The sequence below is a fragment of the Oculina patagonica genome, chromosome 9, assembly GCF_052425735.1.
Source record: "Oculina patagonica isolate OP01 chromosome 9, crgOcupat, whole genome shotgun sequence".
Taxonomy (NCBI): domain Eukaryota; kingdom Metazoa; phylum Cnidaria; class Anthozoa; order Scleractinia; family Oculinidae; genus Oculina; species Oculina patagonica.
In genome coordinates, this window is record NC_135766.1 from 6,275,865 (window position 1) to 6,507,814 (window position 231,950).

The 231,950-nt window shown below is 38.4% G+C and overlaps 22 protein-coding genes and 2 non-coding genes across 37 annotated transcripts; 13 read left to right on the forward strand and 11 right to left on the reverse strand.

Moving 5' to 3' along the window:
* Window positions 1-229: 229 nt before the first annotated feature.
* Window positions 230-4,055, reverse strand: LOC144665899 (uncharacterized). Its single transcript, XM_078527180.1, has 2 exons — window positions 3,915-4,055; window positions 230-3,524 (listed from the first exon to the last, which is right to left on the reverse strand). The coding sequence occupies exon 2, from the start codon at window positions 3,083-3,085 to the stop codon at window positions 1,778-1,780; it is 1,308 nt and encodes a 435-aa protein (XP_078383306.1). The 5' UTR covers window positions 3,086-3,524; window positions 3,915-4,055; the 3' UTR covers window positions 230-1,777.
* Window positions 4,056-7,922: 3,867 nt separating this feature from the next.
* LOC144664909 (uncharacterized) lies at window positions 7,923-8,861 on the reverse strand. Its single transcript, XM_078526111.1, has one exon. It carries the CDS (start codon window positions 8,859-8,861, stop codon window positions 7,923-7,925), a length of 939 nt encoding a protein of 312 aa, XP_078382237.1.
* A 2,051-nt stretch (window positions 8,862-10,912) lies between these two features.
* On the forward strand, window positions 10,913-21,321 carry LOC144665472 (uncharacterized). Its single transcript, XM_078526703.1, has 2 exons — window positions 10,913-13,660; window positions 20,532-21,321. The coding sequence occupies exons 1-2, from the start codon at window positions 10,958-10,960 to the stop codon at window positions 20,667-20,669; spliced, it is 2,841 nt and encodes a 946-aa protein (XP_078382829.1). The 5' UTR covers window positions 10,913-10,957; the 3' UTR covers window positions 20,670-21,321.
* LOC144665480 (uncharacterized) lies at window positions 14,864-16,493 on the forward strand. Its single transcript, XM_078526711.1, has one exon. The coding sequence runs from the start codon at window positions 15,117-15,119 to the stop codon at window positions 16,482-16,484; it is 1,368 nt and encodes a 455-aa protein (XP_078382837.1). The 5' UTR covers window positions 14,864-15,116; the 3' UTR covers window positions 16,485-16,493.
* On the forward strand, window positions 16,500-20,525 carry LOC144665471 (uncharacterized). Its single transcript, XM_078526702.1, has one exon. It carries the CDS (start codon window positions 16,500-16,502, stop codon window positions 19,629-19,631), a length of 3,132 nt encoding a protein of 1,043 aa, XP_078382828.1. The 3' UTR covers window positions 19,632-20,525.
* A 2,140-nt stretch (window positions 21,322-23,461) lies between the features above and the next one.
* Window positions 23,462-42,549, forward strand: LOC144665470 (uncharacterized). Of its 3 annotated transcripts, none has more exons than XM_078526698.1 (22): window positions 23,462-24,638; window positions 25,875-25,978; window positions 28,102-28,196; window positions 29,335-29,397; window positions 29,790-29,881; window positions 31,429-31,583; window positions 32,171-32,296; window positions 32,665-32,725; window positions 33,027-33,148; window positions 33,806-33,931; window positions 34,042-34,104; window positions 34,485-34,622; window positions 34,848-34,996; window positions 35,223-35,321; window positions 36,081-36,470; window positions 36,572-36,647; window positions 37,208-37,270; window positions 38,049-38,114; window positions 38,526-38,558; window positions 39,932-40,039; window positions 40,626-40,685; window positions 41,216-42,549. In XM_078526698.1, the coding sequence occupies exons 1-22, from the start codon at window positions 23,822-23,824 to the stop codon at window positions 41,948-41,950; spliced, it is 3,741 nt and encodes a 1,246-aa protein (XP_078382824.1). In that variant the 5' UTR covers window positions 23,462-23,821; the 3' UTR covers window positions 41,951-42,549. The 3 variants fall into 3 exon arrangements, with proteins under 3 accessions (XP_078382824.1, XP_078382825.1, XP_078382827.1); XM_078526699.1 differs by having other exon boundaries at window positions 25,878-25,978; XM_078526701.1 differs by lacking the exon at window positions 38,526-38,558.
* Window positions 41,958-48,933, reverse strand: LOC144665485 (uncharacterized). Of its 2 annotated transcripts, none has more exons than XM_078526715.1 (7): window positions 48,811-48,919; window positions 48,520-48,690; window positions 45,716-45,798; window positions 44,979-45,050; window positions 44,176-44,233; window positions 43,750-43,872; window positions 41,958-42,761 (listed from the first exon to the last, which is right to left on the reverse strand). In XM_078526715.1, the coding sequence occupies exons 1-7, from the start codon at window positions 48,811-48,813 to the stop codon at window positions 42,696-42,698; spliced, it is 576 nt and encodes a 191-aa protein (XP_078382841.1). In that variant the 5' UTR covers window positions 48,814-48,919; the 3' UTR covers window positions 41,958-42,695. The 2 variants fall into 2 exon arrangements, with proteins under 2 accessions (XP_078382841.1, XP_078382842.1); XM_078526716.1 differs by having other exon boundaries at window positions 41,961-42,761; window positions 48,520-48,678; window positions 48,811-48,933.
* Window positions 48,934-49,008: 75 nt separating this feature from the next.
* Window positions 49,009-56,054, forward strand: LOC144665916 (DDB1- and CUL4-associated factor 13-like). The gene is made up of 10 exons (XM_078527199.1): window positions 49,009-49,344; window positions 51,150-51,257; window positions 52,330-52,428; window positions 53,019-53,174; window positions 53,764-54,089; window positions 54,186-54,284; window positions 54,458-54,494; window positions 54,587-54,675; window positions 54,783-54,857; window positions 55,442-56,054. Exons 1-10 carry the CDS (start codon window positions 49,075-49,077, stop codon window positions 55,527-55,529), a joined length of 1,347 nt encoding a protein of 448 aa, XP_078383325.1. The 5' UTR covers window positions 49,009-49,074; the 3' UTR covers window positions 55,530-56,054.
* Window positions 56,055-57,180: 1,126 nt separating this feature from the next.
* LOC144666004 (extracellular calcium-sensing receptor-like) lies at window positions 57,181-65,735 on the forward strand. The gene is made up of 2 exons (XM_078527339.1): window positions 57,181-58,323; window positions 63,350-65,735. Exons 1-2 carry the CDS (start codon window positions 57,877-57,879, stop codon window positions 65,543-65,545), a joined length of 2,643 nt encoding a protein of 880 aa, XP_078383465.1. The 5' UTR covers window positions 57,181-57,876; the 3' UTR covers window positions 65,546-65,735.
* Window positions 65,736-66,368: 633 nt separating this feature from the next.
* LOC144665984 (extracellular calcium-sensing receptor-like) lies at window positions 66,369-74,564 on the reverse strand. Of its 2 annotated transcripts, XM_078527316.1 has the most exons (3): window positions 74,340-74,564; window positions 69,634-71,236; window positions 66,369-68,117 (listed from the first exon to the last, which is right to left on the reverse strand). In XM_078527316.1, exons 2-3 carry the CDS (start codon window positions 71,123-71,125, stop codon window positions 66,862-66,864), a joined length of 2,748 nt encoding a protein of 915 aa, XP_078383442.1. In that variant the 5' UTR covers window positions 71,126-71,236; window positions 74,340-74,564; the 3' UTR covers window positions 66,369-66,861. The 2 variants fall into 2 exon arrangements, with proteins under 2 accessions (XP_078383442.1, XP_078383441.1); XM_078527315.1 differs by lacking the exon at window positions 74,340-74,564 and having other exon boundaries at window positions 69,634-71,458.
* A 6,192-nt stretch (window positions 74,565-80,756) lies between these two features.
* Window positions 80,757-84,720, forward strand: LOC144665595 (extracellular calcium-sensing receptor-like). The gene has a single exon (XM_078526851.1). It carries the CDS (start codon window positions 81,153-81,155, stop codon window positions 83,994-83,996), a length of 2,844 nt encoding a protein of 947 aa, XP_078382977.1. The 5' UTR covers window positions 80,757-81,152; the 3' UTR covers window positions 83,997-84,720.
* A 6,002-nt stretch (window positions 84,721-90,722) lies between these two features.
* LOC144665568 (uncharacterized) lies at window positions 90,723-93,671 on the forward strand. The gene has a single exon (XM_078526820.1). The coding sequence runs from the start codon at window positions 91,121-91,123 to the stop codon at window positions 92,081-92,083; it is 963 nt and encodes a 320-aa protein (XP_078382946.1). The 5' UTR covers window positions 90,723-91,120; the 3' UTR covers window positions 92,084-93,671.
* Window positions 93,672-96,086: 2,415 nt separating this feature from the next.
* Window positions 96,087-99,959, forward strand: LOC144666075 (fibroblast growth factor 2-like). The gene is made up of 3 exons (XM_078527426.1): window positions 96,087-96,436; window positions 97,547-97,650; window positions 98,665-99,959. Exons 1-3 carry the CDS (start codon window positions 96,310-96,312, stop codon window positions 98,842-98,844), a joined length of 411 nt encoding a protein of 136 aa, XP_078383552.1. The 5' UTR covers window positions 96,087-96,309; the 3' UTR covers window positions 98,845-99,959.
* A 795-nt stretch (window positions 99,960-100,754) lies between these two features.
* Window positions 100,755-104,048, forward strand: LOC144665925 (fibroblast growth factor 1-like). Of its 2 annotated transcripts, none has more exons than XM_078527210.1 (3): window positions 100,755-101,184; window positions 102,679-102,752; window positions 103,226-104,048. In XM_078527210.1, exons 1-3 carry the CDS (start codon window positions 101,067-101,069, stop codon window positions 103,400-103,402), a joined length of 369 nt encoding a protein of 122 aa, XP_078383336.1. In that variant the 5' UTR covers window positions 100,755-101,066; the 3' UTR covers window positions 103,403-104,048. The 2 variants fall into 2 exon arrangements, with proteins under 2 accessions (XP_078383336.1, XP_078383335.1); XM_078527209.1 differs by having other exon boundaries at window positions 100,762-101,184; window positions 102,649-102,752.
* A 128-nt stretch (window positions 104,049-104,176) lies between these two features.
* LOC144665924 (C-type lectin domain family 4 member E-like) lies at window positions 104,177-108,611 on the reverse strand. The gene is made up of 4 exons (XM_078527208.1): window positions 108,563-108,611; window positions 107,076-107,181; window positions 105,817-106,209; window positions 104,177-104,846 (listed from the first exon to the last, which is right to left on the reverse strand). The coding sequence occupies exons 2-4, from the start codon at window positions 107,140-107,142 to the stop codon at window positions 104,812-104,814; spliced, it is 495 nt and encodes a 164-aa protein (XP_078383334.1). The 5' UTR covers window positions 107,143-107,181; window positions 108,563-108,611; the 3' UTR covers window positions 104,177-104,811.
* Window positions 108,612-110,188: 1,577 nt separating this feature from the next.
* LOC144665900 (uncharacterized) lies at window positions 110,189-121,845 on the forward strand. Its single transcript, XM_078527181.1, has 3 exons — window positions 110,189-110,299; window positions 119,317-119,934; window positions 121,520-121,845. The coding sequence occupies exons 1-3, from the start codon at window positions 110,233-110,235 to the stop codon at window positions 121,729-121,731; spliced, it is 897 nt and encodes a 298-aa protein (XP_078383307.1). The 5' UTR covers window positions 110,189-110,232; the 3' UTR covers window positions 121,732-121,845.
* Window positions 121,846-142,909: 21,064 nt separating this feature from the next.
* Window positions 142,910-155,628, reverse strand: LOC144666931 (glutamate receptor 4-like). The gene is made up of 16 exons (XM_078528371.1): window positions 155,491-155,628; window positions 153,205-153,321; window positions 152,063-152,212; window positions 151,046-151,294; window positions 150,400-150,608; window positions 150,001-150,060; window positions 149,788-149,907; window positions 148,824-148,970; window positions 148,611-148,715; window positions 148,354-148,479; window positions 148,045-148,227; window positions 147,487-147,850; window positions 146,325-146,687; window positions 145,855-146,028; window positions 144,968-145,133; window positions 142,910-144,242 (listed from the first exon to the last, which is right to left on the reverse strand). Exons 2-16 carry the CDS (start codon window positions 153,308-153,310, stop codon window positions 144,140-144,142), a joined length of 2,625 nt encoding a protein of 874 aa, XP_078384497.1. The 5' UTR covers window positions 153,311-153,321; window positions 155,491-155,628; the 3' UTR covers window positions 142,910-144,139.
* Trnaw-cca (transfer RNA tryptophan (anticodon CCA)) lies at window positions 145,622-145,693 on the reverse strand. The gene has a single exon. It is a non-coding gene; the product is annotated as a tRNA-Trp (tRNA).
* Window positions 155,629-156,898: 1,270 nt separating the features above from the next.
* LOC144666766 (protein nucleotidyltransferase YdiU-like) lies at window positions 156,899-170,209 on the reverse strand. 3 transcript variants are annotated; one of them, XM_078528154.1, is made up of 16 exons: window positions 169,686-170,209; window positions 168,818-168,882; window positions 168,494-168,550; window positions 167,029-167,195; window positions 166,837-166,924; window positions 166,248-166,314; window positions 161,829-161,901; window positions 161,410-161,493; window positions 160,848-160,971; window positions 160,587-160,631; window positions 159,534-159,615; window positions 158,543-158,715; window positions 158,232-158,278; window positions 157,861-157,940; window positions 157,540-157,584; window positions 156,899-157,129 (listed from the first exon to the last, which is right to left on the reverse strand). In XM_078528154.1, exons 1-16 carry the CDS (start codon window positions 170,169-170,171, stop codon window positions 157,052-157,054), a joined length of 1,761 nt encoding a protein of 586 aa, XP_078384280.1. In that variant the 5' UTR covers window positions 170,172-170,209; the 3' UTR covers window positions 156,899-157,051. The 3 variants fall into 3 exon arrangements, with proteins under 3 accessions (XP_078384280.1, XP_078384279.1, XP_078384278.1); XM_078528153.1 differs by having other exon boundaries at window positions 169,702-169,731; XM_078528152.1 differs by lacking the exon at window positions 157,861-157,940 and having other exon boundaries at window positions 169,686-170,183.
* A 3,715-nt stretch (window positions 170,210-173,924) lies between these two features.
* On the forward strand, window positions 173,925-190,715 carry LOC144666761 (glutamate receptor 3-like). Of its 2 annotated transcripts, none has more exons than XM_078528147.1 (16): window positions 173,925-174,120; window positions 174,519-174,625; window positions 175,362-175,499; window positions 176,889-177,131; window positions 178,527-178,732; window positions 179,539-179,586; window positions 179,979-180,107; window positions 181,438-181,572; window positions 181,802-181,906; window positions 182,336-182,458; window positions 183,129-183,323; window positions 184,716-185,076; window positions 185,857-186,219; window positions 187,505-187,675; window positions 188,135-188,279; window positions 188,623-190,715. In XM_078528147.1, exons 2-16 carry the CDS (start codon window positions 174,535-174,537, stop codon window positions 188,663-188,665), a joined length of 2,496 nt encoding a protein of 831 aa, XP_078384273.1. In that variant the 5' UTR covers window positions 173,925-174,120; window positions 174,519-174,534; the 3' UTR covers window positions 188,666-190,715. The 2 variants fall into 2 exon arrangements, with proteins under 2 accessions (XP_078384273.1, XP_078384274.1); XM_078528148.1 differs by having other exon boundaries at window positions 184,881-185,076.
* On the reverse strand, window positions 189,122-204,938 carry LOC144666778 (uncharacterized). 3 transcript variants are annotated; one of them, XM_078528168.1, is made up of 8 exons: window positions 204,916-204,938; window positions 204,467-204,835; window positions 195,227-195,398; window positions 193,923-194,037; window positions 192,139-192,284; window positions 191,125-191,173; window positions 190,413-190,472; window positions 189,122-189,827 (listed from the first exon to the last, which is right to left on the reverse strand). In XM_078528168.1, exons 2-8 carry the CDS (start codon window positions 204,750-204,752, stop codon window positions 189,798-189,800), a joined length of 858 nt encoding a protein of 285 aa, XP_078384294.1. In that variant the 5' UTR covers window positions 204,753-204,835; window positions 204,916-204,938; the 3' UTR covers window positions 189,122-189,797. The 3 variants fall into 3 exon arrangements, with proteins under 3 accessions (XP_078384294.1, XP_078384295.1, XP_078384293.1); XM_078528169.1 differs by having other exon boundaries at window positions 195,227-195,395; window positions 204,467-204,922; XM_078528167.1 differs by having other exon boundaries at window positions 204,467-204,919.
* Window positions 204,939-205,023: 85 nt separating this feature from the next.
* On the forward strand, window positions 205,024-205,142 carry Trnal-caa (transfer RNA leucine (anticodon CAA)). The gene is made up of 2 exons: window positions 205,024-205,061; window positions 205,097-205,142. It is a non-coding gene; the product is annotated as a tRNA-Leu (tRNA).
* A 1,988-nt stretch (window positions 205,143-207,130) lies between these two features.
* LOC144665980 (uncharacterized) lies at window positions 207,131-217,170 on the reverse strand. Of its 4 annotated transcripts, none has more exons than XM_078527312.1 (4): window positions 216,638-217,170; window positions 216,175-216,314; window positions 208,113-209,069; window positions 207,131-207,509 (listed from the first exon to the last, which is right to left on the reverse strand). In XM_078527312.1, exons 2-4 carry the CDS (start codon window positions 216,233-216,235, stop codon window positions 207,295-207,297), a joined length of 1,233 nt encoding a protein of 410 aa, XP_078383438.1. In that variant the 5' UTR covers window positions 216,236-216,314; window positions 216,638-217,170; the 3' UTR covers window positions 207,131-207,294. The 4 variants fall into 4 exon arrangements, with proteins under 4 accessions (XP_078383438.1, XP_078383436.1, XP_078383437.1 ...); XM_078527310.1 differs by having other exon boundaries at window positions 216,175-216,377; XM_078527311.1 differs by lacking the exon at window positions 216,638-217,170 and having other exon boundaries at window positions 216,175-216,613.
* A 7,863-nt stretch (window positions 217,171-225,033) lies between these two features.
* On the reverse strand, window positions 225,034-230,623 carry LOC144665927 (DNA-directed RNA polymerases I, II, and III subunit RPABC4-like). The gene is made up of 3 exons (XM_078527213.1): window positions 230,423-230,623; window positions 226,133-226,225; window positions 225,034-225,262 (listed from the first exon to the last, which is right to left on the reverse strand). The coding sequence occupies exons 1-3, from the start codon at window positions 230,487-230,489 to the stop codon at window positions 225,240-225,242; spliced, it is 183 nt and encodes a 60-aa protein (XP_078383339.1). The 5' UTR covers window positions 230,490-230,623; the 3' UTR covers window positions 225,034-225,239.
* Between the last annotated feature and the right edge of the window lie 1,327 nt (window positions 230,624-231,950).

The following is a 231,950-nucleotide window of genomic DNA, read 5'->3' on the forward strand; positions in this document are numbered from 1 at the left end:
AGCTCACGCTTTCAATCCTTCTTCTCAATTTTGGTCACCAGGCTGGCCGCGACTTTGGTTCCAATTTAGTCGCCACCTCCAAAGTTTTAGTCGCCATTGCAACTAAAATGGTCTTAACTTGGAGGGTTGCGAGAGGTCTAATGCTACCCAAAGTTTCAATTTACAAAATTTGCATGGACAAAAAAAAAAAAAAAACATAAAAACATAAAAACATAAAAAAATAATTAACTTGACAAGAAAGCCTCTGTTTATTTATATCTACAAAGTGTATTTCTACATTTCCTGATCTTACTTATTTTGACAATATTCACACTTAAACACCTGAGTGGAATTTTTTGGATAATTTTACTCTTTACCTTAAAAAGTAAAGTGGTTAGCTTATAACAGTACAGTGAAAATGTGAAAATTATTTTTTCTGACCTCTTTATGAGAGGTCTGAGTTCTAGCCCTGGTCAGGGTCTCTGAGCTGTAATATCAAGCAGGACACTTAACCCAGGAGTAGACACCGGTAGGGCAAATTATTAGAAATCCTGAAAATTCTGGGGAGGAGGGGCAAAGGAAAAAGGTGAGAGGGAGGGTGAGGGATGGGGTAAGAAGGACAAGGGAAGGGGGAAGGGGGAGGGGAGGGGGCAAGGAGAAACGGGGAGGGGGATGGGGTTTGGTTTGCAATTGATTAGCTCCCCATTTAGTAAAGCACTAGCACTGATAAGTCATGTTACTACACCAATTCTTGGGACTGGTGCAGGGTTTACCTTCACCATTTATACTGTAATCGAGCAGCTTATATGTTTTAAACAAATTCTTGATAAGAGAAGGTTGCTGTGCAGTTTATTAAATTTAAGTGAAACTTGTTGAAACTATGTTTTAGCAATCTGTAAAAGCGAAAACTTTTCTGCTTGTCGTGTCGTTTTAGTGTGGAAGTAAACGCACTGAAGCTCAGGGATAAAAACTCTATTTCATGACTGATTACTGACCACAAATCGACAAATATACTACAAACAAGGATTTCATGTTAGTGCAAACGCTAGGTTAAGCTCTTCACCGACGAAACTTAACTCGACTTCAATCAGTTGGTAAGTTGCTTTTGTACCCGGGGGGGGGGGGTCCTCCCATAAATTTCGGATAGGGGTGTGCCGCCAAGGTTCTTAAACCCTGACCCTATTTAAGGATAAAGAAAGCGAAAATTGATACCCTTTTTAAGGCCCAAAACCGAAAAATGACACCCTATTTAAGGGGAGGAGAAACGTTCGGTGACGACCCAAATAACGGCTAACCGCGCACGGCAAGACACAAATCTTTATAAAATCGCTTTTCTAATACCTGAACTGAAAATTCAGTTTTCAGATACCTTTTTTTGGTTTAGCTGGGCGTTTATTTTAGCTAATAGAATTTAGGTACGCTATCTAAGGATCACAGCGGGAACACATTGCCAAAAGGAGCAAAAATGATACCCTATTTAAGGACCGAGAACCTCAAAAACCATACCCTATCGGGCGGCACATACCTATATAGGCCACATATGGGAGTACCCCCCCCCCCCCCGGGCTTTTGTACAAGTTGACAACGAGAAAATTTACCATTTCTCTAAAGAAAATCGTAACAAACATGTCACATCCTTTCGGCTTTGGCATTTCAGTTCAGTAGCTGAACTGTAAAAATATTTCCTTCAGACCAAAAATTCCGGTCGAGTCTTGAAATCGTGCGAGGATGTCTATTCCCCAGACAGTGCCGTACTCAATAATATTTCTTCCCGTGGGTACACCCCCCGTGCTGCGTTTTACCCACTTGCTGCATCAGGACTTGGAACACGTGATATGTGTATAGTCTCTTGGTCTTCGTCTTCGGAAAAAATCGTCATGCTATCGCTTCCACGGGGCGACGACGGCTCTCGTTTCTCGGGCGGATATCTCACCAGGGAAATCTGCTTCTCGAAACCGTCTGGAGTTGTCACGAGGTAAGTCGTCGGAATAACGGGCAAACTCGACTGCCGGCGAAGTTTGCTTCGGAGTTTCTCGGTCCAGCTGCCGTTTGACGCTCGGGACTGTCGTCGGAAGACCTTCGGGTTTGTTGTTGGCTTCGGAGAAGGTGGCTTCGTCTCCTCTCGTGAGCTCTCCGAGGACGACGATACCGAGCTAGACCGTGGCTGGATTTTTGGTTCCACTTGGCCCACTTGGAGTTTCTTGTTGTCAAGTTTGTTTGTCCAGTTACCGTAGTGAAGATTCTCGGTCTTTCTAGGCTGCTTGACAATTTGTGGGCTTGGTATTTGTATTGTGGCGGGTTGAAGGGGCGTTCTGTTTCGAGGCATTGTTGTTTTCGCGTTTGACTGAGTACCACACGGCAACTGGTCGAAAGTGTTGCTTCTGCGAAGCAGCGAACCCGTACTCGAGGCTCGCTGCAGTTTGGGCGGTGAGAAATTAGCCGTGTTAAAGCCGCATTTCGGGCACTTGGTAGGAGCGTTCGCTTTCTCGTCACGCTTATTCAGCGGCAAGTCATTTGACACGTTCTCGGCGGAGCGCTGTAGAAACTCTTTCTCGTTTTCTCTTTTACTGTAAGCCTTCGCTACCTTATGAATCAGCCTTTCGATACAGGACTTGTGAAAGTCCGGTCCGTACACCATAGAACTTTTGAAATCGGCGATTAAGTGTTCCGCGAGCGAGGTTGTTATTTCAGCCGTCCGCTTGTCATCTTGGCTTGAATTGCGACTATTATCAACGATTTCCGTTCGGTAAAATTGTTCCGGCAGCGGATTTCGCAAAAAATAATTCGTTAGTCGCATGCCAACCACAGGAATATTGTACGATTTAGCAATGCCGTATTGATTGAGAAAATAACTGTCTTCGAGAGTTTTTTTGCTAAATATGAAGACAAACACGCTTGCATGAGAAATCGTCTGATAGAGTTCCATGTTGTCCTGTCTTGGATCGAGTGTATCGGCAGCAGGGTGCGTACGAACTGCCCAGCTATTGACTAAATCTCTGATCACCACATCTCTTAGCGAAGGACTGCCTTTTGGCGTATTTAAACTAGCTTCACCACATACGTAAACCAACGGTTCTGTTTTGAAATTGCTTCTTTGCGTAGACATGGCTTCCGCGAAGTGTGTGTGTTTTTTAAAAGTTTCGCTGACTGAAGTCGACCACAAGATATTTGTCTTGGCTGTAAAAAGTTGTGTTTCTTTTTTTTAACTCAAAATCTCAGCTCGAAAACCTTGAACATTAAGTCTCGCTGGCAAGGCTTCACGTCGATCTAATGGTTTTCTCGGCGTATTTTACCCGGCTCACAATAAAAGTTGCATGAGACAGGTGTTTCTTGCAGTTGCCATGTCGAGTGACTGACACCCGGTCGATCATACTTTTAATCCTCTCGTAACTACATGCAGAACTAATTTCAAAGGTTTGTTTTACAGCATGTGTATGTTTCTTCTTTACAAGATCTCCCAGCACTTTCGTTAATCCTTCAGTCGGCCACAAAGTAAAGTTTTTCCCGAAGCGAACAGCTGTGTCGTGTTTTCGTGCACAATCTAGCTGCAGAAATCAAGAAAAACATACATTACTTTTAGTTTTTATAAAGTCCCTTTATGTTGTTTCTACTTTTTGCCCGCAAGGACAGAAATATATTCTTTGTCGTATTTACGTCTTTTCTATTCGCCGTGACTACCAATTTGGTGATTTTCGCTAATAGTCAAAAATTGCATCCGAATTGCGGCTCTTTCCCTAACTTGTTCGTTCATTATGTTTCCGAACAATACCGCGAATTAGCAAAAGAATATTGCGTATTATCCCGTCATCTAAAGTCTTAGCTTCGCCGCTTTTAAGAAAGTAAATTCAATTTTTCATTTCCATATCAAAACAAAAAAGAAAACGAGAGGTAATAAGCGATATGAATAAACAGCACAGCAAAAAATGGATACCAACCCGGGTCTCAAACGATCGCCGTCCGACGAAGGCCTCAGAGCTGTAATGACTTTTTGGTCGATGTGATTCGTATTTTCACCTCGAGTCTTTCAAAGTATATAATTAATAATCTTCTGCGTGAACAGGAAAACCTATCAAAACACCTTCTGTCTTTGTTGATAAAAGTGAAAGAAATAATATTACCTTCATGCATATTCATGACAAACTCTTTGAAAGCGGTGTGCCACTTTGCAGTGGTTAGCGATCTTGCGCTCGTATTTGATGCTTGATTTTGCGTTAATAAACTCAATGTCAAACGGCTGCGTTTTATTTCTCAGGTTAATAGCGCCAATTTCATTAACGCGGGATGGAATGAGTAAAGAACCGAAAAAATTAACGAAAAAAGAAGATATATAAAATCTAGTTTCCGTAACATTTATTCAATAGAAGTTGTTTTTGATGTCTCAGAATGGTTTTGTACACATTGCTATAGGATAAGACCCCACTTATTTCATTTAAAGCGGCGAATTTACATAAATCTTCTGTGAAACATCATTTTTTTTAATGAGCTCCGCAGTTTTATTCAATGCAGTTGCCAATTCGCAGGTGAATCGAATTTTCTCGCTCTCTTATTGGTTGTTTTGACAGCCATACGCAATTAGAAGGCCTTGGTCTAAGAGGTTTCTTCTTCGGATATTACTTGACTTGTTTTCCTTCACATGTAACGCATCGATGCGATAAATAATGAATTTAAGCCATCGATCGTCAACGAAACACGCAGATCTATTCGGGAAATTAAAGATTGATATTCAATAAATGAAATCTGAATTCCATTTTGAGTAGTTTATCCACTAAATATTTCATTATGTTAACGTGTTCCTGCCTGGGGCTTATGTATTTCATTCAAGAATATTCTATAAATCGACACAGTTAACAGCTGTCTTATTTGCTGCAAGCTGAGCTTTAAAATATCTTTGGCAACCAAATAAAAATTTCATTTCAACCTAAAGCAAACAAAACAGAAACTACCCGCGAACTCAATGCAAAATGTTTTTTCACGTTTCGTTTACAAAACACTTCACTTTGCGAAAGTTTAAACAGCTCAAAGCTCATTGCTTTCCGGTTTTGTGTTGATAGCGTACTGATTTTAAGGTTTTTATCAGTTTTGCAAGTAATCAAAGATCGCTTAGTTTTGATAAGCCACGTTAGAATGTTCTGGAACAAAAAGTATTTTGACAAATTTTTAATTTAGTTCAGTGTTGAAACGTGCAAAACTCGTAACTTAAGAGCATTCGATTTCTTTCTCAAAACGTTTAATAAATGTAGCAAGTTTTTCCTATTTTTTTTTTGAGAAAAACTGAATAACCCTAGTTTAATTATCGGGAGTAATGAAAGGAGAAACTTGCATCGTCCCGACTCATAAACTGTAAAAACACGAGCCTAAATTTTTTTTACAAATTTGTTCATATTTTAAGCCATTTCCATTTTAATCATTGTTACTTATTTTCGCTTCCTGTTGGGTTCGTTCATGTCATTTGTCAAGCCGTACATTTCCACCAAATTAAACCATTAGCCGGCTATTTTATTATCTAGTCTTGTTTTTTAACTCCTTGAAGACATGTCACTGAATCTTTGTTCAGTTCTCGAATGAAATTTGACATTTGCTAAGTGCTTTATATTTGTTTGGTGAAGCTATATATATTTTTTCTCTTTACACAATTTAATTTCACGGAAATAGAAATCTGCAGTCTTCAGAGGGGAACGTATTCAAAGCGACACAAAGAGCGTGGGAAGAAAAGCTTTCCTGTACAAAGTGTGGGCTCCTAAAACTACCTAGAACAAATTAAACTCCAACAATAAAGACATCATTTTGTAGACCAGTGCTCGACACATGAACGCATTGGGTAGTGAGTATGACTAACGATGGCTAGGATGGAAATGAATAACAATATCGACCAACGAAAAATACATGAAGCTCGCATTTCATTTTGATTCGGAGTCCCTTGAAATGATTTTTTAATTCATTTTATATTTGAAACGTCAATATCCAGAACAAATACGCTGTCTTCTTATTGTTACATCTTTATTTTATATCGATTTTTGAATTAAGTCTTATCAACACTGATTCCAAATATCCGTCGGTACGGAAACAGTCCGAGCTGTAAATGGCTGTTGATAAAATTGTCCGCAGTTTACAGAAAAACCATGATTGCTCGTGTTTGTTTTTCGGCGGATTTTGTTTTTCATTAACACGGATTGTATTGTCTTTAAACGTCGGCAATTTCTCACTGACAACATTGCTCGGAAGTTGTTAGTTGTTATATCACACTTTGCAGAGTAAGTGAAAAACAAATAGAAATTGTTTATAATTGTCAAATTCATAGACATTATTTTTAGTTGTACGCACGCCGAAATATATGTAATTTTATTGAGCTGTTTGACCCTTGCCAATAAGCGTAGCTTTAGAGCATGACACATTTCCAAACAAACATGTATTCTGTTAATAACAAAGAATTTAAAATAACTGAATTCTGAGTCGTTTGGACAGAGGGCATTTTCGTTTATTTTTTGTTTTGTCTACGGTAATTTTTTTCCGAATACTCCCGAAGGTCGTCCGAAGACCCAACGAAATTAAAAGTTGCCCCGAAGACTTCAGACGATTTCCGAAGACGACCGAAGTCTTTCTAAGAACGCCAAAGATGACCCGGAAAAACTTGCGATGATCACCCGAAATTCAGCATATATTTTCAATAGTCCCCAAAGTTTGCCGAAGACCACTCAATGTCTTACCAGTAGACACAGATGAAAGGCATGTTATAGAGACCCGTATAAGTTTTGTTTTTTTTCCAGTTGCAAACAGACTTCTTTTTTTCTTGTAGGGTCTGGTTTTTCTGTTATTACAAACGTTTCTGAACCGACGATGATCGTTTTAAACGAAACGAGTAATTTCACCACATTGATTTATGTTGTATCAAAGTAACAAAGTGAGCGTTTTCATTGAAAACCGATTTTTGCAGAAAACGTTCTCCAAAGTGGATATTTTTGAAACTGACTGCACTGAACATCTTCGTGTGACGTTGAAAAGGAAGGTTTACTCCTCCAAAAAGATATTGAATTTTTTTCTCGTCCCCATAGCCGCTTGTCCCCCCTAGGCCCCTAGCCAGCAGAGCCTGGGGCACCAGGAACAAGTGGCACCGACATGCTGCTAGGGTTACCCTAGCAAAAAGGTTGCACTATAAGCACTATTAATAATAATAATAATAATAATAATAATAATAATAATAATAATAATAATAATAATAATAATAATAATAATAATAATAATAATAATAATAATTTTACTCTCCTGTTTTAAAAAAAAATTTTATAAATTAAAGGGTGGGGGAAAAAACCCCCCCCCCCCCCCCCCCCCCCCCCCCCCCCCTATTGTTACGCTACCTGCTTGTAAGTTTACTGGGCCTTAGTTCATTTTGCTTTCATACAAGACAAGCCTGTTCCAGGCTCTCAGTTAATTGGGGTGCAACCCGAAAACAGGATTGGCACAAGAAAGGCGAATTCCGAGGCGCCGTTCTTGGCGCTGTTTTCCAATTAACCGAACGCCTAGAACAGGCTAGTGTGGACGATGCTTAAAAATCAAAAACGTCTAAAAACAACAGTAAATTAAAGTGGTCTGAACATATCTCATCTATTTCAAGCAAGGCACGTCGGTCCTTGGGGCTGATCAAGAGAAATCTCTGGAACTGCCCCAGGAAAGTACGCGAAACGGCCTATACCAGCATCGTCCGACCCAAATTGGAGTAATAATAATAATAATAATAATACTTTATTTATATAGCGCTATTTCTATTTCTAACCAATAGCGCTTTACAAGTTATTTACAATTAAAAATTACATATCTATATTAAAAAAGTTACAATTTGTATATAATAAAAAAAATAAAAGATCAATAAAAGAACTAAAACGAATAAAAAGACTAACTAATTCACCTAAGTTAATTGTAAAAATACACTAAATTATAAAAATATCTAACTAAAGTTTGCGCTTAAACTCTGAAATGCCATTGCACGATCGAATTTCTAAAGGTAAGGCATTCCAGAGTTGTGGCGAGGCTACAGAAAAAGCTCGAAATCCGTAGCTGCGCAAATTATAGGCGACGTCATCCAAGCGATGGCCATTCATGGAACGTAGATTACGTCTCGGAACATATCTCTTGATCATATCAGACAGATAAGTTGGGGCTAAGCCCATCAAACACTTGAATGTTATAAGAAGCAGCTTAAATATTATGCGCTCTTCAATAGGTAGCCAGTGAAGGTTATAAAGTACCGGTGTAATATGTTCACATTTTCGCGTAAGTGTCACAATCCGGGCTGCTACATTCTGAACATGCTGTAACTTCTTTAAAGTTTGTTTAGGCAGTCCAAACAAAAGTGAATTGCAGAAATCTAATCTGGAGGATACAAATGCATGTACCAGCATTTCAGCAGTATGAAAACTTAAATATTTCCTAATGCGACTGATATTCCGAAGATGATAGAAAGCTGACTTGCAAATAGCAGTAATGTGGTTTTCCATGGACATAGATGTGTCGAAAATTACACCAATGTTTCTGGCTTTAGATGATAGGTCAATATCCTCATCACAGACTGAAATAGACGTCAGTGGGGGGAGTGGACGATGACGAGCCTTCAAGACAAGTAACTCGGTCTTGTCCCTGTTCATCTTTAACATGTTTGCCGTCATCCAAGTATCAATGTCACGCACACAAGCCTCCATCGCCGCTTTAGCCATCTCAGGGGACGATTTAAAGGTGAGATACAGCTGCGTGTCATCAGCGTAAAGGTGGAACTTGACCTGATGATGCCTCATGATATCACCTAATGGGGACGTGTAGAGCAGGAATAGAATGGGTCCGACTACCCTGAGGTACACCACAGCGGAGCTCACGACGGGAAGACTGACTTCCATTTACTTTCACGACTTGATGTCGGTCAGACAGATATGATCGGAACCACCCCAAAGCGTTGTCTACGATACCAAACCGTTGTGACAGACGATCTAATAGGATACGATGATCAACAGTATCAAATGCTGCTGAAAGGTCAAGTAGCAGCAGAATTACACAACAGTTGTTATCAATTGCCCGAAGAATATCATCTTGAACTTTGATCATCGCCGTTTCAGTGCTGTGGTACTGTTTATATGCTGACTGATAAAGTTCGTTTAAGTTGTTATCCTCAACGTGTTGACATGTCTGAGCTGCAACAACTTTTTCGACACATTTGGAAATGAAAACCAGGTTAGAAACTGGGCGAAAGCTGCTAAATTCTTCATAAGGCAGAGTTTGCTTCTTAAGAAGTGGATGCAATGAAGCCTTTTTAGGCGGTGACGCCTATATGCCAGGGCACGATGGAGGGTTCGTTCGTGTGAGAACTAAGGATGGGCCGATACTCGATACCAAATATTCGATACATCGATATTTTGACAAATTTGAAAAGTATCGATACTTTCGAAAAATATCGCACTTTCGATACTGAACACGTGACCTGAGCCTGCGGTCTTCTGGTCAGCACCTGAGGTTTAAAAATGCACTTTTGCGCAAACAAATATTGATTTTCTTGTCAATATTTGCATTTTTCTATTGCCTTGACTTGATCTAGTCCACAGTGAAACAAAAAGACCAAAAATCAACATTCCTGGCTAATATTTATAATGCCAGGACTGTCCTTTGTATGGTCAAACAAATCACGTGACATACCAATGACGTCAGTACGAAAGGGACGTCATAATATCGATATCGATATCGATATCGAGAAAAAAGGCAAATATCGTATCGATATCGTAGATTACCGTACCCAAATTCGCAAGTAGCCAATCAGAAGCGCGATCTACTGTCCTGATATCCTACGATATCAAGTCACTGACCTGATATGCCACCATATCACGGTCACTTTGAATTAAAGTAGTGTTTCTGTACGATGAATTGAAAAGAGGTTTTACCAATAAAACAGAAACTAGTATTTTTAATTAGCTGGTGTTTACCGGTCGTAAAATGAGAAAAACTTTCCCGCCAAAACTAAACTTGAGCGACGAGTACTGAAACATTCACACTGAAACAATGGAGTCGAAGTTTCCCAATTTTTCGCTAAATTTGGATTTTGAAAATTTAGGGAATGAAACTACAAACAAACGAGTAAAAAAATGTAAGAAGAGGACTTGATAAAAGTGTTGAAGACCAAAAAAGTATCAATACAAGCAGGTCAAATTTTGTACTACGTGTCTGGCAAGCATGGCTTCAACAGATCGAATAATACTCTCTATCACCGGATTTTTGGCTGAATTTGGGTACGGTAAATACCTAATAGTACCTTTTTGGTACGCTTCGGCGGCATATCAGGCTCGTTTGGTCTCACCATGGGTATTTTGGCTCGACTGCGTCTCGCCAAAATACGAACCATGGCTCGACCAAACTCGCCTGATATGCCGCCGAAGCGTACCAAAAAGGTACGATTAGGTATAAGAACAGAGAGAGGAGAGAGGATTGGTAACAAAGCACATGCGACAGGTCACGTGAGGTATTTGTATTTGCCTGTCCGCCATCTTGGTCGCGCGATTGTGAACTTGTGAGTATTTTCTTGTAGCGAGAAGCCTTGACTTCAAGATTTGTAGCTGTTATATTTTTGCGCTCACCTACAAACACATAAAGAACTCGTAGTGCACACATACAGCTAAATCGACATACTCGCACACGAGATAGGTCGAGGGTCTACATAAATTGTGGTTTACGCATCGAGCTCTACGCTACGTGTCGGTGAGCTGTTTTGGTCAGACCCTGTCCTGTCATAACTGAAGTTGAACTGAATATAACCATTGAAAGCAATATAAACACTGTCAGAATTGAAATATTTGTCATCTTAACTACTGGCGACATTGTGATTTGAGCTTAACTGAAGACGTGATCAGTACAGAAGAAGTTTACTATCAAAACTGCTGAGATTGCAAAAGATAGAAAGGTGAGCTATCTAAGTTTTATTTGCTTGAACGTGTATTAACTACCGTAGGTTATGGTGTCTTTAATGCAATATAGAGCAGCAGTGGGGTTACATGACGTTCATTTGAAGGCCAAAGAATACTCGGATCGTATGAAAGGGAAATTCTGGTCTATGCTGTTGTTTATGTTTTACCTGGAAGCGATATATCTGCCAACATTAAAAAGAGTAATCCGTTCATGGCAAATGGCTTATTACGCTAGGCTTTGGTTTACACAAATTTGTCTTTATCGTTTCTATATTCCCTTGTTGATTCGACTTGCCAATGATGTTGAGATGAATCCTGGCCCTTTTTACGTTGTGAATTCGTCAAAAACTGTCACGGCTGACTATAATCAAGGTGATGTTGCACTGTTTGGAAGAAATGCTGGCAACCAATGCGTAGCGATGTGCCTAACTGCAGTTGTTTACAATTGTAAAAATAATGCATCGTGGTCAAGAGATCAGCTAAATGAAGTTTTGATTCAAGGCAATGTGCTTTATTCTCATATTAGCAAGTCAGTAGGGAAAGACAGATTGTTGCTATCTGAGATTCCATCTGCATTGTCCATAAATGACGAAAACTTTTCCATTAATTTTAGCAGCAGTTTTGCTGGCGATTTACACATGTCTGATGTAAGAGACTGTTTTTTCCCATTGCAACATGTACTAAATATGTTAATAAAAGACTATGATGCCTTTCTGTTGACTGTTGAAATCAATACGGTTGCTATTATTATTGACAACAAAGGTAATTATAGAATTTTTGATTCTCATTCACGAGATATCCATGGTAACATTGCTGCAAATGGAACAGCAGTACTGTTGGAATTTACTAGTGTACAGGAAATGGTGCAGTATCTGCAAAACTTCTACAGAGAAAAGAATGTAGTGCCATTTGAAGTGTTGGGTATGAAAGTTGAAAATTTATCAGTTAATCAAAATTGCAGGTACACAAGTTCTAGTGCTCTAAGTGTACCATTTTCTACAACAGATAACACTGTAGGGTGCCAGGGATCATGCAGTCAAAGTCAATGTCACAATTTTGAATCAGACATAAGAAAAGAAAATGTAGTTAACAATAGCAGAAAGAGAAAACAAGCACAATCAGAAGAACACAAAGAAAGCTTGCTGATGTTTAGAGAAAAGAAAACTGCAAGGAAAGAAGCTGAAACATGTGGTGAAAGGAACAATATGTCACAAATGTATAGAGAACAGTATGATAGAAAAAAAGCAATTGAAACCAAAGAGCAGAGAGAAAATAGGTTAAGAAAGCCCAAGGAACAAAGAATTAAAAAAAAGAAAATTGAGAGCAAAGAACAAAGAGAGGATAAATTAAAGAAGCATCGAGAACTAATGAGAAAAAGACGAGAAACTGAAACCGAACAGCAGAGAGAAAATAGGTTGAAAGAGAGAAGAGAACGATATAGGAAAAGCAAGGAAACTGAAACTAAACAGCAGAGAGAAAATAGGTTGCAAGAGAGAAGAGAACGATATAGGAAAAGCAAGGAAACTGAAACCAAAGAGCAACGAGAAAAAAGATTAAAGACAAAAAGGGAATTAAAACAAAGAGTAAAGGAAACTGAAACTAAACAACAAAAAGAGGAGAGGTCGATTAAAAGAAGAGAAGCTTACAAGGCCAAAAAGGGTTGTGATAATGACAAAACACAAAAATCTTGTGATGAATTGGTTGTTATTTTTCGTGAACTGGTTGCTTCAGGGCCAACGTTTGTTTGCACATGTTGTGAGCAGTTATGGTACAAACATAGTCTTGTCAGAACTGATACTGTACTAAAACTTAATAACGAAGCTGTATTAAGATGCATAAGAAAAGATGAACAGTGTTGTACAGCTCAATGGGTTTGTCATACATGTTATAATCACCTGAAGCAGAATAAAGTGCCTCCATGTGCAGTCCAGAATAAAATGAGTTTTCCACATAAACCTGACCATTTAGACTTAACAGAACTAGAGTGGAGGCTTGTATCACCACGATTGATCTTTCAAAAGATACACGAAGCAGCTAGGGGAAAGCAATATAAAATTCATGGCAACATAGTGAATGTTCCTGCTGATGTTGTTAATACTGTGAATATCTTACCAAGACTATCAACTGAAACAGACACTATCAAAGTGCAGCTTAAGAGAAAATTAAAATACAAGAACTATGTCCTGTCTCAAAACATAAGACCATCCAAAGTTTTTGAAGCAGCTAAGTGGTTGACTGAAAATGGTGCACTTTACAAGAAAGAAAGTATCAAACTGGACCCAGATTGGAATGGTTTGTTTGCAGGGTCTAATGAAAATGACATGTCAAATGATAGTGCTTGCAGCAGTTCAAGCAACCTTACAGAAAACAATACACCTATAGCTTCAATTAAGTCACTGAATACCACTGTGCAATCTTTTTCAGAACACAGTCGATTGCTTTCATTTCAATTTGGTAAAGTTTTTATTTGCCTTGACTGTGAACAAGTTTTAATAGACTCAATGAATTTAGAAAATCATCTTTTGTATGATCATGGAGTAGAAACTGATACTGAGTGTTGTGAGGAGAGTAACTATATTCCATTTTTTCATAAAAATGACTGTAATAGTAATGAAGTGGTTTTCTTTTGTTCTTTGTGTAGTGCCTGGGAAAAAGAGCAATCACTTTTTAGTGAACACATGGCCATTGTACATGATCTACCACCAATGGAAGATGATGCATCCTCTCAATTCAGTGAAGCAACAGCTAATGTAAGTACTTCCGTTGTGGTCAAACTGTTCAGATATAAAATGCTTGATCCCAAAAATGTTGTTCTTGTAGAAACATGTTTGAAAGGCAGGGTCCGAAATTGCGCCTTCCTGGTCGCCAATGCGACTAAATATTGAGAGCTGGCGACCAGAATTTCACAACTGATCGCCCACTGGCGACTAAGTTGCTTTGTAAGAGTATTCAGAGAAATTGATTAAAAATAAAATTCGGAGCCGTTTTTTAACAATTTATTGACTCACTTTTTATCTTAGTGATGTCCTTGAGATAACACTGAAGTAAATTTCTCGCTACATAATGTATAAACTCCCCAACAGCTCAGCCAACAGCTGCGATCAACGCGATTCGAACATTGCAAGCCGCCATGTTGTTTTCCTCAGCGGTTTTCCCCATGACACTATTGCGGGCGCGCCCAGACATGTGCTTTCTTTCGCATGCAATGGTCTATGCAATGAATATTCATTCTGGCGATGTCATGTCCGCGGACACGCTGAAATATTTCCATCATTTACTTGAAACTGGTAAGGCTACAGATGCAAAAAACTTTGTGGAAGATTTAGATATTTCCAATTACATGCCAGGCTACTAAGCTACGACGTTCCACGAACGCAACACGTTCTTGTTGTCACTGTGTTGAATGAAAAACTACCTGTCGAAATATGTCAGAAAGTTGGTGGAAATGATGTTTTTTATATTATTAAAGAGCGGAATGTTTGGGTAAGACTGTAAAGTATTTTCCGTTTAAATGTTAGAGAGTTAACATTCGATAAAGAAGACTTTTTAAGACTCTACTTATAGGCGGGTACAGCATTTCTTTGAGTGATTGTCATCGTTGTTTTGTGGTATAAGTAAGCTGTTTTTGAGCATATGAATGGCCAAAAATACACAAGAAGAACAAGTGTTTCGTCTTTTAAGTGTAAAAGGAAAGTCAATCGAAAAACATTGGCGACCTGAAGTTGCCATCTGGCGACTAAAACTTTCGGTCCGGTCGCCAGGTGGCGCCGATGTAAAAAATTTAATTTCGGACCCTGAAAGGGTATGGATTAGCAAACACTATTTCTCTTAAAGCGTTAGTAGGTATACCAGTAACTTTGAATGTATCAAGATGCTCATCTAGTGCAACAGATGTGCATTTATCTAGTAGAGATCTTTGTAAGGATTCCTGTCCAACTGAAATGGAGGTAAATGACCCTTCAACCCTCCAAGTTTATTTTTTTCCTTAGTGGCCATTTGGCCACCAACTACTCAAGTTTGGTCGCCAGTGAAAAATTTTAGTCACCAAATTAAGCTGATGCTTTCAATCTTTCCTCCCAATTTTAGTCGCCAGGCTGGCGACCTTGGTTCAAATTTAGTCGCCAGCTCCAAAATTTTGGTCGCCATGGCGACTAAAATGGTCTTAACTTGGAGGGTTGCCCTTGGAATGAAGTGGATGAATCTGAAATGTGTGCTGGTACTTTGGACACAATGTTAACATCCCCGGACTTTGTAGAAGATTGTGAACGTGAAAAGGTTTTGAACTTTGCACCAGGTGAAAGCAATCATCCAATTAGTATTTTCAAAGACCAATATTGCGAAGAGCTAGCATATCCTGGTATATTCTGTGGTCACGCAAGAGCAGATAATAAGGAAAGAAATGTACCTGTGTATTATAGTGACATTTGCAAATCAGAGTTAAGGCGTTCTGATCGTAGAGTTGCTCAGTGTATGGAAAATATTTTCTTTAAACTGAAAAAGCTGCAAATGAAAATAATTTTAGGCAAGTGCCAGATTGCATTGCGAAAGCATAAAACAAATGGAAAGAGACTAACAGCAGGCGAGTTAAAAAAAGAAGGTGCTTTAGACAAATTAGTTCATTTGAATGAAGGGTACCGATTTCTAAGAGCTCTTCGTGGTTCCCCACCATACTTTGAGAAGTCTAAGAGAGATCTATTTGCCATGATAAGGCAACTTGGATCTGCGACACTTTTTTGTAGCTTTTCTGCAGCTGAAACAAAGTGGAATCATCTGTTAAGAATGTTAGGTGAATTAATTGATCACCAAGTATACAGAGATGATGAATTAAATGCCTTGTCATGGGAGGAAAAGTCAAGGTTAATTCAAAGTGATCCCGTCACATGTGCAAGGCATTTTGATTTCCAAGTTCAGCAACTAATTGTAAAATTTTTGCAAAGTGATTGTGCACCACTGGGGAAAATAGCAGATTGGTTTTATCGAGTTGAATTTCAACAACGTGGCTCGCCACACATTCATATGCTTTTATGGATTGAAGGTGCACCAAAGTTTGGTGAAGATTCAGACGAAAAAGTTTGTGAATTTGTTGATAAAATCATTTCTTGTTCAAAACCTGCAAGTGGCTGTGAACTAGATGAATTAGTTTCTCGTCAAGAACATAAACATTCATTTACCTGTAAAAAGAAGTTTCAAAAACAGTGCAGATTTAATTTTCCTCAGCCTCCAATGAAAAGCACTCAAATATTGTATCCTTTAAGTGACATTGAGAATACAAGTCTTTTGAATCAACACAAGGCTACTTGGAAAGAAATCAATGAAAAACTTAATACTATGAGGGAAGGAGAGAATATTTCATTTGAAAAACTTCTTAATGAACTTGCGGTCGCTGAAGAAGAATATATTCTGGCTATTCGATCTTCCCTAAGTAGGGCAACAATTTTTTTGAAACGAAAGCCAAACGAACTTCGAATCAATAATTATAACAAGCACTGCTTGCTTGCATGGAGAGCAAACATGGATGTCCAATTTATCCTAGATATCTACTCTTGTGCAACATATGTTGTTTCTTACGTATAAAAGGCACAGAGAGGTATGAGTGAACTTTTGAGAAAAGCATGTGAGGAAGCTCGAGAAGGAAATTTGAGTATTAAACAGCAAGTGCGTGACATCGGTAACAAATTCTTAAACAATGTTGAAATAAGTGCACAAGAGGCGGTATATATCGTACTTCAGTTACCAATGCGACGCTCCTCTCGTGAAGTGGTGTTTATCAATACAGCTTTACCAGATGAAAGAGTGTGTCTTTTGAAATCGATGGATGACATACAGCAGCTAGAAGATGAGTCTGAAGATATTGAATCAGGTGGCTTGATAAAAAGGTATACTAAAAGGCCATCTTGTCTAGAGAATGTGACATTAGCTGATTGGGCCGCTTGGTATGACAATAGGAATTCAAACCTTAAAAATCTACAAAAATCCAAAAATACTGATGTTGATGGTTTGCCATTAGAAATATTTGATGATGATAACAATGAAGATGATGTTGGTAAAGACATTACTGATACATGTAGCAATGAGCTGACATCAAAGAAGGGCAAAAAAGAACCTCAGAAGCGGTCAAAAGCTAGGGTAATAAGAAGTGTATGGTTTAATAGAGAAAGTCATCCTGAAAAGCACTATCGTGAGCTGCTAATGTTATTTACTGCTTGGAGAGATGAAAATACTGATTTGCTAGGAGACTGTGAGAATTACATGGAGAGGTGTCAGATATTGAAAAAACAGATAAATGACCAAATGGCTCAGTATGCACCATGTAGTGAACAACTAGAGCAAGCATTAGATGATGTACAAACTATAGAAAGCACTGATGATATGTGGGATTGTGTAGCTCCAAACACACAACATGTAGAACTGAGTCACCTTGCAGAAAATGAATGTCAACATGTATGCAACACAGACGAAGTAGGGAACTATGATCTTTCTGGAGATCTGGGAATTCCTGCTAGTACTACTAGTAATTATGAACATAATATCTCATTTGATGAATTGCCAGATGAAGAGTATAGGGAAGCTGTTCGTTCTCTAAATGTCGAGCAGTTAAATTTTTTCTACCATGTTTTACACCTTGTGAAGACAACCAGTGAACCCTTCTATTTGTTTCTTTCTGGTGGCGCTGGAGTTGGAAAATCTCACTTGACTAAAGTACTGTTTCAAGCAGTTTACAAATATTTAAACACAAGAGCTGGTGTTGATTTTCATCAAATTACAGCTATTCTAGTTGCTCCGACTGGTAAAGCTGCCTATAATATTCAAGGAAGTACAATCCATACAGCATTAGCAGTGCCAGCAAACCAGTCCTTAAAGATTTATAAGAAGCTTGATGCCAGTCGTTTGAATTCCTTGAGATGTAAATTTGCTGGTTTGAAGATAATTTTCATTGATGAAGTATCAATGGTAGGAAATTCCATGTTTAATATTCAAATTAACAAAAGACTCCAAGATATCATAGGTACAGATAATGATTTTGGAGGAGTGAGTATTATAGCAGTTGGAGATTTGTTTCAACTTCAACCAGTATTTGATGGCTATGTTTTTGAAGATTTGGAGAATGATTATGCTCCTTTAGCAGCTAATCTGTGGCAGAAACATTTTCAGATGTTTGAATTACATGAAATTATGCGTCAAAGAGAGAGTTGCGAGTTTGCAGAAATTCTTAACCGGCTGCGTGAGGGTATTCACACTGAGAATGACTTGAATATACTGAGAGCAAGAATCGTTGAAGATCCTGATCAGAACTATCTCAGACATGCTCCCCACCTATTCATTCAAAATGACAGAGTTGATGAGTTTAACAAGTCAGTTTATAATTCTGCAGCTGGCAGAAAATTTATTGTCAAGGCAGTTGATAGTGTCATTGGTGCTCAGTCTGAGGAATTAAAGGCACGGCTATTGAAACAGGTTCCAGATGATCCACGAAAAACTATGCAATTAGCAGCCTGTCTTGCAATTGCAGAAAATGAAAGGATTGAGGTCTGTCAAAACATCAGATTGGATGATGGTCTTACGAATGGTAGTGCAGGTTTAGTGAGATTTATTAGTCTGCTAAATTCTGATTGTCCTGATGGAATTGTTTGGGTTGAATTTGATCATGCTAAAGTTGGAGAGAAAACTCGGAATGAAAATAGAAGCCTTTACAGTGATAATATCCAGCAGAGTTGGACACCAATAAAACCTGTTTGTGTAACATTTTTTGTAGGAAGAGGTAAAGCTGCTCAGATCGTTCGAAAACAATTTCCTTTACGGCAATCTGCAGGAAAAACTATTCACCGTTCTCAGGGTGACACTGAAACCAAGGTTGTAGTTGATCTTACTTCAAGAAGAGCTATTCCTCACATTCATTATGTTGCATTAAGCAGAGTTACTACCATTGATGGATTGCATATAAAGAATCTCAATGAAAAAAAGATAACTGTGAGTAACAAAGTTAAGAATGAAATGCAGAGATTGCGAACAGCAGCTTATCTTCAGCCGTCTATAATATCCCTTGCAGACATTGGTGAGAATTTTGTCAAGATAGTCTTTCTTAATGCACGTTCTCTTCACAAGCACATATCAGATGTGAAAAATGATTTCAATGTTAAGGCAGCAGATATAAATATCTTTGTTGAAACTAGATTGTGGGTGTTTGACCAAAATGACGAATTTGAAATTAATGACTTCTCCTTGTTTAGAAACGATGCATTGTTTGATAGGCAGTTGCATACACAAAGACCATTCTATGGAACTGCAGTTTATACCAGAGCTCAGTGTTATGATGAATATCCTAAATGTCAAAATATGCATGGAGTTGAAATAACAATTATTAAAGTTGAATGTCTGCCAGATGTTGTTATTGCTGGCATTTATAGATCACCAAAAGTGCCAATGAGACATTTGCTTCAAGCATTGAGAGAACTTCATTCCATTATGTCAACAGAACGTTTTCATATAATACTTGGTGATTTTAACATTGATTTTAATGATGGTGTACAAAACAGCAGTATACATAATCAAATGATTGTAACATATGGATATAAACAACTTATTTCAAGCTTTACCACTGATAACAGAACTACAATTGATCACATTTATACAAATCTAAATGAATCAAGAGTCCAAACTGGTGTTCTCGAGACATACTTTAGTGACCATAAAGCTGTGTGGATAGCAACCAAAAAAGAGTAGAAACATGTACATTTTTGTAGGCTATAATGACTAGTAAATGATTAACCTTTTATGCCCCATCATCCACATACAAATTCTCCTGACTGATCTCCATACATTTTCGTATAGCAATTGTTTGGAGAATTTGTTAAAAGTTCAAAGCAATTTCCCTTTGGTGACCATTTTATTACAGTGTAATTCTCCTAACCTCTTCTCTTAATTTAGTATTGACATTGTGAGGAGAAATTTGTAATGATCACTATTAGGTCTTAAGGAAGCATAAATTACATGTAAAGTATGTGTTTCAGAAAGAAAGAAAATTTAAATGAATTTAGTATCTACTTGTGTTACATTTTAAGGTGTTGTAGTTCATCAGCCTTGGTGTCTAAATAAATTTGTGTAACGGCTCCTTTGAGTCCCTTGTGACCATTTGGGTCACACACCCCTCCTTGTGACCCTTTGGGTCACAAACCCACCATATTGCAACTGTACTTATTAGGTAAGTATACGAACAGTACACAATGTAGTTATTTGTTGTTCTGGTCCATGTAATTACACATGTATGTTAATAATGATCGATGTGACATCTAACAGGGATGTTGCTAAGAAAACACTAAGCCGGCTCATCAACAAGCCAGTTGGCTTTTATGGCCTTCGTAGCACTAAAAGTTTATCTAAGTCTTGGTTTTCATGTGAAATTTCAGCTGTATTTACCATAAGTAGTCTTTTAACCGGTGAAATTGGCTGGCAGCCGGCCGTTAGCGACATCCCTGCATCTACATGTACACGTAGTCGTGATATGTAAGTTACCGGTATAAATACATGTATGTTACCTCATAATATTGCACGTGCATTGTATTAGTTATTGTTAAAAAATTATTAATATTTTTAATTATTTTTTTTCTTTTATTATGTTTACAGAACAGAAATGTAAAACAACAAGAAAATGCACAAGATACAGTCTTCAGAGAATCCACTGATTGCCATGTTATGTCCAACACTTTCAATCTACATTATTATCTACAGATATTGAAACAACACACAGCAACAACCATGTAGCGGTAACATTCAAGTTGAAAAGAAACTGTGTTAAACATCTCCGGATTCACCAATGAAAAGACCCTTCAATCGGAGGTCTTCACTGGCTCACCACTGTATCAACTTTACTTCCTGGAGTCCACTTGTACTGTATGTGTGTATCACCTCCAAATGATAACATATCTTATTGGACTGTATATCTTGCATCACAGATTGTACAGTCAGTGTAGACAACTTTCAGCAGCATTTAAACAAGAGTACATCAAGATACTGTATCAACCTTACTTGCTGGACTTCACTTGTAGTGTCGTATTACCTCTAAAATGTAGTAACAATGTTTTGGACTTATTGGTCTTATCCTGCATCACAGATTGTATAGTCAGTGAAGACAAATATCAGCTGCATTTAAACAAGAGTTAATCAAGATGCATTATTTCAAGACAGTATTTTTCTGCCAAAGTTGTAACAGCTTCCTGGCTTTCTAGTACAGTTGCATACTATGTTGCATTCCATGTAACAAAGTGACAATGAAAGACATTTAGTTAGCATGGTTCAAGTTTAAATGTCAATTTTGTGATCAAAGTAGCTCAATATTTGCGTTTTTTTTAAATTGGTTAGAAACTAACCTTACCTTGGGATGCACAACTTAATAAAAAATACCATCCAAAGGAAATTATTGTAAAATTTTATTTACTTGACAAACTCCTTTCCCCCTTTTATAGCAAATGAGTCAGTCTCTAAACTATCAACTTTAATCAACGATGTCTATTTCAGTGTTTAATTACTTGGATATCTTTTGCTTTTTGGGCTCACATTTTCACTCACAACAATAGACCTTTTTAGCTTTGTGTGTCAATTGCCCATCACAAATCACACGATGCTCCCTAGAGAATTTCCTTTTAACTCTCTGAATATCGTGAAGTAATTCTCAAGGGTAACATCACATAGTCAGAAATGGGACAACAAACAAACAAAGCCCAAAAGGTCTATTCCCAGTCTGTCTGGGCTTCAAACATACTGACTTGCTATACTGAAACGTCACCGCCTTTGCATGCATTGCGTGCCGGTTATTTAGACTAGAAGGCACCACGGCTTCAGTTACAGACACATTGACTATCTTAGTGATGACTGGCAACAAATCAGTGAGACACTCTTTTAGTACTGTTGCTGGAATAGGATCCAGGTCACAGGACTTGCGCACAGATTTACCAATAAGCTTCGCTAACTGTACCTCAGTAACAGGCGTGAACTGACGAAGTAGAACATCACTTTGTCGTAAGCACGTATCAGGGAAAGGATTCTGCTGTTCCATCCTCTTGCAATCTAGTTCTGCTCTTATTGTGCTATCTTCTGTTCAAAATAATCGGCGAATCTGTTTGCTAGTTCTTCAGAAGAACTACAAGGCGGGTAGAGCTTCTCAGTTCGACCTTTCAGTAGCACCTCCAGAGTCCCAAACAGTTCTTTAGAATCAGACGCAAGTTCACTGATAAGCTCTGTGTAGTAGTTTTCCTTAGCCTCACAAATGAGCTTGCGAACAGTTACACACTGCTGTGTGTAGAGTTCTCTGTCTACCGTCAGCCTTGTTTTACGCCATCGGCGCTCTAGTCGTCTCCTAATTACCTTCTGCTTTTGAATCTCTGAGGTGAACCAGGGGGGGAGTACGCAAGTGCCTCGTGGGACCCACACCACAAAATAGATATTTCAACCCTGGAGAGAGTTCAAAGAAAAGCTGCCCGTTTTTGCCTTCAAAACTTCAACAAAACAGCTAGTGTGACAGACATGTTATCTGATTTGAAATGGGACACGCTAGAAACAAGACGAAAGAAAAACAGACTGACTCTAATGTACAAACTTAGTCATAACCTAGTAGACATAACTACGGAAAATCACTTAATACCAAACAGTGAAAAAAGAACACGCAATAGCCATGCTTTTAAGTATAGGATACCAAAAGTATCTAAGGACGTTTTTAAGTTTTCTGTTTTTTCCTAGATCAATAACAGAGTGGAACTTACTGCCCGCTGACTTAGTGAATTGCAATTGCAAGTCATTATCGAATTTTAAATTAAATTTAGAGAAGCATGTAAACAAGTAAATTGTAACTAAGTATTTTTATATCTTATTTATGCATGTAAATTTTGTTTTTTTATTTTGTATCTATTTTTTATAGTTGATGTGATGTCTTAAACGATGTTATCAACTTAATAAATGTAGATGTAGATGTAGAACAGCTAGCCAAGGTACAAAAACCCAGGGTAAAGTCCTTTCTTGTCTTAACCGGCGTTCAACTCTAGTTTTTTCGAACCTGTATAACCAGCGCACTCTTTTTTGCCTCCCCGAGCTTCCAGCAAAAAGAGAGTGCCTGATCGCAGGTTACTAAAAGTAGTGCAACTCCCCCTGGAAGGGATGCTAGTCCATTGCATGTTTAGCGCAGAATTTTGTCTCCAAACAATTCGCCGGGACTCATTTATACACCTGGATGGAGAGAGGCACTGTGAGAGTGAAGTAACATAACTCAATGACTCCAGCAAGGGCTTGGACTCGGATCACTCGATCCGTAATCCAACGGACTTCAACCATTAATTTTCGTGAGGAGATTGGGACATCAAATATTTTCCACGCCTCGATCAGTCTGATTGTTACATTCATGTATTAGCTGTCTAGATTTTCTTATGATACGGTTGCCATCTTTTAATATTCGACAGCACAAAATTGCAATTTCACTGTTTGATGTTATACCAGTTTCAGTTTGCCGCTGGCGCTATTTTTGATGGCGTGTATCTTTTCAAATTCAAAACATCACGCTTCGCCTCGGCGCGCAATCAAAACAACTTTACAAAGTCAATATTTGAACTCCAGTTTACTTGTAATGGACTTTCATGCCAGCATGATGTGGTTTTGTCTAAGTTGAAGAGCTAGATGAAATATTAATCGAATCTCTTTTATCTATTCAAACTCGCCCGCCGAAACAATAGCCGGACAAATGCCCTGTGTAATTGAGCCCTTTTCGCAGCCCAACAGATCAATTGCTATGGAAACAACAAGCTTATTCGTCTGTGGGCATTTTTTCGGGCAGACACACGCTATGTTTGAACGGTACACTATGATTATTGCTTGCTTTTGAAATATTTTTGTCATTATTAATCCGCGAAGCGTTGACTTTTTGACGCGAGATGTCTGTGGAAAAATCCGTCGAGCTGAAAGATAATGCGGAGTCATTCAGGAACAAGCACAAGGGTAGCGCTTACGCACTGGTCGAACAAACTGCCGAGGGTTTCCTCGCGGACGGACTTTGGAAGTCAAAACGCGAAGAGGATCTGCAGCGTGAAATAGAACTGATGTCTACAGAAAAAGCTAAGCGTTTATTTGAAGATGAGAAAGACAGAAAGGCTTGGGTGGCAGCGATTAAAAAATCCGTAGAGCAAAGTATACAATCTCAAGTACGGGCTGCTCTGGGTACACCACCGGGAGAGAAGCGAAAGAAATTATACGAGCAAAGGCTTGCTGAAGAAAGACGAAGGAGGGAAATGGAGATCGAAAACAGTGACAAACAAAGAACAACAGAAAACCGTAATTATAGCTATCCGTCTTTTCATGATGACGACGGGATACTGTTTCAAAGACGTCAACAATATTTGCAAAAGTATGCGATGAGACGAACGATGAGATCTCTCACCTTCGACAAAACCGCCTCACGAACAACTCATCACGGCTTCGATTCAGACAGCGATATAGATCCCTTATCCAGCGAATTTAATAAACGTTTTAGCATCTACACGCGAGCAGCTTTAGAGAATGCGGGTAAAACGTGCGCCAACTCAAGCACCGCTCCTGTTTATAAACGCTCTGCGGGTTGTATATGGGTTGATCACAATGGCGACCAACATGACATCCCCGGACCGTTTTGGCCGAAGGATCACTTACCGCGATTCTCATGCCAGAAACACATTCATTTTATTCCCGATTTTGTCGAAAGGTTGAACACGGAAGGTATGTGAGACTCATTAAGATTAAAATTCGCCATGCATGCTATTAAAACAAACTCATTTGTTTACCAATGGATTTACATTTCACACTGACTTCTCGCCTTGTTATAACTCGTGTGGTAATTACATATGTTGGCACTCACTTTACAGCTTATAAGGGAAGTCTAAACGTCAGTGATGGAATAAAAGAAACAAAGTGTTTTGTGAATGATGTTCGTGTGATATTCAGGCGAAAGTACGGTACTTCAAACAGTGCAATTAACAAGTCACGCATACGAAATCTACATTTGCGTTTAGCGGATTGAATTACAAATTCAATTTTTGTTGAGTTTATCGAAGACTTGAAACATGAGAGGAAGTATTCACGTTTGATACTGCGTATCCGCGTTCCATCAAACTGAAAATCTTTTAGTGGCAGATATTCTACAATTCATGTAATATTCCTGACAAAATGTTGCTCTTATAAGTTTCACGCAATAACGAGGGATACAGAGTAAACATATTGTCACGAACCCGACACCAAGCGACATCATTGTTTATTCTAAACATCTTTCAAACATTACGTACATTGCTATGGATGGTCTGCTCTAACAAAAATATTCTAATTATGAAAACTTGATCTTAGTGTAAATGGGCTGTAAAATACTAGCCGCCTCTCATTTGCTCCCGCTACTACGTATGAGAGGCGGCTGTATTCGCAGGCTAGTAAAATATTAGCAAGACATTCTCTCGATTTGTTGATTTTATTAATGAATTATGTTCCAGAAAATTATCTTATTGTATGAGGGTTTTTAATGCTCTTGAAAGAATCCAAAATTTGCACCATAATTTTTAAGAAAATGTTAGGTAAGGGGTTGTAGTCATGGGAGTTTTGTATTGCCCAAGAATGCATACAATAAGATGGTGATAATGATGATGACAATAACAACTAAATACTCCATGGGGAAGGGGAGGGTTGAGCTGGGTACACCATAATATTTTTGGTGTGGGTAGATCCATTGTACCACTGTGCTCCTTTGACCCAAAATGTCTTTTCCCCAGACACTTGCCTAATGGCTAATGTATTGTATAGCATTGGCACTGATAAGTTTTCTGGCTCCTCCAGGATTGGGGCAGGTTTTCATCCCACATAATATGACCACTAGATCACCTTACCTCTCAAATATCTCACTAATCTGACATTCTTAGAAGCTATGTCAAATGATTTTTTTGACTGAACAGAACTGCTTTTGTATTTCAGCAGAAAACTCCAACACTGCACACAGAGGGAGCAATGAGAATTTACTGTACCCTCAACAGTGGCGTGGAAACTTCACCGTCTATGAAAGACAAAATAAGGGGCAGGTATGCTATGCCCAGAACACATTTTAAACTGCTAAATTAAAATTTTAGATATCTTTACTTTTTAGAATTTATATAATTTTTAAAACAGGTAGGTAAAGGTATCGAGTTACCTAATCCTCTTAAAAATATAAAACAGTAATATATAGATTTAGGCAGGCCTAAAAGCGGAGCTCCCCATTTATTTAATTTTCACTGGAGCTTACAATGTTTTCATTCTGGCGAATAAGCGGCCAATGTTCTAATGTTAAGGGTGGTTTATAGGTGCAAGACAAATTTAAATCGCTCACGGTTAAATAATTTTCTTAAAGCAGGGCAAATGCCGTAACTCATGGCACGAAAAATTACTTAAGAGTACAGTAAATTATCTGCTTTCTAGCAATAGAAAATAGTTTCGCAATCCTGTTATAGTTTCGCTTACAAAAGAGAGCTTTATGCTTCTGTCCCTTCCAAAAATGCTGATGTCCCTCCAAAAATGCTTGAAAACTTGTAGGAACAGAATTTTTCCTCCATAATCGCTAAGAATCAAAGAGCTCTTCGAGCCAGAACTGAATTTTTTCACCAAGTATATTTGGTTTTCATACCTTGAACATATATGAGCAGCAGGTGATTCTAGATACATCCATCGTTGATGAAGCTCATGTGAAACCCGATTTAGCTTTCGAATGCTCCTTCATGTATGACGCTAGCTCTACAGATAGACACAAAAGTCATCGATTGCTTATGGCTCTCAATGTCCACTTTTTTGGCGGTAGATTACTTTCTACACGTAATTGTCAGCAACATTTTGTTTCTTAGCTTGTTGTTTTTCTTGTCAAACCCCTTTAAATTTTAAAGGCCGCCTTTATACGGCCGTCTTGCTTCACTCTTTCTACCATCAAACTATGGCCGCCATGTTGCACGACGTACGTACGTCGTACGCGCCCGCGAACCATGCCGCTAGCCATGATGACCATGAAAAACCAAAAGCATGGTTCTGTTAATTTTCTATGTGTATGGGGCTCTGCTCTGGGAGCTCCGCTAAAAAGATTTTGGTTATTCATCTTGGGCTCTTTTCATAGATCAGATGTTTTTTGACTTTAGTTCTGAGAATACATGTAGGCCCTTTGCAGCTGGGGTCACATGACCAAATTTTTTATTTGAAAAAATTGTTTTATGGGCTACAACTTAAAGAATGCCAGAAATGGAAAGAGCAAAAAAGTGCTTGCTGGAAGGCAAGACCTTGAATTCCAGCAACAATTTTCATACTACCGGTAATCTTCATTTTCAAACCTTCTTAAAATCCCATTCCTTTATGGCAGGGGCCTCAAACTTGGCCATTTTGCTATTTTGACATGCTCTTTTAATTTCTGGCATTCTTTAAGTTATAGCCCATAATTTTATGAAAAGAAGGTCATGTGACAGCCTAGCTGCAAAGCGTCTACCTTATTACATGAAATTTTCGCGACACGTTAATTTCGCGAATTTCGCGATTCCAAAAAAATCGCGAAATTAAAGTAACGCGAACAATAAGTGTCGCGAACATAACATGACGCGAAAATTAAGTGACAAACATTATGTCAATAATCAAGAAGGAATAAGTTTATTACCACTGAACGAAGGAATTTTCAATGTAAATGGATGTTGTCGTCAATTGACTCAAGAACAATAACTCGCGTACAGGCATGACCTACTTGTAGACATTGTGAGAACTGCTCTGTTGTTGCTATTGCCGAGATTTAGTCCCACCCTTGTGGTTTTGTTAATTTTGACGTTACTGTTCCTTTGATGAAGTCGGTTTTTTTAGTTGAACAGCCATGTAAAATAATATTGCCAAGGAAATGTAAATTGTGTCTTACTCAAAAACGCGAAATTAAAGTGATTCAAAATACAAAATTTTCGCAAAATCGCGAAAATTAAGTGTCGCGAAATATGCGCACCTCAAAATCGCGAAATTAACGTGTCGCGAAAATTTCATGTAATAAGGTATTTAGTGATACATCAAGAAAACATTGCCTAATTGATTGATAATATATTGATATTGTCAGGAGAAATTAAATGTTGATAACTCTTGGGGGGAGGGTACAGTGAGGGTGAGTGAATACTTAATTAATCGCATGGTGATGTTTCCTTTATTTGTGCCACAGGGTACCCACAGTCATGTTGTCCCACCTGGGTGCCCTCCAAGCCTCACATTTGAATCAAGGTTTGAATGTGGAAACCTGAAGCAGGCTAAGAGAGTGTAAGTACAAAATAATCCTCTTGAAAACAGGGTTGGTAAATTGGAACATGCCCACTCGCCCAGGCGAGTGTGAAAACTGTCGGACCAGTACAAATCACGGATCACTCGCCCGGTTTGGCGAGTACAGTTTTCAATATATTATTCAAAATAAGCGGAACTTTTACTTTCCACTTTAAAATAATCTACACTGTCCATAAGCTGATAGCTTACCGACATTTTGAAATCTCCATCAAAGCTATTTGCTTGTGTGCTCCGGCTTTTATTGTGGAGTAAGGTCTATTTTCGGCAACTTTTCATTTAAAAAATAAGCTTAGATTGCAGCAGTCTGTATCGTGATCGACCACTACGGTGGCACAGTGAGTATAAAATTTGCTTAAAAATAAATCTTTAAGTTGTATACATTTTATTTTTCGTGGGGGGAGGGGGGCTAAATTTTCCTTTTTTAATGGAGGAGACTGGGCGAGTGAAAACTGATCTGGGCGAGTGCAATTTGAAGGTCACTCGCCCAGATGGCGATTGCTCTGAAATTTTAGTTTCCAACCCTGTGAAAATAACCCTTTTATTGTCAAGCTCTCAGAATTAGTTATGGTTATAGTGTGCTGGACTTCCAATCAAGCTGTCTGAGTTCAAGCTCTATCTAGAGTCATTGTGTTGCTTTCTCCAGGGCAAGACACTTTGCTCTCAGAGTACCTCTCTTCGCCCAGGAAAACATAAATTATGTGTCCTTACAAACACCCATGGCGGCCCTATACCCACATAGGGTTATGGCAATAAGTCAGACAAACACCCAGGTGAAACAGATGGAGATGCTCATCAGAAAGTTTGAACTATACCCCTAAAGGAGACCAATCCTAGTGTGGCTTAAGCTTTTTTTAACTAGAATTGATATTTCTATATGTCTTCATGTGTATACACTGAGACCTTGGTGGCTACAAAGATTGGTATTTTGCCCAGAACACCCTTATTGATGATGCTTACCAGAGTTAAGCACAGCAGGTTTATTGAGACGCTAGGTTTAAAAGAAGTGACCAACCCTGGGTACCAGAGAGAAAGTATCTTGAGCAGAGTGTCTGGTAACCAGTATAAATTTTAAAGCAGGCCCTTTGTAAACAATGCTGTTCTCATCCTTCTGTTTTAGTGGAAGTTATGAATATGATTTGCTTCTGAGTTGTGACTTGTACACCAAGCGACACATGCAATGGTGAGTTAACTTTAAATGTTTATCACTGTTTTAACTGACTCGTACATACAATAATTCAAAACTAAGAGGTGATCTTTCCTATATAATTCCAATGAGTGTTTTTCTCAACTGAAGCTTATCCCCAGTTGTATATTTTTTTGATTTTTCCCATGGAAATTAGCCATTAACGGGCCTCAAAAGCCCGTTTAAGAAGACGGTTTTTTTACCCCTTCTTTCACCCATTTTGCAAACAGTAAAAAAAAGACTATCAGCCTCATTCCCAGACGGTGCGTGGTCGCTGAGGACATAGAGTTAGAACATGCAACCTCTAACCATCGGATTTACCACCCTTTAGTGTAAATAACTTTGGTATTTTTATTATGTAAAATAAGACTCTTTATTGTTCACTGTAGGTATTACTTCCGTGTTCAAAACATGGTACCTGGTGTTGTTTACAAGTTCAACATCATTAATCTGCTGAAGAAAGACAGTTTGTACAATTACGGTAAGTGTTTACGTTTGACTAAGTGGAACAAAGATAATCCCGTTCTGAAAAGTTGTCTGAGCCCTCGATGATGTTTTTTCTCGGCATAGGCGTACGGGCAATTTTTTGCCAGGGGGGGCGGTGAGACATTTGCCCAAAAAATTCTCGCAAATTGCCCAAATTTTTACGAAACAGTCGAAAAGAAACGAGGGTCATACGATGAACTAACATAGGCTTACAAATGAAGTGAAAAATTCTTACATAAGAATCTACGATAACATTGTTGGATTTTGTTCGTTCTAACTTTTCAAAAAACAAATAATAATAAAAAAGAGGCGGCCCCAAAAATGTAGCGGGTGGGGACGAGAAACATTTGGGTTTTTTTAACTTGGTCTTACTGACACGTTGTCGCCCCATCACGTGCTGCGGAGGTATTAAATCCGCGCACACGACGAAAACTCGCGCACATTTTCTGCTCAGCTTTCAGAATCTCGCCGTCGATTTTGTAAAATTTAGCAACGCGAAGAAGCTTTTTTTTATCAGGTGTTTAACTGTGACAGATATTTGCAGTAGAGTGCTCAACAGTAAAACAAAATTACAAATATGTATATACCTAATTGAAGAAACGTTGACCTCTTGAAAAGCATAAACCATGAACGATATGACCCGATGGTATTCTGGGTAGACAGCTTTGGTTAGCTCAGTAATATTCTTTTTATTGATAATCAAAGTTTTTTCTTTCTTTAAGAGCCTTGGGAGCATGACTAATACAACCGGTCTTATTATCATGCTTATTCTGTCAAATACAACAATTATTTTTTCGATTTCCCAATAAACATTTGGGTCACATCGTTCATGGTTTATGCTTTTCATGGGTCAACCATTCTTTAATCAGGTATATCAACAAATGATCCCCTTCACTATTAACCAGAAGCTCATCAGGTGCTAAGCAACCACTGTCTTATGTGAATTTAACTGGCTTTAACACGCCGACTTCAGGTTAAAATAGAAATTATCTATCTCTTCGAAAAAAAAAACTTCTTTAAAAACTAGCTTTGCCCAAATTTCTCTTGTTGCCCAAAAAATCTGACTTGCCCAAAATTTGGGGGGGCTGCAGCCCCCCCTGCCCCCCCGGCCCGTACGCCTATGTTTCTCGGTCAGAGACGTTACTTAGCGGCGTGGCATCGCCGTGAAGGCGAGATCGTGACGACACGAAATGACATCAGAGAATGCTCGGGTGCTCGGGCTTGTTTTCGACTGGAACTGATTCTTTGCGCTCACAGGCTATTAGACTAGAAGCAAAGAAAATGTTTTCTTGTGGCGAAAAGAGAACTGACAGCAATAGATAGCTAGTTTTAGATCTGGGAAAAAAATAATTGTCCATTAAAATCCTATTTTGATCAGTTATTTTTATTTAGGTCACTCGCGTAGGAAAGTCTGAAAATAAAACAGTCCCAGATATGACAGATATGGTTTGAATTTAAAACCTTCTCACACCAATCGAACTAACTTTTAGCTCACCAGGAGTTCTCAGTACATTCAAAGCTTACGATGTTTCCTCATTCCAGGAATGAAGCCGTTGTTGTACTCCGAGCGAGAGGCTACGGTCAGAGGCCTGGGTTGGAAAAGAGTCGGCTTTCACATTAGTTATTACAAGACTTCATCTTACAAGAATCCTCTACTGCAACGGGAATACGTTTATTACACTCTCACATTTTACATGGTAAGATTTTGTTGATATTCTTTTGCTCTGTTATACATAGCAGCCACTCAGCAGTTATGGTACTGCTATTGGGACTTCGATGATCAAAATTCTTGTCTTGTTGCCCTATTAGTGTATTATAAGGAATTCACTTCGGTAGGCTTTACAGTGGAACTCGTTTCAGTTTTCAATCGCTTTTTGCCTACGTTTTATAACGTTTCTGTTTGTTTTCTTATCTGCCATTCAAAAACTAATTACCCCAGGTGCACTTATCGTTGACTGGCTACTTTGACATCTTTGCCGTTAAGACCAATCCTGATTTCAGGAAGCTAAGACACTGTGTCTCGTTGCCGCAGGCTCGTGAGGATTCCTGGCAACTTATAGCTGGTAGAAGAGAGGTTTATAGTGGTTCCTAAAAACACAACTGGTGCAGAACCTGTTTTTAACGCAAACATTCTTAGCGCACTGGTGTCAAGCGTGGGAAAACGTTTTAAACTTTTCTAATTTAATTCCTTTTCGCTTTTGGAGAATGGATCATCGTCTGAAAACTATCTATAAATGTTATCTTTGCTTAGATATTTATTGACGGTGTTGTGCTTGATTTTCAGGTGTTTCCACACGAGGGCGACACATGTTACTTAGCTCACTGTTATCCGTACTCCTACACTGATCTGGAGCTGTATTTACGATCCATCATCGACAATCCAAAGATCTCACAGCATGTTCAGAAAGAGGTAACTGAGCTATGAGCATTAAAAGAAATTTAAAAAAAATACTCTTAAAACTTCTTGGCGTGAATGGAGGGGGCCGTAAAGGTTTGCGGTATTGCGGTTTCGCGTTATTTTATGGTGCGGTTTTCCGGACATTTTTTAATTTTAAACTGCGGTTTTACGGTTTACTAGACTATACGGTTTGCGGTATGTGAAAATGTTTTGGTTAAATTTAATGCGGCGTTGCGGTTTTTGAAAGTTTTCTGTGTGGTTTTAATGGTTATCGTACCCCTTTAAGCGCCCCCTATGAATATACAGACCTGTGTCTTCGCTGTTGACCTTCATCTTGATACTGACAGGACTGACACATGAAATCTCTTCACTTTTCACAGGTGTTGTGTAAAACCATGGCTGGAAACAACTGTTATGTGTTGACCGTTACATCGTCCCAAGGTAAGCCTTAGCTTTTCAAGACATGGATCTCAACTTGTTTTAACAGTAAAAGGAAACCAGATACAATGAAACCTCCAATACAATCGTGAACCCGCCTTTTCTAAAGAAAGTAGAGAAATATATCACGTTTGTTTTTACCGCGAATGACAAAAAACCAACTCTCTTTTTCGGGTCGAACTTCAGACTTCTATCTCGCTCGGAAAAAAGGGGTCAGTATTCAGACTAGTAGTAGTAGCGTCTTTATTTATAGAGGATTATTTATAGAGACTGCTTCTTAGGACGTCCTGATTTTCTTTTCCAGTTCCCGAAAGCGAGAAGCTTGGTGTAGTTATAAGCGCCAGAGTACATCCGGGAGAGACAAACGCCAGCTGGATGATGAAAGGCATGTTGGACTTTCTGACCAGCGGTCATCACATTGCAGAGGTAATGAATAGTTTCCAGTCCCTATTGCGAACATGGCCTGATTAACAAACTGCGTCAACACTGATTTTCTGTTTCTTAGTAAGTTTACACAAGTAATTCACGCTTGTTTTTGCTCTCGCCTTTTGTTGGAATGATGCGCGGCAGACCGTTACTACGTGACAAAGTTTTGACACATTTTAGATGTTATTGACAACTTGCTGATAGCTTCCGTTTAGTTTGACCAATCATATTGTAAGAAGTTTTTTTCTCGGGTGAGGGGGGGGGGGGGGGGGGGGAGTTGACATGACAAATTTTAGATGCACTGGAACTGAAACAAACGCAGGCGCGTGTTTCAATCTCAACCCCGCCCTTACACTTGGATTTGCATTGGTCAAATGAGTGTCATAAACGATGTAAGATATGAATCAAAAACTTTGTAGAGCGACAAAGGTTCGGCGTGCATCATTATCAATTTAATGGCGCAAAAAATGAATCATTTACTGCGTATTTTAAAACAATTTTTTTATTTATATGATAAATGCAAATCGATGAAATTGGCCTCCCGAGAGCGAAAAAAAAAATTTTTTCAGGTCTTCAGTAGTGTAAGACCGCTTATTTATATTTTCACTGCTACTGCTGGACACACATTCATTAATTTTTTTATTCTTCTGTGGACAGAAACTCCGCCGGAAGTTCGTGTTCAAGCTTGTACCGATGCTGAATCCAGATGGTGTGATTGTCGGTAACTACAGAACGAACCTGGCCGCGAGGGACCTGAACAGGACTTACAAAGACCCAAAGAAGGTGATTTGATATTTTGACTTTGTAGAAAGTGAATATTGAACGGTATATACCAGGCAAATGAACTTTAGTTTGTGTTTACCTTAAACGTTTTTTTTTAACCTTTTTTAAAGGAGAGTTTTCCAACTGTTTGGCACATGAAGAATATGTTGGAATCTTTCAAAAAGGACCATCAGGTGAGGGACTCTAAAGTAATCCTCAATAATACACGTTTTCAACACGATTATTCGCTTAGTAGGGGGTGTGGGTTCAAGCAATCTTGATGTCTGTGCCTGTACGATTCCAGTGTCCAACCCTCACACCCAAAAAAGAAAAGAAACGAAGGGGGAAATGGAAACAAATTGCTCGAAAAATTGCGCATTAAATGGTTCACATGCATTACGTGCTATTAAAGGAAACTACTGCCATTTCCAATCAAGTTTTGCCGTATTTTATTTTAACACAGCTATTGAAAGTGACGTTTGAACCAAGTTTGTTTTCTATAATTTTAGTTGAAAGTGCTGACTTATCTGGTTATTTAAAGTAACTGGTTTACATTAGAAATGTTTTATTTCAGGTCATTATCTATTGTGATCTTCATGGCCACAGCCGCAAGCCAAATGTCTTCATGTACGGCTGCACGGCGGATCCCAAGATGGCGTCCATGAGCAATTTTGTAGAAGAGCGGCTTTTTCCCTGGATGATGTCACAAAAGGTAAAAAGATGGACCCGTAATGCGGTTATTAATTGTTTTGTGCAGTTGTTACCATTTATATTTTTTACGGGTCTGCTTGACTGTTAAAAAGGTGAATTCAAGGTAAAGAGAGAAATTCAATGCTCCGCTGATTAGCCTTGTGACATGTTTCGGCCCACTGTGAACGCAGTATTAAACTGTTTAATTCAGTATTAAAGTTTTTTTTTCTTGTTTTCGTTGCCCCAGGCTCCTGACAAGTTCTCGTTCAGCGGGTGTAAGTTCCGTGTGCGCAAGTGCAAAGAGTCAACAGCTCGTGTTGTGATGTGGCGTCAAATGGGAATAACGAACAGCTTTACAATGGAGGCCACCTTCTGTGGCGCGAACTTCGGCGACATGTAAGTGAAAGATTGTGCATTGCTATTTATGATATAGATATAATCTAAAACGCAATATGATTGGCTAATAACGAAACCGACCATATAATTTCAACTATGTTTTTCTGGACTTAACTTCATTATCTAAAATACATTTTCCTGCTTTTAGTTTTTAAGTTTTTTAGCTGTATACTGTGGTGCGATCATTGGTGGGTTTGGTTGTTCATTACGATCTTTGTCTTCACAGGGAGAGAGGCAGGCATTTTCACGTGGGTGACTTTGAAGAGATGGGTCGCCATTTTTGTGAAGTCTTGTTGGAGTACTCAGAAGCAAAGAACGGCAATCGGTAAGAGAAGTTATTATCCAACTCCGCCTAGTGGAATACAAATAATGGCGAGTCTAGTTCAGATACCTGACGGTATTTGTACTCTACAAGACCGGTTTAACAGGATCTGTGTAGCCCTCTTATTCCTGCTAACTGCGCGTACCATTAAAAAACGGGGAAATTAAGATATATAGAATATATAAAATATACGTTCACGATACTACACACTAAAATGTCTAATAAGATTGATGTCATCACAAACGATAATAATTCCATAGTTGCAAACAAATCAGGTCTTTTAGTACGTAAAAAGACGGCGCAAGTTGTATCATGCACAAGTCATGTCTCGGATATTGACTGAGCCCTCAGTCAAAGATGTTGCCAAGCAACATGACGTATTCAATATGACGTCATGCCCACGAGACAACTCTCCAGCAAGTGCATCGAGTCAGACATCACCATCATCTGTTGAACCACATTGGCTTTTCTTGCTTGAAAGAAAAGTACATCCAGCAAGAGAAGTATATTTGGATCAACAACATTCACCTTAATCTCGTACCTAGAACTTCTTAACCCTAGGGAGTACATCTGGGTACGAGATTACATTCACCCATGAAAAACGTGTCAAAGACACCTAAATTCTAAGCACACAACTGTAAATGGGCAATTAACTCTTCCTGTTGTGGAAATTCTGGCTAGATTTGCCAGTGTCTTGCAAGCGTTTTCCTTTCTTATCAATTATTTCTAACCAATTCTTTGTTGTTGTTTTTTCGCGTATAGGAGTGAGATGACCCAAGCATTCGTTGAGCTGGCTTGCAAGATGACTCGAGATATTCTACGACAGACGCTGGGAAACTATCATCTAGATTCAAAAGACGGCGCTGTTATTAACAAAGAGAGCAATGCAGGAACAAACGAAGGGAAGAAAAGTGATGGCCCGTCCAAAGAAAACGAAGAAGCAGATAGCAAAACGAGAGGAGTTGGCGTCAAGGAATTTTCTCTCTCAAAGAACAAGCCGGTGAATTTTGTGGATGTTCGAGTCCAGGCTCCTACTACTGGACTTGAAGACGGAGTGGAGTTTTCTGTGAAAAGCGTTCACGTGGATTCGTTCAACGATTGCCTTAAAATACTGGAGAATTTAAACCTTGTGGATTGCTTCGATGAATCTGAGTAAGTCAAAAAGTTTTGTATTCATTTAGTTACTCAAATAGAGCGAAGCAACCGTTAAAACTCGAGTTAACGTATGTGGATGACTGTTCTGTTTGTTTCAGTTCCAGTGACTCGGATAGCGACGACGATGACGTGGACGAGAAGGAGGACGATGAGCCGGGGTCCAGCGGTATCACTGTAAGTATTAAAACAGTACATACTAGTCTTACAGGACAGCGGTCAAACGCAAAAATGTAACACCACTTTAGTTTCTTTATAAATTTATTACTTCAGTTTTTGTTGAATTTTGTGAGAGTTTGTAAAGGATGGTTCTGAAATATACAACGGCAAAACTTAATGCGAGACAACAAACAACAACAACTTTATTAACCCTTATACATAAAAAAGAAGAAATTTACACACAATAGAAATTAAAGCTAAAAGGGCGTACGCTTCCTGAAATAACTAAGGAGTTAACAAGTCTGCTTTATTGCAATCAATTTCTATCATATTTGCTCATACATAAGTATTCGGGGGAAAAACCCTCATGTCCTACTTTTATTTCAAGAAAAATAAGAAAATCAGTTCCCTGCCCGTACACTCAAGGTGGCCAAATTTTAAAGCCGAAATTCTCCTCGCGTTTGAAAACTAAAACGCACGGAGAAGTTTGGACAATTTGAACGACGGAAAAACTCTAATAGTCCCCGTTTGTTGAGCGCTGTAATGTCTTTACATTTGGTATGTTTTTGTCTTTTAAGGGCGAGAGAAAGAGAAAGAAAAAGAAGAAAAAGAAAGCTAAGCATTGGTGGGATACGTTATCGGTAAGAATATTTTCTAAACTAGTCGTTATCCGCAACAATAATGGCTTTTGGCGCAGGCAAACAAGCCACACTCCATTAGTCATTAAAGTTAGAGGACTTGGAATGTGTTCTGGGTCCGGAGCGCCACGTAGGCAAATTAAAATGGAAAGCATTTTTAAGCTCGGTTCAATGCAATCACAGGGCTATAAACAATGTTTTTCATTTCATGAAACTGGGCGCGCGCGCTCTTTGGTCTTTTAAATCTGACGTGCGATCGCGTACACATATGGAAAACGGTTTCACACTGAAGAAGGGCTATGCCCGAAACGTTTGTGTTTGCAAACTACACAAAATGACACTTTGTACACCTTTTTTAGATTTTTTGTTTATAGTAAATAATTCCTGCGGCGGGAAAAAATCTTGTGCGCGCTTGTTTCTAGGGTAATGGTTTTGCGTCTATGACGTCACAAGTTGCCATGGTTTCGTAGTAACTTTGAGTTTTCTCTCAAACGGCTGTAAGCGAAGCAGTGTATTGTTGCGAAACAAATACTGTAAACGCTCAAAATGCTAAAGCATTGTTTGTGCATCGCTGCGAGAAGTTTTGCTTCGTACAATACTGATTTGCTGCAGAAGAAAATGTTGCGGAGAACTATAGATATTTCGTGAAACTTGTGTCGCAGCTGGAAAAATCAGTTCAAAACAAACTACACAAAATTTACGGTTGCCTGGTTTAACATTATTTCATGTCAACATTCTTATTTCTAGTAATTTATTTTTTTGTTGTTTTACTTTTTTAAAGAAACCGCCTGCAGCTTCCGAAACAAGTAACAGTACAACAACTGATGATGATGATGCTAACAGGGAGGTAAGTGCTGAAATATAAGGAAAGATAAAAAAGATGTGAGGAATATTACCTTTAATAGAAGAGAAATTTAACCCTCACACTTAAATCCTGGAGCAGTGTTAATAGGTTTTCAAACATCCCGGCCCTGATTTAGACCTGGTGTTACAAGAGTACAGTGTAGCTATCGGTTTAAACCCGGTTCAGACCACGTTATCTCGCCTAAATAATCGATCTTAACAGTTTGCGTAAAACAAATACACGTTTGAGGATCGTTACTGACTTAGGCTAATAAATCTAGAGATAAAATACTGTTGCTGTCGACTAAATAAATAGCAGTGCATCAAAAATAAAAGTGAATGTTCATAAATATTTTTTTCAAGGAAGAACGCTTTTACTTTTGTGTCTAACCTTTTCTTTATCACTCGTTGACAGAAAACTAAGGAATGGCGTGGAAATATCCACAAAGTAATGTATTGTTCCTTACTGTAAAAACTTACTAATGTAACCTTTAAAGATTAACGTAGATTTAAAATATATAAAAATGTTTTGAGAAATAAAATGTAGTGTGGGGGATTGGTGAGAGGCTTGCTCTCTCGTACCCAGCCTCCGGAGTTAAATGAGGTTAAAATTGAGATGAGTATGAACTAGAAAATTTACTAATTTTGTTGCATGTAAAAGGTTGAAAAATTGACAGGAAAAAACTGTTAAAATTTTTTGAATATTGTATTCAGTCACCTATACTATCTCCGCGCCATAGCTGAAACCTGAAATTGAGGCGCGCGGTGGCAGGTGCCCGTTGGAAATTGCGCTCTCCGCCGTTTTCTTTTCTTTAAAAGTTCATAATAATTGGCGCATACTCAGATACGATCAGTAGCGGGGTTGCGTCCTTCTGCGCGCGCGCTGTGCTCTGCGCCTTTCCCTCCCTTGCGGGCGCCGCGCGAAAAATAAATTTGTTTTTTTCTTTTTCCCTGGTCTCTAGGGAGGTGTCATCGCGCATCTTTTGCGATTTCGCTTTTTTACGAGCCTGCGGTAATCTTTACCAAAACACAATATTCCCGCCAAACCACGTCAGGATTTTAAGATACTCAAGTAAAACTAAAGACGAATGTGCCTGTTTATCTTGTTGGTTTAAAGTAGATAAAACTGTTAAAATTTAAATTCAATATTTCCAAGTTTGTTACACTTGCGTATCTCAAGTAAATCTTTCAACTCTTGATGCAGCCCGTTCTAAATAAAATGATCTTCTAAAAACAAATTTAAGGAGAGCGCGTCTGCTTAAAACCCCTAATTGTTATCAAAGTAAAGGGTGAAGGCAGAAGGGCAGGGTTTGAAAAAGTTTGCCCGACTTTTTTAAGCAAAACCGTGCGTGCACTAGTATAGTAATTTCTAACAAAACCAGACCATTATTTTAAAGTTTTCATTGATGTAAATTTGTATTTTAGCTTTTGACTTTCTGATGTAATGCTCCCACCGTAACAACAACGTCTTTGCAAAAGTAAAAAATCCAGACTTGTCTTGAAAGCGAGACCACGGTGTTTTTAAGTTTGTTAGCATTGTAATCCATTTCCATCCTCGCCATCGCTAGTCATCCTCACTTTCTATCTAAATGAGTTCCTTTCATTTGGGGAGTACCGTTCTAAAAAATCAAGCCATTATTGTTGTTTTTCTTGCGCTCTGTTCAACAAAATTGCGGCATTGTTAGATTGTTATGTTCTACTTGTTTGCTGTTGCCAATCACGCTAAAAGATGATAACCTTGTTAAAAAGGTTTAAAAAAAAATCTTGCAGATTCCTTTTACGATTTCTTTCAATTAATCCACTGTGTGTTTTTGTAAACAGAAGAAGGTAAAATCAAACTTTGGCAAGTTTGTTAATCCATACAGCAATCGTTCAAATGGCGGCATCCCCATCTTCTCACAGGAGAGAATCCAAGAAAGAGCTAAAAAGGTAAAATAATTTATTCCCCTGATTGTTGAACTTAGAACTCGAAAAGATTGATAAACTGGTTCGCTTGACTGTTGAAAGTGATTGTACCTGCAAACTCTCTTATTGCTCCTGTTACGGTCTCCCACCAGTCAGAGTAAATTAAGTGTGTTATGCAACCAATCAGGGACAAAACCGAAATCACGTGCGCTGCTTTTACCCGCGCTTTCCACCGCTTGCGTGCTTGTGATTCAAGCCCTGATTGGTTAGTTGCACTGTTTGTGCTCAGATGTGAGTACTTTGGTTGTGGATTTACGACAGTCAGTAGAATACTGCTCTGTATGAATTGTTTTATTATGTCGGCTTCCGTTGATCGCGTGAAAAGTCCAGTCATTTTCTGTTGAATTACAGCTTTCAATATATTTTGTTGTTGTTGTATCACGGGGTTTGTAGATAGATTGAAATACCGTGAACAGTTGTATTCCTAATGCCCATGAAAACAGTGTAACACATTTTTCTTCCAAAATCAACAACAAAAAGAATAAACAAAAACATCAAACGACAAAGAATGGTATGTCCTAAAGTGAACATCTTATTGTTTTCTTTATAGAAAGAGGAACTGCAGCAGAATGGATCACAGGAAGCAGAGAGAAAAGATTTCCTCGTGAAGGTAAGAGTATGAAAAAATGCAAATAATCTCAATTACAGACGTCCACTCTGTGATCAAACATTGTGAAGAGGAAGATTTGGTTGTTCGTGAGCTGTGTTTGTTACGGATTATCGCGGTTTTCTGAGTTATTTCTTCTTTCTTAGAGAGATTCCTCGGTTTTCTTGCCACCGTAAAATTAAACCGGCAAAAACATCGTTCTTCTTGTTTTACAAAATTCGCTTTGTGTTGTTTTGAGCTCAGTTTTCAGGCGTTATAACTCCCTACCTCCTTGAATGTAAATAGTTTTCCATCCCCCAATCCTCCCCACCGTTTGATGGTCATATCCGTCATCTAACTGAATTAAAGCGGTGACCGAAAGCTGTAAAGAGGATTTACCTTTACTTTTTTCTCCGTCCCAGTCCCATAAGTAGTTTTTCCCCTTACCTCAATAATAAAGACATTCTAGCTCTTACCCTTCCTGAAAATTTAAACTTACGTAGTACATGGAGTGAGCGCCTCCGACAATCTAACCCGTAGTTCTTGTTTTGCAGTATGCGGCAGATGAGCCCCAACATTCCGCACCAGTTCTTGCTGTGACAGACGATACAGAACTCAACTTTATCACCGCCCAAAGACGCGTGGCATATTACATGTTTGCCGCGAATAAGAACCATCCCAGCTGGGGGACACCAAACATTCAGACGCGCAGTAAACCCCCGAGCAGTCCCCCCAAACAAGTTGTAGAGTTGGACTCATTCAAGTTCGATTACCTGACGGGGGATGGGTACGGCTTTACTATCCGTATCCCTGGGAGAAAACCGCAAAGATCTCGGACTCAAGACGTTCTCGAACGCGCGAGACAACAGCAGCCTCTTCAAACATTTGAAGAGGCGAGGAGCAAACCAAGGAAAAAACAGGTTACTCCTGCTTATGCTATCGACTTAAGCAACGAACACGTCGCATTCCCAGATGTGACCCCCAGTCTTTACACCACACATCACGGGCGTTACTATAGTAACGATTTAGAGGAAGATTCTGGCAAAAACATTCAGTTCAGAAGAGGAATGACTGGTTCATTCGACAGTGATGCTGTTGATCGTAAGAGAAGGAATTTTGCGAGATCACGCAGCGAGCATGGCATGTTAGTTAAGAGTGAAGACAATGAAGAAGTGAAATCACAAAGCGCTGGGCACAGACCGAGAAACGAGCGTCCGATGTTTGAACCATCGGCGCCAATTCCTTCCTACTCACACGTTTCCACACCGCTTGCCAACCGCAAAAGATGACAAACAACCTGGACACGTCCTCAACAACCAAGAGCCTGCATTGCCTTTGGTACATGTACATGACGTCATACCTGTTACTTGGCAACCGAGTGAGTGGAGTGGCAACTCCCCTGTGGGGGTGTGGGTCAACTGCACTAGTCTTTGCACTTGTCTTTACACAGCGAATAAATTCACGTTATCCCCGTGTGTCACGGTGTTTATCGAAGTAAAAGTTCAACAAACAAGACTTACAGAAAGGAACAATTTTTCAAATAGAAACATCAAATCACTATAAAATATCGTTTTTAAAGAGTATATATATATTTTAATAAGGATAATTTGTTTTTAAAAAGAATATTGTACAGAGAGTTTGCTAGAGTTAAATCGTTCTTTGTTAAAACCCATATTATATATTTATTCACTGCGTTCATGAACGTTGTTATGAGTTATGTAAAGCAGAACAATATTTACACGATATGAACAGGACCTGAGATAAGGAATGAATCTCAGTCAAGTGTTCGCCTTGAAGATGGAGTGTTGAATGTCTTCGATGTGCAAAACATTTGAGAGACATAAGGATGTGTTTGAGAGAGGACAAAATAAAGTACTACAGCAATTAATTTATCGCTTCATGTTTTAGTGAAATAAGTTTCTTGTGTTGCTCGGAAGAGTCTCTGCATCTCATTTTGAGGTCTGCGCACGAGCATTTGGAGCACACGTGATCAAGTTTTAATCTCCACCAATCAGAATAAGACATAGCCTTGGGTCACGTGAGTAATCGTGCGGTTTCTAATCCTGTTTCGTCCTCCAGCAAGCTGTTTACTCGATACCGCTGAAAATGAAAAAAAAAATAAAAAAAATAAAACCGGACATGTTAAGGTAAATGTTCAAGTCTTCTTCATTCCACTCAAAAAACTTTACGATAACATCTTTACTCTAAAAGCCCCTTCTGTAAATTTACTGTAAACCATTTTATAGGTTCGAACCATTTGAGTAGTGTTCGTTCTTTCTACAACCGAGTAGAACTTCACCGGGCATATGTTAGACTGTCCACAATCGATCGTCGAAAGCGCGTAAAAAAATCGCGAGAGAACTGGACGCAAGGGGCGCCGCTTTCACGTGCTTCATGCTCGCGCTTGCTTCCCTCGCTTTTTCTTTTGCGCTCTTATGTGTTGGAAAATAGAGAGGCTGAAAACAGTCTAGGCATGAGTACAAGCACAAGCGCTCAAAAAGAACGAACACGCTCATTCTTTGTTTTTTAAACCACCGTTGTTGTGGTTATGATTATTCCTAGTGAGGGCAGCATGAGAAGAATATAAAGTGTGCTCGTTTTTCTTATATGCTCAATGCCTGACCCAAAGAATGGCAGAACGATAGAACACACTACTATACAACGAAACGACCGACGGGGTAAGAGGAGTACCGCCGGAAAAAATCCCAGAAAACCCAGAGTCTTTTAAGGCTTCCTTACAATTACTTGCATCGCAAACACAAATGTGAGGATTATTTCTCCATTCCACAGAATGCATATCCGCAGTTCATGTACATGGGCACCAAAGATGCCGTAGTTTTCTACTTACAGTGCAGTTTGCAGAAGCTCTCGACTATGTGAACTTTTGCTCGATGAAGCGAATACCTAAAGGCTTGTTACAGTTTGCGATAGGTACTATGCTGCTCACTTTTCAAAAGCAGCAAACTATTGATTGTTATAAACAAACTTATTATAGCTTTATGCTACCTCTCAGTCTTTCTACAAGACGGACAGTTGAAACCGGTCCCAACGGTGTCCATCTTAGAGAGAGTTGACCGTATAAGCTTACCTCGTTTTTCACCAATAAATCCCTGATGTAAATCTTGTCCGGACTGGGAGGAACTAAGCTTTGTAAACGAACTGCTTTTAATGCTGTTGGCTGACAGGAAATCAAATGTGTAACCTCTGAGCTCTGAAACAGAGAAAACAGATTCCAGATACATGGTTACCACTCCCAAGTACTATATATACAAATTACTTACTTTTCCCTCCTGTTTTTCTTTTACACTTTACTTTTGAACCTAGATTGACGTTTCAGTAAAATTTGCTACTAAATTTGAAAAAGAAAGAAAAAATCGGACAAAAACAAGAACATTCAATTTTCAAAACTGGCTAAAATCAAGGCATTTTCATCAGAATCTGTCCATTGATTAAATCATTATGAAATATGGGCCTATTTTCAGTCACTCTTGTACGTGTTTTCAGAGTAGCTTACCCTGTTGTTTTGATATCTGAGTCTCATGAGTCTTATTCTGTTTCTTGCTTCAGCAGCTCTGTTTATTTAACAAGAAAGGAAAATAATTATCAACAGAATTATCTATACATTATTGGGGTTGGTTCATTAAAATTACAGTACAAGGAAACATATGCTTTTCCATACTTTCCCTACTATTTGAAAGAAGTTTTGCCCTTTTTCCTAGCAATTATTTTTCTCTTGTTGTGGCACAAATGTACTGGACAAACGTTTGGGTGAGATCAGCTTAATAATTATAATTATGCACTTGGCTTGAGGAAACAGGACAGAAATATTGTTTGTGGGTGCCCCTGATACCTAAAATAAGAGATATTTGAGATACATATTTATTATCTTGACATGTTGTTAAGACCAATGTTCTACAAATCCTTCAATGATGATAAATCATTCCAGTATTTCCACTGACAAAACATTGCACTTATCTAAGTGTTATTTTGAAAATTTAAAGTAAACTACCCTTGGAATTAAAACATTATTATTTTAAACCATAATAATTGAAAATAATATTGTGTTGTCAGTTCAAGAAAAAATCCATCCCCTCACACATAATTGTTTTTGGTATGCATCCCACCCCCTAGAAATTCATGTTAAGCTTAATATATTTTTAAAAGCTTTGCCTTTGCTTAACAACCCCCCCCCCCCATCCCCCACCTCCTTGAAATTTTTTAATGCCCTTTTATGGGGTGGGTTTGGATATTCCCTGGAGCCACACAGTGAGCATCTCTGACTGTACTCTGACCAAAACAATGCTGGGTAGTACTTACTTTAGTTGTCCTATTATCTTGGTATGCTTTTCATTCTCGACAACTTCTTCTATGGGTGCAGGTTTCTGTTGCCTTTAAATATCAGGAAACAAATACATAAAAATATAAGTTGAAAGCACCATTCTAGGTACATACATTGTATGCATGTCCTGGTGAAAACCTTAAATGTAAGGAACTTATGAAGATCACAATGAAGGTTATTGAGGAGTTAAATAAAGATAAAGGATCTTCAAGGGTGCTAGGCTGACTATGCAACAGAAGTTGTACAAATACAGTGAAAATTAAAACAGGGCCCTCGATTTAATGCATCTTTTACTAATACACAAACTCTGCTCAATCAGCCATAATTTGTGATTTTTGCTGCTGTATTTTATCAGACCTCAGAATTCACTTCAACAAGTTTAAAAGGTCGTGTCTCCAGGTTGAATAATTCATGATTTCTATCTTGATTGTTGTTATTATGATTGAGGGCAGCAAAAAACATCATAGTTATGTTTTGAACTTCAGAGTTCGCAAGTTATTAGAAGGCCCTGAGTAAAGACAAATAAAAGACAATTCTACACAATTATAATTTAAAAAAAATGTACTCCAACTTGCATCAAGCTGTAAATTAATGTGAAAGAATAACATTTCAATTGTTTGTGTCAGACTGCTTTGTTTTGCTTTGGTTTGTACTGTCATTGTCATGTTTTGATTGTCATAACTGCTCCAGGTGTAGTTAGAAACATGTAAATTACTTTCGTCTTGACTTGTCCAAGTCTTTTAATCTTTTCCTTGCTGCTGACATAGCTTCACTGCACTCCTTAGGGGCAGGCTCATACTGTAGGTAAAATGCACAAAAACATTGTCAGAGCTATGAATACTATAACGAAGCTGCACTGGCATTTATTGAGTGCAGTGTTGACTACGATATACTTCACCTTGTGAAACACAAATGTCCCTGACCAGGGCTTGAACCCAGGGCACTGGGGGAGGTGGCCTGATAGCCAGTATAATTTTTATGAAAAACATACAGTTTACTGGTACCTATGATTACAGAAATTTATCTATCTGTTATGAAGTGAAATGCAGATCATGTGGTCCACACAGTGTACAAGCAGAAACTTCCAGCCAAGGCTCAAGCCCAGAGCACTTGATTCAGAGTCTAGTACACTAACTATTACCAGTTTTAGGCCACCATACAGTGTACCCGGGGGGGGGGGGGGGGGTACTCCCATAAATTTCGGATAGGGGTGTGCCGCCAAGGTTCTTAAACCCTGACCCTATTTAAGGATAAAGAAAGCAAAAATTGATACCCTTTTAAAGGCCCAAAACCGAAAAATGACACCCTATTCAAGGGGAGGAGAAGCGTTCCATGACGACCCAAATAATGGCTAACCGCGCACGGCAACACACAAATCTCTATAAAATCGCTTTACTAATAACTGAACAGTAAATTCAGTTTTAAAATACTTTTTTTGGTTTAGCTGGGCGTTTATTTTAGCTTATAGAATTTAGGTACCCTATCTAAGGATCACACCGGGAACTCATTGCCAAAAGGAGCAAAAATGATACCCTATTTAAGGACCGAGAACCTCAAAAACCATACCCTATCGGGCGGCACATACCTATATAGGCCACATATGGGAGTACACCCCCCCCCCCCGGGACAGTGTACCTCCCAAGTGAGATATTTACATGTAGGAATAAGTTCACTTAATGACGTGTTGCCTGTTGCAAAACATATGAAATGCACTGTGCCTATTGTGTGTGCTAGAAAACTAATTTAGCAACAGAGAACTTATGCACAGTGATGGCAACCAGAAGTCAATTTATTTCTGATCCATGTGTGTTGTTGAAATATTAAGCTGTTGGAACTTGTTGCTAATGTAACATAATAGCTTTGCCTTTTTATGACACCTGTTAAACATAAGATTTGCCATATAAAGCAGAGTATTCTCCCGGGGGGGGGGGAGGGGGGTTCGCATATGGAAGTGACGGGGATGCTCGTCGTCTCGCTTAGGGGTGTAAATTTCGGACGTTTGGTCTCGCTTAGGGTGTTCCGGGAAAAAACGCCCAAAACGCCAATATTTTTTGCCATAATGGTCTCGTTTAGGGTTACACACGAAGAAATATACAAATATAAACTCCATTTTTAGTTTTTGGTATCTTTTAGGGGTCAAGAAAGGCTTGAGCCACACCCAGATTGGTCTCTTTTAGGGGTTCTTTTCAAAATTTCCGACGAGCATCCCCGTCCGTTTCATATGGGAGTCCCCCCCCAGGGAGTATTCTCTTGTTTTAAAAAAGACATTTCTCATGGAGATTTTTCTTGGTTTCAATACAAGATTCAGGAAACTGGTGCCATGAAAACTTCTTTTGCTTACTCCTTTTTAATTTGGTGGCAACAATAGCATCCTCTCTCCCCAGATTGACTTGGATACTGAGGTCACATTCACTTTAAAAATGCAGATGCTTAAGGCCCAGTTCAAACGTCGAACTTTTCATGACCCAAACTTAATACTATTTGGGTCGACCCAAATAAATAAATTTGGCTGGTTGATTCAAACATCAACTGTTCATGTGCCGAACTCAATCTGCAACCAGAGGAACACACTTAATGCAACGAATAAGGACACTGTTTAATGGAAGAGCATATCTCCTTGTTGTTTAAAAATTATACAAACAGCAGTTTTTTGAAGTACAGACGCCAGGCTTTGGTTAAATGTCTTCAGTACTTAATGGCGGCTATATGGTTTGATAATGACATGAAAAGTTCGACGTTTGAACCGGGCCTAAGTTTCCTATTATTAGTTCACTCTATAAATTACAATAAGAATTAAATTATATATTTTTCTTTGGTAGAAAGATTGCCTATATTAATACCAGGGAGATAATAAGTCAGGTTTTCAAAAAGCATTTTATGGCATACATAATTATTAATATATTATAAGCAAAATTATATGATACAGATATGATACAGTTGTGTGCACCACGTGATCGACATCTATCTGTTATTAGTCAAATGTGGATCATGTGATGCACATAATGTACAAGCAGCAACCCATTATTATAGTTTGTGGCACTATGTTACGATGTGCAAGGCACCATTTTGCTGTTGAAATAACTATAGACTCGTATGCATACATGTAGTCTCATAAGTAGCAAAAAGAACTAGCAAAAGAAAACACGCAATTTTCTTTGTGTGCTCAATAACTTTTCCCCTGCTCTATGCTGGGATGTTGTATCCTTATCAGGACCATCGCAACACAAAAACTAAATAACGCAACCAAATCCTTGACCCAGGGCTTCTACCTGAGTTATGAGGCTATATAAATAGCCCTGGGGCGGGGAAGGGGTAATACTTTGGGTCAGTTTTTGCTGGGTTATTTGTGCTGTAGGCATGCATCTTTTAGTACAGTATTGGTAAACATGTCCTGCAATATCGCCCCCAAACCAGTGATGTATAATGGTAATGTCATTTGCTTCTTACACATTATTAAAACAAGATATTTTTCTTTTAGTATTTATAGGCTTAAGCTAACAAAACGGATCTGTTTCTTACTGCAAGATATTTGCTCTTTTGTTGTGGAGGTAATTTCTGGATCTCCTTTTTGCTCAGAGCTTTCCAGTTTTTTGCGTGAAATCTCTCTCTGCCATCATTTCCTCCAGCGGAACTTTTCTTCTCTATGTTCGGCAGCTTAACACTTGATGACGATTTGTCCTGTGCGGTCCATTGAAAAAGTATAGAAGAAAGAGGTCAATTTATAAACACCGATTTTTTACCATCAGTTTTAACGAAACATTCTACACTTTTTTGATAAATAAACTAGAAAAAGGATCAATTTGAACCTACCATCGTTTATAGCATAATAACAGTAAATGGAATGGAATCCAAAAGATTAAAGTTCCATCAAAACTTCTTTACAAACAAAACAACGCGTTCCGCCATCTTTTCCATTTTTTGCGCGAGAAGTTGTCATGGAAACTAAAAGATTACAGCGATCATCAAGACGAGGCTGTTTACCGCTGGTCAACACGTGAGCGTGCGATACAGAAAGAAACATGGCGGCTTTCTAGATGTGGTGGAAGTCTTTTGAAGACTTTTACAGCCTTAAAAATGAAGGTTAAGGTGCTATCCAGGAACCCAGCTGATTACATAAGAGAAAGCAAGTCAGATATTCACAAGATTCATCGCAATTTTGATCCATCGTTGCATCCTTTTGAAGCACCGCGGGAGTACACGAGGGCGCTGAACGCGGTCAAGCTCGAACGTGTGTTCGCTAAACCATTTGTTAGTTCGTTGGACGGGCACACGGATGGCGTGAATTGTATTGCTAGACACCCTAGGAGTTTATCTGTGTTATTATCTGGGTCTTGTGATGGAGAGGTGGGTATTTAATAGTACTCATGTTTTGGTCACAAGCTTTAGCGATCACTACACGTGGTAACCTTTAAATAAATAAATAACACTAGTGAATAATATAAAAACCGCCATTGTCCAGTTGCAAGGAAATTATATAAATTTTATTTATTTATTGCAATTCTTGGTAATAAAAATGTTGCAGTTAGGAGCCCAAAAGAGTGACCACTTGTAATTAGCATTCTCAAGTGGTCATCATCCAATCAGAAGCTTAAACAGCTTCCAGTTTTTACTTCTTTTTGGATGAAATCTGCTGGAAAAACGTAATAAATTAACAGTGGTCACAGTTTTGGGCTCCTTGCCGTTAAAGAAAAAACAAAACAAAACAAAAATACAGAGAAAAATGTGCAGGCAAAAAATGCTATGTGACTTATAATGATAGTGATAAAAATGATTAATAGGAGCAACAAAGAACTCAGGGCCACTATGGCTCATCTCATTTACATGTGTCAGAACGCTTTGTAGAATGAGCATAACACAAGAGTTGCTATTCTTATTAATGACATGCAAATAAGTGGCCCTGTATTCTTTAATTTAGCAGGTGAACTGTCTTTCTTGACAAAGGCCTTGAATAAATGATACCCAAAGCTAAACCCCTGGGGGAAAATTGTTACATGAAATCTCCCCCATTTGTTCATTGCCTGTTCATCTCACATCTAAAGACATTTCAATGTTTTAAACGTCTATGCCAAGGTCCTTCTTTGTTTTAACCCAACATAAACATCCTGAATCCCAGGTGATTGAATTCTGGATCAACAAGTCTGGGTTCAAGCACTGGCCAGGATCAATTTGTTGTGTTCTTGGGCAAGAAACTCAGATTCACACATCCCCTATCTCCACACAGGAGTATGAGTGTCAAGAAACTGTTTGTTCATAACACATTAAAGTGCCTATGAAATGAAAATCAAGTTGAACTCATATAAAAGGCCTTTCAAAATGAAGAAAGATGGTGTTTTCATTTTTCTGATATCTTTTCTCGTTCCAGAGATGTTAACGATTTTGTATTATGCAAATTAGATAGCTGATGACGTCACAAGTTTGACAGAAATTGGTGTAAAAACACAAAATCAGTAATATCTCTGTAAATACTAAAGCAAAGTAAATGAAACTTGGCACCAGTATTGTACCCTAAGAATCACACCACATGGTACATATAATTATGTTGCTATGGCAACACTTTTGGTCCCAGTCTTTTTCTTCTTTGAATCAAATATCACGATTTATGGCTTTACAGTGAGAAGTAAATGGTGTCATTCCAAACATACGTAATGTGCTCATTGCGGTAGGCACCCAAATGACCCTAAAGATGGAGGATAAGGTTTGGAATGGATCAAAACCCGGGATTGCTATATCCACATGAAAGAGATCTGGAACCGAGATTGTTGCCATAGCAACATCAAAATATGCAACATGTGGTGTATTTCTTGGGGTACAATACTGGCGCCAAGTTTCAATTATTTTGCTTAGGTATTTACAGAGATATTACTGATTTTGTGTTTTTACATCAATTTCTGTCAAACTTATGACGTCATCAGTTATCTAATTTGCATAATACAAAATCATTAATATCTCTGGAACGAGAAAAGATATCAGAAAAAGGAAAACACCATCTTTCTTCATTTTGAAAGGCCTTTTATATGAGTTCAACTTGATTTTCATTTCATAGGCACTTTAAAAGTATCTACCCTTCTCTGACATGTATTGGTATAGACCAGTTGCTATTATTTTAAAAACACAAGGCTTTATAATTTTTAATGCTGAACATGTTTTAGATTCGCCTGTGGAATTTACCAAGACGAGAATGCCTCAGAACGTTAACAGCACACACTGGTTTTGTCCGTGGCTTATGTGTCAGTCCATCTGGGGATTCTTTCATTTCTGTAAGTTTTATTCAGTGCAGTTGTTGTTTAACCCCTTGCCTACCAAGGACTTATATATATGTCCCCTCTGTTGTCACACAACGATCGAGGACGTATATATACGTTCTCAGCCAAAGGACACCACTGAAAGCCTGGTTGTTCGCGATGCCTTGAATAAATCATCCCTGGTTGTTGAGAAAGGTCTGGCACTACTTTTGAAACACCGCTGACCGAATAAAATTGCTTTTTGCTCGGACAATTTACAAAATGGCGGCTCGTGTGCGTGAAGGCAGAATCGACACAGATGAAGCTATTGCTGAAATTTTTGTCAATCGCAACTCTGATGTAAGCGATTTAAGTCACATCGAATTTTAGCCAGTGATTCTGAAGAGTCTGGACAAAAAGAAGAAGAAGATGGCGAAGAAGAAGCCTCAATCGATCGAAGAAATTGAATCTCCAAGTGCAAATGGTCAAGGAGTTCACCAGGGAGCTGTACGAGGCAACTGTACAGCGAGAGATTGCGGAAAAAGGAGAGGAATTCATTTTAAATGCTCAATCTAGGTGTACTTTAATATTTTATCTGAAAAGATGTCATTACTTAGCCAAATTGAGAATCTCATTAAAAATTTAAAATGGCCGCCGGTTGCTTAGTGTGCTTATCTCTGGTATACAAGGGGTTAAGATGTCAGCATTATTGCGCTGACACCGTACCACGACTAGGTGGTAAATGGCATACAGGGATTTACTGTAGGAGGCATGGTAGCCTCATGGCTTGGCACTAAACTCCAGACTGATAGGTCCGGGTTCAAGTCCTGGCCAGGGTCATTGTGCTGTGTTCTTGGGCAAGACACTTTTCTCTTACATTGCCTCCATCCACAAAGGAGTATGAAAGGGTACAAACAAATTACATTTTGTTGTTGAAGCTGAAAGATTGTGCTGTGATGGACTAGCATCCCATCCAGACTTAACCTATGACAGGGATGTCGTAGAAATTTCTTGCATTTTTCAGCTAAATCATTGTATGTGACTTATGTTTTAAGAAGACAGCTTGTCTTTTGTTAATCACTGACAGCCACTAATTATTGCATCATAGGTTGGTGATGATAAGGTTATAAAACAGTGGAACATGGCACAGAGTTTTGATATCAGCTTACAGACTTCACAAGCTCCAATCAACACCATCATTGGCAAGGTATTGTTTATATTATTTATATGTAGATATTTGAATCATTCCAAGTGTAATATTTAATGGTGGAAACCACCCATTAAGCTCTATGTTAGGTACACAAACACAGAATAACATAATGATTGTACCACATGAATGTTCCAACTTATATTTGTGGTAAACAAAGCTTAAAAAGACCATTGCCAGAAACATTATTTTTTAGTTTAAAAAATTATATTGCAGATTTTGAATGTATCTAGTACATGGATCCTGATGAAAACAAAAATTAATATTAAATTGATTTCTTTATAAACTGTGTTTAGGATCCCATATATTCGAACAAGCAATTAAAAAAAACTGATATATACACTTTAATTTCTTGTAACATGGAACAAAGGTGATAACCCCCACTTTTTGTTGTTGTTGTTGTTTTCTGTTATACATGTATAGTAACAAGAGAATTCAATTCTACCTAGTGTCCAAATGTCTTTGAATTTTTGAGCAGTTCCAAACTTTGCAAGAGCTATGCAAGCAAAAGCTCTCTGGAGCATTAAGAGTTTTTTCAGAAGGACTTTGCTGTAGTATTGAGCTCATAATGTTTTTTTTTTTCTGATAAGAATCTCTACCATGGCATTGATCATCACTGGAGAAATTCTGTGTTTGCAACATGTGGAGAGCAAGTCGATATCTGGGATGAGAACAGAGCTGAGCCTGTCCGGAGCTTCACTTGGGGTGTGGATACTATCCACAGTGTCAAGTTCAACCCCATAGAGGTATGACTACTTCATGCTTAAATAGCCTATTTTCAAACTGATAGATATAAAACCAAGTTTCGTGTATGGGTATTCCATGAATCATCAATAAACATTGAGGAACACAAAACAACATTCAAAATACTCTTCTTATAATATGTTAGGCACACATGTAAATCCATAAACTATAGAACAGATGGGCGCCGAACAGATGTGTAGCTCTCAGTGTAAAAGTTAGTGCAAATAATATCCGATCACAAAAAGCACCAAAGTTAAAACTTTGTTGGGGTGGTTTATCATATCACATAGGGGAGGGGAGGCACAAAGGGATAACCATATATCTTAACCATGTCATGACCAAAAATTCGAGCAACAGATTACAAGAATGAAGGGCTTTATCATTTGTGATACAATCAATTGAATTGATACATGTACACTAAGTGATTTCAGTTGCAAGCTTACTGTATACACTGCACAACAGTTTTCTTGAGAAACTACTCGTTTGATCCAGTAACAAAGTGAATCCACTTAAAATCTTCAAACAGGCCTGTCCACCTGATTTCGTATACGATGGCATGTTTGTCTAAACCCCTTGCCATTTCATACCCAGACCCATCTTCTCGCCAGCACGGCATCCGATCGTAGCATTATCCTGTATGACATGCGCGGTTCCACTCCACTGCGCAAGGTTGTCATGGCAATGAGAAGCAACACGATTGCCTGGAACCCACTTGAGGCTTTCGTCTTCACCGCAGCCAATGAGGATTCGAATCTGTATACGTATGACATACGTCGCTTCAACCAGCCAATCAACGTGCACATGGATCACGTGTCAGCTGTGCTTGATGTGGATTATTCGCCTACTGGTCAGGAGTTTGTGACAGGAAGCTTTGATAAAACTATCAGGATTTTTGAGCGGGATTCTGGGCGAAGCAGGTGAAATTTTATTCCCCTGAACGCGTTGAGAAGATGTACATCTTTTGGAGTTTTTGTTTTAGTGGATTTGAACTCATCTTTGATTTATTTTCGTAGGGAAGTGTACCACACTCGCCGAATGCAGCGTGTGTTCTGTGTGCGATTTAGCGCAGATTCGACTTACGTTCTGTCTGGAAGTGACGAAACAAATATTAGGTAAGTTAAAAACATTTGAAGGCCAAGCTTAATATAATGTAAAATTATTTTAGTTTGCTGAGAAATGTAAAGCGCAAGTAGGCAAGTAGTCACAAAAACTTTTATAGTGGCCTATTGCATTTCTTTATCTTATATGATCGAATTGCTGCTGAAAATCGTTAATTGATTTACAGAATTTGGAAAGCCAATTCTTCACAGAAGCTGGGAGCGGTAAGAATATAGTTGCCGTCTTTCTCCCTTTGTGTTGTTTTGCATTTTTTTAAACTCAGAACACTTGATCAGTATTTTTCGTCTTTTTGCAGCTGGCTCCACGAGAAAAAGCGGCATTCAGCTACAATGCTAAACTAAAAGAACGATTTCAACATCACCCACAATTAAAGAGAATAAAAAGGTGAACTTGCTACTCGGTTAAGTGTTTGAAAAGTTGTTGTCATTTTTCATTCATTTATTCTTTCTTTCACTGTCAGACTTATTGTTGTTCTTTTTTGAATAAAATAGACATCGTCACGTTCCTAAAGCCGTGTTCAAGGCAGCCAAGGAGAAGAAGATTATGCTGGCTTCAATTAAGCAAAAGTATGTACTAAGTATTAACTTTTTTAACGTAAATAATGTGGAAAGGTTTGCTTTTTGATCATTACAAAGGTTTCCTTAGACGACACCAATTGCCCAGCGAAAGATGCCGCGAGCATTGTCGAAGTTGTTCCGAAGATTTTCACAGGTATTCCGAACATTCCAATAATGCGCCGAGCAAATCCGAAGACTGTGTAGTACAGTTGAACTTCGATATAACTAATCCCTTTATTATGAAGCCCCTGGTATAACAAACGATACTCTTCAGCCCGGGGCCAAACTTAATAGCAGTAAAATGTATTGGAGACAGAAGCCCGGTATAACGAGCCCCTGGTACAACGAACACATTTTTTCAGGCACTTCGTTCTATTGAATTTTAGTGTACATATATGCACATTTACTGCTAATACTCCATCCAGCTAAACACGATGCCCAGTTAAACAATCTCCACAAGATGGAACGGCTTGCTTTATTAAACCTGCGTACGTTTACTTGCGGTAAAAGGCCTGAGGAAGAATTTTTTCTAAGAAAGATTCACTTTTATATGAACCATGATGATATAACTTTGTGGTTTTTTTTTTTTTCAGGGAAGAGAACAAGCGACAGCACAGTAAACCTGGAAGCGTACCACGTGTGGCAGAGAGAAAGAAACACGCTATTGCTGTCGTTGAATAAAACACAAGAAAGACACAACAAAGCCCGCGCTCATTCTTCAAAGAAGAAATGATACCATCTCCAATTATTGTCTGAGCCCACGGATTTCTTCCAAGTGGTTGCCAAGTAACAGTGACGTCATACTGACGTGACAACATTCAAAGTTCATATGATTGGATGATGAGGTCGGAAACTATTCGTGTTCTTTTACGAGAATTTACCGACTGTACGAGCAAGGCGCACGAAGGGGTTACAGTGTTTCGGTCAACGCATGACTTCAGGCTTATTCTAACGTTTTGATTATTTTAAAACAAGTGCAAGGAGTTGAGTTGAAACAAGGAATGAAACGTTTGGATGAAAAGCGTCGTGTAAGCTGAAACGAGGTGTCTATTTATTGAAGCCGGTTGGCAAGGTATTGTAAGGAAGCGAAATAGAAGCAAATTTGTTATAAATACAATTCAAAAAAATAGGTTTCCTGGCAGTCTGTTTTGGAAAAGCGCCAATAATTATTGTTGAAATTTCAATAAATGCAATATTTTTACTGTGCCTTCTATGAATATTTACTGATTTCTGTTAGCCCAGGGTGTCGGAAATTAATAAAGTGATTTTTTTTCTGAGACAAAATAAATCAGGCTTTTTCATAAGATTCAAAAGGTTTACAAATTACTCTGAATTTGCCTAATGAGCGAAAAAAAAAGAGATTAGGAATAAGCCGAGTGCTGTCACTCCTTATTTATGAGAAGTCGCAGTCGCAGTTTTAAGTTGCAGATTTTTTGTTTTTAATTTGACAGAGAAGATTTATTTGTTTGCAAGAAGCCCCAATTGCAGTGGATTATCCTGACTTTTGAACGTTTTACATCAATCATAATTATTTTAAAGCTGATGTTTTTCAAGTTCTCCCCCGTTTGCCGGCAATATTCAAAATTGAATGGAACTAAATTTCTTAATACCGGAACAACATCGCTCTCAATTGTCAAAGCGACACTTGTGTCTTCTTATTTGTAAAATCCCTCGCATTCAGCTGTATTGAAATGTTTAGGGAACTTTCGAAAATCTGCAATACTTTCGAAGCCGCGCAAAGCTGGAAGTTTCGGCAATATTTGCGAATTATCGAAATGTGGTTTTAGCTCGTGGCATTAAACCCTTAATTTTCGAACATTTTTACTGAGAATGTAGGTGCCGTTTAATGACCTCGCAAATTTCGTTTTGGGGGCGAATAAAAGCGCCTTTTGTGTTGTTTTGGGTAATTTTAACAAACAGCCTTGGTATTATTTGGTTATCTTTGAATATTAATACTCATTGAGTAGATAGATATTCTAGTGTTTCAACGTGGCTCCAATTTAAAATCTTCGAAATATCACATAATTACACACAGTTTGCTTAGTATTAATTTATGAGAGAAAAGCAAACAGTAGAAAATTGAAGTTTATTTTTGCACGCGCGGCTTGCTTCGGACCCCACATGGTAATCGGCTTGTTCTTATCCTGTTTGTTGTGCAGAGGTAAGTTTTAATATTTGTAGCTGTCATCTTAAAGCGATTAGTTTAGTCTAAGTCTCTTGAATGAAGTCAGACGGCATGACATCTAGGCACTCAATCATCCTAGAGCGGCGCAAAACACAAGTCTATAATTTATGAGAACAAAACTGATTCCGAAAACCATTGAACAGCATTCTATTTTTAAAACAATTCTTGTCCACAACTGTCGCAGTTTTCACCGATGTCGAATTAAGTTGGACATTTCGGATGATGCCGCCACCGCGAAACTCTTTAATATCCGCAAAAAGCAACACCTGGTCTATTGACTTGTGCTTCTTGCCATTTGTAAACACGTCCCGCCTATTTTGAGTTATTTTATTGCCACTAATGGGCTAACGCTAGTGGCCAGTTTGTTCTTAATTTTCCACCAACTTGAAACATTGTCAAAGTATTAGTGACAGCGAGCATAATAAATTTGGCACGAACTGAAGGAATTGTTTAAAATCTATCCAACAACAAGACAACCGAAATACCGACTTATTGTAAAAAAAAAACCTTTTATGACGTCTTGCCAGGATTTACATTTTTCTCTGCGGAGTTATACGTCGTCGCCGTTCGATTTTCAGACCACGCTAACCAGGTTTTAACGCCATTTATTCAATTCTTTTCTTTTTTTACACTGTAGAACCGAAATTCCAGGAGATCAAGTTTGGTTGAAGTTCTACAGTCAGAATTTTAGGAGAAAAATTGAGAGTTTCTTGAATTTATGCCCAGCACCAAATACGGGAATAATATAAAGCAATTTAAATGCGCATTCATTTAAATGAGGAAGAACGGAATAAGGTTGTCTTAAAAACAAATCCTGCTATTTGAGTGGATTCTCCTATCATCATGAAAATCGCAGTGGTTTTCTTCGTATTTGCGTTCTATTTACGCGTTAATACTACGTGTGCTCGTTGGAGGAGATTTAAGGACGGCAAATTCATCATTGGCGCTCTTTTTCCTGTAACTCAAGGCCCGGAGTGCAAGGTAGTGCGAGGCGAAGGCCTGCTGTACGCCGAGGCACTGGTCTACACGATCAACATGAACAGCAATGGTGCATTGTCGAACGGTAACACTCTCGGCTACGACATCAGAGATAGTTGTTCCAGCCCTGCTATCGCGTTGAAAGAAGTTATGGATATACTGGCGACGGGAAAGGACGGTGCATCGTCGGGGAACTTTTCTGAAACTCAACCTGCGGGCAATAGTTGCGGAGTAGTTGCTTTTGTTGGCCCGGATTTTTCAAACAGTGCAATGGTGACCAGTGGGCTGCTGAGCGCGTATGGAATACCACAGGTAGGCCTGCAACTGTGCGCCTTGTTTCTACGAAACTTTTTTTATTCACTTTTGTGTGTTGAAAATTATGTGCAAAGCGTTTATTTTAATTAACGAAAGCGAAGCAGAGGGGATTTTGATATGATTATTAAAGAAAGAGTTTCGTATTTCCAGAGCAAAAATTGAAACATGCCATTTTGTAGTTGCATATGGCGATCGGGTTCTAAAATAGTTTTGGGTTATTTTCGGTTTAAAAAATGTAAGATTTACTTCGGTATGTTGCATGTAATATTTATTGAGAGGTCTTAGATTTTGCTGTCAAAACTATTCTTCGCGTTTTAGCCTTAGGGAGAATCTGTCGAGACGTGCTCGTTTAGAACTAGTTCGTTTTAACTTTACTGAAATGAGATGTTGAACGATAATGAACACTTCCCTTAAAAAAAAGCTTTGAGACTGATTCAAAACATGTGGTATTTCCCCGCCGGGTAGAATATCGAATATGGAAAGCCGGATTCGCTGAAGACTGATTGGATGAATTTATTGATATAAAATGAACAAATATATATTCCGTATTTGAGCTTGTCGAGCAAAACCTAACACATTGTGAAGACAGGATATACTTTGGTTTTATTAGCGTGGGATCTATGCAAAAAATTCTTCTTCCGGTCTTGATAAAAGATTATCCTAAATCCGTTCTTTAATGGCAATATTTCAACAAGCAAGTTTGCATCTCACTTCCTGCAGCTAAGAGACAGAAACACTGTTTTTTTTTTCTTGTTTTGATTTGATTCTGATTTTAAATTAGTCAATTTCGGTTCCGCGTAAATGACGCAGCGATTTCACAAGGATTTTATGACAACCTTTGTAAGCGCCATTAAATAACTTAAAACTATGAATGATTTTTTTTTCATAAAATCAAACCTTGTTTATTTTATTTTCCGTTTTAGGCTTCGTACGTGAGAGGAAAATTGATGCACATTTTTTGTGTGGTTGCTTTAATGAAGGCGGATGTTTTCCGTAGCGATTAGTTGTACTAAAATGATCTTATCGTTTTATCCTATAAACATTTTTTAGTATCGTGGGAAGACATAGGCTAATTAGCTGCGATGTGTGTTTTTTTTTTTATCAAATATGGTTGCAAGTGGTCCAGATTTGAATATTCAGCGGTAATATTTGCGAACATATACATTTTTTGTTGGGGATTTGAAATAAAACAACACATAATGTTGAAGGAAGCACAAGCGATGTCACAAACGATGACAAATTACCGGGTATTATGGGAACGTTTTCCGAAGGATTAACAAGTATTTTTCAGGATTTTTCTTTCATATTGTCTTTTAACAACGGGCTATTGGCTGTCATATTCTTTCCGTTTTAGATTCATTAGCCGCTTCCTACAACGATATAAAAAGTTAAGGATATGAAACATTTCCCGTGGAGAATGCTTGTGGTGCTACAACTTTTTCAAATAAAGAAAAGCAATTTCTTTTTGCAAGAATTATCTTTCAAGAGAAGGGGATATTCTATTTGGACATGAAGTTATGTATAATTTTGATATTTTGCTTGTTACTTTTGCTTACAAATTGTAGCTTTGTTTTATATTGTCGTTGTTTGTGTGTTCAGATTAATTTAAATGGCTTATTTTGCTGTACAATGGGTTTAAAATCGTTTATCCTTTGTCACATCGGGACGCCAGCGAAACCTTTCAAATGTTGAAAGCCATTTCAGATCCCCCTGCTGCGTGTAAGCCCTCAAATGGCTTCTTATGTCTTGATGGCTCTTGGAAACGACGAATCTATTGATGCAGTGGGACTTTTCTCTTTTACAAGCCCAAAAGAAATCTCTTATTCCAATTTGTAAGGCTTTTTTAAAAGGTTGAATTGCAAGAGCTTCGTCAAAACCAACACCATCATAACAATGTTGTAGTTTCTTTTAAACGAACAACAAATTTTAAACTAATAGAAGGAAACAGAAGCACCAATTTGAAACCATTAAAGTGCTTTTAAAAGTTATGTAATCCCCTCGAAGTCGCTATCAAATACCTGATTAGGTTTTTGGTTTTTGCAAATCCTTGATTTTACCCCTTAGTAATCATTCCATCTTTACTGTAAAATTCCCATTATGAGACTTGGGATTGTTTTTATTTATAAGGATTTTGTGGTGCCCTTTTTGGGGGGAGGGGAAAGGAAAATGTTCGCACAAAATTGTAAATTGTGTTAAGAATGTGATTTTGCATGGTAACTAGGTGACGTAAAAACTGACTGGAAATACGCCCAGCAAACACGATCATCAAAAACATTTCCAAAATAGTCTATCAAGTTAGAATTTCTCTTTACTGTAGGAGAATTTTGCCTATGACACAGCTGTCGAGATTATGGAAGGATTCCACGTGATGTTGTCTCGATCTACAACGAAATTGTCACAAAGAAGTAATATAAGCGATATGTGCGGTAACCCTGAGCAAGAATGAAAAATATTGAAAAAGAAAGGTTTGTCCACGAATAGGCGTAGTTGCGAGAAGATGATTGAACGATTTTTAAAACTACGTGGATTTTTATTTTACTTTTTCTATTATCAGTTAAGTATTTCCGGTAAGAATTGCAGAAAGATTTCATAAGATTGGGCTAAGGCTACACAATAAAGAGCTAAGGTTACGCAGCATTGCAGTTCTATATCAAAATCAACTTCACGAAGTGCTATAATTTTTCATAGCCATCATAAGCTGTTTTCTTCTTTTTTTGTAAAAGACCAATCAAAATATATTTACTTGACTCAATGTTGAAGGTTCTAGAAGCTTTGACGTTTTTAAACTGTTTTTGTTTTTTTCGGCGCTGGAAGATCCGGTTGGTTGGCAATTTTCCGGTCAGCTTGAAAACAAATATATTGGAAACGTCATTAGTCTGCTCTGTTGTTTTCTTTAATTCAATTTTTTTTCGTTTTTAAATGAAAAAACCCTTTTCAGTCTTGGAAAAGAATAAAAAGCTATCAATAATTTTCTGTTGTTGTTTTTTATCATTTAATAAATGAACAGTCTGAACATGTGCCATTAAAGTGTTTGTTTTTTGCAACCAAATCAAAACAATTTCATCTCTGCCGATCAATATTTTTTAAACGGATGGTAGTTCTAGTAACTTTGGAAAAACCATTCAAATGCATAAAAATGCTATTCAACTTCTCCCTACTTATCAGTGACGTCATAAGACGATTTGGGAGGAATTGAACACCAAGAAGAGAGAATGTAACAGTTTTGTTTTTACGAATTGTCCATCTCTTTTGAATTAACAATAATAAATGCTTTACGATCCGTTGGAAATAAAAAAAAAAACAGAGAAAGAAGCACAAATTAGATTTATAAGTGGGGTAACTGTGCCCAAGTTTGTGCGAAATTTGTGAAGCTAAACAAGAAAGTAATGATGAATCGAAATTTTATTGTTTCAATACCTGCAAACAATTCAAAGCATCCTTTATTTATCTTCCACTTCAGGCTGTTCTTTGCATAGACTTTTCTTTAATTGATTGATTGTTTGATTGATTGATTGATTGATTGATTGATTGACAGTTTGATTGACTGTATCTGAGGTATCCAACAGTTGTTCTTATGCCTCTTTTCTCAATTCTTTTGTTTTCCAACACGATCATGAGCATAACTTCGCAGAGTAAAAATCCAAAAGGCATATTCATGCCAATAGAAACCTAAAAATAATGGTCTAGTTTTGTTAAAAAATTATCGTCCTTTACTAATGAACTATACTATACTGAAGCTGTCATGAGTTGCGTACGCACGTAGTTTTGCCGGATCTCAAATTGAAAAAGTTTTGTAGACGTTTTCAAACTTATCATTGGAAAATCGCTAGAAACTTTTTACTGTTTGTTTTTCCTTCAGCATTTTACTTAATATCTTCATCTTGATGTTCAAGGCGCATTGCGTGTACGAGGTACCGTTCAAGTACTTAGTCGTATTTTAGCACCAAAACTGCAGCATACTCCCCGCGATAGAAAAAGTCACGTCACGGATACCGCTTCGTGAAATCTCCATCCTAAAATTTTCAAGTTGGTCGTTTGTAATCGGTCACACTCCTTTTAATCTTAATCATATTCCTGTTTCATTTTGGTTTATTGTAACCTAATTGGTTTTGTTCCACCTAACTAAGAGTTTGTTTCGAGGTTTCCAAGTGTGTGAATAGAACGTGACTTGAATTGCATTTACGATGTTTATTTTGGTGTTTCAATTAAAACAACAATGTAATATGATAATTAAAGACAAGAAAGACCTTCCTGTTTTTAAGTTAATGTGTTATTTTAAATTAGTTTGACATTATTTTTATACTTCTGCCGCTATTAATATACGCATGAAATAAACAGTTTTTAACTAACGTCTATTTTTTGCGTTGCCCACGCGGTACCTCCTATCGTTGAAAGATGTCACCAAAAATACTGAGTGGGTGTTTGTTGGTTTGTGTTTTTCAGCACGAAGTAGATAATTTGCTTTAGCCCGCAGTGCTGGCGTATTTTGGACGAGTGAGTTGCTGAATATTCCATCGAGTGTTTTGAGGGTTGGGGCGAGTGGAAAAACGGACAGGAGAGTGGGAGAGAGAGCCTGATAAGCGACTGACGCCCTCTTTCACTCACGTTTTTGAATTCAAGCCCTTGTCTCGAATTTTGCAAAGGTTTCAAGCGAAAATGTGCAAGACTTAAAAAAACGTTAAGCGTTAAAAAAAAAAACGTTTTGAGGTGAGCATGCAGTGGCATACAAAATTATGTGCCGATAAACTACGCGTACGTTGATAACAATTCGTAAATTTCTTATGCACTCACATGCAGCGAACAAAAATTAAATGGCCTGAAAGTGGGGGATTCGAAAATTTGAAACGTTTACTATAAGCGGTAGTTTTGGTAACTGCGAGCGCGGTTATCCCTTTCCGCCTACGTAGGACATCAGTTCTTTTTTGAACCATCGAATAGGTGTATGTAGCAGCTAAACTTTTTCTCTTATAATGTATTTTTTTGCGCCGTAGTTATTGTTGTTGATGTTAATTTGTATTTCCAGGTCAGTTATGGAGCTACAAGTTCGCTTCTTAGCGGCAGATCAATCTACAGTACATTTTTCCGTACGTGTCCTTCTGACCGACAATTTGCGATGTCGCTGGCAAGTGTCATTAGTTATTTTGGATGGTCTTGCATTAATATCATTTCTTCAAGGGACAGTTTTTATCATGGAGTGGCAGGAAGCCTTAAACGAAGTCTTAAGAAACACAATGTTTGCGTTGCGCTGCATGAAGTTGTCGCTCCTGGTGAAATTTCTCGCGTAGTGTCAGCAATTAAAGGCCGAAGTAGTGTTTTTGTCAGCGTTCTTTTGGGAAGCGAGGATTTTGTTGCTGATATTTTCGACGAAGTGCAGAAAAATAATCTTACAAAAAGAGTGTGGATTGGAACCGACATACGCAAAGACCGCTTCCGATTGGGCAAGATTTACGGTGACGTCATCGACGGGATGCTTGTCTTGTCTGTGCCCGAAGAAGACTTGGGCGAGTTTAATGATTACATCAGTGGATTATCGAGAAACATTTCAGGAGCATATTGCGCGTGGCTTAAAAAAGACAGCCGCTGGCCCACTGTTTGCGGGCCTCATAGTAAAGATAATGCCATTAGTTTTCAGAATTTGGCATTGGTCAAAAGTGCTTACGTCATGAATGCAGCGCTCGCTATTATTCAAGGTTTAAAACATGTCACTCATTGTGCCGCCCGTCAACAAAGTGGTTTAAACTGCCCAGCAGGAATTTTCACCCTACAGTACGTTCGTGAACGTCTTTTAAAAAGCTTAGAGAAGAATCCGTTCAGAAACAACCGAAACATCAGCGTAGCTTTCAACGCAAACAGAGAACTGAACTCAGAATATGAAATCATCAACTTACGAGTGACCAATAATAGAACCTTAGTCCCGTTTCGTGTCGGAAAGTGTACTAGAGATAGGAGACTGGTAATGAATGAAAGTGACATTCAGTGGCCTGGTAACGAAAGTAAGGTCCCTCACTCGAGATGCCGTGAGCGCTGTCCGCTGGGCACCTTTACCAAATATGGCTATGGGGCATGTTGGTGGAGCTGCCAAAAGTGCCCTCACGGGTCCTTTAATAACAACCACACGGCGACCCTTTGTAAAGTGTGCCCTGAGTACCAAATGACAAATGCGGCTCAGAGCGGCTGCGTGGATAAACCGCTGACCATTGTAGACTATGAAGAAGTTCTTGCAGTTATTCTACTGGGTGCGTGTGGCCTGGGGGAGATTCTTACGTTGTTTGTTCTCGGTGTACTAGTGAAATATCAAGACACGCCAGTTGTAAAAGCAACGAACCTCACTTTTACTGTGCTGTCTTTGATTATTCTCCTTGCCTGGTTCGCAAATCCCGTTCTATACTTTGGTAGACCATCTGATGCTGTATGCAAAGTGAGGACTGTATCGTTCGCTGTCCTGTACACCGCTATCACCGCTGTGCTACTCACCAAGACCAACCGCCTGATCAAGATTTTCTCCGCTATCAAGAAGCATTGTTTTCTCCACAATTGCTGGTATGGGTTTCTGACATGCGCACTGATTCTCGTTCAGCTCGCGTTGAGCGTGTTCCACCTGCTGGCTTTCCCGCCAAAAGTCACCCGCGACTTCAGCGTTTCCGACGCGCTTGTAATGTCATGTGACCAGAATCTCGGCGTTGATGTAGCTTCGCTGGGCTACAACACCTTGCTGTCCATAGCATGTTCTTATCTGGCTTACAAATCTCGTGTTCTTCCTCGAGCTTACAACGAATTCAAGTGGCTCTGTCTCAGCATGTTTACAAACTTTTTGTCGTGGCTGGTAATCTTGATTTGTCGTCACGTCTCGACTCACGGGAGGATAAACGTTATTTGTACAATTCTTGCGCTGATCTTTGGCGCGTATTCCATGCTTGTTCTGCTGTTTTTACCCAAAGTTCGCGTCATCTTTTTCCGACCTGAGAAAAACACAAAACAAGCCGCAATAGAGAGTACGAGGCGTTATTCTATCGACCAAGCTTCTGGAATAGATTTGTCGCCAATTCAAGGAGGAGGTTCTCGGCGGAAATCATCGCCAGCCTGTTTAGCGCTGCAGTTTATGAACGGCTCCGTAGGCAAGCTACCAGTAGCCAAAAACAGCTTAGGACCAAGACGCTCTCATGGTTCAATTATTGCAACGATAAAGGAGGTGCCCGAGGAAAGAAAATCAAGTGTTTAAAATGCTGTGATATGCTACTGCCAAAATTGGGGGCTCAAGTGGTATGGGTGGGGTGGGGTATGGGGATTTTCTGTTCTTCAAACTGGAAAAATGGAGTCACAAATCAGCGAGAGCAGATGGACTTTCTGGCGAAAAACTCAAACCAGTAGTGAAGAGGATGTTTTTATCTTTAAATTTTCTTCAATACTACAATAGTGGTTATTTATTTCTACACATATTTCAAAACGACTAAATTAAGCAGGAAGATATAAGATTGACATAATTTTCCTTTATCAGCGACCAAATCTTAGACTAAAAGGTCAAAATTGGAACCTCAGCCGGGCCTTCATCCACCAAACATATCCTGGCATAGGTCATTGGCTACCTGACAAGTTATTTAAGACATTGTTACTAATTTGCTCATATAGTCTTTTGAATTGTTCCGGTGAATCATATCAAATCGGCTTGCTCAGCTGATCTTTTAAAGCAACGTAGCTTGGTAATGATAAATAAAAAATTGACAGGAACTACAGTGGTGTACCGGTTTCTCGACCTCTCGATAACTCGAACCAAAAGTCATTTCCCTGGGATTTGCTTTACTCAGTTGAACACTGCAAGTTTACCCCCGATTTCTCGAACTCCAGCTTTCTCGCGTGCGCATGTGCAGGCTGGTCATGTTTAGCAGCTTTTTAGCAACACTTTTATTGACCAAGCATGTTTGGTACAAAAACATTGATCGTCGTATTGGTTTACATGAAAATGAAAATAAGGAACTCGTTGAAAATTAAAATTTTCTAGACAAGATCAAAGATTTATACAGAGAAGTATAAGTTGAAAAGAAGTGTCTTGTTTATGTTATGTTTATTGTGTAACTGTATATAGTAACTAGATATTAAATCTATTGTACGTCAACGTTTTCGTATCTCGACTTTCTGATAAAATTGTTTTGACCCTTCACTCCAAGTGTAAAACAACGACTATTAAACTGTTTAGTCCGTTAATAGATAAACCTTAATGTTACAAGCTGTTGAGCAGTAATGCGACGTGGAACTGTTTATTATGCTTAACAAAGTGGCTCAATCTTTTTAGGTTGTGGATAAAATCCTAGCGTGTAACTATTCAAATGAAAGTTACTGAGCAGTACTTCCACGTGGGACCTTTTAATATGCTGTACTAATTAAAGTGGTTCTATCTTTTCAGTTTGTCTACGACACCCTTGTGTATGTGACTACTTGAATAGAAACTACTGACTGTTCAAATGAAGGCTTCTGCGTAGCACTTTCATGTGATACTGCTTTTAAAAAATGCAAGTATAAGGACTCTTGGGAGTAAAAGGGTCAACGAGCCTTTGTTGGCATTGAAAAAGTACCCACGGTCACAACAGACATTCGACGAAGGTGCTTGGCAGCGGTCGATCCATTGCGCACGCGCATTGTGTAGTCCAGCATGCTGGCTCGCACAAGTTCGGTTTTGTTTTTCTCGGGTTGGAAGAAAATAATTCGTAGCCGAATGGAAAACATGCAAAAAAGGATTGTAAAGCCTGTCATGATAAGTGCAAAGGACAAAACAATGCTTCTGTTCTCTGCATTGCTGTCGTAGTAACAAGGCACGAATATTATCCATATCACACACACAGTAAACATTGTGAAACCGATAATTCGCGTTTCGTTGAAATTTGCCGGTAAATTACGAGCCCTGTACGCGAGATACGTCGACGGTATAGCCAGCACAGCGGCATACCCCAGTATGATCATGAGCAGTTTGTTCGACTTCTCGCCGCAGTCAACACCGACGTGAGTGTCGTAATAGTGCAGGGTCACTTCCGGCGGAAATGAGATGATCCATGGTATAATAGCTGCTATGATAACTAAAGTGAGAAAAACAGCAATTAAGAGCTGCAAGCGTATGCCGCAGCCGACCTTTCCAGGGAGTGTCTTGTTTTTAAAAATGAGCAAAAGACGCCTGGTTTTCGTAAGCATTAGCGAGGCCCAGAAGGTAACAACGAATCCGAAACATAACGGCTGCGCTTTGCAAACGATGTCAGAAGCTTTGCCTAAGTGAAGGAGAGGAAGAAGGAACATGCAGGCAATCATGAGTAAAATTAGCAGCGAATACTCCCGAGTGGATGCTTTCACAACAGCGCTATTCCGATATCTGTAAAACACCGCTAGAGTGAAAACTGTACTCAAGAATCCAAGACTGGAGAAAACTAGAATCGCACTTCCGGCTTTCGAATTCCATTCCAAGTACACTTCCGGTAGCTTCAAGCACTGCGTGTGATTTTCATCTGAGGTAAATCCCAAGGGACAAATATCGCAATCTGATTGGCCACTTCTGTTTGTTATGGCTCCAAACGGGCATTTTACACATTTCCAGCAGCATGACAAATCACCTTGGACTTTATAGTACCCAAGCTCACATGGTGAACTGCAGCGCGAGTAAGGCACCCTGGGATTCCATCCGTTCCACGAGATGTTTATAGCGTTGTGGAAATGCAGTTTGCGCGTGGCCCAGTCCCAGGTTCCCAGCGTGATGAACTTTTTGCCATGTGCGGAGTCTGGGTCCGGTTGTAAACTCTTAACTAAGTAGTTACCTGTCAAAACAGAAATTATCAAAGTTGTTTAAAGTAAAAATAGAACTGTAACCAGGATAAGACATAATACAAGGGTAAAAAAACGTTCTCTAGTTAAAAAGGGTTTAAAAATATAAGCTTTCGGCTATCAGACTAAAGCGTTTAACGAATGAACGTGTTAGTGCGCGAATGGAAATATATACAGAAAAAGGCTGCAAAAAACTTTTAAAAAACAAAAATATGCAAAAGAAGTAAGGAATATAAAAATGATAATATTTTCCTTTAAAGACTCATCATCTTTCATTTATCGAATTTTATTTTGCGTAAATTATTTTGGATCCTCTTCCTCGCTTTGGTTCTATTTTAATTTAATTAATTATGTAAAAAAAAAACTCATTGACAATGAATTTTTCTATCTTTTGTTTTGTTTTTCAATTTCCCCTTTTAGCAGCCTTTTTTACTTTTTTATTTGAGTGTGAATGTTTATCACACTAACTCGCTTCTTCAGTTGAAATTTAACACTGATTTGAATAATGTCGCCAGCTGAACTGGGCTCCTGATTGTAAACAGTATTTTTATCATTTGCAATAGAAAATTAAAGACAGTTTTCCGCTCGTGTAATTAAACCAAAGATTTTTTTGGTCTTTAAAATGGATTAAAACAATAAAGCAGTAGAGAAAACAGGCCATGGAAATTTAAATGTGAAATCACGCATAAATGGGCTGCCATTTAACAGTATGAATTGATAATGTTTATGTCTTTTAAATTCAGCAGCAATTTTTCCGGTCGTCAAGGCTCATGTGGAGATCTCCTGCCTGTAAGGTGGCCTTGAACTTTAGACGAAGGTTTGTAACATAGAGTGTTGTTCGTTTTTTTTTTGTTTGGTAGAGTTTAAAAATTCGGTAAAAATTTGCCATCAAGAATATCACTTCAGTGTAGATGTTTTAAATTTGTTGAAAAACGACATTAAAGGCCGCCGTAAAAACAAATAGTGTTTATATTGGAAAACAAGTTGACTGAAACAAGATGATCGGTATTTTAAAATTGAAACTGGCGAGCTGTTGTTGTGAACGAGAATTGTAACATAATACGACTTAAGGGTTAAAACCGAATTCTTCTTACTTTTGATAAAAGCGTCAAATTAAACGAACGATTCCGGAAAATTTAATTTTGAAATAAAAAACGTTCTTGTTTGGTTTTCAACTGGATTTAAAAATGCTAAGTTGCTGTTATCTACTTGGCAATTGTTACAATTATGCCTTAATAAGAATCGGAATGAGATCTTTTTGTGGTAATTGGTGCCTCGTAAATGTCAGTAGCATTAACAATATTTGTACAGTGTGGTGTTCTTAAAGGTTTTTATACGCTCGTTCTTTGCATGTTTATTCAAGTTGTTATACAGCGAAGGCCGCTAAAACTGTTTCGAGTAATATTCAAGTTCGTTTTTTCCTGAGTACTATTAACAAAAGAGGGGTTTTAAGAGTCGGCCTTGTAAATGTTTATTATTTTTAATTAACAGAAATAGTATTTCACTCACCCTTAATGTCGCCGTACTTGTCAAACACAATTGGGAAACCAAGTTTACCGGTAAATGACAAATTCTTGATATAAGTCAGAATGTCGGACGGGTTGACTCCATTTTTCACGCTGGGACAGGCCCCATTTGCAAGAAGTCCACGTCCCTTTTTACATTTGATTATGTCATCAAGTGCTAAAGCTACCGAATAAACTGCGTCCATTACATTGGCGGCCTTGTTCAGCTCCAGACTGGCTGCATTTGGAAGTCGCATGCCGCTTGAAAACCCATTGCAGCTAACACTATGCAACGAGTGATTTTGTTGGTTTACTTTACGGCATCCGTACGTTCCTTGCCAGAAATCCTCAAACCAAGGGTTATGTTCTGTGTTTAAAGGTGTTAAGTGCGCCATATGTCGTTCAAATTTCTCAATGTTCCCTGTGCTTGGTACTATACCTAACATCCCACCAACTGTTGAATCTTTAAACGATAAAATAGACTTCTTATCTCCCCATGAATCTGTCCCGATCCAGGTTTTTCCGACTAAGTTTTGTCTTTCTGCCTCTTCTAAGAACGCAAGTGCGTTAGGTATCTCACAGAAAAGCACAACCACCTTCGCGAGTGTGTCAGCTTTCAGCGCGCTCACAATGCGCGCAATTTGCGCTTTCGTCTCGGGGAGCGTATAGTCGGGGTGAAAAAGCTCATCGACTGAAATACAAACATTTCTCGTCTTTATTTCTCCTTTAAACGCTTCTATGCCCAATCGCCCGTAATCTTCGTCTGTCGCAACCGTCGATACATAGCTCCAATTAAAAAAAGTCACCAGATCCGCCATGACTTGAGCTTGGATATAATCAGGTGGGATCGTTCGTAAAAACGACGGAAAGTTCGCTTTGTCGCTTAGGGAGGGACTCGTGGACGAATAACTAATCTGCGGAATGGATGTTACTCCCAACACATAAGCAGCCGCCTTCGATATTTTTGAACCAGCACCACCAATAACAGCGACAATAGAAGAATTCGAACAAGTACTATTAGTGCGGGAATCTTTATTATACATCATTCCTCTCTCCGTCGAAGAAGAAAAATCCAACGCATCGTTCATAGCGAACTGTACTTCATTTGCGCTGTCCCGTATATCGTACCCAAGCGTAACATTGGAGAGAATTTTTGTGTTGTTGTTTATTTCCTCAATTGCGAACAACATCGCTTCGACCCACATTAATCCAAACAAGTTCATTCGGTAGCAATTGACAGCCTCTCCGCGAAGAGATGTGAACAGTTGAAATCGTTTAATATTGCTGTTACATTTCGTCGCGTTTTTCTCGCTCAAAAACACTGGGAACAAACCACCGAGTATAAAATCGCCGTTTAAGTCTTGTGCTCTTTTTGGCGATCTAACATTCGTATCTTGTGCACACGAGGCATAAGTGAGTACGTTTGAAACGAGGAAGCATAAAATAGTTACAAAGCAGCGGACGTTTCCAGAGTTTCTTTCAGGAGTAGGCGCCATTGCAAATCAGCATAGTGTCTCGTCAATTTCAGTGATGTGAATATCTCTTGACATGTCCAAGTGGTCGTGCGTAGCTAAACAGCCGGTTCTAAGGCGAAAAATTTGTGCAATCTGCAATGAAATATGCGTGTCAATCTATTGTCTTATTAACAATAAACGTTCTGTGTTGTCTCTGTAGGAAATTAAATAACAAAAAGAGTTAAACAATGGTTATGTTTTAGCAATTACTAAACCTGTTCTTAGAAAAATAGCGATTATTGCTAAGCCCGTACACTGTTGAACCGTGACTAAATTTTTAAAAAAATATAAAGTAAGAAAAAAAATCATTTTTCTTGCCTTTCAACCATGTAAGCCAGCTGCATTTTGCAATGATTATTCGAATAATTTTTTTTTCGATCTGTGTACATTTGTTTTCGGCGATAGGTAAGCTGATTCAACCAACACCTTTTACTGTTTACCTCATTTGCTTTTTAGTCAAACAATAAAATAACTTATGGTTTGAGTTACTCAAATGGCACCGCCTAATTTCGTCAATTGTGTACCTTAGTGCTGTAATACAACAGCAATACGTAATTCTACTAATTGAAATATGTCCTATGTTACTTTATTCCCTTTTTTTTTCAAACAGTGTACTGTCAAATTCTAAATAAGCCCTGAGCTATTAGGTGGGCTAGTTTCCTGGGAGGGCTTATAAACAGGTGAGTGGGGGGGGGGGGGGGGGGAGCTTATTTTTGGATGGAAATTTGCGATTCAAATATCGTTTGGTTTCTATTTGGATATGATACCGTCACTGACATCAGTTTTGGTGCATACAGGAATCAGTACATGGTAAAATTATGTAAACATAAAGATATAAAACCCAAAACAAGTATTACACTCGCTCTGAGCATTCTCCAGCAACGTTAAACATAAAGCTTCAGCTTAGACCTAAAACTAAACATTATCCCACGGGCTAATATTCCGGAGGGTTTATTTCACGGGGCTTTCCCGGGGCTTTCCCGGGCCGATAGGATTTTTGTTTTAGAAATAATTTGACGACTGAAAATATTTGAAATCGGTTTTCGGCATATTAATTCCGTGCCAGAAGAGTCTCTATTTCGAAAAGGAGACTCTGCAAGCAGGGAACTGGAATGCGCAATCAGCCTGTAAGCGAAAAAAACAACAGAAACTGGTAACAAGTTATTTTGACAACTGGATGAAAAGAATGAAAAATGAATCATGAATATCAAATAAAATTTATAATTGAATCATAAATCATTGAGGTGAAACAAGACTCAAACAAGACAGAAATCATTAATATCCAAAGTCCAATGATTTCGCTTCCGCCCTCGTTACAGAGGGTCATGATTGCGTTGACTGTAAACTCTAGAAAAATGTATGCGCCTACAGACAAAAAGACAGGAGAAAATTTTAACGGCACCGCTGTAGTGTAACCCAAAACGATTGGTAAAAGTCGCCAGACAGTCTCCACTGGTTATTTCAACAGCGCACAGTAAAAACCTATTCATTGTCCAGTTATACAAAACGACATAAAGTTTTCGTCTTTATTTCTGAGTTAACGGAGAAGAAAAATTTGAACAAAAGAATGGCGAGCTTACTGGCAGGCATGTTTTCAATTTCTTTAGCATCTTTAATTGACTGTCTAAATATTCTTACGGGAGATTTAAGTCGCTTTTAGTCTTGTATTGAGTGCTTTTGACTTCAAAAACTTCTCAATTCCGTACCCAGCCTGCGTGCCTGAGCTAAACTTAATTGCCAAGGTTTGTTCTCTTTACCTTTTGTCACTTCAAGTCTTTTGGCTCTTCTATTAACTATTTTTCAGCGGAAACGGATAAGGATTTTGCATCTCTTTTTTGTTTTTAACTTTCCTATAGAAAATGTAACAGCTAGATGGGAAAATATAGACCGCAGTTTATATCGATTATGGCTAAAAAGACCTAAGATTTATGAATGCAGTGGTTAACTACTTTGGGTACAGACAACTCCCTAAAAATGATTTGAGCTCGAGGTTCGCTGGCACACTTGCAGATTGGAACATTATGGAAAAAAATGTTCTTTGTAATAGTAGTCAAGTACAACCAATTGCTCTGTTCACACAACGTGGGTGCTCCATTGTAACTTCTTCGTAAGCGAGGAAGTACAACTTGGTAACCTGGCTGACGTTTCAGTTCAATATGGCGTCCCAATACATCCCAAACGACGGTGACAATCGAATTAATTGTTTTTGTATATAGTTGAAAATAAATTATTGAACAAACCAGTTTTTGTCAGATTTAATTTCAAACTTTTATGACGGAGCTCCTATGGAATATTCATGTTCAGAAAGAATGAGCAAATCTTGTAATAAATGTTAATACGAGGGAAGTTTCCTCGCGAATTTTACTGAACTATAAGATTTGAAAAGGTTGTTGAATTGACAGCGTGTAATGTTTAATTTATCACCGTTTTTTTTGGCGAACGTTTAGTAAATTATGGTTTGGGCCTTTTATGAAATTAAATGAAATGCGATATAAATTGCCTCTACGTATTTATTGTTGTGTTGGATGCTGTTAACAATTGAAGAAAACAGTTCAATCAGTATTGTCGGATATTGAATATTGTTAAACAGTCAAGTGAGGTAAATAAATAAAATCATCAACAAGGGAATATTGTCTCAGAACTGCGAGGAAATTATAAGCAGGGTGGTAAAAAGGTTATGCGTGACGCGTGATTTGAACGAAAATTAGCGCGTGAAACGAGAAATCAGTTTAAATATGACCTTGATCCGTGAATTGCCACTCAAGTATAAGTGATCTGCCTATTTTTTGGACTGTGATTCCGGCCGAAAACGCTCGTGAAAACCGAAATAAATTACGTACTGGTAAATTAATTTTGTTAGTGAGCCAAAATTGACAATCGACACAAGTTATGAAACAAAGACTGATTGTGTGGATAGGTTCTCTCGTCCCGATTCATGCGCTTTAGGACTCGACATTTCTTCTGAGAGAAACTGAGCTGCTAGGCTTTAATTTTTAGAGGTAATTTCCACAATTACGTATATCAGTAAAATCACATTTTCTTTAATTATATATGTTAAATACGTGTTTCGTGAAATGGTCTAAAAATTTTACGTTATTTGTGATTTGAAGTGAAACAGGCTCGTGATTCGTGATTGAGAGCCCCCCTTTACCACCCAGCATAAGGACAATTTATATTCATAACTTGAGTGTCTTACCTTTCTTATCGGTGATGTTTCAGTTTGTTGCTGTCTGGAAATAACTAGATGAATAAGTCGTTCACTTCCAGTTTTTTAAATTATTGCTCGATTATTTTGCAGCCCGGAGGGTTTACATGAAAATCTTGTTCAAATATCGATAAACCAAAAATGAAAAAAGCATCAATAAGGAAAAATGGACATTTCGGTTAAGTGAAATATCGATGCACAGTAATTGACAAAGAAACAGCCAGATCGTCGACGTGAAACAAACGTAAAATGCGTTCAAATGCTGAAAAGACAAGTCGTGAATATTCGCGTAAGGTAAATATATGCAAGCAAACAACAATAACTGTCAAGTGAAGGGAAATGAATTTTTAAGTTCTAATAATACTGATTTGGTTGTCGATTAAGTTAATTTAATCTGTTGTGTCAAAGTTAATTTGGAAGATTTCGGTTTTTACACAGCAAAATAACATTCAAACCACGCTAGGAGAAGAAATGTTCTTTGAAAGAAAAAAAAACTCCTAAGAAATAGGCGTCATATTAAAAAATGCAGCAAATATCAACAGAAATAACCCAATATTAAAAATTAATTTTAACTGTCTCAAAAGGTAATAAGAGATCGGTAGGAATTTAATAAAGTGTAAAAAGGGTCTGTTTGCCTATCCAGTTCGGTCTGTAATCATACAAGGGATTAACATTATCTGACGACCACCAGGCAGAAGTCTTACTTAGTAAGGCAAGGGTATTAAAAGAGACCAAATACAACAACACGAAGTTGACAATTAACATGAGTTAATCATCTCTATCTGCACAATTCGCTGAGAAAGGCCATTAATTACTTTTGTGTTGAAAATATAAAGAAGGAATATTCGGATTAGTGGAAAACACGGGGCCGGGGTCCCGGGGTCCCGGGGTGTGGAAAACGCGGGGTGTGGAAAACACGGGGTGTGGAAAACGCGGGGTGTGGAAAACGCGGGGTGTGGAAAACACGAGGTGTGGAAAACACGGGGTCCCGGGGTCTGTAGAAAACGCGGGGTCCGTTTTTTCCATTTTATAAAATTAACAATTTATCAGGTATCCGAAAATAAAACTACTCCAAGAAGAACACAGTACAAGCCAATAATGAAACGAGAAATACAGGCAGACAGTTTTCTAGTCATAAGTAATTTATCGTGCCAGGAAAGGGTTAAACCGTGGACCTTATTGTGCTCTTATAGTGAACGCTATATATTTCAAATTTTAAAAATAGTTTTTGTTATCAAAAGACCAGTACAAAAATGTAGATCAGATAAATTTAGCTTTCTAATTTCACAAGCAAACCTGGTGTTCTGCCGAATAGGAGGACCGCAGTATAGCTGCCTGCCTCTAATTAATTTCACCTTAGCGGCGTCTGCGTACAGGTTGCAAACATTGTCCGTCGAATTAAGTCAAAATGTAATTCTTTTATTAACTACCACCCGATCGTGTATAAAGTCTGTCGCTCTCCAGCTAAGACTCAACATTGATTTGCTATATTCATGTAGCTCCAAGCTACAGCTAAAAGTAAACATTGGCATATGCGTGGAATAACTATGACATGCTACCGGTCATATATCAATGCACAGAAAACGGAGATTAGATATAACAACCATAATCAGTAGAGTACGGTAGATGAGTTAACTTCAAGGGTGGATCCAAATGAGTCCCTCCCGATTTCTTCTTTCTCGCTTATTTCTTTCCACTGAAACTACGCAATTCCATCCACACTTAACTTTTTTTTTGGCCGTGTTATCACGGTCGGCAGCTTTCTTTCTTTTTAGTGCTGACACCACGGCACCACACAACGATTCATGAATGAAACTAGGTGAATGAAGTCAGCGCCTGTGTCAGATATGGGCGAAGTTGGCGCGTAGTTTGTCTTAAAGGAGAAGTTCACTCCAGAATGGCCATTAATTTTCTTTGCGCCAATAAAAAGTTTACACAAAGATATGTTATTCACCAAAATTTCAGCCTCCAACTTTAGCTGTAACCCTACGAAATCTTATCCAAAACTCGACAACTGGACGCCGCCATCTTGGAGCTGGTAATGTATGCGTGACGTCAATGAGCTCAGCCTGAAGTTTGGCGGGATTAATTTAAATACTCGAAACTCCTTGTTTCTTCGAAGTGGCTTTTGTTTGACAAAATGCCTGTTTGTGCAGCTCCATTTTTCTCAAACAGAGCTCCAAGAAATACAAAAAACAAGGAGTTTGGACTATTAAAATTTCCCCGTCAAACTTCAGGCTGAGCTCTTTGACGTCACGCATACATTACCTGCTCCAAGATGGCGGCGTTCAGTTGTCGAGTTTTGGATAAGATTTCTTAGGGTTATAGCTAAAGTTGGAGGCTGAAATTTTGGTGAATAACATATCTTTGTGTAAACTTTTTATTGGCGCAAAGAAAATTAATGGCCATTCTGGAGTGAACTTCTCCTTTAATATTTATTTTCGGATACCTGATAAATTGTTAATTTTATAAAATGGAAAAAACGGATATTCCCAAAAGATCACAAGGACAAGTATATGATTCACGAACTTGAATTGCATTTTTACGACATGTATATAGGCTTTTCAACGCAAGGAAAGACGTTTTACGAAGATCCTAAGTTTGGTGGTGATAAATTATTAAACTTGTCTTTTTAGCCAGAATTTTTTTTTCCTTCGTTTTATTTTCAGACCCCGGGACCCCGCGTTTTCTACAGACCCCGGGACCCCGTGTTTTCCACACCCCGTGTTTTCCACAGACCCCGGGACCCCGCGTTTTCCACACCCCGGGACCCCGGGACCCCGGCCCCGTGTTTTCCACTAATCCGGAATATTCAGCCACTGGAGAACTCAGTCAAGTGCACGGCACGCGAATTTTGTTATTATAAACTTTGTTGATATTGGACAGCTTATTGGCTCGCTCTCACATGACACTGCATTGGCAAAAGGAACCAATCATTTTGAGAATGTGATTAAACAAGTTATAAAACTACTGACATTAATTTGTTATTGTCTATTGCCTTGCTTCGATGGCGATGGTTTTCTTCAGCGTCTCAAGTTTACATTCCTTGCCTGTCTCTAGTTGTTAAAATGCTGAAATAAAGCCAAAATAAATGACACAACAGGGCCTGATAAAATATTTTGGCCAAATTTTGCTGTTAGATTCTGTAGATTATATTATTCATGACTAAAATACTGAGTTGGAAAAGAGTATATAGAAAATGACAGCACGTACTGCACTCTATGTATCGGCCATGATAAACTTGACCAAACCTTTGCTGTAGCTTTTCATTGCATTGGTTTTGACGTCACGAGAGCTTGTCAATCATAATATCAGGTCATGATAAGAGTAGCTCAAAATAACTTAAAATGTCACGGAGTATTTAGCAAGCTGGCTGTTTTCCAGTCATGAATTAGATGCTTGTCAAGTCGAATAGCTTTTTGATTGATAGCCACTAAGAAAGCTTGATAATAATGAGTTCCGGTCCAACAAAGAATTATTTCAAATTTTGGAAATTGTATCAGAAGTTAAAAGGCCTGTGTATTCGCGATTTAAAACGAAAACAACAGAAAGCACATAAAAATCCGATAATATTCCCCGCCGAGAATTAAGCTTCCACCCCTCAAAAAAAATTCCAGATACAGAAAGCTCTCCGATAATACATCTACATAGAAATTAACCTGATGGGCCTCCAGCAATATAAACCCATGGCCTAGTATTTAAAATTAGATATATTCAGGTTTTATCTGATCAGTTAGCCTCCTAGCTAGACCTCTTCTCCTGCACATGTTCCTGTAGACCTTGTTTTGCATTTTACATCGTTGTAATATGCTCAGAGACTTTTGGCATTCATTTGGCGACTGTATTACTTGTTTTGTGTTTCATATTGTCATGTTAATGTGTTACCTACAATTTTCTTATGAGCAGCCAAAAGTAACAGGTACAAAATCCCTAATTATTTTTAAAACCAAAACTCTTTCAGATCATACCCCATCTGATAATAGTCCCACCAAAAATCCTTTGAACAAAAGTAGCACAGGGCTTATTTTCGAAATTTTAGTGCGGATTGTTTTAATATACTCCGTAAAATGGTCCTAGCTATAATAATATATAGTCCGAATTTAAATGTAAATTGTGCCTGGTATATATGTATATAAAAATCAGTACATTTTGACGAAGGACTCCCATCGTTAGTTTATCTTCGAGGCTGGTAAAGAATTGTGGTTTTGAGACAATTTTCTCAACGGGCGTGTTTTTAAAGTCATTTGGAGTTAGAATCAGTAAGGGTTTGTTCTTACGCAAATTTGTTGAATTTTTCGCGGAAACAAACTAAGAGTGCCGAGAATAACTGCTATTCAGTAAGAGTTTAGCTTTTATCCAGTTTTCTGTAGCTCAGTAACTTAACATTAGCTGTTGTTTTGTATTTGAAATCTACTCCAGCTCAACGAGAATTCCTCTTTTTGTAGTCTTTTAGAAAGAACTGAAATCAGTGGGAATACTTTTTTTAAAAAAATTGCATGCGTTTCTCCATTTGTGTACTTCTCCTGTGAAGTTAAAATTTCAGTAAAACATGCAAAAATATCTACTACACAAAAAATGAAAACCAAGATCTACGCTTTTACCGTTTTCATTCGATGCAGAACTGGAAGCCTTCTCAGGGAATTCGTTGCAAAATACTCAACATCCAAAACCACAACATCGCCAACTGAGCGTCACCAAGGAAGTCGCGAATGCAAAGGTGTTTTTTCATCGTGAACAATATTTTAATATCAATATTAATGTTTAATGATACCCCTGTGATGTTTTTGTCTCGAAACAAAGCTTCACAGCGGTTGAAAACCCATTAGTACAAGACAGATGACCAGATCAATTTTCTTCTTCGTGTGATGAATAGATCGATATTCTAAATAGCCTGCTAGCAGACATCCTTCCTGCATCGTTGAAATAGAATTAATGCTCTATAGGCTAATTGTCAAAGAGCTTTGTGCAGTGTGTCATAAAAGTTTTTTTTACATAACAAACTGTTTTAAAATCGAATAAAACCTCTGGGTATTTGTATTAAAAACAGGAAAATACAAAAGGAACCGTAGAAAGCCATTAAAGAGAAATGGTTCAAACTGTGTTGGATGAAAACGAATTTCAAAACTCGTAACTTGACATCTGTCGTTCAGTTCAAAAAATGGTGCATAAAATCAGGCACCACCAACCCCCTCCCCAGGTGGAACTCTTATATGAAACGGACAGCAGTGCTCGTTAAGAATTTAGACAAAGGATCCGTTTGGGTCGGGTGTTGTTTGAGTTCATCTTTACTCCTATTGCAATTGATAATTGTCTCTCGTGTTTCGTGCGATCTATGCCTTGCTGACGAGCCCCAATGAGGGCTAAATAGCTTTCCCCGGCTGTTTTCTGCTGTAGCCGGGGTCTAGATAACCGCATTTCTGTGTAGAAAGAGCTTGAAGTATCTTTGAGTCTATCTTAAAACTTAAACGACCTACGCCGGCGAAGAGTCAATTCCCAGACAAAGTGCCCATTTCATTTCGTGATTACAGTTCCTGTTTATTTTCGGGTTTTTTGAAATGTTCCCGAAAAGGTAACATAATAGAGCCGTAACATCTGTGAAATTTTAAAAAGTACACGTATGTACATTGTATTGACAGAGAATTGTTCTCGGACAATACTGGCTTTTGGGTAAAGTTGATGTTCCTTACACAACGTATACATTTTCCGTTTGCAAACCGCTGGATGTTGGAAAATAAGGTTCCCTAAATTTTAGTCGTATGCCACTTGTAAAGAGTTGTTGACCAGAAACTGACATATTTCCGATACACATGCATAACTGTTTGGATTAATCAACGGTATTTATTTTATTTTCACTTTCAGTTTTAATAATGAGATAACGAATTTCAAACACTTGACTGTGATGTCGGTCATTACTTTTGCCGTTCACATTAGTATGAATTCAAATTGGTCTCCTGAATAATTAACTGCTGTTTATTTCCTACGAGAAAATTTTAATATAGCACTTACGGCTTTTATCATAAAGACGTCAGCTTTTGGCATGTATTCATGACTGTATTTAATCATGCAAATAGAAAAGAAGACTGTAGAACGACGAGTCACAAAAGCGCCAGCTAATAAGCGACGTTGAATTGTGCCACATTGTGTTCAATTGGTTGCCTTGTGGTAAACATACGATTTATTGCTCGCTCAAATTGTTCATGGAAATTACTCTGTGTATCTTGTGTTGTTTTGTTTCTGTGACAGGCCTGGGATGATTTAAATTAAAAAAAAAATACTTCATCTAATATTTGCATTATGTCAGCGTAGATCGACATTATTCCGTTGCTATTGACACAGAAAAGTTTGCTTTTTTAAAAGAAATAAATTTTTCACTATTCAAATTCTGATTTTAATTAGTCAACAACGCGCTGCTCTATAAAACGTTAAAAATGACGCCTTCCTTTGCATTTTAAAGGATTTTCTACTCAAAAGGTATTGTTACGAAACAACTGGTATCGTATCTTAGAAGCAAGCGCGCGTTCGTTAATCAACTTATCATAGTTTGCACGCAATTACAGACCTTCATATTGGCGGTCGCTGGATCGCTTTATGATATGACATGACAGTTCTGTTTATCCATAAAACCGCCTGTTCGCTTCTATTGTTCCGACGCCATTGCCTAAGACAGCTGTACTTGGAGCAATGAGACCGGAAAAAAATTAAAATACATTGCTCAACCGATGTGATCTCCATTTTCCGGAACAATTAGATTCGACTTTGAGAAATTCACGATTGAACTGAACATTTTCGTGAAGATTCAAGACAATGGGGAGTTCAGCCTGTTTCGCTGGCCGCTGTTTTGTCAGCGCAATTCTTTTCGTCTCTCTTTTTTCATTTACATATCAGCAATTCCATGAACACAACGATGAGCATAAGTGGATTTGGAAAGATGGAGATGTAATGCTAAAAGGATTATTCCCGATTACATCTCAGGATGGAGGGAAATGCGAGCGTTTGGATTCGAACGGCGTTGCATGGATGTTGGCAATGGTCTACGCAGTCGACAAGATCAACAATTCGACTTCACTTTTACCAAACAAAACCATCGGTTACGAAATCGAGAACACATGCGAGAGTATTCCTAAATCGATGAGCTACGCCATTCAGATCGTCTCAAAATATCGGCCTAATTCAATTTGCAGAGGGCACGACGATTGTTGTCAAAATGGCAGTGATTCCCGCCCAGGAGATAAGCGAATTTCCGCGGTTATCGGCCCGGCCGTGTCGTGGATTTCAATTCCTGTTGCGAGGCTGCTGGGTTTGTATGGTATTCCTCAGATCAGTTATGCCTCGACGAGTCGCATTCTTGGCGACAAGACACGCTACAACTCATTTCTGCGTACCGTGCCCTCGGACGAGTTCCAGTCTCAAGCTATAGCTAAATTCGTTCATCATTTTCACTGGAATTTCGTGTTTCTTATTGCAAGCGACGATGATTATGGGAAGATGGGAGCTGCAGCGTTTAAAACCGCCGCCAAGAACTTGAGCGTGTGCATTGCTAACGATGAATACATCGCCTTTGGTTCGCCGAATTCTGATCGGCAGATCGAGGACACGATAAACAAGTTGAAAAACACAGAGCGTGCAAAAGTTGTTGTAGTGTTCAGTTACTTCGAACAGGGAGAGAGATTGTTGAAACAGGCGGAAAAAATGAAGTTAACGGATCGGACATGGGTGGCAAGTGATGGATGGAATTCGCTCAACTCCGAGCTGGCTAATTTGAACGTTAGCGAGACCATGTTACAAGGGCTGTTTAGTTTCTCAATAAGATCTAAACAAGTGGAAGAGTTCGAGAAGTCTGTACGAGAATTGTCGATTCGAGCTGCGCAGGCGCACAATCCGTGGTTTACGAGATACTTGGAGGAAACTTTACACTGTCAAGTTTCCCAAAACTCTGATTCATCACAGCTGAAGAAGACATGCAATCCTGATGCAGTACTCCCCCCTGACCACGAAATTGGTAAAGATTTCGTGGCAAATGTTATTGATGCTGTTTACGTCGTTGCTCATGCAATGCATGATATTTTAACTTGCAATACATCACAGCGTCTGCGGGGCCGGTGTCCGAACACAAGTCAGCCCATAACCCCAGAGACGCTGTTCGAATTTGCGTCAAACGTCGATTTTCATGGATTTGATTACAACAAGGTCCAGTTTGACAAAGATGGCGAACGAACTGCCAGCGACTATGTTATACGGAATCTTCAGCTGAGCAGTGAAAACCGCTTGCAGTACGTCGAAGTCGGTTACTGGAGTAAGAACAACCAACATTCAAGCTTCAGTGTTAATGAAAGTTTGATTAAGTGGAATTCTGGAATAAAGCCACTGTCGACCTGCTTCCGCGAGTGCCAACCCGGCGAGCGAGTGGTTGGACAATCAGAATGTTGCTGGAACTGTCAAAAATGTGACAAGGGCAAAGTCAGCTTTAAGTCGGGTTCCCTCGCTTGCACACTTTGCAATGACACGCATTATGCAAACGCCGAGAGAACCCAGTGTGTCTTACGTGAAGTGGTCTATCTCCAGCCCTCAGATCCTGCTGGTATTTCCATTATAACTCTAAGTTGTGTTGGGATGGTTGTCTTGACCGCCGTGACAGTTATTTTCCTCCTTAAACGGAAAACACCTGTTGTTACGGACTCGAGTCCCTACCTATTTATTTTGTTTTTCATCACACTGTACATGTCTTTTATATTGACCATTATGCAAGTTAGTAGTAAGCCCACTGATGGTTCCTGCATCGCGGCAAGTGTCTTACTGCTGTTAGTATTCGTCTTTTACGCAGCGTTTTTCCTCGCCAAGTCAAAGACAGCAACGCAGTTACTCCAGTCAGCAGTTTCTCATCTGACGAACATGCCCACAGCTTATTTACAGCTGGTCGAAGTAGCTGTGATAGTTTTACTTCAAGCTATTTTGATAATCGCATGGCAGGCGACGTCGTTATCCATGGCTCGCTTTCAAAACCAAGAAGACAACACTCGTTTACTTGAGTGTTACGAGAGCTTCCCGGCCGCTCATATCATCGCTATTTGCTATCCGATTATTGTTCTTGTGCTGGCGACTCTACTAGCATCCCGCGAAAGGCGTTTACCAGACAACTTTAACGAAGCGAAAACAATGAGTTTCTCTACTATCGCTCTTTGCATTCTTCTCGTAGCTTTCATTCCGACTTACCGCTTCGTCGTGGGTAACAATCGGATCCTTGTAGTCGCATTTACGTTGTTTGTAGCAGCGTTTGCCTGTATGGGCTGTGTATTCATCCCTAAACTGTACATCATCTTTTTCAAACCAGAAATAAACACTGAAGCGTCCAATCATGAAACAGGCGAGCAGTACGTCACACATCCGGGACCCGCTCCTAATCAGGCCACTTCGGACACCCAGACGAGTCAGAGCCTGGGTCACGTGAATCATGGCGCCACGTTTGGCTTAACTAACGGAAGAACGACGTCGCAATTGTCACGTGATAGCTTGGCTCCTGTTGATGAAAGGAATGAGGAGGAGGTAGCTACTGATAATGGTCCCACACAAACCAAAGGAAAGGGCTCGGCGACACCTGATGTAGACGAAATAAGTAGCATAAGTGAAGTACTGACTTACGCAGTGATATGAGGGAGGAATAACCAGAACTGGACCATTAAATTAGTCTTACAAATGACTGTTAAGTCTCCAAGGAAAAGACCGCCTGTCATTCTCAGACAAGCTGGTCTTGTAATATAATCTGAGATGACTCAGGAAAGTGTCGCCAGCGACCACGTCAATTCCACTTGCTCGTGTTGATGTCAGAACGTTCAGAAAGACTGCAAAGAGCTAAACTTAATCAAAACAACTTAATAAAAAACTTTGTCGGAGTTGCAGAGACACGGCTCTCGTCACTGCAAAGTATTTACAGTTGCTATTCTTATAAGAGTACGGGACACCTCCTCGATGTAACAGTGGGTCTTCCTTTGCAGCCGATATTTGGGTCGTCACGACACGTTTCTCCCAACTTGTGTGACGACTTAAGTAACGGCTGCAGAGGAGACTAATTATTAGCAGGCATCTGCTCAAAACTGGATAAAAAAGTAACAAAAGATTCCATTGTACAACAAAATTTTCGAAAAATTTCAAAGGAATTTCATGAACGTAAGACTCGTTTTCGAGTTTGTCTACATTCTAATCCATTTCCATCCTCGCCATCATTATTCGCTTTCAAATTAGTTCCTGTCATTTGTCGAGTATTGTTCAAAAGGAAAAAACATTATTATTGCGCTTCCCATGATCTAGATAACGTGTATTAGCTTTTAGATATCATGCTATTAATACATCACGGTATAATTAAGTATTTAAACTTATTCTATAACATGTTCTATAAATTCTATAAATTCCTACAATTATATAGATGGCCAAATTAAAGTAGCTAAGTTGCGGTATTTTACCTCAAAATGATAATTTTTTAGAAAACCTCATAGAAGTAACAATAAACCGAAATAAATGGAAAACGAAGGATACGATAAACTTGGAAAAAATTGGCCAACATTTTTTTTAAAACGCGCCGCCGCGACGTAACTCGTTTAAGTACTGCGAGTTTTGAATCTTACATCCGTGAGGTTTACAAATCGAATGATTATTGAAAATGTGATTATTCATTAAAACATATTTTTTCTTACATCATTTCATTTTTGGATATCTTTTTTTATGTAGTACAAGTGAAACATGATTTGGATAATTTCGACTGTAGTTATATCGCTCGCCCGAAATCACATCCAAGCATGTGCACGATTATGTGATAATTTTTTAACTGTCGAAATTATATGTTCACAAGTAATGTGACTAGTGTCGTCTGTTTCACGCGCGATATAATTCAAACGTAATAGGACTGCATGCTGTTCAACTTAGAAATAAATGAATTGAATTCAGAAATTTAATTTCGAAATAACTGAATTCAATTTGGACAAAGCCGTAGGCGGAGTCCAATTTTCGACAATTTGGCAGGCCAAGTTTTTTTTTCCATATTGGACAGCATGTAGTTTTATTTACCGTAATGATTCGATTTAGCGCCCGGGACGCTTATTTACTTTTGGCACCTCGAGGGAGTGCGCTTATTCGAGACAGGGCGCTTATTCGGGACAGGGCGCTTATTTAATTTCTTGAGAAACAACCAAATGTATCTAACAATAACAGAAACTGTAACAGTTAGAAATTGTTTAAAGTTCAGTTACTTTTAAAATAATTGTTCATTTTAGCAGTAAATATATACATGAACTGTACGGCGAACGGTGAGGAGTTTATCTAGTTGACATCAATGACTTCAGTATGGGCAGTTATCCACAATAGGGGCACTTATTAGAATAGGGGTGCTTATAAGAACGGGGGCGCTAATTAGAATGGGGGCGCTTATTGGAATAGGGGCGCTTATTTACAAAAACACATTCGAAGGGGGGCGTTTATTCGGAAGGGGGCGCTTATTTGAAGGAGGGCGCTAAATCGAATCAATACGGTACATTAAAGATTAAAAAGCAAATAAATCAAATGTAAATAATGAGATGATCAGGTTTTGCTCAATAAACGTAAAATTACAATTCCACAATGGGGAATCGGTAATGCAACTTATTTTGATCAGTATTACCTTTATATTTTTACTTATTTTTCGCGGGAACTTGATATCAGGCGAAAATGAAACGGGCATTTTAATTTTTGCGTGACGTTTTGCGATTTGGCCAAAAAACACGTTTAAATACTTTTTTGCAATAGTTACATCCCGGGAAAATAAGCAGCAGTAAGGTATACCAGTACTCTGTACTGGAAGTTGAATCGTCCCCAGTCAGTCTCTTTTGTACTCGCAGAGGGAGACTAGATGAGACTAAAAAAGAATTTCCGCGACACCTTAATTTCCATTACTATTACCCAAATTCTGGATCTTGTCCAGATATAGTCGACTTTCTTTTTCTGGCAACTGTATTTCGATCATTTTCAATGCAAATAACCTGCGGCTCGGGCTAAAATGAGCTCTGAGAAGGGCCAAAAACATATTTACGCCCAAGAACATCAACTCTATTACTATTATTACTATTATAATCATTTCAGCATTTTCGTTCAGAGGGCATTTAGCTAAGGAATCAAAAATAGTAAGCGATATCTTGAACACTGCCGACTTGCGAATCGGCGTTTATTTCTCATTGTAAACCAGGTTTAAAAGTTTACAAAACTCGGCAGAAAACCGCAAAATTACTCAAAACAATCTTTTGAAAAGGAAATTACAGATAAATAGTCGTCATTTAGAAGTGTTTAAATTAATTGTGCTGTAACTGAACTGGCAGTTTGGAATATGCCTGAAATTCAACTGAGCGAGTTTCGCTCTTCGAAGACAAACTTTTTTTTTTTTTTTTTTTTTTTTTTTAATAATTTTTATTTGCATAACACATAGTTACATACACTATTTACAATACAAGCTACTACTTATACCACTAACCATACTTAACAACATTACGAGTTTTTACATTAAACCTTAAACCTACTTACCCACTCGCTCGCTCCCTCATCACACAATCACACAATTACATACAAGAATTACATAGCAAAGTTACACCTGTTTGAGCCTTATACAATGTATATCTAAGTTAACAACTTAGCATTTACATTTCCCATTTCTTCTTTAATATATCTAATGTATTATTTTTAGTACAAATGTATTTCTCTGTTTCATACTTTAATGCTACTTTTAATTTATAACCTCTTATATTCGGAAGTTCATTGTTTCTTCTGCAACCCCATAAGTAAATTTTTCCTACAAGTAATAGATAATTTAGTAAGGGACGTTCCGGAGTTAGAACACCGACTACAACATCTTTCAAATTGAGATGTATTTGTTGCTTTGTCAAAGTTAAGTAATATGATTCAAAATCCTTCCAAAAGGAAATTGAGTAGGAACAGTCAAAAAAGAAATGTTGTATTGTCTCTGATTCCCGTTTGCAGAAAGAACACAGATCATCTTCAATGTAACCGATTTTATGTAATTTTGAATTTGTATAAAGTATCGAGTTTAATACCTTAAACTGAAAGGCCTTGACATATGGCTCAAAAGCGACTGAATGAGGAAGAAAAAAATGCTTTTTTCAATGCTTCATCGGATAAATTAAATTTACACTTAAGTTTTTGTGCAATATTAGGAAAGCGTGCCTTTTTACGGACAAAAAGAGAGTAGTAATCCTTTGATTTCTTTTTAGTAACATCGAAAAGGCAGCCGTCAATCTTAAAAGATGGATTCAGTTCTGCGTAATCTGGAACAAAATTGGTATTTCTTAAATTGGGCGGTACAGAATGGCGTAGACCAGTCCATTCCAGAAAGTTCGTCTTCTCTATATGTTTCGCAAGTAATTCATAGGAATCAATATTGTCAAGATCAAAGCGCAGATCTTCCACGGTCCGAATTCCATAATTAAAGTACCTTTTATAGAAAACTGGTTTGTTGTTTATTCTTATTTCGTGGTTATTCCAAATTAAGTTTTTCCAATTGGTGTCAGCTGCATTTTCTGTGCGAAATTCAGACCACCACTTCAATAGTTCTCTATAGAATTGAGAATTTATAGTTAAATCTTTAATGTTATAGTTGCAATTGAAAAGATAGAAGCCACCTTCCTTCGTTAGAAGATATTCTAAATATTTCTTCCATGTGCCGGAATTATCACTAAAGATTCTTTTCATCCAGGAGAGGCGGAGAGATTTGATCGTGCTTTCAATATCAACCATTTTGATTCCTCCTTCCTCATAGTTATTTATCGCAGATACCCTGGTTACTTTGTCTTTACCTTTCCATAAAAATTTGTATATCAATTGGTTTAGTTCCTTAATTATATTTTCAGGGGTAGGTAACAAAGAGGATATGTAAACAACTTAAATTTACTTCGCCGCCTGGATTCTTCTTTAAGTTTCTGTAATTCCTCTTCATCTAGCTGAGAAGACCGAGAATTGGCGTCCCCGTTCAGTCCTTCAACAATTTTTTCGTTACAAAAAAAGTTTGCAAGTGCAGATGGAAGCGTCTCGACTCAAGGAGCTTGAAGTGATGCCAGCTTCCAGGTTTGCCAGCCAGCAAGAAAATGGCGCGAACAGTTGAATGGTTTTCAGTTCTGATTGGCTGGCTTCGTTATTTTCTTGTTCCTGATTGGTCCACGGTACGATTTTAGCCCGCAAAAGATGCCACAATGCCCGATGAACATGATGAAATGATTAGAATTCCAGTTAATGCCTGCTTTCAGAAGGGTGGTTCGACATCTGACACAACAACTTATGATTTCGGCCAAAAAATTAATGTTGAAAAAACAAGGTTCTTTTTGTCACCACAAATTGCGCTTCGTTGTGTTAAACGCGTTTATACACGTAATCTCCTTCATTTTAAAAATCTACCTCCTCTTTCGCGTTTTTTTTTATTTAGAAGCGAGCTGCCCTCCAATTCGCATTAATTTCGCTGTTCCTAAATAAAAAAGGAAATTGTCGAAAAAACCTATTCCCTTCAAACAATTAAACGTGTTGTTGACTCTGATTGCAGATGAGAGAATTATCGCTTTTAGGGAAAAGGGTTTGTTTTCTTGGAGTATCTCCCTGATTGGAAAAAAAAAATTATAATCACCTTGTGCACGCTAGGCTTCATATTATACATATGATCTGAAACAACTACACCAGGAGTAATAGTTTTAATTTTATTATTATTATTATTATTATTATTATTATTATTATTATCATTTCTATAATTATTATTTTTATATCAAAAATAAACGTTTTTATTTCGCATAATATTTAATTTATTATTATTTTCATTATGATTATTATCATCATCATCATCATTATTATTATTATTATTATTATTATTATTATTAATTGACTTTCTTTTCTGAAATGAGATTAAAATGAAATTGGTGAAAATCGGTATTAATGATTAAACGTAAGGTCCAGAATGAGAAGTATTTACCAAGTTCATTTTGTTAATTCATGGCGAATAAGCGACGTCAATATTTTTACATCATGACTGAATAAGCTTGGTCCATAATTTTTGTTTTGTCATTTTCGTGACATATAGAAAGGATGGCAAAGATAGCCATTGCACCCGAACTGTCGAGATAAAATTTAGCCAATCAGATTGCGCGAATTAGTTTATACTATTCGCTTGCGGTGGGAACGGAGCAATAACCCCGTAATTCGTTATTTTTATTCATTATAAAACTCAATACTTGTACAGCCTCGTAGCATTGAGTCCATTGAATAAAATCGATTACAAATTTGGCGTGGGTTGTACATCAGTACAATACAATCGGCGATGAAAATTTTTCCTTTAAAAAACTGTCAATGAAGAAAAGAGAAGACAAAGACAATCGCCATTGGAGGGAAAACATGCGCAAATTTAGTATTTGACTGATCATTGAGAAAGAACAAAGCAAATACGTCTTGGCTGAAAGGGAAAATTAAGGCTTTGTCCTGATTGGTCAAAACACTTCAAACAATTCTGCCGAGCCAATGAATTTAATGCGTTTTCCTAATTGGCACGAAACTGAAACATTTGGCACGTTGTCGTCAAAAAGCCGTTCTGTTCTGCTTGAGGTTTTTTGTTTACATTTAGCCATGTTTGTTGTGATGAAGCTTGAAGAGCAGGTGTTTTCAATTTCAAAACAAACCCATTGGGAATCGAAATTAGGAACCTTGTAAATTATTGACTCTGTCTAACTATTAAAAAAGAACGTAACATAAAATAAAGGAAATGACGAAAAAACGAGTTGTGATGAAAATTATATACCTTTTAGGGCGAATTGATTACATAAAATCGCACATTCAGAATAATTTAGCGATAGTAAAGTCGAAACAAATCCTGGCATGAATAATTTAAGTTTTTGCGGCCCTGTCACAAGATTGAATTTTAAAGCCGCGAGCATTTTATCAAGATCTACAAATAAGATATATTTTCGAAGCAGTTAAAATGCTTTTTAGTTAGCATAAAAATGCAGAGTCGCAATTAAAAACTTGGTATTATTATAAAGACATTTAAATATTTTTCGCGGACTTTTCCTTTCTATGGAAACTTCAAGCTTTCTTTCATTTGTAATGTAAATAAATTCAAAGGCATATTTTAATTTTTTTTGGCAATGTTATCATCGAAAACGTGATTTTAAAATTTTATATCGTCGCGAAAAACAGAATCGCAGGTTTTTTCTTTTAATTACGGTCGAATTAAGCAAGGTGAGGGATATTTAGAAACTGAAAATAAACATATTGAAAGCTTTGGTCAAATTAGTATTAAAGTCACTGAAAACTGAAGTACGATTTTAATTAGCATAAAAAAGAATTAGTTCCCAAACCCGCCTTTTAAGGTCTTTGCGCAAAAAGGCCTGTCATTATACTGACAGCAAAATGATAAATCCAGTTTGTCTATTGTCAAGGCACAACTGAAAACCTTCTCTATTGTTTTGTAAACTATGCCCAAGCTATTCAGTTTCACTTGGCCCTCGCTCAGACAATTTTTCGCTCTGGCGGCTACGGTAGGTAACCGCAGAATGTAAACACCAGTGTGCCTAAAGAGGCCAATTTCACAGGAAGTTGAAAAACACACAGGAACTCCTTAGCTGTCCTCGCTTGTGCGATACATCAGGCCTTTCATACAGATCTGACTGACGTTTGGCAAAGAGCGGGAAAAAAGGAGAGAGCGTGCACAAAAGATGAATTAACCCTTTTTATTACGGTTCAACTGAAAGCTAGCGCCGTCTGTCGCAAGAATGGAATTTATGATGAAGCTTTTTCGATTTGTCATTTGTAGTGCGGTAATTTATGGTTGTTTTGAAGGCAATGTCGCTAAAATTGGAGCCGAGAATGCAGCACTCGAAGAAAAGACAAACAAGGTAGGCGGAGAGGAAAACAAATTTGTGATTTTAGACGAAGAGTTTCCCAATGCGTCGTACCCCGAACTCAAGACCAAAAGTGAAAAAGATGGCGAGAGGAAAGAATATTCGGCTTACACTGTTGACGATGAAGATGGCGAGAAAGAAATAAGTGGCGACGAAGAAGATTACGTGCAAAGCGATGAACCATCACCTCTTGACGGAAACGATAAAAGTGTGAACGTGCAACCTGAAAGCAGCTCGTACAGCATTACTACCTCGACCCGTGCACTAGAACAGACCGTCTCGGCGAACGCTACGACGACTTTTGTAACGACTGCCCCAATAGGTAATGCCACGGTTTATATAACTCCAACCAAAAGAACTGATGGAAATTCGAGTAATACTGTTGCTACTAATCCGCTATTCAGCTCTCCATACATGAGTGGAGGTAACACAATCGACACGGCCGCCGCGGCCAAAAGTTCGATTCATGCACCACCGCCGTCGTCGAGAGCTTCGAAACCTTATAGCGCTATAGTTAGTCGCTCGATGAGTGTAAATCCCACCGGACTCACTACAAAACAAACCAAAACAATTGAAACTACCACAAAAGGCGGCGGCGATGTACAAAATCAAAAAGATCCTACGCCGAATGAAACCGAAGACAGAAAAACTTTATTTGGATTCGTGACGATCGAAATTCTAGTGGCTCTGCTCGCTGGCGCAGCTTGCGCAGTAATACTGCTTGTATTTTTGGTTCATCGCTTGAAAAAACGAAATGAGGGTAGCTACGAGCTTCAAGAAACGATCAACTTGAAAACAGCCGCTTATGCCGAAGAGAAAGAGGTTTTTGTATAAATTAGTGATGTTTGCCTTTTGCTACAACGCAAAGAGCGCGGTACATTTGTGACTTTATTATGGTCCTTTTAATTTAACGGATTGTTTCGGTACGCGTGCCTAGCCGATTTGAGAGAAGCAATTTGCGAAAGGTTATTCGTCAAATTTTGATTGGAAAACGCTTGGTTGAAAAGCGCTATTGCCGAAAATTTTCTTATAGGAATATTCTTTGCTTGCAGTGACAGCTTTGGCTAGCGGAAAGTTATTTTATAGGACAGGTGTTTTTATAATGTTTAAGCGCGCTAGAAAAGATGGCGAAGTATTTAGGTAGGCTGAAAGGCCTTTTTACTAAGTATCGTTTAGATCAGTTTGCCCTTTAAAGGATATATTGCAAAATGTATAAATAATTCTCAAATAGAATTGGACTTATTGTACGACGAAGAGAAAAACAGACAAAAGAATCAAGGTTTTAATAGTAAATATATGCAAATATTTGAACTGTCGAATGCGATGTTTACGTTGCAAGCAGAAAAGACAGCATGACCTCTTGTTGTTGAACGCAGTTTATCTGATCGAGAACATTTTCTCGGAATAAAAAATGTTATTTATACTTTCGAAAGTCTTGTTGAAATTTTCATGGCTTTTTGACTTACTATATAACTAGTAACTATTGTCAGTTAAATTACGTGACCGTCAGTTGAAAAAGAAATAAATTCAGTATTTAAATGTAAATATTCCGACTAAAAATAAAATCTGTACTTTAAAAAAAATGTATAAATATGACAAAGAGTTCATTGTCTTTATCTATATATTATGGCTCGCGGAATGGATTATTAATGCTTTTAAAACTGCTTAATTTAGCAAACAAGGCGAGCCAAGAATGTTTTTAATACGTGTATTTTTTAAATCCACAAAGTAATGTTTATTTTTCTTTGTCTTATTTGTGGATTTTTTCTGTATTTGACGAAACCTTGACGTCTTTGTGGTGAAACGCGACAGATCTTATATTGAAAATAGAATCAAATAAAACTAATATTAGAATCAGATATGAAAAGAAAGATAAGACTTGTTCACTTGAAACTTCTTTTTTTTCAAATGTCAATTTTGCTTCGATGTGACAGATAAGCTTCAACTGGCCTCAAGAATATTTCAAGTTTGACTGGTATTTCCGGATTTGTTTCCAGTGCTATTTTAAATTCACTTATTCTATTTTTGTTCGGAGCGTTTAATGTGAGCTAAAATATTACTGTTTAGAAAGGAGACGGTTTGAATAATGTCAATAATATTTAGAATTTGCGAAGTCTTTCCGGATTATGTACCCCTTTAGGTCAAATAATAGTGTTATTAATTTAGATGTTAGCTTAAAATAGTTCGTTGAACGGCCGTAAGAGCACCGTTGATAAAAAAGCACCCAAGGAATTAAGTTCATTCCTTTTTTTTAACCCTTTAATGAACTTATTTCCGTAAATTTTATTTCATCGCAATGTAATTTATATACCATGTCAAATCATGTACGAAAGAGATTAACGCCTGAAATAAGTTATAGGTCGGGTTGTTTACGCTTAATAATAAACAGAAAAGCTATTACAAGTGATTTTCTTAGCCTACAGGCCGTGTGACTCATTATTTGTAGCCCATTATCCACGAGTACTGCTGATTACTTCTTGGTTATCTTTAAATTTCGTATTGTTACTCCATTATTCACGGTGACGGGATCCATTGTTTTGGGTTAGAAAACTGAAATATTCAATATTCGTTTTCTTAAACCAGTAGTCAATATTCCTTTGCGATTTTCAAGCAGTATTCAATCTTCATTGTCCTTCTCAACACTGACGTTTTTGGATGATCTGATGATCTCAAAAGAAAAAATTACATCATAAGTAAAACAGCCATTACAGACCACCTCATTACAAAATGTAACGAAGTGCTAAGTTTCTTGCTGACGAAGGAAGCAGGCACAAAATAAATAGAAGAAAAATCTTGCCACCCTGCAGTTTGACAGTAACTCATTCGTTTTAAATCAACATAGTAAAACTAACTGACTGACTGACTGGCTGGTCGACTGACTGACTGACTGACTGACTGACTGATTGATTGACTGACTGATTGACTGACTGACTGACTGACTGACTGACTGACTCAGCTGGCTGGCTGGCTGGCCGGCTGACTGAATGGCTGGCTGGCTGGCTTACTGACGGACTGACTGAGTGACTGGCTGACTGACTGACTGTCTGACTGACTGACTGACTGACTGACTGACTGACTGACTGACTGACTGACTGACTGACTGACTGACTGACTGACTGACTTACTTAAGTACGTACGTACGTACTTATCTACTTTCTTTCTAGCTAACCTGATGTGTCTGCGCCATTTATACGAGGATGTTGAATCGATGTTAAACTTAGCAGTATTTATTCAGCCCGCAAAAAAAAGTAGAAGGGAGGAGAAGACAAAGACAATGAAAAGTAAGGAGATTTTACGTAAGAGACTAGGCAGCTGAGTTGAAGGAGTCTCTTTTTCCTTTTCTTTTATAACTTTCGTTTTTTTTTTCTAGCTGTATTTGACACTATGAATTGACTTTCTTCGCCGTTTTTTATGAGTTGTTTTTGTCATGAAGAAATGCGGGCATGCCTGTTCCAGTTTCAAATGATCTAACTTTTTTCAGGGAAAAAATATTGTTACGAGTTTGGAGTGATATTTACTCGCACGATCCAACGAGGTTTGAACATTTTCAACATTTGCAAGGTTTGTTTCGTTCAACAATTATTAGCGAACTGGAACAAGAACTCTGCTCAAGAAAAGGCAGCCTTATAATTGCGTATCCAAATTGAAACAAAAAATGTGCGGGCACTTGGACAAATTGTTCTAAATAGGTTGGTCTTTTTTTCCTTGTAAGCTTTCACAGCTGATAAACATTAGAAAAAGCCTAGCGTTTTATACTAAAAAATGCGAATCTAATTGGTTTTCGATGTTATGTTCACAGTACCAATAAACAATTGGACTGCGAGCTGCAGATCAGAGGTTTCTATCACAAAACAAACCACGATACAAGTAGAGTTCAGAGCCACCTTAACCTTATCCACCTTAGGTCCAAATCCTTCCTATAGATTTTGCAAAATTGTTCCTTTTTTCGGTTAGACAAAAATATATTAAAAACAAGAATTTTCACCGAATAGTTTTTGAGTTATTAGCCTCAAACGGTCCAAAATAGGGTATCTTTGACCTCTTTTGACGTTGCGATCGCAACGAATTTTGACTTCACAATGTTCTCAAACTGTTTATTGGTGAAACTTGTACAAATTTGCCCTAAAAGAATTCCCTAAACATTATTGGTATTAATGGTAGAGCTGCGATAGAACACCAAAGACGGGCATGTATAAACCATAACGAGTCACGTCAATCAATATATGGTACAGGATGTGACAGTACAATAGAAGCCAAGTAGAATTAATAATGAGCAACATTGCGCTGCGTTACCGTAACTTACAACACGGATGGTATTACGCGCAACAACGCTTTTTAGCTTGCATTGCAACATTGTTGCGCAACAAGAAGCAAGAAAATGTTGTTAATGGGCAAAATCTTAATAATGACGTCACGAGATACTAGTACCCAGGCGCTCTTTCTCCGCTTGCTTTTGACATGATGCTTTTGTGACGTCATGGACGGTGGAATGCCTTCTTTCGCCAACGGCCTCGCTCATCACTCGCGCCTCCCACCAAGGAAAAGACATTTATTAGGTACCAGGCTGCCTCTTGCGAATATAATGTCCTGGACATAAACACTTGCGCTATATAACTCAAGTGTACTCTCAAGTCGCAGTTATCTTTGATATATTTTTTATAGCTACTTGAAATTCCACAGCCGTTGTGCCCAGACACATACGCATGAGTGGTCAACTGATACAACATGCAAATTAACTCACAACAAACAAAGCATCGAAAAGAAAAGCCATTATGTTAAACACCGCAATTAAAAGCTCTTGCTATCTAACTATTGTAGTTTCCACTTACGGCAAACGGATGCAAATAGATCTAGAGTCGTTAAAAAATATTTGTGGGAAGGCGGTTGGATTTTATTTTATTTCAATGAATGAACTAATACACAAGATATGAGTTGCGCCCCTTTATGGCTGGGAATCTCTTAGATCTACACTAGTACACTTTGCATATTCACCTCTGAAAGTGAAAAGCACTGCCTGAAGCAAACATAGAACTTCAAACATTTCGTCAGCCTCGCCAGCCATGACTTCTCAACAAATTACAGCAAACATGGTTCGCAAGGCTTTCTTGGTCTCCCGTCACGGATTCTTTTTGCGCGTAACAGAAGACACGGTTGAGGGGAGTCAACATCGCACCGAAGATGTTTATAGTAAGTTTAATTATTTGGTTTTGTACACACACACATACTGTACGCAACTCAAACATGCCGCAAACAACGATTTGAGTTTTCGGAATTAGTTCGTTTATAGATGAGCTTTGTACAACATGATAAACAAATTAGTCCTTGTGATTTTAAAGTTTGATTTTTTATTACTTTTATTTATGTATTGTTTACAACTTCTGTTGAAGATTGTAACAAACCAGAAGTTCTTTCTTCGTAAAGCACTTGAAAATTTGGCAAGAATTATGTTGACTTGACAGGTTTTTCACAGCAAAAGAACTTGGTTTACTATGTGTGCTGCCTTATGAAGTCTTTATCAGTTGATATTTCATGATCCACTATATTGACAAAGAAAAGGAGTCAGTTCGCCGTTCTCTCGCAACGGCTGAGAGGGTCGCGTTTCAGACTCGCGAGACGAGTTGAAGGGGATGATTAAAATATTAATTTTTCAATAAGGATTGAGAGAAAAATTACAAACGCTCGCGTGTGATTTTTGTCCTGCTTGCAAATATGAGTCTTTATTTTAAAAATTATTGGGAAGACTCGATTACTTGACCAAACCACGCCGCAGGCCGAGGCGATCGATTTGACGAGAAGTTTCGACTTCTCATATGTTCAGTCGAGTAGGCGGTAATTTTCTTTGTGTAATAAAGCAATGACTGAAATGTACGATGACTTGATAGTCGTGTTATGTGTGGCTTGACGCACAAACCGACTAGCAGATAAGAAGTGCTGAAAATAAATCCTGACATCATGTTGTTAAGAGATGGTAATTTATTTTAAATATCTGACCAACGAACTCAAAGTCGCAAAAGAGCATTTTCTGTTGTATTAGTCAGTTCCACGTGACTGAAAAATGGCAGGGACGGGACCAACACCAGGCGTCCGTCTTATGTAGGTGTCCGTCTTATAGAGGTGTCCGTTAAGAGAGAGAGAGTTTACTGTATTTGCGTCGGGTGCGACGAGAAACTTGCGTCGATGCACATGCAAGTGCTAACAAACAGAGCTACATTGAAGTAGACTCAGGTTTTCTATCTTCTATTGATTCGTAACTCCGTTTTTGCAGTATTTTAAGAATAACTCTTTATTGACCTGCAGCCACCCTTGAAATGATATCCGTTGCTCCAGGGGAAATCGTATTGCGAGGAGAAGTATCTAATCGATATATTGGAATGGATAGTAATGGAAACCTCTTGACTTACGTAAGTATTTGGAATGTACGTATATTTGTGTCACTCACCCACTACATGCGCGCACGCGCACGCACGCATTACGCACTCACTCGTCCTGACAGCACCTGTTTCCTTGCTTACACTGCTTGCAGTACGTTTTTTCTCTGAACATTCAGGAAGGAAGTGCCGGGCATTGAAGGGTTTTTGTCGCATGAAAAGGAGTTGGGACTCTGCGTTGCCTTCCCAGGGATAAATTAAGAAACGCCCTCGGCCCCTAAGAGAAAAGACGGACTACACTTTCCACTCGATCACTCGCTCGCTGGCGTGATCGCTTTTTTGTTGCAGAAAAGTTAAGACTACTGCGGATCCAATTGTTGATCTTATCGATTCCAAGAGTAACTAACGCCGTGGCGATTTGCTCCTATTTTTGTTCCAGAGTCTCTCGTTTTCTTAGTCGGCTGGGCTTGGGCGCGAGTCTTGTGCTGAGGGGGACGGGAACAATTAGTGTCTCCATGGTTTAGTTCTCGTTTTACAATAGCATAAAAATTGCTCATTAGATTAAAGGCTATTTAGCTCAGTAAGACACTACCACTTTCGACCGCTGTATACACTGTTGTTATTCAGGGCTAGAGGTATTGTTATCACCTGTTATCTATTGTTTAAAGAAGCAATGAAGTAACTCGTTCCAAGAGGTAGTGGGTGACTTTACCTTGCCGCGCTCCTCAATAACACGCGAAATCTAAAGTTCGAAACCTGACCAACGGTTGCGTTTTCGCTAGTGTCAATCATAATTACTACAACAAATGCACAATCAAGGAACCTTGAGTTAAAGAAGGAAACAAAAGGGAACTTAATCTTCCAATCACAACCAACAGATGTTACCTTTCTTGTCCCCTCAAGTGACTTTGTTCCCTGAAAGGTCCACTTATAAAGATGATTGATGGCAGCGAAAAACCCAACCGTTCATTGAGCAGATTTCGCGTCATATTGAAATGCGCAGTAAACAAACCGTAAACAGTAAGATGTGGTTTGATTGTTTAACAGAGTTCCTTGATGGAAGATTGTGTATTCAAAGAACATCATGGCGTAAATGGCTACAGCTCATTTGAGTCCAGGCCACATTCCGGCTGGTACCTGGCACTGACAAACGATGGCAGCGCAAAGCCTGGACCCAAAACTGCGTCCGGCCAGAGGGCCGTGGAATTTTTAGCGGGAAGTGTATAATCTGTCGTAATAATTCTCAAAGCACAAAGACAATGAGCAAAATTTAAATAATTAAAATAAGGACAGGACCTTTGACGAAGCTCTAACGCATACCTAGATAATAGGAAGGTTTGATTTTCTGAAACAATACTCGGAAAAAGCAGGATCCCATGGGCTCCTGGCAAATGACAGAAATTCGTTAGGAAATAACTATGGCCACGATAGAAGTGAATAACAATATGAAAAAAATGAAGATATGAGATGACTTTGTTTTGGATGGGAACGTTGAAAATTTCGAAATTATCCTACAAAGGGTGGATGCTTTGAACGCCATTTTCGCGAGTACCTTTCATCTTCCCTTTTTTTTCGTTCTTCGCGAAATTAAACTGGAGTTCAAAACAACCACACAACGCGCGAGGATAAAAATCCGAGGAAGCCTGGAAACGAAAATCATGATAAAAGAATAACTGGAAAAGTTTTAAGATATGAATGGGGTATTATCTCTCTTATCCTTCACGCTTTGTATACATTTATGGCATATACAAATTACCCCTGTCGATCAAAGGATGAATGACGCTATCCACAGTTCTCGGTTGTATAATACTATCTACTGGATTAATCGCTATCCAGTGGAGAGCATAATTTCAAGTTTGCCAACATTTATCCACTGGCCATGAATATCCAGTGGATAGCGACTGTATAGTTATCCACCCTTTGAACAACTGGGCCTGAATCGGTATCCAGTAGATAGCCTAGTTTGTATTGTAAAAGAACTTATCCAATAGATATCCATTTATCCGCTTGACAGAGATTTTATATCCACTTGATAGCGTTATTCATCCTTTGAAGGCATCTTTAATAACCGGGCCGGTAGTTACTTTAAAGATATAATTCATGCCTGATCGACCTATAACATCAACGCAGTATGATGGCGCTTCGCGTAAAATCCTAAAAGATGCCTTAATGGGATAAAAATATTGAAGCTCTATGCTGAACATCCTGAGTGGCACCAAAAAATTTGCAATTTAAGAACGAGACGACAAGCATTCTCGCCCCTTTCACAAAAGGGTACCGGTCCCCCCGGTTGTAAACTTCCTCAGAATACAAATCATTAAAGGAAACAGTCTTTCGATTTTTATTAACAGTATGCACACTTCAGTTTCAGAAAGCAGGAATTTACATTTGGAAAGAATTCAGTTGCAAAAAATAAATGACAAAGGCAATTTTTTGTGTCATCTCCACTGAATAATTTACGTCTTGAAACTAAAAGGAAGGAACTTCTGACTGTTATTCAAAAAATAGCGCTGCATATGTTAAACGAGACGCGAAAAAGAAATTTAAGATTTGCTCTTCCCATTGATAACCTTGCAGTGATTGTGGTGGTGCGCAAAGACCGAAATTTATAATTGGGAATCTAGATGATAATCTTAAAGTCATTATAATTACAAGACTAACAGTATGCGAGGAAAATGTTGTGAATAAGTTTATCGTCATTTTGGCTAACAAAGTCCAACAAAAGAGTCTCGTTGGGGGGGGGGGGGGGGGTACTTAAAGGTCCAATGGTCCAAACGTCAAGGTTCAAATCCTAACCCTTTTATATACCATTTTTGACAGAAAAATAACCCTTCTTTTTACTTTCGATAGAAAATGGTGGTCTTTTGCATACCTACAGTAGGAATACTGATTCTATTTTCTTGAGTTATTAACCCCTTAAAATATTTAGGGTCTGTTCAAGATAATTTGAAAGGCCTAAATAAATAAATATCTACATGACAGTTTTCCTTACCCTTTTGCTGTAATACCTCCACCATGAAAAGTTACTCCTTTTGGGTGGAGCCTCCCCGTTTTGTGCATTATAGGGATTCCACCACCCCCCCCCCCTCCCCCAGCTTTTTACCCACAACTCTCACGCGCTCTATTTAAATTTGAATTGGATAGGCATCTTCGTGCAGGATAAAAGTTAACGCGCTTACATTTAATAACGATAAAGGTCCATACAAATCCACCCAAATCCAGAGTTGTCTGGGTTCCCCTTCCCCTTCCCTGCTGGCCAAAAGAAACGATGTAAATGAAAAGTAACATCACGTGTCATCCTCGTGCAAAAGTTATAAAGAGGATTGACAGGGGCGGGCGAAACAAAAGACTTTGCGTCGACCACGGTTTATCAGGGTGTGCCAACAATTTAGACTCGTCCATTTTAAAACATCTTCGGTGTATCACAGATCAATCAGACAGGCGTGAACATGGGTGACTTAATACCAAGCTACTCGCTTGAAAAGCGTGTGAAATGCCGCCACGGCTACTACCTTAAAGTCACTGAGAACGGAGTAGAGGGTAGCAGAGACGAAAACGATCTTTACAGTGAGTAAAAAAAATATTCCGCTATTTTAATTATTTTATGAATTTGTAAGATAGAATAATATTGTAATTCAACCAAAAAACGCTTTAACCTTTTATCTCGATAGTAATCTACTTCTTATATCTCGAAACAATATCGATACGTTATTAAGAAAAAATATGTGATGGGAATATTGAAAATAAGTGAGGGCGGCATCTCTTCTTGATATATTGCCTAATTCTCAGAACTTACATTAAAGGAAATGTCAAACATTTCGTTAGGAGAATTAATATTTCGATGTGAAGAGGGAAATCTTTAAAAAGGCTGTCATTTGATCTGAAGAAGTCCTTTCATTCTAATTCTTATTATCAGATTATCTATTATTATTCAAGGTTGATTTTTGAAATGTTTATAAACAGTTGTTTTTTATAAAACTGAGCCAAAACAGGTGGTATTATCTTGAAATTCGATAAATTAACAAAAAGTTATTTGTAACAAAGGATTTAATAAATCCTGCACATTTGGAAAAGTAAGCTTTTTAAGTTTTTGCTACAAACGTCCGCGTGTTTCATTTTTAATTATGCCGCCTTCCAGTAGAATTTTTACTTTTCTATCACCTCTTTTAACATAGTACTTCATCAGTCTTTTCATTGCTTATGCATGTTTCAGTTTCAAAAAACCAAGTTTTGCTTGTGACAGAACCCAAATCCTAAATAACAAAAGACCAGTCTTTTTCATGTCATCTCTACTGCTTTATTCAAGTCTTGAAACTAAAAGGAAGGAACTTCTGGCTGTCATTCAAAAAATAGCATTGTCTGCGTTCAACAAGACATGAAAAAGAAAAACACGACGAAAAATAGCATTGTCTGCGTTCAACAAGACATGAAAAAGAAAAACACGACGAAAAATAGCATTGTCTGCGTTCAACAAGACGTGAAAAAGAAAAACACGACCCATACTATGATCACATTAAAGCTGCCTTGGTTTTCTTCTCATATATTGTCGTACATTTTTAAGCCAATCATTCACTGTTAGTTTTGAAAATGCGTTGGTACATAGATCATAACCCCCCCCCCCCCCCCGAGTTAATGTCATCAAACTTCATCATAATACTTGAATTTAATAAAAGGTAGCCATGATATATTGCAATTCCTGAGCTTTGATTGTTTTTTTTTTTATTGTTTTTTGTTTGGTTTACTCCCCGTTATCCAATTCCACAAAATGACCTTAGAGCCGGAGATCTTGAGAAGTTTCATGTTTAAGATTGTTAAAGATTTAAAACTCTTTAATCCCCAGTTCAAATATCTGGCACTTAACTACCTTAGTGCCTCTCTCTACCCAGGTGTATTATGAGTATTATGTAAATGAATTGTCGGCAAACTGATAAAAAGTTGAGGTTTTCTCCAGTCTTGTAAGAAACAGCGTTTTGTTTCCAGTGTCTTTTTAATTTGAATTTCTTGCTATTTACCTTTTCTTACTCTTAATAGCATATCTTGTAATGGATTCTATTGAAACAGCTGAGGTCATGATCAAAGGAAAAGTTACAGGAAAATACATTGCGATGAATGCAAAGGGGGAATTATATACCACAGTAAGTGATAAATATAATGTCTTTGTTGACTAGTTTTATTTGGACTAAACGGTAAACTGTGATGAACACGGGAGTGGGAGGGGGGGGGGGGGGGGGGTGGAGGTGACAGACACCGGCACCGGCCATAGCAGGAGGAGTGCTGTGCTGTTCAGTTTCGCAGTTTCGAATTCAGCGAGTGATCGAATTCAGTTTCGAGTACAGTGACCAAAGGGGCTTTCGCTTTCTCGTTATTGTCATGTACAAGCTTGATTGGCGGCTTATATGGGAAAGAAAAGTTAACATACACAACCAGTATATAGGTACTTTAATCAATACCTCAACTCGAGATTTTGCACACAAAAAAAAAACAGCTCAACGAATTTTCTGCCTGCGTTTATTTTGGCCGTCTTGAAAATTATTCGCTTTATTACTACCTGAGTTTAACTGCACGCCATTGCTTACTATTAAGCTACTGTGTTTTTTTAATTCCACAGACCCGCCCATCTCGGCCAGAATGCGTCTTCAAAGAGATTTTTGAGACCAAATACAATTCTTATCGGTCCATGTTAAATCCTGACTGGTATCTAGCGCTGACAAAAGAAGGCGAGGCGAAGTCTGGGCCCAAAACTAAACGTGGACAGAGGGCTGCAAGTTTCTTAACACAACCTTAACGGAGAAAGTCATTAACCTAAGGGACGAACCATTAGATATAACCGGAGTGAGGGGGGTAAAAAATTTTCGGTGCACGATTTTTTTTACAGCTTACTTGGCTGCAAGAATTTTTTCTGGGGGACATGCAAGCTTTGCACGAATTTTTTTTTCGCCTACCAAATTTTTTTTGGTAACAAATCTAACATTTACGTGAGAATTATTATTAATATCATTTGATATTATTTTATTATTTCATTTCTCAGATACGTTCTCTGGATTAAGCGGCATTTTATAATTAAAGTTTAAGTCATAACTTTGTTATAAAGAAAAAAGGATTGTGGCACATTCATAGCATTACTGTTAATGTAGTAGACAGGTTACCAGCGACTCAACAACTAATGCTGACGGCATAACGAGAAAACTCTCAATGGTATTTTCGAAGTATTTTCCAACAACAGAATCATGTTAAATAATTAACAATTGGTTTTCTTTTTGTCCTGTGTCTGTTTAGTAATAGATCACAAAAGTTGTCAAAATGTGGTATTGATGAGCACTGAAAAATGTCACATAAAATGCTGTAGGCGTCAGTCACACTTTTGACATGTTTTGTGATCAATTACAGAAAAGATCGGCACAAGGCAAAAAAGTATCTATTTATATTATGCAACTAACAGAAAAGAAAATCAAACTTGCCTTGTAGAGATTGGCCTGTCGAAGCTCTGTTCCAGTTTAGGCATTTTCCAAGTCCCCTGTGACGTTTAGTTTTGGATTATTCTTTTCTGCTTTACTTTTACTTGTTAAAAGTACTTACTTTTTCAACAACTTCATGAACAAAATTATGATGTTAATATGGTTAAAAAATATATCAGTTATTATTTATTAAACTTGATTTTCTATCTAAAATATATTTAAATTCAAGGCAGATAGGAGATATTTTATAGTATAATTTTTGTTAATTTTAAATATCAGGGAAAATGTGTGATCGAACAGAAAGCAAGATATCACCATTTTTAATATGTTTTGTTGTATAAACAAAAAAGTGTTAAGTGTTACAATAAACTTCCTTTAACTTTTTTTCTTTTACGTTGCCCTTTAATGCTATGCATGTCACTTCCGTTGCACGAATTTTTTTAGGCATAACTGCTTGAACCCAGAACTCAATCTAGAATCCAACGGTTACCTTGTTTCACAATTTACATTATCATCCAGATGAGATTATCAGAATGACCCAGCAACATTTATTAAACACCCCATCTTCGAGCGACTGCGTTGGAAAAAAAGTAATCGACAAAAAAAGATAACTGACCGAGTCAGGAATAGATTAAAATGCTTCAAACAATCACAACGTAGATTTAATTCATTTTACCGCAGCATATCAGATTTCACAAAGTTGATAAATGATTTTCCCTAATAAATATCACGATGACAATCAGTATTCATCTTCATCCTCTTGGGCTGAAGTAGCTGTGGAAAATGACATAAAGTATCAGCTATGATATGATGGTTTTTTACATTAATATTTTGCCAAAGTATTGAAACAAGTTTATTAAAAGACAGATAAAGTTGGAGTCAAACGTTCTATGTGTCCAAGAACTAGGCATAATTATATCCAAATGTTTTTTAGCTGAGCGTTTCTTCTTTTTCGTTTCTCTTGCATTAAAAACACCAAAAACCCAGAGATTTTGGAGTGAATGGAAAAAAATAAATAAATAAATTGCCCGAATTTAACTCTGCATTGTTTATTGCAACCAAGTTACAACAATGTTTGGAAAACTAAGGCCCGATTCAGACTCCGAACTTTTCATGCGCTGAACTAAATTCGAATTTGGACTGACCCAAAATTAATAAAAGTACACCTGTTGGTCCTGTTTATTCAGACGTCAAACGAAATAAGCCGTTCTGCAGCCGTTCCTAAAACATTTGTTGGTAAACACTCGCCACGACTCATGCATGCTCTCTGATTTCAACTGCTTGCAAAATGCATTAAATTAATTTATGCATTAGCATCGGCGCATGAAAAGTTCGGCGTCTGAACCAAGTAGAAATTCCTAAGCCAGGCGAGAAGAATTGGACTTACGCCCGATTAATAACAGTTTTCCCTACCCTTTCGTTTACGCCAACTCGTGAACTACCTGCCCTTTTTATATACGAAGAGCCTGAAAAACGTTATCATTTCGGGCGCAGTCTCCCCAAGTAGTACACTATAGGGAGTTTACCCCGGGTACCCTCCCCCACAGGCCTATTGTTAAGAAACAATACCTATTAGGGCAGCTTCGCGAATCTGGCCTAAACATCCGTCACGGTTATAGTTCTTGTTAAATAAAACATTAAATTAAAGAAAGCGATAGATTCTTTTGAACAAAAAATATTTTAAAAAGCACATGGAAGTGCATCGTACTTTTTCAATTTCCGTTTGCCTTTTTCATCCTCTTACCTTTGGGCAACTCACAAACAAAAGCTCTACGGTGGTAATTTGCAAGATCATTTAATAGGCCTTGTGATGTCGGCGGGTAATCCTTTGAAATCACTGCTTTTGGTCCGTCACCAGATGGCTGCCCTTCTTGCCATTTGTTGATCGTTAGAGGTCTTCCATTTACCCACTTCCAAACGCTTCCCACCTTGTTCAAGCCTACGTGCCATTCGTTGGGTACTCCAATGCAAAGCTTTTGAATCTCGCCATTGATGTACTGCCATTCGTCTTCGGTTTCTATGGAAACAAGATCGCCTCCTTTACCTTGGCAGGTGACTCGGTTCTCAGACCATGTTTTGCCTGATTCTGCGTCTGAGAACGTGTAGCAAGAGTTACCAAAGCATTTATCTGTGCTTCCTGTGGAGCAGATCAGAAGTAGATTAATCTTGATATACGATATGTTTAGTTTTAAAAGTTCAGTAAATAAATAAATCGTCTTTATTTTACGATGGTAGCACTTAAAAGTCATTGCGACTAACAAACCTGTGACCCTCGGATTCCCGATCGAATTGGAATTTAGAAGTTTTTTTTTCAGTTTGTTTTGGTAAAAAGCTTCCTTTGAGCATAATAAATCCAACAACGTTTATCTATAGAGGCTCAAAACGGTTTCCAGCTCTTATACCTTAACGATTTCATGAGGAGAAAATTGTATTTCAGGGATTTATGTAAAATATTTTGTAATCGAAAAGACACTACAGCCATAATCAATAACGAAGCTTGATTTACAGATCTAGGGTGGTCTTATGGACACTTTATCTCCGGCAACGAGTTCGGTGGCCCACAATTTTTTTTTAATTTTTGGCATTAGTAACTCATAATCTCAAAGTGGTGATAGTTTTAAAAAAAAGTCAATGTGGGAAGGTTTTCTCGCGAACGTCCTTAAATGCACGGATTCCAATAAGTTAAATCTTATAGATGTAAACTTTTGCAAATGTCAGATTGTGTGTAAAAGTGGTCAACGAAGGTTAAACACGTTTGAATTCGAAGTTGTTTAGGAGTCCGAAAAGTACATTTAACTAAACGTCGCGTTATTCGCACACAACGCAGAAATAAAACGCGTCGAACCGCAGAACTGGACAAATGAAGTAATTGTTAAAAAGGATAGGTAAGGATTTGTATTAAGCGAAAGTGGACGTTCGTGAAAAAAAAAATGAATACATATAAAATGGGAAGATAAGTACAAAAAAGATAAATATACTTCATTCTCGAACAACATTTCTTACCACTGGCAAGTCCTTGAATGCAAAGGAATATGAAGCCTATCGCTGCTAAAAAACACAACTGCGCCATGGTGTCCCAGAGAATTTGTAAATGAAGTCGGCGAAATATCTTTTGATGTAAGAAAGAAAGAAATGTGTGTGGTCACCAGGGATTTTGGCTGCCATAAATGATGTACGCGTTTAAGCAGGAAACCTATTATTAGAAGATACGGTTCAAGGCACTTAGTAATTTGAGTAAGGCAAAGTTCTTGCCGCTCTTAGGTCATGTTCCATTGAGATGAAACATTTCAAACGCAACCTGCTTTGCTGGATTTCGTTAGTGTCCCAGTTGAACAATTTGAAGGACTGTTGAAGCAGTAAATAACTGTAAGGCTATTTTCTTATGGCACAAACCATTTCCGGTGAATGCGTTTTTTCGTGATCTACTGAAAAAAGTTTTTCATTGTTTGGTTAAAACGATTTAATATTTAATTTTGATCAGCCGTTTCAAAAGAGGTTTGTGCTAATCGTAAAACCGGTCAACCAAACTCCCCGAAAATGGTATTTTTCCAATAGAACAGGATTAAATCTCATGCACTCAACCAACCTGAAACGATTGATCTCAATACAGTGAATGTTCTTTTGTAAAACTCATTTCGATATGAAAGGTTTTGCACCGGGACTTGTTTTAAAACAGAGGAAATAGGCATTTTGAAATTGCCTATTAGGCGAGCAATCACTCATTCACTAATTCTTTTTACTGAAAGCATCGCTTGCTTGCTTTTTTGCCTATAAGATAGCGTAACGATGAATATCATAATTTTGAAGGTGTGTTATTATATTGTATAAGGAAGAAACAGATTGTGCTTACTTCTTTTTAATTTTTTCCGTTTATTTGGGATTTCCTATATCAACGCCAGAAAAGGTTGCTAGAGAAACTACTGACAATATATTTGTGTGTCTCTGATAGAACACAAAAACCCTTTGCATAAATGGCGTCTTCATTTGAATAACAATACATATACATCCTAAGCCTCACTTTCACGTAAAAAATCCTTTGTCTATAAACATCCACATGAGGCTAAGGGTGTACTAAGTATTGATATGCAAATTTGGGCGCCATTTATGCAAAAGATCTATATTGCAAAACACGTCCCATTTGGTTGTAGATCATGAACCCTTTACAGTGCGACAAACCTTCAAGTTTTACCATTCAAGGCCTTTTATAAGTAAACATATACCAGAACACGAGGGGAAAACATTAGTAGCTTCCAGTAAAATACCAGCTGAAATACGTCGCACTCTATTTTTCTGTCAGTTTATCGATTTCCACAGTGTTTTTCTAACTGGAAGTTCATTATGTAAACTAACACACTCAAGCGAAACAAAGCAAAAAGAAAGGCTTAAATTGGGCTTACACTACCTTTGAAGATATATTGCTACTTTAACAGGTAAATGTCATAGAGTCCTTTAAAGACCACCTAGCACTTTTTTTCGAAATGAATACCTACATTTTGAGTTTCCAAAGTCTCTGGTTACCACAAATATTCGTCTTCCTGGCTGTAGAAAGAGCAACGGTTATTAAATCAAGCTTTCCAAGAAAGAAACTTGGCGCAATGGTGTTTTATTCCGTCTAGTTTGATCTTTCTTTGTATGACTGGACTTGTTCAGGGTAAGAAAACTTGAAATAGAAAAGGAGAAATGATACATGCTGGTGTAAAGTTATCATGTTTACATACCTTTATTGTATTTAAACCGCTCAATTTATAGTTATCCTTCAAAGATACCCTTCTTTAGTTTTCACAATCCCTAATCGCATTGCTTTGTTATGCTGACATAGTATTATTACATATTGCAATATCGGCGGATTACACGCTATATCCCATATGGTTTATTTTAGAGCCACGTAAAAAAGGGGAGGTTCTGACTAGAATTTGTCATTTTGGCAAGACTCTGTTCACCTCTGTTATTCATGCAACGCGGATAAATTTTTACATAGTTGGTCACTCGTACGACCAACTTGTTTGCAAATTATTCTTAAAATAACAATATATTAAAACCTATTAAAACAGTTATTTAAAACCTTTAAGGCATCGAAGGCTCGTGCATTCAAGAAATCGAAAAAAGAAAAACTAATATTCATTTAAGCAAAAGTTCTAGCCAGACTGCTCGCTAGATTATAAAAAAAATTCGAAATGCCAGTTTTAAATCTTGAGATCTTTTAAAAGCTTTCTTTTCACGAACGCCCAACATCCCAGATTCTCCCCGAAACAGTGTTGCGAAAATTTGAGAGCTAGCTTATTTTTTCTGAAAAAATAAAATAAAAAATACTGCCTTCAGTGTTCGTCAAATATTCTTGCCACACAAAATCAGTCAACACGCGATGCACGTTTCTGCTCTGCTGAACCGAGACACCAAATAACAGGTTCATCTCTTGTCTTAGAATCTCAAAGCCCACTTCAGTTTCATTATTTATGCGACAAGGAAATCTCTAGTAAACATATCTATTGTTATATTGGTTGTAAAAAGGAAATTTTGTGGTAATTTTTTAGCATAGTCACCGATCTTAGGTTAGATAAGGAACAAGAATATTGTGTGTTCTACCTTTCTTTATGATCAAGCTTGCTTAGGGGAAGTAAAAAAAGGGATGAGAACAAATTCGTTAAACTTTACAACACAGTTTATTACATTTAATCACAACTATTCGAGGTTGACAATTTTATGAGGGATTTAATTGTTGTTAGTCACCTTCCTTGAATTGTGCTTTAGTCAAGTTCTGCCGAGCTTATTTATTTTAAAATATGATCCGAAGTTTTATAACCTGTATTTTTCATCGTAGCAGCGCATTTTAAAACTGCCGAAACTTTGAAATGGATGCAAACGTAATTTTGAACGTATTAGCCAATTTTTTAATTGCAAAGCAGCAGTGTATTAACTCGCTGCTGTTAGAAAAAGTATTTTATTTCTCAGAAGTTTTCTTCGACCTCTAAATACTCAAAACGTTATGATATAATTCACTCGCTGCCCAACCGTATCACCCACTTCAGGTTCATTTCTGGTGGCCACTTAGCATTTCTATTCTCCACACCGCTTGCATTATTTATTAACCTGCGATCTATTTTGTAACCACATATAGAAAAAGAAACACTTTTAGATCTCTAGCACAAATTGTTCGGAGACCATGGCGCGTTGGTGTTTTACAGTTGCGATAGGTTTCATCCTCCTTTGTATTCAAGAATTTTCTTATGGTAAGTCATACTTACAGGCAACGCTTAATACCTTTTTTTTAATCGTCATACCTTTTTTAAAAAAAAGTATAAGGGTTAGATTATTTTGCAATACTATGCTAGTCTCGACACTGTAAATGCTTGTTCTTGTTCATCAGTCCTCCCACAAAAAGTATTCGTTTTCAGTTTAATCCGCTATTAAATGGTGCTTTTCGTAGTTATCTTAAAGGCTTATATATCATCAGAGAGACATAAGTCACTGTCAAACGAACAAAAATATTAAGAAGATGCGATTTCATTTCACAATTTCTACACAGGGTTCAATTGCAAAGTATGTAAGGCGGGTTATGGTCTTGATTTTTCGATACACAGTAATTGTTAAATTGAATAGAACTGAACATTTTGAATAGGCTAATGATATTTTGAACGCCGACAAAATTACTTCGACCGCTAAGGCCGTGCCTTTTTTTTCTCCGTTACTGTCGAATGCGTTTCCTAATTTTTGGGTCAGTCGGTCGGATAAAAAAAAAATATCAGGAGCAAACTGAAACTAAAAATCAACATGGCGGCAATGGAAGGGGTCATGAACGGTCCATCAAAAGTTTGCAATGCTCGCAAAATTTGAGTTAGTGCTCATTTGTTCTTGGTCGCAAATTTTTACACGTGCTTGCATTCTCGGTTTTTAGTGGAGGTAACTTTTTCGATACCCCTTATTTAAAATTATCGTTTAAATTTTACAGAGCATGCATGCGACGCTCTTCGCTCAGAGCTTAGTTCAAGGTCCACCTAATCATGAAAATGTAAGGTCCGTTCGCTTGACAATCTTACTTACTTTATGTGAGAATGCTGGCTTCGCTTGTCATCCGAGCAAATGGCCTAAAATTCATATCTCTTAGTCTAATTTCATCCAAACGAACAACGCAAATCTATATGATTCAAACAGGAACCTGGCTGCGTTGTTATTTCGCTGCTGCGGCCTATTATTGGCTCACTGCTGTTATGAGCAATATTTTCCTGCACGGTTTCAATGCCCAGTTCAACTTTCTCAAGTCCTACTTGATACTGTGGTTGCTTCTCTGTCATTTTGGATGTGCTTTGTTCCGATTGGAGGACAAAGTTCTCGTTCTGAGCAGTTTCAGGGCTTTTCAAATCAATACCAGCGCATGAAGCGAGGACTAGTCTGTTTTTAGCGTGGGCTGGATTTCTTCCCTCGCCATGTTCTTCCTCTGTGTTTTTGGAGATGCTGTTGAGTGCATTTGAGGAGACAGGCTCGTTCTGTGTAGCGAGGGTGGTGTTGTCACCGACATTAGCGCCAGTAAAGACTTCAGGATTATCTTCAAGGTTGTTTTTAGCGCCGGTGGGCTGCCAAGTTTCCTCCCTCTCCATGTTCTTCTTCTGTCTTTTTAGATGTGCCATTGGGTGCATTTGAGGGGACAGGCTCGTTCTGTGTAGCGAGGGTAGTGTTATCATCGACATTAGCGCCAGTAGCGAGGACTTCAGAATTATCTTCTTGGTTGTCGTTAGCGTGGGCTGCATTTCTTTCCTCAGCATTCTGTTCCTGTCCTTCGCCTTCTTGTCGATTTTGCGGCCTCACAGCATTGTTTGTTAATCCAAACAGTCTCATTTCAAATTCTTGAGCTTCTTGAAAACTTTTTCTTAAAAGCAACTCGATTAATGCAATTCGAAACTCCCTTTTTCGTACAGTGTAAATGACTGGATTAAGAGCTGAATTGATACTCGACAGCAGCAGAGCTAGATGACGAACTATTAACCCTTAATATGCTGAAATTATTCCTAAAAACGCGTATTTTTTAACCGTTAATCGATTTTCTTGGCTCGACGGTCCAAAAATTCTCTAATTTTGCTAAAAATGCACTTTCTGACAATTCAGGAAGATTTTGATGAAATTGCCATGAAAAGATGTACAACATTTTACTTTGGTGCATGCGCATAAGCCAAAATTTGGACTTGTTTTTTTTTTTTTGTTGCGGAACCGTTCCGATTTTTTTCCTTGCTCCTTTCCTTATCGTTTTTCTCTGCTTTCTTATTCCCTCTATCTTTTTACTCTGTGCACCCCTTCTACTGGCCTGAAAAGTTTTGATCTGAATCAATGGAAAACCCTGGAAAGGAGATCATGATCAAGTACGGGTATTTTGGCCTGTTTTTGCACCAATTTTACACCAAAAACTGATCGCGTTTTTTTCGATTAGCTCTGTCGGAATGCAGTCAATAGGGACCTTCAGATCGGACTACGAGTACGAGATTGAGTACGAGTACGTGTTTTCAAACCAAATTCGTGTTCCTCCTATAATCACTTATCACACCAATCTTATCCCTAACGTTTATTTATGTGTTAGTCAGCAAAAGGGAAGAGTCATAGTTTGGGGGATACAATTGCGTAGAAATTCCAAAGTCGTACTCGTACTCGAGGTCGTACTCGTAGTCAAATCTGAAGGTCCCTAATATTAAAGATGGACAGTCCTGTGGAAAGATCTATCCAAGCTCTATAAGATGCAAATCACAAAAATCTGCTGACGTGTAAATTGGTGACGTCATAAGTGGCAGAATGGCCATTCCTCCAAATCCCAGAATAATCCAAGCTTAGCATGTTAAGGGTTTTATGATTAAAACTCAGGTGAGAATTTTTCTTTGAAAAGCTGCCATGTAACAAACATGAAAATTGAAGGCAAAAATAAACACAGAAAAAGTGTCACTATTATAATTGTGGTCAGTTTTAAGGCTTTCTTCTCCTGTTTAAACTTTGCTCTGGCCTCCACGGAAACTTGAAGTGAAAGAACGTCGGGCTTCCTCATAAACAAAAATTTGAAGCAAGACGATTGACAAAATGGTTGCTGCTATGAGAGCAAATGGCACGACCATGGATGCAGCAAGAAGGAAAAAGGCGGCTGCAATCCAAGCCACAGCAGAAGAAACGATCAGGCGAGCTTTAGTGACAATATTAGCGTGAGTGAAAGTTCGTTTAATAGCAAAAAATCGTTCTCCGCTGATTAAAACCAAGTGAATCAACGATGCACAGCATGAAACGAAAAAGGAGATAGTAATGTATCAGTCAATTCCAAGCGAGATCATCCCCTCCCCAGGCAAACCCCCGGGCATTTGACTTTTTTCAAAATGTCTGATCAAATTCCCCACTATGTGGGCCAGTTGCACGGTCAAATGCCCCACCGGTCGCGGCTGAAATGTCATTGTGAGTCGGTTTTCTCGTTGAATTGCAGTCGTTTCGCCTACGAGTACGGGCAAATTCGCTAATAACTAGTTACCTTCTTGTTAACACTTGATCTAAACGGACACTCATGCCCTATTTAGCAGCCAATTTTAATAGGAAACAAGGTACTTTACCAGGGGCGGATCCAGGATTTTTCAAAGGGGGGTGGCTGTTTACCAATATTTTTGTTTACTATATTGTTCAAGCCCCAGTTTTTTATGGGGGAGGGGGTTTCCGGCTTTTAGGCAGTTTTTTAAAAGTGGGAGTGCATATTATTTTGGGTCTAAGGTTTATATTTCATGGAGCCGTAGGCTCCATCCCTCTAGGGGGAGTCTGGAGGCATGCCCCCTCAGAAAATTTTGAAAAGTTGAAGCCTCTTAGGCGTGATTTCCCCGATTCTGAGCAGCTTTATACAGCTGTCAATTAAGTTATTATTTTCCTTGATAATTCGGCAAAATATTCTGTCCTCAACTTACCTTGAGTTATATTTCGGAGAAAAAGTCTAGTTCTCAGTTATGAAATGAACAGTGATTGAAATTTAAAGTTGACAGGCCACGAACTTACAGAAAGAGAAAAATTATGCAGTTTTTTTCGCTCAACCACGTGCGTGGACATTTTTAGCCCTTGGCAAAGTGGCCTGGGGACAACTTTGGCGACTTTGCTTGCTTGTGAAATCGTTTCGATGCGAAAAAACGGTAAGAAAACTCGCTAAAAAAGATGTAAATGGAGAAGAAAATCATTCCAACAAGGCTAAAACATCTCTTGAAAACTAAAAGGAATTTAATTTTTTAAAATTATACACACATGTTTCGTTACAGAATTTCGTAAAACAGGCTGTCGAAAATCTCCTATTTTGGAAAATTTGCCGTCCTTAACTTTGAACGGCCGCCTGACTATGAAAGGTTGATGGACGTTGTCCTTATTTTCTATTTAAATATGTTTATTTTCATTTTTCTGGTTGATTAAGGGGGGTGGCTAGCCACCCAATCCACCCCCCTGGATCCACCCTTGTTTACATTGACGTAACCAAATACTAACTTCACGCGCTTGAGCTCGATAGCGTTTTATAGTTTATGACACATTTTGTAGACGGTCAAATGCCCGACCATCCGGGCTTCTGTTCGATCAAATTCCCCACTATCTGGGCCTCAGCAGCGGTCAAATGCCCGGGGGTTGCCCGGGGGGAGGGGGGATGATCAAATGATTCGGCAGCGGAATATCGCAAAAGAACAGTTTCGAAGATCAGATATTCCCGATCGATAAAGACTGAGAGAAATTCATGTTTCTTTGAACAGATCACGAGCGGAGAGTTGCTGTTAATTTGGTTGGTGTCGAAAGTGTGTTGTTTTAACCTCATATCGTTCTTTTATACAATTGCAGTAGAATAATTTATTTAATTCGGGTACAGGGCTTCCGTTTACTTCTAGTAAAACAATACGCTAGCTTTTGGTAAAAATTGGTGGGACAAAGAGAGACTTGGCAAATGCAAATTTTTGCATGGTTGAAAGACGCTGTATAGAGTTTATCATCTATTTTAAAAGGAAATGTCAATGTTAATTTCCTCTCGAAAAATAGTATGAAAACTTCGTTAGTTGTATAAAGGAGACGAAACAAGGAGCAAAACTAATATTAATCCGATCAAATTGAAAAAAAATTGAAACAGTGCGCATCGTGACGGCAAAAATCTTTTCCATATTCACAATTCCAAATAATAGAATCATTAGTGATTATTGTTTATCGAGTGTTTATTTAAACTGCCTACTTCTTTATGAAGAACATATTACATCAGTACAATAATAGGTCAGTTTCCCAGTCTGCACGATGAAATGGTTTTTCAAAACGGCTTTCTCGGTATATATAAATGCATTTAATTCGTATCATATATGTACTTAAGATAGAATTCTTAGGGCGCGTCTTTTTTACCCACAACTCTGGAATAAGAATGGTTGGTACAGAATGCTAGGAATAATTCGGATCAGGATTGCCTGCATAAAAAAACTCCCTTCGAGATGCGCGGTTCTGGCACAAGTAGACATTGCCCAACAGGAGCCATAATCGCCTGGTAACAAATATGGCGGCCGACGGAGAGGCTGTCACTAGACTGCCACTGCCATTGCAGCCATTATCGCAGCAATTTTTCCACTTAATAGAGAGGAGGTATAAAGTAAGGAGACTGTAATGTTCTGGCCGTGCTATTCACAAAGCAGAGGACACATCATTTGCCAATTTGCCTTTTTCTTGTACGAAACATAACTGAAAAAAGCCTCGTACTTTTGGTACAATGAAATTAGAAGGGATGTTTCATTGTGTCCAAAAGTGTAACCTGATTTTTTCTCCGGTAGGGACGTATTTAAATCCGTAGCGCACATCCCTCCGTCCGCCATCTTAGATTTTCATTCGCAACATTTTGTTCATTTTCCCCCGGGGAGCAGAATGGAGGGAATGGCGTTCTCTCCATTCTGAAATTGGAATGCGGAAAAAAAACGAGCGCATTTCTCATTCTTGTAATTCTCATTCCAGAATTGTGAATAAAAAACGCGCTGTTAATTTCCATGTATTTCCTGGGCTAATCAAATGATTCTCCTAACATTTGTCTACGAAAGGTATTTTAAAAATGCTTATTCACTTAATAAGTCCCACATTAAATCACCCAAATTAAACACAAATAGAACCAGTGGAATACTGCAATGGTCGCTATTTACAGCTACCAGGCGTTTCTCGCTATTGTAAAGGAGCATTCTGACGAGCTCAACTGTGATGGGTTTATTGGAGAAAAGTGGCGCTGCCATTGGTTAGTGATAAAGGATTTTGGTTTTGTTTGAACATTGACTCCATTTAGAAGCACGTAGCTATATATATTCAAACACAAAGGACGTTAAAAATACTTTTATTTACTCGCAGCCTTAAGTGGATCTGTAAAGGAAGGAGATTCTCGTAGCTGCAGTTTGCAATTTTCCTATTTTTGTCCGCTTACCCGGGCATTAAACGTTCTGTATTTTCCGTAAGCGCTGTCATCTTTGTATTTACAATAGAATTATCAGATAATTGAGAGTTTGGTTTTATTATTATTATTATTTTGTAACTACTCAGCTCGTTTAGTTTATTTCTATTCTGGGTAGATTTTTTGCCTATTTAGTTAATTTATTTTATGCTGTAATTATTTCTATTTTTTGGCAAAATAAAATGGTTGTTGTTGTTGGTCAACAAACTAAATGATGTATTGTGCAGGCGTAATAGTTTACAGTGTGCACCGTTTCGTCGTGAAGTGTTAAATTGTACATATACGTTGAAATTTAAACACGAGAATGGCTATTCTGTTCATTTCTAGTAGTGTTATGATTTAGTAAAGTAGACCTTGATGATGTTATTATAAATAAGCTAGTTCGTACAAGTCGAAAGGAGTAAAATTTATACAATCTGAATCTGCCACATTAAGGAAACTAAAACAGAAGAGTAGATAAAAGTTAATGCTGACGCAAGTGTGAACAATGAACAGTAGTTTTTTGTGTGGTTTTGCCAAAAACGTCAACCCGGATAGCGAAATATAAACGTTGTTAAAAATACTTAAGTTTTGCGTGTGGCGTTCACCGGCTTTACGAGTGCTAGGAGAAAAAGTCAACAAAGTGAATTTCTCACATTTCGTCACAGTTGATGTCGGTCATTATTTTATTTTTATCTGTCATGTTTTTCAGAATCGTTTTTGCAAGTAAACTCATGTGCCGTGCCAAACAAAGGCTCCTTCCCTTGTTGTTTCTTAATATATTTTCGTTATACTTTTCAAGTTTAGCTGTGTCTAGCAGTTTATAGAGCTTGTAATTTTGTGAGTTATTCAGGCTTCCATAAACATGTTTTTTCAGCGGAAAGTGTTTTGCTGGAAATATCGCAGGTGGTTGTTTTCAAGATAACAAAAAGTTTTATTTTACAAAGTTGAGAATCACTGCGGATTATGGATAATTTTACGATTTTCGGAAAAAGCCAGAAAAAACAGCTTGCTATTTAACATTAAAAATGAGTTTCATCTGGAAAAGAATATTGCCTGTACTCTCCGTTTTGCGAAAAAATAATAATGAAAATGTTTAAATGACGACTCCGCGGGAAAGCTTAGAGAATTAAGGCCAGGAAACGTGGTAAAACGTGTGGGCGGCAGAAAAAAAGCAATGGAAATTGTCCGTTGAATTGTATTTTCAAGTTCCTTTTAGACAATTTTTTTTTCTAAGGAAACACCGAACACAACCGATTGAACTACTGTGCAGTGTCGACCAAGAGTTTTGCGTATACTCAAGATACAGGATTTTTTAACCGGGTATAGTATGGGTATAGTATGGGTGTTTAGAAAATCATTTTTAATTGTTTGCTTTTAAAGCACTAAGAACTGCAAGTCACATTACAATATCTCGGCTTTTTGCCTTTCATTTTATTCGAGTTTAAAATATAGCAAACTTTTACGGAATTAAAAAACCCAAGATTTTTCTTATCAAATTCTCTCAGTTTTCCTTGCATGTAACACTACGCAACTGCCAAAATTGCTTTTCTCGGCTTTCGCTGTTCATCCATAATTCAGCAATTCACATAAACGGATGGTATATTTTCATATACCTTATTCTTACTAATTTTTGCGAGTACTAATTTTCGCGATATTCGCGATTTCAAAATAATCGCGAAATTTAATACGCGCGAATAAAACATTGCGCAAACACGCGAAAATTTATACCATTTCTTTATACCAGAACAAAAATTAAAAATATTTGGAAATTTAACAATCTATCCTTGGAAATATCTTTCCGTCTTGTTTTCGACTAGTACCCTTTCTCTAATTATTGTCTTCTTCAGCTTGTAAATCGGCCAAGACTTCTTTAATACAGTCACCAAAGTTTCCGTTTGCAGGCTCCTTGTAGGATTGTAGTTACACTTACATTGAACACTTACATTGTGTATTTCCAGTAGTTCCTTAGTCTTTATCGACTAATCCAGAATACATTGGGAAAATCGCGAAATTTAATACACTCTTGCTTTATTTTTTCTTACAATCGCGAAAATTAGTACTCGCGAAATTCGGCTCCCGAATTTTCGCGAAATTAAGTACACACGAAAATTAGTAAGAATAAGGTATACATAATTGACACACAACTGTTTTACTGGCCGATCAACTAACAAAGCAAAGTTCTTAACCCAGTAAACCTGTGCGGTTAAAATTATCGTTTAAATTTTACAGAACGACGCTCAGAAGTAAGTTCAAGATGCACGTAATGAAAAAATGTAACTGTCCGCTTGCTTGACAATCTTACTTACTTTATGTGAAATGCTGGCTTCGCTTGTCATCCGAGCATATATATGGCCAAAAATTAATTCATATCTCTTAGTCTAATTTCATCCAAACGAACAACGCAAATCTATATGATTCAAAGGAATCTGGCTTAATGCGTTTCATTGACGATATTTTCATGATTGATATGGACTTACACAGACGGCGAACTACTTGCAGTCAAGTCGTACCTAAACAACCTTCATCCCACTAAAAAAAAATTAATACTTTGCTCCATTTGTACACATCCATTTCGTTTCTTTACGTAAAGGTCTCTCTCGGCATTGCTTAAGTTAAGACAGATTTCTTTACTATCTTATAGACAAACATCAATGCATTTTTCTATGTTCACGTCACTCTTTGCTTTTTAAACGAGCCATTTCATTAAGTCTGGTAACAGCCGACTTCCTGTCGTCTAAGTTTGCCTGTCTGTCTATTAGCTAAAGCACTTGCGCTAAAAATTAACCCACAGAAGCCAAAGTCAAAACATTATTATTTTGACTTTTGTAGGCGAAGACCGCTTTATTGTGACTTTGGAGGTATTTTCTGGTATGCCGGACCCAACGTGGACGATTGAGAGCGATCACCCAAAGTACGGGGAAATAAAGAATCTTTTGAGGACTGCGACGACATTTAGCCCGCAACAGGCGCCTTCGAAGCTTGGCTACGAGGGATTTATAGTGCAAGAGGAAAAAAATGGAGAAAAGCTGACAGAGAAATTGGTTGTTGGTTCAGAAACGGAGAGCCTGCAGCTGCTATTACTTGGAAGCGTCCCTGATGATAAGATATCGAGCGATATTAAAAGCATTGTTAGGAGAGAAATTAGAAGTGGAAACGTCTCAGCCAACGTGACAAATCCAGCAAAACGTCATGCCCCGTGGTACCGTCCAAGTAAATGGAATGGTGTTAATGTAACAAAAAACAACTGTTACAACTACGCCAGCGACGTCAAGACCAATACCTTTGCACAGCCTGGCAGAGGGTCAGGACAGCCATTTCCTCCGGTGTTTACTGCAGATGACGTAAAACGTGCCTCGGAGGCTGATGGTTGTATATTTACGCCAGCACGGAAACATATGTGTGCGCCATCAGGACCAAGACACCTGGCCGCACTTTTTGTTTACATTGGTAAGTGCACGCATAATCGTTTTTAAATTTGATCCCTGTCCCTGCTGTAATTTATTTCTTTTTCATTAATTTACCATTGCAAACTATCCCTTACTGTTGAGCCTCATTGGTCGGTTTTGGTTAGCGGACGTTAAATCAATGTTAACTGATTTTAGTTTCCTGAACGAAAGTGTCCTGGTGGAGAAAGAGGGCTTGATAGAATGAAGATGACACAACACCGAGGCGTGATCAGAAAAATAGCGATCAATTCGAGGTGTAGATCGAAGAATCTGATCAGACCGGCGGGTGATCACCAAGTCCAAGGTGTGACCATGAATATGGGTGGAGCCCATCACATGCTGTTGAAGACTAAAAGACTCCAACAAATCTAAAAATTTTGTAGCGTCACTATCATCCGGCACGTCCACATGGATATTTAAGTCACCAACAACCACCAGTTGTTCCTTGCATAGAACTATGGTTTCTAGATAGTCGCTGAACTCAGTAAAAAACGTAGTCATAGGAATCCTACGATCATCAGAGTCCGACTGTGGTCGATATATTATGACCACCCGAAGATCATGAGAAGTGGCAAGCTGGACGGTCCATTCTGAAAACTCAAACGACACTTTTGTTCCCCCGTCCACTTTTTTAACAGCCAACGAGTCCCTGAACAATAGAGCTGTACCACCTCCTTGACGACAAGTGCGAGCGTGATCCAATAGCTTATATCCATCAGGGCAAAGTTCTGCTCGAACTGCGTCATCATGACTATTAAGCCAAGTCTCTGTAACAGCGATTAGATCAGCTTTGCACTCGCAAATGTAATCAAAGATAGCCGCAGACTTGTTTCTGACGGAACGCGAGTTAAGTAAACACAGAGATAATAGCGCGTTTGAGTTCTTATTGAAAGGCAATCGATTAACAGTGATGAGGTTTGACGGATTTCTTGACTGGGAAGACAAAGGAACATGGCGCGAACGGGAATGATGAGAGTGAATGATGTTTTTTTTAACTATATTGTAATGCGCAATTGAAAATTTTTAAATTGATAATTGCGCAATATAAGTAAATTATTTATTATTATTATTATTATTATTATTATTATTATTATTAAATTATTTCGTTACTCGTGCCCACGTTTGTGCCTTTTTGTTTTTGTCTTTAAATTCCCTACACTCTTTCGAACAACCTAAGAAAACTTTTATCAAAGTCAACCGCGGCCTACGCCACTTTGTTCAAATGCTAAGGCGTAGGGGAATCTGGAACGAGTGCTTTAATTCGCTTGACACGGCCAGACGTAAGCAATTTTTTTATGCTTATGTGGTGTTTTGTTTGACACGAACGCAGGCACAAGTGCAAGCACAAGAAAAAAAATGATCCTTGTCCTTGTGCTTATGCTTGCGTCAAAGCCATTTTCACAGTAAAATAAGAGCTGCTATGCTTGCGCTTGTGCTTGCGTCGCTAGTGAAAACCAGGCCGGCTTAATGTTGCATGTGCTGTTGCACGCATTATCCGGTATACTGCGTTCACCCTGCTAACACTTTTCAAGTTGAAAAAAATTCTGTCATGATACTTGGTCTTCATTACTTTCTTTATTTCACAGGTCAATTTGGTTGCCCATGGGATTGCGATTATCACTGGTACCGTTTGGATAATAACGGACACTGGTCTCACAAAGCTGGACAAACCCCCGCCACTGACAGGGACGGAAATGGAGACAGGATTGTTGATCCGAGGAAAGCTGCTAATGGATGGATCCCTTACCAATTTGTTTGTTTCATGACCATTGATAAAGATACTATAACCATTAGATGAGTATTCCGATCCGTAACCAGGAATAACATTGCAATATTTGCCACTGTAGAACAAATTGAGAAGTTTGTAAACCTGTAATGTAATCACTGAGGCAAATAAAAAGACTATAGACGACGTGCAATGCGTAAACTTAAGTGAGTTTGCACTTTCTTTTCTTTCCCAGAAGTCTAATCTGAGTAAATGTTTTTCCTGCAGCAGCGTAAAAAGGCTAAGGTTGTTTTCAGTATCACGCAACTGTCACGTCGCAAAAAGATAAATCCAAAACTATCAAGTCAAAAAAATCAAGAATATTACAGGTTGTAGAAAATTATTAGATAAACTACTTGTCTCAGGTCTGTACAGTATTCCGTACTCGAGTTATCCGTCAAAATGGTCCACACAAATTTAATAAAAGAGCACAGTATGGAAACGCCATGTTGGTACCCATGCGGTGGGGCACCAACATGGCTCCTGGAAATCAATGAAAACATCTGGAATTCACTTTTGCTACAAAAAGCGGTCAGTTGATCCTCATGAACACATTGACATTCACATTAAAACTTCTCACAGAACATTAACTGTTCAGATTGTCCAGATTGTTAAAATCACAGGATCAATCATTTAACCCGTGAAACAATACCTAACAGTAAGTGTGTAGTAGTCAAACTTAAAGATGATTTCCAGTCCGTACTGCGCAATCTCCGCCTGCAATGTTTGTGAGTCTCACAAACAGAAGAATGTTTACGAGCAAAAATAAAAATTCCAGGACAAAACTTACCTTTTTCTTCATTATTAACGCCAGATATATCCTTGCAAAACAATAATAACGAGTAAAAGAAGCTCGACGGTATTTCAAACGGACGTTTTAGCTCATCGTGAATTCTTGAACGAAACGATCCGTAATGGCGAACTAAAAAACTTCATGTACGCTATCACCGAAGTGTAACGTTTCAACGAATTCAAAACAAAAATGAAAACAAACCCTGAGTCTGCGCAGTACGGACTGGAAATCATCTTTAAACAAAAGAAAACAATGGAATTAGTGTCTAATACTATCTAAAAGTGTAATAACTTTTTCACGGGTTGAGGCCGTGAAGGTTGAGGTTGAGGTTGAGGTTGAGGCCAATGTCGTTGGACAACAAATCATTGCGGGCCCAAGAGAGGCCCGCAACCCTAATCTTGACAGTGACCGGCGGACTGCGTTTTACGCGTGCGCGCCACGTTAATAAAAAGCGAACAGAAAACGGAAGTTGAACATTTTGTTCTTCCACTAAGAACGATCGGAATGCGAAAAATGTGTCAAACACGACAGTTTGTCGTAACACCGGAAGAGAAAATCTGTTCTCCAAGAACGATTGTCACATAAGATCTAGGCTTCTGTCACATGGACACACTTGTAAATTAGGAGTTGTGGCACAAACCGTGACAACTCGCTCGGCTCGCCCAGGCTCGCCTCGCTCCTTGTCACAATTTGTGTCCACAACTCCTAATTTACAAGTGTGCGCGGAACGCAAGACGCCTTTCTTACCCCACTCGCGAAACGAGTTGCAAAAAAGGCGTTGGCGGCACCTCTAACGGCCCGCAGCAACAGAGAGCGCCACCTGTGTGCTAGATTTATTGTTTAGTTTTTTGTTTTTAGAGGAGTTGTGGCACAAACCGTGACAACTCGCTCGGCTCGCCCAGGCTCGCCTCGCTCCTTGTCACAATTTGTGTCCACAACTCCTAATTTACAAGTGTGCGCGGAACGCAAGACGCCTTTCTTACCCCACTCGCGAAACGAGTTGCAAAAAAGGCGTTGGCGGCACCTCTAACGGCCCGCAGCAACAGAGAGCGCCACCTGTGTGCTAGATTTATTTTTCAATTGAACAAATATTTTTCTTTAGTATATGCAACAGATGGCTGCCGCAAGATATTCGTCAGAAGTTTTGCAAGCTATGATGGAGGAAAACCTCCGTGAATTTCAAAGAAACCCCCAAAGAAATTTGTCTTTTTTATTGGAACACAACGATTTTAACGAATGGCTCCGTGTATGGAAAATGAACATACCGGAAGCTAACGAAAACAACAAAGATCTTTACATTTTTGCAAGAAAAAACAAGAAAAAGTTTTATGATCTTTTAGTAAGCGAAATTGATGACTTACGAAGCTTAAAAGCAAGCTTTGGACTTGAAGTTAAATTTTCGATACAAAGAGACGGAGTTACGCAACACATGAACCACTATTTCAGTGAAAGAGAACCGCACGTGTTTTCTAAAAACACCAAAGAAGAAATCGAAAAAGAGTTTGTCAGATTTATCGAAAAAGCAAAGGGAGAAATTGAGGCTTGGTCAGAGAAGGGCTCGGGGTGGAAAATTGAAAGAATAGAAATGGCGTATATCAATGTCGCGCGTTATCAGCCATTGAGAGGGGGGAGTTATCTGCCTTTACCACCAAAATTGGCAAACAAAAAAGCAGTTATTAACGTGCAAAACAGGGATAACGAATGTTTGAAATGGGCTTTGAGAGCTGCATTATTTCCGCCAAGAGATGGGAAAAATCCGCAAAGAACAAGCAGATACCCAGTTGACGACGGAATAAACTACAATGGAATCGATTTTCCAACGCCTCTAAAGCAGATTGACAGGCTTGAGGCGAAAAACAACAACCTTGCAATAAATGTGTTTGGATGGGAAGACGACTGTGTGATACCTCTCAGAACAAGCAAAAAAGAAAATAGCATTTCCCGTATAAACCTTATGTTAATTGAGTCAGGATTAATTCAGCACTACTGTTTTATAAAAAGAGTAAGCGCATTGCTCTACGATCAGACTAAATCACACAACAAAAAACACTTTTGCATGATGTGCTTGACCGGTTTTACAAGAGCAGACTTGCTCGAAAAGCACGAAGAAAACTGCAATGGAGTTAACGGCAGGCCAACAAGAATCGAAATGCCGGAAGAGGGGAAAAACACTCTTTCTTTTAAAAACTATCAAAAACAAATGAAAGCGCCTTTTGTAATTTACGCCGACTTTGAGGCATTGTTAAGAAAGATGCAAGGATGTAAACGCGAAACGCCCGAGGACCGCCAGAAGAGGAAAGATAAAGGAGAAGAACTAGAAGACTTGAAGAAAAAAAGCTACACAGAAAAGACAGAACAGCACGAAGCATGTGGATTTGCTTACACAGTTGTAAGGAGCGACGGCAAACACGAAAAACCTTACGTTTACAGGGGTGAAAACGCCGTTGAAGTGTTTTTGAACTGCCTTTTAAGTGAAGAGAAAAAAATAAGATTTGAATTGTCAAAGCAAAAACCCCTTGTGATGACTTCGGAAGACTGGGAAAAATTCAAAAATGCAACCGATTGCCACATTTGCGAAAAAACGCTGATGAAACAAAACTTTTTAGACTCGTTGCCGGTTTGGATTGGGTATTATGGTGAACTTAATTACTTTGGGCAGCTTCACAAAAAATGTTATTACAGCACGAAAAAAGCGGAGCAAAGCCTTGGTACCGAACACCACTATGAGCTAAAAAAGCTGACACAAAACACACACATAGTGGCCGCAAAAAACCAAAAAAAATGTTTGAAGTGCCACAAGCCGCTTATCCAGCCGAACTACAAAGATGTGGTAAAGGACCACTGCCACATAACAGGGAAGTTTCGAGGAGCCGCGCACAACATTTGTAACTTGATGATGAGAATAAATCCAAAAAATGTCCAAATACCAGTTGTATTTCACAACCTAAGGGGCTATGATGCGCACCATTTAATGCAGGCAATGTCAAAGATTTCAAAAGAGGCACAGAAAGAGGTAAAATGTGTCGCAAACAACATGGAAAAATACATCACATTTTCATTTGGCGGACTGCGTTTTATTGACAGCTTAAACTTTCTTCAAGGAAGTCTTGATTCACTTGTAAAAGCGACACCGAAGGAGTCATTAAATATAACAAAATCTATTTCAACACAGTCTGATGAAAGTTTTGAACTTCTTTGCAAAAAGGGAATCTATCCTTACGAATACATGGACTCATGGGAAAGATTTAGCGAAACAAGTTTGCCTGAAAAAGAAAAGTTTTACAGCAAACTTAATGATGAGAACATAACGGATGAAGAGTACAAACACGCGCAAAACGTGTGGGAAACCTTTGGCTGCCAGACCCTGGGCGACTACCACGATTTGTACGATAAGACAGACGTTTCTCTGTTGGCTGACGTTTTTGAAAACTTCCGAAAAATCTGTCTTGAGAAGTACGGGTTAGATCCCGCGAATTATTACACGACGCCAGGCCTTTCTTGGGACGCACTTTTGAAAAAGACAGGCGTGGAGCTTGAGTTACTTACGGACTATGAAATGCATCTTTTTGTTGAAAGGGGATTAAGAGGCGGAATTTCGATGGTAAGCAAGAGGTATGCAAAGGCGAACAACCCTTATGTTGAGGGATTTGACCCGAGCCAGCCAAAAAAATACATAACGTACCTCGATGCGAATAACCTTTACGGGTGGGCAATGAGCAAGCCGCTTCCAAAAAGTGGATTTAGATGGAAAAAGGTTATGCCAACAGAAAAAGAAATAACGACAAAAAAAGAGTATGCAAAAGCTGGATGGATTTTAGAGGTGGACTTGGAATACCCGAAAGAGCTGCATGACGCCCACAACAGCTATCCATTAGCACCAGAGAAAAAGAAAATAAACAAAGAAATGTTTTCGCCTTACCAAAACAAAACAATAAAAAATCTTGATTTGCACCCGCCAGACACCGAAAAGCTTGTTTTAACTCTTGAAGACAAAACCAATTACGTCGTGCATTACCGAAACTTGCAGTTTTATCTAAAACAGGGAATGAAACTCAAAAAAGTGCACAGGGTCTTAGAGTTTGAACAAGAGGCGTGGATGGAGCCGTACATCCGGATGAACACAGAATTCCGAAAAGAAGCGAAAAGCGTCTTTGAAAAGAACTTTTACAAGCTAATGAATAACTCAGTTTTTGGAAAAACAATGGAAAACTTGAGAAACCGTGTAGACATAAGAATAGTGCGCAGCGACGAAAAAAAGAAAATAAGAAAATTAGTTGCAAGCCCATTGTATTCAAGGCATGTGATGTTTTCAAACGATCTGGTTGGAATAGACATGCGAAAAAGTAAGCTTTTTCTTAATAAACCGGTCTACACAGGCATGACCATCCTTGACGTAAGCAAGCTATGCATGTATGACTTCTTTTACAACCATCTGAAAAAGGAGTACGGAGAGCGTTGCGAGCTTTTGTATACAGACACAGACAGCCTTTTGCTTGAGATAGAAACAGAAGACGTTTACGCGGACATGGCAAAAAACATTGACAAGTACGACACAAGCGACTACCCAGAAGAGCATTCACTTCATTCAAACGAAAACAAAAAGGTGTTGGGAAAAATGAAAGACGAATGCGCAGGAAAACTAATTTCAGAGTGTGTTTGTTTGAGGCCAAAAATGTATTCAATAATGACAGAAGACAAAAAAAATATAAAAAAAGCAAAGGGGGTAAAAGAGTGTGTGACAAAGAATAAGATAGATCATGAAAACTTCAAAGATACACTTTTTCAAAACAAGGAAAGCTTTCACGAAATGCACATGATAAGAAGCTATGCCCATGAGTTGTATTCGATAGTGGTGAACAAAAAATCGCTGTCCTCCTTTGACTCAAAGCGATGGATAGCGGATGATGGGATACATACAAATGCTTACGGGTATAAGTTTTGCGAAACAAAGCCTACATAAACATAACTTTTAGAGCTTTTCTGAGCCCAAGGGGCTCAAGCACTAAGTGCTTGGTGGTAACTGTGTATTTGGAGGAATAACAAGCAATTCTTCACGCACGAAGCCGCGCTTTGGACCATCGTGCAAGTAATAAAGAACTGGCTGATTAGGTTTAGTAACAGACCTTTCAATGCTGTAGACTTTTAATGACCAAATCGGATCTGTAGCCCTTTTTACGCCGCCTTCCAGCTCGCCAGGTTGGTAGAGAAAGCGCACATTAACGAGAGAGGGGAGTTTTTTTTCTTTCTTGCCAACAGGTCTTGTATATTTTGAGGACGGTTTTGACGAAACAGCCTTTTCTTTAATTGCAGCAGCAGGTTTCTTACCAGTAAGACTGGTTACTTCGTTGTTTAGAGAGGCAACAACTTCGGGTAGCCTTTTTACCCACGCTGTCGACCGCTGGCCAGATGGCAGGTTCATCTCGACACCGTACTGATAACCAAACAGGCGCCCTGCCAGTGTTTGATTAAAACGTTCAACAATAGCTTGATCTCTGTGGATATTAACACGCCCGCGTCTAATATAGGTTTTGTGATTTTCCATTTCTTTGGTAACAGCTCCCATGAATTCGCGACCAGGGTCAACTTGCAGCATCTGTGGCCATTTTAGTGCACTTCGCCTGTAAATTGTCTGAAAACCTTTTGCAACCTCAGTTGAATCTTTGGAGGTCAAAGGCTCGGCCTCTTTGAAACGGCTGGCAACGTCAACAACAGTCAGCGCGTATTTGTAAACTTTTCGCCCTCGCGGCAGTTTGTCGTGTGGCAGAAAAAGAAGGTCCGCCTGGTGGACCGCGTTAGGGGTAGAAACATCGAATTTTGGTCGAGGAACGTATCGTGGTGCCGGAAGGTAGATCTGCCAAAGGGCCTGCTTAACTAGCCACTTTTTTGCGGCATCTTCGGAAACCTTGGCAGCCTCGGCTAATTTTTTTATCGCTGCAATTCCCTTCCAGTAGCCCTGGGGGCTATAGTAGACTTTCGAGATCTTTGCATCCATGTGTATACAAGAAAAAAAAAGAAACGTTTAAAGAAACCGAAAGGCAGCGTACCCAAGAGCAAGAGCGCCTGCGCCAACGAACATCAGTTCACCTTGTTTCTGCTGCTCGCTTGGCTGATAAAAATCAGAGAACTTGGGTTCTTTCGGAGGAATCATTTGTTTGTCAGGATGTGCCTGGTTGTAGAGTTTGAAAGCGTAGTCTGTGTTCGTAAAGTTCTGTTTCGCTTGCTGTTTGATCTCATTGTTGGTTTCGATCCAGTCGAGAAGCTTCGTGCGGTCGCGAGAGTACTTCGCGTAAGCTGCCTGGTAAGCCTCGAGAGCTTTGTCGTGTCTTTCTTTTTCTTTCAAAGCGGCGTCATCTCCGCCACCCAAAGCTCGAGCAAGATAGTTGCCGCCAATGAAAGCAGCAGCGTTCAAGATAGCTCCGCCAGCCATAATCGCTACGCTTGCCATTGTGTGTTTTTGTTCTTATATTAAGATATTTTTTTTTAATTGGTGGGGAGAATTTTCTGGTCCTCGAGATACTGTTTAAGTGCAACGCTGCCAGCCATGACGGCTGTGAACTTTACATAGTTCATAAAACTGCTGCTTGGGTCGGATGTGAAGTTTTCTTTTACAACTTTTTTGGCAGCCCAGCCGATTCCGGCGGCGAGACCTGTAATGGTGGCGGCATCCATGAGCGTTTTCACGAGCTTGTTGTCGGACATGACAGTTCAGTATAAAATAATAAAAAAGTATTCAATTGAAAATTTTTTTTCATGCAGCGCCGGCTGCAACTTTTTTTGTGCTTTCGATACCTGCGTTGTACCCTTCATTATAGACTCGTTGGCGCTCGCGCGCTTCTTCTTGTTGGTTGTCCTCTTCATATTCCTCAACTCCACTTGATGTTTCAATAAAATCATCTCTTAAAGAGCCTATAACAAAACATAATACACTAATAGAAATCGACGTAGCACCGATTTTAAAAAATAAAGATGAAAATTCATCAAAAGTTCGCGGTAGCTTCATCGTTATAATAAAGAAAAAAAAAGCTTTAATTGTTAAAGTTAGCCAGTAACACAAAAATTACTTGCATAAAAACTTTAGATGGTCAAACACATCATGGCACATGGAAATAAAGATTTTTTCCATTTCAGCACACACCAAACTTTTTGCTTCTTCAATCTTCTCTTTTCTTTTTTCTTCATTTTCTATTTTTTCATACTCTTTTTCAAGTTGGCTAACTTTACCAATTAAATCCTCATACTGCCTGTTTAAACTTTGCACAGATTTTTCAGCAATAGCATTTAAAATTTTTAATCCTTCTGGTTTCAGCCTGTTCAAAAAGGCTTTTATCCATTCCATAGCAGCTGTTACTCGTACCTCATCTTCTTCAAAGCATTTTTCAAAGCATTTGGCACAATGACTCAACAAAACAAAGCTTCCAAAATCCATTGGGTCAGGCATAGTGTATGTCCTCGTGTCGGTCATCGTGTTTTGTATACTTTAAAAAATCAAATGTTTAAATGAAAATTATTTAATAATTTTTTTAATCCATCGGACGGATTCCTCTTTTTGAGCCATTTTGGTTTGTTGGTTGCGGAATTCTAGAGCCCGTTTGGCGCGTGTCTGAAGAACGCGTTGCAACCCTTCCAATACTTTCTGCTGTAACTGGTGTGTCATCAGTTATAAGAGTTGGCGGAGCTTTAATTGTTGGACTTCTTTTTTCCTTTATAAAGGCTTTTATGTCTTCGCGTTTCACATAAGTTGTAACGATTGCAACGCCGATACCAAGCAAAGATATCCATTGATTTGTGGTGAGACCGCTTGATTGCGGCTGAGCCTCGGGCGGAGCTGGTTCCGTTACGGCCGGTGGTGTTACATTTCGCTTTGCAGCAGCAGATTTCTTTTCCTTTTCTTTTGCAATTATTGCAGCAGCCTCGACAGCAGCTTTTTTCTGTGCTTCACGAGCCTGTTTTGTTTTTTCAGCTGCAAGCTTGCCAGCAGCAACTCGCTTTGGATTTTTGGCAGGCTTTGTTGCTGGAGTTGTTGAAGTAACTTGTTTCTGTTCTTCTTGAGCGATCGGAGTTTGTTCGAGCTCGGCCATTTATAATAAAAAAAAAAAATAATATTTAAATAGAAAATTGCTCAGCAAGATTTTTTGCTAAGCAATTGCTAAGCATTGTTCAGTAATTACTTAGCATTTTTTTAGCATTGCTCAGAAAAATCTTCAGTAGTGTTTGTGTCCGCATCTTTGGAAGCGCCTTTGGTTTCGCACAGCGAAGTGTGCGACTTTGTAGGGACCCCTTGGGTCCCCGCGCCAGGCGCGGCTTCGTTTAAATCAACGTGCTTTGTTGTGATGAGCGCAGCATTTGCAACGGCAAGAAAGCGGCCGCATTTCAAAGCCAGACCGCCTGCCAAAGTGGACAGCTCTTTACTGATAATGTAGTCGTTTTTGAGTTCCTTCTGATAATCATTGACGTTCTTGATATTTACGGCCATACCAACGACTTTAGTAACAAGAAAAATAAAGCTGTCAATCAAGCTGTCGGTTGTTTTGGATCCAACGTACGCCTCATATCTCTTTAAGTACTTTTCAACTTCTTTATCTGTCAAGCGCTTTACCTGCTCGTGTGTCAGTTGCACACCGATTGCTTCTTTGGCTTTTCCTATTGAAACAAGGATTGCAAGCTGTTCACGCAAAGCAGGAATGTCAGGGCCTTGAATGAGTGCCATAGCGCTTTCTGTACTTTCTGGTTCAGCTCCTAGCAGTTCCATTACGGAAGCTAATTCTTGTTCACTTGCAGAGCCCTTGACGCTCTCGGGAGGAGAAGTTGCGAACGGGTCAGCCATTTATTACTCTAAAAAATATGTTCAATAAGAAAATTTTGTGCCGTAAGGGTGGCGATGAGAAATGACAAGATGCGAAAACTTATTTTTTTTTAGCTTTAAAATGATTTCTTTGTAATCCTCATGGGCAAGTTCGCCAGCGTAATCCTCAAAGATTGCCTTCGTGGTCTTGGCAGAGGGGGTGTAAAAGAAAACGATTGCCGCAACATTTTCGCGGAATGAGGATGTTATGCTTGTCAATTTTTGAGTTAACACCCATATGCTCAAGCCTGCGTGGCGAGCAGAGAAAGCAAGATTCACCAACTCCCCTGTTCTTCCTTTTACATCTTTCGAAGCAGCACAGTCGTCGAGGATGATAAGCGTGTTCGTACCCTCAAAAAGAAATCTTGAAAGCCTTAACCAAGATTCCACCTCGTGCTGCTCGCAAATGAAAACAAAAAATCGAATATCTTCCTCAGCAAAGCGATAATAAGTCTTGTTGTGCTCGAAAGTCGGGCAGATGAGCACGATGTAGTCAAACTTGCCTCGGAAAGGGCCACAAAGCTGATTGACCACGTATCTTGTTTTTCCTGAGTTCGTTGGTCCAACAATGAGAGCGTTGAAGGGTATATTGGCAGGATCCATGCTTCGCTTTGCGAAAGCTATATCAATACTCAACACCTTCTAATTCTTTATTTACAATAGAAAATTGTGCATCAGCGATAGCGAAAATGTAGCATTTGACATTCCCTGATCCTGAGGCTGTTCTCTGTATCTCTAAATTAACGCCATCCTTTGTGTTCACCAAGCGGAGCCCGCTGCCGTGCATGTTGTTGTCGCTCATGGAGCGAAGGTCAATGAAAAGCCCGAACTTTTTTTCTGCATAAAACTTTGTGGCGTTATTAAACATTTTTTGGTCTGCGTTTTTGCCAAAGAACCTGAGAACTTCCTCCCACATGTCTCTTCCTTCAACGCCCTGACTGTACACCTTATTTGGAACGCCGTTCACGCTGATTTTTACATTTGTTATGTCAGGGTTAAAGAAAGATTCTGTATCTCTTGCACCTGCGGCGTGGGGTTCAGGAAAAAGAAGTAGAAGTCCCTTCAAGGAGCGCTTTGGGACGTTAATGCTTTCGTTTATTATCGTGTCAGTAGCTTTTTTTACTGTGATCGTTTTGTAATTATGCACATGCTCGTAAAAGAAACTTTTGCCGTTAATGTAAGTGCTTTCTACTTCTCTTGCAAGTTCTTTGTGATAAATAGCCTCGTATTCGAGTTGGATGTCAGTTAGCTCATACCCAAGTTTTGATGGATCTGTTCCTCTTACAACCACATTTGGACTGTTCAGTTTTATCTCGAAGACAAGCTCGTCTGCGAGTGCGCGCGGATAGAACACGCCATGGTCTCTCAAAATCTCGTGATCAAGCGGGATACGATACTTGCTTCCATAAACTTCTGCCAGCTTCTTTTCCGCGTCAACTCCTGATTTTTTTTTGTCACCAGCGTTTGAACGGATTTTGCATAAATCCTCGGACTGGATACCTTCAAGAAACATGTTGCTGCGCTTTTCTACCGGCAGAAAAAGGTCCTCGAAAAGTTTGTAGACGTCGTAAGCGTTCGTATCCTGCAGCGTTTCTCCAGCAAACTTGACCACCATCCTTGAGACAAGCGCCCGGGTGACGTTGTTTACGAGAAAGTTGTTGGGCTCGCCGCTCACCGTCAAGTTAAACACAAGAGCCAGGGAGCCTGGAACGAGAACGACGCCTTCTTCAAGCTTTGGCACAGCAACTCTCAGAATTTCTTCTGGAGACGCTTTATTCGGGTTAAATGTAATGCGATGTCGCACTCTGTCTGCCTTGAGCGCGTTTGGTGTTTTCTCTTCGAACGTTGGTCGGTGTCTTTCGCTGACAGCCATTGTATATTTAAATTAAAAAATGTATTTATTTAATATAACATGGCGACAGAAGGTGGCTTTGGTGACAGAGATCCTCTTTTGGAACATACAGGCGACCGTGACGACCGTAATGACAACGATGACAGCGATACAACAGGTTCATTCCAACCTGGAGGGGCATCAACGCCCGGACCTAGTGAAGGAATACCTGGGAGAAGAACCACAATGAATAGGCCGGACGAAACAACAACGATGTTTCCTGAAATCCCCGACGATAGTGCGACAACAACCTTCACTGCTTCGAGTTATCTTGACAAAGAGTTTCCATCAGCTGACAAATCAAAGATTAAATACAAAATAGATGGAAATGGAAGGCTGCAAGTTGGGTTAATTAAACCAGGTAAGCCTTATTATAATTTAACAACCAAAATTCAAGGCAAGGAAGAATACCAGATAAATATAAGACTTCCCAAAGAAGTTTTAAAAGCCCTTGGTCCAAGTCGTCGATTAACTCTTGAAAATGAAATAAGAGGTCTTTCAGAAGGCATCAATAACAACAAAAAAACAGCAGAAGATAACAATGAAAGCCCGGAGGAAAGAAAAAAAGCTAAAGAAAGAGCAAAACTACAAATTGAAAGGCGCACTGATCTACAGAAAGAATTAGATCGGTTGAAAAAAGTAGAGTACGAGCCTGTGATTGGGGTAACAATACCTTTACAAGAATTCCAGCAACACGAAACAGAAAGGCTCGAAAGGGAAGTGGAAATACAACAAGAGAGACAAGAACAAGAAAATATTGCAAACGACGAAAACAGGCCACAAGCAGAAAGACAACAAGCTCGCGAAAGAGTTGATAACTTGAATCAAGAATTTAATGAAATAGAAAATGAAAGAGAAGAAGAGATCGAAAGATTGTCTTTAACAGACAAATTAAGAGAAAAGGTAAAAGCGATTTTCAAAAAATATGGCTTCACCGTCACAGCAGTTTTGCTTGCCGTTGGCACGACTATTGGCGTAATTCTGAGTTCTCTCTCAAACGGTTTAAAAGGTTTAGCAAAAGGTGTTGGTGACGGTCTTCAGACACTTGGCAAAAAAATTGCAAGTATTCTGCCGGGCCTCCTTGGCTCGATCGCCAGTTTTGTGTTTCGAACGGCCGGCCAGGTGATCAGCTTCCTCGGCAAGAATGCTTGGCTTTTGATTGTCGGTGTTGCTATCTTTCTTATCGAGCGAGTTACAAAACGAAGCGAGCGCTAAGCTCTAGAGGGAAAACCCGAAGGGTTTCCGGTGCCCCTTGGGCACCCTCAAAGAGCTCGGCTGACTGCAAACGCAACAATAACGGCACCAGCAATAAGGTAGATCTTGTTTTTTTCGTGTGCTGTATCTTCAGTGTCTGGCTTCTGCTTTTCGTCTGTTTTTGTCACAGTACCCGCTGAAGGCGTATGTGGCGCCGGCTCTTTTTTTGCAGCTTTGTGAATCGGGTTTGACGAATGACTTGTTGGTCTATTAACTTTTGATGGCCCACCGCTCATACTTGTTGCGCCCACTTTTTTTGTAGCTTTATTAACCTCATCATTCACTCCTAATTTCATCCCAACAACAGCCTGCTTAAGCTGGTTATTGTAGCCAACAACGCTTTCTGTGTTTATAACCATACGAGCGGGCATCAGCCAGGCACCTGGGCAGACTGCAAGGTTAAGCCGAACCTTAGCTTCGTCGATGGCTAGTTGGTATCTTTGGACCGACTTTGCCAGATCAGGTTGCCTTATAGCGTCTTCAACCAACACGAGGAACTCACTTTGCGCTTCCTTTGCACGGCCGCCTGTTCCAAGTATGCTACTTCGAACGTTCACCTGCGAACCGAGAATACAGTAGACAAAAGCCTCTATCGACTGGTTTACTCTCGACAAACCTGCCTGAGTAAGCCCTTCAGTGCCGTTAGGACAAAACCAGTCTGCCTGTGCATATGCAGCGTCGTCTGGCTCGATGTATTGAATCAAGTTACCTTTGCTTGCAGTTCCACCTTCATCCGAAAATTTATCGTAATCGGGGTATTTTGCCCCAGAATTTTTCGGACCAATATTTGAGATCCAGATATAAACGTTACCAAGTCCGTGGTTTGCGCCTGTTGTGAAACGGAAATCGCTTGACGGGTCGACACCGAACTCAGCACATATTCTTTTGTACGAAGCCACGTCGTACTTGTTGTCGAACTGGCTAAACGTTGGGTCGCCAGGCAAGGCGCTTACGCTCTGAATCCCCCCCATCTGAAACAATATTCGCCTTATCGTGAAATAAACGTGAAAAAGGTAAAAATTTCGCACAATCGGTGGCAAGCTAAGAGATGAGTGTTCTTCATCGAAAATTTCTCGGCTTATACCGCAGCCTGTTGTCGCGCACCATACCGCAAAGTTAAGTTGCTGTGGCCAATAGGCCATATTTTGGCTAGCAAGCCACCTTTTTGACTCTTTTCCTGATGTATGCTTCAGTTTTGTTTTTTGAAAAATCTCTCTTAATTTCGTTGTGAAATATTGGTCTGGTGTGACGTAGATGTTTATTTGGCTGTTAAATATTTTTTTCAAACTTGGTGCGGCTTCGTGAAATCCAACAGCTGGAATTGGCAAAGATGAGCTTTTTGCGCCGCTTGGTGACAGCTGTTGTGGAAAACCGCCTGAAATTTGATTCTCCCCCAGTGCTTTTTTCATCTCTGGGCTCCAATATTTGCTGTCAGAGCCAAAAACATTTATCAAATGGCCTTGCCCTGCCTTGTAATAAATGTCTGCCGTTGCTGTGTGGTTGTACGCGAACTCAACCTGTGCAACAAATTTTGTTCGGTCAGCGTTTGGATATTTTGCAAGAAAAGGTTTCCATGCATTGTCTTTTGCCGCTTCAGAAATTGTAGTTGCTTCTGGGGTTTTCATCCACTTCATAAAACCTCTTGTTTTTGCATCCATGGTCCTCTTTTATATTAAACATTTTTTATTTTTATTTAATATAAAAATGGTTGTGCTGACTGTTACCACAAAAGAAAATCCGAACACTGTTTATTTTGACCAGCCTATTCCAAAACCAAGCTATATCCGGCTTTTAAGTTGTTCTCTTTACAACAGCTGGAATAGTTTGGAAAAGGATGGAATAGTTTTTTATAAACAAGTGAACAAGGAAGAGAAGGCGCGTTATATACGGCAAGGAAACTTCTCACTCGATGACATTGGGAGTATTTTTGAAAAAGGATTTCCAGAGAAAAACATGTTTTCTGTAACAAAAGGCATTGCAGGCCGTTCATTGATAATAAAAGCAAAAGAGCCCAATTTAAAAACTTTTGGACTGAATGAAAGTCTAATTAAGTTCTTTAATTTGCCTGGGTTTGAGAATTACGCAAGTATTGAAAAGGAATTTTTTGAAACAATTGAGGTAAATAATGTTTCAAATCCTAAAAATTACTTCATCAACTGTGACCTTATCGACAAGCAACAAAGCTTGCTAAATGGTAAGCCATCAAGCCTTTTAGCGTTTTTTGACATACGTGGAAAACCGTATGAAAAAGTTTATTACCAAAATACACATTTTAACGTCTTGCGCGACGTTTCTGCTGAAGAAAATGTATCATCTCTGACTCTTTCGATTAGAGATGAGAATGGAAAGCCATTCGATTTTAACGGCACAAATCTTACATATGAGTTGGAATTGAATTAAATTAAATACAAAAATAACTTTTATGTATACGAGGCCATGTCATCTGCTAATGTTCTCCCGAGTGCCCCTGCTTATGGTGATCGCGAAGAAACACAACTTTATCCAAGCCTCCCAACAAATGCCGAGAATTTTCGGCTGACTGAAATAAGTAAAATTGAAAAAGAAATATCCGCTGGAGCTGAGCATTACAGGCTTGTGTTAAAAAAATATAAAAAAGTCCGGAAAGTTATTCACTATTCCGTGGTCTGTCTTGGCGCCGTGACGGCAGCTCTGTCTTCTGGAGCTGTTGCCACTTCACTTACTGGTGTTGGAATTGTTATCGGCGTTCCTGTCGCAGCAGTAGCAGGTATATCTGGCGCAGCTTCCACTGGCCTGTCAGTTATCAACAAAAAGCTTGAACGTAAAGTTAATAAGCACTCAAGAATCCTCGCTCTGGCTGTTGCAAAACATGACTCGATAAACAGCTCTGTCTCACAAGCTCTGAATGATAATCTTGTTTCTGACAAAGAGTTTCAACTGATCACACGAGAAATGCAAAATTATCGCCAACTTAAAGATACTTTACGCTCAAACTTTGCAAAAAAACAAACAAATTCACTCCAGCCAGACATCGGAAAAATTCGGGAAGAAATCAAGAGAGAAGAACGCAAAAGATTGGAAAAAAAACTTCTCGAAAGTGCCACCGACATTTCGAAATAAAATTTCAGTCCAATAAAACATTTTTTCATTTTATAAAAGAATGATTGTCTGCGCTCATCTTGTCGTTTACTTTGTGATGGAAGCATTGTCGTTCGAGTTGCAAAAAAATGTTCGAGACATCACAAGAGAGGTTGTTGTTTGCCTGAACGAGGCAAAATAAAAGGTTAAAGCGTGCTTAAAGTGACTTTCAGCCGAGTCGAAATCAGAAAAAAAATAAACACTTGATTTAATCCCCACAGTCAAGGGCTTGTCTGAACAATGCATGCAAATTTTTTTTGTGTGTGTGGGGAATGTCCCACAGCGTCAGACTTATGCAAATCAACAGCTTTTTAATGATATAATAAGCAATCAATAAACATTACAAGTGTGTTAAGTAAAATAATTTTATTCAGTTGCTAAGTTAAATGTTCGTTGACAACGGCGGACATCTATGGCCGCGGTATCCAAGGTAAATTGTTCGTTGACAACGGCGGACATCTATGGCCACGGTATCCAAGGTAAATTGTTCCTTGACAACGGCGGTCATCTATGGCCACGGTATCCAAGGTAAATTGTTGCTTGACAACGGCGGACATCTATGGCCACGGTATCCAAGGCAAATTGTTCCTTGACAACGGCGGACATCTATGGCCACGGTAACTAAGGTAAATTGTTCGATGACAACGGTGGACATCTCATGGCCGCGCGGCGTCTGTCCTTTGATGACTTGACAAGTTTTGGTCAAGTTTTAGAACTTGGCAAGTTTTTGTCAATTCGGGTTACGCGTAACCCCATTCCAATGTGATGACGTGGTTAGGCTTTTAACTTGGCCGATTTTTGTCAAGTTTGAGAACTTGGCTGATTTTGGTCAATTCGGGTTACGCGTAACCGATTGCATACCAATATGATGACGTGTTTAGGCTTGTAACATGGCAAATTTTGGTCAAGTTTGGCAAACGCTTAAGTTGTATCAGGCTATCGTTTGACATCTACAAATGATTCATGTCGATAAACTGAGTTAAATCTTCTTAATTTTGATAGAAAAAGGTTTGAGAAACGTCTACAAGCATCCGATATACTTAACCTTGCGATCAAACTTCACGACCAAGCATCTGATTGTTGTCCGTAATTGCTTAAGTTTCGCGAAGCGAAGGCACGAATAGCTGATGTAAAATATTATAATCGGATCCTCGTTTGTCGTTTCCAAATGATTCATGTCCGTAAGCTGTGTCTTTGCTCCTTTTTCAATGAAGGTTTGATAAACGTCTTTATACATCGGCCATACTTGTTTGTGTAATACAAAAAAGCTTATGTGAATAATATAAAGTTATAATTTTAACTGTGATTGGTCACAAAAGACGTCATTACATCGGGAAATAACCTATTAACTAAAAATAGTAATGACGCCTGGTGAATAAAATTACCGTGATCTTATATTGTTCTTTTATGTGCTAGAAAGTTCTTAGCTCAATATTTCACGGTATATTTACATGTTAGTCAAATTAAATATTGTTGTTGAATAAATCATAGCTCTCAAAAAACACATACAAAGAGTTTGAGTTGTTTTCCGGCTAAAAATATTCAAGATGAAAAAAAAAACAATTAGATTACGTCAAGGGGGTTTCCCACGTAATTGACACAGGGTAAACAATGACTTCCTGTGTTACTCAATAATTTATGCACTCACCGGAGCGTGCAAGTTTTGTTTAGCTTGTTAAAACGTTTGCGACAACACTGCTGTCTAGTTTTTTTAATTTTTCAATCAGCTCGTCTGTTAAAAAGATTGTTATTTGTTTTTCATTTTCCTTAGTTTTTTTGTATGTTGTAAAAGCTTTTCCACGAGATCTTTTCAAGTTTTTCTTTACAGACAAGTTAATTTCTCCAGTTCTCCCTCTTCCCATCTTCGTTTACTCAATAAGAGCATTTGTTCAATTGGAATTGTTTCTGGCACAGCAATTAAAGGTTGGTTGTAATTTAATACAATGGCGCCATACAACGATTGGTACACTGTCGGGTCCGGCGAATCTGCTTCAGGAAGTTAGGAATGTGAAAGCCACTCACATTTTCCTCCTTTTTTTTACCATTTCCACGCCTGCTTTCCCGATTTTTTTGTTAGTTTTAACCATGCTTTGCATAACGATTGCAGCTTTCTTTTTCTTAAGTTTTCTGGGATTAAACGTCTTTTTTTGCAACTAGTTTCGCGAGGGGGGTAAGAAAGGCGTCTTGCGTTCCGCGCACACTTGTAAATTAGGAGTTGTGGACACAAATTGTGACAAGGAGCGAGGCGAGCCTGGGCGAGCCGAGCGAGTTGTCACGGTTTGTGCCACAACTCCTAATTTACAAGTGTGTCATGGAAGATTGCAAACATTACAATTTGCAGACTTGTTTTACGGGTGTTGCTTTTGCGAAAATTTGCTCTGATTGTATCACGCATAAACCACGGCAAAGCGAATGATTCCAACAACGGTTATTCTCGAGAAATTCGTTATAACACTGACAACATAGCGATTTTATCGACCGAGGAAAATCACATCTCAATTCACACCGCGTGCTCGACTACAGTTCACTAAACTGTCAATCCGACAAAAAACAACTCTGACTGGTTCGCGGCCGGTTAGCGGCAATTAAGCGTGATTTATCATTAATCGCGCCACGTTAATAGAAGGCGAGCACAACATAACGGGTTTACCGACTGAGAAAAATCACATCTCAATTTACACCGCGTGCTCGATTACACTTCCCAAAACGATAAAAACATGCATTCCTTGCGTGACGCGTTACACGGGATAATTATCTTTTGTCCATTTAATCATTTATTTATCGACACTGCCATCTAAAATTACGCACTCTCGTACCAGTACCTTTTCCAAGTGCGTCAAGGCCCGCACTTTCTAACCTGTGGTTACCATTAGTTATACATTTATAAATAAGACGGTTCAATAGCCTAAATTATAAGTCTTTAATATGTCAACTCTTTTCTCTATGAATACATACATGCATATTGCTTTTAAACTTCTTAACTATCCCTCAGAACGTTTGCCCTTCTATCCGTTTATCTCCTTAAGTGTTATTTGTAACGAACCTTCGAGGCTACAAACCAAAATTATGGACGAAATCCTATGAAAAGCTCTATTAAAGATAACTTTGCAGTTGCCCGCTGTTTATTCGGTTTTTTAGCACAGACAAGAGCTTACGATTTGAGATTCTATCCTGCAAAATCGTGCTGAATATCGCCTGATACTTAGGCCGTAGGCCGAGTTGGCTAGAATCAGACCATATTCTGCATGATTGGGCAGGAAAATTGTTTTATTTTTTAACAAATTGTCAACGAAACACATTTTAATTATGCAGCGCTTTGTCAGGCTTCGGACGAATCTTGGCAATCCACGTATATTTAACAATTGTTATTCAACAGATGCGCGCGCTGCCCATATATGGTCAAAATGTTAACGATATCTGTCATCCGTACATAACAGATATCCTGCGATATACGTAGGTTGCGAAGATTCGACCGAAATCTTGTAAAGCGCTGCATAAGTACAGTTTTTCTATGTCCAAAAGGTGTTTCGTTGACAATTTGTCGAATAATAGAACAATTATCCTGCTCAATCTTGCGGAATATCGTCTGATTTTAGCCAACTCGGCCTACGGCCTCGTCGGCTAAGTATCAGGCGATATTCCGCGCGATTTCGCAGGATAATTGTTCCGAGTTGGCTAAAATCAGACGATATTTCGCAAGATTGAGCAGGATAATTGTTTTATTATTCAACAATTCAAATTGTCAACGAAACACATTTTGCAGATAGAGAAAGTGTAATTATGTAGCGCTTTACAAGACTTCGGACGAATTTTTGCAACCTACGTATATTTAGTAAATAAACCTTTCCAGGCGGCTGGTATATTGGAGGTTAATGCCCGAGGCTGAAAGATTGTCGAAAAATGAACAGTTGGCCGAGAAGCGAAGATTCGAGGGCAACTGTGAAATTTTGAGGACAATCTTTCAGTCAAGGGCATTATCCTCCAAGATACCAGCAAGCCAGAAAGGGATTTATTTATTTTATAACCCTCCGAGTCATTTCTACAACGCGCTTCATCGCCAGCAAATTTATAGGAAAAAACTTACGTAGTAAACCCGGCTTACATACATACATACTTTATTTAATAAGTAGGTCTAAAATACAGGCAGCTAAAAGCTGATGTGGACCTACATTAAATTCTAAATAACAATTAATAATAAATCTAAATCTAAAACCTAACAAAATAAAAAAAACATATATGAAACTGTGGTTGAAACAATTGTAAGTTGATTTGTTTATTATATGAAATGACTATGCATGATTTGTTTACGTGATTTTTAACTCTGTGATTTCATTAAAAGTTAGAATTAAATAGGGTGATTTCATTCGTTTGTTTTGTGACTGCCTACAAAATCGGGCGACGGATATCAAATCGGACGGGGTATATTCGCTGATACTCGTCGTCCGATTTTGTACCACGTGATGCGTTTTGTCCAATGAGCGCGCGCAAAACTTAATGGGTGGGTTATAACACAGGATATCTGCTATGTACAGATGACAGATAACGTTAACATTTTGACCATATATGGGCAGCACGCGCATTTGTTGAATAATAACACAGGATATCTGTTACGCACAGATGACAGACAACAATGACTTTCTGACCATATATGGGCATCGTGCGGATTTGTTGAATAATAATCGTAGTTAGCAAAACCCAGTGACGATCTGATTGGCTACGCAAGCACGATCTGATTAACAAATGCAGTCAACTCCCACCTTGCGGACACCTTGCTATTACTAACACCTCGTTATTACGAACAGGAGGTTAAGTCCCGGCGAATTAGAATTACTGAAGATAACTCCCACTACTACAGGCTTTCCCTATTGCGGATACCAAATTGTTGTCCCAAAGGTGTCCGTTATAGTGAGAGTTGACAGTAGACGGCTCTCAAAGCGCGCTCAGTTTTTCGCTGAATTTTATAAATCAAAACCATCAGCATAACAATTAGACAGCAAGCTCGAGATTTCTATTAAACAAAGAGACCTCACCTGTGTAGCCAATCAGATTGTGCATTACCTAATACAGAAAACTCGCGCCTTGAGGACACCTCGCAATTACGGACACCCCGTTATTACGAACAGGAGTTGAAGTCACGGCGAATAAGAATTACTGACAACTCCCGCTACTACGGACTTTCTCTATTGCGGACACCAAATTGTTGTCCCGAAGGTGTCCGTGATAGTGAGAGTTGACTGTGGACGGTCAGTGGGTTATGTTAAAGCTGGTAGTAGCTAGCGTCGATAGAAACCGAGAGCGAGCCGTCTAATTACCCAGCGTCAGTTACCCAGTCGGTGGCTGATCTATTAACACAGAATATCGCTAGAATTGATTTATTTTGATTGCCTTGTGAGCGCGTCCATGTAAAATTATCGAATCACAAGCAAAGCCTATAAATAAACCATTTTCACTGAACGTTTTGTTGAATAGATCGGTCTCGGGGTAATGCTAAAGCTCTCCGTTTTTATCGGCATTTGATAGTCAAGGGGCAAACCTCGAGCTTGCCGTCTAACTAGTTCAGTTTTGGAGGTAAATCTCTGTAATAACATTCATCGGAAGAGGTTTAATTGTATTAGTATCTTTATATAATATCAGCCACCTTATAAATTCACTGACCATGTTGTCTGATGTCTTGATGGCGGTACCGAAAGGACATTTACTTCTTATTAACTAAGCGTGAGGACCTTACTGAATATCGCCCTAGGTCTGGATCAAGAAAAACCCATGCAGATCGTTTTTTTTCTATGTACGGTTCCAGGTTAGTGAGGGTTAACAAGAAATTTTGTTATATCGGACTCTTTGCCGCGCTGTTGCCTACACTTTGAAAATAACAGCAGGGTGTGTTTCGTGCGACACTAGCGCAAGTTCTTTCCATAAGTAAAATTAATGATCAGGTTAATTAGTGTCCCATCCGGCCTGCGCTTATCTCCAGCTTCCCGAGCATGGAGCGACTACAAGTATTATAACTCCCTTGGATTGTATCCTAGGCCGTCGCAGGATAACCCCGCCCTCCTCCCTACCGCAGAATGTATTTAATTCGCCGTTAATTGTTCATACATATAGGCGGGGAAAAAATAACAAAAAAAATTCCGGCCACGCAGGCAAAGTGTCTTGTCCCAAAACACGCACAGTGACGCCGGCCAGGGCTGGAACCCGCACCGCCCGACCCCTAGTCCTGTGCACTAACCATTAGGCCACCACACACCCCCACAAGGTATTTCCATACCATATTTTACATATCTAATCCCGAAAACTCTCCCAGCTTAGGTTAAGGGAAATAAAAAAACGCAAGAGGCAAACGCGTAGTGAGGCGTCTCGGTTGGAGCAGTGACCTCCTAGCCGTATGGTAGGGCGTCAGATGAAATCCTACACTGCCCTGTGACCGCCACCTCTTGTGCCTCATGCCAGCTGTAGTTATCTTCAAATGGAGTAAGAGCTTGTAGTTCTTTATATAACTGTTTTGAGTAGTTTAACCATATCACACAGCACATGTGAATGTTGTTCACTAGCAAGGTGTCCCTTCGTCGTTGTGATCTTTATCGTCTTTATCTTCACTCTTTGCTTGAACGGTTGAAGGCTGGACACGAATGACCGTAGAACTTTTCTCTCTGGAAAAGATGAAGAGCATTGTATGTATAAAGCCGCTAGCTTGGCTGATTATTGTTTTGCTTAAAGTGAGACAAAATTTTGAACTATAGCCTTCTTAATCGATATTTTTGGTGAATCGTGATATATAAAAAATTAAGTACCGGTATATCCCAAATCATATATATTTAACAGTTATTTAAAATAGCCATGGTATATTGCAATTCCTGAGTTTTAATTGGTTAACAGGCAATGGTATATGAGCTCATATACCATGGACCACAAATATGGTAGGTGTACCGTATGTTAATGTTCTCATAAACGCCCGGGGCGTCTATTAAATTTTAGGGGTCCTAGGGGAGGTGGCGTTTATTAGAGAGAGGCGTTTATTAACTTTAACTGTGACGACGTCAACAAAACAAATAGGATACATCGTTTGCTAGCAAGAAGATGATGAGTAGACTTATCTAATCTACGCTAATGCAAAGACTAGAGATGTCGTTCATAGTTCGATATCGATGTTTTTATCGTCATCGGGGTCAACCATGTTGGTATAGTTGGCCTCTTCGATGTCCGAGTCAAGCAAGAAACTAACTATATTGCGTGATTTTACTCCATGGAGCATTTCCTTGGTTTGTGAGGTAGGGGGCGTCTAATACAAACTTTACACTTCAGGGGAGGCGTTTATTGGATACGAAGCGTTTATTTGAGAGTTGTTCAGAGACTGTAGTAGGGATTATTTTCTTACCTCATAAATGAATACTTTGTTCTTAGCACGGTCATGACATTAGTTCCGTGTTTTCTCCACCATATCTCCACCAGTACAACAATAACAGAGAAACATCCTCCTGCCGCTAGGACTAGGTACACACCCAACATATTCTCTAACTGAATTCTCTTGCTGTCACCCACAGCTGTGAACATTAAAAAAATATCAGTTTGAAAAATCTAGGTATTGTTCCAATGCCTTGTCCAATACCGTTTCAGATTCCCCAGTGCGTTTTGATATTTTGAAGCATGTCATGTGATATATTTTCGTCCAGTCGAACTCTTGAAGCATTTCAGTGGCGGGATATTCTATAACAATGTTTCGTTCTTTACTAAGCTACTTACTCTTTACACCAGGACCCGACTACCGAGAGCCTGGAACAGGCTACTTCGGATACAATGCCATCGCCAGCAAAACGATATTAAAATAAATTATCAAAACGCTATTATGGATTATTTTCTCGTGAAAAACTAAGACAAAAAACTTCCATTGATTTTCCGGTGGCATGCAGGCTAACCCTTCAATGCCATTTTGTTTTCATAAATTTACAATATAGAAATTAACAAGAAATAATGACTGTATCAAGCTTCATTTTGAATTAAATCTGTGAAAAAAAACTAAAAAATACTGAGCTGACCCCGACGTGATTCGAACACGCAGCCTTCTGATCTGGAGTCAGACGCGCTACCATTGCGCCACGGAGTCAACTGATGACATTAACTCTCAATTTGAATTAGGTTTTTCTTTTCTTCTTTGTGAAAGTCTGGACATAATGTTGTGCATTGTAAGAAGCGTCAAAGAAGCGCAATTAGTTCTCATTTTTTTAATTAATTGCGGCCGCACATTGTTAACAGGCCTGAACAAACCTGCTCCACTCTTTTCCTTGGGACATTGACTCTTATACTCCCACCATTTTCTCCACAAACTGTCCAACACGCTTGTCTCTTGTAGTTTCAATATAGCTACAGAGATGTTTCTGATGTATGGAGAATGTTTGGGCATAGCAATACCATAACTACCAGCGCCTAGAATTCCATTCACTGGATAGGAGAAGAAAAAACAATAATAAATTTAACTGAAAACCACTTGACGCTAGTTGGCGTAAACTTAACTGAATATGACTTAATTCATCATTATCTTTTAGCTTTTTTACCAGAAATGTACAACATAAGCATTTCCGACACGGGTAACTCATAATCTCACAATGGTGAAAGTTTAAGAAAAAAAATCAATGTTAAAAGATTTTTTTTAACGACAGTATAACATAGCGACTGTGTGTGTGTGTTGAGTATTGGTGGGTGAAAATGTTTTAGCTCGGTAACAAGAATTTTCTTACCGGTTCTTAAATCGCACGGCTTTTGCATAATGATGTATTCTGTTGATGGTTTCTCCGCCATAAACACCGCATTTTCAATTTTCCTTGCCATCCCATAGCCCTCAGCGGTAGAGTTCACGAATGTGTCGGCAGCGTTCATTCGTTCCCAGAGCTTTCTGTACGTGTGGTACTCGGCCACTCGAAAGAACTGGTGAATAGCACTATCGCGCATGACATAAAATGGATAATCGCCTTCCACAACGTCTTCCAATGTGTTGATTTGCCTCTCACTGTTACGCACGGTGAAAAAGGCAGCTAAGTTGGCGGTGTAGGTTGAGATCCAGATCAGTATGCAAAACCAAAAGCAGCCAGCAAGGACACGACCTGGTAAGAATTATCACAGTGCATCCTATGTAATCTGTGTTTAATTACAGTGGTATTCAAAAAGCGTTTTATTAAATACCTAAATAAAATACTGACTTCCTACTTGAAAAGGATTCAAGCAAATTTTTTTAAACATTTAAAAAATTTGAAGCCCAAAAAAGTATTCTACTGTCATGAAACACGAAATTTTTAACCCCTTTTTTGTTTTGTTTTGTCTTTAGGGATTGTTTTTAATTGTTGTGATTCAGAACTTAACGCGCACAATTCAATAAAACATGTTTTTAGCCCGAGTCAGAATGCACCCAGAAATCAAACAGTTGTTGTCCATCTATAATTCGATGTACAAAAAAGCGCATTAGCTTGCGTCGCAGTCGCTTAAAGGGGAGGAAGGGGGCAGGAAAACATGAAGCGCGAGGCGCGATGGGACCGCACTTCGCGCTTCCCCCCCCCCCCCCTCCTTTGAACGCCTGCGGCGCAGGCAAGTAAGCGTGTCGAGCGATTGTTTTGTGTGCGTATGCCTTACAACATGGCATATCTTTATAGAACCCCGGTAACTCGAACTCGGATAACTCGAACAACCCCGCTAACTCGAACAAACTTCCATTTCCCTTGGATTTGAACCCACCTTTCAGTCTTATTCAATCGACCCCGACAACTCGAACCCCCACTAACTCGTACTGTTTTTCGTTTCCCCTCAGAGTTCAAGTTACCGGGGTTCTACTGTACTAGATTTAACATTTTTGATGAGAAATTTGGTCGGGAAAGACGTACTCTTAAATTTCAAAAGGATATAACTGACCTGAAAATGATTTGGGCGTGTGATCCGCGCCTTGTTGCAACATGGAAGCCAGGCAGAACCATAAACTATTGAAGAAGTTAAACTCTTCTCCAGTCTCTCCGTATTGCATATGCCGTGATCGGTGACCGTAAGGACTGAATAGATTTACAAGGTACATTAAGATCGTCACAAAAAGAAGACAAGCGAGCGTTACAAGCCAAACTGTTGTGGAGTAAGGAAGCATGAAAGTTGTAAGATCGTGGTCATTAGTGTCCACTTTCTTGCTGATTAAGCTCATCGTGAACTGCATAAAAGGCTTGCTGAACTCAAGCACCTGCAGTCTCTCAGAGTTGATGGTCAGCGGAGAGGTGGACAAGTCTGCGTTCTACACGAGGAAAAGCAGAATAATGTTAGCTCTGGAATTTTAATCCCATCACTTACCCTTAAAACACTCTCTTAAACGATTTTCATGGCAAAATCATCTCGCAAATTTTCCACGATGAAGTCAAATCTTACGAAAGGGGAAAATGTTACTTCATGACAAATTAGTGAGTTGTGCTGCTTACTAATAATACTCACATTTTTGGTGATCTCCCCAACTATGCCCGTGTAGCCTTTTTCTTCATTCCACCCTCCATACAAACCATCAGGACTTTCATAAACCTCATATCTGAAGGAGAGCATCTCTGCGATTTTTTCAATAAGGTCAATACTAAATCCTTCCAATTTGCCATCTTTGTTTTCCATCACAAATGGGGCATCCTGTTAAGAAAAAGCAAAAAAGGTCTTTGAAATACCAATATCCCATTGTTTGTTATTCAGTACAATATGCTTTAATATTCTTTATTTAACTGTAATGTTTAGTTACTCACTGACAACATGTCTCACCTTTACTACAACTACCTTGAGCCGTCTATTAAGCTTGTCCAGCGGTACTAACCCAGAGGTCTGTTTGTTTTGCTGCGGTGTGCTGGAGAGTTCAAGCTTGTTCTGTGAAGAACTCCACTGACCGATCTAGTAAATGTGGTGAAACAGATTTTATTAAATATGAGCTCACTATCAACGGTTAGGTTTTGCGCTGAATAATGTAGATATGTCCTAAAATCAAATGTTTATAGGAATGTTGTTTGCAAACTAATACTAACCGTCACAAACTTGTCATCTCGCAGATTTCTGACGTCAAGCTTGCTGTTAATCCTGCTTCCTGAATCATTAAACTGTATGAGGTCCGTTGTTCCCGTTATGACAACCTGAAAAAAATCAAACACGTTTTTAGGTAAAAGGAGGTGAAACGATCGTTTCTTCGATAAAATCCTCATTCCTGGACTGTGTTCAAACCTAGCTCCTTCAAAACCTACTTTTTTCAAATGTTCCAAGATCGCATCGCCGTTGTGTGATATATGTGTTCCGTTAGTTGAGTCATTCTTCCATTTTCCAGACGAGATCACTGCGTGTAGCGCATGCGCCACCGTCCAGACAGCATCGTAAATAAGACGCGAGGAATCCTTTATGATAAAAAGGAAATTGATCAAATGCAAGTAAATGATTGATTGATTTGTTTATCTATAAACAATAAACTGAATGGACTTCTTATTAAAACTAAAATTTAAACTCTCTATTGCAGCAGCAGCTGTTTATTGTCTCACCACAATAATCAATCTACAAATCCTACACGAAGACCATGCACCTGCGGCTGTACGAATAGACAAATAAACCCTTTGTGTTACAAAATGTTGTAAAATCGTTGTATTCGAATGCACACTACCTTAGGATGCAAAGTTTCTTTTAGATCTGAATTATTGTTATAAGTTTCGCTTTAGTTTAGTTATACGCTTTTGCAATACTGTATTTATTTATAGTCATGCAAATAAAGCTTGTTGTTGTTGTGATGGATCGTGATGAAGCTAGATAATTTTTTATCTGCGATTGTTCCTTTTTCCTAGCTTTTACTTACCCGGATTAAAGTTTCGTTTCCTCACGGCAAGTAGGCATTAAATTCTAACAACGTTACAAGACTGTTATATTAAGGAGCTGCTTCCATTCTCCTTGTTTGGAAATATGATGAAACACCGTCGCGGATGTTTGAAACGGCGTTACTTCTAAATTAATTCGAGAGGTCGAATTCCTTAAACCAGAACTGAGTTTTGTTGTGGTCAAGTGCTTGTTCGCGTGCTCATGGGTGTTGGCTCATCTTTGCTGACGTCACTGTTTATGTGTTGCTTTCGAGATTAATTCGATGGAGCATATATTTGATTTGACAACATATCGATTGCTGAAAAACAAATGTAAGTTGGCGTTAGTAGGAAACATTGGAGAACAAACCTTGATGTGTTGTGATGATAATTCTGACACTAAGCGCTCCGTCATGTGACTGTTTGAACTGTAAGGCTGGAATCCCATGACCACTTGCGAGGATTGAACTGTCATACCAGATGACGAAACCTGAGTTAAATCAAGAGATTTATTAACAGTTTTAAAATGTCAATGTGGTTTCATTAATAACATGTTATTAATGCCAAACGCTACTTCACTAACCGGGTCAGCCAGAAGCCAGTTGTGGGGCTTTTCAATCTTCAATGAGCAGGAACAATGGACCTGTATAAGATCGAACAGATCAGGTAACCAGCCTGTCAAACAACTTATAACAAATGAGCAGATCTATTACTTTGAATATTGTCGCCATTTTCCAGGTCATCACGGCTTTTTGGGATTGGGAAAGCGAGGAATGCAGTGTGTAAAAGACTAGTTGCTTTCCCTAAATAAAGTGACGATGAATGCATGGATCACTAAAAATGCTTGGGACATTTACCGTGGAAATCAAAGGGATCCTAGCAGCAGATCCATGCGATACAAAATTACTTAGACATATTGTTACTTGATTCTGTTACTTGCATGGATCTACAATAGTATTGCTTTGCATATGTGTTTACATACTTGGTTTATAATGTCCTCTACCCAATGATACTCCAGTAGAAGTACAAATGCTTCAATTGGTGCGTCGTTGAACCCGGTCAATTTCCGTTTGGTTTCTTCGCAAAGTTGTCCATCGTTGTCATGGTGATCCAGCTCAAGAGAAAGTTTTGAAACTTTGGATTTTGGCGGCAGCCGGGACACGAAATCATGAGCTAAATGTCGCCATCTAACTGAAGTAATAAAAAACAGGCAAATGGTGCTATGATTGACTACGTTTATTTGTAATAATATTTTTTTGTTAAATTGTTTAGTAAATGTTTCTCAGGACATTATTTTATGAGTTTCTCATTATTTACTTAGTGGCTGCACTCTCGCAATGAGAAAACTTTGAAAAATTAGGTGCGAAATATTTCTGCATATTTACAATTCTCTTTTTAAATAAGTTAGACTATCACGGTGCAAGGGTGATCCATTTAGATATTTTTATTATCGAGGAAACGTCCACAAATCACGCCGTTTGAACCATTTTTTAAGACATGACATATATTCACCGTCTTTATTAATACTTAAGACATTTATTTTTACTACCCGGCTTCCTTTAAAATCAGCTAAATGCGGCCTTTCTGACAAATCTTAAGAAATCAATATAACTTTCTTTCTTACTCACCATCGTACAAAACAAGAAGACTTGTCCATTTATAATAATTGATAATTCCTCTTATTGCCTCTGTTATGTCGCCCAAGCTTGGTGCCATTTTTATATGGTATGTGGACTGTTTGGCACTGTCAGAAGGACTGGATCCCATATGCGTGGTTACCATGGGAATTCTAAGCATTGTGCTCAAAGCCTCATGGGTAACTAAAGCTGGAGAATCCACGAGAAGAGAAACGACGTTGGATTTCAAGAGTTTTATTGCTGTAAGGAGACGAAAAATCTACAATAAGGACAGCATTATAATGATATGTAACGTTAAAGTGTTGATCATAAATACTACAAACATTTCAACAGAAATGCCAAAACGAAAAAAACACAAGACATCTCGTAGATTGGTGAAAAACCAAACTTTGCTGTCTGATCACTCTACAGTGAAAAACTAAAATAGCAATTTCTAACTTTGCACAAGTAAGAAAAATAGACGTTAAAGAGGGAGTAACTCGTTTATCATGATTGATCAGACATAAACGGCCTCGGCTTAACTTATCACAACTTATATACTAAAACATGGATAAGACAAAGAAAAAAATTACTAGAGTAAAGTTACGAATAATAAAAAACGTAGATAGCGTCGAATGACAACTCCTAACTGAAAAACTCCTCAAATATTCAAATCGTAGCGTGATTATGTAACCTACATACCAACGAATCTACATAACAACACACAGCTATCGATCTATCGAACAATTAGAACCTGAAGCTACATACACCGAACGAAAATTACTTCTCAACACTTTGAACAGCCACACACTAGGGTGTAATTTAAAGGTATCAAATTGATACGTTTTACCCTGAGAATAAAAGGATTGAAAAGGTTGCTTGACGTTGAATAAGAGGGTACTAAAAGGGGGGGATGGGGGGGGGGGGGGGAGGGATGTACTGTATAAACCTTATTTCCCAGCCCAAATTTTCCTCCCAGTTTCAAAGGTGTTTGTGGTTATTCCTAACACAACATCAACTGCTTCTTACCGTAGTCAAACATGTCGTGATTCGTGGTCAATTGGTCGTCAAAAGCTGCCATTGTTGTGTTTGGAAGCAAGCTCGAGTCTGAGTTCACATGTTTGATTGCAAGCTGAAATGCACTCCATGCTTGACTGTTACTTTTATTTGACGATAGATCTATAATAAAGCAAACGATAACTTTTATTCTGTTAAGTCAGAATCTTGTGACTCTCTTGTACATCGGCTGAGCTAAACTAAAGCTACTGTACTTTATATGTCAGGATTTTGGCGCTGGCTTTTAGCCTACTGCCCACATAGCATCTGGGGATTTGTTTCTAAAATTATTAGCAACTTCATTTTCATGATTTTCAGCGTAAATTTGTATGAAAAGAGTAAAAAAAGCTGAAATTAAACGATGAAGTGTTTTCTCGCTTGTGGTTTTTGTTTTATGAAGGCCGTCTCTCAGTTAAATTCCATTCAGGCAGTTTTAAGTAACTATCACAACAACGCATTCACTGAGCACCTTTGTAGGTTTAAAGCTACTAAACGATTTATAATGAGAAATAAACACTTTTTTGTTTTACAGGAAACATCACCTGGAGGCGAGCGCCTGTTAAACGCTAACTGATGAAGGGAACAGGAATTTTCACGACATATAAAATTGCCAATTCATTATTAAACTGTAAAACACATGCAGTGCTAAGCAGGTGAATTTCGAGGCACCAACAAAATAATGTCGTTTTACCATATTTTTTTAACTCTCTTTACAACAATAAGTAGATATAAAATAAGAACTTGTGTACTGTCAGGGAAAAGTTACATGGGCAAGTAAAAGGAATTATTGAAAACAAGTATAAAGCCAAATTACCAAAACGTGTTTAAATTTCTTGCTGTGAACGCTAGCTCGTTAAATGTCGACAAATAAGGGTTTCCCTTAAATAATTTAGAAAGGCTGATATATCGTACTTTACAGTCAGTAACTCAGTAAAAAGTTGGTGTAACATTTGGAAAAAATCAGTTTAAAATAAAAGGATGCACAAACGCCATTAAATCAACTGGACCATTCAGTTAAAAGGTACCTGAGAAGTAGAACTTCTTTGGTTTAAACAAGAGCACAAAGGTAATTATTACAGGTTTTGAATCTGTAAGCAAATAAACTACCAGCTTACCGATATAAACAGTCGATGGTACAGAAGTCGTGACGCTAGCAATGCCATAAAACCATGATGTTACAATCACAAAAGCGAGCCAGGTCCCCATTGGAAAAATAGCCATTGACTTCGCTCCTGTATAACAAAATTATTTAGATGCTTGAATTAAAGTTCCATTTCACATTTGTAGGGACTCCGGCCGTTCAAGGCCATTTGAACCATATCACTTTTCTTAGTATTCAAGTAAGTCCACGACACAATCATATCGTGGAAGAAAAATTGAAATATTTCTCGCAACGTAGCTGTTACCTCCAGCTGAGAGGTTTAAGTGGTTTGGTTTTCCAACTGTGTCAAGACGAGAGAATCGAAGTTGTAGCAATTAAAAGTGGCTATCAATCGTAACCATAGCAATAAATGTGGCTACCACTCGTATGAAGCACATACTAATTGAAAATTTGTTACGGGGGACCTAAACCGCGGCCTGCTGTTGAGCCAGTTGGAGATATCTAAGGACTAAACAAGCCTAGCTAGGCATCGGCCCTGGTTGACAGTGACTTATGCGAACTCGAAATGTAATTACATTTGGACTGGGAAATTTTAAGGGAGAACCCAAAACAAACAAGATGATTTTTGTTTTAAATAAAAATGTTAATGATGTTATGTCTACTAGTTAGACGTATTAAATTCATTTCAATCCCTGTGAAACCTATCAGAACAAGTCATAAAACACCGCTGACACTGCACGTTTTCGAGTCGTTTCCTTCAGCTCAGTGTGTTACACGGACACATAATAAAAACCCCACTGGACCTGAGGTTTACAAAGAATGAAGAATGGTCATTAATACCAGTTTGTAAAGAAAAAGTACAGCAGTACTGCCTTCCAGGGCTTGCTGAACTTAATCCCTTGCAGCGTTCATATTTCTGCTACAAAGTAGAATTGCACCTTCAGTTTCCAAAAGAAGTGGTAAATTAGAAATCGTCCAGAAAATGAACGGTAAATTAGAAATCTGCCAGAAAATGAACTGCATGTTTTTAATTTTTTTTGTATTTTATTATTGCTTTTTAATAGTAAATGCTACAATAATACTAAATGAAAAATAATGTTATTGTTCAGTGTTTTCAGCTCTTGTAGAAAATTCCCATGCTTTGTTGTATAGGGAGAGAGTTTGTGTTTATTTTCTTATTACGTATTTTGTTGTTAAGGCACTTCAAATATGCGATTTATTATATTTAAAAAAGGTAAATATTTACAAGTTATGAGAAGGGCATTAGCCCTATCTGAAAAACGTGGAAGTACACAGTCAATAAAGGTAATGAAAAAATACAATAGTTTTTAAAAAGTTTCAGACAACAAATTTGATAAATTCCTTAAGTTAGTTTGTTAGAGAGTTTAGGGGACCTTTTATTCGTTGTTTTTATTAGCACAGCCTGGCGTATTTCTAGGGTGGTGTATTTATAGCCTGTAACGCAATTTATAGCCTGTTTCCCAAGATTTGTCTCTTGATTTTTCTCAGTGTAACTATATACTCCACGATGAACATGTTGTAAAAATTCAAAATTCAATTATGCAATATATTTAACAGCAATTATATCAAAACCACTAAAATAAAAATAGTACTGAAAACTGTCATTTCTAGAAAGCACGCACAAATACCACAGAGAAATCAATAATGCCAAAACTGAAACACCACATGTAGCGTTGTACTTATTCACTGTTGGCCTAAAAAATGAATATTCTGAATATTCTAGCTATGACTGAAACATTTAATTTCAAATCCTTGATAGCTAGACGTGATGACTTGCTTAGGGAATTAAGTTCTCTTTCTTGCTTGCATTATTTAGTAGAGTTTCTCCCACTTGAATCACGTTATTTGTAAACTTATATTTGACAGTTTCATTCCGACAAGCAGTACGACAATTTTAAATCAAATCAAATAACGAAGTAAATAAGTTTTGGTAAACCTCAACAATGCTATAAATCTGGGTTAAGACCTCGCCAATACAAGTAATCGACAGTAATTTGCGGGAACATAACCCACAAGTATCCTAGCAAAAGAATTTCTTCTACATTTTGAATAAATTATTGTCGCAGAATTCTTTTACTGCTATTAAGAAAGCGCCTTAAATGCCTTATATACAAAGGATTTTGTTAAACTCAAACACAACAATGCAAAGATGTTATCATTTATCTTAAAAGTACTCGATTTTTATAAAGTATTTTAAACGTTTCGCTTAAGGCACGTTTTAATATGCGATATGTAAAATACCTAATTCTAAAAAATGTAATAATGTTTATATACTTACATTTAATCAATTCTTTTCATTTAGATCTTTTTTATGGCGATTATTCTGTGAAGAAACCGTCGAACGACATCTGTATTGCCGTGTTATCTCTGTTTAAAGCCAAACTCACATAAAGGTAAAATATTCTCATGAAAAAACCCGGCGCCTGCTGAGGCACTATATTGACGTTTGAAACCACAATTGAACGAAACAGTTTGCCAAATTGCTTCATGCATTTTCAATGCTATTCCGTCATACAAGTACGTTTGTATTGTACTGCCCATGTCTAATTTGCTAGATGTAAAGTTCAAGGTTGATGTAATTACCAACATTGTTGAAAACTTTCTTTAGGAATGTCACTGATTTAATTAATGCTAAAGGAATCTTTTGAAATATCCAATATCCGGCTTTGGAATCCGTTCATATAATCAATTTTAATGACTATGTCGGACTATAAGTGGCTGTAAAAATATAATTAATAAGTGAAGATTTAATTTTTTTTCGAAAGAACACCCAGGAACCAGCTTTTCCTGAATAAAACATTTAATTTTTGTATATATTCTTGGCTGGAATTGAAATCCGTAACACATCACAAATCTGTATGCTAATTTGGTGAAATAAATTATTAAGCTGGCTTTGAAAGTGTATACCCTCCCAATGTGAGAATTGTATGATGTTGTTATAGTTTACTTCTGGGAAGACGTTTAACACATACTACTGCCGGTATGACTTACGGACGATCAACAACTGAGTTCGCCATTGAGTGCACAGGCAATGTTACATAGATGCCCAAATACGATTTCACGAACTGCTAAATATGGGTTGTTCTCCAAAACACCTGAAGTCATCTTTTAAAAGAAATACGCCAAGACATGTAAGGCGATGTGGGCGATGTTAGACTGATGCTCAATATAATTTGACTACTCTGTCAAAAAAATAAATGATCGTTTAGGGGCTGGGGATGTTTCAACTTCAGTCCATCTAAAAGGTGGTTACATTTTTAGACTTGATCGAAACGTTATAGTTTCCAGAAACAATGTTATTCACAGTCTCAGTTTTCGTCTGTGTTTGACTTTCTTGTTTCGTTCACGAGTGAAAGTTTTAAGAAAGTTCAGTGGTTTACTTTTTTAAAAGGATAAAAGACACAGTGCAGGATTAGCGTAGGGTTTCAGTGGCATTGATGATTTGTTGTTTTGGGGATTACATACTTTCTCCTCCACGTTTGGGGCGAGTCGTGTTGTCAATGATTGATGTTTGATACGGGGTATATTCGAAAAAAAATGACAAAATAGTGTTTTTGGGCGGGCTGGGTGAAGCTAAAATACATTTGTCAGTAGAAGCTGGATATAACGGCACTTTTTACGGTATCTCTTTCCTTTAAGCAGTGATACGGCTTTCATGAAACTGCATGTATAACATTTTCACGAACTGTGTGTAAACTGTACTTTATTTTCATTATGCTTCCCTCTGCTTGCACAGTATACCGTATAATTTAACATCTTCAAAATATTTATAACCATGTTTATTGCATCGCTTTTCCGCGTTTAGTCGTTTAAATGAGCCTCGTAGCGCATCGTGCCTTTTATGAAGAACAGCTCACCCGCAGATCAGAGGCCCAGCGTGGGGGCTGGGACGAGTATCCAAGCTTCTCAGCAGCCTCCTGGAAGAAATAAGAAAGGACAAGTCAAAGCGTGTTCGACTAAGGAGATACTTAGCTTCGTTGTATTTATTAAGTTTTCAAAGAGACCTTGAAGGTGTCTCAAGTTTATAACTGTAATATTTAGTTTTAGCGTCATTCATTGCTATTTATCACTTTCCAATTGACTGAGATCTAAAACTAAATCATTAAGGTCAAACAGCACACGCATTAGTGCTAATTCTCAACCAATCACTAGCTTTCGCACTTGACATCTGTTGTCTGTTTTTGCCTTGCCTTCTGATTGGGTATGGCGTAATTTGCGTTTAATGTGACAGGTCAAATATTAAATTTCCAAAAGGACAACTCTTGTAGTTAATGGATATATTGTAAACAGTTATTATTTGCAAACGTCTTTCCGGCCTTTGACCTACTTGTTTGGTAAATGGAAGTTTCAGAATTTCAAGTAACTGCCGAACCTGCAATGAATTGCAAATAAGAAAATAAACGTAAATTGAGGAAAAGCAAAGGTAACAGAACGTTTCACATAAGGAAATCAGTAAGAGGACAAACAATAGCAAAATGAACTCTTATCACACACTCTCACTGACTCTGATTTAGGACACAAGCACTGTTCCTTTGAGTTTAACTCTAGAGCTTTAAACGTAATTTTGTTGTGGAGAAGAAATTGGAAGAAGCAAGACATGCACAGACAACAACTGTGATCGGGAAATAAGTGAATAAAAAATTCCAACCTCGGAAAAATCATTTCTTTCTGCCTTTTGTATCGCTGATTGAGCCATCCAGTTACGTAATACATAACGAGGATTTACTTCTGAAATGACAGAGGGTTAACTTTCATTACAATTTGGATTAAAAATCGGCGGATTGTTTGATTCAATGGATGAGCATGTCATCCAGGCGGAGAAGCAATGCTAATAATACATCTAACTCCACCGATCTGTTGGATTGGAATAAATAAACTTAACGTGTCATATAGGATATTTTTTATGCACAATCCCACTTGTTCAGTCCTTTCCATTTATACAACTTGCTTCATTAAGACCCAGTCTGGAAACAATAAAGATAAAAGCTGAATGACAAACTGATCGTAATGGAAATCTACCTTGCATTCGTTGTTTCCTTGCCTTATCAGAATCACCATTACCATTCCTAATAAACGATAAAAAATGTAGTTAACTCTACAATCAACACAAAGCATGGTTAGAGCCGAAATAAATAGCTTGGACGTTAGTGTGTAAAAACTAAAAGTACAATCTATATACAGTGTATGGTAAAGCAAATCCGTAAAATAAGAATCCATTCATTATCAAAAAAATCAATTCGTTATTTCCCCTGATTAATATCACGCTTGCATTGCGTTGGAAAATAACAATTCAATTAAAAAAAATAACAATCACAAGACGTTACACTTACAGATGTAATCTGTCGGCGTAACGTGCTACCCAGTCTCCCCAGTTTTTGTGAGTCTGTAGTTTCTTTAGCGCCCACGATCCACTGGGCAAGCTGTTTGAGATTATATCATGTAAAGATATTTCACTTAGCTCACGGAATGACATAGTAAAATCCGCACGAGTAACAGACATGATCTGGAAAAGAAAGGATGAAGGCCTTCATCACTGTTCATGTTATAATAAATTTGTACTGTAATATAACATAAAACCAAAAACAACAAGCAACATATTTTTAAAATTTGTTAATTGGTGCATTCGTGGCCTATCTTAGCCTTTCTTAGGGCGCAAAAACTACTAAAAACTACTGAATTATTGCAAACAAAAAAGCTATATGTTTAACAAATTTTACTTACCGCTCTTACGAAATATTGGCTACCAAAATTTTAATATGACTGAAAACGTTGATCGGATGTGGTGTTAATTTAAACAACTACAGCTTTCGCAGTTCGATATCTAGATCATTTTGATGTTCTTCGCCATTACCACTCTTCCTTGAATAAAAAGTTTTACTTTCTCTAATATAAAAGACAATGCACTGCAAAAAAGGCACTTTTTCGCATGTCAACACCTAAAGTTTCCCTTATGAAAAATTAAATTATACACACTGTAGATTAGAAAATAGAATCACGTTGGCCCGTATGTCGCAAACCAAAACAGTATTTCATTAATATAACACTAAGCATTTCATTGACGTTAAGGGGGGGGGGGGGGGGGGGGGGGGGGTTAATGCACTTAACGAGCGAGATTTTAAGTTTTTAACGCATGTAACTTTGTTGTAATAGGCAATTTCCGAGTTACCCTTTCCTTTTGTTTCAAAACGAGTTTACGTGCGAAGAAAATGGACCTGTAGGTGAAAACTCATTTTCATATGATTGATTTCGCACGTAGACTCGTTTTGAAACAGAGGCAAAGGGTAACTCGGAAATGGCCTATTGAAAAACTATAGCACCTACCCAAAGAAGAGAGTTTATGAGCATTTCATCATTTTTCTCTTTGTTTAATAGACCAAGCTTGTTACGGAAAATATGCAACAACCTGAAATAACCAAGCACATGTTTGCTAGTACTACAGCTACCACATGGTAGACATGGAATATCTCCTGATAATAACAGTATCAAGTAGCACAAAGCAAGCAAACATTGCCTCTTTTAACGAGCAAACTAATCGCAAGTATTAACCAATCAAATTATAATACGTGCTTGGCTGTTGTGATACATAACAAAGCAAACGCAAAACTGGCTGATAAAAGTGTTGATTTGAGGAAGATTTGAAGCGCCCTTTCTCATCGCTCCCCAGGCGCCTTCTTTTCCCCCTAAGGCCTTTTATATGGTTTTTCCATCGGAGCCTCTGTGGAGCAGAGAGTATTTGTACTGTTTTTAAACATATCGCGGAGACAAAATTTCCGCAAAAATTATGTTGAATGAGTTTCAAATTACAGGCACAGACGGGGGACGCGTCGCTATAACAGTTCCTTGTGTCATGTTGCTGCTATTAAACGTTTCTCTTTCGTAAACAGTCGATTCCATTTTTAAGTGACACTTGAAATTTTTTTTTTCAATATTATCAATTTTTTTATACTTAAGAAACGATGTCACCACTCAGGAACGAACAAAGAAACTCTGTCCTGCTAGCATCCCTCCCTGCCCACTTCACCACCACATTGATCCGCCAAAGCCCCGACAAATTTAATTATATATGTGCCTTTCTTTCATTGTCACATATATAATAAACGATCCTTTCCCTATCCCTAACTTAACAATGAATTTACATGTAACTTATGTCTAGTACGGATGATTTTATAATAAGCTCAAATCTCAAACAATTACAAGTATCTCACGGGTGATGGGGTGAGCGCTAAACGACCAATATCTACAATGCGCATACGTAACAACTGTACTGCAATTTTGTTTGATGGTTTAATGCAAGCATATTCTCTTAAGTTGTAGTTTACTTACAATCTTTTACCTAATTTCATTTAACATACCGGTATTAACAAGATACATCACCTTTCGTTAAACAACTCCGCGTAATTCAAAAGGACTTTCTCCCCTCTATAAAAAATAACGAAAAGGACCGAGAAACGTTAAACAAAACAACTGTGGAAAGGCGGGAAATGATGGCATCGATATCCTCACTAGCGAGGATATCAAAAATGTGCCACTACGGTCGCAGATGTAGTTTCGTATGCATTTTAATTAACAAGTGGGCTATTTTCCAATAAAAATTATAAATATACAATAAAATTTAGAAATATTTCATAAACCTACTCGCTATAATCTTCAATCAATGGTCTCATGGCATGGAGCAATTTTTCCAAGTTGAAAAATCCAACATTAGGTTGATTCTTGTAACTGTATCTTCCTTCTTCATCAGAAGTGTTTGGAACAAAGTCTGAAAGTGAAAGGTTAATACAATGTCAGTCACGTATACAATAGACAAGATGGGATGTTTTTGCTTTTACAAATTATTTCTGATAGCTGCTTGTTTCACACGGTGTCAGTATGTTATTGTCTTTGGAGTTAGCCGGATGTTGCCAGCAACATGTGTGTATGTTAGTCATTAGAAGACTTTTGCTTTGGGTTTCAACACTATTAGAGTTAACTTAAAGCATGCACGCGTTGTTGTTGTTTTTGTTGTTTAGAGGTTTTGCTTCAACTTTTGTTTATAAGATTCTGGGCTAATGAGATCAGCACAAACAGCGATCAAAGTCTGATTGTAAATGTAAACAAAATCTGCATTGCTTGTACGAGAGAAAACCGGACTGATCCACTCGAGTGTCAGCATGGTGTCATCTGATGTTATATGCTATTTTATAACTGACTTTGTTACCTGGGTCATAGTCATCCATAAATCCAAAAGGGCCATAATCTATTGTGATCGACAAGAGGCTGAAATTATCTGTGTTACAGACACCTACAGGTAACATCACAACGTTAATTGAAGACTAAACAGCACACAAAGTAACAGGGCAGGAAAGAGGGGGGGGGGCTAAGGGGGTAGAAGCCCATAAGTAAAGGGGGCGGGTACTCAACGCAGGTAGAAGAAGGGAGAGAAGAGAATGGGATTCCCAAGGCTTCGGGACTGAGAGAAATACCAAGAAAGAAGCAGAAGCACCAAGAAATGGAAATCACATTGAGGAAGAACTGGAAGTAAAAGGTGGCAGGGGAAGCCCCTATATATTCTCTCCCCCAACTAAATGTCAAACAACAGCAAAGAACAATGAACAAAGTGTGTTATTAGCACTTTACCATGAGCAAATCCAACTGACTGCCACTTGGAGATCAGGTCTGCCGTCATGGAAACCACTTTTGAGAAGAATGCCTAAAGAAAACAAAGCAAAAGGGGATATAGTAAAGCTACTATGCATAAGTTAAAAAACTATAAAAACAGATGGTTGCAATCCTTGGTTCGGCGCATAATGCCTGTACAATTATTAACCAGCACAGAAACCATGTGGTAAATAGGTTAGAGCACAGCTCTGTACCTTGAAACTCTCTACGTCTTTAGAGAAGGCATGAGCTGCAAGATATTAATTTCATGCTGGACAAAGATCTGATCCAAGAAGTAGTGATCAGGCCCCTGTTTAGCTTGAATTTAAGCCATCTTCTCTGGTTGCTTTCTCAGTATCAAAAGAATCTTTCTCAAGACCAGAGAAGTGGATAATGCTATCCTGCAGATAAATGACTTTCCAGTGAATACCATAATATGTTTTGCCAACATACTGTACAGTACCGCTCAAATGTAAGTTGACAGTCTCGACTCGATCCTCGAGACTCGAAACTCGAACATTTCGAGTTTCGAGTCTCGAGGATCGAGTCTCGAGTCTCGAGGATCGAGTCTCGAGGATCGAGAAACAAGGCAGTCTCGAATATTCATAACTCGAAAAGCTTTCGAGGAAACGATTTATTTCTCGAGGAAAGAATAAAAGCCGCTCGCACCTCATGTACAAGTGTTTCGCGTCCACCTTCAGCGCATGAAATATAAACCTTCCCCGACATGTAACATTCGACAGTACGATATATTCGCGCCGATCGTAATTCCGTTTACTTACCTAAAAGTACTGACACAAACTCGTCCTTGAAAGCCGTGATCGACGAATTAAATTTAGAAAAGGACGTGAAAAGAACCTGTAGTTCAAACTTGTGCTCTCCCTTGTCAACCCGCCGTAAGTGCATGTTTTCAACCACGAAGATATTTCAGTTATTGGTTTACAAGTTCATCCTGAGTTTTCGCAAATAAAACTACAAATTTATTTTCTTTCACAAAATGTTCTGTAATTCAGCATCTGAAGCATTCGATGCGAGACGATGTAAATGCATGCCACGAATCTTGTAAGCTGAGCCGTAGAATAGAACCGACAAAATCGCGCAAGCAAGTTTCAGAATCCTGAATTTAAGACGTCTCTTTCTGGTCGCTACTGAAATTTAGACAAAAGTTTCCGTAAACAAAACCAGTTCTTAAATTTGAGTTGTAAAAATTTTGTAGACGGCAAACGAAACATTCCACGTGAAAAACATCGAAGCCGTGAAGCCTTCCGTAAATAAATCATAGTGTCTAGATACCCGGCAGCCGGGAAGTGTTTTCAAAATACTACATACCCGGCAGTCTGAAATTATTCTAGAATTTTCACGGAAAAACCAATCCAAACCTCCTCAAAACTATAGATCTTTGCTTAGAAATGCCAAGCGATTTCAATTATAGTTTTGGCTTTGTGTTTGAGGAAATTTTCGAGCTTGGGCATACTACAAAATCTTGATTCTTCGACACTTAGAAAAAATTCGTACTCTGACTCCGGTGTCAACTCTTATAGAATAATTTCTACAAAAACTGAAGTTGAAACCCTGCGAGAGTATTCGATATTTGCTGAGAAATGCGAAGCGATTCTGAATAATGTTTTGCTTTTGTTGTGGACGAATTCTCTTGGCTTCGGCATACTATAAAATCCTCGACTCACGGGCACGGTTGTTCAAAAGACTAGATACCCGGCAGTCAAAAATTCATGAATAATCAATACATTCAATATCCACAAAAATGATCATTGAAACCTAGCTCCCGAGAGTATTTAAGTATTTCAATTTTCGGTCGGAAATACCAAGCAAGTTTTTACAATGTCAGTTTGGTTTTGCACAAATTGTACGAACTTTATGTGACTCACGGGCACGATTTTTCAAAGACTACATACCCGGCAGTCAAAAATGCTTCCCGTTTTTCCATCAAAATTCCATTTGAACCTGCTGAGATTCTGATGAGATGTCGGTGTAGAAATACCAAGCGATTTTCCAACTTAAGGCCTCAACAATTGCCTCGGCAAAGTAGTACAAAATAGCTACAAAACGCTTGAGCGTTCGGTGACGAAAGTCCGCCACCGATGTAACTTCCGGTGTGACACTTTAGTGGCGTGACAAAGGTGGCACGTGGTGTTGGTTTTCGCGCCAAAACGAACTCGGCGTTGGAAGCGACGAAGTTCTTCTGTGGGCTAAACGGCTTAGCGTTGGAAGCGACGAAGCTCTCGGTTAAATAGAAATACAAAGCGTTCCTCTATATATAGTCACTCAAGTAGATTTTTTCAAATTCAGGGGATTTGTCCCCTCAGTGAGGAGACCACTCTCAGATCAGTTCGCAACGTGTGCCTAATAGCGTTGAGGTTCTGTTGATCTAGGTCTGGGTCCTACTGGACCTAGTAACTAATAAGGGTATCCCTTTTTAGGACACACCGGAAGTTACATCGGTGGCGGACTTTCGTCACCGAACGCTCAAGCGTTTTGTAGCTATTTTGTACTACTTTGCCGAGGCAATTGTTGAGGCCTTAAGTTGGAAAATCGCTTGGTATTTCTACACCGACATCTCATCAGAATCTCAGCAGGTTCAAATGGAATTTTGATGGAAAAACGGGAAGCATTTTTGACTGCCGGGTATGTAGTCTTTGAAAAATCGTGCCCGTGAGTCACATAAAGTTCGTACAATTTGTGCAAAACCAAACTGACATTGTAAAAACTCGCTTGGTATTTCCGACCGAAAATTGAAATACTTAAATACTCTCGGGAGCTAGGTTTCAATGATCATTTTTGTGGATATTGAATGTATTGATTATTCATGAATTTTTGACTGCCGGGTATCTAGTCTTTTGAACAACCGTGCCCGTGAGTCGAGGATTTTATAGTATGCCGAAGCCAAGAGAATTCGTCCACAACAAAAGCAAAACATTATTCAGAATCGCTTCGCATTTCTCAGCAAATATCGAATACTCTCGCAGGGTTTCAACTTCAGTTTTTGTAGAAATTATTCTATAAGAGTTGACACCGGAGTCAGAGTACGAATTTTTTCTAAGTGTCGAAGAATCAAGATTTTGTAGTATGCCCAAGCTCGAAAATTTCCTCAAACACAAAGCCAAAACTATAATTGAAATCGCTTGGCATTTCTAAGCAAAGATCTATAGTTTTGAGGAGGTTTGGATTGGTTTTTCCGTGAAAATTCTAGAATAATTTCAGACTGCCGGGTATGTAGTATTTTGAAAACACTTCCCGGCTGCCGGGTATCTAGACACTATGTAAATAAATGGCAAGACAGACTTATGTCGCGCCATCGCGTCTAGCTTGAAATGAACGTGTTTTATTTTTTGTGAATTTGGCATAAAATTCTTAAAACCTAAATTCTTCTTGAATGAAACTTGTCTTCATTTATAACACAGATATCGGCGTTAATTATTATTACAGCTTCAGAGAAGTTATACAATTTTTTCTTTTTTAAAGCGGCGCAGTTATAAAAGTTGGCAAAATTTGCATATGTCAAAAGTAATTTGAAACCTTTCGAATAAACTCCAGCGTAAATAAATGTAACACAACCCCGCACGCAAGTATCCGATTTAGATTCTTTCATACACACGTAACTGCGTTTTTCAAAAGAAAACTAAATGACAGAGTGAACTTTAAGGTTTAATATTTGTATCCTAAATCATAACAAACAATCGTATGCGTGACATTGCACACGTGCTTCATGTTTGTCCGAAGATCGCCTGAACGCAGGTTGTATTTGTCCATGTTGATTCGGCGGGACCGCGCTAACTCCAACTCGGTTACTTCTGGTTCGATTTGCCATCAATTCATTCACTATCGACGGTTTCGAGCTCCTATTTCGAACTTTTTGGGACGGCTCGAAATATTAAACGACCAAGCGCGCGTTGCTACAGCAGAGATGAGCAGCCGGCACGCTGGCTTCGACCATAGTACAACTTTCGAGAGTGCGGCCCGCTTGAGCAATTTTATTCTCGAGGAATCATTCAAGCGACAAGCTCATTATTTTTCTCGACTCGAGACTCGATCCTCGAGACTCGAGACTCGATCCTCGAGCCTCGAGACTCGAAACTCGAAATTTTCGAGTTTCGAGGATCGAGTCTCGAGGCTCGAGGATCGAGTCTCGAGGATCGGGGATCGAGGCTCGAGGGACTGTCAACTTACATTTGAGCGGTACTGTATATCCACTGGATCCGACACTGGAAAGGGATTTAAAGTAGAGAGCATTATCCCGACCCTGAATCCAGACCCAGTGTGATTTGTGTTCCACTTCCTACTGGTGTATGTTCAGAGGTGCACTTAAGAACATTTCTGGGAAATATTTTTCACAAATGGTGGACATACATAATCAGTATAGAGACAAAATACAATTCTTACCAGGTATTTCTTGGCATCTTTGGCTAAATCCTTAAAATACTGCTGGATGATGAAATCGACAACTTTTCTTTGAAAAATAAAAACATAATTAACCAGTGAAATCTTAAATTCATTAAAAATTCATTAAGCTAAAGGATAGGAAATCAGAACTGCAATGGTGGTTTGGATATGTGATCTTAATTAGAATATATTTTTACGATTTAATTCTCTGTTTACCCCTTTAGTTTTAGTTTCGATTGAGAAGACATATCAAAGACTAAGTAAAAGAGAGTGTTTCATCACATATCCAAACACCTTGAACCTCAGTAAAAATACTCTGCTGCAGGTTGTATTTTCAACTTTCTTCTCAGTGTTTGAAAATGTGATGAAATGCTCTCTCCTGTTTGATTGACTTTGTAACTGAGTGACAACTAGATTTGAGGTTATATTTTTGTTTATATATTTTTGTCTGGTCAGTGAATGGTCAGGACTCATTCCCCACCAATAATTGTCCCTACAAGGGTTTTATTCTAAAGCAACACTATCAATTCTCAAAGTGTTAAAAAAGGTTGATGTCTGTCCAGTAATGGTATGAATTGGCATGACAAACCTAAGAAGGTTTTCTTCGCCATCATGTGCCAAGATTTCAAGAGAGCCAATCCTAAACCATGATTGTGCCAAGCGTAGAACAACTGCAGCTGCAATAAAGAAATATTAACATGAGCCTGATTGCTACATTCTACACACTGTACAGCTAAACAAGAAGCATGAATGCTACTGCATACATGAAATTAAAACATACCTTTTTCTTGCATGGGATGTCCATCATAAAATTGATCTCTCCATACATGATCATTACTCACAACAAGACTGGCTGCTCTACTTGTAGGTACACCTAAATGAAACATGGCTTCACTAGCCAGAAACTCTCGCACAGAGGATCTCAGGACTGCACGACCATCACCATGTCTGTGTACATGAAGTATTAGAAACAATTACATACCTGTTAGTTATTACAGCCCTTCTTTCTAAAGTGTGAACACTTTCTAAAATTTGTCTGAAATGTTCTTTGTGTTTTAACCAATCACATGCGAGAACTTAATCCAGACCGCAGAAACCACAGACAACGAATGGGTTTCCATCGGTCACGGAACAATATTCGGTTCTTGTTTCGCTCCAATTAACAAGTAAACACTAATAATTACTGTAGTTTCTTCCTTTTTGAGAACATTCACTGCCCTACTGAAAATAATATGTTTAAGTGTTTTTGTCATGAACATCTATAGTCAATCAGTCACTTATGTTACGTCACAGATTGCTAAGTAACTAATTACTAACCGATGCGCCCGACACTACGATTTGCCCCAGTTACCGCCTATTTTCAAAAATTGTAATGAATTCATGTCTGCAGTTACCGTTCAGTCGCCTGATGGCATGTTACAATTTGTACTGAGGGTATAAGCTTGCATTTTCCGGTTTTTATCTCTCCCCAACTATTGTTGCAGACCTAAACACTGATAGTAGGAAGGTTCGTTTCTTCGATAACAGCGAAATGAGATGGTGGGAAAGAAAAGCGAAAAAGCAAACAATAATTGAGGGATTGAGGACGACTGTTTACTTTGCACCAATCACGCCAACATTTTGAATAGTTTTCGTCTGGAGCCTTTGCAGTCTTACGATCACAGAACCTCTGATTGCCTAAGGGTTGAAATCGTTTGCTGAAATAAATTTCTAAAAAAGATAGAGCGTGTATCCTGAAACAAAATAAGAACTAAAGTTGCTCCGTGACCGATGGAAACCCATTTATTGTTTGTGGTTTCTGCGGTCTGAATTTCTTGCATGTGATTGGCTAAACACAAACATTCCAGACATATTTTGCAGTGTTCATGCTTTTATAGGAAGGGCTGTAACTCATTATTAAAAAAGCCTACATGTACAATGTCCATTATTAAACCAAAAGTTTGATTGTAGCTAATCACTTCTCCTTATATTGAATTTTGTATTTTCCCCCTATCCTCAATCAATTATAACCAGTTTTTAGGTGTAAGATAATTTCCTTCCCTGACTTTCACTGGGGATGTATTGAACCTGTGCCAGTCTTTCTTCTAGTTTTAAATATTTCACTATACATTTTGTGATGTAATATGTAGTTAAGGGTCTCCCCCCTTTAGCACCTGAACTTTATACAGATGTTTCATAGAATTATAGTATAAAGTTTAAAATAGACTAGGTACACCTTATAATACATGTAAGAGCAGTACTGGTACCTTGAATAAGGTGTCTGGCCAGAGCCTTTCAACTGCAGTTCCCATTTCTCACCTTTCCTACACAGAAATACAACTGTGCATAAACATCAGGGTTGTTCAAGGTTTTCACTTTTGCATTGTCCACAGATTTGCAAACAAAATAAAACTTCAGCTCACAGCTTATTCAAATTTTAAGTCAAACAACTCTCCAATGAATGACTGTCTTCCTGGAAATGAGCCTCCTTTACTGTCACCAACATATTTATAAACCTTACAATTAATGATTATCAAGAAAACAAATCCAGCAATAAAAATTCAATAACGGTTAACCAGCTCCTGTGTTACCTGTTAGTATACTCGCCCAGCATTACTGCTCGTCCATCTCCTAACTGACCTGCCCAGTCACCAAACTGAGTACAGAAAAATAGAGTAAATAACCTCAACTTTATTTTCTCATGGTGAGACAGGTGTCCTAGATGTGATAGGTTAGTGAGTTTGTCTCTAAACCAGTTGGTCCTGGTTCAAGCCCCAGCTGGGATGATTTTGTTGCATACTCGGGATGATTTTGTTGCATACTCAATACATTGTCTCCTTCGGCTTCTACCTAGGAGTATAAGTATTTTTAGGGCAATTATGTTTTGAGGAGGGGAGGAGTCCTTCAATGGGTTGACATTCCAAATGGGTAAGTAGTGATACTTCGGAGTTACTTCATGCCATTCACAACTGGAGTAAAGTGCTGGCCTGATAAGCCAGACTACTTGTACTTTCAGACCTGTACATGCATGTGTACTCAGGCTTTAACCATACACGTATATCACCATTTTCACTAATGCACCTAGCAGTGATAAGCCAGGGAAAGTGGGGGGGGTGTGGGGACTTTGAGAGGAATTCTAACAACATAAAAGTTTGGTGACTCTTCTGACGAACCACAAATGCTCTGGAATGGGCATTTAAACAGAAAATCTCAGCTTAAAAGAAATGCTCTATCTATGCCTGCCTCCCTTTAGTTCCTCACCTTCCCTCTAGCTAAATATTGATAGGTGCTGTGCATAAATACAAATACCCTTACACACTGCTGACAAAAAATATAAAAAACTATCTCATTATGCTTTTCAATGCATAAAAGATTTAATAGTCCTAGCCATTTTTTTTGAAAGCGGAAATGTTTTCTTATCTACTAAATCAACAGCACAATATTTTAATTAAACCTTACCTGATGTCCACCATACCTATGGGATAGTAATACTGAGTTTGACAATATTCTATTTCCAGCAACAAATTCTACAAACATTGGTGATTCTAAAACAGAAGTTGTCCTCAAATCAAGAATTTCTGTTATTACTTCTGTGGATATTGCCACCAAGAAAGGTTTGTGTTTAAGTGGCATAGGGTGGACGGTTGAAAACACCACTCCATGTACTTGTCTAACAAAGTTTCTCGTTTCTTTATCCACAGGGAACTCTTGTAATAGCACGCTTTTGTTAATGAAACTCCAGTCGCTGAAATCCAATAAGTCCGTTGTTCTGCAAACCTTTTGGCCTAACTGGTAAAAGCTTTCTGTATTGCAAACACAATGTCCGTCTAGAGAGATGCAGTACTGTTTCCGAATTGTTTCATCTTTTAAAGTGGAGATCAAGCCGTGTGGCCAAAAGAGAATAAAAATTGTAACAAATCGACAGAAGCACAATTCGCCCGCCATGTTGTTCCCTTAGTGGCCAGGCTTTGTTGTGATTGTAAGGAAAGCCGCTGTACCAATGGCACTGCTGGTATAAACCATCTTGTCCAAAGACGCACCCCACCTACGTAGTACCATAGACTGCTTGGGCTAAACAAATATATAAGATCTGTTTACCGTCACCTTGAAACTTTTTACTTGGCTAACATCTGCATTGTTAATTCATTTCAAGGACAAATTTGTGTTCTGGAACACCGTTTCGCATACATTTCTCCGTTGTAGTGACTCTGCATTCCCGGACAATTTGTGAGCCAGTCAGTGGGTAGTACAAACTGCAAACTTACCCTTCCGTGTGGCACTAAATTTTTGCGGGAGTTTAAATTGAAATTACAACATTTTTGTTTTATTATTTGAGTAACAACAAGAGAAATGACTGATTATCACTAACTTCTGTACCACGTGATTCACTATCCCTCGATCGCAAAGATTTTCGTTTTCGGCACAACAATATTCTAACAAAACAATCGAAAGAGATGGACGTTTTAACAGGCACCAACAGAATTTTTGATGTACATGCTAAGATGATGTTAATAATGTGTACTGATATTTCCACAATGAAAAAAATGCGGAAAAAATTTTCTACGGTATTTTTTTATTTGCGGTAACTTTTTTGTGGATTACGAAAAAACTGCAAAAATAGCAAAAATTAGAACTTGCCGAAAAGTAAAAGCAATTAGGTTGGCATCTAGCCTCCCACGCAGTCGTTCTTAGGGGCGATCGCCCCTAAGAACGACTGCGTGGGAGGCTAGTTGGCATCCGTCGGGCATGGTTAATGATTAGCTTACTGTAAGTTGAGTGCAGTGTTTCACTTTCAAGTGCTGTGGCTAAACAATCCAATTTGAGAATTGTAAATTCTGGCAGACAAACCTTTCCTTGTGAAAGAGCACGTAACTAGCCTTCCTCTTTGCTCTTTTCACCTCCGCTGCCAGAATAATGTGCTGTTCTTGAGCTTGGAGTGTTTTACGCATCCCTGTAGCTGGCTAACGCATACGCGCCGCCACACAAATTATTGCTGCGCTGGCCCTGATGTTGCTCCAAGTAGCGAAAGAAAAACGAGAAAACTCTTTGTTTTTCAGCTCGTATTACTTGGGTGTGAGAAAAAAACCCAAGATTTTATGTTTCCAGTTTTCACTCTTTATAAATTAAGTTTGATGTGTATTCTGATTCAAAGCTGCAAGACAAAGATCGAGAAAGCGTCGCAAGATGGCAAGAAGGATTCAACTGACGAAAGGTATTATTTACCTCCAAAAAATCTGCTCTCAACAACAATAACAAGAAGCTTTTTTGCATGACTATAAATACATGCAGTATTGCAAAAGCATAAAACATAACTAAAGTGAAAACGTATTATAACAATCATAATCATGTAACAGGAAAATAAAAAGCAATTAATTATGTGTTACATCACCTTCATTCGATAGAAAATTATTTCGTTAAAATAAGCATCTCAAAATGAACTTCATCAGTTGAATATTTATATAATTATTATCAGAATTCATTAATGAAATGAGAAAAACCGTGGGTAAGAAATATCTTATTTAGAACATATTAACATTTATAGTGCTTTTATTGGCAGGTTCAAAAATATGTGTAGCTGTTTAAAACACGTTAGCAACTCCTAGCTATACAGTTCAGTGAGTTAAATTTATCAGTAGTTGCAAACCTTTGTCACTAATTAAGATTCAGTGCAAGAAGCTATCTTTTGCGTCCGGCCTAGTAAAAGCTAATGGAATTGTGAATCAGCAAATGAAAATTACACGACGCCTGTATTTATCTCTCCCCTGCTACAAGCACGTCCATGTTATGTTGACAGACTGTTAACATCTCTCGACTACTGGGAATAATTAATGAAAAGCAATGCTTTTTCTTTCTTCATAACTTTGCTACAAACATAATTGATGAAGTGTGTATGCAAATAGCAAAATGAACATTAAAAAGTTTATTTGGAAGTAAATTTAGAGCTTATTCAAAAAAGGAAAAAGCAAGGCATCCAAGCTTTATTTAAACTAATGGTGGCCATATTGAAGTCTTGTGATAGACTCAGTATGCAACATCTGCAGTGGTCACCATAGTAATTGACAAAAATGCTCTATACATTGTTAATTTGTTTATTTACTCACGAGGTGCCTTGCCTACCATAACGTTTTTTGTAAATCCTCGATTAACGATTTTGTGGGATCTGACGGTAAATACGTGAAGCCGGAATATCATGTGAGGTAGCGTTATACCTGACCTAGCATGAGTCAGACTGTTATCATGGCACACTTCATGAAAATTGTGGGCTTATTTGACATCCATGGAAATACTGACTTGTTTAAAACACACACTTCTCTCAAAGTAAAGAAATTTGCTACATAAATGAACCTGTTTAAGGTGGCTCGATATAGTTTTTTTCTGGGCCATACCTACAATTTGCAATTGGCCTTTAAACGATCTTCCCTGACTCGGATCGATATGAAAATTACACCATATATTGGTTTTAGATTGAAATTTGATTTAATATACTTTTTAAGGTAATCAATATTTCCATGGCAACGGTAAACAGAAAATCGCCAAATGAGTAAATCCTGATTTTTGCGTGAATCAGATTTACCGCTAAAAAACTAATATCAGCATCTTAAACTATGATGTACTGCAAATAAAATATTCAAGAATTAAAAGATTCTGTATGTTTGATTTCGAATAAATCGCAAAAATGTTTGAAATCGTAGTTTTTGCAAAGCGATAATAAATGAGCCGAGACACAAACACTACCTAGAAGAAGTAATCTCAAAAAACGGCAAAATGTGTATTAAACTTATCTTTCGACGTCGTGAAAGTTTTGTTGAGTTTCCACAGCGCAATGCCTAGAATTTGTTTTTTTCTTGCGACCACTCGTATTGTAATTTTTAAGTAATTTTCGGTTTTAAGCGTTTTTTGAAAAATCTATAAAACGGCTCGATAGATTTTCTTTAGACTTTCAGCACGGGTACTTGATTATGTAAACTATTTAGTCGCAAAGTTTTATTATCATTGATTCACTGGAACGTTTTCAAATTAAACGATAAAGGAGGCCTTCGAATGGACGAAAAACTTGTGTTACAATTCACGGTTTATAAAATCGTGTTAAAATATTCAAATTAATGTGCACTTCATTCCTTTGTGAGAAATACAAAAAGCTCCACCACGGGTAACAAAGCACAGAATGTAGTGCACATTAATTTGAATATTTTAGCATGATTTTATAAACCGTGAATTGTAACGCAAGATTTTCGTCGATTCGAAGGCCTCCTTTATCGTTTAATTTGAAAACGTTCCAGTGAATCAATGATAATAAAACTTTGCGACTAAATAGTTTACATAATCAAGTAAGCGTGCTGAAAGTCTAAAGAAAATCTATCGAGCCGTTTTATAGATTTTTCAAAAAAACGCTTAAAACTATAAACTTACTTAAAAATTACAATACGAGTGGTCGCAAGAAAAAAAAATTCTCGGCATTGCGCTGTGGAAACTCAACAAAACTTTCACGACGTCGAAAGATAAGTTTAATACACATTCTGCCGTTTTTTGAGATTACTTCGTCTACGCAGTGTTTGTGTCTCGGCTCATTTATTATCGCTATGCAAAAACTACGATTTGAAACATTTTTGCGATTTATTCGAAATCAAACATACAGAATCTTTTAATTCTTGAATATTTTATTTGCAGTACATCATAGTTTAAGATGCTGGTATTAGTTTTTAAGCGGCAAATCTGATTCGCGCAAAAATCAGGTTTTACTGATTTGGCGGTTTTCTGTTTATCGTTGCCATGGAAATATCGATTACCTTAAAATATATATTAAAGTAAACTTCAATCTAAAACCAATATATGGTGTAACTTTCATATCGATCCGAGTCAGGGAAGATCGTTTAAAGGCCAATGCAAATTGTAGGTATGGCCCAGAAAAAACTATATCGAGCCACCTTAATTAGAATGTTTAACTGTAACTGTTTTCTTTTTGGGTAGCTTAACTGTTACGGTATATTAATATTTCAGCCGCTAGCCGCTTTGAGATCTTTGTTTTTCAGATTTCAAGACACAGTAGAGGAATAGTGACCACTTGCTGAGGGCCCAAAATAACGGACAAGTTTATTGCCAAATCTTCGCACACTACGTTCTTTTTACAATTCCTTTTCGAGGCTGATACAAAAAAGCGAGTCGTTAAAACAAAGTTATTCGTGTCGCGGGTCTTTATAGCGTGATGGATTAAAATAATTCAACAAGAATGTTTATGTTTCAAATCATTTATTATTTATCATTGCTAATACACTCATGTCAAAATTATTTCAGTTGCTAGCGATCTAAGATGGAAGGAAGAAACATTAAAATCGTGCTAATTTTCTTTGCTGCCGTCCAACCGTTCGTGGTTTCCATAGAGAAAAGGAAGGTAACTTGTGGTAAGTTGCCGGATGGCCTTATATTTTAAACTATTTTCTATATCAATTAAACGCATTATATTAAAACACTCTTTAACAAAACAATTTAATCAAAACTTATGCACTAGTCTACTTGCGCTGAGGCAGTGACTGCCAGCCAGAAAGGTAAGAACCAAAAAACTGGTTTGGACATTCTGTCCGTCCAGAATGTTTTCTTTGACATCGTTCTCGCCATCTCAGGAGACCATTCTCGATACTTTAATCTCTACAGGTTTCAGTTGTCTGTTAGTTCGAAGCATTGCTTTTGATTATAAAAAAATAAAAATAAAAAATAAATATGTGTTGTGTCATGCACTTAGCTTCATATCTCAACGAGATAGCTAGTTTACAGATTATATATTGTATTAGCTAGTTTACAGATTATACCAAACATTAAGCTCATGGAGTTTTTTACCTACTTAAGGACTAACAGAAAATGGCCACTTTAAGGCCGAGCGGTATTATATGGTGTATTATATTATGTATAAATTACGTTTCGGTGGGGAAGAAATGAAAATTAGTTCGAAGTACTCGGAAATGCTGGTGGTTTCGTTTACAAATGTCATTGTAACATTGTTCGTGAAATGCTTCAAGGTTTATATGACGTACTTTGACGCACTGCGAGACATAGCTCGTTCTTTCATTCTTGTTTCTATTTGTTTTCGAATTTGGAAGGAAAAGTGAAGATTAATTTCTTTTTCTCTTTGGCATGATTTAGGATTTATTAATAACGAAAATGGTGAAGACGAATCTGAGGCAATGCAACTTGCCGCCACTCAAAGCAACGCGGATAACAATGTGTCCATAACATTAAAGATTCTCAATGTATCGACAACGACAAGCTTGTTTGACGAAGGTAAGATGTTAAGATAGCATAAATTACATAAAGAAATCGAAATCAAGGGGTTTTACCAAAAACGTACGCCGCTGATAGTCCATGAATAATGAAACATTTAATGAATACAAAGAAAGATATAATCTGTAAAGTTGGCGAATGAATAATTCGACGAAAATAAATTATTAATGTCATACAGGAGCTTTCCGGTTTATGGAAGAATAGATCCCCTTTCGAATATTTACCATCTCAGTCAAAAGTTTTAATTAAATCATCAATTACATCTTCTGTTCACGGGTTCATACGTTCAGGTTTTTCAGTACCGTAACTGAAACGGACTAAACCCGAATAAAGAACGTAGAATAATTTGCAAAATATTAATAATTGACAAATTTAACAGGTCATACTATTCAGTTCGCATAAAATGCGGTAGTTATATGGTGGAAAAAGAGTAAGTTCGTCGCATCCAAAATGTTTCAGAATTGCGAGTAAAACGTACAGCTCAGAGGATCGGCTGATCATAATTCTTCATACTTACTGGTTCGATGTTTGCTAAGTATTGAAAGTTCATACTGCTCTTTCTTAATTGGTCGTGCAACAGTCCGGCTTCTTATTAATCAGACTTGCTCATGGCCGGCCTATCTGGTAGCATTTTGATATGTGCGACATGAGTGGTTGAGATTAGCCATAATGTAATATACACTGTGGGTTACTGTATCATTCTGTATTTAGTAAGTAAATAAAAGGAAAAGGTAACAATAGTACGTACCACCGGATCGAAAAAAGATCAAAAAGTATATATATATTTTTTTCTTATCGGAGTGAAATCAGAATTGGAAGCTCAGTCGTACCTAATATGTTCTAGATGCCTTGACGCGACCAAAATCAGCGGCCGTGCTATCAGTTCAAGTGCAATGCATTGTGGGATACTCTTTACTCCCCCTCTGCAATGAATCTTTTGACCCGCGAATCTTGTTCGCTATATTTACATTTAGCACGTTTACCTTATTTACAATTTCTCGATTTAAACTTTTAACAGTAAAGTTAACATTAAAGTCATTTTTAAAAGACTTTTACGACCACAGGCGATAAGAGGTGCGTAAACCATCATTAAAGATCTCGTGTTTGTTGGTAGTTTTAGCTAGTTTAATAATTTCACTAGTAAAGTTTTGAATGAATTTAATACTCTGTTACTACAATTACACCATCGGGCTATATTTGCTAACATACAGTTTTGAATATAAACCTGGTTTACTGCATGTAAATTCTCAAAACATAACGATATGTAGCATAAAACAAGTTATACAGTAGTTAATTATAAATATCATTCGTATTTACTGATGACTGCCAAAGTGTCTCCTTTTCTGAGCTGTTCTCCTTTGTCGTTGTTGTTGTTGTTTTTGTTTTCAGCCGTTTCAACATTTCGTCAACAAAACGTCATAGCACTCATTGGAGGAAGCCATTCAAAAGCGTCCGCATGCGCACTCTCTACAGTAACCGGCATTCCTCTTGTCCGTCTCCATGGCGACAACAGGCAGTTAGGCCAATGTGAGAAAGCAGTGGATATGTCAGCGGAATACAGATACTTGGCGCATGCTACATTGGACATATTGAACAAATTTAAATGGAAGAAAATCTCATTGATCTTTGATGGTAATGACTCTACCGTGACCGAGAGTGGCCATCAAAATTGAATAGTGAAAATAAAAAGTCTATTTTGCAACGTAAAAGTGAAAAAAATGCATAATAAATATATATAATGCAGCTTTTAAGTCAAGAAATACGAGTTTTTATTTGAAGCTTTAGACACTGACTACCTTTCCTTCCCCTCCCCCGACCCATGGAGAGGCGGGAGAGTGTGACAAGATGTTTTTATCAGGTTCTGAAATTAGTGAAAGCGAGGCACTTTTAGTGTTTGTATATTTTCGTTTTTAATTAGGGGTATTGTCGTAGTGAAATACTCGTTCTATGTCAGTATTTCATTCTTCTTTCAATCTCGTTTTTATTTTTATTAATCATTCGACCTATGTTGCTGATCATTGCAACACGAAATAAAAGTGAAAAAAAATATTTCTCTCCGATCTTTCGTTCTATAAAAAAAATTTTGAAATTGAGGAAAGAGGTGGGTAATGTGAAAAGTTAAAAGTGAACACTCCCATTTTAGGGAGAAATTCTGCACTGACAATTGTTTAAAATGCATCAAGTTTTGATTTTGACCTTTCACTTTTGATCTCCACTCTTGGCTTTTTATTTTTGTGCTGTTGTTTATCTTCCAAATTTTATGCATCCTCGTACCCATGGTCTTCGTTCCTCTTGACCAACCCTGGAAAGTTCCCATTCGAAGTTCGAAAATATCGGACTTCGAATCGGGTTGAATTGCGCAGGCCTAGCTTTCAAAAGCCTGACCAACAAACTTTTTTGGTGTTTTACTTCCGGCCATTTTTATTGTTTTTCAAGCCAATCAGATTCGATCCTGCATCAGAGCTTTCGAGAGTCGCTCGTTTCGTCAAACTTGCGCAGTAAGGAACGAAGACTCGAGGTACGAGAATGATTTTTTTTAAATTGACGAATTATTCAATTTAAGATCATCATTGAATGCTAAATCAACGACGTTTTCTCATGAAGACGTATGAACAGAGCTATGAGCAAACATTTTTATATGACTTAAGAACTAGGGGAAGTATTTATAATTCACCGTTTCACAACAAAAATCTGAAAGTCATTTACCCCATATCAGATTAAACTAGCAACTATTATTGAAAGAATAGATAGCGATTTCTTTGATAATACTGATTCTTTCGAGATAACCTTAAATATAAAAGTGACCATCTTAATATTATCCCAAGACGGTAGGACCGAAACAGCCGTTCTCGTTGGCTGATCATAAGATACAGTACGTAATTTTGTCGACCCGCCACTCATCTCGTAGTAAGTACGAGATGAGAGATGAGTACGAGACTCCTTTAAACGTGAACGTGCCAAATTTAAAATTAAAAAAAGTGAAACGTAACACAACTGAGTCAATTCGTGATGCTTGTGTTTTGACAGAGAGTCGCTCAATTGAAGCTGGTTATTTCTACGTCACCTACAAGAAGTTACAGCTCACTATGAACTTAATTCAGCTTTCAAAGCATAACAAGAATGAAGAGATAAAAAGGACAATATTGAGAAGCATGAAGCAAATCCAAACCTTTCAACCTGAAGTTATTCTACTTTATACCAACAATGAAAATACTGAATTAATACTACAACAGGTAATGATACAAGTATGTGTAGGAATGTTCGTCGAATGTTTATCCTTTATTCTTTATTCTCGCTTTATGCAAATTAATTTCCATATGGCCAACCTTACCTCCCTCCTTGCTTGAGAGCGTCAGGCGAGTGATGTTGTGGACCTGTTACACTCGGAAAACGACGCGCGAAATGCAATCTCGCTTGATGACTTTGTCTTGCCATGATTTGCATGTCCTTGTGTTGACTTGTAGCTAGTATAGTGACTTTCGTCCCATTTGATCTAGTTAAAAAGTGCACGGAAGTGAAACGGCATTTAATCTTCTCTGTCGGTTGCTTCGACATTTCTCGAAACATCTAAGTTCTTATGAAAGGGTAAAATGTAAAGATTGAAGTTCTCGACGACCTACTTCTGGCTCGTATTTGGATATTAAAAAAAAGGGAGAAGCCACGAGCCAAGCGGCCCACACTGCCGGAGCTTATCCCGGTTTCCGTAGCATTAAGCGGCTAGGAATATTTCTACTCCCCCCTGAATGGGATGCTAGTCCATTGCAGGGTTCCCCCCCAGCATTATGTCGCCGGTACCCATTTATACACCTGGGTGGAGAGAGGCACTATGAGAGTTAAGTGTCTTGCCCAAGAACACAACACAAATGACCTTGGCCGGGGCTCGAACTCGGACCACTCGATCCGGAGTCCGGCGCTCTAACCATTAGGCCACCGCGCCTCCCATTATTTGGATATTTAGGGGAACCCTAAATAAAGCAAGAACGCTGGCAGGCATAGATTTAATTATCTTTAACCATACATTTTATTCGGTTTATGATAGGAACCATGTCAGCCTAACATTCCCTATAGATGGATACTTCAACAGCAGGTATTCTATTTAACAACGTTTGGTTTGAGTCCTCTAAATCAGTAAAAGAAAATGCAGAGGCCTTTGCCTTCAATTTCATAACTTTTCATTAAGTTTTGTATTACATTCTTCTGAAAAACATGCAGCCAAAAGTGACCATTAGTTATAAATAATAACAGTGTTATTCACTGTAGCTTTTTAAGGCTAGGTGAATAATACGCGCTGTAAGCTCCTCGTTGGTGATTGCATAGAGGTGAACTTCGAAATAAAACTGGGCCAAAAGTATGAAATAAAGATCTGTCTAGTCAACTTCAAAAAGCATTTTAACGCTTAAATAATCAAAGAAAGACGAAACCATACCTCGTTGCTATATGTAACATCTAAAATTTGTGTTCCTATTTTTTTTTACGCAGGTATCCTCTAACGTAAAAAGTCTTCCGAACAATGTTGTTTTGGCATTTGAGCTCCCGCACATGAACGGCTCGACTGTTGACCACATAAAGACAGAAGCACACCAAGAGCGGCTTATATTTTCAGACAAGGTGAACAAGCAGCAATCCTTAGATTAGGTTAATATAAGTTATATAACCCCCCCCCCCCCCCCGGTTACTCCACATAATGGACTCTACAGGAAGGAGACTGTACCTTATTACAAACCGGAAGTATATACAGAACAGAAAAGGCAGAGAAAACTGTCAAGTAGTTAGTTCTCACTTTATTTATTCAAGATTTTACTTATTTTTTACTCTTATTTTAACCAATGCAAAGGTGTAAAACCGTGGGTAATTTCCGATCTATTGCTTAGACATAAAAAAAAAAATTTACCATCTTTATTATTTACTACAAAGTGGCCCTTTCGTCTGATTAGTCTACTAAGCATGTTCTATTTAAAGGAGAAGTTCACTCCAGAATGGCCATTTATTTTCTTTACGCCAATAAAAATTTTACACAAAGATAAGTCATTCTCCGAAATTTCAGCCTCCAACGTTCGCTATAACCTTACGAAATCTTTCCCAAAACTCGACAACTGAACGCCGCCATCTTAGAGCTGGTAATGTATGCGTGACGTCAAAGAGCTCAGCCTGAAGTTTGGCGGGAATATTTTTATAGTCGAAACTCCTTGTTTTTTGTATTTCTTGGAGCTCTGTTTGAGAAAAATGGAGATGCACAAACAGGAATTTTGACAAATATAAGCCACTACGAAGAAACGATGAGTTTCGAGTATTTAAATTTTCCCGCCAAACTTCAGACTGACGTCACGCATACATTACCAGCTCCAAGATGGCCATGGCGGCGTTCAGTTGTCGAGCTTTGGGAAAGATTTCCTAGGGTTATAGCGCACGTTGGAGGCTGAAATTTTGGCGAATAATATTTCTTTGTATAAACTTTTTATTGGCGTAGAGGAAATAAATGGCCATTCTGGAGTGAACTTCTCCTTTAAGGCAGTTCACATATTTAAAAACTCTGGACAGAATCTCTGGACAGAACTTAACTTAATTCCGTTCCAGGCGCCAAATCCCTGCGCCAAAAACCAGTCGTATGCAATGTCAATGTCAATGTGATTGATTGATTGATTGACTGACTGACTGACTGACTGACTGACTGACTGACTGACTGACTGACTGACTGACTGACAGACTGACTGACTGACTGATTAAGTGTTTGATTGATTGATTGATTGATTAATTGATTGGTTGGTTAGTTGGTTGGTTGGTTGGTTAATTGATGGACGGATTCCTCTGATTTGAGCTGATAAGGGCTTGTACACGAAACGTCAGCTTTCCACATTCCCTACTCTGGTCAATTAACCTGTAACACTGAACCTCAAGTTGATGGTCTTGATGGTATGCAATATTAATTTTTCTCACCCAGGGTCTCACTGTTGCCCTTGCATATGATGCCATTCAAGTTATCAACCAGGCACTGCACAAAGAAGTGTGTTCGTCGCTAAACGGATCCAGCAGCCTTCCAGCTGATAGAGATGTGATGTTTAACTGCATGAAGAAGGTGATAACAAGTACACTTTTTTGTGAAACAGCTTGAATCCATCTGCGTAAGCTTTAAAATTACCAAAACATTATACCAAGTTGTTTAGTATGTCTGTAAATAGTACCTCACTTTATTGGAATAACTTTTATATTCTACGTCAACCATGATCCTTATCATGTAGCAGGCCACGTCTCTGAGTGTGATAATCCTACTCTGAGAAGTTTCCCTTGTCTGTTTCGTTCAACAGGTTAAATTCAAAGGCTTGACTGGGCCTGTACAGTTTGATGAGAGCGGAAAGCGAACAGAAATCGCACTGGACGTTTTAAATCTCCGAAACAATTCCTTTCAAAGGGTAAGAAATCTTGAATGTGAATATTGTTCTTTGAAGACAGATAGGACATTTCGGCAAACCTTCAAGTCCTCTTTATTCTTTTATCTGCGGAAACTGCTTGGGAACTAATTATCGCTCAGGGCAATTTCTCTTCTGAGAATGTCGAGGCCTTAACATACACGAAAAGAAGAGTATTTCGTTTTGTTTTTTAACCTGACCTGGCCATGTTGACAGAATGGCCGTTTTCTCTCGGTTATTTTACTCAACCGAAAATGAAATTTAACTCTTTGAACGGCCAAACAGCGGTGAAGAGAGAACGCTTTCGATTATGTTTTTCGATGTCCACATCAGCATTCCTTGCAGATTCCATAAATCAAATAAATAAAATATGTCGTATACACTTTAAGAGACAAATTAAACATTTCCGTTGCATTTTTTTCTCATTTGTAGATAGGAACGTGGAATTCAACAAAGCATGCAGTGCTTTTTGAAGACCCTCTGCCTAACGCATTGTCAGACTCATCTCTTACAGGGGAGCTGGAAGGCAGAAAGTTCCGAATTGTATACGTTGAGGTGCAACTACATAGCATTTTACATAGCTAAATGCTTGTTTCCATTCGGATCGACTTTAAATAATTCTTTTCTAAAAAAAGGTCCATACAGCAAATACAACTTTACTTTAATTATTGCTTGGACTTGCGTTTCATGTCTGCTGATGTTTACAAATAAAAATATATTCGATGGTAAGATACAGAAAAGAGTGTCTATGATGATATGGTATTTGTACTACGTTCAATACATTTTCTGTTTCCAGTCATTACACTTTTGTCACGTTATTAAAATTAAGCCACGCCTATCATGGCCTATGTGGCTGTTCCAGAATCTAGCCGCGCAAACACGAGGGACCCAGCTATAGAAAACACGAGGGACCTAGCTATAGAAAACACAAGGGACCTAGCTATAGAAAACAAACACGAGGGACCTAGCTATAGAAAACACGAGGGGCCTAGCTATAGAAAACACGAGGGACCTAGCTATAGAAAACAAACACGAGGGACCCAGCTATAGAAAACACGAGGGACCTAGCTATAGAAAACAAACACGAGGGACCTAGCTATAGAAAACACGAGGGACCTAGCTATAGAAAACAAGCATGTTAGTCACCTCCCAAGACTGAGTTACAGACTGAGTTAACTAAATTTTTTCGAAATTTTAGTAAAAAGTAATTTACTTTTTGCGTCAGGAACCACCCTTTGTTACAACGAAGAAAAATGCAGATGGAACATTTTTTCACGAAGGATACTGCATCGACCTGCTGAATGAGTTGGCTAGAATTCTCAAGTTCACATATGAAATGTATCCTTCCCCAGATGGACACTATGGTGCAACAAATGAAAACGGCACCTGGGATGGAATGATGCAAGAATTAATAGACGGGGTACCTTTACTAAATAGGTCCTTGTAATTAATTCCTCTAATTAATTAATTTCAACAAGAAAATTAACGATTAAAAGGCAACTTGACGTTTTGACGTCTTCATGTCATCACTATTAAAAGTGAAATGTGAAAAATGAACATAAAGATTTATATAAAAAAAAAGGTGTGGAAGAGAATACATAATATAACATGAAGCATGATAAACGCGTATTTTAGACAAAAAGTTTCGCGCGAATGGAGTCCGCTTGTTAATGAGTGTTCAGTTTCGGTCTTTTCTTTCGGATGAATAACATCATCATAAGTTCTCACGGAGGTTCAAAGATCTTAAATTATGTTTGTTTATGCTCCTCGACACGCTGGTGTAGATGGCGGCGTGTGTACCCAATATAATTTGTATTGCAAAAATCATATTTTAATTCACAGATCTTCTACTTTTAGAAATCAATTAATTAATTAATTGCGAGTCAGCTTGGTTCTAAGTGGAAAATGAAGACTTGAAAACGCCGTTTAAAATATTTTCCATCCACATTTAGTAGTCCGAAAACGTAGTTGAAAGCGCATCTATTTTGGTCAAAAACGGATAAAATGCGTTTCATAATGCCCTCTTTGAATAGCGTTTTCGAAAAGTTCCGCTTTCAAATTGTTTTCCGTCCACACAAAACTGAACGCAAAGCCGGCGTTTTCAAATTAATCCACTTTGAAGAGCGTTTTCGAAAAGTTCCGTTTTCGTTGGACAATTTATCCGAATTTAATATTGTGACAGGGCCTCAGTCAATCATTTACTAATCCATTTAATTCGAGTTAGTATAGACAGCTGGTGCTTAATTATACTTAAAATTCCTTGTTTTTCTTATCCGCGACCATACTTTCTTCGGCTTGCTTGCAATAACTAACTATTTTTTGTTCAAATTTGAAAACATCGTCTCACCTTACTAAATACGGTTGAACCTCGTTATTTCGAACCGTCAGGGGGTACAAAAAATAGTTCGAAATAGCAGGAGTTCGAAATAGCCGATAGTTAAATCCAAGGGGAATCCAAGGGCAAATCCAAGGGCAAATCCAAGGGCAAATCCAAGGGGAATGGGTTTTAGTTCGAAGTAACGGAGAATTCGAAATAACCGAGTTCGAATTAGCGGAGTTCAACTGTATAAGATACCAAACAGAGTTAAGTTTGATGGCTTTCCCAAGAGGCGCCCTTCTCAAGTTTAAATTGATACAAAATATAATTTGTCACGTGATTTGGGTGGTCGGAGAACGTATCTTAGGAAAGTCAGAAATTCTCTGCGATACGTTATCATCTTATTAAGCCCCAGAACCTTTCCTCCTTGTTCTTATGGATATATCTCAGCAGTGGTAAAAATGATGATATTTTGCGGTATTTTTTCCTTTGAAGAACGCAAACATGGCGTCTGGTGCTATTGCCATAACTGAAAGTCGAGAAAAAGTGGTGGATTTTAGTATCCCTTACATGTACTACACAGAGGATTTAATGATTAAGAAAGCGCCCTCCAACAGAGCAACTGATTTGTTACAGTTTATGGATCCCTTTGAAAATCAGGTTTGGTTTGCTACTCTAGCCAGCCTGGGGGTCATCTCTGTTGCTGTGTTTGTAATAAACTACTTCAGTCCTTATGGCTACAAAGATGATAATGGCAGAGGAACGTCGGAGGAGTTTAGTTTTTTCAATAGTGTGTGGTTTGCATTGGCTTGTATGCTACAACAAGGAGGCGATAACACGCCAAGGAACTTATCAGGTAACAAGCTTTAATGTTTTATGGTCCAATTGGACACATTTGCTTTGTTTTAGCAGTGGTGCACGCTCATGTGATCTCGTGTATACTGAATTTGATTGCGTGGTTCTGCTAGCTATGTTATAAAAAACGTTGGAAAGTCAGAATTTCGGAGAAGAAAAATATTGGATAATATATTACTCATTAGACATTTTAGTGTGTAGTATCCCTGTACATTTTTACTCGTCCTTTGTATTTGAGTCGCCCTTCGACAGGGCTCGTCAAAATGCTGCAAGACTCGTAAAAATCGATATCCAGTAAAATTCTAATAAGATATCTGACTGGATTTGCATAAACATACCTGCAGAGAGCTGCGACCTGGTCGGCTGAGCACACTTCCCCAGGGCACCCCGCCTGGCCGGCCGATTACAACTTGACGAGCACAGCCGGACCTCTACTCCTTCAGGGGGTGGCCCCTGTCCAAAGGCTCTCATCCCACTGAGGAACGCAGTTTAGCCAAAAAACAGGGTTCAACACTAGAACATGCAAGAAAGCGTAAAGTAAAACACTCAGAGTACCAAATCTAACCAAACCCCTCCCCCTTGCTTTTCAAAGCAAGCAGCCAGCCACCCACCAGCTAATAGCCTTGTCCCTGGGTCACGTCTGGGCATAAGCCTTGACGCGTACCCCTCTCAAGTTTTGACCAGCGTGGGAGGTCCAATGCGGTCGGATGGACCGAAAAGTCTGCTGGCATATTGTTCAAAATCCAGTCAGATATATATGTTAAACAATATCTCGTTTTAGGACGTATTCTCACTGGCTGCTACTGGTTCTGTATCCTTATTTGGGTGTCAACATACACTGCCAATCTGGCCGCATTTCTTACCGTGAAAAATGCCGCACAATCAATAAATAACCTTGATGACATCGTCAGTTCTTCTCACCAAGTAGGAATAATCGCGTCGACAAGTACCGCCGAGTCTTTCAAGACAAGTCAGTATCCACCACACAAGAAGATTTGGAACAGAATTCAAGCAGACAACACATTCGTTAAAAACACATCTCAAGGAATCAAGTGGGTGCGAGAAAGAGAAGGTTTTGTCTTTCTTACTGACGGGCCTATCCTCCGACATATTGCGAATCAACGGCCATGTGATCTTACAGTAGGTAAGTATGATAAGTAATAGGTTAAAGGGACTTTGTCACGGATTTTAACAGATTTCTGAACAGCCAAAATATATTTGTGTCGTAGGAAACCTAAAAATAATGGTCCATTTTTATTAACAATTGCTATATTAGAGCACTGAAACTGTTAACAAGCGTCTTTGGCTGCGGATGGAAATGGAGTACAATTTAAAAAATTAAGGATAAACTTTTAAAGTTATTTCCGTGCGTCTTCAAAAAGTCGTTATTTATAACCGTGGTTTGATTTTTCTCCGCAAATACAGAGAATTCAATGGGGTGGTGGCTTTTACGGTTAATATTTTGGCTTTTTTACGACTAACAGTTAATTTCTTTTCATAACGGTTAACAGAAGTGTTAACAAATAATTTCCATTGTTGGATAAGGGAAAATGTTAATTTCGATTGTTGTAAAACATATTTTAGAGTCTTAGGACCATTCTGGGATGAAAAAGTAATCTAATTTCCACGAGGCGGTTAAGTTTCAGGTCAAATGACCCTTGGCCGAACTTCTTGGCTTAGTCGTTACGGTAATCATTTTTTACGGCTAACGGTTAAAAGTTGTCAATTTTTGCGCCTAACGGCTAAAACTTTGGCCATACTACAGCTGACGGTTAACCCCATTTAAACCCTCGATCAAGGTTGCATCTTCCTTTAGATGTTCAAAGATCATGTTTTTCCTAGGTTAAGTTGCCTATCACTTATTTCAGAACAGTTTTGGCCAAAACTCCACAAAATCCCTGTAGCGTAGCCCCTTTAAGCCTTAGGTATGCTAGCCACATTTTAGCACAATTACGGGGTGCACAAGTAATAGTTCCTCTGTAAAAGGTGCTTATGTCAAATATTTCTTGTTATCCCTATTTCCTTCTACTGTCGGACATATTCCAATAGAACTTAGCCTAAATATCTGGTATGCACTGCAGAGAGGAGATGAAATAGATATGAGGGGCGGTCAAATATATGAGATACAAGCCATCTTCGCTTGTTCAAGGCGGCCTGAAAATACCTAATGACGTGACTATAAAATCATGGGAAGACAGAAAGGCGATAAAAGCTTTCACGAGAAAATATAAATAAACTTTTCCCTTGGAGAAAACGACCTTTACATTGGAGAATCTAAAGACATTTTGAAATCATAATTAAATCACGTTGTGTCGACTGACTCTGACGGAGGTAGATGACGATGCTGTAAATTGGGTGGGGGGGGGGGGGGGGTATAAAATTATAGCGAATATTTAATGCATAGTTAATTCAAGGTAGCTGATTTTCAGTTCCAGGTCTGACCACAGCCAAAGGATTGACCCTGGCATTCCAAGCACATGACCCTCATACTAATGACTTTACTTTGGCCATTCTACGTCTCTTTGAGAATGACTTCCTTGATAGCTTGAGAAGGAAATGGTGGGAGAACTCAAATGCGTGTGCTAAAGAACAGGAAACAAGTCAGTGAAACGTATTGTAAAATGAATTGCAGTTTAAATTTTTTTTTTTAAATATATTGAGAGAATTGTGGGCAATAAACTTTGCAAATGGATTTCTATATTTCACGTGAGAAAAGCGATACGTCCAATCAGCTTCGCGTATAGCTTTCTTCACATGTGAAAAATACAACCAATCAGCATCTAGAGTGAAACGACCAAACCAATCAGATCACGAGAACTCAAATGGTTTTCAACAAGGTTGGGCAAACAGAGAGCGGCAAGTTTGCTCTCGACGGCAGTTGATGCTTTGAAAACATGGCTACACGTTTTGCTGAGTTCAGATGCCCGGTATGCCATTTATTGTATGATCTATACAGTCCACAAAAACTATTCCCTCCCTCACCGGTTTGTCGCTGTAGTTATCTTTTCTTACTTAACCTATTTATGAAGGTAACTTAACTGTCAACTTCTTGTTTTCAGCATTGTCTCGAAAGCGCATTGATCTGTTGAGCATGCTGGGTGTGTATGTTGTTCTGGGTGTTGGAATAGTTGTTGCGTTACTGGCGCTGATTGCTGAAATCTACTGGAAAAGAACAGGAAACAAAGTTCGAGCAATGACCAGAAGGTCAGTATATAAATTTTACCTTTTGTACAAAAAGGTAAAATCAAAGATCAAATTAAAAGAGTCAAAATACTTTTCAGGTAATATGAAGTTCGCCGAAACTACAAAAGGTAGTCGTTCTTGCAATCGAGAACTAAATATACATTTATACAACAGCAAAAGCCTTTTTCCAAATAAGGCCATATTATATTGCGTATAAAACTTTGCACAAAGTTTCCAAATATGGTATACCGGTAACTGTGCTTGGAACTGGTCGAGGGTATTTCACAAGTCACTTTTTCCGTAAGGCTCCAAACGTAGGTATTATTTAAATCAACAAACCCCTTTTTTCTATTTTTGTTTGAAGGCCAAAGAATGCTGTAGAGGGTTTACGCTCCGCCACGAGTTAAGCAAACTGAATGAAATGGAACCTATCAAGAAAGGTGTTGTCAACAACCCCCTTATATGGAAACCAAGGCTTTCGGTTTTGCGGTGTAATGTTACTATGATGAAGAAATAACAGTAAACTATTTGCAGAACTTATTAGTTAATTTTTTTGAAAAATATGTAAACTCTGTTGTTAGGAGGGTAGGTGTCGAAAGTTATTTTAGAAACTTGTTTGTAAAATTTCTTAGTTAAATTTTGCCTCACTGTTGAGGTACAATAAGGAATCGCTTGCATAATTTATTTAGCCAATTTAAAGTTGTTGAACTTTGCCTTGCCACTGGTTTGTTAGTTTTTCTTCTCTCATCCAGTGGCGGATCTTTTTTCGTGTTGGTGAAATTTGGCGAAACTGTCTCTATTTATTAATATGTACACCTTCAAAATCACTGATACCTTGGATGAGTTAAGACAACAGAACGATCTTTGATAATTTATTTTAATGATGACTCCAGGTCTCAACAACGCAGTTATTTAACTTTTTTTCAATAGCTTTAGTATTTACGCCAAATGAAAACTAAGGACTTTATTGGCATCTAATATATACATCTCCTGCTGCGCCCTCGGGCTGCGCGCGCACAGGGAATTCAAAGTGGTCGACTCAGACTTACATACACCATCAGTGCTAAGGAACCTCACCGACGACAAGCTCAACAAAGGGATTAGCGACTAAAACTCTCCTGCGTCCTTTATGATTTGCTCACGTGTGCAGATTAACAAAAAGAACGCAAATCAGGTGAAATAAAGTATTAACAAACCAACTAATCTATTATTGCACATTTCTCCTATAGATCCCCCGCCCCAATCTTTCTAGTGAACGCAACACGAGTGAAGATAAAATCAAATCAGTAATGTTCAGCAGCTTTTTTGTCGAAACCAAGAGGCACTTAGGTAAAGGATATAGTTCGAAAAGCAGCACAGTATAGTGTGAACATTTATTATTAAACACCAATTGACAACTTGGTTTTTAGTGTCTGATTATCAAGTCCGCTTTCAAAACTATGTCCCAAAATAAACGCTGGGTTCACGAGTCCCGCGGGCGGACCCGTGGGAGTTTATTCGAGAAAGACGAAACATTGAAATAACCCCCGAGTCTCCTCACTATACACTCTTCGCCACTTTTCTGTTAATCTAAAAGGAAAAAAAGTTACAAAAGGAGAAATTAGAGACAGACAATTAATCCAAGACTAAACAAGGTCAATCTACTTTAATATGTGCGAAGATAGTACTGAAGCTCCAGAAACCGAAGTAATCGCGAATCGACGATTTTTTTACGATACAAGGATTTCACGAAATTCGTAGTTACAGTTTAACTGACACTTTGTTTTGTGTGTAAGATCACTTCCCTCACATTTTCCAACTGTCTCGTGTTTCACTTGCTGTTGTTTGTAATGAATTATTAAAGCACTAGTTTGATAATACTTTGATCATATTATCCACTTTAAATAAATCAAATAAACATTAACATATCGATATGGCTTACAAGAGTCATCTGGCCCAAAAGACAACACGCGTTAGAATGGTTAAACACATTTTATAAACCTGTTCCCTGTTCTGTGGATTTCTGTTTTAAATGGGCTCCTAGAATAATGCGGACACTAGTACGAGTTTATTTGAACAGAGCATCTAACGCTTGCTGCTTATGGTAACTCATACTGATTTGTTGTTGTTTTTATATAACAAATATTACCATCCACTCATTTGATCAAATCACACCTTATTTTGGGTTTTCAAGTACTGTATTCTGCACCAGGCCGCTTTACATGATGATATTAGCTGAAATTAAAACAAATAAAATCTTAAGGAACAAGTAGCCTCTCATTTGCTCTACAATCTGTGGGGACGAACACAAAAATTACCATCATTACCGAAGAATTTTATTTAAATACTTAAAAACTTGTAAACTTGCATTTTTTAATCTCAGTATTGTAAGTCATTATTTGTTTCAAGTACATTGGTACTTTATTACTATTGTCTCTACGTTTTTATCGTGTATAAATAAAGCTCTCTTTCTCTTTATTTAGCAATAATGATGAATGAGTACCCTCGCCTGGGTTAATTCCCCTCGCCTGTACTTTACCCACCAACCCGGACCCCACTGACATATTCATTCGGGAAACTACAGTCCTTCCTTTATAATTATCCACTTCAACGGCTTTTCTTACTACTTCAATACGTTTTTAACCAATTCTTAGTTCAGAGAGGGCTTAAGAGCCACTGAATGTAAATCGCTGGACAGGTTTAAAAAATCAAAAATCATAACAGTTTGCCTGAAGAACACCTTAGGAAAACTACTTTCAATATGTTATTTTGACTGACACAGATGGAGATAAGTATCTTATCTCAATAGGTGTTGCATTACCCATTGAGATATTTCTAGTCTGTGGTGATCCAGTTTGGTGTGCTCAGTCCAACTGCTGTTACCTACCTTCTCATCCGTCGCATAACCATTGGATTTTGCTAAAGCATACTGCTTCCTGGAATACAAAATTAAATACAACTGAATCCCTCTTTAAAACCTACTCTGGGAGGGGGGGCGGGGCACAGCAAAGTGATTGTTGAGGTGGTCGTTGTAAGAAGAATGAAGTAATAATTGTATGTCATTTATTTTCATGTGGGCTGTATGCTATCAACCAGAGATTCAGAAGAATTTCTTTAAGATCTCAGCTTCCCAGATCCATATGACACAGTGCTAAGAACTTTTGTGTTTTAGGTTTTGTTACATAAGGGTTCTTTTCCATATATTTTACTATTACGGGGGCTCTTATACGTTATAGTTCGACCAAGGACTTAGTTATATGGAGGTTCATTACATCAAGGTTCTATAGTATGTCAGATTAAGCTTCATTTTCACTTAAAGAAATAACAGTTTCTTGTTCTGTAGCTGTTTTGGTCCAGGGTTTGTTTTGATTTTGTGCTGTTGGCTGCTATTTGTAAGTGGCAACTGTTGAAGAGTTGCAATAAGTAATGCATGGAACAGCCACCAGAAAAAATATCTGGCCATTGATGTAGAGAGGTGCAGGCCATCAGTGGAGGTTTTAGGAGGAGATTTTGTTCAGTGAAAACCAGCCTTTTTGGAAGATACCGCACTTCACTGCGCTGCACTGCACTGCACTGCCCTGCACTGCACTGCACTGCACTGCACTGCACAGCGCTGCGCTGCGCTGCACTGCACTGTACTATTTGTATGTGGCTGAAACCATGACTATGGGTTTGTTTACAGGAGGTGTCTGCATACTTTGGTAGGTATAGGCGTCTGTCAGCAAATGTTTGGCTGTAATTATTAGAACCAAACATAATTTGTGATGGAAATATAAAAGACACAGTTTACTTCAGGCCTGAGAGAGGCCTGAGGGAGGTATTTAAACCTGGTACTTGTATGTATTAATGTAATGAAATAGTCAGAAAATGTTCTTAAAATTGTTTGCATGCATATACAAACCTTATTATTCTTGAGGCCAGTTTAAGTTCTCCTCGTTGTACAAGACTCAGTGCTGCAAACACTCTGCACTGTGCAGCAAGAACAGGATTTCTTAACCTCATGGCCACAATCAGCTGATGTTGAGAAATCTGACCAGCTTTCTCAGACTGCAGCAAAATAAAATACAAAACGGTTTGTCACTCAGTTTGATTGTGGCTTCATATACCGGTACACTGGTTAATCAGTTATTACCAAGATAGTTAATTACCAGTAAAAGACTAAAAAAATGCACATGTATGTATCTTCTCTGGACTAAACTATGTTAATGACTTTTGCAAATAAACAGACCAGACTGGAAGACTCAGTGGATAACACTGAGCAGTTTCATTTAGAAGTTAAAGTTTCAATTCCCATCCTGTTTGAACGTATGATGAACGGTTTACGAACAGCTAATATCCCTTTCAAAATGGCTAGCCATTAGAAACCTTTTTGCATGAGAGGTCACAGTTAAGGATGTTACACATTGTAAAAATATCTTTCGGAAGGCTTTTCAGGAACTCACTGTGGCTGAGGATGTGTATGGAAGATCAATCTTTGCCTTGCACAGAATTAAGGCCGCATTGGTCAGAATGTGTTCAACATTCAACAAGGGACAACACCACATACACATGGATTCCACTTCTCCTTTGCGAAACATGCTTAAGAAAGAGCAATACACATGTATTCCCCTTTGGGCTACACTACTGGGACTTTTTCTAGTTCTCCCATGAACTGACTTACTGTGAGATCAGACAGATCAACGTTTCTTATGACAGGAAGTCCCGACCTAGTCGGATCATCCTACCCATCAACATGTTCAGGTTCGACATACCAATGACGTATTTTTGGCAAGCTTACTTTCAGTCAGACGAGTGCACTTTCAAATATCACAACCGACAGATTCACAAACAGGTTTGACAGATCGTCTCCCAAATTAGTTGGTCCAACTCAGCTTGTGTATATTGAACATGTGTGTCATCATCATCAATAATTCTTGTCATGCGAGTAGGCGCATAAGTCTGTCATGTTTTCGGACCAACACTCCCTGTTCTGTGCCACCGCTGTGGCCACATTCCAACTCTTCCATCTTGCTTTAGCACGGTCCTCAAGTTCTAGCAACCAATGGTTGCTTGAGGGCTACTATGGGAGCTATCAGCCTTTGGGCTTTCCACCAACTTTGGCTCACAGCCCCAATTCCCCAGTTTGTGTTGTATCATTGTCAACGTTTCTGGTTTCTGTAACATACATCTTTTTTATAGGGGAGGGTCATTAGTCCAGCACCCAACCCCCAACCTGGAGGATCAGGGGGTCACTCTTTGTCTGATCTCTACCCTTCAACCTGTTCGGCATAGTTTGCCCTACAAGAAGTACAAGACTCCAGCTGACATAGATCTAGAGTTGATGGTGATGGCCCCGTTCTGAGCAGGCCCCCACTTGTGATCCAGTAAAAACTTAAAATGTTGGCGTCACAAGCAGAAAAGAACAAACCAATCACATTGCTTGTTCTCAGGCCCTCAGAGTATTACCTTTTCCCTTGTGACTCGTACAATCTTGTTTTCACTTGATCATGAGAGTCATAAATGGAATCAGAAACTCTTAACGACTCCCTCAGGTTTGATTTTCACAAGATCATAGTGCTCTGTGCTTCTGATTACAGCTTGGATTCCATCCCTAGTGAAAACCAGCCTTAAATGACTAATTCAGGAAAGTTCTGGATATATTGTTATATTGCAAAAAAGTTTTGCAAACAGTAGAAAGACACTTACATAACTATAAAGATGGTCTCCCATTGCTGAGTATGCACCACCTAATGTTGATAACCATGCCATAACATCTTGAAGCTGCATGTACTCTACAAGGTTAACAAGGAGTCGCTTGCACCTAAATGAACACATAACACGACATTGCTAAATAAGAAAGATTTCTTACCTCAGGACACTTTTAAACTGGGCCTGGGGCAAGCTCAGTTTATAAAAATGTCAAATGTTTTCCTTGGTCAGCAGTTAGCTTTAAACTGAAACAGCTCAAAGAAAGCTGCTGTAATAAATTTATTGTAATTTTCCAAAACATTTTACCATTTAATTATGAATTATACTCAAGCGATTCACCAAAAACAAATTTAAATATTTGCAATGGCAAATTTGCTGGGACCTGCAGTTCAAGAGATTACAACCTGTATATCGACCTGCTGCTTTGGCTGTGAATCACACAACCATTTTTATGACTTGTATGACTCTTGCCAAATCAGCAAAAACTTTCACTTACATGTATGCATGTAGTTGAAGAACAGATTTGTACTAAACATTTACAGAAGGGAATGTGCTGAAAAATTCAGTTCCAGCTGTTATGTCAGCCTGTAACTTCTGTGACTGTTCACCTAGGCCATAATGAAACACTCTTTTTCATTTGAAATTAATTAGAAAGCATGGATGCCCACGATCAAAAAACACAACAACAGGAGAACTGTGCGACAGCGGACCGCTGAGGGAACAACAGGACACAGAAACAGCGAGGATCGAAATGCACCAATCACAGCTGTTGAAAACCAACCAATCACAGCGCAGCAGCATGCTCTATAAGTTCACGCACAACTAGTCGACCTTATCGCCTGATGAAGACTAGCAGTGTGCAGTCAAAAGGTCGCGATCTCCATCACACGTGACTACGTCGTGAGACAAACAAAAAAAAATACTTTATTAGGATTAGTTTCGTTCTTGAAAAACAAAAATAAAAAACTGTCAGTATTTGATCCAAAGAGTGGGCGAAAAAGGATCAAATATTGTTTTTTCCATTCTTTGAATGTGCCATATTTTGTTATTCGTGTAATTTTTAGGTTTTTTGCCATCTTGGCAAGAAAATAATTGTATGTTCATTAAGCTTGCATGTATTCACCACAAATGAAAGGTTCATAGACTTCAATAACTAAAGGCATCAAATGAACTCCATTAATCTTAGATTATAAATTTGCAGTAAAACAATTATACAAAGGCAGGGGCAGCTTTAGTGAGAACTATTACTGGTTATATGTTAATGTACATTTGTCAGCTAGAAAACATACCATGTAACTTACCATCTAAGATCAGGCTCTATACACAACCATGTCAAAGGCTGAATATTAATATGTGCATGGATCTTACAAACTGTAGAGTTATTGTGGTTTTGTCTTTGTTTTCTTTGTATGTGAAGAGAACACGCTCTGCCAAGATCAATCACATTATCTAAAGCACAAGGCAGCTGTTCTGCTGCAAAAGAGAAAGAAAGATCACAAAACGGAGTGAAAGAACAGATAAGGCTATCCACTGGATAAATCACTATGTATCCAGTGGATAGGGTTATCCACCCTTTGAATAACTGTGGCCAGATAAATCTCTATCCAGTGGATAGCATATATAGTATGCTTTGGATAGCAATTAGCGTTGTCCACCCTTTAAACGACAAGAAACTGCAAACAGCTTTTACTTGGGCCATCTTAAAGGTCAAATGCAACGAAATTGGAATTTTTTTCTTTTGTCCGCAAACCTGTCGTTTATGAAGGTACTAATGATAATAAACTCTCAGAAACGGTTTTTGTGCGAATTGCGGCGCTTAGGAGATGAAAATCCGACGATTTCCGAAGACTTCACGAAAACGAACCAAAAATGGCCGCGCGTGGAATGGAATCGAATTGAGGTATTTATGACGTCAGGTGTGGCGAGCAAATTTTCACGTGTTTTGAGCGATCCTTGCAAATCCTTGGGTTTGTTCGATGGATTTCCAGAGTTTATGAAACAGCCGTTAGTTGAAACCGATGAAGACTTTGATTCAAGCCTTCGAAAAGTCTAAATACAGCCATATCAGTTCGAACTAACGGCTTCTGGCAAGGAATAAATCGATTTCTGGAGTGATTAATTCCGACTCTGCGAGTGAACAAGATGGCGTTTAAATCCGGCAACATCAATCTACATGCACCAACAACGAAGGAATATGCCACATATATTGGTGAGCCTAATAAATATAATGGAAACGGCTTTCAAAGAATTTGAAATAAATAAATAGTTGAATCTTAAGTTGAAGTATTGTCTCGCTTTTTTTCGAAAGGATTGCAATGTGGAATTATTTGTACACTGTTTTGTAGCATTGCCCGAGCTGAGCTGAGTGTGTTCTCTAAAATAACACACCTTGAAGAATCAATTAAACCTTTAGAAGCTTTAAACTCATTCCCCTCAGCCAAATAATTTATTTTCAAAGATTGAAATTAAATACCGTGACTGCGTGGCCTTTTAGCTTCAATCAGAATTATGCCTGGTAATAATATTGCTCTTTATTTGCCGAATTATTAACCCAGGTGATTATCTTGTAATCTGGCCCTTATATTTTTCAGTTGATTTTACTGATGATTCTCTGAAAAGGGAATTGTCTTAAGTAGATGGGGTGTAGGTCGAAGATAACAATTTCAACAGTAATTTATGGCAACTTGCATTTCTTAAGACCCAGGTTTTAAGATCTAACTTGTGTGCTGACACAGGACCTGACACTGGGACATGTAGCAGGGAAAATTTACACCTTGTTTTGTGTTTCAATGTCCTTGCTTACACATCCTTGTATGTACAAATTATCATGAGATTTTGTCAAAGCTGCATTATTATAAAATAATTATGCTAGGAAGCAGGGATGGCAAGTGGTGAGAGTCCTTGCCTCCCACCAATTGGCCCGAGTTCGATTTCCTGATTTGGCATCATATGTGGGTCGAGTTTGTTGTTCGTTCTCGGCCTTACTCTGAGGGTTCTTCTCTGGGTTCTCCAGTTTTTCCCCTCCACAAAAATCAACACTTCCAAATTCCATTCGATTTGGAAATTATACACTGCCCCACAAGCTTCTAGCTTTAATTCTCTCCATATCTAAATAAAGGTTTATTTATTTTTATATAAAGTTGTTCATGCAATTTGTCATTTTATGTCAGCTTCTTTGTTTTGTACATTTATTGGTACTATTAACGGGTAATATGTTCTTTTGTTATGGTTGGATGGGGTCGGACATCAATGCATAGCCCCTTTGTCAACATCCATCTTTGGACATGGTAACATGTACAAACAACACAGATCCAAATCAAGCAATCACAGCCCACTAGCATGACCTTCTGATTTTGTACGCTCATTTGCATGAAACCAACACCAGTATCCGTCACTTAAAACAGCACAATTTAAGACAATGCCGAAAGACAGTGTTAACAAATGGATGCAGAGAGATGGCTATGCAAGTTCACTGAATGCATGTGTAAGAAGCTGATAACAGTTTCTAGTACTTTCCAGCCTATTACTATGATGGGTCAGTACTAATTGTCAGTTAATGCTGCAATTATTTTATCAAACAAATGTACCATCATTGCCGAACAAGTTGTGGTCATTTTTAGTTTGTCACTGGTAACCATAGCAACAGTAAAATCTATCAAAAATTACCCTTAATTTTCACTTTAAGCGCTTATAGTTTAAAAACGAGCTAAATGAAAAGAAGCTAGATGACAAACAAACTAAGTGCAGTGATTTTCCAAGACCCCCAAAGGAGACATTATAGCCTCTGCATGCACTGCTTGTAATTTATCACCTTATCTCAGACCAAGGGATGAATACAACAGTATGAATACAAACGGTAGGTGCTTCAAAAAACTATTTCCAAGTTTACAAAGAAATTGATAAATTATCTTAAAAATACCCAATTTCAGAATGGCTAAAAACAATACTCTTTCACCTTGAGGAAAGGGGGGGGGGGGTACTCTTTATATTTTTGAGTAGGGGTGTGCTGGTGTAACTCTGTAACCGTACCCTATCCCAGACCATTTTCAGCTTATTTTGCAGTACCCTATCGTAGTATGCTAGACTACACACTGAAAATCCCTACCCTACCCCAAACTATTGTATCACTATTCCATCTTAAGGGCCCATTACAGTATCTCGTTGCCAAGCTACGCGGTTGCCACGCAAGTGCAATTTTATTTCCGGTTTTCTCGCATTCGTGTCCGTGATTCAGCTTAGCGGCAAAATTTTACGCGAGTTTAGTTCCCTTTCGGTTAGAATCATATTCCAATCACGGAAATTTGTTCTGCAGTAAAAGCAAACTGGGTAAATTGAAATAAAAAAAGTTTGTCATACTAAATGATTGCAAAACATATACGAAGTCTGAAGCAAGTATCCGAAACCGCCGAAATATTTTTAAAAGTGGCCGCCGATGCATTAGAAAACATGCGAATGTGCGGCGCTACCGTATTTTCATCAGTTTCCCCTTCAACTCACTGAAGAAATCTGTGAAAGCTACTGGCAAAAATTAAAGCACTGTCACTAAAACTAAACGAAGCTCAGAAAAAAAAACAGCGATTCATTTCGTTCGCGAAACGAAGGTAAGATAATTTTTGCGCAGTTACCGCAGAAATATAGGAATGAACTCGATTTATCTGCCGTAAATTGCTTGCAGAAACTGCTGATTATGATCCGTACAGCAGTCTAACCACAGGACAAATTCAGTAAGGTACAAAACTGCGAAAACTAAACTATATAAAACACCTGTATAAAAACATTTCAGCTTACAAACGTTAACTATTTATTCAACCGAACTATGAATTGTAGCCTCCTTGACAAAACATGATTACGCCGTTTACGCTAATTCGCAAATTACAAGCCGAAAATAAAGAAACTCACACTAAACTCTTTTTAATACTTACGACCGCCTTTGTTTACATTTGTCATAGCCTCTACATGTTAGTTGAGCGACAGTAAACGTTGTTAAAGCTGTCCGAATACAAGCAAGAAGTAAAGTTTGCCGTGTCGAAAAATTATATTTTTGAAGCGTACGTGAGCGGGGGGAAAGCCAACTTAGTGCAGGAGTGTCAATTACCGTGATTTCAACCAATCATTCACCGTATAATTTTACTTCCGGTACGGACGAAAATGCGAGTTTTTCTCGGAAGGAAAAAAACGTACCTTCTGTTTTTTGCAGTAAATCGAAAGAAAATACATTTTTCTTTAAACGTAAGCATGCGTTTTCGGAAAATCAAAACAACATTAAAGTTGTGTTCAAAAACGTGGTCAAAAGAACACATTTTCTTTACTTATTTTTCAAGTTTTTGTGCTAAAGGAAAACGCATGCTTACATTTTTTAAGATAAACGTACTGATTGACATAATACTACAAACTATGAATGAGACCGTAAGTTTCTTGCGTAAAACTCAGTTTTTTGTTCTGGGTCACGTGACATTAGACGTGCACCGATGACGTCATCAACTGACTTGCAGTCGCACTCTAAAACTCCAGTCTAAATTTGGTTAAATAAAAGCAAAGATATATCAAGTTACAGCCAATTGAAATCTCCCTAGCAACGGCCCCAAAAGATACTGTAATGGGCCCTTAAACTCATCTGCTTGAAAAACACACAGCAGCACACATGCAATTTCCTATCAAGCTCATATATGGGAGTATTAGGCTTGCTTACAAGTCGAGCTCACAGAGCGCGAAGCCCGAGAGCTCAAGAGCGGAGAGCGAGAGCTCCGCACCGGGTTCGTACCGAGGTCTACTACCACCAAGCCAGAATCGAGAAGCAAACAACTTTTGGAAAGTCTATGGGAGTATGGGAGTACCCCCAGCAAGTGGGGAGGGGGTCTTGGGCACCAAAAATACCCATATAGATTTTGAAAGGGAGTATGCCTAAAACTGTTACTGAGGAATTTGTAAAAGGTCAACAGATTTGGGGCAGACAAAATTATGAAGAGTTAATTTCAGAAATAAATTGTCATGACACACCTACAATCTGGTTGTAGATTCTCCTGAGCCAGTAGTTCACTTGACTTATACTTGACTTACAATGAGTGCTATGCAATGCAACAGTCATTGTACTGGACTGAAATGGGGTTAATGCAGATCTGAACAACAAATGAATCAGGTAAATTGGCCTTTACAAGTGAACAAACTCATCATATACATGTAGTTTACATGAAAAATATAAACCTTTTCTTGGGCACCAACAATGTTCAGTCGGGGGTATTTTCGTTGTTATATTTAGCTTTCATAATAATTTCAAATATAAACAAACATTGAAAAGAGTGTTTCATTGTACACAATACTGTAAATTAAAAGCATTATTTTCCTTCAATGTCTGCATGTATAATTTAGCTTTTTAGACGATCGAAGCAATATAGGGAATATAATTTTTAAGTAAAAAGAAACAAAAACATAAAAAGTCTGTTTGTAACTTAATTAGTAAATTCATGCAAAGTTCCTTCCTGTAATAAAATTATATTTTTAATACCAGCCTCGCGATTCACAATATTTCACGCAAACAGTAAAGTTATAGTTTTGGTAGAAGTTTATGAAGCGACTAGGGTCAGGTTAAGAAAGTAGTGTGTGAATCTAAGTTAATATAATACAAAAAAGTACAACTTTGGGGTTCCCAGACAATGGGTAAGTTTATTAGCGACTTTACCTTCTAATTCTGCATTTCGTCGCAAACGCTTTCGCATTAGTCCTGGATTAACGGCTTTCTTTCCAAGTTGGTAATAAGAGGAGAAGCGCCAGGTCTCATTCGAAGTTTCTAGGGCTGGAACACGGACCAAAGTGCAAGATTCTGGTGGAAGCTTTCTGAGAAAAACATGTCGGATGATATTGTATTTGCTGAGCAAAGCCAGCGTGCATACACATCCTCTCTTTTTCGTCAATCTCAACCCTTTCTTGCATCGCTCCTCGTCTTTAAAAAGATATTTCGAATGGTCATCCGGCTTTATCGGAATTTTAAATGCCAAAAGGTGCACCAGACCTGGTAGAGACAACAGCACTTTGCTGCATCTTCGCGCGTCGAAGCTCGCCACATGTGACCTCACAAAATCCATTTCCGACAATTTTCCGAAGCTTTTCCGAACCGTTCCACTTGTGAAGCGAAGATAAAGGGCTGTCTTTAACATCGAATATCTCAGCGACATTTTAACCAAATCGTTTAAAACTTCAGATTATGATTATTCACAGTATTTCCTTTCATTTAAAGTCAAAATGAGTTGCATTTGACCTTTAAACACATGAGCATTTCATGTACTTTTGCAAGTTTGCCCAGGTGACCTTCAGTTTGCTTGTCAGAATATAACATTACCAGATGATCTGTAAACAGATTTGCCTAGTTCTTAGGCCTCTATTTTCAACGTGGTAAACCTGTTTCGGGTCACGTGGTATGAGCCATTCGCCTCGGATACATCACCGAAATGACCAGGCATAACTAATCGATTACATCAATGAAATCAAAGAGGAATCAATAGGTAATCGATAGGTAATCAGTTGATTAGTCATTGATTATTGCCGATGATCAATAAGTAATCAATGACTAATCGAAAGGCCACAAAATTTTTGGTTATCAATTAGTCATCGATTGCATTGATTAGTTATTGATTGCATTGGTTAGTCATTGATTTCATTCATTACATAGATGCCAAGTCTCACGCCTTTGGCGTGAGACTCACTCTTTTTGACCTAATCTCACGCAACCACGCCATTCAGCAAACAACAAATGTTTGCCCATAATGAAGGAGATTGCTTCTCTACAACTTACTTTTTTAAAACTTTTTGAGGGGAATATACCCCCCAGGCCCCCCTAGAAGTTACCTCCTCTGGGTCTCACTAATGCTCCTTCGGGGCAATTCAATTTCTCACTCCATGCCAGCCAAAAAACTGTCATCAATATCGTCTCATTCCGGTGCGTAATGTAACTGCTTACAGTGTATGCTGGCTGTTTCCCCAAAGCAGGTTTACTTTGCTGACAAACATCAACTGAGCAAAATCTATATAGTTGATTCTTATCAGTGAACTTGTTAGTTTCATTTTCAGACTGGTTGGTTTGTGTTAAGTTGTTTTGTAAGTGAATAAAGAGTTGGGTTAAGTGAAATATTGCAAAATTTAGAATCATCTGTTTTTGTGATAAGCACTTCACGTCTCAAAAGGTTATTTGACCTTTTAATGAAAACGTAATTTTGTCAGCAGGAATGCCAGTTACGAAGAAAGATACGTCTTACACACATAAAAAAATCACAAACAAAAAAATGGTACAAGAAAGCAAGAAATGTGTCTTTTGTGTGCAGTATAATAGTCGATGAGTTATCAATAACATCAATAGGTAATCAATTACATCAATGAGTAATGATGTCATCGATGAGTAATCGATAGGCCACAAAATTTTTTGGCTTCGATTAGCCATCACTTACTCATTGATCATCGCCAATAGAGCGGTTTTCACTTGAGTGTCGAAAGTAAATTGCGTTTGCTTTGGTTTTGCATTACTACGCTTAGTGATTGGCTTAAAAATCTCGCGCCACTTTCTCAACCAATCAGAAGTAAAACCAAAACCAATCGTGTCTTGCTCACTCAAGTTTTCCCGCGCTTCGTGTAATTGCTTCGAGTTTTGATTGGACAATGGGTTGCTCTACGCCCTTTGTGATTGGCCAGAGTGATTACTTTGGTTTTGGTTTTACGACACTCAATTGAAAACTGCTCTAATCAACACAGGCGGCCCAAGCGCACTATGTGAATTATTCATAAAGTTTTAGTGAACGTGACCCTTGCCTTTGAGCGGTGTCGTGTTACAAAGATGCGATTTATAAGGGTTTGTATGGGAACTCAACGATTTTCTTTCAAAAAGAATAATATGTAATGCTTCGCTAATAAAATCGACTAACCTTATTGCCTTGTTGTATTCTTTGTTGTTTGTCCGCTTCTCAGGCCATTTTGAAGCGTTTTCGGTGAGTTAGCGCTGGCTGGTGGTGTTCCACTATAAACAAAGTGAAGGCTGGAGACCTCTGAGCAAACCCTCGCCACGCGAAAGCTAATAAATTCTAAACAAGTCAACGCAAAATCCCCAAATTGCCACCATTTAGACCGCAGGTTAATGTTCTAACGGTACGATTCGCGCTAGCTTCCAAATTCCCTTGCACGGGCTCTCGAAGAGCTCCGTTTTGCATCGATTCTGCCCATCTTCACTTCGCCATTCTCCGAAATCCGAACGGCTGCGCTACGAGATTCAAACACTAAAGCTTAGCGACCGCGTCATAGCGACAAAATGACATTCGCCCGACGGGAGGGTCGCTACTTTTGCCGCTCGCAAAATGACACCGTCGGGGGAGCCGGCGCGTGTAATTACAAATACAGGTCTACAGTAGACGAAATGTAGCTCTTAAAAGAACTGTTATGAATCTATCTATAAAAAAAATCCTACTGAAATCCAACGGCTAACGGACTTGATTGTTTGCGAAAAAAAAAATTCTGATAAGTGTTTGAACCGTTGGAAACGAGCTGTCTGGTTTTGAAATCAGTGTCAGATCAATTGAAACCCTTTGCGGTTTCAAGTGCAGTTTCAAATGACAGGTCACGCGCGTGGTTTCAGTTCGAATTACACACACCGGCTCCCCCGACGGTGTCATTTTGCGAGCGGCAAAAGTAGCGACCCTCCCGTCGGGCGAATGTCATTTTGTCGCTATGACGCGGTCGCTAAGCTTTAGTGTTTGAATCTTGTAGCGCAGCCGTTCGGATTTCGGAGAATGGCGAAGTGAAGATGGGCAGAATCGATGCAAAACGGAGCTCTTCGAGAGCCCGTGCAAGGGAATTTGGAAGCTAGCGCGAATCGTACCGTTAGAACATTAACCTGCGGTCTAAATGGTGGCAATTTGGGGATTTTGCGTTGACTTGTTTAGAATTTATTAGCTTTCGCGTGGCGAGGGTTCGCTCAGAGGTCTCCAGCCTTCACTTCGTTTATAGTGGAACACCACCAGCCAGCGCTAACTCACCGAAAACGCTTCAAAATGGCCTGAGAAGCGGACAAACAACAAATACAACAAGGCAATAAGGTTAGTCGATTTTATTAGCGAAACATTACATATTATTCTTTTTGAAAGAAAATCGTTGAGTTCCCATACAAACCCTTATAAATCGCATCTTTGTAACACAACACCGCTCAAAGGCAAGGGTCACGTTCGCTAAAACTTTATGAATAATTCACATAGTGCGCTTGGGCCGCCTGTGTAATCAATGACTAATCAACTGATTACCCATTGATTACTCAGAAATATACTGTAAAGGCCTGGAAAAAAGATGTACAGGAACCAGGCAATAAACAGATATTGCACCACCGCCTTGGACCAGGTCAAGTACAAATATCTAATATTTGGAATCGAGCCCATCCTTATCAGGACAATGACCATGTGACTGGAAGACTCATCCTCTTGACTCATAAGTTCCAATTATTTCGATACCGATACCTTGGGCATTTAATGTTGCATAGAAGATGAGATCAAGAGAATATTGTTAGTTTGTCTCACCTGTTCTTTCCTCAATCGTTCTCCACTGACAGAAGAGCCATGTAGTGAAATGAATACAAAAACAACACGTCCCGTTGATTTGCCGCCAAAGTAAATTTCCAAAGATGGGGTCAACATAAAAGTTCACTTGTGCTACAGACTTCAGGGGAAGTTTTTCTTTACACTCCACCACAATCGATGCACATTTTACAGAGTTTCTCAAATCTTGTTCAAATATGCCAGGACTGTAATATTTTGCGATGATTACTGCTTTTCCCGGCTTGTACAGCGACGAATGACTTCGCATTTGTCCTCAATTTGCTCTGTTCGCTGATTCTCGAAACACACTGGGTTCCAGTATTTTCCGTGCGAGCAAATCATGTGAGAAATCTGCATGTGAGAAAGCGAATGGATTCAGAAAAAGTTCAGCTTCAAGAATGATTCCAGAAACCAATAAGCCAGTAACTTACAAATTAACAAGCTTGTTTTTATCGAAATGACATTTTTCCTGAGAAGGAATATTTATTTAACGTCATAAATGGTCAAATAACTAAAAATCATCCTCATCATTCAGGGTTGTCAGGATGGCCGAGCGGTCTAAGGCGCCAGACTCAAGGAGAAATTCCTTCCCATGATGCATGGGAGCGAGCGTTCTGGTCTCCGAATGGAGGCGTGGGTTCGAATCCCACTTCTGACACATCCTTTCTTTTTCCTCTCTGAGTATTTTTATTTTATTTTTTTTTTATTTCTCTGAGGTTTTTTTTACCTCTTTGAGTATTTTATCCTTACCAAGACTTTTTTACTGTTTGAGTATTTTTACTCTTTTGAAGAAAAATATCGTCCAGATGATTATAGGCAATCGTGGAATTCGAAGAATCAGCATTATAATTTATATTAACATTTCAACGTACTAAAGCAGGATCACCGGAATAACTTTAAAAAGCCTAGCTTTGCAGTCAGTGTATGCTAAAAGCTAACGGCCAAAATTCTTGCATTTATTCGCGCGCATTTGAGCGAGCCAGTTTTAACTTAGCGCGCAAGTGACGCCACTCTCCTCGCTTCTGATTGGTTCGTTCTGAGCATGCGCATGCAAGTTATCCTGTACAGGGGCCTGGGTTCAACCCCTATAAAGGGCGCGTGGAAAGAGAGAGTTCAGGGACTGGACTAGCTCATTGCTTGAGCTGGATTTTTTTTGCGGGTGAAGACCTCTGCTCGAATTATATTTTTTTACATTTCTTCTTTTGTGGATCATTTGATAAAATTGATGTTATTCATGGTTTTAATACTTAAAAAAACATTGTTGATTATTATATTAAAAAATGTAAGAAATGGCTAAAATCAAATGCCATATGTTGTTTCATGTTATACTGATTGTTTTCTTCTACACTTGTTAACAGAATTTTACATCGAATGGCTTACAAATGTTGTTGTAAAGTTTTTATACAAATATTATAGCTAGTAGGCAAGACTTGAAAGACAGTTTTCTATCACCATCGGCGTATATAAAGAAAAAAGGTTTTGCTGGTTTGGAGGACGGGCTGAACGATTTGCTTTGATGAAACTGGCAAGCGCTGGAGACGCTAGCCGTGTTGGTGGGTCTGGGGGCATGCTCCCACATAAAATCTCTAGGCTCAGAAACGCTATTTTCAGCATTCTCCACGTTATATTTCGTCAGAAAACTGAACTCATAAAGTGTAAATTGGCAGGATATTTAGTGCTTAGTAGGACCTGGCTTTAACCTTATCTCCCTTTGCATGATTTTTTTTTACTTGGCATTTTCCCTTGCCTGTTTTTTGTTGTTGTTGTTTTTCCCCACCCCTCCCATCTCTTTTCTAATGGTCCTTCCCTAGATATGATTTATAACCCCTTCTCCCTCCCCCTCTGCCCTGCCGGCAAGGTACTAATCCTTCAGCAAATTCAAGGTCATCACAAATTTCTTTTACGCTTTAACACCTGTACCGGCCGTGACGAGTGTTGGCCTTTGTTCCGCTGCTGACGTCACAACCTTTGACCAAAAAGGCATCACTTGTACTCAAGATCTGCAGGAGGAAAAGATCTTTCCAACGATACTTAGTTCACGTTGATTGCGATAAGAAAAGGAGAAAGAGGAAAAGCGAAAAGAAAAGAAGAAAAAAACGAAAAATCTAAAGTGATAAAGCACTTTGACTTTTGCGCATGCCCGAGCAAAAATGAATGGGTGTGTTGCTAGTGGAAAGAAAGGCATGCCTTCATGTTGCAAGTGGCGTTTTGAGAAGGTTGGAGCTTATTTTGCTCATAACTGTCCAAAAAGTGTTTTTTGAAAATCTCCAGCTGTCAATGGGTTCATCATCAGCATCAACGCCAACTCCCGGGATTTCTAGGGATCGGGCTGTACTTAGATCACTTCCCTTGTGCTAATTAGGGAGGCACGAGAAACAACTGGGGAGAAGGACCCCCCAAAAAAGTAAGAGAAAAAATTAACAATCATCATAGCCAGCCCCGCTACATAAATTATGATCCCTACCTTATAGCCGGAGTGTATCGAATGGCTCAGTTAGGGATGTGGCCGCACCGTCACTTCCTCGCCAAACAGATAGGAATTTTCGTTGTGACGAGGACCGAACGACGTGCAAAAATTGTGGTTCCCCCAAAAAAGTTGAACAAAAATGAAGATAAAACTATGACGACATGCAAATAATGAAAAAACTGTATTTCTATTTTTTTAATTAATCAATTTTTTTTTACATACGGGGATTAATTCAGTAAATGAGTCTTAGCCAAAGTACGTGATGGGTTGTGATGGATTTTATAAACACCTGTAGACAAATTGCACAGGATTGACAATGCAATGCAAATCAGTTCTCTGAGCTTCAACACCACGTGCTCCATTTGGAATCCAAACACATGTACTCCCCAGACTCCCCGTCGTCCTCCGTGTCAAGTGGTTCGTTTGATCCGGTGGAGTCTGAGTCAGATTGTTCAATTTCATAGCTGTGTACAGTGCACAGTGGATCCTGAAATCTCACTTGATTATTGCTTCCTTCTGAACTGCTAGTTGAACTATCTGTGCTTCTTGGAGTACTTTCTGAAATGACAGAAATAAAATGAGTCACCAAAGCGTCCTGGACTCCACATAGGATCGATTGGTATCATTTTTAGTCTATCAATTGCTCACATAATTTATTGTCTTGAAAAAAGGAAGGAGGACAATCAAGCAACAGTAAAACTGTTTTATGAATAGAATAGAATAGTTTTGTTGTCTCCCTTGAGCGTAGTGGTGTGTGTGTTTGTGGAGGAGGCGGGGGGAGAACTCGCTTCTTAAAAGAATGACTAAAGTTTAAAACACCGGGTTTCAAAATCTCTGAAGTTAGTCCAAACTTCTCATCAAGAGAGATTAGAAATGAAAAAGCCTATACCCTAGTAGAGTCCAAAATTATAGTCAATGATGGAAATCTAGACCTTACTTCTAGCCACAAAAGGTCGTAAGCTGTACTGTTTGTACCTAAAGTAGTTTTGTACCTTACTTGCTTAAAAAATAAAGACACAACATTTACCATAGCCTCGACTATCAGCCCCTGTTCGGGAAATGAGCCCGCGCTCCTTCAAAAAAGACGGTCTCGTCCGTGGCGACGAAGAAAGACTGAACTCGAGAGAGCGGCGGAAATCGAGCTTACATTTACCAACTTACCAGGAGAACTACCAGAAGATATTCGAATTGCCTCAATAGACACGTAAGAACTTGGAATAAATCCTTCCCGGCCGTCATCTCTCATGACCCACCACCACTCTTGATCATCTCTATTGAGGACGGTAACAACTTCTCCCCTCTGAACATCAACGTCATTCTCATCCGCAGCATGAAAATCAAACAAAACCATAACAGCTTCATTTCCAAACTTTCGAAAATGACTCACTTGAACTTTCTGCCGACGTCTAAATGTCTCTGGTGCTTTTCGATCCCAATGAATAAGATCCGACACCATCGAAGTGGTTCGATTGTCGTCCGACAAGTCTTCGAGTGACGACGACATTTTCCGAGTCCTTGATTTGTGATATTTATGACTGTAGAGTGCCTCTTCGCTCCGACTTCGTTGAACAGAGGATGTACAAACATTTCCATCAAAGCCTTTTGTAGCAGTACGTAAATGATGAGATGAGGCCTTTTGAAACTCGTGAAAATATACATTTGCAGGCCATTTAGCAGTTTGCGTATTCTCAGCACGAGAGCAGTTTGTAACGAAATCATTTTTGCGTAACACAGTACAATAATTAAACGGTATGAATCCTCTTTTCCCTTTGTTATTCACTGCATAAACTTTACTGTTGTCTCTGTAAAGAAGCAGAACTATTTCTCCCTTTTCTGCGTGTAAGTCTGTTCGTTCAACAGCGTTGTATTTCCATAAAACCCTTGCCTTAATATGAGCTGGATGTGTAGGTGATGCAGCCGCGAGCCTTGATGCTAGTTCAGTTTTTGCGATGTCTGGAAGTGAGAAAGAGCTGCTGTGCATGCTCGGGTTATAAACTTGACTTATTCCACTATCGCTGTCATCATCTTGGTCAATATCCATCGTTATTTCACCGCCTCCGGGTAACAATGGTTTTAATGTTTGTAGTTTCCTTTTCTTTGCCTTTTTCATCGTGTAAACTGCGGACAAATTACAGAAATTAGTTACCACCTTAAACTCATTAAAAAGTTCAACATAATGTTCGCCAAGGGGATAAAATATTTAAAAAGTTTAAAGGCTATAATATATACAAGTTGAAAGATAAAATAAAAAACCAAACGTTTTCGACTAAAAAGTGTCATCACCCTGAGACCAGTCGTTTTTCAGTCACTTGACGAAACAACTGCATGCGGCGAAAAAAAAAATAAAAATAATAATGCTCTTAGCTAATTCTCAGCTAAGATATATTCTTAGCGTGTTAAAGTTTTAGAAAATTTCAGCCTAAGTGTTCCAGTTCTAATGAAAAAGGTCCTCATAAAAAGAGTCAGTTGACGTCATTTCAGTCATGGCTTCCCACTTATGGCCAAAGGTTGCAACTATTAAAGACAGTCAGACTGAATAGATAAGAGCAAAAAACAGTCGTTTTTTATGCAAAAGGGATACACGACATGAAGCTCTGAATGGATCCACGCCGACTGGAGCATAACAGAGTTATCAAAGTTAAGAAAACTGAACAACAACTTAGAGGAGTTAGTCGATAGACTCCAAAAATTACTTCCTATCGTTTCACTAATTCATGCTCACTAGCTTCAGTTCGAGATTCAACACTGAACATATCTTCATTATTTTCCATAGCAGTACTCAAGTAACAAGAGAGAAAGAATAAAAAATAAATTACAAATAAAAATAATTTTTCTGACTACGTGGAAAACTATGGAAAACGTTCGCGGATAGAATTCAAACCGTGTAATTAATGCAATTGCATGTATAGTACGTGAATATAGTGTCAGGATTGCTTGGAATAAAAAAGCGGAAATTAAAGAATAACATTTCTTTTATAAGCAATTTTTGTCAAAAATGTGGCTGCATAAAAGGTCATTGTCTCTTTCGAAGGAAAACGTGCAATGAATATAAGCAGATGAAAGTGATTTCCTAGCAGAAGGCTTTACTTCAATCGATGAAATTTGAATAAGAATAAATTGTGAGTTGTATGACGTATTTTGTAAGTCCATGTTTGCACGTACACAGATGACATCATAAAGATTTGGAACATTCAATTCAATTATACATCTTGTATTTGGAAAGATTTTTTGATGATTTAAAATAAATAGCTATCCACTTGGCTTTCCGCAGACTTAACACATGTTTTTGTAAGGAAAAATAGGCGAATACGATAAATGAATAATATTGCGAAATTAACGACCTGCTAATTTTTGACGCCATGCCATACGAAAGCTTAATAATTTTAAAGGGCTTGCTTGAAAAAGGACTTTATTCCTTTAATTAACATAGATAAACAGCAAATACATGCGATTTATAAAATTACGTGAGTTGGAAACATTTCGCGTGTGCAAATTAAACTAACACTTTTTGTATTGAATCGAAAAAAAAAAACAATGGGTTTTCCGTGTATATAATCACCTCTCGGAAGGAAGAAACTCAGTACAAACTCAATCGAAAAAAACTCTGCGGATGTAGTTAGCTGTTCCAAGAAATGTCTAAATGTGATGTACAACATTTTATTACTGTTCTTTACATGAAGCGAAATGCTCTGTTGTTTTCTTGATTCCTTTGGGAAATTGTTAAAGCAATTCATAAAACTTGCATATTATCCCGAGGCTCGATCGACTCAAGCCCTATGTCAGTTATTCTCGCGATCGTGGAAGTTCAGTGTATGATTTATAGCCATGCAGAATAATAGAATAATAGATATGCCGAACGAAGCAAAAGGAAATCTTGAATAAATATATTTCTATTTTTCTAAAACGGTTAATCCGTTTTGGTTATCATCCTTGAGTTTACCTCAAGAATATTACTAGTAGGTCAAAGTCTAGGGAGTTATTCCAATAGAATCGATGAACTTTGCAACAAAAGATGCTCAGGAAACAAAGTTTTTTCTTACCGTCATCCAGTACATAATCGTCCAAGTCCATATTTAAAATTTTGTCAACTCGAACGTTGAATGGAAACTCGACTGAGACCGTTCGCTCTGCGCGCTGTGGGTCATTCAAAATAGACTTTGGCGCTGGGGGAGGGAAACTCATTAGCACACAATTATACGTCTCTCGTGCTTCACGGCTTTGATGGTTACCATGGTTACCACGGATGTTTGACACCATGCGGAAAGAATCTCTCGCTCACTATTGGCTCATTTCAGAAAACGCTTTTGACTTATTAAATAGGTGATTCATGATGTCTGCTGAGTATTGTGGGCTTCTGAAAGATAATTCGCGCTCAAACTATAGTGTATTCATATTTTATAGAGCAATAAGTTTCAAAGAAATCGATACGGAGTGTTGAAAGCTTTGCAAAAGATACGTATCAGTCGAGTTTGAATAGCATCGTAAGTAGTTATCAATTCATTAAAGAAATAATAATAAAAAACTTCCTTTTCGTAAAAGCAAACTGAAGCAGGTGCTTTTACATTAATTGGGTATCTAAAAACTTGACCGGTATAAAATGACATCTTGAAATCTTTTGTATTTCAATATCCTTTGTCAGGATCAAGAGACAAGAACACACACGAATACACATTAAAACAAAAACAACATCTTTGTTATTTTTCTATCTAAAAATGCAAATTCTCTGCCAAGCTAAAAGGCACTTAAAGCCAATATTAGCGCGCATACTATTTCACCTCCTACTTTTGTTCTCATTGCGTCCTTAGAAAACAATGAGAGGAGGTCAAATTCTTCGACAAGAAAAGAACCGAACAATTCAGTGTCACATGTTTATTACAATGATCTTACTTGCTATTCATTTTCTTAATCCCTTACTTTCGTCAACTGCATTACTCAACTGGATGAATATCTTTGAAGCACGTTCAAACTTCCATGAAATGATGTTGCTGTTAACATTATACCAGGGGATTTTTGGTGTGCAGATATCTGAGGGGCATATTTTTAATTTGTCATACACGGAGTCTACACGGGACAAGGTTACATTGACAGGATTTGAGAGCATTTGCATTTTTAAAAGACACCGTTTTTCTTCATAAAACAGGCTAGCCTGGCTCCGAATCAATGCCGAATGGTGGGCGCAGAAAGGGGATTTCAAGCAAAAAACGAACTGTGAAACCCTTACCTTGTTCCCAGGGACTTTTCTCTGTTTCTACCTGCCTACCTGTTTGCCTGCCTGCTTGCGCACCCCCACCCCCCAGCGGAGGACGAGATGTCCAGTTTGTTTGAAAACCGGAGCTTTAGCAAATTCGTCAAGAATTTTGTGTTTTCTGAGAATGTTTTGAAAAACAATAAAAAATGATCGCCGATTAAATTAATTTAAACCAAACTGATCACGCTGAAGGATCAATTAAAGCAGTGTTCAAGCAGCGTTTCGGTAGTGGTCTCAGTGAATTTATACCAAAGTCTGTACGTAGACCACCGACTGACTTATTTTAAGGTGCTTCTACGGGCTTTAATGAAAATGAAAAAGAAAGCAAACTTTTATAGGGATTTCCTTCTCACACAGGATTTCACAAGCCTACCATTTTACAAGCAACAAAAACAACATAACTATCATACCGGTAAAGCACTAATCTTTGATAATTGTATCCCATTAACAGCTACCGTCGCCTGCTTATAGAACGAGTCGTCTGTTGATCTCAGTCATGATGTAGGCTACTAAACAGAGCACAACGAAACACGTGTGAGGGGTTTTCTGGGGTAACCGGTTTGCAACTCCCTCCGGAAAGAAACCTGTAGAGTACTCTGCAAAGCTTTCAGCTGCTTAAACCACAATGTCTTTTCTATGAGGCACCAGTTGTATGCATACACGTATTTAAACTAAAGTCGAGTGTTAAGACTCCATGAAAAAAATCTTCATCAAAATAAATGCATAATGAAATTACAAGTAACAAGCCTGAGCCATCAATCAGTACCACTGCGCTTTGATGAGAGTCACGAGAATCTGTTATTACTGTAGTTAATTCAATTTTCTTTTTTTTGGTAACAAACCTGGAGTAATTCCGTTTTCTCTTTATACTTACTTTTTTACGGCTTTTCGTAGAGATGTGAGTTAATTATGTACCATCCCAGGAGCTTAGTTGAGGATGGGCGAGGATAATACATCAGGAAGTCAAAGGAAACATCGTAATATTATTTACCATTTTAGAAAATTCAAAACAACGTGGTTTATAATTTCTTCCCCAGGTGAGTAGAAATACAGCTGAAATTTATAAATGAACTCAAAAGAAATCTTAAAAATGACAATTGAAGATAATGTCAACAGTTTATCTAATTACTATAATAAATACTGTTGCTGCGGCGCCACTACAGATAAGCTTGACAACATCAAAAGCTATTTAGGCGGAAACATCAATGTTTCAGCTGAGATTAGCAGCGGAAAGCCTAGGGAATTATTTAATCAAGTGAACAATTTGCACGAAACTGAGACGCACCCACTTCAAGGCTCAGGCTTTGTTTCGATCACTTTGCCACGTAACTGAACGGGCAAAATTTTTCAAGTTTGACGATCGTAATGCGTTTTAGTCTTCGTCAGTCAAAACCGTCCTTGGTTAAATTACGTTTTTATTACTCCTTTGTTGATTGTCTATGTGAGACAACTATTATTTTGAGGTTACCTTCAGTTTTAAAGAAATCAGAAAAATGACTTGAAATACCGTGATATTGCTCTTTTGAGGAGTATTTAACACTTGATACAAAGTCAACATTTCTGCACGAGAAGCTAACAAGTCAACGAAAAGTTCATCCACTCCGCGAGGCTGTGTGATGTCATTAGCAGCAGGGTGGGACAGTTCAAGTCGGTCCGATCTAAATGAGTAAAAGCACGATTTTATCCGCACGGTACAGCGACACTAAAAGCTGATAAGTCTTGACGATAAACTTGTAAAACACGCCGGCGTATACAGCATACTTCACTTTTTTTATACATCAAGATTTTGCGCCTCTGAGTAGCATTATCTTGTAAAAAATAGACATATGTTCAAGATCGCGCGTGATTTGCTAATAATCAAAGCTCATTATTCGGACTGCAAAACCGGCACAAGAACGACGAAATCCTGAATGACATAAATGAGGTGCTTTTCGAGTAAGGTTAAAAAGTCATGTCGGAATCGCACACGATCAGTTAATTTTTTTAAAAGCTTTTGAATACTCTCACGAGAGCGTTATTTCGCGACAGCCACTCCTAATATAACAAATATATAGACAAATAATTGAGTGTAATGTTTTCGCAGAATGTTCAGTTGGAGAAAATATTTCAACAGTTTAAGATATAAGCTTTATTATTCCAGACTTGTGTTCTGGGCCCAACACATGGTGTCGGTTCCCAAGGCTGTTTGCCTGACTCGGTCATTGTCTCTTTCTCTTGCCTAGAAATCATACTGAGGCATGTTTTAACCTTATTTTAAGCTTCCAGCATCTATTTCCCTCCATTATGGGTATCAGAGTTAATTTAGCTTTACACACATGCAATTTTCTAATCCAAATATATAGGTAGATTTAATTTAATAGAGCCTTATACATTTCACTTTTTCCCATAAAATGCGTCACAAGAAAATACGAGGCACAGCTAACATCTGTATACCAACTAAACTATTCGAGCTTGACAGCTGAAGTCAATAAATTATTGATTAGCTGTATGAGGAGTATTCTAGACCTCTTGGAAGCCGAGCAGAAATTTCAGGAATGACCGAAGTTAAAAATAATCGATGCAAGTATATTCCGATACATTCATTGGAACATGAAAGCTGTCATTATCGCGCATACCAAGTAGCTCATAATGAATCACGACACAGTTTGTTTTAACATGTTTTTTTCTTCTTCTTGTGTAAATCGCGAAAAAAACCTTTCGCATATTCTATCTGCTTTGCTATATTTAAAAGATCTTTCCATCAAAACGACCTATTGACACTATAAAGCTAGAAGTCAGATGAAATCCTTATCTTTGATTAAAGAATTTATCTGGCTGGGCAAACATCTTTACCAAACGTCTGCGTGAAACGGAAACGAAATTATGCAAAAATCCGAAAACTGGCGCAAAAAGTAAACATTGTTTTGAGTTAAGATTCAACAAGTTTACAAGACTTTCTAATATTGCGTCAACTAGTCTGTATTAGACATACTTGCAATACTTTCATCAAGTTTGATGTAGATAGCTGTAAAACAACCCCAATACATGTAATTAGTCCAAGGCTCAGTCAGCTAAGTCGTGTAATGCTGAAATTTTTGATCTAATCATCGAGCAAGCAACTTTGAATATTAATATCGTTCTTCTCGTTCTGAGTAAAAGAGAACAAAAGTATGTCAGAACAGAGGAGAATGGATTCATCAAGGAATCTGCGGAATAAGTATGCATGCGATGATAAGTTGCTATTCGGCAAAAAGAAAACGTCGCATATACTTTTTTAAGAGCACTTCAGACAAAAAAGCAAGCTAATGTCATAAACGTTTTTCTTTATCTGTATTTCAAGAGTCGCAAACAAACTGTTTTGTTTTGGATACCGGTTTCCCAATACTTAATCCAACCAAGTGTGTATAGACGTGTATGATATTAGCCGTTGAGCTGTCTAGCTTGTATTTGTACTCCCAAGGCTATTAGTACCAACACATAACATACAAAAATGAATATATCTCTGATTAATCGAGAAGTTGTTACAGGGATCTTCACGTAAACTTTACAACGAGAACAAAGAAACTGAAGCATGCAAGCGGCTTTCACTAAAGTTTAACTTACTATGTTTGCTCAGCAAAGCTGAGCAAAGCTGTACGATTAAAACCTTGTTAACGTCCGATATCAAAGATCACTTTTATACTTTATATGATTTGTAAAATAATCTTCAATTATTATTTATAATTCCACTCCCCCAGCGACGTGAACGTATTAAAAGGATAAATTCCTTTTGCGGAAACAAACTGGTTTGTACGATATTCGTACAAACCATTCGCGGCGGTAGGTAAAAATTGTACAAACGCATGTGCTCGATCACGACCCCCTGCTGTATGAAAAGTTGTTTGTCGTGTTTGTTGTAATATAGCTTCAGTGACTTCCCACATCAATAATGAGTCGTTACAAGACGACAATAAATCACGGATATTGTATTGAAATAGAAACCATTTAGCTTCCTACCTTTAAATTGTCCTGCGCTCGAGGGCTTCCTCCCCATCACGGATGGACAAAAGAAAGCCATTTAACAGGTAACCTTTAATGGACAACGCTGATCACCGATTGGAAGGGACGGTTGTAACTGACGTCTTCACTAAGAATCGCTATGACATGTGTAAAACTTCAGTAAATAATAGTATGGAAATACAGGGACTCGTTTACCAAATCTAGAAGAAAGAAGAGCGTCTCAATCAGTGGAAAATTATTTGTAATCCGTCAGTCAGATCAGTACGAGCTTTTCGGCAGGATTTGAGTTCACGACAGATGATCAACATGTTGAAATACCATTAATAACACTACTCGATTCTTGTCAAAGCACGCCATCTCACTACAAACTCCACAGGGAAAATTTTAAATCCTTCCTTTACGTTTGTAAGCTTTGTTCTAAATAGCAGTAAATAAACGTAAACAGGAAATGGTTACTAACCTTAGCTTCTCCCTTAGCGTTCTCGCCAGAAAAATCACAAAATACAAGAGCTATCGATATCGTCGACAAGCGGCCATATAATTTGCATTAAAGTGGCATATGAATTTACCAACAGCGCCAACTACTTGAGCCCAACACCTTTCCACAAATACGGTTCGGATTACTCAGGAATCTTGCCGATATGTCTCTGGTTTCCGGTGGAAATGTCACCGTATAAATGCAGTGAAGGACACGAGATTTTCTTTCACAACTGACAGGTGACAGCCGTTCGGCGACACTGGAACGGTACCCAGACAATACCTGTCAGTATACAATGGCCTCGGGTTGATAAGTAATTTTATTACCTGTCCACCGAGTTTATAAGTGACTTGATTACCTGTCATTGCTCAAAGCCAATAATCCCTTGCTAGATTTTCTTTGCTTAGGGCTTCTGGACACAACCGTTATTTTCAGTATTTTGTCAGTTTTGTTTTGATTATTTTGCAGGTGAAAAATTAGTTCAATTCATCTCACAATGTAAAGAATCAGAGTCTGAAATTCTGTTGCAGTCATTGTCGTCATTGGCACCCAACAATATTAATAATCCGAGAGTAAAAAGGACGGGGATACTCGTCGGAAATTTTAAGTTAAAAACCTCTAAAAGCTAAGGAGACCAATCTGCGGCGGGCTCAGGCCTTTTTGACCCCTAAAAGACACATTTTTCATGCCTTTATGGTGGCTCATATGTCAATAATATTCAGTGTTCTCGTAAAGTAATCGTTTCCTCAAAGCGAGCATGAAGCATCACGGTCACGCAAATTTTGATGTTTCTGGCGATCGCTCGTTTAATTGTTATATGTCCAAACTATTTTTAAATGAAAATATGAATTATTTTTCGTGTGTTTTGCAAGTGTTTTGAGTAATTTTTGGAATCGAAACGAAAATTGCAAACCCAGCAAAAATTTGTCAAGGCACAGGACACACGTCATCACGAAAAGGGGAATTACCTTGCGAATCTCAATCTCGCAGTTAGATATGCTCTATTTTACGTGCTTCGAATCACGCGACTTTCCAAATGCTTCTGAAAGCTGTGTTTTTTGGGGAAATAGCCGTTAAACTTCAAGAACTTGATTTTAAAGCTTCTTTAATTTTAACCGAAATCAATTTATGCCATTAAAGTGGTTTGAGTGTAGTTTGTTTGAGATTCGGAACAATATAAAAATTTGCAAGCCCAGGCAGGAATTTGTTGATGCAAGTTTATTAAAGAAAGAGATGACGCGAGTAAGGGAATTTTCGCTCACTGCTACAGTTCACGCAAACCCCGTGACTCTTGCAAGCCTCAGACTTAAGTCGTCAGACGACGCTAAAGCCTAAACGAAGAAATACAACGGGATGGCCTTAGTCTAGTATTTATTTTGACGTGAAATGGACTTCTTTTTAATGCCATTCAACTGGTTTGGGTTTATTTTATTCAACATTCGGAACAAAATAATTACTGCATGCGTAAGCAGAAATTTATCCGGCCAGGAGCAAGAGATGACGTGATAAAGAAAATTCATGTCACGCACACTCCGTGACTGACGCAAACACGGCTTGTGTGTTTCTCAAGTGACTGCTTTTCTAAAGTTTTTTTTTACAAAGCGGCGCCGTGTCTTTCAAGCCAAAGAGCTGAAAGAAGTAGTCCAACATTAACCGCCCGGTTTTAAACTGCTTGAAGTTCTTGTTTTTTTTTTAATTACCCAAATCTAGCTAACTGTTACTAGTGTTGAAACCGAAAATAAAATAAAAAAAACATGGGCAATTCAATGGCCGAGTCATTCCCAGTGGCCGCGATACTTCTGGTCAGCAAAGCGTGTTTACGCTAGTGCCAGATCCTTTTTGCGACACCTCATATATATTTGGGACGTACACCCACGACAGGGTAACCACAACACAGTGAACCGAAACCACAACACAGTGTACCAAGAAGACTGGGCACCAGAAGGGGTATTGCTGCTGCCATATGTCATATTGCGTGACGGCGAGGAAAATCGTACCTTGCCGGCCGTAAGAATCTGTCAACCCTTCTTCATGCACGTGTTTATAGATTGTTCTTGTAGTGCTAGTAATTTCTCTACGTGATTCCGTGGCCTCGGGTGTGAGTTATGACGCCAAAAGTTGTAATGAAACGTTTGACCTTTTAAAGTTATGTTATGTGTTTTTTATGACATTCGAAGCAAAGCCGGACACATTAAACGGCTTGTAGCCCATGTAAATGCCTGTTACAAATTACCAAAACACACCGTATTCGATGATAATTGAAAAGTGTAGCAAACATTTTGGTTTGTCGGAAACACATCCACGTAAATGTCACTAAAACACTGCGCATCAATAAACATGTCACTATCGCGTTTTAGCCGGTAAACTTTAACACTAGGTAAACAAGGGAAATAATTAATAGCCGGAATAAATAAGTTGTCGAAGGCTTTTTTTAGGCGAAGAATATTGGAGCATCCACGGGAAAAAGGGTAGGAATGAATAACAGAAATAGCTGTTTCGAAATTTGGTCTTCGTTTTCTGCAGTATAGGGGTGTCCATGCATTCACGATATTTGCGCGTTTAAAATCAGATATACAGTAGAACCCTGGTAACTCGAACTCAGATAACTCGAACAACCCCCCTAACTCGAACTAACTTCTATTTCCCTTGGACCCACTTCCCAGTCATTTTTACTCGGTTAACTCGAAAACCCTGTTAACTCGAGCTGTTTTTTGTTTCCCTTCAGAGTTCGAGTTACCGGGGTTCAACTGTATATAATCCGCAACTTTTTGTAATTCCATCTACTCCTATCTGTATCGTCCATATATCTCACATATCGATAGTCCCGGACGACGCAGTTTGTCCTCGAACTTTTGCAAGATGTACGGACAGAAGTTGTTATTGTTGTGGATCATTGTACCACTGTTACCTTTGTTCGCAATCGTCCAAGAAAGGTTCAAAAGAAAGTGTTCTAATAAAACACTTCGAGAAGAAGCACTCAGGGCCAAAAGGGTTACACAGTATGGTAAGAAATGCTATATTATAAAGAACTTTTCATCTGGACCGAGCGCGCTTTTTTCTTAGTACAGTGGCATTTCTGCGCATTCATTGAGACCGATGTAAACATATATTTACATAGTTAAACTAACGGGTTTTTTTTTCTATGTTTCAACATATAAACACTTACTATACATTGGCAAACAATTAATTCAGCTTAATTGAATATATATATGTCAGCACTCGTCTCGTTTCTTGTGGCCGGCTCGAAGCACTTTTTTAATTAAACTACTTACAATTTTTTGCAAAAACGTGTCTCCCAATTGACTGATATGTGTAAATAAGATAATACAAAGATCTTTAGCAATTTAACTTTTGTAAAAGATATTTGCCGTCGGATTCCCATACAAACACTGTAATTTGTACCCGCTTTGCTTACTTGTCAAGATGGCGTCGAAAATTGTGACAAGGCCTATTGTTTACAATAAAGGTACTTTGTAGCTATTATTGCGTAGAGCGTTTACTGTACCTTTTTACTGTACCTTTTTACTGTACCACGCGTACGCGTGACCACGTGTCAACCCGTTTAATGCCACCACAACGCTCAGAATACGGAAACTTAATTTTTAACTTTTAAATATCCCATTTTACAATACCTATATACTGCCCAAAATTGCATCAAAAAGTAAGTAACTTAAAGCAAGCAACTAAAACGACCTTTTTAACAACAATGTGACAAAAAATGTGACAAAAAGAACGTTACTCGAAGTAACCAGCTTGATATACTAATAAAAGAAGATCGAACTTTCAAAAAAGAATGTGTGGTGATGTTGTTGCGAATCATGAATTGCGTGACAATGAAATAAATACGGCTACAAGTGAGGCAAGGTCAACTAAAACTTGGTGACGTGGGTGTTTTAATTTGATCTTTTAACCGTAAAGGTTTGCGCGAGTATAATCCCGTATAAATATGTACTGTTGGACACATAATTTTAAGTTTTGTTATCCACGGTTGTTCTCGGCAAAGAACCCTATCGGGGTAAAGTACATAGGAAAGACGAAGATTCCCGGTTGTCCGCCAATTATTAAACACAGACAACAAAAAGTCGAGTGTTTACTAGTACATAGTAGTCAGACAGTACAAATGTCACTAAATCCGCGATTTGTATTATATAATAAAAAAAAGTCTGCGAAGGTTCAGTGAAATTCAGCGTGTTTTGGCTCACTGTGTTGTTGTTCACTCTACCGCTGTAGTGGTTTACTCCCGGGTTTATTGTATTGTTGTTCATTGTGATGTGGTTCACCGTGTTGTAGTTCACTATATCGTGGTTACTGTGTTGTGGTTAGCCTGTGGTGGTTCACCGTGTTGTGGTTACTGTGTTGTGGTTAGCCTGTGGTGGTTTACTGTGTCGTGGTTATTCTGTCGTGGGTAAACGTCCCAAACCCTTATGGACACCTCGGACTGCTTTGTCTGTTTTGATATCAAGTAAACACCATCGCCCCTACAATTTAGTCCGAGAATTTAGTGTAATGATCAGATGCAACAAACGTTTATTATTTCATATTTTAAGCTGAATTGTTAGGAAATACGTTAAAGATGAAAAAGAACTCGTGCCGGGGATATTACGGTTTGAAAACGTCAGTCAAGCATCGCAAATGATTTAGTGTTCTTCAGTTGTGAGCTTACAATAAGAATTGGTAGTGGTTGCCTGAAATTGCGCCAGGAATGTACAAGTAACTAAAACACAACTAATTTCGTTTAACGCTGATAATTCTAAGATTGGAGTGAATGTACATTGTGTTGATCAAAAAGATGAAATGTATAAGACAAACTCCATTTTGGAAATAAGAGTTGTAAATTAAAATAGTCCGGCGGCTTAGCTCGAAATTTTAGTTGAATTGTGCACTTTTTGATACAAGCATGAAACTTGGCACAATGAAAGTGGTCACCAACAGAAATTTTTTTCAGATATAGTGCCAAGCCCGAAAAACACCGGTTTCCATGGAAACCTTAATTTATTAAAATCAATGAAATTTCGTGAAATATTTGTTTGTCCTGGTTTATAGACAAATACTATTATGCCAGGTAGTGATACCAAGTCGCACGTACAAAATTTAGAATGAAATGCTGTAATTTAGACTGTTCACAGCCCTATATTTTCCTATTTTTCTTCTGTTAGCGAACGGTTCACCGATTGCGAGAGACCTGGACGCTAGCGCAAAACGAAAGAGGCGAGGGAGCAGAGGGCGGGGAACGAAAACGTTTCCCATGCAATAAATAATTTCCTATTAAATTATTGGTATCAAACAGATGGTATAAAATAACAATTGTTAGCCTAATTAAAAGCATTCATATCTGTATTTATGAATAAAAATCATCAATAAAAGGTTTATAAAAGTACAAGAAGAAATACTTTGTGGGGAAGGGGCAGGGGGGGCCTCTCGGCTGAAAATTCCATTGCTGTTTACTTGCTGAAAATAGGAAATTGGCGTTGACACTATATCAAGAATTGATTAGTGTGCGAATGCTTGTAATCCTGCAAAGTTTGGTGCTTGTATCAAAAATCGCACAATTCAGGAGCTAAGCCGCCGGACTAAAATACTTTTCGACATGTAAGAAATAAAAAATCATTTCAAACTCACGTGGAACGAAACTGAGCAATAATGACGATATACCAAATACCAAATTCACTTTCTGCCGTTCAGTATCGCGAACCGACTGATCTTGCAGCCGGGAGAAGAACTAAGATAACGATGGACTACATCTCTGACAGATTGAGAACAAACGTTATTGAAAGTGCCAAAAATAGGTTCATTACAAACCAAATGTTTCTAGCTTAGCCCTTCATCAGTTGTAAAGTGATCACTTTACCACTGATGAAGGGCTAAGCTAGAAACATTAGGTTTGTAATGAAATTATTTTGGCACTTTCAATAACGTTTGTTCTCATTCTTCACAATTACAAGTGCCACGCAGCGAACGAAGATTTATTCTTTAAAACTAGCCCATTGCGGGAGTGGTCAATAAAGTCAAAAACATTATTATTATTATATCTCTGACATCTCTGGTCTCATATACGCGTCAACAAAACAGCTGGGGAGTCAAATATTGCAATTCTGATGGCGTTCTTAATAAAACAATTATTCCACTCGCTCTTGTTGGATGTGAGATCGTTTTAGCCAACTCGGCGCTACCCGCCTCGTTGGCTATCTACCATCTCATATCCAACGCGCTTCGAAACGCGCGCTCATGGAATAATTGTTAAATGTGACCCTCACATAAAAGTGACCTCAGACTTTACTTGACTTCTTATGAAAAACTGTGAAAATAAGGCCAAGTAAAATAAAAAAAAATTTCATCGTTCGGATTTTTATAAAAACGTGAGCGGGTGGGCACTTTTTTTTTGTTTATTATCTCCTCCATCGTCAAATTCTCCAGAAGCGAATTTGCAAAATAAATCCTGCAAGGTAATTGACCTATCCAGCGCGGCCCTAGAGTACCAATGCTTTGAAATTTTGGCCTGAGTTCGTGTTGAAACGCAGAAAAAAGCTACCTCTTACAGAATTTTCAGTTGTACTAACGTCTTTTTTTTTTTTCGTTCCAACTTTTCCAATAACAAATAATGAACAAGAAGGCGGCCCCCAAAAAATGAAGCGGGCAAGGACGAGAATTTTTTTTTACTTGGCCTAACAAATACAACAAGCTGCGCCAAACTGACATAATGTTTGTTGTAGAAGACCCTCAAATACAAAGCTATGTTACTCTTTTCTGATGTAATAAAACTCTTTTCAAAAAGTTTTGTTCTTTTTTATCTCCAAAATCATCGATTTTCTTTTCATGAGGTTTTGCTTTCATTTTACTACTGTGGGTCATTTTACAGGTTCGGTCGGGGTCTTCAGGTATACGGTATACAGGGGCATTTTAAACTGGGTATACTACATTATTTTTTACCGAAAACTGGGCCTTTTATGGGTATAAAAAGTATACTACCGTATGTTATTCCACATTTTGGTATTTTGCATAATTTTGAGGAGAAAGTTTGGGTATACTGGGTACATGCTTTTCAGGTGTACTGGTATATCACTTACCCCCCTGGCCGACCCTGACAAGAAAGTGGCAACCCTGTTAAATCCGAAAGTGACGAGGATCGTTATACTTTAGAAACTGTACGTAATATTCCGTCAGCCTTGAAGCTATTCCGGGATGTGATTGATGTGTACTGACGTCCTCAACATGATCTGAAGGAAATTGTTGCTCGTATCAAAGAAAGCACTTGAAGGCAATTTTACTCCACATGTCAAATTGGTGCTCCTGTACGGGTCGGAAACCTAGCGATAGGAGAAACCTCTGTTCTCCAAGGTGCCGTGGTTTGTGAATTTAAGACGCCGTTGATTATTATCAATCACGAATACGTATGGAAAAAACGAACTAGAGGGGGGGTCACTAGAGGATGGCGCAAGCACGATAAAACGAAATAACTGGAAATGGTTCTACCATACCTTGAAGGAAAACACCACCGGACAAGTGTCGTATTTTCAACTCCGTTTTCAGTAGTAAATAATAAAGATGGTGGATTTTAAGCTCGGTGATAAATAGTGAAGAAATTATTCTACATGACACGAGCGTGGGACAAAGAAAAAAATCTGAGTCCCCGACGGGAATCGAACCCATGGCCTCCCAGATACCGGTTGGGCGCTCTAACCAACTGAGCTACGTGAGACTCGCTGTGAGCTAGGCTATTTACTAGGTTGATAAGTGACACGCGTCCTGCATACTGCTAGGATCAGAAATGTCGAAATCATCAAATTTTGGTGTGGAAATCTAAGCCATTTTCGAAGCGAGTTGAATGATGGAGAATCCAAGTTTGCGGCTTTGCTTACTTGAAGATGGATTGCACGTTAATATCTGAACAGAATACAAATGTGGAAAATTTTCTTCAATAAAAAATGTATGTTAATGCAGAGCAAAAACGATTTTGTTGTACATCTTAATAAGCCATTTCTGAGTTGCCTTTTATCTCTAAGTCAGGGGCGGATCTAGGGGGAGGGTGCACGGGGTGCGAACCCCTCTCTAAGATGTCCTGCGGCTTAGTATTCGCTTTTAAAACTTGTTTACGTCACCAGCCAGTTACGCCATTCCTTAGTGGTGCACTCTCTCCTAAAAAATTCCTGGTTCCACCGCTGTTAGTCTATCTGTTTTAAGACGACTGAGTCCTGATTGCTTAACATTTCATATGTAAATGAGTTAAGTTCGCAAGACAATTAACATGCCAGTAAAACTGAAATGTTGTGCACCATTTAGGACCCATTTTAAACCAGGTAAACAAGGTACCTCGAAAATTGCCTGTTGCCGTTATATTTTCGGCATTAATTTCATATTTAATGATCATTAAAAGAAAATGGTTTACATTAAATAAAAAGCACCTTTAATGACAACTTTGTTACTTATCATATACACATAGGTGAGAAACTTGACAGTAAAACAACAAGTGAATGAGAAAGCAAGTATGAATCCAGCTTTTTAGTTTCTCTTTGTTTCAGTAGCCATCAAAAACTTGTGTATCGCTGGAACATCTGGGCCTCTGATTTGAAAGAATATCACAGTGTTGTCATCTGGCATCAAAAACCACCACTAGACACTGATTAAGGAAAACACGGTACATAAAACACTTCTCTTACTTTGTAAACTCGTACCAAGATGTTTTCTCACTTTGTTCGAATATACGACGCACAGTTATTAATCATTTTTTGCATCTTTTTGACATCTCAAGATTCTCATTCTCTTGAAAAACTTCATAAATATTTTGTCGTTTTACTCAAAAACTGCCTTACCAGTAACAATACGTAAACTTTATCTTGACACGGTCAAACAACATATACAAGCCTTTAAAATGTTTGACTAAAGGTGAAGCCAATGGCTCAAATTAGACTGAGAAATTAAAAATAACAATTATAACTTATGTACAGTCCAAAACTGAATTTTAAAGGATATCACCATCATGTTGACCAAAAATGTTTCCACCATTCGTCATAAGCATGGAACGTTTGGCTAGTGCAGGTTTTTATCGATTTATTGCTTAGTCAAAAGTTTTGCCGTTTAGAGAAATGAAGGATTTTATTTTTTTTACTGTTCAGTACATTAAAAACTTATTTAATTGTATTGTATTTACAAATTTCAACTCAAAATTATATTCTTTTCAAAATCTCAGCCTCAAGTTTATTCTTAAATATTCTTAAAAATTTGCAAATTTCAGCCTCTATATTCTTAAAAACCTGTATTATTTCTTATAAAATAAAGAGTGTAGCACTGTTATAATTTCAATTTCCCATCTTTTCTCCAAAATATCAATTTTCCCTGACTCATATTCCCAGACTTTTGACTGACTTTCAAAAATTTTCTTTTCCCCTGACCATTTCCCGACCTGTGGCAACCATGGGTATGCACCATACATAATTTCAGCAGAAATGTACATGCAATGTCCGTTTGTTCATAAAAGGATACTTCTCTTTGTTCTTTTCTTGTACATGATCCTGTATCCACACTCCCGGCAACGAATAGGATCTCTGGATTTGATCTCATTTTCTGTGTGACATTCTAAACAAGAGAACGTACAGATACATGTAAGGAAGTTCATGCAGCACATGTTGAAAGGCAGAGTAGTCCAGATTTAAATCACACCTCCCAAGAGTGTACACACCATACCTTATTTCAAACCAAAAATCTATACCCTACATGTATTTCACACCAAACGGTCATGAAAACTATCCCCTTTGGAACCACACATACCTATATAGCTTTTATAAAGACCAGCATCTATTTTAATCTCTTGAACAATAACTGGCATCTACAGTATTAAGGCAATCTTTACAGCCTTCAAATTTTTAAAACCACAGAAGATTATCTTGCAGCTTGCCAATTCTGAGCTCATCAGCTGCAATGGTTCAGAGCCGAAGTTGCCGGAATTTTGTATCGAAGTTCGGTAAGAGACTGGTAACCCCGTGGTCGAATCATTTTTTTTATTTTTATTTATTTATTTATTTTTTTATTGATAATTACCACTTTACAAAATTAGAGGATAAGATTTAACTTATACTTATGTGCAATAGATTTTAACTTTACAATTTAGTTTCTCAAGGCTTTTTTTTTTTACACCGTATACTAAAACATACAAAATTATAGGTACAACAGGAGTAATTACTTTACCTTACCTAACTTATTACTTAACTTACTTATTCTAGACGTTTTCCTCAAATGCTTTCCATTTTTTGTTGAACACGTTAATCTGATTTGTCTTAAAAGCAATATATTTTTCAGTTTCGTATTTGATTTCTAAAATTTGTTTGAAGTGATCAAAGTTGGGTTTAATTCCTTTTCGTTTACAGGTCCAAAGATACGTTTTTCCTAAAATTATTATATAGTTTACCAAGTCCATTCCCTCCTTCAGAATTCCAATAATAACATCACGTAACAAGAGACATCCGCAACTACCAAGCCTATTCAAAATATTAACGGTCACCGTATTCCAAAAGGACTTTGAAAAAGTGCATTCAAACAAAAAGTGATTGATAGTTTCTCAACTCACTTGACAAAAAGTACAGTTAGGATTTGTTACGTAGCCTATTTTAAACAGGCGGTCATTTGAAAAGAGAATAGAATTTAACACCTTGTATTGAAAGGAGCGTACATAAGGTTCGCTTGCTACCCTCAAAGGTAGAAGGTATGCCCATGAAATTTGATCTTCTTTCAAATCAAATTCTAGACCGAGTTTATTCCATTTGCTAGGTTTTTCATATTTAAGTTTTATTAAGTGACAATAGTAATTTTGACATTTATAATTTTCTATATCAATAACTTCCTTAGAGCTAGGCACATTGCCACGTAGGTTCAGTGGGACAGATTGTCTTAGACCAGTCCAAACTAAAAAGTTTGTATTTGATAAACCTTGTATTTTCATGGTAATGAAAGACTCAGTATTTGTCTTATCAAAAAGCAGGTCCTTTGTAAAAACAACACCATTATTAAAGTAATGCCTATAAAAAATAGTCCTGCCCTCAATCAAAATTTCTTTATTATTCCATAAAATATATTTGTAACCTCTGTCAGGGTCTGCGCTTTCTCTTAATTCAGACCACCATGATAAAAGTTCAAGGTAAAAGGTTGATGAAATAGTTAATTTATTTACATCATAATTGCATTGAAAGAAAAATATTCCTCCTTGGTTGTTCAAAAGATAATTGAGGTAAAGCTTCCAAAAACCAGAGCACTCTACATCCATAATTCGTTTCAGTCAGCTTAATCTTAATCTTATATCATGTTTTCATAGTCAATAATTTTAAGACCACCTAAGTTATAAGGTGCGTACGTTGAGCGTCGGGTAACTTTATCTTTCCCATTCCACAGGAAGTTAAAAACCAAGGAGTTAAATTCTTTTACTACAGATGACGGAGTGCTTAAAAAAGAGCTTGGAAAGATCATTTTTGGGAGAAGGATTGCTTTAATTATGTTGACTTTGCCATGAATGGAAAGGTTTCTTGACTTACAAAGATTTATTAACTTTGCAATTTTCTTCAATCTTTGTTTAAATTTTTTTTCAACAAGTAGCTTGACGTCATATGTAATGAAGATACCCAAAAATTTGACACATTTTTTCCACCTAAATCCAAGTGGTTCCTCTTCACAGTCCTGAAGAGATCCAATCCACATGGCTTCAGTTTTCATGACGTTTAATTTTAATCCTGAAATTTTCTCGAAGTAATCAAGTAATTTAAGCAAAGCCTGAGCAGAGTTCAAATCAGCTAAAATAGTAGTTGTATCGTCAGCAAACTGTAGCAATTTAGTTTACCCGTGGTCGAATCATGCACGGGCGAATAATGTTTTGAAAAACCCGGGTCTACACACTACACTGAAATCGGCTGTAAGGCTTGAAATAGTAGTGGAATAATAAATCACATATTTGATGGTGTAACAAATAATATGCGTGGATATTTTGCTCATTGCTCGCATATTTTTGAGCCCCATAAAAAACAATGCAACTAACAAAATATTCACAGGCCCATTGTATAAAAAGATATAGAGATGTAATCATGTCTGTCTACCAAATTCAATAAAACTCATCAAATATCTCATTTCTCTTAGGTTTATAATTTGTCTCAGTGCCTTTCTAACTTTCCATTACTTAGTATTTTGCTTTCTGTTTTTCATGGTGATTTCTTGTTGACTTGATCTCAGTTCACGTAACATTTATTCCTGTAGCTAGTTCCCAGTCCCATTAGGTTCTACTGATAGGTCCATCGAGCCCAACATAATTTAGTTTAAGCGATTGTTGCCGCTTAAAAAATGAAAGATTTTGAAGATGAAATGCACTTTTTTATTTTACTGTGTGCTATAAATTATGATGATCTAAGAAGAAATGCCCTTTTTGACAAGATTATTGAATAAAGTATCTAGAGATAAGTACGTGTACTTGCAATTTTTAGTATTTTGAAAATGTATTATTTCCTATATTCAATCAAAGAGCTCTTCGAGCCACCACTGAAGTTTTACATTTGGTTTTCATACCTTGAATATATATGAGCAGCAGGCGATTAAAAAATTTCTCTGATGCAGAAATAAGGAAACATGCATGACAATTGCAGATGATCAAAGCGCATTTGACATTTTAACTTTTAAAAGACATATTAGAAGTATTTGATAAGTTTTTTAATTTCTTATATTCATTTTTTAAAATTTAACTTTTTACATCTTCTATTTCTAACTTTCACTTTTTAACCATTTTTATCATATTTGTTATTTATTTTATGCAGGGCCCCACTGAAAACCACCTTCTTGTGACATGGCTCCCTGCTAAAATATCTTTATTATCATTATTATTATGATCAGTGGTTTCCTGTATGACGCTAGCTCTACGCTGGATAGATACGAAAGCCATTGATCAATTTATGGCTCTCAATGTCCCCTTTTTTGGCTGTCGATTACTTTCCTCACGTAATTGTCAGCTACATTATGTTTCTTTGCTGTTTGTTTTGTCTTGTTATACCACTTTAAATTTAAAAGGCTGCCTTTATATGGCAGCCTTGCTACACTCTTTCTACTATTATATCCGCTGGGCAGCGGAGTTGCAAAAAAGTTTACAGCTGATGGACCAACCAACCAACCAACTCTGTGAGTGAAGCTGGGCTAGCTACTATACTTCCTGAATTAAAAGAATTAGAAGACTTACTGGCGATTTTGTCTTATCTTACGTGTCATGTAATGTAGTTGTATCGAAAACACCTAAATGTCTTAAATGGGAACTGAATTAAATTTATTGTGCGATGTTGTAAACTGATAATTAAAGATCATTTTTAAACCTTTTTATTTCACAAGAGCGTTTTAACGAGCTACGGCTCCTAAGCTCTTGGTAGCAAAATAAATTATGTCTTTATGTCTTATCATAGCTTGTCAATTTCCTGCTTCGAATTCCTGATAGAACCTTGACAGCCCTTGCCTCTGGCTTGGTTTCCCTTCACGACATTTCTAAAGCCAAATAACATGGCTAACATGGCTATAATTTTTTTTATATAGCCATGTGCTTCGAACAAGAAAGCTTGTCTATAAGTGTTCTGTTACAGACTGCCACATGTCGAAAAGTTTACTACAAAGTAGAACTTCTTTTCAACTTTTTTGCACTAGCTTCGCCCTCGCTGTCTCTCTATAGATATTTATACAAAGTGTCTAGCACATTCAATGAAATACGAAATCCAATCCAAACTCCGAAGAGCTCATTTAGTTTACATAAAGATTAGCTCTTACCTCCACAAATATAAATCATGGCTTGCTTGTTAGCTCCTTGGCTTTGCGTTTGCTGACTTCCTTCCATTTTGACTCACTCGACTTCATGTGTTCTCTGAGCCCGCGTCTCATCAGACCATGGTAAGTACTTCATGTATGAAGACACATTGTTCGCAGCAGGTCGCCAGGGTAAATTGTGAAAACAAATACAGTAAAATTCCGGTTATAAGCCCCCCCGGTTATAGGCCCCTCAACCTTGAAACAAAAAAATACACCCGGTTATAAGCCCCCCCCGGATATAAGCCCCCCTCTACCGGATGACAGTACTGAACAGGGCTAAATGTTGCTTTTTTGTGCGGTTTTTTAACTTAGGCCATCCCAATAAAGTGTTTCGTTTCCCATCGCCCCGTCTTTTGTGATGATGGGTCGGTCGGTCGGGCAAAAAAAAAAAAAAAAAACACTTGGGTTCCAGAGAAGGCCGGGCTGCTAAGTAAGAAAGCCTGATTACAAAGTCAACTCGAAAACGTGGTCTTTTCGTTCGTTATTCCTTATCAAATGTCTAAACAGTCTTTAAATAACGTAGTATCGATGTTTAATAAAGACAAAGACATCATATACCAATCGTTGTTAATAAAACAAGATCGTGTGCTTGCAAATTGAAGTACTTGCTTCTTTAACTAGTGAATCTGGAATTTTTTTTTTTTTTTTTTTTTTTACTTTTCGAAAAAAATGGGTCGGTCGGGCGATGGGAAACGAAACATTTTATTGGGATGGCCTTAAAAACGTATTTCGATCAACACTCCCGAGGCTCGCTTCGAAACGTTTTTTTTCTTCCGCTTATAAGCCCTCCCGAATATACGCCCCTCTGCTTATAAGCCCACCCAAAAACCCTTACGAAGTTGTATAAGCCCAGGGCTTATAACCGGAATTCTACGGTATATTAAAATAAGGGAAATGGTATATCTGTACTTCGACTATTTACATTCAATAATATGGTCCTTTGGGTTGAAGATCCACCATTTGTAGATTCGTGTGATATATTTTGGACCAAATTGTGTGATTCTAGGTTAATTTCAACGATACATTCTACCTAATGTCCTCCATAGTCGAACCGTTCGAAGTGCCATTAATATTCCCAGGCGTACCAAAAAGAGAGGAGACTGGGTACTTGATGGGCTCGGAAGCACCCTGAGAAGGTTGGAGCTTGCCACAAACCGACTCTGGCTGATTTATATAATTACCATTTGACACTGAAATGGAGAAACCTATTTTTTTCCTGTCTTCCTTCTATTGTTGTTACATTCTACATACAGACCTACATAGTGGGGGGTCTTGCAAAAGGAGACATGCTCCCATCACTGCATGCAAGACTATAATTAAAAATTATAAAATGCAGGGGGGAGAGGGTTAAAGACCTTAAAATTATATAAATATGTACATAATTTAAAAAGATTACTAAGAAAGGAAGATTAAAAAAAATTAAAATACCTATACATCAAGTTAATTTAGGTTCTGTTTCGAAAAATATGATTTCAATTTAAAAATGTAC

What these genes read in the sequence shown, in the direction of transcription:
- LOC144665899 (XM_078527180.1), bottom strand. Translation starts at nt 3,085, where the DNA reads ATGTCTACGCAAAGAAGCAATTTCAAAACAGAACCGTTGGTTTACGTA.
- LOC144664909 (XM_078526111.1), bottom strand. Translation starts at nt 8,861, where the DNA reads ATGGAAGTCAGTCTTCCCGTCGTGAGCTCCGCTGTGGTGTACCTCAGG.
- LOC144665472 (XM_078526703.1), top strand. Translation starts at nt 10,958, where the DNA reads ATGGTGTCTTTAATGCAATATAGAGCAGCAGTGGGGTTACATGACGTT. An exon ending in TCAGTGAAGCAACAGCTAAT is followed by an intron (nt 13,661 to 20,531) that starts GTAAGTACTTCC and finishes TTATGTTTACAG; the next exon opens with AACAGAAATGTAAAACAACA.
- LOC144665480 (XM_078526711.1), top strand. Translation starts at nt 15,117, where the DNA reads ATGTGTGCTGGTACTTTGGACACAATGTTAACATCCCCGGACTTTGTA.
- LOC144665471 (XM_078526702.1), top strand. Translation starts at nt 16,500, where the DNA reads ATGAGTGAACTTTTGAGAAAAGCATGTGAGGAAGCTCGAGAAGGAAAT.
- LOC144665470 (XM_078526698.1), top strand. Translation starts at nt 23,822, where the DNA reads ATGTCTGTGGAAAAATCCGTCGAGCTGAAAGATAATGCGGAGTCATTC. An exon ending in ACCAAGCGACACATGCAATG is followed by an intron (nt 29,398 to 29,789) that starts GTGAGTTAACTT and finishes TGTTCACTGTAG; the next exon opens with GTATTACTTCCGTGTTCAAA. An exon ending in GAAGCAAAGAACGGCAATCG is followed by an intron (nt 35,322 to 36,080) that starts GTAAGAGAAGTT and finishes TTTCGCGTATAG; the next exon opens with GAGTGAGATGACCCAAGCAT.
- LOC144665485 (XM_078526715.1), bottom strand. An exon ending in TTGGACAAGTCAAGACGAAA is followed by an intron (nt 45,051 to 45,715) that starts GTAATTTACATG and finishes TGATATTTAAAG; the next exon opens with GCAACAGAAACCTGCACCCA. An exon ending in AAGATAATAGGACAACTAAA is followed by an intron (nt 44,234 to 44,978) that starts GTAAGTACTACC and finishes TTAAATAAACAG; the next exon opens with AGCTGCTGAAGCAAGAAACA.
- LOC144665916 (XM_078527199.1), top strand. Translation starts at nt 49,075, where the DNA reads ATGAAGGTTAAGGTGCTATCCAGGAACCCAGCTGATTACATAAGAGAA. An exon ending in TCAAGTTCAACCCCATAGAG is followed by an intron (nt 53,175 to 53,763) that starts GTATGACTACTT and finishes TTTCATACCCAG; the next exon opens with ACCCATCTTCTCGCCAGCAC. An exon ending in AGTGACGAAACAAATATTAG is followed by an intron (nt 54,285 to 54,457) that starts GTAAGTTAAAAA and finishes ATTGATTTACAG; the next exon opens with AATTTGGAAAGCCAATTCTT.
- LOC144666004 (XM_078527339.1), top strand. Translation starts at nt 57,877, where the DNA reads ATGAAAATCGCAGTGGTTTTCTTCGTATTTGCGTTCTATTTACGCGTT. An exon ending in GCGCGTATGGAATACCACAG is followed by an intron (nt 58,324 to 63,349) that starts GTAGGCCTGCAA and finishes TTGTATTTCCAG; the next exon opens with GTCAGTTATGGAGCTACAAG.
- LOC144665984 (XM_078527316.1), bottom strand. Translation starts at nt 71,125, where the DNA reads ATGGCGCCTACTCCTGAAAGAAACTCTGGAAACGTCCGCTGCTTTGTA. An exon ending in CAAGTACGGCGACATTAAGG is followed by an intron (nt 68,118 to 69,633) that starts GTGAGTGAAATA and finishes CTGTTTTGACAG; the next exon opens with GTAACTACTTAGTTAAGAGT.
- LOC144665595 (XM_078526851.1), top strand. Translation starts at nt 81,153, where the DNA reads ATGGGGAGTTCAGCCTGTTTCGCTGGCCGCTGTTTTGTCAGCGCAATT.
- LOC144665568 (XM_078526820.1), top strand. Translation starts at nt 91,121, where the DNA reads ATGGAATTTATGATGAAGCTTTTTCGATTTGTCATTTGTAGTGCGGTA.
- LOC144666075 (XM_078527426.1), top strand. Translation starts at nt 96,310, where the DNA reads ATGACTTCTCAACAAATTACAGCAAACATGGTTCGCAAGGCTTTCTTG. An exon ending in TCGCACCGAAGATGTTTATA is followed by an intron (nt 96,437 to 97,546) that starts GTAAGTTTAATT and finishes ATTGACCTGCAG; the next exon opens with CCACCCTTGAAATGATATCC. An exon ending in ATGGAAACCTCTTGACTTAC is followed by an intron (nt 97,651 to 98,664) that starts GTAAGTATTTGG and finishes ATTGTTTAACAG; the next exon opens with AGTTCCTTGATGGAAGATTG.
- LOC144665925 (XM_078527209.1), top strand. Translation starts at nt 101,067, where the DNA reads ATGGGTGACTTAATACCAAGCTACTCGCTTGAAAAGCGTGTGAAATGC. An exon ending in AGACGAAAACGATCTTTACA is followed by an intron (nt 101,185 to 102,648) that starts GTGAGTAAAAAA and finishes TACTCTTAATAG; the next exon opens with CATATCTTGTAATGGATTCT. An exon ending in AGGGGGAATTATATACCACA is followed by an intron (nt 102,753 to 103,225) that starts GTAAGTGATAAA and finishes TTAATTCCACAG; the next exon opens with ACCCGCCCATCTCGGCCAGA.
- LOC144665924 (XM_078527208.1), bottom strand. Translation starts at nt 107,142, where the DNA reads ATGGCGCAGTTGTGTTTTTTAGCAGCGATAGGCTTCATATTCCTTTGC. An exon ending in CATTCAAGGACTTGCCAGTG is followed by an intron (nt 106,210 to 107,075) that starts GTAAGAAATGTT and finishes TCTGCTCCACAG; the next exon opens with GAAGCACAGATAAATGCTTT. An exon ending in TGTTTGTGAGTTGCCCAAAG is followed by an intron (nt 104,847 to 105,816) that starts GTAAGAGGATGA and finishes CATTTTCCACAG; the next exon opens with CTACTTCAGCCCAAGAGGAT.
- LOC144665900 (XM_078527181.1), top strand. Translation starts at nt 110,233, where the DNA reads ATGGCGCGTTGGTGTTTTACAGTTGCGATAGGTTTCATCCTCCTTTGT. An exon ending in TATTCAAGAATTTTCTTATG is followed by an intron (nt 110,300 to 119,316) that starts GTAAGTCATACT and finishes TGACTTTTGTAG; the next exon opens with GCGAAGACCGCTTTATTGTG. An exon ending in CGCACTTTTTGTTTACATTG is followed by an intron (nt 119,935 to 121,519) that starts GTAAGTGCACGC and finishes TTTATTTCACAG; the next exon opens with GTCAATTTGGTTGCCCATGG.
- LOC144666931 (XM_078528371.1), bottom strand. Translation starts at nt 153,310, where the DNA reads ATGGCTATTTTTCCAATGGGGACCTGGCTCGCTTTTGTGATTGTAACA. An exon ending in TATCATCACAACACATCAAG is followed by an intron (nt 148,971 to 149,787) that starts GTTTGTTCTCCA and finishes TTTATCATAAAG; the next exon opens with GATTCCTCGCGTCTTATTTA. An exon ending in ACAAAGTATTCATTTATGAG is followed by an intron (nt 144,243 to 144,967) that starts GTAAGAAAATAA and finishes CATCTTTTCCAG; the next exon opens with AGAGAAAAGTTCTACGGTCA.
- LOC144666766 (XM_078528154.1), bottom strand. Translation starts at nt 170,171, where the DNA reads ATGGCGGGCGAATTGTGCTTCTGTCGATTTGTTACAATTTTTATTCTC. An exon ending in ATAGGTATGGTGGACATCAG is followed by an intron (nt 168,883 to 169,685) that starts GTAAGGTTTAAT and finishes TTCTGTACTCAG; the next exon opens with TTTGGTGACTGGGCAGGTCA. An exon ending in AAGATGCCAAGAAATACCTG is followed by an intron (nt 161,902 to 166,247) that starts GTAAGAATTGTA and finishes TGTTTTCTTTAG; the next exon opens with GCATTCTTCTCAAAAGTGGT.
- LOC144666761 (XM_078528147.1), top strand. Translation starts at nt 174,535, where the DNA reads ATGGAAGGAAGAAACATTAAAATCGTGCTAATTTTCTTTGCTGCCGTC. An exon ending in CTGAATTAATACTACAACAG is followed by an intron (nt 178,733 to 179,538) that starts GTAATGATACAA and finishes GGTTTATGATAG; the next exon opens with GAACCATGTCAGCCTAACAT. An exon ending in GGCTTATATTTTCAGACAAG is followed by an intron (nt 180,108 to 181,437) that starts GTGAACAAGCAG and finishes TTTCTCACCCAG; the next exon opens with GGTCTCACTGTTGCCCTTGC.
- LOC144666778 (XM_078528168.1), bottom strand. Translation starts at nt 204,752, where the DNA reads ATGCGAAGTCATTCGTCGCTGTACAAGCCGGGAAAAGCAGTAATCATC. An exon ending in ATAGAGCCTGATCTTAGATG is followed by an intron (nt 194,038 to 195,226) that starts GTAAGTTACATG and finishes GTGTTCATTTAG; the next exon opens with GTGCAAGCGACTCCTTGTTA. An exon ending in GAGACCATCTTTATAGTTAT is followed by an intron (nt 192,285 to 193,922) that starts GTAAGTGTCTTT and finishes ATTTTGCTGCAG; the next exon opens with TCTGAGAAAGCTGGTCAGAT.
- LOC144665980 (XM_078527309.1), bottom strand. Translation starts at nt 211,208, where the DNA reads ATGGTGTCAAACATCCGTGGTAACCATGGTAACCATCAAAGCCGTGAA. An exon ending in CGATTATGTACTGGATGACG is followed by an intron (nt 209,070 to 210,991) that starts GTAAGAAAAAAC and finishes ATTTGTCCGCAG; the next exon opens with TTTACACGATGAAAAAGGCA. An exon ending in ATCTTCTGGTAGTTCTCCTG is followed by an intron (nt 207,510 to 208,112) that starts GTAAGTTGGTAA and finishes CTGTCATTTCAG; the next exon opens with AAAGTACTCCAAGAAGCACA.
- LOC144665927 (XM_078527213.1), bottom strand. Translation starts at nt 230,489, where the DNA reads ATGGAAGGAAGTCAGCAAACGCAAAGCCAAGGAGCTAACAAGCAAGCC. An exon ending in CATGATTTATATTTGTGGAG is followed by an intron (nt 226,226 to 230,422) that starts GTAAGAGCTAAT and finishes TCTCTTGTTTAG; the next exon opens with AATGTCACACAGAAAATGAG. An exon ending in CAAGAAAAGAACAAAGAGAA is followed by an intron (nt 225,263 to 226,132) that starts GTATCCTTTTAT and finishes ATCAGTGTCTAG; the next exon opens with TGGTGGTTTTTGATGCCAGA.